The 271,126-nt window shown below is 44.9% G+C and overlaps 2 protein-coding genes across 2 annotated transcripts; both read right to left on the minus strand.

The window, feature by feature from the left end:
* Positions 1–95,593: 95,593 nt before the first annotated feature.
* Positions 95,594–178,999, minus strand: CDK5RAP2 (CDK5 regulatory subunit associated protein 2). Its single transcript, XM_054393329.1, has 39 exons — positions 178,932–178,999; positions 178,680–178,741; positions 176,929–176,996; positions 171,902–172,012; positions 170,233–170,309; positions 169,958–170,081; positions 168,865–169,016; positions 166,718–166,880; positions 165,277–165,330; positions 164,735–164,854; positions 164,040–164,132; positions 161,995–162,213; positions 155,880–156,050; positions 154,942–155,115; positions 148,162–148,259; positions 144,480–144,610; positions 142,776–142,891; positions 141,152–141,280; positions 135,251–135,346; positions 134,517–134,564; positions 133,604–133,791; positions 131,016–131,466; positions 127,579–127,846; positions 126,082–126,198; positions 122,865–123,465; positions 120,700–120,932; positions 117,544–117,592; positions 116,651–116,835; positions 115,404–115,529; positions 110,400–110,516; positions 108,420–108,609; positions 108,095–108,216; positions 106,486–106,734; positions 104,555–104,638; positions 104,176–104,435; positions 101,736–101,882; positions 99,612–99,750; positions 96,216–96,262; positions 95,594–95,653 (listed from the first exon to the last, which is right to left on the minus strand). Exons 1-39 carry the CDS (start codon positions 178,982–178,984, stop codon positions 95,594–95,596), a joined length of 5,892 nt encoding a protein of 1,963 aa, XP_054249304.1. The 5' UTR covers positions 178,985–178,999.
* A 9,315-nt stretch (positions 179,000–188,314) lies between these two features.
* On the minus strand, positions 188,315–243,304 carry MEGF9 (multiple EGF like domains 9). The gene is made up of 7 exons (XM_054393231.1): positions 243,107–243,304; positions 242,763–242,889; positions 212,093–212,294; positions 198,708–198,847; positions 195,092–195,235; positions 193,401–193,673; positions 188,315–188,766 (listed from the first exon to the last, which is right to left on the minus strand). The coding sequence occupies exons 1-7, from the start codon at positions 243,302–243,304 to the stop codon at positions 188,315–188,317; spliced, it is 1,536 nt and encodes a 511-aa protein (XP_054249206.1).
* Positions 243,305–271,126: the final 27,822 nt, after the last annotated feature.

Consider the following 271,126-nt stretch of genomic DNA (forward strand, 5'->3'; position numbering starts at 1 on the left):
TGCCCCAAGAGGTGATGCAGTCTCCACCTCTGGAGTCATTCCAAACCCACCTGGGTGCCATCCTGTGCAACCTGCTCTGGCATGGGGTTTGTCTAGATGGTCCCCAGGGGTCCCTCTGTGATTCTGTTACTCTGTGCAATTGGGGTATTTATTCTTAACAAAAACAGGGCTGGCTGGTGTAAAAAAGACAGGCTGGGCAGTGCAGACTCCACTACTGATGAGTGATCAAGGACATGCCACCAGGAGCTGTTCAAATTGCTTTTTGTGGTCTCTAAACCAGAGCTATCCACCAGCCACATAGCTCAAGGCGGTTCTAAGCAGTTCAGACTGTTTCCAGTGATCCACTTTGTTGTAAAAGGAGAAGAAGGATCACAGTAATCTGCCTAAATTAGGAATCAGGGCTCCTCCACGTTCCTCACTCTCTTGACCTCAGACCTCTGCAGAATTTTAGGCATATCCCTCCCTCAGGAGGACACAGCACATAAAATGGCTCTTTCATTTCCCCTGTCCCCAGGCACAAGCAGGACCAGACATGGAGTTAGGGACATGTCTTTGAGCAGTATCACTGCCACAGCACCACTAAAAAGCAAATCATTCCCACCCTGCACTGCAAATATTTGCATCCTCCCTGTTTGACATGGGGACAGTGCTGAGCACTGGAGAGCATCTGTGGCAGCAGTGACAAAGCATTAATGAATCTCTGGTGATAAGCACTATTTACCTGTTTGCCTGACCTCCAGCTGATAAACCAGACACACAAAATGGTACATGCTGACACGTCTTGCAGCTCTGCTCTGCTCAAAGAGAGCATTTGTCCTCCACTCAGGTGCATTTGCAGGTTTTGCCTCCCCTAGTTTAGTTCCACATCACTGTATAAACATTTTACACAGTGGTGGTGAAATGAGTTTGTGCTGTCTCACTGCCTGCCCTGGCTCTGTCTGTCTCAGGGTGATATTTTCCCATCCCTCCCAGTGTGTGCTTGCTTTTGATGGTCTTTGCAGACATGGATTAAGCTGTGAAGGAGTTGGAGAAGGCTACCTGCCTTTTTTTCTTTTTTTTTTTCTTTTTTTTTTTTTTTTTTATCAAATCCTAGATTAGCCAGAACTGGAGATGGAAGATCAGCCCAAGTGAACTTGATTAGCAGGGGCTGGGGAGATCTGGATTTCACATAGTGTTGTGCAGTCACTTGGACTATAATCCCAGCCCAGTGCTTAAAGACATAAACAGTGCTAATAACTCTGGGTCACCTGTCTGGGGAAGGCAGATAAGGAATTGAAAATTATGCACATTACCATAGGTAATCTACTACCAAATACTGTTGAGTAGAGACCTCAATTTTTATTTCATTCCCCTTATGTTCTTGCTGCGATTGCACAGCAAATAAATTGGAAATTCAGAATTAAAGGGCCTGCCAATTCAAATTGATCTGCAGCCTCTAGCACCCTATTCCCTGCAGAAGGTGCAAATGGATCCTGGTATCCACCCTAGGACAGCAAATCTTTAATCTTCTCAGCTGTATTGTCAGAAATAGGGGAGAAAAGACTATTTTCATTGGCACCAGGGAACAAAGAAAAGTTTGCAGAGGGAGCAGGTGATGTTCTGCTTTATTGTATCAGACAATTATTTGCTAGCAGTTAATATCCACTGCCTGATTTCTGTCCTCACAAACCAAACAGTAGCTTCAGCTTGAAAGTCATATTTAACCTCCAGGAGAAAATGTAACCCATTGTGGCCTTTGGAAGGAGCTGAACCCTCAACACCTGCCAAGCAACAAGGAGAGCTGGGGCATGAGTCACCAGCCAACAGCCCTTCCACATTACTCCTCAGTCTGAGATTGAGTAGGGGAGCATGACATGGTGGAGGGTAGCTTATGACCTGGGAAGAAAATCAGTCCTAGCACACTAGGGTGAGATTTGTAGACGTAACTCTGTCCTCTTTCCTATGAGAAGAGAGGAAATAATAAATAAATGCAATAAAGGGAATATGAATATGCTTAAATACCCAGGATCAGAACTGCTCAGCCTTTGCAATGCTTTCACAGGATCACTGAATTGTTTTGGTTGGAAGAGATCTTTAGTACCTTCAAGTCCAACTGTTAATCCAGCACTGCCAGGTCACCACTAAACTATGTCCTTCAGCACCACACCTACATGGCTTTTCCAGCCCTCCAGCGATGTTGACTCATTGCCCTGAACAGCTTCTTCCATGGCTAGACAACCCTTTGGGGGAAGAAATTGTTCCTCATGCCCATCCTAAACCTCCCCAGGTGCAACTTGAGGCCATTTCCTCTCATCCTATCACTTTTAATTTCTTGGGAGAAGAGTCTCAACCCTGCCTGGCAGGATGTCAGCTTTGGAACATCACCACAGGCCTTCTGGACTCAGGGGAGAGTCTCTCCCATGTAGCCACACCACAACTTGTAGGAGGTCTCCTGTGGACAGCCCAGCCCTGGCACACACAGATCTTGTTATGGGGTCATTACACGTTTTTTTTGTTATCCCTCCTGACACAGATGTCAATTGCTTTGGGCCAGGTTGGGCCACTTGCACCTCTTCAGCAAGTGTGGGTCCTGCAGGGTGAAATTGGGCTGGCACAGGTTATTCAGGGGTCTGACTTCTGAGCCCATGTTACAGTTGCCACCTACCAGGCTGGGGACTGCAGATGACAAGTGCCCTGTGAGCAAAGTGAAAATAAAGAGAAAGCAGTGCTGTTACTGGAGATTGCATTTCTCTCTGTTGCTAGCCATGTGACAGACAGGCTGCCTTTCTCTATTTGTACCTGGAAAGCTCCAATTTCTCCCCATAGTCTTAAACCCTTATTTTTAAATCTTTCTTTTGACACTTACACAGTGTGACTTGATTTGATAAATAAAACCTTCTGGTGCTGTTGTTCAGGTCTGAGATTAAACACTTGATGCTCTACATAAGGAAATGCTTTTGATGTGTGGATTTAATAGCTGTTGGCTACTAGCAGGAGTAAGTTAATTGCAGCTGGTTCAATTCACAGGTGAATTGCAGTAGGACCACATAGCCAAGTCTGGGAACAAAAAACCCAATCCCTCACAATGGATTGTCTCTGTGGAACATCATGTTTCATGCTGGTTGTGATAATTTGATGGTGTTTTATTTATAAGAACAGTACAAGCAAAGTTACTTTTCCAGTACCTCGGAAGCAACAAAAACTAATTTTTAAAATTTATTGTGGAAGGTATTTTTTGTTGCTCTGAAGCATCCAAGTCCTCCTTCTTGCTGGTTACATCTACTTGGAGAATAATACTGCAGTCTACCATACAGATTTTACTTCTCAAAGAGCTTAGTACTTGCATCTTAAAGTGTTTAAAGCACGTTGGTTGGGATGGTTGCCTCCTCCCTGCACATGTGCAAAACTGAGGCACCACCCAGCAGAGTGAGGGCATAAAGGCAGGGCTGGAGCACTTCCCATTTCAGCTTGCTGCTTGAGGTTGCTGCCTTATTTATGGTGTTAATAATTATTTGCAGGGCAGTAGCCCTTAGAGATCTGAAAATGGCCCCAGACTTCAGATGGTGTAGGAAAAAATAGACAAGGGAAACAGAGAAGTGACACACTCAGCTTTGGTTTTTGAAAGCTGCCTCTATGGCCCTGTGTTCTTATATCCTGCAACAGCAACTAAGCCAACAGACCATGTATTCCTGCTCCTGGCCTTCATTGTTAATGTTAGAATAATGAGATTTATGTCATTACGTGAATCTAATGTTATGTTTTCAACTGTTTGTGCAGTGGCTATGCACAATGGCTTGCGTTGTCCTTAGTATACTGGCCCTGCCATCCCCTCCATGCAAGATCTGCCCTGTGTTATTGGTACTGGTTGGAGAGGTAGAAATTATCCCCACCCCAGCAATGCAGAAAGCCCTGGGCATGCACAACCCCATTTAAACTCAGGCTGGGAAGGTTAAATGCTGTGCAGTCTGTATCACTGAGATACAGCAAATTCTTCTGCAGAAGTATGAGCTTGTCTGATTCTGCAAAAAAAAAAAAAAAAAAAAGAAGTAGCAGCATCAGAAACAAGACCCACAAAGGTCAAGGCAACATTGATCCACGAGAACTATCTGCTGGAGTCAGCTCTCTGCTTATGTCAGCTTTGATGAACATACTTGATGTTTTTAAATATGCAGGCATATACCTACTTCAATATCTATGTCTTCTAGGGCTTGATATGTTGCATACTGCAGTTGTAACTTTTAGGGGGTGTTGGTGCTGCAGATCTTTAAATTCCCTACGTGGTTTGGGGCTGACTTACTTCAGATATCGAATCTCACCCTAGATACAATCAGCCTGATGGCAGCTGCACTGGTGCAGTCATCTAATTTCTTAAATCAACCCTGAATGTGGGTAAACTGAGGGAGGATAAGGGGAGAGAGAGAGGTGACTTGTCCCCTGTCACATGAAGGACAACCAGGTGCTCATGCAGAGGATCCAAGGAGTCCCACTTCTTGTTGAGCTTTCAACCATTTTGCATCCCACCTTTTGTTAGGTTCTGCTTAGAAGAGTTTCACTTTCGTATCGATTTTCCTGGACTCAGTCCCCTAGTTTTAGAATTTACTGAAGTGGTAAAATAACTCCTGGCATTAAGGACAAACAAAGTCAGCTGTTGTCATGAATGCTATTGATCAATGGTCATTTAAAACTAACAGTGTTACATCACCTCCCCCCCCTTTTAACCAACTTAACCTGCCCACATGCACCTGCACGAGTTCCTCTGTTTGCCAAGACAAGGCAGGGTAATACTTAGGGAAATTTCTGCAGAATACTTAACATGGGATGATTATAACCATATAGATCTTGGAGAAAGCTCTTGCTTAAGAAAGCTCCAGACTCAGTCAATTCCTGGAGATTTTCAACACAAATAATAGCTTACAGTATGGAATTGGTTTCCTGGCCTCTTGCCTGAACCCTTCACGGTTTGTGTTCTGCTCATGGACTTCTGCATTTATAAGCACTTTCTTTTATCTAACCCTGAGAGTCCATCATGTTTTATTTACCCTTCTTTTAGCTCTGTCTATGCATTTCCAGCTACTCAAAAATCAATAAGCATGTTGCTAATTTTATCTGGAAAAATTTACTGGAGAATTGGGTTTGAAGGCTGAGTTTTAAGGGGGGGTCCTTTTGTTTAGGAGAGGAGGGTTTAGATATCCCAACTCACTCCCTTCATTATTTGTTTAATTCATTTTTCTGTCAATCAATAATTGACATCAGCATGGATTTTAAACATCTATGTATTTATTCATGCTACAGAGCCAATATTTTTTGCAGCTGCTTTGATTTGTGTCTACCTTTTAGAACCAGGTGCAAAACTAAAAGGTAGCTTTGGTTTTCTAGAGCAGTTTGTCAGTGGAGCTCTGGATTAGGTAGAAAATTACTAGGCTGGCCATAGGAAAGTTTCAGAGGGACTAATTACAGCTTCTAATCAGGGGGTAAAGCAATGTCTTGATACTAGAACACAATTTTAGAGCATGAACCACCTGGCTGTACTCTTAACACTGTTCCAGATGTTCAGAGATGTTGGGTAGGTTGCAGCCATACTCTGTGCCTTTCTTTCCCCATAAGTAGTGATAGGTCCATTTATACTGATCCCATTTGCCCAGCAAGGAGAAGGTCTCAGCATTGCTGTGCCTTAAGTCTTTGCCTTTCCTTTTATCATACTTTCCACCTTCTTGCTTGTCTGCATCTGTGACATGCTGTATTTCCAAGCTGTTCTGTATATATATTTTCCTCTTCTGTATACCTGGAGAGTAGTGAATGAACATGAGGCATAAATTTTAAAAATAAGTAAATTAAATAAATATTCCAGAGCAGTCACTCTGCCAGCAGAATCTTTCAAAAGCACAACAAATATTCAGGGAGAAACAACTCTCAGTTGATTTATTTGGCTCACATAAGAAAAGGAGAAAAAAATAAATTTGGTTGTTCTTAATTCTTTATGGAAATGTGCTGTGGATCAGATTCAGAAAGATGCTGAGATCCAAGTGTTGGCCTTTGGACACCTTCTTCAGTGCAGAACCTTTGTCCTCTGGTGAACTGAGCGGGAACTCAGTACCCTCAGCACTTGGCAGGATTGTGCCTTTTGTCAAGAGACTGTCAGCAGGGCTTGGGTGCTTATTTGGAAAGAGATACTTCATGTGCTGGCATGATAATAACTAGATCTAGGAGCATCTCCCTGGAAGCAGGTAGCTGCTTTAGAACTCATAGAGATTGTCTTAATTGTACACTAAATCAGCATGAGGTGGAAGGCAGCTTAGCCACAGGCAGCAGAGCAGACTGTGCTGGTGTCTGGTGATGCTGTGTATTATCAACCCCAACCAAATGCTTTCTAAATAAGGTTCATGTTTTGTGCCATAAACTCTGCTGGGTTGTTACCTAGAGTGATCTGTTAATGCATCTCTGAGCTAGATTTCCTTTATTTCTTTTCTTCCTTTTTTTTTTTTTTTTTTTTTTTTTTTTTGGTGGATAATAATCAACTTGGAGAGGGCTTTTAAAAGGAGAAAAGGTTATTTCACTGGCATCAAGTTTTGCATTAAATGTGCACTTGGCCAATTGCCAAAATATTTAATATCTTTGCATCTGTCCCAGCTGAATACAATTTAAGATTTATTGATTTTCTTTTTTTTTTTTTTAATTTTTTAATTTTTTTTTTTTTGGTGGCTTGAGACAAGGTTAAGACTTTAAAAAGAAAAAAAAAAAGTGTAGCTTTTGTAGCTTTTTCCTCCAATGGCATCATAATCTTTGGCTAAAACCAAACTGCCTTTCAACATGCAGCTGGTGCCAGCTGTCTGGGCTTATAGAGCATTTTGAAAATGCTTTCTCCCCTATTCATCTGTGACTGTGCACATCCTATCTGCATGGGTCAGGAGGAGAAGTTGTGTGGAGGGGGTTGTACCTTTTGGTCACTGGGAGACCTCCTTAGACAGGTTGATTACTGTGTCTGGGATTAGAGCCAGTGCTGCTTCAAACAGATCCAGGGGTTTCCAGTCCTCCTTCCTCCTCTGAGGTAAAGGATGGCACCAGGGAGGTAATTCAGGAGCACAAGGAGATCTTGGGGAGATGCTTCACTCACTGTCAGATCTTTAATGAGGGGGATGCAGATAAGAAAGATGGGGCAGTCTTTTCAGCAGGGCCTGCTGAGCAGAGGTGAGGTGCGATGGTTTTAAAATAAGAGGGAGATTGAGCCTTGATAGAAGGAAGACTTTTTTTTTTTTTTTTTTATGCTCAGTATGGTGAAACACTGGCCCAGACTGCTAAGAGAGGTGATAGAAGATCCATCTCTGGAAACACCCAAGGTCAGGTTGTCTGGGACTCTGGGCAAAATGCTCTAGTTGAAGATGTCTCTGCTCTCTGCAGGGGGAATTGGTCTGGATGACCTTGGAAGGTCCCTTCCAACCCAAACTATTCCATGATTCTATGATCTTCACAGAAGAACTAAATTTTTTGTCCATAGCTCACAACAAAACAGGTTCCTGGGTGATGACCAAGATCTCTGGGCAGGAGCCCAACAGTGCTAATAACAAAACAGACCATTTCTTGAAAGTTTCCTTCCAAGTGGTGCAGAGGAAGGGGAGGGTGGCACTTCCTAATGAGGTAAAAGATGAGACCAGAGGCAGCTGTTGCTGAGCCCTGGGGTTAACATCCAAGCTTGCATCATAAAGCTGCAAACCTAAGTGTGTTAATGGTTAGACTGCCACTTTTCTCCATCACCTCTTCAGCAAATCCTTACTAAGAGATACAGAGAGAGGGGAAAAAAAACAACCTTCCCAGGGCATTGTGGTGCTCAAGGTCTGGTTAAGGGCCAGTCCCTCTCATTTCATCCTAGCTCACTGTCTGGATTAATGATCTCCTACTTCAGCAAGTTCTGCAGCTTGAATTCAATGACAGAAATTAATAGGAGCATTCAGGGTAGTTTGATTATCTCCAGCTTTACTCATAAAACCCAGAGTATCAACTAAGGAAGGTGTTAGGTATGCCTGTGAGCAATTATTCCTGTGGCATCCACTCCCCTTCCCATCTCTGTACCACAACCTAACTCACTCCCACAGGAGCTCCTGTTATTCAGCTGAAGTGCCTCCAGGAGCCTGACAAGCACCACGGTGCTGTGCTGTGGTGTGTCATGTTCTTGTACTGTTTCATTATTGTTTTAACCTTATTATGTTAGGAGAACCTTTGTGTGGTTTAGTGCACTGGGTAAGTGGTGCAGGTCACTAATGCACCTCGAATCTGGTAATAGATAATTAATAACAATTGCAGCTTCACCATATGATCCCACTTCCCTTTATGAACACTCCAAGTCACTTTATACCCTATTGCCAGCCATCTGTTTAGAGGCTCTGCTGTAAATGATACCTTTTCATAGAGTCATAAATGTTGGAAAAGACCTCTAAGACCATCAAGTCCAACTGTCAACCCAACATCACCACAACCACAAAGTGACTTGTTTCCCACATCACCCACCAAAAAGTCATCACCCCCCCCCCACTGATCATCACTCCCACTGAGTGTATGATGTATCCCTGGGTCAGCCATGAGGATTGCACCAAGCTAACATGGTCTGTGCTGGTGTTCTTGGATTAATCTTCAGTTCATCATTGCTCAAAGCATATGGCATCCAGATGCCCAGCTTGCTGGTGTCATAAATGAAGTCAGAGGCTTGTCTGCAGTAACATCCCACTCTTGACTTCAGCTGAGCTGTGGTAGCCTGTGTACACTGCTCTGGCTCTGATGACTGTTCCTCCACCAGGCTGAAACCAGCAGCCTGCAGGAGTGGCTGTTCCCCACATATCCGGGAATTGAGTAAGGTCATCTGCAGCAGCAATTCTTGTGCAGGGATGAGGAAGATTTTTCCATCAGTATAAATAAGCAGCACTAGTTGTAGCAAACTTCTCAAGCTGTGCATTGACTGCTCAATCCCCTGGGGCAAGAAACACATGGCACAGCTTCCCTGAACAGAGTTGAGCCATGTTTGGTTTTCACCATTACTGCAGCAAGAGGATTTCTTTTAAAATAGTTATTTTCTATTTTCTTCTATTTTTCCCACACACACACAAAACATTTCCCTAGGCATAAATTAAAAATAACTGCAGTGTTTTCTGATTGCTAGGAGAGCTGGAGCTTTATAACTAAGATGGGGATTTGCCATGAGTCAGAGAACCCAAACCCTTACTGCAGGGCAAGGCATTCACTCCTGGACAGAGTCTGAAAAGAGCAATCTCTTCCTGCTGCCTGCCCAGCTCTGCCAAAGACCTTGAGACTTGCTGGGCATGCAGAGCCTCTTAACTGCCCTTGCATGCACATCCAGATATCTGCAGGTAGATAGCTCCTCCCTTGGGAATGCCTGCAAAGGGGCATGGCTGGAAGCAGCAGCTGCCATTGCTGGAAGACTTTGTGCCTAGCTTAGGGGACCAAGCTGAATGCCTCACTTCATGTATGGCCCCAGCAGCAGTGCTGTTTGTCACCTTCCCCTGGGGCTTCTGGTCTCATCAATGGTAGGTGCACATCAGCAGCCTGGTAGCAAATTCCTGGTGATCCTGCTGGGAAAGAAGGGAATGATTTCAAGGTAGGGTGAGCTGTCCTTGCAGGTTGCTATCTTTCTTCTCCATCACCATATTTGTGCCTGTCACAAGTGAGAACAAAAGGGCTTTTCTTCCACAAAAGGGGTGCTAAGCCTGGGAGAGGCTGCCCAGGGAAGTGGTGGAGTCACCATCTCTGGAGAGATGGAAAAGATGTGCAGATGTGGTGCTGAGGGATGTGGTTTAGTGGTGATGTGGCAGTGCTGGGCTAGCAGTTGGACTTGATGATCTTAGAGGTCTCTTCCAGCTAGAACAGTTCTATGATTCTATGAAAGCTCTAGAAAGCTGCATCAGTACAGGGGCTCATCCATTCTATGTACTGCATAGGTGCCATTGGGAGCATCTCCCAGATCATGCAGCTAGGCATCTGACATTAGTGAAACAGCTAAACACATGAAACATCTCTCTCTGGCTTTCAGGCTTTTAGCCCCAACTGTCTGTAGTAGGTGCAGTAAAACCAACAGTGCTGCAGCCTCCCAAATCCTTATCCGTCCAGTGCTGATGCTGGATTTCTCTTTTGGAACCGTGGAAAGAGGCACATCCTTTCTGCTTTATTGATAAATTCCCAAATGGACAGAAGGCTCATTTTAAGTGTCAGCTAGAATTTCTTTGGACCATGAGCTGAGATACTCTGAATTGCATTTGATTTGGTAGTGTCAAGACAAGCCTATTGCCAGGTAAGTTAGCCTTTAAGTAACAAACAGTCAGTGTTGCTATGAAGAATCCTTCACCTGCCCAACAGACAGGAGCAGCCCATACACTACCAGTACAGCTCATCCCTCTGCTGTCACAGGAGAGGCTGCTTCTAAGGCCTTTTCCCTCTGGTCTGTGTAATCCTGGGCTTTTCAAATAGAACATTAAGCTAATATTTTGGTGTGAAAAGGGCTTTTGGCCACTGAAATGGGGCCACCAACCAGCCTTTCCATTTTTCAGTGCCAGGTCCGTGTGTTTACTTTGTCACATGGGGTTTAGCATCTGCACTTTAGGGGGAAAAATAAGAGAGATTTGGTATTTCGTATTGATTTCAAGCAGAAGGTAAACACAGCAAGCCAGATTCTCTGCTGGTGTATACTTCATAAGTGCAGTTTCCTGGAGGTCACTCAGGCTAGAATATGGCCCTTTAACATTTGTATAAAACAAAAAGAGGAGAAAAAAAAAAAACCAAACTTTTCATTATTTAATATCCATTCTGGAGTTTGCTTTTCTGAATGTGCAAATACAAATCAATAAATGCTCTTTACAGATGTTCTCAGTTGTGTCTGAGTCAGAGGAACTGCACAGGCTCCCCGCAGTTGGAAAATTCTCCCCATCTTCAGCAGCAACCATAGGAAAGCAGGGGGAGAAAAGGGATTCTTTATTTTCCTTTCTGCTTGCAAGCACTGTCTATAAAGCACTGCCAGGAAATTCTAGGGAGATCTCCTAAGGTGATCCAACGTGGAGATAGTTCCATTTAGTTTCAATAGAAAGTCTGTAGGGTGTGTTCTAGGAAAATGCACTGAGATTTTGGAGGGTAATCTGTCACACCAAATGGCCTTTTTAAAGTTTAGCAGACAGGCGAGAGGTGAGAAGATGGATTCCTCATGTTACAAATCAGAGCAGGCTCACACATGTTTACAAATCAGCCCTTCATTAAAATCCTCTTTAACAGGTTTTCCTGCACTGCTCCTGTTGGGATTAACAGACCTGGACATGAGAGGCAGCAGGAGCAGCAGCATTAACTTACTACTTATGTGCCTCTTGTTGAGACTGGAGAGACCAACTTGCACTAGCAGTAATGAGCCAAGCACCACCATAACCTACTGGTACCCTGCCTGATCCTATCTTGGCTGACATTATAACACACTGGGATCAAAAGCTCTAATTTGAAGTATTGAGATATGATCAAAGATGCAAGGACCAGGCTGTGGGGTCACGATTGGCTCCTGCTGAGTGTTGTTTAGATGTGACACAGTTTGTGTCTTCAGAAAGTGCAAGCTTTGCATCAGGTCCCAGCTCTTTCTGAGCTGCAGTATTTTTTTCATCTGCATCTGGAGGCCTGCAGCATATTTTTTATCCAGATCTGGAGGTCTGAGACCAAGGTCCTCAGTGCTGGCACATCCTAGGTTGCAAAGCATGCTGCCCTTGACTCTTTTTTTTTCCCTTTTTTTTTTTTTCATGAATTGAGTACCTACCTCCTGAAATCCTGACTCTTTCACCTGAAGAAGGAGGTAATTTAGTCCCCAATTAATGCTTTTATTCTAGAAGAGCACTAGGGAGGGTAGCCCAATCAGCAGTGTATTCAGGAGACCTGGATTTGCTCCTCATACATCCTGCTGGATGATGTTGTGCAAGGCACATCATCTTGCCTTGCTCCAATTGTGAAATGCAGTTAATGACACTGACCTGGCAAGGGAAGTGCTGTGAAAGCAGCAGTGTGCAAGACCTGGTTGGGTTTTTTTTTTTGTGATTGTGAGCATTTAAGTCATGTCAACCTACTAGCTGTCAGCTGGCTTCTAGGGAGCACGGGAGGCTCCAGCTGCTTCCAGCATTGACTGTATGTTGGCATTCAGTGAATGAAGAGGCCACCCGTGTTAGTGTAACCCAACCCTTGTATGCCCTCACACTCACCCTCATTTATCAGCCTGTAAATTATTCCTTGTTCTGTTATCTTTGCATTTGGCTCATCAAAGCTTTGGACATGCTAAGTATCTCACCAGGGTGTGAAAATACACAAAAGCTGCTCATTGCTCCTGCTTGTGTTTACACCAGTGGCTTCTGGACATACATTTGTACAAACCCTGCTGCCCTTCGGTTTGTGCTCTGCTGAGTGGGTGTGCAGGGACTAAAGCAAGTGTCATCTTCAAAGCAGCCTTCACCACAGCAGCACCTGGCCCCATGGATCCACCCACTCAGCTCAGCCTTGGAGTGAAGTGATGCATTCCCATTGAAGCCGAGGGCAGCTGGCCACACTGTGCCCAGCAACGAATTTCTCCATTATTTACAAATAATTTAAAGCAATTCTGTAAGTGTTTGCGTGCCCGAAGGTCTGGGGATGATTTACAGCTCTCTCAGGTTGTGTAGACCCTTGATCCAGCAGTGTCATTCACAGTAATGGGATGTCTCAGCTGTCCAAACAGAGACATGTTTTAAATGTTAAAAATGTTCTGTGATCGATTTTCTCTGTTTATAGTAAATGCCTTGATTAGATTCTCTTGTAGGTGCTTCAAAGGCAGACTCCCACTCACAGCCTCCCTATATTATCAAATCTAGTTCTTTCTCTGCTCTACTTTTTCTTTTTCCCCTCACTTAAATGAATTTAGTGCTTGAGAAAGGTGACTGATTGATGGCCTCGAGGACCGAGGCTTTTTGAAGCAGCATCTAGGAACACAGCTTTGCTGCCTGACATCCAGGCAAAGGGGTGATCTCAGAAGGCAGAGGGGCATGTGAGATGTGGATCCTTTAGGGGTGTAAGGGGTACCCAAGCCTGCCACATACCCTGGGCCTCAACATTATGGTATTTAGCTTTATGTCTTCATAAAAGGCAGTCCAATGTCACCTCTGCTTTACATAAAGAGAACTGAGACCATGAGGAACCAGGTGATTAGCCAAAGCTGGGATAAATTGCAGAGCAGAAGTGGGAACAGACAAAAGATGCCCTAGTTGAGTAGTTTAATATCAGGCTTTTTCCTTCCTCAGATCTCTGCATTTCTATTAAAAAAAAAAAATGCAAGATGGGAAGTCTGTTCTGTACTGGATTGAGACCATCAATTCACTTCACATCCATCACTAACCGGCCATTAAAGGCAATAGCTTTCAGTCTCCCTATTGACCTGGTCTGTAATCAGACCAGAGACTTTGAAAGGTGAACAACTCTCTATCCTATTAACAGACCCCTGAGCCATCCAATCCCCCTGATGGCCATGTCCTTTTGATTTCTTCTTCTTTATTTTTTTCCTTTTTTTTTATTTTTTAATGGAAATAGCTCTGCTTTAATCCATGTCTCTCTATTGATCAGGAGAAGTCTACTTGATGTGCGCTGGCTGAGGCAGTATGACACTCAGAACTTGTGTCACTTTGTGACTTAGCATGAAAGGGTCAGTCTAATTTTCACTAATTAACCTTCCTCTCTTAATATTAGTTAATTTGCAACTTCCCTTCTGAATTTCACCTCTCTCCTTCCTCTTCAGTCAAGATTATCAACTTTCCTTCTTCACCTCACGAACTCTTCTTTCTCCTGAGCCTTTTCAGTGGAACGTGTGGATTTCATCTACAACATCATGGATGTTAACCCAAACACCAGGCCATTATTTTTCTTGGGAATATCAGAGATGTGCATAGTATGTGGTGGTAGAACAGAGACTCACAGACAAAGCAAAATTCACTACCACTTTATTCCCCAGATTGTGGTGGTTAATTGGTGACAAGATAAAATTTCTCCCAGAATCAAGTAATAGAGAAGAAGGGAATGGTCTTGTGAGAAGTTTGACTTAGAGTCAAGAGGGTTAGAGGAGCTATGTTAGGTGCAGAGAAGATTGTTTCACACCAGAGATCAGATCACATGGAGAGCACAGAGCACTCTCCTCTGGCTGATTTCCTTTCATGGACACCAGTGGACATACTGATCTGCCAATGCCATATAGATCTGGAACCTCCATGAGAGGAGGCCCAAGGCTTTTCACTTGCCAGCACCTTAGGACTACATCTTTTATCATCACTATATTGCCTTGCACAGCTTCTTTCCAGCCAACTCCAGCACAGAGATGTCCATCACAGCTGTCCTGCAGAAGTGCCAGTTTTCTTTGTTAAACAGGAGATATTAACCCAGTTGTGCTCCAGGGGCTTCCTGCCCCGTCAGGGGATCAAGTTGCTTCTCCTCATATCTGTGATTATACAAGTGACTCTGCTTCTCTGTTAAATGATGGATAATGCCCTTTCATACCCTTAAAAATAAATATGAGACATCACTGATCCTCATTATTTAATTTCCAAGGACTATACATCGATTGGTGAATAAAGCTGTCAAGGGTGGTAACAACTCATCTCTACTGTTGCAAACCTGCAAATTAAGTTGAAAGGGACCTTAGCTTTTAGATAGTGTTCCAGCATCAGCTGTCTTTCCAAAGCAAACCTCTCTGTACCATCAAAACCAGTGACCTCTGCACTGTTCTTGTTTTGTTTGGATCATGTTTAACCCCAATTTGTGCTGAAATGGAGCCAGGCAAGAGGTGTCATGGATATTTGCAATTCTCTAGGCACAGTGATGGACAGACCCAGATGGTAATTTTAGGCATGGAGAAGGGTTGGGAAGCACATAATAAGCTCTAGTCAGCTAGGTGCAAATCTTTGAAAAACCTAGACTAGTTCTAACGAAGTGCATAGTTAATGTAAGAATTAATTCAGGGTCATGACAAAGCAGAAGGAAGCTGCTGCATGGTGGAGTGCATTTGTGTGTGCACTGGAAGCTCGTGCTCAGTAATATCCCTTTGCAATATGTGTTTTGGATACTGCATTTTAAACCCAATAAGTGTGAGATGCAGTCATACTCTGTAGCTAAATCAAGAAATTAACTCCTGTCACACAACCGCCTCCAATTAATTTATTGTTATAGTGAATTTTGGGCTAATGACAGTTTGTGAGTTGGTCAGTCCTTATCTTAGGGAACTTTAATCAAGTAGAGATATGTGGCACAGTTTCCCATTTGATGCTTGCCCACCTTTGTGTTTTCATTCTGCCCTGGGCCAATCAATGTCTCAGAGAATCAGACTTCAGTCCACTTTTTCTTGGGACTTAATTTCCTTATTGCAGTTATCCACAGGGAAAGCAGCTATGACCATGGTTTCTTTGACAAGGATAATGCAGACCTCAGGAACCAACAGAGAACAGCATTAACTCACCGCTGTCTGGAACCATACTGCAAACTCCTATCTGTATTTCATTGCCATGTCAGACCTTTGTTAATTTGTTCTATGATGTTTCTCTCTGTGCTTCTCCCCAGCACGCATCTTATCTCCTTGTTTCATTTCCTAAACATCATCATGACTGTATTTCACTTGCACACTGCACAGTGAGGCATTACCCATGCCAGCATCACCAGCACTGTCTTCACAGGCAGGGAAAAGGACAGGCAAAATAATACTGAAGTGACACAGTGCCACTCAGCAAGGTCACAGGAGATGCAGAAGTAGGTTTGCTATGACCAGGTGAAGGTAAGATGAATCAAATGGGGTTTGACCAGAATAAAATCAGAATGGATGGGTGGGTTTCCTTGTAGGAGCTAACAGCCAGGGGTTCACCTGTACCTTTCCCCAGCAGCCAAGGGCATGCTGGATGAGCAGGAAGAATGAGTCATGTTATAATCCAACTGCACTCACAGTTATTTGCTGTGGGGTTCTTCCAAGCCCAAGCACAGCACACTTGGCTTTATCCTGCTGCTGGGTCAGGCCCAAGGAACCAGAATAATCTGAGTCAGGAAAGCACAGGAAGTATGTCCAAATGGCAAAGAGCTTCTGAGCTGTTGAACACACTCGCTCAGGGGTCTTGGTGTCTCAGGCTGTTGTACTGCCTGCAGTGCTGTGCTGAGAGCCTCTGGGGACTGAGCAATGTGTCTTCCCTCCTAGGGCAAGAAAGAGGTCTGGGTTTACAGCTGATACTGAGGCAGGAGAATAAGTTGACCAATAGTAAGTAGAGATGAAAAGGTCTCTCTAAAGGAGGACTCTGGAAAACGTGGTGAAGCCAGAGGCACTGGCTGAGTGTGTTTAAGCAGTTACCACCTCCATAGCTGGTGCTGCTGTGGCTGCACTGGAGGGCCAGTGGTTGTCTATGGGACTTTTTCCAGTGCCATGCAGGGACACAAAGACAGAGCTTGTACAGTCAGATGTAACACTTTACCTGAGAAGGTCCATAACTGTTTATAATTACTGTGATTTACCTGCTGGTGGTGAAGGTCTGTCCATCTCCTTAGGGCAGAGGTATGGCATGGCCAGCCCAGCACAGCAAGGTCACAAAAAGACACAACTTCGGAATGAGCTTCAGGTAGGATGTGTCCTGTTCTTACATACGTGGAGTTTGGCTGTAAGTTCTCTGAACCTTGGGTTTATTCACTTTGACTGGAAATCTTGTGAGAACAGGCTTTCCTTTTGAGATGTGGGGCAGCATTCCCATCCTTGGCTGCACAACGTCTTTTTAAACATGACATGCTACGGAGCTAGGACAAGATTTGAAGGGTGTGCATCCAAATGACCTCACAACTGGGAGATGTTCATGCAGAGGGGTGTGTTGCAAGCCAGTCTTTCTCTTCCAACAGGAGCTTTCTGCCTTAAATGAGTGCCCTCTGTTATGTACCTGTCCTGCTGCATGACGGTGTTATGCAATGGTCCTTGTCATTACTTACTGTCTGTGACTGAATATCTTGCTTGTGACTGGTCTGGAATTTGAGGAGTTTGCTGGTGCTGGGAAACCATGATGCTTTGTTCTAGTATTTTATTTCTCAGCTTGTCTCCATCACTCGGGCTGCCCTTTCCTGTGTATCCCCCGTTGTACCCTAAGGGTCACCGAGGCGCGGTGAAAAGCCAGGAGTTCTGAGTAATTTCAAATGTCACATCAAAGTAAGGAATCCATCCTAGCCCAGAGACATGGGCCTGAGACTGCTTATACTTCATTCTTGATTATCTCTTAGGTCAAGGTCTCTGCTAGTAGGAATAGCATTTAGAAAGCTCCTTGGGCTCTGCCTCTGCCACTGACCTTCTCTGCAGCCTGAGGCAAGTCACTTCATTCTTCAGAATTTCTGCTTCCCCTTCCACCTTCCCTTCATTTTTTCGAGCAGTGTGTGCTTGAGGCCCAGCAGTATTTCTGAGCATGTATAATTTGCCTAGAGCAACAGAGCCCTGATTTCATTTGGGGCCTGAGCTGCTGTAGCACAGAAGAATGAACTCATTCCCACCTCTGTGTCTCCCACAAAGTGCTTTGGTACCAGGATGAAGTGGCATTTAATGAGCAAGCAACACTGTCTTACAGGGAGAAGGAAGGACAAGCTGTGTCCCGTTCCCAGGTATACCTTTCAGTTCACATGCAGCAACTGAATTGTTGGAAATAAAGGAGCAAGATCCATATCTGAAGTCCCAAGGGGTTCACCCAGCAGCAGAACCTGGAACCTGTAGCCCATGGATGTGTTTCAGTGTCTTGCAATAACAGTTGGAGCAGTAATAAGCATCAAAGTATGCTGGGGGAGGAAGGATTAATAGAACCCAGTGGGAGACAAGTTGCATTATTATCTGCTGATGACATGATTAGGACTTTTCAACAGAAGTTTAGGTGTGTTCCAGGAGGGGCTCATCATCTGGCTTAGGCTCTAATTATCATTCAGTTATAAAATATTATCAGATGGAAAATATATTTTATTATTAGTAGTATTATTTTCTAAACAGAAAGAATTTCAGTTTGAGAAATCATGGAGGCCAGTAAATACAGAGGGAAGTCACACTAATTGTTGAAGTCAAGGTGGTCTGAAGCCAATGGGAGAAACACTCACAGCCCCTTTTGTCACAGCAAGACCCAGAAGTCCTGCTCACAAAGCATTAGACCACGCACCAGCTCATGCAGCCACTTCTGAAAAGGATGCTCCAGGACACACCAAGCATTATAAATTGATGCCCACGTGAACATGCATCCCCACTCCCTGCAGTAAATGTAACCCCTTGGCTTTGTTAAGAATTCTTGGCAAGATTCCTCCCTTTCCTTCCTGAAACCAAACAAGAAGTCAGGGGACTTGGAGCAGTGCAAAGAGAGCTGATATATTCAGCCTTACTTCGACAGTCATTCCCATCCTCACACACTCTGTATCCCCCAGTGCTGAGAGGAAGGACCATACCCATTTGCCTAATGCCATCAGTGGCAGTTACACATTTTAATAGACAGGGCAATGTGAGCAGGAATTGTGCAAAAGCAGACCCATATGATTAGGAGGTTAAATATTGTGACAGCTGAACCAAAACAGGACTGACAAATCACAGCCTTCTGACTTGCAACCTGTGACTGGAGTAATTCAGTGGACTGAAACAAGTTTAGCTTTTGGGGTTGGATTTCTTTCTTTTTTTTTTTTAATTTTATTTTATTTTTCTTGTCTTGGAGCAGTGCAATTTGTAAGTAAAAAAAAAAAAAAAAACCAAAAAAAACAGAGCAGTTCTCTGGAAGAGTGGCCACCTCTTTCTCTCCATGGAAGCTAATGGCTCATCTACCAATTCAGCAGGAGTCAGGAGATAGTCATCTGGCTGTAATATCTTTTGTCTTTCTCCACTGACACCTCATTGATGGGCAATTTTTCTAAACAACAGCAAAATTGCAGCGCCTGCTTCTCTGTCAATAAATTCCATTATTTCACATGGAGGTTGGTAGCATAGCTAGAAAATGCTGAAGTGATTACATTGAGGAACTACAGATCTGTGGTCTGAGCACTCTATAAATCTATGGACAAAGTTTGATAAAGCACATGGATACTTTATCTGACAAGAGCCTGTCTAGATTTATGGGGCTCAAAGCTGCTCACACTGTCATCCTTGATTCAATTAATGCAAAAGCACTTCCCATCTTCACTCTTCTTTCTTGTTGGACAAAACATGATCTTGACATTCTTCCCCCCACTTTAATGAGCAAAATATAAAGTGATGGAATCAGCAAAAGAATAATAGCATGGCTTTGGAGCTGGTAGGATAACGCAATCAAGGGCTTTCAGGTTAACGTGCTGTGATCCACGGAGGGTTTGCCTCAGTGTTGGGGTGCCATCAGTTTTCCCCTTAATCTTTTGTAGCCCTAATGATGAGCAGCAAAATCAGATGAAATTGTAGCAGGTTCTAAAAAAATGTCGTACTTTACTTTTTCATTTGTTTGAAGGTTGCTAGGATGGAGAGAGAGGAAGAGTATTTTATACTGCAGTACAACTGGGATGCAGCTTGGGGAACACCAGGGCCATGTTCCATTATTATCCTGCTTTTGTTTTCTGGAAGTGACAACATGATAGGGAAATGTATTTGGTTCAAGGCCTGTACTGGGTGTAGCTTTTGAGGAGTTATTGTTTAAACCTTGATGATTTTTATTATTATTATTTTGGGGGGATAAATGACTTCAGTGTGACAAGCATGTCACAGCATGGTTTGGTGAGGTGTAGGATTATAGCAGTCTGCCTCTCCTTCTCTCACTTCACAACAGACAGTTGCAATAAGGTACTCCTGCAACATGCTCTGATTTTGTTTTATAGAATCATAGAATGGTTTGATTTGCTTTATTGCAGTAAAAATGTCTCTTTAATGCTTCCTCAATGTCTCAGGCCCACTTCTACATTCATTAAAGTCCAGAAGTCCTGCTGGTGTGAGAATTCAGGACTGTGGTCCTGTTAGGATGCAGTTGAAGGAATGTTTGAGCTGAAGATAAGATCTAGCATGGGTGTGCACTGCAGTTTTCTGTAGAAGTAGTACCTTGCCATGGAGAATCCCATAGAGCAGTTGACTAAACCAGGACTTCTGCCCAAGAACAGGGATTTTCTCTTGATTGTGGTTCACTGAAGTTTAAGGACTGAAATGACACCTGAGAATCTCACAGGCTTCATGCTGACCCCGGGGCAGGGACAGATTCACCCTGTAGTGTCATTGCCATGCTGTGGAGATTGCCTGTTTCCCCCTGACATGGTGTAACTCCTCCGTGCCTCCTGACAGGAATACAATTTACTGCAATTTACTATAAATCCTCATAAAAGCCCTTCTCTTGTGACACACTCAGTCAGAAACCCTAAAAATGACTGACAGGCTCTTAATAAATATTTATGATCTCTAAAAAAAGATTGAAAGAATGAAAAGTTAAATTCTTCCCTCGGTGAAGTTTGATGGTGGAGACTTTTCTGCAACAGCCAGGTATACCCTTCCTCTAGTGTGAGGTGCAGGAGCTGGGGAGAAACGGTCTCATCCTGCTCATGGTAACTCCTGTCCCCAAATGCACATAGGTAGAGAGATCCCAAACCAGCCATCTCAGCCATGGTGCTGGAGCTGCATCCCAATGGACAGCCCTCTGGAAAGGCAGCTCCTGGCGTGAAATCTAGAAGAAGCATGGTGAGACTACAGGTATAGGAGACTTTTAAAGCCCTGAAAAATTGCCCAAAGTAGGTGAAGCTGCTTTTCTGACTGCCTTTGCACAGGGCTGCTGCACTTAGTAATTTCTTTTCTTTTTGCTATAGGGAAGACAATCATGAAACTCTGTTCCTTCAAGGCCAGGTCTTCCAAAAGAAATCAACCATGGACATTTGAGCCCATGAATTTAATCTTTCCCACAGGATTTAGAGTTTATCTCCATTTCATTTTGCTGCTTTGACTTCTGTTCTTGTTAGGTTTATAAATAGTTACGACATTTACAGCTTGTAGTTTGTGAGGATAAAAGCTGAATATGTTTGAACCAAGCAAAGTGTGGGTCCTTGTGAGGCAGAGTTAAGCCAGGAGAGGAAATTTGAATATGGTAAATTATGAGAACGTTCCTCAGATGAAACTGTCTCCCAATCATAAGTCATGTGACGATAAATTTCAGTTGAGTGACAACAATATTAACAAACTGAAAAAGAGATTGATGTGCATCACAGGCCCATGAATGCAAAATAAAAGGGAGAGGCTTGCTAGCCTGTGATAGGCAAAGTATAAATATGTATCACTTGGTTCTAAAGTGAGTTATGATTACATTTTCCTACTTGTACCTGAAATCTGTAGAGGTTATTCATCTTATCCCTATATCAGCCATGACAGTTATAGCCACGCGGTGCATACAGCATAGATACCTGCTCAGCAGATAAATCAGCAGGCATGAAGGGACCTGTTGTTATCAATTTGATCTTCAGAATAAATATACAAATATGTGTACAGTATTGTTGTCACCGAGAACAATTTCCCTTCTTCTTGCCGATACATTTTTAAGAGGTTGTTCCAAGAGCCACTTTCCGGCAATGCCGAAGGGAGATGGAGGGTAGCAATGATCAGGCAGGAGAACCAGATTTATAGACTCTTGTCTATTTGGGTTTTGTTTTGTTGTTTGTTTGTTTGTTTTTTTTTTAAACCCACATCTCCTTCTAGCATCGCTTGTCCTCAGAGCACAGTGCTGGCTGGATGCAGAGAGTGAAGGTAGGGAAGAGAGGCAACAGGGATGGTCACAGTCAGTGGATGCTTGTAAAAGGAAACTGCTCCTGATGAGGCTGAGAGTGGCATTGCCTCTCAACTGGTCCTAAAGAGCTAAAGGTTTTATGGTGCAGCAGAGGCTGGAGTTTAATCCTGATTTACCACGGCAGTTCAGCAAGGAGGAAAAAATCCTACAGGACTCGGCTAGGCAACTCCGATGCCACCGGGACCTGCTCAGTGTGAGCAGAGCAGAGAAGCTGGGGAGGAGAAGCCAGGGGTGGTTTCTTCTCCTTCACTTGCAAGTCAGATCATAGTGACAGGCACAAGGATATGGTAACATTGGGACAATGGCATTGAGCAGCATCTGAGCAGGGGGGACATCAGGTCATGTTTGGATCTGAGTGCAGGAATTAGAGGAGTGTTCACCCAGAGAAGTCCTCCCTCACTGGGCACCATTTTGGCCAGGCCACCCATCTCCATTGTTCCCAGTGCCAGTCCTGAGGAGGGGGTGAGAGACAGTGCTTCACAGCCTCATCCTCTGTCAGCTGGAACATCCTTGCCAAGGTACCATTGGACAGCACAAATTGTCTCCATGGTAGTGGAGACAAAAATTTCTCCCACCTTTGAGAAGATAGGAGATCTCCCACCTATACTGGAAGATAGGAGAGGAAATGGTCTCAAGCTGAGGCAGGAGAGGTTTATATTAGATACAAGGAAGAATGTCTTTACTGAAAGAATGGTCAAACATTGGAACAGGCTGCCCAGGGACCTCGTGGAGTCACTGCCCCTGGGGATTTTTAAAAAACCAAACATGTAGACATGGCACTTTGGGACATGGTTTAGTGGCCATGGTAGTGCTGGGTTGATGGTTGGACTCAATGGTCTTAGAAGTCTTTTCCAGTTGAGATAATTCTCAACTGGATCCCAGCAAATTGGGAAGGTGGTGAGAGTGACTTTAGTGCTGTATAAAGGCTTCTGCATGTGCATATCGAGCTGAGTGCTATGGCCCAGGCTGTAAAGGATCACTCAGCCAGAAATGCTGATGAGGACTAAAATGAAGATGTTGAATTCACTCTCTGCCTTCCCTGTGTGTGTTACTCCAGTTTTATGGATGAGGAAATGGGCTCTCCATGATCACCTGTTCAAACTCTTAGCAAGATGCAAAAGCAGCAGCAGCCACACAGCGAGTCCCTTGTCCTCATTTCATACATGGTTCCAGGTATCCATGAAGATGAAGACAATGTGAAATAGTTACTGTCCTTGACAGCTACATGCTGCCCTCTTAGTTTTTGTGAGTCTGGAGGGAAGGAGAGTTCTTCTCTATAGTTATAATTTCAGGTGAGGCTGGGATGTAATCTCCACGTCTGCCTTGGTAGCCCAGGGGAAAAAGGCTTCTGCCTGAACTCTTCTGGTTTTTAATGCTGCCTCTTCTGGGCATGCTTCTGTTATTTAATTAATACTGATCATCTAGCTCACATCACAACCATGCTCAAGGTCCCCAGCAGGAATAGAGTCCCAGACTTGCCCAGAGATAAAAAATATTGTTTCCAAATAAAGTATTGCTTGGGTAGGTCTTTGATAGTTACAAATCATAACCTTCAGGCTCCATCCTATCTTACAGAACTTATCATCTTGTCTTCTCTATCAGGCACTCGTGTATTATAAAGCTGAAACTTTAATGATCAGACCTCAGCCTGTTACCTCAGGTACACACCCAGGTTATAAAGTTTTCTGACCCTCTCTCCTTGAGCCTGCAAACCCAAGACTGCACCTTCCTTTCTATCAGCTGCAAATATTTCTTGAAGTATGACAAGGCTTTGATTTTTATTTCCCTGAGGAAACCTCAGGAAAGCCAGAGGTTAATAAAGATGTGTTTGGTTTGGAAATGAGACAGCACCATGGAAGTGCTGGGGAGCCAGGAGTCTGAGAGATGAGGGAAGCAGCAGCAAACTTGACTCTGAAGGTGGTTGAGGACATCACCTGCAAGGCATGGAGATGCTGCACGCTGAGTGTATTTAACGGCATGTAGGGAGAGCAGATGAATTGGGCTGGTTTTTCTAAACTATAATACTTTAATGAAAAACAGCTTCTCTCCTTCAGCTGTAAGAGCTATTCCTGTTCTTGAACTGTGAAGGAGGAGGAGTGAGCAGGAAAATGCCATATGAAATTGTTAAGCTAAATTCAGAGACGGTGTGCTCTGGCCAACCAGGAAGACGTAGCCGTATATCACAGCCTTCTCTTAATGAGGATTCATTTTTAGTCCAACTTGTCTGTAATGAAAAACCCTAACATTTAATTTCCATAAAGTCAGAATTAAGGCTGACTTAAGCATCAGTGTTCTCTACACATTAAGGTTTTGCCATGGTGTAAATCCACTCTGCTCAAATAGCAATGTAGGAGCCATCCCCCTGCCATAATAAGAGGGTAATGCTGACTCATAACTCATTATACTGCGTAATTCCAGATTGAAAATGTGCAGCTTCCATTGTTGGGAATACTGCTGCTAAAATGGTGCCATTACTTTAGTAAAAGATTGGTGAGAAGAGACAATTTGTCACAAATTGAGACTTCTGCTTTTGTAGTAAAGTGGTGGCATAAAAGATGTAGGTTGATACATTTATTTTGTATCCACCAAAATTGGGAAAATTCTATCCTCCCCTGAATTTATTCCTAAGGATTTTAGTGACTTACATTGCCATGGCAATTTAGTGTTCTTTTGTGTTCTCCAGGTCTGAAACACCTTTGAAAATTTGGACCTTAGACATTGCAGCGATCGTTTTGCAGTTAAAGCTGGAGCAATCCACTACTAAATGAGATACAAAGGACAAATCTTGTGTCCCTGTGACACTCAAGCATACTCTAAATCACCGCTTTCGCTCACCTGCAGAGTTGTTCTGCATCAGTGTAAAAACAGGACCTGAAAGGACTGTGAACGAAAAGGGCAGAAGCTGACATGCACATTGATACAAATGGGTGAAAGTCACAGAACAGCACATGATTAGATGTCTCCATTTCATCCCCTGCCACGTGGGCTTCTTCAAAAGAGGGCTGTGGGGTTTACCTCCTTAATGTCTCCAAACGGCTCAGGGGATCTTGGATGGAAAAATGCAGAGGGATCATCCTGAAGTGTCATTGCACTAGGGCTGACTGGAGAAATTAGGAACCTTAATGTTAATTAGAGCTGTGTGAATAATTCATAACAGATCATTTATTAAAAGAATGCTGCTACTTTTTTTTTTTTTCCCCCTGTTTGCAAATTGTCCGTAAGCAGATGGTGATTTTTTTCTGGATTGCATTCATTATTCAAAGCTATTTGCTAAATTATTTGGGGGAGGAAGCTCTGCTACGTGCCTCGTTCAGGAGGAGTTAGCTGGGCGTGTTTAATGGTCAGAATTCACCGTGATCATCTTAGTTTTCATTGAACATATTGATCACCTGGTGTGTTTCTGCTCCTGACTGGATGTGGAAACATTTAGAAGAGGGACTCCAGCACGAGCCCTCACGCGCTGCATTACGGCTCCTTGCGCTCCCCCATCTGTATGCCACATCATCCTGCTGCCTCTGTCTTCAGAACTTGCCTTTGCATAGAATTATTCAGAAATGTTTAAATCAGAATAATTATTCCTGAATAGCTCTCTCTCTCTGTGAGCACTTATTCTATAATAAGAGCGCTGCGTACCAGTTTAGTTTAATCTGCTTGCAAGTGAGCTAAACTAAACAGGAGTTAGGCATGCCAACTGCAAAAGAAAAGATGCCACAGAATTTAAATTCACAGCCTATCTTCTGATTTTAAACACAGACGTACAAAAAACCCTTTTCTGGGTCAAAGAGGCCCCTGAGCAGCAAAGTAGTGGAAGCTGGAGGGTTGCAGCAGGGTAGGGAGCATTCTGTAAATATCCTGTTCAATGTAGCCACTGTTAGCCAAAAGACACTCACAGGGACCTTGAGTGTGACCTCAAACAGTTGGATTTTGATTATACAAATTAATTCCTGTGTGTGTACAAACCCTTTGGTTCAAGGACTCTATCTGGTTCGGGGGTGTGCAGCTCCTAGCACAGCAGTGCCCAGTCCCCAGTGCGTGCTGGGGTTAATGAGTCAGGCAGCACCACGTAGGAAGGGCAAAACTAGGATTAGACACCAGCACCCCACAGCCACCTCCAATCCTCTGCTTCTAGCCTCTGGATAGAAGCAAACAGAAAGAAGTAGGAAGACTATGAAAACACTGGTGGATAAATATTCCTTCTGCACCACAAACTGTTGCTTACAGCCAGTATTTTTTGGGTAACGATCTGCTTTTAGCTTTTCTCTCAGATGTATATTCCATCTCTTTGACACTGTCTCAGCCTTCTCTCTGCTCATTTTTTAGGTTGGGGTTTTTTTTCCTTCCTTAAATCTCTCTCTTTACCTTTAAAATGCTCTTTCCCCAAGCAGTTTCAGACATATTGTTGTGCTCTTAGCAGGCAGCTGAACAACTTGAGGAGCAGACGGAGGCTGTTTATGGCACGCTCCACACCCTGGGTGCAGCTAAAGGATGAGCTGCAACTGACCTTCTGCCTTAAGGATTACCAAGTGTGGTGGCACTGCATCCACTCATGGTGGAGGTAGAATTAGAAGAGAAACTAGCAGCAGGACACTACTTCTTTAAAAAAAAAAAAAAATCTTTAAGAAAATAAAAAAAAACTAATACATTTTTAAAATTAAGAAACCTAACTGAAAAGGTTTTTAAAGTCAAAAGTATGGATTTCATTTTCTGAGGCTCAGCAGGGAGCCTCCCTGTGCAATCACAGATGAGAGGTTCACAAGTGCTCAAAGCAGTTGCCTGTCAGTAAGAGCCAGGCACCAGACTGCCACAGTGGAACTGGGTGGGGTGCTTCTTGCCAAAGTTTAGCTGCTTAAGTTTGGTGCCTGGCTTTACTGGTGAGCTGAGGCTCGTTTACAGCCAAAGAAGAGAGAGAGGCATTAGCAGATGGACCCCACAGCTAGAAGAGGTCAGTTGTCCTCTCCTGCAACAACAAATCTGCATTACATTCCCTAGTGAGGCCAAGAGGAAAGTTGTGATGAAAAAAGGAAAGGCTGCCTGGAAAAGCATAGAAAAAGTGCTGGGCATACACATAGATAACAAATGAATTTAGTGCATTAAGAGCAGTGCTTCCCTCCTGAGTTTCCCTTGGGCTTCAGGGAGAGAGAACAGGTAGGACAGCACAGAGTTACTCACCAATCTTTCCTGGAGACAGTTGTGCAGATACTGGAGGGGTTTACAGGGGGTAAAATAAAAGATGTTGTCAGAGATAAGATGTTGTAAATGATGTTTGAACTAAGAAACTTGAAAGCAACAAATTGCCAATATCTGGGGACACTGGCAGTTAAAGAATGTGCATTTTAATGTGTGGCAGGGCAGAGATTTTCTGTGCAAAACCAGTCACACTACTCTGACAGCTCAGTCAAGGGCTGCACTCCTCCACTGGCCTCCAGCCCTTTCCATCCTGTCCCATCACTGACATCCTCCCTCATTCCACGCCAACCTTCTTCATCTTTTAGTTGTGCATCTGTACAGTCTTGAGATAGCTTCCCTCCACACTCATTGGTTGCATTAGTCCTTTTGACAGCTTTGCAGTCTAGCAAAAGCTTAACAAAGTCTTTGTCATGTCTTGCCTCAGTTTCCCTGGAGAGAGACAGTACTCAGCTGGGCTCCTGCTTTGGGGCAGGGCACAGGATCACGGTCCTCACACAGTGAAGAATGAGGGAGCAAGGATCCTTGTCTCAGGTGTCCCCTTGGTATCCTGTTCCCTCTGTTCCTACAAGGTGCTTACCTCTTCTCTTTCTGTGCAATGGGTGACTCCAATATCCTGAAGCCCTAGAAGGTGTCTGTGCAAAGCATCAACATGATGCAAGGTTTTGTGCTAACTCTCCAGACAGGGAGGAAATATTCCACCTGCAGGCACTGCACACAGTTGAGAAAATGCCTCCCCGGAGACAACTTCAAGCTGAGCAGGGCCATGGTTCTTCCCACACTCCTATTTTCATCAAGATGTTTCTAGACTGCAAAAGGGAGTTCAAAATGAAGTTGTGCAGGTCACTTGCCACAACTGAGTCCATAAAGAACAGCAGCTAATGTTTCTTCCCTGCTTGTGTTTCCCAGGCAGGGTATGTTAATACAGCCTGTCTTTATTATCCTATCTGAAAAGATATTTCATTTTGCCCATTTTTACTACACAATCTCAATAACTTGAACTTGTTTAAAGGCTCAGTGCTCCAGGAAAATGCATTACATCTTGGCTTTTAAATCCACCAGCTCCCATTTATTGGTATTAATAATGCATTGGGAAAGCAGTTCTTTTTATTTCATTTTGGCCCTCTGAATACTTTTTTTTTTTTACCTATTTTTTTTTGGAGGGGTGTGGGGGGAGAAGCTCTAAAATGAAATATTTTAAAAAGATCATGTTTTCAAAGAGCATTTCTGTATCCTAGAGGTAACCACACTCTGCATGTCATTAAGGAGTAATTCACTGTGTTTAGAAAAGGGGAAAGGCAAAGGGGGAAAAAAAAAGAAACTAAAGTAGAAAAACTGTTTCATAATCATTTATGAGCCCAAAGAGTCTGGGGGGAGGGGGTGAAGTTTTTAATAATAAAGAAAATACCTAAATTAGTTTCCATTTAAAGTTGAGGCATCTTTAATTTATAAATGCTATTTAAGCAGAGAAATGTTGATGAGGGCTGGAGTAATTATTCGCATAAGTGGAAATGCAAAACTTTGGTGCTTCTACACAGTTCATTCTACTTCTGCTAACTCCACTGAGCTTTTTTTTAAGCTCAGCTCACCCAGGGAATTGCTGCCTGCATGTTTATGTATTTACTGTGGAAGATACTTTTCTCTTTTTTTCTTGCCAGGCTAGCACAGGCTTTTTAATCTTTCACTCGTTTCAGCATTACTATTGTGAGAGAGGATATTAATGGCCAGACACTTCTCTCAGGAACACTGGTGTAAAATCAGAGTAAATGGGCTGAAGTCAGTGGAATTTTTCCACTCCTTAAGCATAGCTGCATCCAAATACAGCCCCGAGTGCTTGAAGGATCTGGTAACCCAGGATCACCTCGTGTTTACCTTCATCTCTCTCCTACTGTGCTAATCAAAATGAGAGAGAGGAAGTTTGGCCAATAACCATTTTTCCCCCCCCCCATGCTGTATAAATGCAATCCCTGCATTATTATATTGAAGCTGGGAACCTCTAAGCAATTACTTCCCAGCACATTAGTGTCCATGTACTAAATGCTAAAGTGTTTATTCAGTGCATTGCAGGATCAGGTTATTGCTGAGTCTGTCCATCATGCCAAGAAATTATTGCTTTAAGTGCTTTAAGAGCATGGCCAGTACAATGGAGACATAACCAAGCTGAAGGACTGCAGGACTCCTGCTGGATGGAGGGAGGTCAGGCATGTCTGTCCTTAGAGGGAAAGAGGGAGAAAAAAAAAAAAAAAGAGGTTGCAAAATTGTTCAGATGCACAAAATCTCATCATCAAACATATACTGCTGTAGGAATAAAAAAAATGTAAGATGCAAACAACTTTATACTGAAATGGAGTGGAAATTGGAATAGTGAAGGAAATATGCTTTCTTTTTCAATTCCAGATGCTCATGCAGTCTTTTGCCTGGGATTAAGAGGTCACTTATTGCAGCCTTAAAGGATAAGGACTGGGCTAGATAGGAGAATCAGCAGCTGTTTATTCTGTAAATGTTTGAATATGAATCAGGTCTTCCTTTTCAGAGCTCTGCTTATTACTTTTATTTACCAGGATAATATCAGAAGTCTAATTAATTCTCCCCACCTCACTCAATTCTCAGTGTCTCAGTGCTTCAGCAAAGCTGGAACCCTTTAGAGCTTTCTATCTATTGAATGAAATATCCTTGTTTATAAGGAGGGCTATGTCTTTATCTTTTCAGCTGAGATTGCCTTAAAATGTACTGGTGCAGAACACACAAGATAATGCTGGGGGAATAATAATTTCTTCTTCTTCTTTTGCATTTGGTTATCAACTGGTGGTTTATTTCTGTAATCGTCTTTATCAGAGCCCTTGCTACACAGTAGTTAATATTCAGGAATGAATCTTCTCTCTTGCAAAAGTTGGAAATATCAGCCTCAGTGAGACAAATTGAGGTCCAGGGCTGTTAAGTGACTTCTCCAACATCACACAGGGAAGGATTTTAAGGCTAGGATTTAACAGACCTAAACGTGATATTCAAAAGCTGGTGTGTAGTCTTCAAGTACTTCAGCAGACCATTTCTGGGGTGAATTGCCACTCTCTGGAGGTATTTTTGGATACAACTCTTAGAGGAAATGGTTCTTTAATATAGGGTTAAAGTTGGGTGTGATAAATCCTAGTCTGCATAGCTGGGCTTCTGCTGCAGTGACTGAGCCAGAGGACTTGATTTGGGCTAAAGCACGCTAAGAGACCTTCACAATTGTCTTATTTTGGATGTGGTTTAGTGGTCATGGTAGTGTTGGGTTTAAGGCTGGACTCGACAGTCTTAAAGGTCTTTTCCAACCCTAATGATTTTATGCCCTGTTCAAGTCACCATATTCCAGAAAGAAGATGGGAGGGAGGGTAGCTTCCTAGGGCAAAGATGCCAACCAGCACTTCACCAAGCCTGCAGCAGGCACTTGTAACTCCTGCGCTGTGCTGGGATGGTGCCAAGGGTCTCCCTGGGGTTGTGTGCACCCCTAGCAGGAGAAGGGCGGTGTGTTTGATGCTCATGGTGACAGATTCTGTTTTCCTGGATCAGGCACTGGGTACCAGCATAACCTTGAGCTTCCCTGTGCTGAGATGACAGCCCCTCCTCTGCAGCCTTGTCTCTTTTGACTGTAAGCTCTTTATGTTGGGTGTCTCTTGTAACACTCACACATCTCATCCTAGAAAGCTGCCACAATAACAGCCCTTATCTTGATGAGGGGCTCAGTGTGCTGCTCAAGTGCATTGTAATAATAATATCATTAGAAAAGTTCCTTCCTACCATCCAGCCCAAGGACAAATGAGATCTCCCTCTGTGCTAATTCAACAAGGATTTTGTTTATTCTTGATTATTTCTGTTGGTGACTCTTGTGTTGCTGGAGGTTTTTTTCTGTTTGCTCACAGCACTCTCTCTGCTGTTAAAGCTTTTCTTTTTGCATTTGACCTAAAGGTTTCCAGATTTTAAAACATTTTGGTAATTCCTAGTGGCTCCTCTGAGCTTTTAAGCAAAGCTGCTTCCTTGTTATGTCTCTGGTACTCCCCCAAATACTTGCTCAGTAAAAGCAACTTGTAATGACATTGCAGCCCAAGGATGTGCACAAGGGGAGAGGCCACTTCTTAAGCATATCACGAGAAGTTCTGTGGTGATTAGGCATTTGTTATTGATAATTATTAATTATATGCTGGTTATTACTCTGCTCTCTTGTTTTATTAGTGTGCTATGCATTTCACAGAGGCAAAAGCCATTCTAAGAGAGAAATGGGGTGACATTAGCTCAGCAGAGTCATTAATAACTTTATGATAATGATGTATATCTATTTATCATTGAGCTCTGAAATATACAAGTCTCATGTGCTTGTTCACACTTTGCTTGGTACATGAAGAAGTGACTTTGCCACTGAGATCAGGCCACTTCTGGAGCTACGAGAGAGACTATAATTAGTTCATATTAATTAGTAGAGGCTGGCTGGGCTTGGACCTTTTGGTGTGGATTTTTGCAACGTGACTTTTACACTTAGATTTTTGAGGGTCTCTGAAGATCTGCCTGAGCATATACAACCAGTTAGGCTTCCTTGTGCAGGCTTGATGGCCCAGAAATATGAAGTAGGAAAAATGGTGTCCCTTCCCTGGTGTCTAAGGGCTGACAACTAGACAGGAGTCAACTCTGAAGGTCTTGATCCTTCTCTCACATCACTGAGCACTTCAGTGCTGTAAGCATCCTGGTAGCACAGCCTCAGCCATCAGGATTCTCTCACTTCAACACAGCTGCATCTTCTCCACCCCTCCAGAGCACTGGGAGGCCAGGGCCAATCCAGACCCACCCACACATGCCACTGGCAGATGCACTTTGGTGGACAGAGTCACTCAGGATTTACTCCAGCATCCAAACCTTTCCCCTAATGTTTCTTTAGCTTTGGTTCTGCCAAGCCACAACTGTTTTGATTTGCAACCTTGGTGCTCTTCAGTGTGCAGGAACTAGCCCCTTGCTGGCAAATGTGAGATGCTGAGAGCTTCTGAAATCCATATTCCATCCTTGAGATAACACATAACTTTTTTTTTTTTTTTTACATTTTGGGAGGAAATGAAAGTGGCAGGCTGTTAGAGGAGAGATCAAGACACATGTCCCTGTCCCTCCACTCAGGGTTCAATCATTTCCCCAAGCAGGATGACATAATCAGGATGATGGAAATGTCCCATTTCCCAGGGAGGGCACCTCAGCACTGGGACTGGATTGATTTCCCTGTGCTGGAGCAATTACACTTCTGAAGTGGCAATAAATAAACAATAATAAATGAGTAATAAAAAACCCCATTTGAATGTTTAAATGAATATCGGATTTTAATTATAAAAGTTTAATTTTCAGACTGGAAAAGCTGCTTTTGCACAATTACTTCATGCAACTTTTAATTAACTTTCAAGAACTTTCTCTTTCTTAAAAAAAATTAATAATACTTAGGGAACTATTAGCATAAAATAAGTCACGGAAAGGGGGAGAGAAATATAAAACCTACATTGTGCAGAGTTAGTTAGGGGGAAGAGGCTTGCTAATTCTGAAAACAAAGCCAAAGCTTCCAGCTTTCCTAGTTCTGGCCTATAAAGAGCTTTTTTCTGAATGAAAGCATCAGAAAGACATGGGAATCACAGGATTGGGAACAGAAAACACTGCTATGTTAATCAGCTGTTGCAAAGACCTCAAAGACTAGGAGAGATGATCTGTTTCACTCTCCAAATTTCCTTTATTTTGGGGAAATATGACACTGGTAGATAAGGCAGATCCAGGGAGACAATGAATGAAAGGGTGAAGAATGGGTTGGGAACCCACACAATTGCTCCCCAAAGAGCTCTAAACCCAGCTGCAGAGAGGAGATGGAGCCAAGGCTGCTCAGATGGGCAGCAAAATGCAGGCAAAGAGGCTCTGTGCTTGTTTGTGACCTGTCAGGAGCTGGGAGGATGTGGGGATGGATGGAGGGGAGCTGCAAAACCATGTGCAAAAGCAGGTTAAAGAAAACCTTTTGGAGGTATCACACAGCCCTCTAGAAGGAAGACTTGAGGGGCATGAGGGTCTGTGTATGTAAAATAGGCTGAGCAGAGCAAGCTTGGTGATGTGATGTTCTGGAACAGAAGTATATTACTGCAGGAACCAAAAGGGAAATTAAGTCAGGGCACATGGGGGGCAGCCTGTGGTAAAACTTGTTGCTTCAATAATGGAACAATGGTGAATGAGAGTCACTTCACAATAATATTTTGCCCAGGTCTTGTTCCAGCTGGGTTTTAAATTAAGCAGCAGATACAGCTGTCAGTGGTTCTTTTATGAGATTGCTCCAAGACAAGAAGTCCTCCATGGTCTAAATGGCCTGTTTTGAAATATCTGTTTGAGTGCTTAAAGGAGGTTCAGCCTCGGTAATCTAGTGCTCTGCCAACACGGCTTTGGCTCAGCTAAATGTACCCTGAATTAAACCAAAACCTCAAAATCCTGGGCAGTGTGCTTTAGGGCCAGTTCAGCCAGATCAGCTTCTACCATCTGCCCTCAGGGTGGGGGGAGGGGTGCAAAAACAAAACTTGAAGCATTTACTTCAACAGAGGGTGAGGAGGAAACTCATGTTCACAACTCCTTCTCCTAATGAGCTCTCTGGCCACTATAGCTGGGAAATGAATCAATGAGCAGGAATACCATACCTGAACAGAAACAGTAAAACTTTGGATCAAGAACCTGCCTGAAGACCCCAAGGGCAGAAACATCCTGCTCTCTGCATGCTGCTTTTGTGCTTAGGCTGCTCCCAGACAGCAGCTGAGATCAGAACATGGGCTGGATCCTCCAGCCTCCCCTGTAGTTTTCACCTGGCCAGCAGGCAGACAGCCTCTGGGCAGACTACTGATGGGTCTGAGCAAGACTCCTGCTGTCATACCAAGCTCAGGTAGACCAGGTCCTGTATCACCTGGTTGGTGATATCTGTTGCTTCCTGAAGCAGAAGTGGCATATCTACTGGCTGGACTAGATCATGTTAGTCACTGATTGGTATGGGTCATGCTGTTGGAACCTCATGGTCTTTGGCTAAGAGCTTTCTCTCCTGTGATGGTGTCCACTCAGTGTCTCTGTCCTCACTGCTGTAACACATCTCACATGCATCCAGCATTCAGGTGAAACGTTTGTTGTCATGTTCAGGGCCCAGATTTCCCTTCTTTGTTCCTCTCTGCTCTTGTACATTAGAGGGTCTGTCTCTGATGGCCAGTAGGAGAACAGAGCTGTAGGTGTGAGGATCTCTTGTGCTCCAGCCACACAGGGAACAGGAGATCCATGGTCTGCCTGGCACCTTGTGCTCGTAGCAGAGGAGCTGCATGTTCCTCAGAAACCTAAAGATGCAGCAAGCCCTAAGGGCTCACCACAGCCCAAATAGATTGTCTGGACTAACTTTACACCACTTATCTTAGATTTTGCTGGCAGTTTTTTGGATTGTTTCACCTCCTATATTGAGGGCCATAAGCCAATGGGAATAGTTTGGATCCTGCTCAGGTGTAAATCCCACTCAGATCTTTTCCATGCAAGCCACAGCCAAGAGAAGTGAGTGCAATGTGTTGATGTCTTACTACCAGGGAGGGGACAAAAACAAGGGAGGCAAAGAGAGGAAAGTTCAGACTTGAGCAAGTCCATGTTTACATCAGCATAAAAAATGTAATGGTCCTGGGCTCCCAAGTGCATGGGGCATGTGCTGCACCAGACTTACCTTTGCTTTTCTGGTAGACTAGGAACTAGAAGATCTGCTTTCTCTGCAGCTATGAAAACATGTCACAAAATCTGTTTCTTTTGTATTCCAAGTAATTTTACTTTGCATGGGGAAAAAAAGAAAAAAAAAAAAAAACCACCAGCACCCTAAGCTCTCGAAAAACAACTGCCACAGGAAAAAAAAATAATAATAACACCCAAACAAGCTTAGATTCTCACATCCCTGCTAGGATGTTCCAAATATAACCACAAAACACAGTTCTTAAGCCCATGTTTATTACTATACAAATCTAGTTTAAAAACAGCTCTACAGGGGTTTGTGTTTAGCTGTAGCACTAGATCAGAGTAAAGAGGACAGCTCGTTCCAGGCAGAACTGTAATGCTGCACTGACCTCCAGTGGCATCTCCAGAAATACTCCAATTGCAGGAGCTTCACAATCCTCTGGAGCCAACTTGTCTTGATTCAGAGCTTTATGGGGGCACCAAATTCTGCTGGGGATCAGGGAATTTCCTGTATACTCAGGATAACTGTGTTAAAATAATGCAGGGGGATTTGTTTGGAATAATGTTTCCAGTCCAAGTCTAGCTTCATCGAGTTTAAACTTAGATATGCAGGTATGACACAGAGCTTTCCAAAATCAATCAGCTTGAGGGGTTTTTACTTGATCAAGGTGCAATTTCCTTCACTTTTCTATTGCAAGGAGTTTTCAAAGATGGTTAATTTCAGTTTTCCCATCAGATACTTCTTCTTTTTTTTGGTCTGATCACCTAAGCAAGGAACTCTAACGATAGTCACTACATGACATTTCCTCTGAGCACTTACTAGGCAGTTTTCAAGGTCAGACAAATCTGAAACCAGGCCAGTGATCAAACAACAGAGTGGCACTTCTCAATCTGTGTGCATGATTGATTACCCCCATCAGATATTAGAGCAGCACTGCTTGACATGGTGTCCTTTGATATCCTCATCCAAGAAAAAGTAGCACATAGTGCACCCAAGACGTTCCCCAGAGCATCCTGAGACAACAATCCCAAGGTCAGCTGAAGGAAAATGTGGCATCTTTCTTTTCTGGCAATCTTTAGCCATGGTGACTCCACAGCTGTTGTGCTAGGAGCTGTACCTAGGCAGAATAAAAGGATTGTGACTGGCACAACCAGCTCACAGTCTGAGTGTTAGAAAAACAGTTCAGCAGCAGCCTTAGGAGACAACCTTTACTGAAAAAAAGTCCCTTTCCCCTGAAACAGCTGGAGGGCTCTTCCAGGTTGTTCAGGAGTTTTCTCTGAAGAGCAATTAGAGAACTATTGTTCAAAGTGTGCTCAACAAGGAGGCAATGAGGGCTTCAAAGAGAAGAGGCAGAGATTGATAAAGCCACTCCAGAAACAAGCAGGGGGGAGTCAGACAGGCAAGGGGGCCTGAAAGGAGAAGGAGACTGAGAGAAATGAACACTTAGGCTAAACTTCAAATTAAAACTGCAGCTGGACAAATTAAAGGGTTGGGTTTCCTAAACAGCCTCCCAGGTCTAGATGTCCTGTGTGTGATGAGAAGCAGGAAGCAGGCATGCAGGAGGCAGAAGGGCAGTGCTTCATTCACCATCTTACACCCTACCAGGCCAGCAAGTCTTGTTTTGACTTAAAATCATGTAACTTAGCATTTGGGCTCCCAGAACACAAGCACTCATTCCCATGTCCTGCTCAGACTGTCATTCATCTGAAGCCAGTATCACTGTGCTATGAGTTTATAGTCTGCCTGTGGTGGGATCCTGCCCCATAACTTGGGCTCTCAGTTACTGCCTTGCCATTACCCCACAGATTCTCAGGGTGTCCAAATTTCCTTGCTGTGGTGGTAGAAGCTGAGGTGTATTTCCATGGTTTGGATTTTGGAAGTGTGTTTTCAGAATCACACAATATGGTAGGGGTTGGAAGGGACCTCTGGAGATCATCTAGTTCAGCCCTCCTGACAGAGTAGGCTCACCTAGAGCAGGTTGAACAGGACAGTGCCCAGGTGGGCTTTGAAGGATACCAGAGATGGAGACTCCACCACCTCTCTGGGAAGCTTCCAGTGCTCCACAACCCTACATATAAAGAAGTTCCTCCTGATGTTTAGGTGGAACCTCCTATGTTCAAGTTTGTGCCCATTGCTCTTACTTTCCAATGTTGTAAAACAAAGCAGTCAGATACAAACCTGTGTCAGGAAAATGGAAGCAAAGACAATTTCAGTCCAAAATTTGCTGAAGTTTGGCAAAATTATGATAATCTGACAAGAGTGGTTTTGTAATGAGAGGTGTCAGGCAATTTCAACAATTACAAATGCCATTCCTCTGTATAATCTGTTGTGAATATGACTTAAGATATAAAGAGTCAGTAAGGTTGGAAAAGACCTCTAAGATCATCAGGTCCAACAGTCAACCCAACACCACCACGTCCCAAAGTGCCTTGGCTACATGGACTTTGAACACCTCCATGGATGGTGACTCCACCACCTCCCTGAGCAGCCTGTTCCAATGCCTGACCTCTCTTGCAGGAAAAACATTTTCCTGGTATCCAAACTAAACCTCCCCTGGTGCAACCTGAGGCTCTTTCCTCTCATCCTATAAGCCAAACTATTTAAATGCATAGTGATTTTGGTTTCACTACAGGCTCAAATCCACCTCTAACAGATTTTCCAAGGGACTTCCCCACCCCCACTCCCCCTACTGTGTGGTATTACACAAGGAATAAAAAATTTCACACAAGATTTCTTGATGTTAGTGATATCACAGAGCAAGAAAGTAACTCACTGCAGGTGGAGAGATGCTGTGTATGTAATATACTGCATCCTTACTGGGGTCTTTTTTAGTTCAACAGGCAGTTTTTTGTTACAGCAATAGGGTTAGTCCAGCTGTGACTTTTCCCTGTGTGGCTGGAGCAGCCTGAAACACCTTCTCTTTCACTCTGGATACAAAACCAGCTACACTAGAAAAGTCCTGTTGCTGGATGAAGTCCCATTGAATGCTGTCAAAGGGAGGTACTTGTGAATGTCTTTGGAAGCTCCCAAGTTTTAACGCCTGGGATGTATTATTTCCTTAGGAATGCATGGAAAATGTCAGCTAGTGAAGCAAAGAAATGGGATCTTTTTTTAAAAAAAGAGAGAAGACCCAAAAAAAAAGAAGAAAAAGACTGAAATTACCTTCTAATGATGATTCTTTGTGAAGCTCCAGGGATCCACAATTTCTAACTGAGGTTGGAAATACATGAACAGCATTGCTGGGGGTAAAATTTACCTCCACACAGAGCCAGGGTGTAAGGTAGAGGTAATTTTTCTGTTTTGAGCACTGGTGTGGGTTTTAGGAGACCTAAGTGTCAGCTGTGGTGGGTCCATAGTGTGGCTTTGCTTCCCTACATGGAACAGCATGGACAGCCCCTGCCATGGCAGGGCTGCAGGTCTGGGGAGGCAGCTTGGTTGAGAGGCATCATCTCAGCTTTTGCTCTCTTCTCAGAAAGCAAAACATTTCTGGTTTTATTCTGCTGCCAGCCTTTTAGCTTCCCCTTGCAGCTTGTACTTGCACACTCATTGTAATGCAGTTAGTGTAGCAGGTTTATACAATCTATCATATCTTAATTAAAAGGTCTGCAGCTTTCACTTGGACTTTGTTCATTTTGGTTTAGTGTTACCAAACTAAAGCAATTGGACATTATTGAAAAAACATGTCTTGATGGCACTGAACCAAGACTCCTGACAAAACTGCTGGCAGAAAACTTCACAAGTGTGACTGTTCATCATGCTTTGCAATAGTTATTTATTTCAAAATGTCAGAATTTTCCACAGGCCAGAAATTCCCATTCCTTTCTGTCTCTATTAAAGCACCTCAGCCTACACTCCCCTGCACTCCGGCGCTCAGGAGCCGAGTCTGTGGGAATGCACAGATCAGCAAGACATGCCAAGAGCTACTGCAAAGATAAACAAAGTTACTCCAATTATTCTTACAAAGCAGGGGAAAGAAAAATATGGATGTAATTTTATGAAATGATTTGCTGAGTGTTGAACAATGAGATGAGCCCTCCAGCCCAAGGATATAGCATCTCAATTATGCAAACCCTGGATTCATTATTCCCACTTCGATGTCACGCTGCACACCAGTGGATTGCTGTAATTCCTCCTATCATGTGGCATTACTTCTTAGTTCATCATGGAAAACAGGTTTCAGGGGGCAGAAATTTAGCCTGTCAATTAGTAGGATGTGTATGTTGTGAGAATAGGCTGGGAGATTAAGTTGGAGCAACGCTTTCTCCTTCTCAAGGCATGAGAGTTTTCTGTTTGAGTAGTTCTTTACCTGCTCTCATACTTTAAAATCCAAACTAGGTTTGTTTCTGATGGTGAAAACTGGCACCCAATAGAATTGTTTTGGTTGGAAAAGACCTTTAAGATCATGGAGTCCAACCAAGGGCATGTAGCACTAGGTCAAGGGACAGTGGTTTTCAACCAGAGAAGGGTAGATTTAGATTGGACACCAGGAAGAAGTTCTTTACCATGAGGGTGGTGGAACACTGGAAAAGATTGCTCAGTGAGGTGGTGGAGGCCCCATCCCTGGAGATATTCAAGGTCAGGCTTGATGGGGCTCTGAGCAACCTGATTTAGTTGAGGAAGCCCCTGCATACTGCGGGGGGGGGGGTTGGATTAGATGACCTTTAAAGTTCCCTTCCAACCCAGTGCACTCTGTGAGTTTAAGACTGGGTGACAGATTATAGAATCATTCTGTGTTATCCAGCAGTTCAATGTCTTCAAATCCAGGGATGGATCTTTTTTTTTACCCAAGATCTCATGTTCAGGTTTCCATGCTGGTGCAGAGCCAGCTGGGTGGTGGTGTTCTGGTCAGACAGGACTATTGAGACATAAAGCCCTTTGCAGTCTTAAGAGCAGTTCTGGGAACTGCAGAACTGTTCCCAGCTGCACTGACCTATAGGCAAACAGCAAAGGCTATCTGTGGGAGACAAATTTTGCTTTCATTCACATCAGCAATCTAATTCAAAGGATTAGATCACCCCATCAGAGAGCTAGAACAACATCCTGCCACATATGCCCAATCAAGAGCAATCAACACAGCCCTGAGGTTTGTGACTGCTTGTAACAAACTGCCCATAAACAAGCTGCAGACCCAGGCAGGAACTTCAGATAACAAATGAATTTGAGCAAATCTCAGCAACAGCTTCTGGACAACTTGTGAACAGAGGGGAAACTAAATTAATCAGATAAATGATTTGCTCAGCTCTGGTAGAAAATGTCAAACACTTCAAAACTAACCTTTTGGCAGGATTGCTCTTCCCGGATCTATTTAAGATCTCTGCCTTTTGCATTTGTCAACAGAGCTCAGCAGCAGCAAATGTATTTCAGTGGGGGCAATGTGCCATTCCTGACACGTAGGACTACCCACAGCAAGCATGCAAGCTCCACCACACAGCCAAATGTTCCTTCCTGGACTAAGGGGAAACATTTCTGAGCAGCTTGTAGCTAAGCCTGAGTAGAATATTTCTACTGGAACTGATTTTTCTCCAAAAAAGCTTTGACTGCTGTTTTGCTAAGGGATGTTTCAATGAGATTTATCTGTTCTATGGAAATATTCATTTTGTACTTAGAAATTAGGCAGAAAATTAATTTTTCCTGCTGGAAGTTAGAGGGTTTTTATTTGGAAAGGTTGGTGCAGTGCCAAGAAGAGCAACAGCCCAGCTGGCTCCTGTTACATCTCCCTTCAGCAGCAGGGCTCTCCAGCTTCCACACTGGCACTGGGGAGGCCCTGTAGGACTGGCTGTTCACCCAGAAACTTTTTCTTCAAGTGATTATTACTTTTCCCCAGAGCCAAACTACATTTGCTGTAAACCAGTGCTGCAGCACTTTTTCACCTGAACTGGTTGTGAATTTCAGTCAAAGAAAAAAAAAGAAAAAACAACAGAAAACTTCTCTGTTGACATAGACACTGTAAAAAAAGCAAACAAACAAACAAACAGAACACAAAACAGCAAACCAAACCAAAAAAGTTTTGCCAAAGGAGAGGCAGCATTTGTTAGTCCAGCATAGTTGCAGCACATCTTGCTTCATTTCAAACCTTCAGATCTCCAGGAGCAATATTCCTCTCTTGCAGAGGATCAGCACAAAATCCCTGCAGCAGCCAAATCCCATTCTTTCTGGGGTGAGCAGAGGACATGTGCTGTATTTTAAGCACGTGCTTAAGTTGCACTGAAGTGAGAGCTTTGCTGGATCAGAGCATCGATCCTCTCCTGCCTGGTCCATCTCCTCTTACTGCCCTGGGTGGACTCACCGTGAGCACAGGTGAGGAGACCTTGTTAGGCACTGCACACTGCCAGGTCTGCACAGTATTGATCAGCTGTGGGCACATTTGGAGTGGAGCTGTCTCTTTACTAGGTTGAAGTACAGGGTGTTCAATGTTTATTGTGTTCTTAACAAAGTCTGTTATCAGCAAGTTTGAAGTTTGTTGCTATCTCCTAGCGTCTTAGACTAATCACAGTAATGAAGGCATTGAACGAAGCCCTTCTCAGGTGGCATTTACCATTGTTTGCTGCAGATAACATAAAGCTTTCTGATTACAGTCAGCTTTTATCACTTCAGAGCAAATCTACTCCACTGAAATGTGCTAATAAAACCCACGGAAGCAACAAACTGGAAAGAAGTGTTACAGCAATAAAGGAACATGAGGGGAAATGTACAGCTTTTGCTGCTGTTATCATTTTCAATTTATTAAGATCTAACCATTTTTGTAATATGGAGCTATTGCTGGGGGTTAATTTAATCTTCTCTAATACCAGGCTCAGGTCAGTTCTCAGTGTCAATTTAGCTGTAATGCATATTTCTGCATTAGAATCAGAGAAACACCCTCTGTGGCCCTATGACCATATGCTTTCAGCAATCCAAGTGTAAATGTCCAGCACTTTGCACGTCCACTTTAGGAGATTAGCTCCAGCCTTTAAACACAGGAGTCCCAATAACAACGTTTGGTGTTGTGCCTCCAAGGACAGAGTGGGCTGCTGGCTGCAATAGAGAAGCAACCCACCCACCTCTGCTCCTCTCAGCCAACCATCCCATATTTATCTACTGCCTTTAACTCTAAAGGGTCCCAGAAGCAGATGAGAAAACTGCAGGGCTAAACTATGAGCTCTTCATTCAATCTTTACTACAGACAGTAGAGGTTTTGCCTGTATAAGGGTAAAGTAAAATCCAGTAAAATTTTATGCTGCCTCTGGGGAGGCTAAAGACAGCAGCCAGGGCAGCAAACTACATGAAAGAGGGGAAAACTGGGGCCAGCACAGGAGACCAGTCAATGTCCTCCGTATATGCACATAGGAGACAGGATCTATAGAGTCCTCATCTCTATAATCAGACAAATAATATCAAACCTTGCATCTGCTTTGTATGAGACACACTGAACTGTCTAAGACTTCAGTCCATATAATTGCCTTCATTATCTCTTGCAAATCAAGGATGTAAAACCTCTTCCATATTCTTCCTCCCCAATGGATACCTGATTCAGTTCAGTCCTGCTGCCCTCTGATCTCTTCTGTTGTCTTTTCTGAAAGATTCAGCTCCTGCTTTTTCTCTTTTGATGTGCTTCTGTGCAGTTAATGCATTCATCTCACAATAGGAGCTGGAGTGGGAAAGTAAATTCCTAGAATGCACTTCCTTTCTTTGGAGTCCTGTGGGCTTCTAGATTTCACTGGACATTGTTCAGCCTTTGTGATTAGAGGCTGCATGTACTCAGACCCATTAACATCTACGTGCCCATCATGGGGCACATTTCACAATCTACCTCCTGATTCATTACAGCTTCCTGGCTGTTTTCTCACCCTTCTCTTAGAGGGGACGGTTTTTAAAAAGGAGAAGAAATGGGGATTGCAGAGCAGGCAACAGATCTCACACAGGCATGGGACCATCCAAGAGACCAAGTCTTTTGAGACATATAGGAGGTTACTTAGGATGGATGAACAAGGAGTGCCACCAAGCCCAGAGAACTGACCTCTGTGTCTGCAGATGTTCAAAAGCCAGAGTGGTCACACTGTCCCAATCCTTAACAGATCCCCACCCTGCCTGTGTCCAAACAGCTCATAAGCTCTGCTATGCTCAGCTCCCTCTCCTCTAATGGAGCAGATGAAATCAAGTCTTCAAAGGCTCTAGCCATTTAGCAAGGTCACATAGGACAGAAGGGGCAGAGATTGATTTTTAAGTCTAAAGAACTCAAGCTCTTCTCCTCCTCTCTCTGGGCTCTAATGAGAGCCCCAAATGTGGAGCAAGGGATGCCAGTTACAAAATGGGAAGGCAACTTATCTGCAGTATGTTGTCAAAACCTTTGCACAGAGATCACAGTTGGTTCCGGCACCTCAGAGGGAGCCCACGCAAGAGCTAGCAGGCAATTAGTGAGTGGGGAAATGAGGTGCCAGCAGAGAGACTCCAAGCTCCATAGAGGGCTTGAGGTGAATGAAAAGGGTGGATACAGAATTGTAAGGCAGCAGGAAGAGATGAAAGCTCTGATCCCCACTCCCTTACCACCTCAGCTCCTGGCATAAGCATCCACATCCCTGCACTGCTTCATCCCAGGAACTGCTGCAAGATGCTTTTTGTGTGGCTGGTGTGATAACGAGTGATGTACTGTGCAGGGCTGAACTGAGCTACAGTGGATTGTATTATGCTGAAGTAGAGTGAGAAAAACACCAATCATCTGTGAATCTCAATGACTGAGGCTGGGAGAGAGTGTGGGATGGCAGAACCCTTGAGAGCTCTGCCTGTGAGGTTGTGTCTTGTTTAGAGCATGCTAAAAGGCATTGCTTGCTGCTGAATCAAGATTTCCTTTTCAGCTCACTCCAGTAGCTTTGCTGTGCTTGCCTCACGCCACCAGGCAGCCAGCAAGGGTTGTTCCTGATGGAACAACTTCATCCTCCCTGTGGAAAGTGCCTCAATACTGTGATGAGACTGTGTGGAATGGGAAGGACTGACCAGGACAGGACTGAAAACAATCAGGTAGTCCCACAAGAGGAACTCCAGGTACACAATCACTGAATGGTCAGGCTTGGAAGGGACCTCTGGAGATCATCTGCTAATGTAGGTTCACCTAGATCAGGTTACACAGGATCATAATGTCTGAGAGGGTTTGGAATCTCTGCAGAGAAGGAGAGTCCACAACCTCTCTGTGCAGCCTGCTCCAGGGCTCCAGCACCTCAAAGTAAAGAAGTTTTTCTTTAAGTTCAAGTGAGACCTGCTGTGTTCTGGTTTGTACCTGTTGTCCCTTGTCCTCTCACTGGACAGCTCCAGCCCCATCCTCATGACTTCACCCTTTAAATACTGATCAGCATTGAGCAGATCCCCTCTCACTCTGCTTTTCTCCAGAGAAAACAGCACCACGTCTCTCAGCCTTTCCTCCTTGGAGAGATGTCCCAATCTCCTCCTCTTCTTTGTGGCCCTCTGTTGGACTCTCCAGCACTTCCATTTCCCCCTTGAAATAGTTAGTCCAGAACTGGACACAATAATCCAGGTGTGGCCCCAGTGGGGCAGAGTGAAGAGGTACAGACCAAGTGCAGGCAAAAAGCCAAAGATGGACTCAATGGACTCCTCCTCAGCTCTGTGTTACAAAACACAAAGCCCAGGGAGGCTGGTGGGGATGGGGTGCAGAGAGCAGAGCAGGTTGGGCAGATGTGTCCCTTCACCTCTGCATTCTCTCAGTTCCTCAGCAAGAAGCAGTTCAGGAGCTGCATTGTGAGCAGCTAATGAGGTGAATGCAAATGGGTGCAGGAAGTTATACAACATATATATGCCCTTCACACAATGACAGGCACCTTCTGCTACAGTTTATTTTCCTAGCAATCATCAGTAGCACTAATAATAATTAAATCTCAGAGGCTGTAATGAATAATACATCGCAGCATTCTGTTAGCAAAACAAAAACACTCTAAAAGATTTCCTCCTAAGCTAACAGCAGTGCTCATTTCTTGCAATGATTTGGGTTTTTTTTTCCCTCTCTTTCTTTCTGATGGTTTAAGCACCTTTAAAGTTTCAAGTATTGAAACATTTGATAGTACTGAGTCACTGTTGCACAAAAAAAAAAAAAAAAAAAAAAAAAAAAAAAGAAAAAAAAGAAACCCCTGGAAACAATTTAAGGAAAAGCAGGTGCTGATGGTTTTCATTTGTGTGTACCCAGCAGAGATGAGAAGCAGTCACAGCTCAAGCTGGAGCGGTGGGCAGGAGTTGGGGGCAGGGAGGGGGCTGGGAGGATATTGAGCACAGCAGGGTTTGAATCCTTCAGTCTGACCTTGGACACATTGATTAGGGAAGTAATTCATCTCTTCCTGAAGTTAGGTTTCCAGCTGAGGCTGCTCAGTGAGCTTCTCTAAGCCAAGGAGAGGACAGCACTGCACACAGCAGTGCTCTCCTGAAGAGCTTTGGTAGCCAAGGTTGGAGTTCAGTCTCTTTTCCCCAGTGACAAGTGATGGAATGAGAGGAAATGGACTCAAGTTGTGTGAGTGAAGGCTTAGGATGGATATTGGAACAAACTTCTTCCCTAAAAGGGTTGTCAAAGACTGGAACAGGTCCCCAGGGGGTAGTTGATTTCCCATCCCTGGAGGTGTTAAAAGGATGCAGAGATGCAGTATCGAGGGACATGGTTTAGCACCAGATTCGGTAGTTAGATAATGGTTGGTTTTGAGGATCTTAAAGATCTTTTCCATCCAAAATGATGATTCAGGCCAGCGTTACCTCTGCAGGTATCCAGAGGCATCAGTCAGGCCCAAAGAACTGCTGCTCAGCACAAGCCCTGCTGCAGCTGCAGTCCTGCAATCAAATAGAAGTCCTTTTGCCAAGAGAGCATCCCCTGCTCCTGGAACTGCAAATGACAGCATGTTCCTTCTTCCTGCTGTGTTTGCAGAGCTGGAGGAGAAAAATGACCCTGTCAAATGCCCCTACTTACACCAGCATGTAACAAGTTGGTCACTTTCAGAGAGGCCTCCAAAGGATGATCACTGACAAAGCAGGCCTGTAACACAGTCATTACTCAAGGAGCAGAGTGTCTGAAGGCTGAGAATATGTTAGAGCTAGCCATAAAAGGGTATCTGTCCCCCAGCTGCTCCAGGCACTCAGGCACTGCAAATTCCTATGTCAGTGCATGTGATAGCACTGCACTCACTCACATTTCAGTATCTCATCTCTGGTGTGTCATGGAAGTAGGCAGTATGGGATGTAAGACACCTGGTGAAAAGTCCTGGCACATTTTTCTCTTCAAGTACTGAAGGGGTTAATGCAACACCTACCTCAGGGTGTCCTGCTGCTTTAGAAGATGTGATTATTCTTGTTCCAAACAGCTCTTGGACTCAAATCCTACAAGGGCAACAACTCTGGTTCCATGCTGTGCACAGGACCAGTTACCAAAAAGCTGACCAGCCCAGGACTGCTTGGTTTACTACCAAATCAGTAAACCAACTGCAGAAGGCAGCAATGCCATTCAGATCAAGAAGGATGGATGTAGCACTGGCAGCAAAGCAATTGCAAAGTTAGATGACCTCACATAGTACATTCAACCAAAGAACAGCAGAGAGTAGGCAAATCCAAGGCAGATCTCAAGAAAACGATCAGAGATCTTTGTCCAGACTCCAGTGAGACCAAGCTTGTAACCTCCACCATGATGGTGTAGAAACACCAATTCAAAGATGGAGCTGGTACAAGAGAGGCAACCCTTGACAGCACTAATACATCTTCACTGCTTCTGCAACCACTTACAGACTCTGCATCCAAGTCCTTTGATGGAGTTACTGTGCCAGGAGGTTTCACAGAGTCAACCAAAAGAAAACAGGAATGTGAACCTCATCTGATGAGCAGAGAAGGGATGATTTTCCTCTCTGATACTAGATGAGAAAAGGGAACAGCCTACCAAAAGGAGCAACTGGTTTAATCAGTATAATCAGATATCACAGGGATAAGCAGAAGATAAATAACCTGATACCACAGCTACGAGCACGGCATGAATAACACAATAGCCCAGCAATGAGCTCAACATAAATAACCCAATACCCCAGCAGAGAGCTCAGCATAAATAATCCAATACCATGGTGATTAGCTTAGCATGAACACTGTGATGCCACAGCAATTAGCCTGGCATAAATAACCCAAAATCCTGGCAATCAGCATGGCATGAATAATCTTATCCCATACCAACAACCACAGCATAACTGAGCCAGAAAGAAGTCAGGTAGAAGGGCACTGAGATGTGTTTATTAAAACAGCCCAAAGCTGCTACAGCAGGAGAGCTTTGGAGGGCTCCCAGTTCTTCCCCAGCAAAGTTAACCCCTGCAGCTACCCACAAAGTCAGCTTTGTGGGCTGTGCACACAGGATTTATGGAAGGGATGGAAACCAGTGGAGGAAATGAGGAGGCTTTAGGGTATTTTTAAGCATGTGCAAGGAACCCAGGCCTGCAGACTTTATTCTCAAAGGCACTCACTAGTTTTCTAATTCTACTCCCAGCCAAGTCAGTACAACTGAAAAACTCCTGTGGGAGCAACTGCACCAGAGCTCAGCATCCTCCAGATATTCCCAGCAGCACCAGCACAGCTCCCTGGAGTGCTGAGCACACAGCAGCCTGTGTGTGGGATGGATGCAGAGGGGCAGGATGGGTGTGCTGGGGCTGAAGCTCCTTTTGGGGGTCCCACTGCCACAAATCCTGATCCCTGGTCCTGCCCATGCTCCCATATCCTCCTCTGGTTAGGGATTTGGCAGTGTTAGCACTGGAGTCCACTTAATGTGTGAATGCTGAATTTATATGTGAGTCACAAATACATCTCTTTATGTGCTCTTAAAAACCAGAAGCATAATTACTAAGGTCAATATATAATGTTTATTTCCTTTACAATAGACATTCTCATTTCTCTTTAGGGAAAAGGAAGTGTCTGCATTAAAATAATGACAAATATTAAAGTCACCAAAATAATGGAACCAGATCACTCTGCTAATCCTAAATTTAAATGCACTAACGATCCCTGTAACATTAAAGGTCTGATAAGCCAAATTAGGTTTCTTGTAAGCATAATTAATCTTCTTTTTTCAATGAAGATATTACAAGGGAGTTAATTTGAATCCCAAAGGCATTTCTAAAATTGAATTATATAGATAAAGCAAATATTTGACCTTTTACTGATAATTGCTGGAAAAAATCAACATGCAAATGAAGCTTGTGAAAACCTCTCCTGAAAATGGTATTATTTGAGTAATGAAATCCTCTGTAACTAAAACCCAGTAATTTAATGCCCGAAAAGACAGGTAGCCTCCACCTTCACCCCTAATTTGGGAGTTGCAATAGCAGGGCCTGTGTTTATTAACAAATAATTGAATGAATCACAGAGAGATGGTTGTGTCAAATGCATGGATTATCTGGCTTCATTCATAGGTCATTGATTTAAATGGCTGCTGGATTTTCTTTACCTTCTCTTCTGAAATGATCTTTTAGTGCCATTAAATGATGGTAATATTTATTGATATAAATTGCCCTCTGACTGGAAGGTGTTTTTTCATGGCACTGAACCAGGATTTTTTTTTTTTTTTTTTTTAAGGAAAACTTCCATTCAATTCCATAGAAGCAGCATTCACTCCTCTGTCCCAGGCTGAACCTCCTAAAATCCCACACAGATGGAGACTCATTGCAGAATGATCTTAGGGAGGATTCAGGCTCTTCCAAGGCACCAGAGGGTCTCTGATGGGAACGTGGTACCCACAGGCTAGTGAGTTTTGCAGAGCAAGACAAGCTGGGGAGGTTCTGAAGGATTAAACCACGAGTCATCAAACAAGTAACAAAATCACCCAGAGGAAGCTTTTTTTGCTGTGGAGGTTGCTCATGAGCAGGACAACATTTCCATATGTTTGCCCAGCACCTTGCACAGGGGGCTGGCTGCCAGGGGCTGGTCTCTGGATTGCTCTTGCTTATGATGACACATGCCTGCAGGGATTCTGCAGCTGTAGTGGATAAATCTGGGGCAATTTCTTTGAAATCTCTGATATTAGTCTAAATTCTGACCCACCTTTATCAGTTGTAGAGTTTAGCTGCTAATTGCCAAAGAGAGCATTTTCATGCAAGGACTAAGGTCTCGTCACCAGCTAAACACTTCAACTTGACTGTCATCACAGGCATGATGGCTTCATCCTTTGTCTGAGAAAAGTGACCTTCCCTCCTTGGGGCTTGGTGAACAAGCTGCTGTGAGCAAGGCTGGACCAAGAGATGCAGTAAGTGGGCTTTGGTTTGTAGGAGCAGGGAAAAAGCACTGAACTTCTCACAGCTGGGTCACTATTGCTGGCTAGGTTTTTATTAGCTGGAATAATAGATCCTTGCCTCTACAGCCTCAGCTGATAAAACAGGTTGAAATCAAACCTGAATGTCACCCACAAACACAGCAAGCTTCCTATTAGCCAATCTTTTGGCACATGAGCAGGCCAGGAAATATAGGAACATTTTTCTTATTCTTGATGTTGCTCCATTCAGCCCAAATTTGAGGCTAGACAGAACTAAAGCTCATATTGTACCCATTCTGCCCCTGTTTCCCTGCTAAATGAAGGACTTCAGTCTCCAGATGTGTCAATCAAGAGCTTCTCACAAGCAGAAAATTCACTTTGAAAATGCATAAAGCTAAAGCAATGCTCTGCTGACCCTAGCTGCACAGCAGCTCGAGACAATGCATATTGTTATGAGCGTGGAAGTGTTGCCAGTCGACAGAGATGTTTTGTGATGAGCCTCCTCCAGAGTGGTGCCAGCCCATTGGGGCTGAATGTGCAGTGAGTAAATGAGCTGCTGCTCCTCAGGCCAGCAAAAGGAATTTTACAGCTTCAACAGTGAGCAGTATCACATCAAGGAACGAGTGGTTGTGCAGCCGTGACTCCTAGGCTTTATTTCCAGCTGTGCCACTGAGTCATCAGCCAACTCTGAGTCACTAAAATACTGTTTCTCTAGCATGATCTTGTAATTTGGCCCCTCCTTGAGTTTTTTTGTTGTTGGGTTGAGCACGAGTACCTGCTGAAACACTCCAATAGCTCTCAACACAGACGCTGCTCTGCCGACACAGCACTTAGGGGGAATTCCTTTCCAGGAGAGCACCTAGACTAAATAGGCTGCTGTTGTGAAAGCTTGCTTCCAGATACATCCTCCATAAGCTTGTGTCACTCCAAGAGCCCTTATCCCTGCTCAGAATCTCCAGGAATTACTGTAATGCCAACAGTAACACTCCCAAAAAGCTGAGTGTGCTATGACTGTCATCCTCAGACTTCTTCAACTGCTCAGGGTTAGGACTGAGTTATCAAGAAATCCAAAGGAGCAAGTGAAGCTTGCTTGTAGATAGACCTAAGCTCATTTTAAAAGAGCTAGCTCAGGTGTCTGCAGCAGCCTAAGAGCACAGTCTGCCTCTTGGTTCAAGGTATAAAAGCCACCTATAACACAGTCAGTACCAAGCAGGCTTGCCAACAGCAAGCCAGGAGGTGGTGCAGCGACTTAGGTCTGCTGGTTGGCCACGCCATCAAGCACTATAGATCCTGGGAGCTAACAAGGCTCCCCAGTCCTTTGGGCTCTTCTGAAATATCTACCCAGGGACATCTAATCACCTGCTTTTGTTCAGATTTGGTTGTGACTTAAATAGCACTGACGGAAGATGCTCTCCACCTACCAATTTTAATCTGTTCAAGGTCATCAGAAGCCTGCAGTGAAGCATCATTTCTTTATCAAGAGACTTTTCTGAGGCAACATTAGCCAGTCTATTCTATCTCAAGCCCCTAGCCTTTAGATATAATTGCTTTATTAAATGTCACAAATGCTCATTTGACTTAGATGGTCTCCCTCTCTCTCTCTCCTAAAAAGAGAGAATATTAATTTAGACACAGAAAATGGGCCATTTGCAGTTGAATTCAAAGCAAATACCCTGACTCTGGCTCTAAACAGAGCCTCTTCTATTGGAGTGTTTGCAGAAAGGGACATTTAAATGGCCTGAAACAAAGTCATTTTCTTTGTCATTATTATACTGGAGTTTTCTATCTCTCTGATTAGATTAGAATTGAATCTGGTTGGAAGAAATTGAATTTGTACATTTCCCTAATCATACAATCTTCAAACACTGAACTTTCTAGTAGCAATTAGTCTGTCCTGATCGGATGGGAACCTTCAGAGATGTCCCTGTTGATGGGAACAAGGAATGAAAAGCTGTTGATGAAAGTGATAATCGATTGATAAACTGCCACCTGCATAAACACTCCCAGGTTCTTTTCAGGTGATTTCATGCATGGCATCTTCAGAGCTCCTCTGAAGCTGGCAACTACTAAAATCTTGCTGTTCCACTCTATATTTGTAGAAAGCTCACCTCCTTCGTTCTTGTGGTCATGATCAGGGTGGACTTCTTGTGTCATGGTCTCCCTGGTTTTCACTTGGTTGAATTCTGGTATTTTCTCCAGGCCAGGCTGGGCAGCATTTGTTTAGCATGCTGGGTCTTGTAAATACCTTCTGCTGGCAGCTGAACATCCTTTTACCTTGGAGCTGTTGAATTTGGAAAAGAGGAGGCTGAGGGGAGACCTCATTGTTCTCTACAACTACCTGAAAGGATGCTGCAGAAAGGCTGGTGCTTGTCTCTTCTCACAGGTAATTAGTGATGGAACAAGAAGGAATGGCCTCAAGCTAGGACTGGGTAGGTTTAGACTGGACATTAGGAAAAAAATTTTCCCATCAAGAGTGGTGAGGCATTGGAATGTGCTGCTCAGGGAGGTGGTGGAGTCACCGACCCTGGATGTGTTTAAGGGTCGTTTGGATGTGGTATTTGGGGATGTGGTTTGGGGTGAACTTGTAGAGTAGAATTATTGGTTGGACTTGGTGATCCTGAGGGTCTTTTCCAACCTGAATGTTTCTGTGATTTCTGTGATTCTGTACCTCTTCACCCAGGATTCTCTGGGATGCTCACATATAAGCACTGCAATACACATTCATTGTTAACACTTTGTTATCTGGACCTAGGACTCTGTTTCTATCTGTCTCTGTTTCCAGACTAAAACCCCCAACGTTTTGTACCTCTGTGTGTGCCAATTGACTGTCTTTCTGCAATATGAACCTTCTCTAACTTCACACTTGAACAATCCACATGAAAATTGGAACTAGATGATCCCTGTGGTCCCTTCCAACCCTGACTGATTCTATGAAAATCAGAATCACAGAATGGTGGGAGTTGGAAGGGACCCTTGAGGATCATCTAGTCCAACCCCACCTCTGAAGATCATCTAGTCCAACCCCCTCCTAAAGCAGGATCACCTAAAGCAGACCACCCAGGAACTCATCCCAGGTAGGTTTTGAACGCCTCCAGAGACAGAGATGGCAAAGGACAACCCAGTGGCATGCCCCAGCAAGAAGCAGTGGTTATTTATGTGTGCACCTGCGAGCATGTCAGCAGCACACACAGAAAAAAACTATCTTGAAAGATCAGAGACACTTCCCAGTCTGTAGCCCCTGTCAGCTGTGAGACCCTGCTCTGGTGGACAGCACCAGGAGAAGGCACCTGGGAGGGTGGATGAAGGAGCAGGGTGGAAAAAAAGTGCTGATTTGTAACAGTGAGGGAGTTATCAATAGAAAGTTAATGGCAAGTATTCAAGGCAAAGGAGATGGTTTCTGACAGGCAACCAGAGTTAAATGATTGCTGAAGTGACATTAAATTAAGCTGGTTTTGACAGAGATGTGTTTACCTCTGTGGGAGCAGAGAATCACCTCACTGAGGCTGGGGGTTTTCCTCAAATGAAGTGTGGAGACATGAAGACAGTTTTAGTGACTGCTCAAAGGGAATGTGTTTTTCTGTGGGGAAGGGTTGTTTCAAGGAAACATCTATCAAAAGGGAAAACAAGATTTCAGCAGGCAGAAGCACTGTTAGATCAGAACCTGAAGGATGAAGTGCAGGATCATTGTTAGAGGAAGAGTGAAAATGAAACAGGAGAAATCCAACTTTAAAACATTTGGCTTCATTACTCCTCAGTTCTCAAACAACCAGAAGTGCCTCAGGTCATCTTCACACATGGTTCCCCCCTTCCCCCTCCATGTTTTGAACATTATTCCACAGGGACACTCTGCTCCAGCTCAGGTTTGTGCTGCCTTGTAAAGCACCATACTGTGGGGAAAGGCTCTCCTTTGCCCAGAGGTGAGTGGTAGCCCTGCCTTGCCTTTGCAGTGTGTAGGACAGCAGTAGTATTTAAAAAAATAATAAATTAACTGTCCCAGATAAAATGAGCAGCAGGGCTCCATCTCTAATCAAGAGAGAGAGGGAAAGGTATTTCAAGGGGATGACTCACCATGAGATATGTCTAAGATAAGAGTGCTCAACAGACTGGTCCTCATCTCCACAGACTATAGAAGAGTGTAGACGAGTGGCATAGTGGTAAATGGCAATAATCAGATAAAATGAATCCATTCAATCCCTTCCAGATGGCTTGGGGGGATGCACAGAAGTCCACAAAATTGGAGTTTGAACAAGAAATCAGTGAAAGTCCTGAACAGCCTTTAGCTTTACAGATCAAGCATGAACAGGGATATTCCTAGCAAAGCAATGTGATGTGGTCTTTGCAGTGACTCGGTGGTCAGAATGCATCTCTGACCCTCCAGGAAGCCTGAGCACAAACTAGGACAGCTCAGGTGTCACAGGACACCAGTGAAGGAGGCAGCACCAGAGCACCTAGTAGCAAAGTTCCTAGCTTCCATTTGTACATCCAGGCTCACCACTGCCTCAAGGGCTCATCCCATGGACTCTATACAAAGGATGGAAGTTTGCAGCCTGTGCTCTGCCTGATGCAGCAATCCCATTTTTTTTTCAGGCTTTTCTGCTCAACTTTCTGTATAGTGGTTTTTAACTCTCCTCCTTGTGATGGTTTGAAACTGTCTTTTTAATTTTTCCTTGCAAAGTTCAGAACAGAGAAAGTGAAAGAATGTAAATAAGTCACTATTGGGTGTAAGAAAGCAAAATAACGATTGTTCTAAACACTTCCATTGGATAGATAGAAATGTTTAAGAACTATTACCCAAAACAAAGTAGGCACTCTGCACATTCTGCGTTCGGCAGTGGGGGCAGTTGCTGGGCTGTCTGGCTGCTGTTTCTTCTTCTCTTCTGGCTGAAGATAACACACTGACCTTGGCAGCTAAGTTAACAACTTTCTGCTTAACTAACTCTGCTTCTCTGTCCAGGGGGGTCTGGGGGGGAAGCTCCTGGGAGAGGGAGGCCCCTTTGGGAGGGTCCCCTTGGGGGGAAGCAAAGGGAGATCGGTTGTGCTTTTTCTGTTGATTGTATATATTTATGAATGTTGTGAATTTTTGTATATTTGTACATATTCATTGCATTTCATTGTAGATTTTAGACTCTGCTTGTAAATACAGCTTTTCATTTGCTTCCAGACTGGGCTAGCCTGGTTATTGTCGGTGGGGGGGTAATTTCAGCTCACACCGACACACTTTTTATTTTTGGCGCTCCAACTCGGGGCTCGATTGCTTGTTTGATTTATTTCTGCTCAGATTAGGAAGCAAAATGAAGCTGTTTTGGATTTTGAGTAATTTTATTTCCTCTGTTATCAGTGTGATTGTCTACAGATGGGCTGTTTCCTGCATGATAGACAAGATTGTGAGATATGTGGCATATAAGTCGTTTCTTTGGGTTAAGAACAAGTTACTGAATGTTGGTGAATTCTGTTATGGTCTTATTGGGCTAAGAAGCTATGGTAACTCAACTATGGATGTGCTAGCAGACACATTTGAGTTTGTTACTCCTCTTACAACTACAGAGGGTCTTTGGAACCAGTGGTACCTTAGATATCTTGTACTTGCCTTAATTTTGTTGCTTCTTGGAATAATCATATGGCTACTGATAGCACTGTGTCAAGAAAGACATAAGGCTACTTGCTCTTCCAACTCTGCTGTGAATGTGAAAACCAAGCCAGTAAATTTGGTGGCCACTGTAACCAGAAAGCGTAAAGGAGATGCAGATGCTGCAGGAGATGGTGCAGATGGAGATGAGGGTCCTTCTACTCAGGGTCCCTCTCTTAAGAAAGATCCTTCTGATGAGGAAGAGAGGGTTAGCCTTAAAACTCTGGTAGACCTCTTGAGACCCCACATGGATGATGGAAATGTAGGTCAGGATGTAGACCCTAGTAGATTAGCAACTGCTGGTAGTGCCTCTGAACTCAAAGAAATTCAACGGAGGATTAAAATAGGATTATGGGGACAGCGACCTCAGGATGATGATGATGATGAGGATGAGGATGACATACAGTCAGCTAATGCACCCAGACAGGAAATTAGACATGTGAGGAAGGATTACATCAGAGGAGATAATGAGCCAGTCCTGTCTTGGCTAGCCAGGTGTTTTGATATGGGAGCCCCAGCATTGGTGGTAGGTGACAAGTCGGCCTCTCAGTTGGGGATGCTCTCAAAGGATACAGGCATAGACAGGCATCTAGGCAAGTGCATTGGTAAAGTTTCTCTGTGGGCACGCCTCCTACTGGCAGTCTCGCTGAGGTACCCCAGCAGAGATGATTTACCATGGAACCCTAAGCCTTGGACCACAATAGCTGAGGGAATCAAGCGTCTGAGAGAGTTTGCTGTGAGAGAAGTAATGTATGGAGATCATAAGACTCTGAATCCTGATGAAATTCCTGTTGGAACAGGCCTTGCCAAAAAGCTCATTAAGCTTGCTCCTCCTAATTATGCTACTATTCTGGCAAGCAGGATTGTGGCAAGAAATTATGGTGGAGCACCTCCTACTGTTGGCCATTTCACTGACCAAATGAGGCAGTTGGAGGATAGTCTTGCACGTACTTCTTTGGTTTCAGCCATTGAAACTTTGTCTGGAGAAATAAAGAATTGCATGAAAGAGCTGAAGGAGGAACTTAAAACCTCCATATCCAACTTGATGAAGGGGGATGATTCTGATTCCTCTTCCTCCAGATGGATACAAGTTTCAGCTGTTAGGAACAGACGTGCTCCAAGGAGGCCATTCCAGAATAGGTCAAACCAAAACAGACAGCAGAGGCAATCACGTGGCAGTATCTGGATAACTCTGCGTGATCAGTTTGGTGAGAACATGAACAGATGGGATGGTCAACCAACTTCTGATCTTTTCAAGAGGTTACGGGAGCTGCAGAGGGGCAGATCCCGAGGTAGCAATACCAGGAGGGTAGCTGTCGCTTCCTCAGTTTCCCAGAACAACTCTGATAGCTCCAACAGTGATCCTAATTCTGGTGCTGGACATTGTGCCGCTGTACATGTGGAGGTAATCCCCACCATTAGGGGTGCCCTGCCTTCCGCCAGGGGGAGGTAAGGGATAATGGAGATAACAGAATCTATTGGGATGTGTACATCCAGTGGCCTGGCACTTCAAAATTTCAGAAGTACAGGGCCTTGGTTGACACAGGAGCTCAGTGCACCATAATACCATCAAATTATCAAGGGGGAGAATCTATAACTATTCAGGGAGTCACTGGTGGATCTCAAGAGTTGTTTAAGATAGAGGTTGACATAAGTTTAACTGGGAAGCAGTGGAAGAAACATACTATTGTAACAGGTCCTAATGCACCTTGTATTTTGGGAATTGACTTTCTGAGAGAAGGGCGTTTTAAAGACCCTAAGGGTTACAAATGGGCTTTTGGAATAGCAACTGTAGAAATTGATGGAGGAAAATTGAAGTTGTCCATTAGACCTGAGCTTTCAGATGAATCTGCAGTTGTGGGACAACATGAGATAGAGGATGTAAAGCTGCCGGTTGCTTCTCAAACTGTGCATCACAGACAATACAGAACCAACCGTGACTCATTGGTGCCCATTCAAAACTTGATTCGTCAGTTGGAGAGTCAGAAGGTCATCAGCAAAACTCATTCACCTTTCAACAGTCCAATCCGGCCTGTGAGAAAGCAGAATGGAGAGTGGCGTCTGACAGTTGATTTCCGTGCCTTGAATGAAGTAACTCCACCCATGAGTGCAGCTGTACCAGACATGATGGAACTCCAATATGAGCTGGAATCCAAGCAGGCCAAATGGTATGCTACCATAGACATTGCTAATGCTTTCTTCTCTATTCCCATAGCAGAGGAATGCAGGCCTCAGTTTGCTTTCACCTGGAGAGGCATTCAGTACACATTCAATCGTTTGCCCCAGGGGTGGATTCACAGTTCAACCATCTGCCATGCAGTGATCCATGATGCTCTGGAGAAAGGTGGAGCTCCAGAACACATTCAGTTCATCAGAGGCAAAATACACTCCAACAGAGAAAGAGATTTTAGCTGCTTATGAAGGAGTGAAAGCTGCTTCTGAAGTGATCGGAACTGAGTCACAACTTCTTCTAGCTCCTAGATTGCCAGTTCTGAATTGGATGTTCAAAGGCAAAGGTTCTTCACCACATCATGCAACAGATGCTACCTGGTCTAAGTGGATGGCTCTGATAACACAGAGAGCTCGAATGGGAAATCTCGAAAGGCCTGGTTTGGTGGAGGTGATCACAAACTGGCCAGAAGGCACAAGCTGTGCTAAACCTCCAGAGGAGAGAGTAACTCGTGCTGAGGAAGCTCCTCCTTACAGTGATCTGTCTGATGATGAAAAGAGATATGCTTTGTTCACAGACGGTTCCTGTCGTCTGGTTGGGAACAAGCGGAGATGGAAATCTGCAGTGTGGAGTCCAACGCGCAGAGTTGCAGAAGCGAGAGATGGAGAAGGAGAATCCAGTCAATTTGCAGAGGTAAAAGCTGTCCAGCTAGCTCTTAACGTAGCTGAACGTGAGAGATGGCCAAAGCTTTATCTCTACACCGACTCGTGGATGGTAGCCAATGCCTTGTGGGGTTGGCTGAAAGACTGGAAAAAGAATGGCTGGCAGAGGAAAGGAAAGCCAATCTGGGCTGCAGATCTGTGGCAAGACATTGCTGCTCGCATTGAGAGAATCCCAGTGAAAGTGAGACACATCGATGCTCACATTCCTAAGAGCAAAGCTACTGAGGAACAACAACACAACCATCAGGCAGATCTAGCTGCAAGAGTTTCCAGGTGGACACAAACTCTGATCCTGATCCTGATCTTGACTGGAAACACCGAGGTGAGCTGTTCTTAGCTCGGTGGGCCCATGACTCGTCAGGACATCAAGGCAGAGATGCAACCTACCGATGGGCTCGTGACAGATCCATTGACATTTCCATGGATGCTATCACACAAGTCATCCATGACTGTGACATTTGTGCTGCTATTAAGCAGGCAAAGCGGATCAAGCCCTTGTGGTACGGTGACCGATGGTCCAAGTACAAGTATGGTGAAGCCTGGCAGATTGACTACATCACTCTACCTCGTTCTCCATCTGGTAAGCAGTATGTGCTGACTATGGTAGAGGCAAGCACTGGATGGCTGGAAACTTATCCAGTTCCTCATGCAACTGCACGTAACACCATTCTTGGCCTGGAGAGACAAATCCTGTGGAGACACGGAACTCCAGAGAGGATTGAGTCAGACAACGGAACTCATTTCAAGAACAATCTTGTAAAAAACTGGGCCAAAGAGCACGGCATCGAGTGGATATTCCACATTCCCTACTATGCACCAGCTGCAGGGAAGATCGAACGCTACAACGGTTTGCTGAAAACCACTCTCAAAGCCATGGGGGGTGGATCTTTGAAAAACTGGGAGAAACATTTAGCACAAGCAACCTGGTTGGTGAATAGTAGAGGTTCAGTGAATCGAGCTGGACCTGCCCAATCAGATTTGTTGCGAAAGGAGGAAGGTGATAGAGTTCCTGTTATCAGAGAAAAGAATCTGTTAGGCAAAACTGTTTGGGTATTTTCTCCTTCAGGAGAGGCCAAACCTGTCCGAGGGGTGGTTTCTGCTGAAGGTCCTGGTCACACCTATTGGGTGATGCAAGAAAATGGTGAAATTCAGTGTATTCCACAAAGAAATCTAACTTTGGCTGAGAGAGGTTAAATTCAGAGTGTTGCGCAGATACAGCATCGCGCCCAAGAGGAGAGTTCATGAGATCTACGGTGCACGAACCCTGAGAGCCCTGAGTCACCTGAGAGTCCCTGTTCCTTTCTTCGCTCCATCTGCGAGGAAACAAGCTGTTTGCTGTTTTTCCTGTGATTTGACTCTTTTGAATCATCTACATCTGAGATAGCCGGAATGGACTATGGTCTTTATTCAGATGTTGTTGTAGATATTATTTTAGATTAGATAAATGATAGTAGCAGCCAATGGAATTGTTTAGAAGGGGTGGACTGTGATGGTTTGAAACTGTCTTTTTAATTTTTCCTTGCAAAGTTCAGAACAGAGAAAGTGAAAGAATGTAAATAAGTCACTATTGGGTGTAAGAAAGCAAAATAACGATTGTTCTAAACACTTCCATTGGATAGATAGAAATGTTTAAGAACTATTACCCAAAACAAAGTAGGCATTCGGCACATTCTGCGTTCGGCAGTGGGGGCAGTTGCTGGGCTGTCTGGCTGCTGTTTCTTCTTCTCTTCTGGCTGAAGATAACACACTGACCTTGGCAGCTAAGTTAACAACTTTCTGCTTAACTAACTCTGCTTCTCTGTCCAGGGGGGTCTGGGGGGGAAGCTCCTGGGAGAGGGAGGCCCCTTTGGGAGGGTCCCCTTGGGGGGAAGCAAAGGGAGATCGATTGTGCTTTTTCTGTTGATTGTATATATTTATGAATGTTGTGAATTTTTGTATATTTGTACATATTCATTGCATTTCATTGTAGATTTTAGACTCTGCTTGTAAATACAGCTTTTCATTTGCTTCCAGACTGGGCTAGCCTGGTTATTGTCGGTGGGGGGGGTAATTTCAGCTCACACCGACACACTCCTCCACCTGGTCCCTCTTGGAGGGACTGCAACAGTGCCCTTTGGAGGGAAGTTGAGGACTGCTTGTCCTACACCATACCTCAGTGACACGTATCAAATGATCTTTGTGAACAGCGATTGCCCCTCATGAAAGAATTACAGTGATACTCATTTCTAGCATCAAACAATGGCTCTGCAGAGGCTCTAGCTCAGAAGCTAATGTACAGTTCCTCAAGGAAGTTATTTTTTAGCAGCTGTTGGCAGTAATTATTTTTCCTTTAATTATATGTGGGGTCTGCTAACAAAGGCTGCTCCGGAAAGATGCAGTTTCATGAATAATAAACTGTCCCTTTAAGAAAAAAAAAAGAAAAAACCCAAACACTGTGTTTTAGATACCAGGATCTCCTCTGATCCACTGTTGTCTGTTATGCAAAGTCTGGTATTCACCAACACACTCAGCATCCCCCTGAATAATGATAATTCATCTGTGTTCCCTTCACTAAACGATCATATTTTATGGAAGAAGTTAATTAAATGGTGATTTGCACTTCCGCTGAGCATTAAACATTTAATGCAGATGCTCCAGTCATTGCCTGAGCTCTAAAGTGGGAAATGGCTTCAAAACTTCATATTTCCTTAAGAGGTTTAATGATGCTAGATCAGGCAATTTGCATACATACATATACAGGGTGTATTTTATGCCAGCATTTATTGCAAACAAGCCCAGCTTTCTTCTTGCCATGTTCTCAAGAATACGAGGCGGGACCTACAGATTGCAACTGAAGGGTTCTCTCTGGATGATTTGCCCCTGCCACCATCAAATTAATGGGCTCATTAATGAAAGGTTTTCTAGGAAGGCATTAGAAAGGAACAGTTGTCTACAGCAGGTCGCCTCTCCTATAATTTAGAAGAAATTAATTGGTAATAAATTAAGAATTCTAAAAATTAATTCTGGTACGGCAGGAGTGGGGCTTACAGACGTTGCCTTCAGCTGAAGTGTCACAGTAAATCCTTGGCAAAGTAACTAATGGTTGGGATAGGGGAGGGAGGAGAAATTAATATTAATGTGTGTTGGAGGAGATGCCACAGAGGTGAAATGTAAGGCAGCACTTGGGTGGTGTGCAGCTTGGGGGGAGTGCTTTTGCTTTTTCAAACATGACTCTTCACAAGAGGCAGTAAGATAACCCATGAGATGCTGCTGGGTGTCTTCACAGAATCCCAACAAGGTGAGGGTTGGAAGGGACCTCTGGAGATCATTCAGGCCAACTCCCCTGCCAGAGTAGAATCACCTAGAGCAGTTTGCCCAGGATCTTCCATCCTTCTTGCTCTGGGTGTCCCTGATGAATTACATCCCCCTTGTCTAAATGGTCCTGGCTGTGCAGCAGGGCACAGTGGGGGTCAGGATTTTGCTTCATAAGCAAGTGTGTGACTGCCAAACCCTACCTGGGTTTGGGTTTGCAGGAGTTCAGAGATCAGGTTTGTGCAGAGGGGGCACAGAAATGGGCTCTCACTTGTACAGAACCTAGCACTGTTTTCCTTATTACTCCTCAAAAGAATAAAAAGAAACATTAAAAAAGGAATTGCTTCAGTCTGCGAATGCAATGTGTAAAAGAGGAATCACTTTATGATTTTTTTTTTAAAGTTGCATGCTTTCAAGTGAGGAAGAGATGAGGAGAGAATGGAGATGTTTCAACACATCTTCAAAACCAAAGAAGCTTCATTCCCTTCACCCCCAGTAACCATTTAAAAAAGGAAAAGATAAACTTCAGTAAGTTGTTCCATCCATAACATTGCATCTTCTAAGTGACAAATTGCTTGGGTCTTTCCCTCCTTCCAGATTTCCACAATCTCAGTTGGAAACACAAGAAGCTCTGATTTGTCCTTCTATCCCCAGGATTTTCTGATCTAAACTTCTTTTAGCTGTAACACAACCATCTCTTTCTAAAAAAAAAAATTAAAAAGAAAAAAAAAAAGGAGGCTTAAAGCAGTTCTTGTTGCATATAACAAATGCACTTAGAGTAGCAGTTATGCTTTAATGTACATTAATTTTAGATTTGCTGGCCCTTTTCCAGCTAAGCCTTCTGCCTAGAATTTTTTTTCTTTAGCCTATGAAAAATTATTCACAGATAAGCCATGCATTAAGTGAGTAAATGAATATAGGTTTGAATTCAATTTAGTTTAGCCAACTACTGTTATAAAGAGTCTACTGCAGCGTGAATTATTATCCAGATTTATGCTTAGCATCTGACAAAACATTAAGCTACTTTTTCAAGTATCCACTAATTCTAAATAAAGGCAGAACAGTGTTGTTCCCAAAGCCAGCTTCACACTCCACCACATTTTTAACTTGATGTTGTTCCTGACATTGATATCTTCCATTTCCAGGTGCTTCAGCAAAGGCAGGATTTATGCAGAGCTTGATCCGTGCTGCCTAGTCTGTTTGGACAAAGGGATGGCACTGCTCAGTACCAAATGCATACTGAAAAGGGTTCAAGGCCAGGATGGACAGGGCCTTCAGCAACTTGTTCTTCTGGAAGGTGTCCCAGCCCATGGCATTGGGGTTGGAACTTAATGCTCTTTAAGGGTCCTTCCAACCCAAACCAGCTTATGATTCCATGAAATCGACTCCAAAGTGTGTCCTCTTCTGCTCCTCCCATGTCCTACACACATTCCAGGGCAAAGGGCTTGATCCTGGGCATACAAATATTTCTTGGAATAAAAAGCTCTGCAGCACCTTTGACTGGGGGAGTAGAGCAGCTCCTGCCAGGCAATAGCCCACAGCAATCATAGAAACCAGGAGAGATGTTCCCCTGAACGACACAGGGAGAAGCAAAGGATCTGCTGAGCATTTCCAGACATCTAAGGAAGGAAGGAGAGGGAGATACAACAGTACCTCCCCTTCAGGGGTGTTATCCAGTGCAAGAAGCATTGTGTCTTACCAGAATCTTTCTCCTCAGCAGAAAGCAAAAAGAAAAGGAGGGGAGAACAGTCCCTTCTCAGCAAGGGAGGATGCTTTTACCTCGCAGCCTCACTCTGGTATCAGCCTAAATCCAGGAGAGCTTAGGTGAGATTTGCCTTCAGCATATACTGTTTTTACCCCAACACACGGTATGTCTGCACTGTTTGCACACTCTCAATGAATGTGAGCTTAGGCTTGCCAAAACAGGGATGGGATGTGTTGGATGCAGGGTTAGGGGCTGGAGACAGACCTGCTGCCCATCACAGGCTTTGAGAGGAGTGACAAGACTCTAATGCTTCAGTACCACATGAAGAGCAGACAGAGAACAGAAGGTTTACAAAGAAGATGAAGAAATGATGGCTAAGGTCCATATCCTCTTCCAGAGGTCAAGTTCTATGAGCAAAGTTGGCTTACTGTCACAGCAGCTCAGGCAGTAGAAGACAGTCCCCATGTTTAGCAGCTTCAGCTCCTGCTTGAGACCTATAGGGAGGGAAATGGTTCCTGGATTTACAGCCAAGCTGCACTCAGGCTCTATGCACAGGACCATCTCTTCATCTGGACCATCTCTTCATCTCCAGAAGGGAGCCAGGCAGCAGTGTAACACAACCCACACACCATTCACACCATTAAATTGCTCTTATAGTAGGCCTGAACCTCTGATTAAAGATGCACCAGGCTGAGCTCAGCTTCACACTGGAAAGAAGCCACCAGCACATCACACCAGCACTGCAAGATTTACAAGGAGCAGATGAAGTCAAGCCCTACAATAGTTCATTATAATTAACAAAGCTGGAATTGCGCTGGGCTTTGAGCTGTATATCAATGCTAAATATCTCATTACCAGCCTGAAATATTTATGTCTCCTGGTCTTTATCACAAATGCAGGCTGGTCCAGAAGATGAATTCCAAGGAGAAGATGAACTGGCTGGCAACCCCAGAGGATAACATTCCTTGCTGCACATGACCCCAGTGGCATCCATGAACACACAGCCTGGGGCTGCAGACTGATGGTTCACATAGGCTACACTCTCCACTTTTCCCCCTTGTTGTCTCCCCAGGGCCAGGTCAATCCCTGGACTGTCATAGGTGATGTAATTTTGTGCTCTTACTTCATCAAGGGCTGACAGATGCTGCTGGGTCCAGCTTGAGCAGCTGTGGCAATTGCTGGTGCACACATGGCCACGAGTCTGAAGACTTTCTCTGTACTCAGAACGGGAGACAGGACTGAGTGACTTTTACCCTGCTCAGAGGGCACCCCAGAGAGGTGGGGGTCTGCATCACCCAGGAGCTTTGGCAAGGTTCCCTGAGGTCTTCTTTTACCTCTCCACTGGGAAAGAGGCACTTCTGCAAGCACAGCCTTCCTCTGGTCACATCAGCAACCCACAGGAAGAATTTTTTTACTTCAAGAGTGGTCAGGCAATGGAACAGCCTACCCAGGGAGATGATGGAGTCACCATCCCTGGAGGTGCTCAAAAAAATGTGTGGACATGGCACTTTGGGATGTGATTTAATGGTCATGGTGGTGTTAGGTCAGCAGTTGGGTTCAATGATCTTAGAGATCTTTTCCAATACAAAGAGTTCTGTGATCCTATGAGCCTGTCACCAGCCAGGGCAAGGCTCCAGAGCCACTGCAGCCCTAAAGGAGAAGGGAAAGTTAATCTTTGTTACTCTCCTTCATCTTTGCTCTGGAGAACAAGGTCAAGTCCTGGGCAAAGGCTGCAGCTCAGTTTTGTTGGCTCAGCATTGCTTCACTGAGGACTTGAATAATGTGGAGGTGTGAACACTGTGCTGGGACATGGAGGAGCTGCTTCCCCACCTGCCACAGGCTTTCTGTGCACCTGGACAAGTCTCACAGGCTTGACTCCCTTCCCCTTCTGCAGATGGAGGTGAATGAGAATCCTTGTTTCTTGCCTTTGCCTGTCCCATAAGTGTGAGGCTGGGCAGATACTGCCTTGTGCTCTGCACACTCAGTGACAGGAGCAGGAGAGCCCTGATCTCCACTGGGACCTCTGGGCTCCACTCTAGTATGAATAAACAATTTTCCCCTCTACTGCCCATTACTCCAAATTTGTACATGATTCCTAGACACACTACAAAGCTCAGGCATGAAGGCTGAGCCAGCCCAGAGACCCAGCAGAAGTGCAGCATGCTGGTAAGGGGCTTAATACAAGGAAGGAGCAGAGTAGCCCCTGGTCCTCCTTTCCCCATACACCAAACAGGCAGAGCTGGGCTAGAGTCACACTGTCCCTGGTCACAGAACCACACAATAGTGGAGCTGGACCTCAGGAGTTCATCCAGTCCAGTCCCTCTGCTAATGTAGGTTCAACTGGATCAGGCTGCCCAGGACAGTGTTCAGATGGGTTTGGAATGACTCCAGAGAAGGAGACTCCACAACCTCTCTGGGCAACCTGCTCCAGGGCTCTGGCACCCTCACATCATAGCAGTTTTTCCTTATGTTTTAAAGTGAAAAATTCCTCTCCAGCACACTCCCCAGTTCCCTGTCCTTGCAGAGTACTACTGTGCTGGCTGGGAGAGAGGGTGCACTCTGAGAGTCAGCCAAGGAGGGATGAAAGAGGATTGCCAGCAGTTTTTAGCCACATTAGCAGCAGTATTGGTGTGACAGATCCCAGCCCTGCTGGAGGAGGGCAAGGTGGATGGATTGCTCTGCTCACAGCAGCTTTTGCAAACGAGGTGCTAAACTCTTTGTTTAGTTTCCAAAAGCTGTCACAGCCATTGCCACACACTCCCAAAAAAATGGGGCAATCTTTAAAATTCCAATTAGTGGGTGAACAGTTTGTGACAGAGGGAAGGTGGGAACACAGAAGCATATTTTGTACACTTAGGGCATTTATTTGGGAGATTAGCACCTCCTAGTAAATAGGTATTAACTAAAATCAGTCTGAATTATGTTTCTAATTACAATTTCATTTGCAGTGGTGCTGTATTTATTACAATAAACTTCTTGTGTGCTTATTGTATTACATACTGGAGCTGAATGTGTATGCTAAATGCCAGGGCTCCTGGGCATTACAGTGAGTCCAGCTGCAGAACCTTTCGTAGGAGTCAAGTGGTTTGAAACCTGGAACCTTTCTCTTGCATTAAATGCAAGAAATATTCACAGAACCACAGAATTACTTCACTTGGAAAAGGCCCTCAAGATCATGAAGTCCAACCATCAACCTGGCACTACCATTAAACCATGTCCCAAACTGCAATGTCTATGTGGTTTCTTAATATCTCCAGGGATGGTGACTCCACCACCTCCCTGGGTATCCTGTTCCAATACTCTTTCATTAAGGAAATTTTTCCTAATACCCAACTTAAACCTTCTCAGGAACAACTTGAGGTCATTTCCTAACACTCTGTCACTTGAGACTAGGGAGAAGAGACCAATCCCCACCTCCTTTCAGAGGTAGAGATCAGTAAATCTCTCTTCAGCCTCTTCTTCCTCAGACTAAATAATCCCAGTTCCTCATAAGATACATTCTCCAGAGCCTTCACCAGTTTCATTGCCCACCTCTGGACACATTCTAGCACCTCAATGTCCTTCTTGGAGTGAGGGACCCAAAACTGAGCACAGTATTTGAGGTGTGCCCTCAGGTAGGCTGCATCAATCCACCTTTCTGGGCTTGGTTGCTGATTTTTATGATGCTGGCAACCTGCAAAGTGACCTAAGGAATGGGTGTGGTTAGAGCTGTGGCTCCAAGAAGCCCATTCCAAATTTCATGCTATCATATATTGAGTCTTTACATAAACTCCAGGTAGCCAGGGCAGCTATAAATTGTAGTTAGGTGATTGTACACTTAATGTTTCTCATAAATGTAGAAAGTTTGTCTCCAGAAAGCTGTAATGAAGGAAAGCAGATTAAAGCCAGAAAGTGTCTTGTTAGCATGTGATGGCAATGTTAATCAGGAGTCTTTAAGGAGGATGTAATTAATTCCACACACACTGCTGTGTGAGGTTCTTGGGGCCAATCAGGAAGCAAAGGGCAAATCATTTGGAAGGGGAAGGTGGGGCAAGGTCATTCTGCAGTGGGAGAGGGGTTGTGTGGAGTGCTCCCTTCTATTTCTTGGGTATTGTGGTTGGCCTGGAGGGAGGACCTAGCTGCAACCTGGCCTGAGTTCATGGAAACAGGTAAGTCATGTCATTACTTTGTGCTTCCTCATCAGAGAGTTGGAGGTATTTGTGTGTACTCAGCAAAGCTGGGCAGCAGATGCTGGTAGAGCAAGTCAATACTTTGAAGGCTCTTACTGAGCCAGGTTCTGATGAATGCTTGGTCCTCTCCCTTCTTTTCTCCTGAGTCCTTCTTCCAACTGCTTCTTCGTATTTTGTTGTGCTTGTGTGCTCTGCCCTGTATTGACTGGAATCTCTCTGGGTCAGGTAACCTCTGATCTTGTTTGTGAAATGCAAAAAGTTTAGAAATGTTTTATACTGCATACAATTGTCTGTGGCTATTCTTATGGAGTGTCCTCTAAACTTTGGTCCCTATGAATGCCAAGCTCTCTGTGCTACAGGCACTGTGGTGTCTCTGATGGTGGTGGCCAAGAACCATGTGTACCTCTGCAGGGATACCCATAACCTGCTCTGGAAAGCAGCTTTGCTACACACACAGGAAGTGGAAGGAGGATTTTGTTCCTCCTTGGGAGTGGTTAAAGGAGCTGTGGGTCTGGTGTGATCTTGGAGGAAAGCTGTAAATGCATGCTAGAGCTTACAGAATCGCTAAGGTGGGAAAACACCATTACAACTCCAACCATAACCCAGCTACCATGACCACTAAACTATATCCTGAAGCACCACATCTACAGGCTTCTTCACCACCTCCAGGGATGGTGACTCCACCACCTCCCTGGGCAGCCTGTTCCAGTGCTCTCTCAGTAATTTTTCCCAGTGTCCAATCTAAACCTTCTCTGGCACAACTTAAACCCATTTTCTCTCATCCTCTAGCTAGTTACCCAGGAGGGAAAACCAACTTGTCTTGGTCTGAGGCAGCCTCTTTCAGAGTCTGAGTTAAAGAGCTGCTGGTTTTCTCCATATGAGTTTCATTTGTTTCTGTTTCTATTCCAATCAAAGCAGAGCTGCAACTTTTATGCTAAAAACACAGCCACTGTGCTTTTAAACTTCCCTCTGCATGGAGCCTCTGCATCCTTCCAGTGCACAGGGTGTTCCATCTGAGTGCAGATAAGTTGGACTTTATTCCTTTGGACTTCTGCACTTCTGTTAGTTATCACTTCTGGTTTAGATCCAAATCTCATCCTTGTTATTATTGCACTCTTCACACTCTGCCTGAGGCCTCAGCAGTAGAACAAAAACTCCCAGTCCCTGGAGATCTCTATCAACTATGAATCTTCCAACATCTGGGACTCTCCTAGCCTAACAGATTCACAAGTACAGGGAGCCTTTATTTCACTGGCTAATATTACAGAGCAGAATAAACCATGCAAAGCAGTGAGACTGTAAACCCAAGCCATTAAACCTGCTGATTGTCAATTTGTGCCTCGTACCTGCGGCTTGGAGAAGGTTCTTGCCCGCGGGGAACCAGCAGTTGCAGTTGTTTGTGTGTTTATTGGCATGCACCCAACGTGTGCTTAATGGCTCTTCTGCTCGTTTTTTTCTTAGCTGTGGTTTTAATCTCTGTTTTTATAAGGCATTGTGGCCTCAGCAGTCTCTTCCTTGCAAGATCTGCTGACCTTTTTTTGCAAGAGGTCCCTTCTGTGAAGGGCTTTGAACTTTTGTCCTTCTCTCCAGCGTTGCTTTTGGCTGAGGAACTGTGAAGAAGGATGTAAGGGTGAAGAAAGTGTTTATGACAAGGAGTCCTAGCTCAGGGCTGGTCAAGGCCAAGCCTATTTAAAAGGGCTGCTAGTTCCAAGCATGATCTGGGCAACAGGAGGTAAGATTCCAGCTGCTCCAGTCAGCTGAGAGGTTACTGTTCTCCCCATGGGAGAAGACAAATTGGGGGTTGCTTTTAAACTGGATCTTCTAGCATCTGAAATCATCTGTATCATGATGCTGGAGGTAGGGTCCCACAAAGGAAGATATGCCCTTTAAGGATGATTTGGGAGGACTTCAGATCCAATTTCCTGAGGTGATTACCTGAAACCCCTGTTCAGCTGTTACCTATGACTAGAGGTGCCTAAGCCCCTTGGTTTGGAGCCCAGGTGCTTGCAAAGATCTATTCTGGTAGAGAAATACTTCTGTGCTTACTCTGTCTCTACACCCAGTTGTGTCCAAAAACTAAGCCTTTAAGCCTCTGAGGAAGCTAGCATTTTTATTGCATGCATAACAAGACTGGGAAAAATTGATATTCCACAAAATGCTGACTGTAGTTAGAGGAAGAAGTTCACAATGTGGCCTTCCTGGGACAATTAGTGTCCTGGTGCAAGGAAGAAGTCCAGGATTCAGTGTGTACAGAGAGAGGACCTGGTGGCACACAAACTACACCTAAGCACTCAGGCCTAAGAGTTTCCCAGTAAGTGTCTGATTTCTGACAGCTCTGATAGTGGAATACTTTAATTTTTAGCCTGTGGGCTGCCTCTCGACTCTGCTCTTCAGTTAGGAACCAGTGGTCCTGCCCAGCCAAACCTGGGAGGTCTCAAACCTCTCCTGTAGCAAACCTTTTATGGTAATTGCAATAGCAACTCTCTTCTTAACTAGAAAAACAGTTTCTGCTCACGTTTTAAACTGAGTCAGTAAGAAATGCAAACGACTCCTTCAGTGCCTGCCTTTCTCTTATGGGGCTGGAGGAGTGTTACCTTTCCTTAGCTGGTAGGATAGATGTATTCCAAAACTCTTCAGGGAATTAATATTCATGTTATTAAGTTTAACATATTGCTCTCAGTTCCACATCTTTTTGGTTTAACAAGCAGCTGCAGACTCAAAATGATGAGCTTGGTTGAAAATGCTGCACCTCTCTTTGGGGTCTGGGGACTGAGTTTTACCAATTAAAGTGGAAATATGTTTGAACTGCACAGTGGAAAATCAACATCCAAATTAGTAGTATGTAAGACTAAAAATACTACAGCAGGAGGAGCTCACCAGAGACCAGCATAACCCCAGCCTCAATGAGGCTGTCTGGGGGAGCTGGTTTTGCTCCCTTGGCATAACATTTGTCCTAGGGGAAGCTTGTGGCTCTGATGGGGCCAGAGCATCATTCCTGCAGCCAGTGTAACTCTGGAGGAGGAAATCTTCTGTGGGGTCAGTGCAATGGGACCATAATTTGTCTCTGCAAAGGGTCAGGTAGTTGCAGGGGGCCATAAATAGCAAACATCCAGGATCTCTTCATGATATCTGCAGCTGATGCTGATTTGGGGAGTTTAGGAGATACTGTTTTCAAGGAAGACTGTCTTAGGGTGAGATGCCCCACAAATGTGAGTCCCATGGCTTTGGGAGGCCCAAAAGTCCAACTCCTCACTTTGTTATGGGTTAGCTGAAGATTTCTGCCAGTGGCATTCCCAGAAATACCTACTTCTGGGCTTTCTTTCTTGCCTTCCAATGTAATAGTGTCTTTATGCCTCCTATCTGCTACTGAAATACAATGTGTGACATGCTGGGAATAGTCTTTAAACCAATGAAGTGGTGATTAGATAAAGCTCTCCTGTACTTATGTGGAAATATACCTAAGTTCAGGTACTCCTTTACTTCCAGCTCAACTCCTCCTCCCTCCACAGGAGTGATTGCCTCCTTGGAAGGCTGTTCTGCCCAGCAGGACAGAAGTATATACCTCCAGCACCTTCCTTCTCTGAGGTTGTTTTCTAGTGTGTTTACATTTTTCAGCCCTCTGTCCCTGTATGGAGTTCTTGTCATGAATGCAGGACAAAGTTAGTATCAGCAGGGAAAGCAGCAGTTACCTCAGGTTATGAGAAGGGACAGCAGTAGTATCACAGAACCACAGACTGGGCTGGGGTGGAAGGGCCCTTTAAAGATCTTTTGGTGTCAACCACCCTGCTGTGGGCACAAGGACATCTTCTGCTAGACCAGGTTGCTTAATAATCAATAATAGATGATTTGGACTAAACTTAAAGCTTTTTAGTGAGCATCTTATCAGGAACCTGCTTCTGGAACGCATTTATTGGAGGGGTTTCCATTAATCTCAAGCAGAGGTTGCTTTTTCTTTAATCTCTGGAAAGGCCACATGGCATTTCACAATTTATTTTCTCTTCCCATCTGTGAGTACAGAATTGTTACTCCTTGAGAGTTCAGGTGTCAGTGCTGCTGGGAGCTCTTCTGTCCTGCTTTTGCTAACCTTGAATGATTTCCCCTTCCAAAGATGGTTTAGTCCATCCCTTCCATCTCACCACCCATACATATGCAATTGCATAAATAAAGAAGTATTAAGCCTCCACACCATTAAATTCGGGCAAGTGATGCATTTCAAATGCAAACTACAGAAGCAAGTGAAAGTCTTGCTAATTTTTACACTAATTTACACCAGAGGGAATAAGAAGTCTCTTAAATCAGATGCTAATTTTGTTTACTTAACTTCCTAGTCAGCACAATGACCTTTCATCCACGAGGAGGAACAAATTAGTGTGGAAGTTCTTTGTGGGAGACAGGAGAGCTTGCCTCAACCTGATCCTGAATAATACCCAATTAAATGTCCTTCTCAACAACTCTGCCTTCCCTCCTAGAAAGAAGTTTCAGATGAAAGACTGAAGTGATATGCCTTTTATTTGCCACTTTACAAAATCTCTCCACGTAATGCAAACAGCCCTAACCCTGGTGTGGCTGACACAGGATTTGCAACGCTCTTGGTTATTGGTAAGAGGATAAGAAGCTTATTAGCATTTATCAGGAGAGGATAAAAGATTCCCTTATTCCCCTTGCTAGGAAAGGGAATGGATTTCCATCTTTATCAGAAACCAGGGAAAGACGGGTGGGAGGGAGACATTTGGGTAACAAAGCTGCAAACACCCCCAAAAAAATTTTTCTGGTAGGTGGAAGAATGAGAGTTCTGCATATTTACTAATGGGATAAGGGCCATGGAGCACAGCCTTTGAGATAAGGAACTATGCTGAAGTGGAAATGCTTTTTGGTTTTGATAGAGAGATCTAGAGGCCTCCTGATGATTAAGAGGCAGGTAACCAACTACCTGGGGATCTGTGAAGGGGATGGGGGACTTGATGTGACAACAGCTCTGGAGTGTGTGTGGCCACAGTGCAGAGTGACTGGCCACCTACAGCTCTTTGTGCTTGGGCAGATGCTCCCCACAAGTTCTGGTTGGAGAACCAGCCAGTGAATCAGTGCTGTAGAAAAGCAACTGAGATAGCAGACACCCGCTGTGGCTTTGGTCACAGCATGTGTGGTGTGCTGCTGCCCAGGGGCTCATAGAATCATGGAATTGTTTAGGTTGGACAAGACCTTTAAGACTGTTTACAAAGGCCTGTAGTGATAGGATGAGGGGCAGTGGCTTCAAACTAGAGAAGAATAGATTCAGACTGGATGTTAGGAACAAGTCCTTTACCATAAGGGTAGTGGAACACTGAAACAGGTTGCCTGGGGAAGTGGTTAGAGCCCCATCCCTGGAGATGTTCAAAGTAAGGCTCAACAGGGCTCTGGGCAGCCTGATCTAGTTGAGGATGCCCCTGCTGACTGCAGAGGGGGTTGGACTGGATGACCTTTGGAGGCCCCGTCCAACCCAGACCTTTCTATGCTCAAGCCCAACTATTTAAGTCTCCACGTCTGGGGCTGAACCATGTGCCTCAGCACCACATCTCTGCATCTTTTAAACACCTCAGAGGATGGGGATGGTGCCTTTGACCTGAGGGCATACAAGGCTTGAAAAAAATATTTGATAGAAATATCTTCACCATCATCCTATGTGCCACTTTCTGCTCTATCCACTCCAGTCCTCTTCTCCGAGGAAAACTGAGTTGTTTGTGCTCAGCCTGGGCAATGGTGCAGGTCTGAATTTCTGCTTTTCCTCCTACCTCATCACCATGTATTCAAAGGGATGCCTGCCCCTCCTTCCCTCCAGAGGCAATGTTTCATTTCCGTAGCCACGCTCTCATTGTCAGGTTGATGTAAATTTAATATCCTTGGGCTATAATGATAGAAAACCAAACAATTTCCAGGCATTTGTCACACAGTAAATGAAAGAGACAATGTGGTGGCAGCAGAATGTTGGATTCACTGAGCTGTAAAGGCAGCTGCCTGCAACACCACTTTCAAGTGCTTGTTGGGAAGGAAACTGAGCAAAGCAGCTGGTAGGAGGAGGAGGACAAGAAAAGTGCCATGGCATGTCCCAACACTACTGGGTGCACCTGGTGCTGAGATGCTGCAGGTGCTGGGTGGGCATCACAGGAGGTTAAAAGTCAAAGACATCTAAACGTTGAATCTGTGCCACACACCTTGTTTGAAATGACTCCTCCTAGGGCTGGAACTGGCAGTGTATTTTGGACATAAATGGCTTTCTGCCACAGCTGGAGTGGTGGAGGGGTGACCTCTGAGCCCACATCTGTGTTGTATCAGTGGCATGCAGTGTCTTGGACATCTCTGTCACTGGCTCTCCTGCTCCAGATGCTGTCTCCAGGGAACTTTTGGGCTTTCTTCCCCAAATGCAGATTGGAGCACACTGCCTGGGCTGGGAACGATCTTCTCTACTCAGCTTCTTGTGTCAAGGAACAGCTGGAACAAAACTCCATCAAACCTCCTTCAGGATGTCAAACTGCTCTTTCCTGCTATCTTGCATGTGGTAGTGAAATAGGAATGGTTGGTACTTGGCTAGGAGAAATAGTTGAGATTTGTTTTTTCTCACAGATACTGGGGGTATTAGCTATGCAGTCCTAAGCACACTTAATGAGAGCAGAGATCTGATTCCTCTTATCTCTTCTGTAAATCCCCAGCAAGGAGTCATAGCCACTTTTACATCTACCTCTCTCAAATGAAGCACCTTCTGTGGGTCTCCTTGCCTCCCAGGACATGAGGGGATCAAAAGCAGCAGCCTGGGCTTGTGAAAACCCCAAGCATAGATGTGATGGTCAGGCCAGCTCCTCTTTTTCCTTCAGGGACTTTATGCATAAGCATGTTCATCATTACAGCAGCACAATCCCTGTGTTCCTCAAGTGCAGAAATGAGAAAAGGCTTGTGAGGAAGTGGATATGACTTTTCTAACCTCCTAATGCCACTGAGGGAAAGGAAGAGAAGCTGTCCAGCCTGCAAACCTCGTTTCAAACATACAGTGCTATGCAGATGACACTGTGCTGCCTACTCCCAAAATAGTTTTAGTGCTTTGTGTCAAGCTTCCCCTCCTTACCAACCTGTGCCAATGTGCCTGCCTCCAGCTAAAGCATCCTGGGAAACTGCAGGGAGAAAAAAGATCCTTTCCTTACTCTCCCTTTTAAGCAGCTGCTTAATCTAGAAACCAGTATTTGTTTTTTGTTTGGTTTGTTTGGAATTTTTTTTTTGTTTGTTGGAGCAAGGACTTCCAAGGTAGTAATGTCTCTCTGTGAAAAGAATAAAAGAAAAATAGACTGTCATGACTCTCTTTATTTCAATTTTCACAGGTTTGTTAGGTTTTTGGCAACTTTACAGGCTGTCACTTATTTTTTTTGTCAGAGGTAGCCACTAATTCTCTTTGTTTTCTGGAGCCCCTGGGGTACAGTGCTCAGAGCTGAACCCTCCACAACTGGACACAATTTGTAGTCTTAGCCTGGAGAAGAGGAGGCTCAGGGGTGACCTTATTGCTCTCTACAACTATCTGCAAGGAGGTTGTAGCCAGGTGGGGGTTGGTCTCTTCTCCCAGGCAACCAGAACAAGAGGCCAGAATCTCAAGCTGCACCAGGGGAAGTTTAGGCTGGAGGTGAGGAGAAAGTTCTTCACAGAGAGAGTGATCTGCCATTGCAATGTGCTGCCCAGGGAGGTGGTGGAGTCACCGTCCCTGGAGGGGTTCAAAAAAGGATTGGATGTGGCACTTGAAGCCATGGTTTAGTTAGTCACGACGTGCTGGGTGATAGGTTGGACTTGAGGATCTCTCAGGTCTTTTCCAAACTTGTTGATTGGATGATTTTCCAACAAATAGGTTTAGGCTGACTTGTGACTCAGGAAAAAGAAACTCAAGGCACAAGTGCAGAATGGGGGCCAGTTTCAGCTGTTGGGTAGCCCTTTCAGTTCCTGCTGAAGAAAACTGGACTCAAATAACCCATGGTGAGAAGTGGGCTTGTCCTTATGCTTGTGGCAAAGAAGTGTGAGCAAAGCATGAGACCTTGCACTGAGCATGCTTTGCTATGTGTCATGCTGCAGGGCTCATTTTTGGTCCCAGATGGTCAAGTCCCACTGTCAGGTCACACCTCTCCTCCTCTCTGGAAGCTGCCCCTCCCATTAGGAGCTGGGGACCCTGAGTTAAGGAAGAGAAGGAGATAATTTTCAACTGGTGCTAGCTAATCCTCTTGTATTTCTATCTCCTTCCTCCAGTGTCTGGATGAAGAACCTGGGAGCTGTCTGTCCATGCACTGCACAGGTCACTAGGTTCCTCTCTGGAGAAATGTCCATTTAATCCTCTCTGTTGCAACAAGGCCAAGAAGCCAGCACAGCCCAGGACTGCTGCTGCCATGTGGTGTGTGACAGTCCTCAGCCCAAAGGGTTGGGGCTGGAGGGTTAAATCCATATTCATGGCTCTCCCTCCCACTGTGCTGCAGATCCAGGACTTGGGCTGCCTCCCTTGCAGATGGGAAGGCCAGCAGGATGCTCCTTGGATCCAGATCCACAGTTCAGGTCTTTTCAGATAAGGATTTAGGTTTGGGCTTTGCTCCAGTTGGGTACAGACAACAGACTCGTGCCTTTCTTATCCTCCCCTTGAGGAACCCTCCAGCTCAGAGGATAAGCTCCAAGCCTAACCAGTTATCAAAGGGATCCAGATGCCAGCTCGCTGAGTGTGCTTGCTGGCAGGGACCAGCATTGGGCTTTGGCCTCTCCAAAGGATTGCAGAGTGGAGGGGAAGTTGTGAAACTGCTCCAGGGGGGGCTGGCAGCACACCAGGCTGCCAGTGCAGTTAGCTATTGGTGGTGGAAGCTCATGCACTAATTCTATCGAGGTGCACAAGCTGTTCTCTCCATGGAGGTTGCACTGTGCTTTGGGCAGGGTTGTTTATTTTATAGAGCTGTGAAATGTGTCCATTGGCTCTAGGTAGGAGCAGAGAAGGAGGTTGGAGATGTGTGTGCTCTGATCCCAGTTCCCTGTTGTTGCATGCTGAAGTTTTATGGCAAAACTCCCTCAGATCTCTACATTTTTGGTCTCCATGCTAGGGCCAGAGGATTTGTGAAGGGATCTGTGCTGGTCTATCAGGAGCTCAGTGAAGGCTGAAACAAGGTGGCTGCTGCCCAGCCAAGAGTGGGAGAGGGGAAGCACTTTGTGTTACCTTCAACCAGAAATCAGAGCAGTGCTTGTTTTCTTCTCCCCACTCACAAATCCTTGTGAGGGCCATAACTCAGCTCAGCCTCTCTGCTTGCAGCTTCTTCACCACCCACCAGGAACACAGCCAGCTGTGGCTTCAAACCCTGCTCATGCAGGAAACCAAGAACTGCCCACCCAAAACTAAATCTGTGACACCCCCCCACCCCTGCAGGAGCTGCTGCCCTGACCACACACCCATGGTCAGAGGCTGCTGGTGAGGCTCTTTCTGCCCACAGACAGCAGGGCAGGTCTTGTCTCCCCTTTCCAGATGACTCTTCCTCTCTGGAGCTTAGTCCCAGCAAAGGAATGATTTGCTCCTACAGCCTGCTAATGAATTTCTGAAATAAGGAATTAATTACCGTCTGTCTAGATTAGAGCTGTCCTATCCTTTGAGATCCATCTTTTTGATTCTAATTAATTTTAAAAATTACTTTTTTAGAGCCTTCAGTAGTGATTCTAATTTATTTTACTCTAATATTATTTCTCTGATAAGCAATTTAATTTTTTTTAGCTGGGAATCTGCCTAATCTCCAATTTGTCACACAAACTCTGCTCCCTAAGATACTGTTTACAGCTTTTTGGAGATGATAGATCCTGATGCACAAATCTTCCTTTTTTTTTTTTCCCCTACTTATACACCTGAATGTGTGTGTTCAAAGGAGATTACTTGAAACCCTTCACTGTGCTCTGTTTAGGAAAGATCCTTAATATTAATATTTTAGAACTAAACCCAAATATTAGTTAGAAAGCTGCTCTAATTGCACTTTTTCATGGAGAAAAATGCATGTCTAATTTGCCTTTTTTTTTTTTTTTAAGAGAACATTTGCTTTATGGCTATTTGCTAGGCTTTGACAGTTATTTAACTGGCTGCTTTTATTAACTCATGTTCTCAGCATCAAATGCAGTGGCAGCTGGGGAAAATTCAAATATCAGTTTTATGTTCTTATCAAAGCTGCCATCCCACAGGCTGCACTTGACTGTGTAGTAAACTTCAGCCTAGACTCCTGAGTTTGTCTTGCCTGAGGTTTGGACTTCAGATGGTTCTTTTTGTTTGTCCTTGGGGCTGTAACACCTCAGCTGGGGCTGCAACTCCAACCATTCTTCCCCTGTGTCTTCTTCATGCCAGGACAGGGAGTGCCCAGCTGGTTGGTGCTTCTCATCCTCTGCTGGGTGGTGGTGCCAGCATAGGGGTGCAGCAAAGGCAAGGATGGGTGTAGCTGTGAGCCTTGGAGATCAGGGAAGGACAGCTGGTATCAGAGGCTGGATAGTGTGTGGCACACAGCCCTCTCCTCAGCAGAGGAAAAGACCCTCTGGAGTAAAGGGTTGAGGAGACACTGCAGCCTCCCTCTCTCACTCTGGGCATTCTTTAATTATTTTATTTATTTATTTTCTCCTTCTGTCAAATATGCTTAAAATTTGATTTTAAAACAAACAAACAAAAGGTTTAAAAATATGTTAGTAAGGGAGAGAGACATAACCCAAAGTCTTACAATGCCTAATGAGATTCTTGCCAGCAAATCCCTTAGAGAGTCCTGGAAGTCTTTCAGGTGACCTCAGGGGAGTTTGGATTTTCCAAGCATGTCTCACTTGTGGAGAAGACCACTGCTGCCAAGGACCCTGCTTGGCTGCTTCTCTTCAGTCCCTCCATGCCCCACTTGGGAGAATGCTACAGACCATTTTTTTGGCCCTGGCACAAACTGAGGAGCATTAGTGCATGATGTGGAGGCTGTTGCTTGCTTGTGCATCTATTTGGTGTCCCACAAGAACTTGTCTTCCTCTATCTGTATGCAAGCAAGGGAAGAAACTCCTTTGTCATTTTGGACAATTTTATATCATAGTTTGTTTGGGTTCTTAAGCTCCTTCTATTTGTATTTTTTAATTCCCACCTGTGTGTGGTATGGATCTTAGATTTTTAAGAATCCCAGATGCTTAGCAGATGGTTAGCTTGAAAAAATAATCAGAGAGGCAGCAAAATTCTGTGTTCACGAGCTCCTATTTATTTCAATCTGGTGTTTTGCCTCACAACAAGACTAATAAGCAATTACTTTAGCATCTCAAATGCTTATGCAGTGTAAATGCATCTGTCAACCAGATTCAACATCATCAATAAAGCTGCCAAAGCTGTTCATAATTCAATGATATATGCTTTGAGCATCTTTTTTGAATATAATTTAAAGATTGCAGTCCTATGATTCTGACATTAATTTCTATGTGTTTAAAATACCTCCAGCTGGAAAGATCCATCTCTGCATCACATAACCACCTCTGCCTGGGTGGACCATGAGAAACTGTGCCATTTGGCTTGTGTGCAGGTCTTACTTATTGGCTGGTCTCTAAGAGGGCTTCCACAAGGGCTGCTGGGACTGCTGGAGTCTTTCTGGGATTCACAGCATTCCTTTCCTCCTTTCCCTTCTGATGAACTTCATACTTGTGCCATAAGCCTTAATGTGCTACACGCAAAGGGAACTTGAGAGGGAAGGTCTGCTCTGCAGGGGAGGACTACTCTAACACTATTTATATTTTTGTTTGTTTTAAATACCTTTTACAGCCAGATGTTGTTAGGGAAGAGGTTGCCATGATTCAGTCTCCACATGTATGGACACATCTGAATTGCTTTTCTGGATTTCCACCCAGTTTGAGAGAGGTTTTCATTAATTTGTTCATTAATATGAACAAATCCGGGTGCACTTCTGCAGTGGGTACCTTGCTTTAGGTTTGAAATTACTTAATGCTTGTGCTGGATTCTAGTCTTGATAGTTCCCTATGATGTTCTCCCACCACCTTATTCCCTCATCTGTCCTTCCCCCTCCCACTACAACTTCCTTCTTTCTCTCTGCAACTGCTGTGTGCTCACAAACCTCATATATTGTTACATCCCCTCAGTCCTTGTGGGAAGAGTAGTCATGCTGCAGAAAGGTGTCATATTTGTGCCTCAGCTGAAGCAAGATCAGCTCTGAAAGCTCAGCCATTTGTTAGAGCCTAATCTGTCCATGTTGGAAAGCTGTTTGTGAATGTCCCAGCTGTGGGAATAACTTTAATCAGATCTTGTCATTTGCCCTAAGACACAAAGCCATGGGAGCTGGTCCTTTGTCAGTGCCAGTGCTGGTGGGGTGGTGCTTTCCACCTAGGGCATCACACTGAGGAAATGAGGAACATTTTGTATGGCAAATGTCAGCTGGTCCCCACAGGTCTGGTGTGGGGGGGACCAAGACCTGCCTGAGGTCCCAGCTTTAACAGCAGGTGAACTTGTAATGATCCCTTGGCCATGTCCAGACACCTTGGTGATGTAGAGCTCTGCAATGCCAGGCCCTGTGCAGAGCCATGCTCAGATGAGCATCATCCTGCTCTGCATTAAGGCTTGCACCAAGTGAGCTAACAGGTGGAGGAGGGCAGGGGGCAGAGGGGGTCTGTTGCTGCTGGCAGGTGCTCAGGCAGGCTGGCTGCGAGCACAAGTGGGAGCTGTGCACAGCCAAATCAACAGTGATTGTCCTGTTTTGCCACCTGCCTGCCCATCATGTTCTGGTGGTGCTCATCCAGTTGGAGGTGCAGCACTCAGAGGGTGGTAGGCTCCTGTTCCTGGATGAAGTGAGGGGTGGGTGTTGATTTACCTGTGCCAAAAGACCCCCAGGGCACCCCGTGCTCCGTCTGCTGTGTGAAGGATTTCACACCCTGCTCCTGCCATGTCTGGAGGAGCTGGAGAGCTGCACTTTAACTCCCTCATCCCGACGGTGCTGTGTGCCTACTGCTGGGCACAGTGCCCAGCAGCTCTCGGGAGCTGGTGCCAGCAAGGCCAGCAATTACCAGGGAGCAGTGTTTATCACACTCCTGTCTCCTGGTGCTGAGCTTCCAGCCCCCATTGCCAGACCTGCCTGGGACCCAGCATCTCACCATGTCTGGATGGACTCTGCACCTCTTTCTAACCTCTAAGGGACAGAGCCAACCTTTTTGTCACCACATAATGGGATTATTGTCACTTCCTTGTCTACCAGCTTTCCTTCAGATGTCTGTGCACGGTGGCTTTCTGTCAGGGTGCTCTCCACTCTTATTTTCTGAGAGTGGTGTACATGTTTTCCAGCTTGAAGTAGAGCAGCTAATCAATTGCAAGAAAGTGATGCTCACTGGAGTTTGGCTCTGTCTTATCTCTGCTAGCAAATTCACACAGACCCTCTCAGCCATAGGCTTTTATTGCAACTCCAAGGAGGGATTGACTGTTCCTCTCATTGGGATCGTTTCGTATGAGCTGAAGTCTTCTGTTCGATTTGCATCCTGAATACAATAATTTACTCTGCCTCTGTTTTCTAGCTACCCACTGGTGTGAGTTTCTTTCTTTTGGTTTGTGCTGTGCCTTATACCAGAGTTAATGGGATACAGATTTCTGAGCAAGGAGAGATACCAACAATTATTTTTATTTTTTTTTCCAAGTCTGTGTGTGACTAAGAATCTATCAATGCAGGAGGCAATCCTGCACAGTTTAATTTCTCTGCTCTCTCAGCTGTGGCAATTCCTAAAAGAACACAAAATAAAGGAAAGAAAAGAAAACAATAGTCAGAGCAGCATGCTAGGAAAAAGGAGGAGTTTAGAAATTGGTTCTTTGGTAGAGATCTGTCCTGACTTCAGGCAAGGCAGAGCAGGGAGGGTGTGAAGGTCTGAAGGGGGAAAGCCTGCTGTAGGACAGCTGCATCACTCCTACACAGATGATGCTCTCTGTGGTCCTCACTGTGTTCCACATGTGCTACAGGATGTGACAGGTGTCTGTGTCTGTCCTCCTGACCCGAAACCTTAGTCAAGTGCTGAGGCTGTTTGACCTTAATTCCTGACCTGTGTATTCAAAAGCTCTCTGGGGAGGACTGTCTATTTCCTCAGCCCTCTGCTGTGCCAGAAGCCTGCTGGCAAGGGAGGAGAGAAGGGCAGAGCAGGCTTTAAGATCTCCACCACTGCAGAGCTGGCTGTGGGGTTTGCTCAGGAGTAGCAGGAGCTGTGTTATCCTTGTTGCCAGCTCTGTAGAGTTTCCCCTTTTCCAGAGATTTGGAGTGACCATGTGTTAATCTTTTCCCATGTCAACACAGAAATATTCTGGCTGAGGTTTATGCTAAAGTGAATATGTTTTGTCATAACATTAATTCTTTCATTGCCCTACAAGAAGAGGCAAAGTTGCTTTGATTGGCCTTAGGATGAGGTTTGGGCTTTTCGTTCCTCGATTCCTCTGAAGATAAGCGCTTGGCTGATGGATGCTGGGAAGAGGTCAGCTGGATTGTGCATGCCTCAGCACTGGGCTGGATTTTGGAGGTGTGTCTTGATCTGTTTCCCTGATGTCTTGTAGATAGTTCCTATCAGTGCTGGAGATGAGAACTCCTGTTTCTACATACATGTGTTTTAAATCAATCCTTGGGTGTCTTTACTAAAAACAGACTCAAAATCCAAGCTTGCCAGGAGCATCCTCTGCCTTCCTCTGTGAACCCAGAGGAGTTGAAGAGTCACCAAAACACCAGCTACCAACTTGGCATCATTTTTACCCCTTTCAGAACTCAGAATTTTTTTAAGACTGTGTAATAAGTGAAAAAGTGAAGGTGGCTTTCTCCTCCCAGCAAGCTCTGCTCAGCTGAGCTCTCTGCTGTTAAACCCAGCCTGGTTTTATGGCCAAGAGGCACAAGGGAAAAAGATGACAGGAGAATTTAAAACACTTAATGAAGTATTGCATGAAGAGTGATGTGGCAGAGAAAGGCCAGGTAATAGAGTGGTGTAAGTGTTTTACTGGAGCTTGTAAGTGATGTGATCACCACACAGGCTCATGCTAACAAAGCCTTTAATCTATCCCATACTGTGATGGGGTCTTAAGCCCAGCTCTGTTGCCATCACTCTTGTGACTGTTCCCTGGGGAGCTGGTGAAGTTCCTCGGGGCAGAAGCCAAGCCCAGAGAGCCTTCCACAGCTACATGCTGGCACTGTGCAAGTCAATGGGCATGGTGGGCTGAGCATGTGCCCCCCACCCCATAATAGGTGCAACTATAAAGCCTTGGTTTTCCCCAGGCTAGACTCTGCTCTTCTTGTCTTCCTTCTTGCATTGAGACCAAGTTCACAGTTTCTGCAGCAGTATCAGGTAGGCTTGGAGGCTGCAGTCCCTGGCAGAGGAGCTGGGGCAAGGGTGATGGCCATGAGATGCTTAGGGTGCCCACTCTGCAGCAGAGGTGTGATGGTTTCATTTGCTTCCAGACTGAGCTAGCCTGGTTATTGTTGGTGGGGGAGGGGGATTTTAGCTCTCACACAGTAACAAGAGGGGCCCAGGCCTTTGAAGGCAGAGGGTGTATTTAGGGTAGAGAAGCTCCACAGTTCACCTCTCCATGAAGAGTGTGGAGGTGGCTGGTGGGACTCTACTCTTGGTCTCACTGAGATTGCTGCTGGTAGGTGTCCCAGGGGACACAGCAGATAGGGCACCTCTGACAAACTCTAACAGGAGCTGCAAAATCACTCTGGAAAAGTGGAGCTCCGAGGGGAAAGCCAGCACGGTGTGAGAGACCTTGAGGGCCCACGGAGAGCAGATCGTTACAAAGCTGCTCTGCCTGCATCAAATTTTCATGATGTTTCTCAGTTTCCCTGTGTCAAGTCTGGGTGTAAATTCTGCACTGTTTGTGGAGGTTACCAGGCCAACTCACTTCATATTGATCTTTCTCTCTGCATTAGCATCAGATGTAACTAAAACCAATCAGGGAGCGGGTGCAGGCGAGCTGGCGTTCAAGCGGACAGAAATACAAATCTCCTTCCTGGTCCACCGGCTGAATTCCATCAGACAAATTGGTTTTGGGGTGGAAGTTAGCCCTGTTTCTGCTTAAAGTCACATTTTCCCAGCAGAAGAGGTAGAAATGTCAGGTTTCAGGACCATATATGCATCTCAGCCTTTACACCACCAGAAAACAATCAGGCTCCAATCAAAGCTTGTCCTCTGCTATCTCGACAGGTGCTGACGATGATGGATGGAGACAGGTTTAGAAGATCAAACACCAGACAATCTCTAATGCATTTCAAACCACCTTAGGCTTCTAAGTGCCCATATGACATCTGGTGGACTCAGTAACACCAACCTCACTCTGAAACCCCTCTGCTGTCCCCATCAGCTCTTGTTTACCACTGTTATACATTAATGACTTTCTCCAAGACATTTTAACTTCTTGTCCCACACATGCAGCACATTTTGCTGTGTTAGGGACAAGTCATTGAGTGGAATTAGAACAGCATGGTTTGTTCTTTTTTTTTTTTTTTTTCGTTTTTTCCCCACCTTACCCACTAGTGGTTGCTATTTTTTTATCTTTTCTTGCCTGGAGGATTTTTAGAACAAAGTAACTTTTAAAATCACAGTATTTCTTTAATGCAGTGTCTGGAGATAAGTTTATTGTGTTTTTATGGGATCTAAGTAAACACATTTCTTAAATATATTCCCATCTAGATTAAAAAAAAAAAAAAAAAAAAACACAAACCTGCTGTGGTTTTAGGCAAGCAGAATACTGATGGAGCCAGTCATATTGGTGGAGGCTGTCAGAGCTCCAGTGTGTCCCACAGGAAAGACTGGTTGGTGGGATGGGACAGTCTTTGTCCATTGTTGTCATGCCTTGAGGGCAGGAGAACGTGGGGAGTTCTGCAGGACCTGCAAATTAACACTGAGCTGGAGGGGGATGCTGTTGTGTCTGCTGGCCAGACAGGACCTTGGGATCACAATGTGGATTCCACAGTAAGTGATACTGGAGGGAAATCAGGAGCAAAGAGGATCAAATTGTCTCAGGGGAAGTGGAGGGCTTGTCTCTCCCCTTCACAGCAAACTCGACATGCAAAGGAGTTCTTTAGTTTCCTGTTGCCTGACTGCTGGAGAACGTGTCATTTGCTCTGATGACTCCAGGCAAAGCAGGTTGGGTTTACACATCGTTGACACCCTTTTCCAGGGCTGCCAACACCACTTGCTGCCTTGAGGGCCAACACAGTTCAGTGCTGAGCACTGGGATCCCTGCCTGTGCCCTGGCTGTGTCTCAGCAGAGCTGTGGGCACAGCAGTGGGATGCTCACCCCAGGTCAAACTGGTCCAGGTAGGAGGAGCGGGGCAGAGGCTGGAAGTGGCAGCCCTAAGAAGGGTGCAGAGCATCACAGGGTGATTGCTCTGCATCTCTGCATCATGCCAGCCCTGAACAGTGCAGGTATCTTAACAAAGCCTGAATGAACAGCTGCTCCTGTGAGCTTCTCCCTGTTGAACCAGGTGGAGGAAAGCTGTGGGGATGGGGCAGCTCCTGCACTTGCCAGGATCTGTAACAAACCTCCTCATCTCTTCCAGCCCCTAGAAAGTTTCTTTCCGTATATACACCATCTTTATATAGCATAAAGATTTTGCTCCTGTCAAGTGAGATAAGCTGTAGAGGTGTGATAAAAGGCTCAGCATCACCTAGTTAGTCCTATACACCCATCCCAGAAACCATGGCTGAAGCTCTTGTATCCCTACCTTCCCCTTCGCTTGGGTATTTTTGTTGTGTTTATTTGTTAGGGATTTTCTTTGTTTTGTTTTTGTTTTTTACATCTTTATATCTGCCTTGGTGGGTACCTGATCATCTGCCAGGATTAATGTGTGGGTAGGCACATCCCCAGCACCAGAGCACAGGGGCAGAGAGAGAGGAGAATGTGGAGCTGCAGCCTGAGGTTGGCTCAGGGTGGGGGTGTTGATAAGGATACCCAGCTCTGTGCCTTTCCACAAATCCTTCCTGCCCCTGCATGGAGCCCATGGCTCTGGGATGTGCTGTACTTCATGCTGAGCAGGAGGGGAGACTGAGGAGTGAGATGTGGCCTGTAGGCAGTTAAAATGTTCCACTTTTCTGAGCATTAATATCATGATTGTGCTGTCTGAATAACGTCCAGGCTCTGGCTGCCCTATTGCCTATTCCTAAGCATGATTTACCACTGTCATAAATGAGCCCCTAAGCCAAAGAATCAAAAATAATTGCCCTTATATCTTGGTCCCCTTTTAATCCTGTTCCTTTGTCATGTGTCTTCTTTCTCTCCCTCTTATTTAGTCTCTGACAACGTTTTTCTTTTTTTCTCCCTTTATTCCTTCTCAGGAGGCCTCTTTCTGATTCTTTTCCACTCCTTGTTCCCTTCTTGGGATTAACAGACCTGTTTTTTCTTTCTTTCCTTTTTTTTTTCTCTGTCTGTCTCAAGATGCCATGCCCGTGAGTGGTGCCATGGCCACAGAGCAGAAGGTTTCACCCTCCTCCCTGACCAGGGTGACCTACTGCTGATCATCTTGGGGCAAGGGGGGAGAAGCCCCTGCCCACCATGGTCCTATGCAGGGAGGTGATGGAAGTGCTGAGCAGATGTTGGTGAGGACATCAGTGTCACAGCTGGATCTTAAACGGACTTTAAAATGAGCTACACATCTTCTGCCTCTAAAACACTAGTAGGTGACCTCCAAGCAGTGAGGTGGGAGGCTGAGGTAGTGTTGATGGCCTCTGAATGTTCTTCATGTCATGGGGGGGGTGGTGGTGGTTCTGCTTTATGCATTTCATCTGAAGGCTTTTGATACAACCCCTAGCAGCATGTAGCTCTGGTCCTTCGAGCTTGCAGCATCACCATTGCACAGCAAACCACGGGCTTGTGGTGGACACCAAGCAGTGGGCATCCAGCCCTTGGGCAGGAGATGGTGAAGGGGTGTGTGTTGAGGGAATTATGGATTAATAAGGGCAGATCTGGAGGCCCCATCCCTGGAGACTTCCTATGATGTGGCAAAAAGGCTCAAAGCCTTGATGAATGTGGCCTTTGGGGTCTGGCCCCACAACACGCTCTGAAAACCTTTGCAGCACAAACCATGTGAACAGCAGTGGCTGGTGCAGGCTGTGTCTACCTCTAGCAGCAGATGGATGTGCTTGTGTCTGTGTGTGTATGCAGGAGGGATGGAGAGAGTGAGCACCTCCCAGGACAGGACCTGTACCATCTGAGCTCCACCACTGAGGGTGTGTTGGATGCTGCTCAGTCAACCCCTGTGGGCTCACCACCAACACAACCTGTGTGTCACACTGAGCACAGCCCCCCTGAGCCATTTATTCAACAGAGGACTGCAAGTGGGAAAAACTTGATTGTTCTTCCTCTTTGGTTGCTTTGAGCAATCCCAGCTAGAAGAGCTTGAAAGAATGGAGGAGGTTTGGGGTTGTTGGTGGGTTTGGGGTTAGTTTTGGGGTTTTTTGTTGGGATTTTTGTGTGTGTGTTTTTTTTTTTCTTTCCTTTAAACAAATGGGTACTTTTTATTTTTTCCTCCTTTTTTGTTTGTTTTTTTTTTTTTTCCCCTTCCTTGTTTGAGCTGCTAATGTTCATTTTGCGTGCAGGCACGCGATGCCAGTCCTGCTTCAGAATGCACACAGTGGAGTGCAAAAATAAAGATTGCATCTCATGCATAATGCATGGCCCAGCAACCTGCTCCAGCAAATTACCCAAGTAGATTCCTCTGATGGGGCTGGGGGGGGAGAAAGATGGAGGGATGGGCAGGGGGGGAGGATATTGTAACAACTATCTAAAGAAATGACAAGATAAAGAGATGAAAAATAGGCATGCAGAGATTTTTCTCAAGAGGGGTCAATTCAAAAATTAAAGATGAAGATAACGTAGGTTTGGAGTATGGAGCAGCAGGTCTGCACATAGACAGGATGGAGCAGGGACAGCCATGGGTGCTGAAAGCCCTGGATAGATGGGGAGAGCCCAGGGGTGTCCAAGGATTTGATTTGGTGGTGTTGGGAGCTTATTAGAGGAGAAGCTTCCTGGGTGGGTGGGTAGGTAGGTAGGTAAAAGGGGTTACCTCCTGGTTTATTTATTGCTTTCGAGCTGTCGGGTTGCAGAGCTGTGTTGCAACACTGAGCTGCTGTTGGAAGGCTGTATCTGTGCTGCTTCTCTGGAGACAGGAGTGAGCTGTGCAAAATGTATTTTTATTTATTTTGTTTGTGTGTGAGGATGGTGAGAAGGGGGACAGAAAAGTGGGAACAGGCTATGAGGGTGACTTAATCTTTGTTTTCTGATGTCCCCAGCCCAGGAGCAGCCTTGGCTTCCTCTTTCGTTGCCAGTTGCTGGGGAATCCTGCAATCATAGACGGGTTTGGGTTGGAAGGGGCCTTAAAGATCATCTAGTTCCAATCCCCATGGACAGCCTCCACTAATCCAATTTGCTCGAAGTCCTGTCCAGCATGGTCTTGAACTCTTTCAGGGACAGGACATCCACAACTACCCTGGGCAACCTGTGCCAGTGCCTCACCGCTCTCACAGTGAAGAATTTCTTCTAATACCTAATCTAAATCTGCTCTCTGAAACTATCACTCCTCATCCTATCACTACACTCCCTGATGAAGAGTCCCTCCCCAGCTTTCCTGTAGGTTCTTTTCATGTACTGAAAGGCCACAAGGTCTCCCCAGAGCCTTCTATTCTCTAGGCTGAACAACCCCAACTTTCTCAGCCTGCATTCACAGCAGAGGTGCTCCAGCCTTCTGATCATCTTCATGCTCCACTCCAACAGGTCCATGTCTTATGCTGGGGGTCCCAGAAGCTGGAGGATGCAGCCTCTCTTCCCTGCAAGGGGTGGTTTCTGCAAGCAGATACTACAGCCTTTCCCTCTGCAAAAGAATAAAGTGACAAAGGCATAAAGTGACCCAGGTCCTTCCCCATCTGTGCATGCTTCACCCTTTGCTAAATCTGAATGAGTCTGCAGGTCAGCAGGAGAGGCAGCAGCCCACAGCTCCTCTCCCAGAGCAATGCCCTCCAGAGCAGTGCCCCATGGTAAGTGCATAGTGTGAAACCTGGATGCTGAGCTGTGGGTTTGATGTCAAGTGTTGTGGTGGGGGCAGAAAATGGTGTTTTAGGAGGAGATGGGATGTGGTTTGCTTTTGCTTCACCCTGGGTGGTGAGGGGTTTGATCCATCAACCCAGCAGAGCTGAGCAGTTCAGTGCTGGGCACCCTGCAGTACTTTCTCCTCTGGGAGCCAAAGGGTAGCACCCAAGCTTCAGCAGGCACGTAAATGTGCAGGTGATTGCACCTCAGTGGTAATGCCAGTGCCTGCTGGATCATTGTGATTCAATGTAGAGCACATTTTAAGACTGGGATTAGGTTGGTGGTTTGTTTTTGTTTTTTTTTTTTCATTTGAGTAATAAAAAGTCAGTAAGCCCTGGATCCAAATCTCATCTTTTTGATGTCATTCACACTAATGAGCCCAGGCCTTATCCTTCAAGGTGTGTTCAGGTTTATTTTGGTTTTCTGCAAGCAGCAGACGTGCCAGACTGGTGGGAGCACAGTCCCAGAGCAGCAGCTTTGTGCTGGAGGATCCATGGCTGCAGGTACGTGCTGGGCTCTGCACAGCTCAGCCCAGCCTCAGCTCCCAGCACTCTGGCCCCACTTGTGTGCCAGCACAACCTGCTTTTGCCATCTAGTGGCATTCCCCAAAACAGGCTCAAAAATGGACCTGGGGAGCCAAGCTAGAGATCAGAGCATCACAGGATTGCCTGGGCTCCAAGACCCTTAAGACTCTCCAGTCATTAGCCTAACACTGACAAGTCCTCCACTTATCCATATCCCTAAGCACTATCTCTTGAATACCTCCAGGGATGGGGACTCCATCACTGCCCTGGGCAGCCTGTTCCAATGCCTGAGAACCCTTTCAGTGAAGAAATTCTTCCTAGTCTCCAACCTAAACTTCCCTTGGTGCAACTTGAGTCCATTTCCTCTTGTTCTATCACTTGTCACTGAGTTGGACAGACTGACTCCCACCTCTCTACGACCTCCTTGTGGGTAGATGGATGAAATCAGGAAGGAAGTCTGGAGAGAAACATATGAGGAGTAACATCTGTTCTGGTGAAGCAGGTCTTTTCCAAGTTGTTTCAAAGGTGAGAACAGAAATGTGCCAGGCTTGGCAGAACGTGCTGCTGATACCTGAAATTGCTGCTGGAGTTTATCAGCCTGTGGGGCCCAGCTAGAGTCTGACACTGCAGGTAACAGCCATGCGGGGCTGGCCACAGCCACCAGCAGCGGCTGGGGGACACAGAGGAGCAGGATGGGCTCATTCACACTGGGATGGTTGGACCTCACAGGGGATCCTGCTCACAGCAGAGCCACACAGCTGCCTCCAGGTTGGTGCTTTAACCCACAGCTCGCAGCTGCCCAGGGTGAAAAAGCTTTGCCACCCTGGCTTCATGCAGCTTGCGTCCATGGGTGACTGGGGGTCAGGCTCTGGCTGGCTGTCAGTCAGGATTTTGATGTCAGGAGAATTCTTTTTATGTTTATCTCTCCATATTGTCATTTCTGTTAGTTTGGAAGTGATGACAGAGTTCTTTTTTCCATCAAGTTCAGGAGTGTTTAAAATAAACCCTAAATGTAAAGAGGGAGCTTTCCCTTCTGCTCAGCTTCCCCAGACTGTGTGCTGTGTTCTGGGCTCCCAGATTGAAGAAGCCTACGGAACTGCTTGGGGGAGTACAGCAAAGGCTACAGAGATGGTAAGGGGACTAGAATGTCTCATGAAGAAAGGCTGAGGGACTTGGGGCTTTTGAGCCTTGAGAAGACTGAGGGGGGATCTTGTCAATGATTATAAATACTTAAAGGATGGGTGCCAGGAGGATGGGGCCAGGCTTTTCTCAGTGGTGCCCAGCAACGGGACATGAGGTAATGAACACAGAAGTTCCATCTAAACACGAGGAGGAGCTTCTTTACATTGAGGATGGTGGAGATACTGGAACAAGCTGCCCAGAGAGGTGGTGGAGTCTCCTTCTCTGGAGTCATTCGAAACCTGCCTGGATGCCATCCTGTGCAACATGCTCTAGGTGAGCCTGCTCTGGCAGGGGGGCTGGACTGGATGATTCCCACACCTTCCAACCCCTATCATTCTCTGTTTCTATGACACAGCTGAGGACAAGCAGTCTGCCCCATTCTCACAATAGCTCTTCCCCTCCCAGGAATCCCATGAACCCCCATCCTCTCCATCCTGGCAAACAGCATCCCACAAAGCCTCACCAGTCCCCCCCCCCCCCCACTAAATGGAACTGGCAGCTTGTGTGGAGATTGAAATGTCAGCCAAAGCTGCTGTGCTTTTGTTTCTAAACACCTGAATGCATTAGCATTGGTTTATTTTTAATACAACTAACTCCCTGTGGTGGTTTTTTTATTATTATTATTTTAATATTGTTCCTATTTGCCCACTTTACCAGAGGCAGCTTTATTTGGAAGCTTGTTCTTATGCTGTGCCTACAGTCCCTAGCTGTGCTGCCCTGACAGGGTGGCAGGGGCTGGCCAGCAAGCACCCAGGGTCTTGTGTGCGTGAATGCCCTGCTCTGCCCCAGCTGGCACTGACTATTTCCTTTATTCAGTGCTCCTGTGTGGCTGCACATGTGGCAGGGGGCCTAATGAGAAGGAAAAAGACTTTTCCTATTTATTTTTTCCTTAACCTCATCAAGCCTTCAGCATCCTGAAGGAGAGAGACCACAGCCTGCTGACTGCCTGCCAAAGGAGTGGAGATTTAAGGCCCCAGGTAAGGCTAACAGTCCCATGGGTCTCCCCTGACCTACACAAATGCCTGTTCCCAATCTACTCTTTGTTGTGTTTCAAATCACCTTGCACATAGAACCATTTAGGTTGGAAAAGACCTCCTAAGATCAAGCTCAAGCATTCTCTAACTCCACCAAGGCTGGTGCTAAACCATATTGCTCAGCACCCCATCTTTGCATTTTTTTTTTTTAAGCACCTCCATGGATGGGAATTGAACCATCTCCCTGTTCAAGTGTTTTAGAACCCTTTCAGTGAAGAAATTTCTTCTTGTGTCCAGTCTAAACCTCCCCTGGTGCAACTTGAGGCCATTTTTTCTTGTCCTGTCGCTTGTTACTAGGGAGAAAAGACCAACCTCACTACAACCTCCTCTCAGGTAGTTTGAATACACAATCAAAGCCTCCCTTTTTCATCCCTTCTCCTGCCACACAGGTCATCCAGACCTTCAGGAGAGGTGGAAATACTGAGAAATGCTACAGCTGTTTATTTCCAGGAGCTCACTGAACAAATGAGCCCCTCCTTTAATTTCATTTGCCTACACTTGCTTACTTTTCTTTCCTGTAATTATTTGTAAAGGAAAATTTAATTTTTGCTTAATGGCAACAAAGTTTAACGCTCCATGAGCTTTGTCTTCTGCAGCCCTCCATCTGGTAAGTGGTTTTCTGGTTTATTTTAATTATTTTTAAAGAAGCCCAGCAAACTGTGTGTGTTTAAGAGGCACTTCTCATTAAGATGAAATACTTTGATCTCGTAGGATCATCTGTTTCTAAAGAGATAATGATATAGTACATAGTTTAATGTATTTTTTTTTTCTCCCTCAGTCAACCAAATATCCACCTCAAATACTATGTCCAGTTCTGGTGTCCCTATCATAAGAAGGACACAGAGCTGTTGGAGCAAGTCTAGACGAAGGCCACAAAGATGATCCAAGGGCTGGAGTATCTCTGCTCTGAGGATAGGCTGAGGGAGCTGGGGTTGTTCAGCTGGGAGAAGACTCCAGGAGTGACCTTATAGCTGCCTTCCACTACCTGAAAGGATTCTACAGGAAAGCTGAAGAAGGTCTTTTCATAAGGGTGTCTAGCACGAAGACAAGGGGGAAATGGTTTTAAACTTAATCTTAGAAAGAATTTCTGCAGTACAAGGGTGGTGAGACTCTGGAGCAGGTTAGGGAGGTAGTAGGTAGGGGAGGTTGTGGATGCCTCTTCCCTAGGGCTGTTCAAGGCCAGGTTGGATGAGGTTTTGAGAAGCTGAGTCTAGTTGAAAGGGGGCCCTGCCTATTGGGGAGAGGTTGGAGTAGATGATCCTTCCCATCGAAGCCATTCTAGGATGTGCTCTGAACTGGGTGCAGCAATTGGTGCTGACAAGAAGGAAAAAGGGGGCAGGAGAAGAGCTTTGGAGAGGGCAGAATAGAGACCATGAAGAAACATGAAATCAGGTCAGGGAAAGGAAGCTGTTTATTTAATTCTTTATTTATTTATTGCTAAGTACAGATGGGGGGGGGGGGAGGGGGGGGAGAAGGCTGGGAGAAGACCAAGAGATGGGTATACTATATATAGGTGTACAGCTGTTTCCTTCAGGTGTTATAACTCAAAAACATAGGATGATTAATTTTGAGAGTTGAAATGTATAGCAGAGTCTGATTACATCTGAGTGTCTGTAATTTAGCTACTTAGTAAAATTAACTTGACGTTTTTACTGAGCTGAGGACAAAAATGTGTGAAGAGACTGAAGAACAAGTTTGCCTGCATGCTCCTCCCTTACCTCCCCCCCAAGTTTTCAATTTGCAAAGCTTATTTTTAACTTTTTCTGCTATCTTTCCTCTAACCCAGACAAAGAGGTTTGCCTCCCTCTGCTGTCAGCTACAGCCAAGGGCCTGTCCCGCTGGAGCATTCCTGTCCCTTGATGGACTGGAGGTGCAAGGAACGTGGCAGCCATAACTTGAGATGACAGGGCAAGCCTGTTGTGAATACTGTTACTAATATTCATATGTAATATTCATAAGAATATGTGATTTGTGTCAAAAGGTGAGTTAGGAGTGAAGTTCAAGGAGCTTGTTTTAAAAGATCGCAAGAGCCATTTTCGAAAAGCTCGAACTGGTTTCTAATCAGAGAGACCAAAGACAAAAGGGGTGCTGGCACTGCCTTGGAATGGGTGGATTTCAGATAAGAGACCTTAGGAACGGTGCATGTTGTGCTGGTTTGAGGCCAGACAGATCCTCTCTTGCCCCGAAAGGCACAATAGAATGAGACTCACACAAACGGATTGGAGAGTGATGGAAAGTTTAAATGGAAAAGCAATTGGTGAAGCTACAGAGAACTACAAACTACAAAGCATAGTGGCAAAGAGTATCCCAAAGTGTACAGAACCCCTCACAGAATTCCCAAAGGCTTCCCAATCTTTCCCTTCTTCCAACCTGAGGGTAAACCCAAACCCCCCAGGGCTCTTTCTTCCCCCTCCCACTGCTAGGCAAGTCTCAGGCTGGCCAGGTCTGAGACTGCCCCCCCCCTCCATTCTCCTCCTGGCATTAGGCCTAGACAGGCCTAAGAGGCCTTGAGGATACTCCCCCGGCATTACCCAATAAGAGAGAACATCTCCCAGGGGAGCAGAGAGGGAAGAAAGAGGAAGAGAATGACTCTGCCGATTGTTTTATAGGGCGCAGGATTTATGGGTAGAAATACGCCGTTTCCTGTGTCCACCCCTATTGGGTGGGCATCTGGGACACCAGAGGTGTATCTCATGCAGCAGTGGCAGGGGGCACCCAGCCTAAACTGCCACACATGTTTAAGGGGGAGGCCTCTCAGCAGACACTGTGACAAAGATGATTTAATCCTTTGATCTTATCCTCCTCCTGAGCACCCCAGAACATTCTGGGAACTCATTGTCATATCCCTGCCTTCTATTGAACATAAGCCTGTTTATGTAAATGAGAGAGCTATAGAAGAAGAAAAAAAAAAAGCTATTGCTGTGTTTTCGTCCCTTTTCTCAGCCCAGCACGCTGCTTTGCTTGCCTTGATTCCCAATAAAATTTTAAAACACCTTTTTTGGCTAGTGTATTTATGACAAAACCCATTCATGAAAGACTTGGAGATGGAGATCTCTAAGGCAGATGCCTCTCTCTCTCTCTCCCCGTCTCTGTCGCGCTCTCTCTCTCTCTCTCTCTCTCCCCCCGTCTCTGTCTCTCTCTCTCTCTCTCCCCGTCTCTGTCTCTCTCTCTCTCTCTCTCTCTCTCTCCCCCCGTCTGTCTCTCTCTCTCCCCGTCTCTCTCTCTCTCTCTCTCTCTCTCTCTCTCCCTCCCCGTCTCTCTCTCTCTCTCTCCCCGTCTCTGTCTCTCTCTCTCTCTCTCTCCCCCCGTCTGTCTCTCTCTCTCCCCGTCTCTCTCTCTCTCTCTCTCTCTCCCCGTCTCTCTCTCTCTCTCTCTCTCTCCCGTCTCTCTCTCTCTCCCCCCGTCTGTCTCTCTCTCTCTCCCCGTCTCTCTCTCTCTCTCTCTCTCTCTCTCTCTCCCCGTCTCTCTCTCTCTCTCTCTCTCTCTCTCCCCGTCTCTCTCTCTCTCCCCCTCTCCCCCTCTCCGTGTCTCTCTCCCCCCTCTCCCTCTCTCTCCCCCCGTCTCTCCCTGTCGTCTCTCTCTCCCTCTGTCTCTCTCTCTCTCTCTCTCCCCCTCTCTCGGTCGGTCTGGCGCTCCTGCTCTCTGTTGCTGTCTTGCTCGCGCTCTCGCGGTCTCTCCCGTGCTCTCTCACTCCCTCACGCTGTCTCTCGCTCGCGCTCCCTTGCGCTCTCTCTCGCTCGCGCTTGCTCACGCTCTCTCTCGCTCACGGTCTCTCTCTCGCTCGTGCTCCGTTGCGCTCTCTCGCTCGCGCTCCGTTGCGCACTCGCTCGCGCGCTCGCGGTCTGTCTCGCGCGCGCTCTCTCACACACTCTCGCTCGCGCTCTGTGTGTCTCTCTCTCCTGTCTCTCTCTTCCCCTCACTTTCCCGTACATGCTTGCTCGCGCTCCTTCTCCTGTCAGGCCACTCTCCCGTCCTCCCTCCTTCATGCCTTTCCTGCTCGCACCTGTTCCATACACACTAATTCGTTCCTCCCCCTATGTTCCGTGCTAATTCGTGCCTTTTTCCGTACACACTCGCACCTTTTCCGTGCGCGCTAATTCGCACCTTTCCCTTACGTGTTTGTACCTTTTCCTATACTATCTCTTTTCCTGCCTGAGCCCTTTTCTGTGCACGCTTTTGTGTCTTTTCTCCTTTACTCCCTCATGCCATAATGTGCCTCGCTGCCTCATTGCAGCTTAGCCAAACGAAACCCATAGATCAGTTCAAGACACCAAAAACCCTTGTAAAAGATTTATTTATATTGAAGAAAATGGTTTCAGAGATCATAAGAAAAACAATTTCAGCACTGTTGCCCATGTCCCTCAGGTGGCCTTCTGTCCTCCCTGCAGATCACAGTGCAAGTGTTGGATGACACAAATGTTTTGCCAGCAGCAAGCTATCTGTCACCTCTTCCTTACTGAAGGCTCGTTTCCACTCCCTAACTTAGCCATGACACCACTTCCACCATACTCACCAACACTGCCAGGAAGGGCTGAACTCAGGCCTGAAATGCCCTGGCCTCAGCTTCCCTGGTCAGTGATTGCTCCAAGGGCAATGTTTTTAACAAAACAACAAAATTTTGGAGATTATTTCCCAGTTCAAGGGTCTCAACTCTTTCCCGACGTCACATCAAGCTAAGTTTCTGACCGGGCAATAAGAAAGTTCAGGGTCAGGTAGCTTCAAGTGGAATCCTCAAAATGTTTAAAAAGCTTTTCAACACCAAACCTTTCTGACATGGCTACAAAACAAGGGAAACAAACAGAAATCTCTGTTTTTTAACCTACATTCTCTTAGTTTCCTTGCTACGGTTTGGAAGGTGGATCACATTCTTGGTTCATTCAGGACCTGTTTGCCTCCACCACCAAATAGTTTAATAACATCACAAGTACAAATATAAAATTTCAAATGAGCCAACTTTAAAAATCAAATCTGAATTGTTTTTCTTCAACACCTCTAGTACCATGTGTCTGTAATAAATATTAAAACCCATCTTTTACAGTACAGAAAACGTTAAATAAGTTATTTACCAAAAGATTTCTTTTTTGTCTTTTTTCTTTTCTATTTTTTTTTGTAAAAGAGCTGAACAAACGTGGGTTTTTTACAACAATAAATAGTAAGGCATGAAGAAGCAAACAGCAATCACAGGGCCTGTCTCTGTTAGTGGAACTTTCTCCTTCAGAGCATCCTTTTTTTGCTGGCATAGGAAGGTGATTTTTGATTCTCAGCTGGAGAGACCTGGTTAGAAAAGCAATAATCATTATTAATATTTTACAGTACTTCAACTGCAGCAATTTGTCCCTACCCCTGGGCCATAAAACTGCAAAAGGATCTGCAAACAGAAGCTTCTGTGTTCAGCAGATCTTCAAATTAAAGTGATAAGGCTTCTGTAAGCAGAAAGGCTTTTTGATGTCATCACTTTGTAACTCTGCTAGCAGCTGTGTGGGGAAGCATTCCAGAAGGCATTGCTGCAGAAGGTAAGGGAGAAGAGGTTCTCAGAAACCCCTCCCTGGAGATGTTTAAAGGCCAGCCTTGAGTGACCTGGTCTGCTGCAATGTGACCCTGCCCATGGCAGAGGGGCTGGAACCAGATGGTCTCCTCCTCCCTCAACCATTCTATGCATCTATGAAAATGTTAGAGGTTGCAGAATATTTATTGCACTAAACTGCTGTCTCCCCAACTTGATTAGGTAGCAAAGCTAAAGCAAGTCAAACTAATTCTGGAAGGTCCTACTGACAACAAGGCATAGTGCTCATGAGAATGTATCATGGAATTAAATGCAAGCAAAAATTTTACTTACCTCCAGGTTTCCTCTAGCCTTCTTTAAGACATCATGAGTTAAAGCCACTGGAAAGAAAGAGGAGATTAAAAAACTATATATAGAGACTTTGCAGCACTCTATTGTACTCCAGTATCTGTATTCAAGTCTTATGAGCCAACATGAACTACTGTATGAACTCATAGCTTCAGGCTAGGAAGTGACCTGGCAATCCCACACAGCTCTCTACCAACTCTGCATTTCTCACCAAAATCCAGACCTGTTGCTCCCTCTGGAGCCCTGTGCATTAGTTCAGGCTGAGGTAAAAACCTTCAGTTGCAAGAACACACGACAAAGGGGCAATGTTGTACAGGCAGAGTCAGGGAAGAGCAGTTGTCACCCAAGTTTGAAGTAGTGCCACCATGAGAATGCCATTTCCTATCCCTGGACTATGTCCTAACTAGCACACCATCTGCTCTTCAAATCTAAGCATTAGGGAAGGGGTTTTAAAGTTCAGTGCTACCTTACCAAGAACAATACACCTGAAAACATCCATCTCTCATCCCTACCTTTACCATCACAGACACGAACAGTCCCCTGAAATACCAATGACCTGGTTCCCTTGATCTAAAGTCATCCAAAGAAGACTTTGTTAGTTTTAGGGGAGATGGTACATGAGCTGACTACAATTTGATCTATTAGATGCCTGCTTGGGCTGGAGGAGTCAAAACCATGCAGTGGAGAGGTTACTGGGGACAATGGGCTGGGAAGAAGACACATGGCAAAAGAGGTCAGCCAGCTCCTCAAGTAGTTCAAGGACACAGCAACCTCTATAGGCTTAGGGGAAATCATGTCAGTAGCTTGCTCTAAAGGGTTCCAAGTTTCCTCTATTTATCCAGCTAGTCTGTCTGTGGGGACAGCATGAGACCTGTGAAGAGCAGAGGGGATGTTTCTAAACAAAACTGATATTTAGAAATGTCAGGTTAAATATGAGATTCTCTAATCTGTGTCAGCTCCATAACTGCTGAAAAAGACCATTCACAAGTACTAATTTAATATTCCAGTCTCAAAAATAAACAATTTAGCCATAATAAAGATTTTCCATTACAATAATAGGAACCCAACAACTCCAAGGGTATAGCTGTCATGAGATAATTATACCTTTGGCAGATTACTGCAATTTGGCACTGCATTGTTACATGTTCAGAGGTTCAGATGAGGTTGGAAGCACTGAGTTATCTCACCAGAGAAAGCAGTCAGAAGACTCTCAGCCATAAGAACATTCCAGTCTCTACATTTAAGAATGCTCAGCTAAATAACAGAGGGAACCTAGCTACCCCCAGTGGAGAGGCCAGCTAACAGGATGCTTGGAGAATGAAGGCAGGCAAGGTCACCTATTGTGATGCCTTTGCTTTCTTACTAGCAAGAAGAGAAAGGAAGAAATAACAAAATCACCCTAACCGAAGTCCAGCAGCTTCTTATGATCCATCAGTTTTGTTGTATGCTTGGTCAGGGATTTGTTTACAGATGCAATTTAGAAACATTTCTGAAATTGCTCTTTAAGGCAAAGGTAACTTGACATCCATAATTCCCATAATTAATGAAACTCACAGACAATCATATCCAAGTCTTTGTGGCTCAGAGTGCTCTCTGCTCAAAGAGCTCTGCTAGTAAATTCACTTCACTTGGCAGACTAGACTTTCCTAAATCAAAAATATTCAATTCAGTACACAAAGAGAATTTAGAGGATATGACACTAACAGCAAAGCTGCTGCTAGCCAGGTGGTACTTTGCATGAAGGAGAATTCAGAAAATGCTGGCTTCGTTGGATTAGGACCTAGTTCAGCTGAGGCTGAATGCTCTGAAAAGGAAGGAGCCAAATAAAGGGAAGATGCACTGTTTTCTTTTTGAAAGTATAGGTGCGTGGAGCAGCTGTGGGGATAATGTTTTGGCCATGAGGGTATAATCTCTGTTGATTTATACTTGGCCCAGCCCTACTGAGGTTGCCTGGTAAGTGAGATGCCACTGGAACTAGGAACAGACTGAACTAAACCAGTAAATCTACCCCAGGATATTATTCAGACAGAATAACTTTTATTTTTATTTGATGACCCCAAACTGAGCTACCTAACTTTAAAACCTGAACAAAACATGTATTTGGATTCAATGTGAGTATCCTGTCCATGCTTTAATACAATAATTCTGACAGAAGTGACCAAAACTCAGCCTATAAATGCTTAAAAGAAAGAATAATCACCTGCAGGCAGCATACACATGTACCTTAGAAAAATTACAGGCTATGGAGCAAAATAATATTTATTCCTCTATATTGCATTTAAATGCCTTGAGTAACTTACAGCTATTTTCCTAACTCTGAAGTAAAACATTTTACAGTCTGGATGAATTGCTGATAACACAAGTGTCATTCCAGCATAGACTAATGAGTCATTTAGTCCTGCCTCTTCAGAGAAGATAAGAAAATTCAGTCCTCCTCCCAAAACACACATATAGCCATAGCATGAAGGTAAAGAAGTTAGCTCCATTCAAAGCTCTTCTGATGAGTGATTAAACTCTAAAGCAGAAGAGATGGATCTCTTCAAACAGACACCTGGCTTAGTACAGCTACAACACAGCCCATGTCCCACTTGTTTTCATCTTTCAAAAATCATTTTCTAGATCAGGCTCCTGAGGGTAAAATATCATTTCACAGCATGTCTAATTTTCCTTTAAAAAAAATTACTCCTAGTAAGCTTTTGTTACACTTGCTCTGAGCCTTATGTTCTCCTGTACTTTTCAGCCTGGTGTACAAGCACTGACAGATCTTTGCTGCTGCTCTGTCTTTCCCCAGAATTCATCTCTCTGTTTAGTACCACAGACAGGCACCCCAGCAAAGCTAAAAAGCCTAATTCCATGTTTATCAAGACTAAGGCAAAAATGACTGTCTTCAGAAGGACAATGTCAAACCTTTAGCTGGAAATCTACAGCAACAGCATCTTTCCCTCTGTCACAAACTGTTGTAGGATAAAAAGCTTGGGCAGTGGTAGTACCTGAACTTAAATAACTTGAGTAATTAGTGGCAATTAGTGGCAGTTGCATGGACTAACATGATCGGTGGGTTGTGCAAAACCACAAACTGCTGCCCTTTCTATGGTATTCTATGCAGCCCTTTGTAGTTGGATAACTTCTTCCCATTTGAACAAGGCTCCATCAGTTCAGTACAGTCTGAACCTCTTGATTTGATCTGGCCTAGATGATGCCTAGAGGTCCCTTCCAACCCCTAGCATTCTGAATTGCTTGTCCCTAACAACTGAGAGTGCACAAGGGAACACCAACCAGAGCAACTACAAAAGAACAGGCCCCTGTATTCATTCTGTTGTTTCCCCAATTTTAGAGGTAACCATAGAAACAAGAACCACCCGTACTAAAGCATCCACTTACACTGGTCAATGATGATTTTCTCCATGTTTTCCTTGAGCTGGTTTGTGGAGTGCAAACGTTTCACTGTGCTGTGTAACTTCTTCTCTTGCTCAGACAATTTCTTACGTAATCTAAATATTTCTACTTTCATTCCCTCATCCTAAATGGAGAGAAGAAGAAATCAAATTAAAGTACTCTATAAAAGCATGGTAGATTTTGGGAATTGCTAAATACTTTTGTACAAGAGCCCTCAAGCTTCCTTAGAGCATGAATGACTTAAAGGAGTGAAGCATCACTGAATGCCTGTCCTTCCACATACACATCCCCAATTCCATGACATCTGCCAAGAGACAGCGACAACCGTTGGCTGGCTTTTAGCACAATTCATTTTTCTGCTAGTCTGAGAAAGTCTGAAGACCAGTGCCTATTTCTGTTTTCAAAGTCCCATTCCTCTCCTTTTGTATTTTTCCCCCTCAAGCAGAAAACACAAGGCAGGCCAGTGTTACGGGATCAGCTAGTATCCTGTCTGCCAGGTTCAGAACTTCCAACTTCCTCTTCCAATGTTTTCTTAATAGCAGATGCTGCTTTATCAAAGGGCTAAAACACATCATGCAAATGCATGGAACAGAAGCATTATTTAAGGTTCAGCTTTCACCACCAACACAAACTAACTTATGGTTAGTATCTTTTAAAACAGGACTATGAGTAGCCCTGGCTGTCTGCTGCTGTCACTGATCTAGATCCTCATGCACACTCAAGCTTCTAACATTTTCCCTGTTTTGTGCCACTTGTTAAACACCAGCATCTTCTGAAATTTGCCCCTAGCATTTGGCTCTTCAGAAGAGCTGATTACTCGATTCCTTTGGGGCTGAAGAGAAGGCACTGAACGCTCAGAATCTTTTGGAATTAAGCTTCAAGAGACATTCTCTCATATACTGCATTTAAGACATCAGCAGCAATCAAATGTCCTTAAGATCTCAGGATGCTGGATAATGAATTCAAGAAAGAATTCTCTTGGACTCTAATTAAGTTCAGTCCTGGAAACTCAGATCCCACACATTGAGGTGAGACTTTGAAAAGTGACTGATCCATCTCAAGAAGGTTTAGATCATACTGATCTAAGTCAGTAAACATTAAATGCATCACATACACTGAAAGCTGTGTGGCAGGGGGAAGAGTATGTTCAAAAACTGTGATCCAGGCCAGCATATAGCTTTCTATATAAAATATACACATGGAAAAAAAAAACAAACACAAATGTAGATTCTTGTCAAGACATCCCAAACAGGGACCTGAATCATCACTGAAGTGTATTAGACAGCACAGTTCACTCCTACTGCTTTTGTGATTTCACACATTAAAGGATACTAGAAAATAACAAAAATGTTACTAAAATTATACATAAAATGTTTACTCTTCCTAAAGTTGTTTGTTTGGTTTTTCCCTAGCAATATTCTGCTTCCCTTAAGAAACACAAAAACCTCAGTGAAAACACTTTAGGTTTATTTTAAAGGCAGAGTTTGAAACAGCTTCTTTACTGAGTGGTGGTATTATGACAGTATAGATAATTCATTCCTCATTCAGTTTACTTCCATTCATTTGCAAAGCGCAATCCTTTTGAGTTAAGATGTTATAAAACTTGTCTCAGGGTTTTGTCACACTTAAAAACACATCCTATTTTACAGCTTAGGCAGCAAAACTCTAAAAGGAAAACGTGGCTCAGATTACATCAAAGATTCTGAAGGTTCTGTTGCTGCCAGTATATACATAGTAAAATTGAATTTGGTTCTATAACAGGGAGCCCAAATGTTTTCTCATTGAATGTTGAAACGTTTGCCACCTGCCTAGGCTTCCTGAATTCATGTACCAGGGTTGCAGAGTACATCTTTGATCTGAAATGCTGTGTAAATAAACACCCTGGTATACAATACAAGCAGGATAGAAAGGCAGCACACCTTCAGCCTTAGCTTTCAGTGATGACAACCAACTAAACCCCTGTGTTCAGAGACTGGGCACCCTGGTTTCATGATTTCCAAAACATTGTCCCAAATGACATGCTCCTAAGTGGTGCATCTTCCAACAGTTAAAAAAAGCCCAGAAAAACTAAAGCAACCCCCAACCTCCCCAAATGAACCACAGTAGTACCTGAGTGCCATGAGTGGTATCGTGTACAGCTTTCAGTGGAAGGGAAACTCTCCAGAGGAGTTTCAGTAACCGTGCAGCCTCCTCCAAAATCTGTTGCACCGTGTGAGTACTTGTGGAGAATCCATGCAGTGATGCCTGGTCTGGTACCTATATGAGGGGATTAGGGACATGGTGTATTTTCTGCTTAAAGCATTATGAAAATGTCATTTTAATTAATGGTTTAAATCAAGTTGCTACGATTTCCTATTGAAGATGATGCACACAGCCCTTGTGTGCCACAGAAGCTAATTTGTTAGTTTACAAAGACTGCTGAATTATGCATTATCTGAGAATTTCAGGGAGGGAAGGGATTTATCCTTATCAATAACCATGATTAATAATAGATTATATTTACTGGATTTGCTGTGCCACATGGTAATCGTTGGCAATTCTCCTCTTGCCCCATTTGCATTTCGTGTCATGTTATTTGAAAGTCAAATGATACAGACATCAGTTTAAGCAATATAGATGTTTCTTCCTTAGCAGACCTTTTAAACTGTTCTATTTAATGCTAAAATAACTATCAGGACACACATAAAATGTTTTCCTCTGCTGACAGATGAGAAAAAAAATCAAATGGAAGAAATTGCATAAATGTGAAATAAAGGAGGCAAAGAATGCAAGGGGAGCAAATGAATTACCAAAGCCATGGTGATACAGACTGGGGAAGGGTAATGAAAGAAAAGCATTCACAGTTCCTGCCCCATGCAGCACATCACTTATTTAGCATCGTTATCTAACCAGAATCCTCCTGTCACATAAAATATCCCATTTGCTAAGCAGTCTGAAGCTTCAGTGATGTAAAGCTTGATAGGAAACTGCAAATTGTGGAACTTACTGCTTTTATCTTTACACCAACAAAACAAGTTAAAAAACTTAGAGAGAGATTACTTTTCCAGTCATGATCAGTACCTTAACTAGGTCATTTGAAAATATATGATACTTCAGAGAGTCTTAAGTGTCATTCTGACATCATTTGACTGTGTGAGCACACATGTGAGAGCACAAAAAGAATTTCAGAATTGTTGAAGACTGCATCTTCAAGAGCTTTAGTAATTATAACCAGAAAAATACAGGGCACTAATTTATCCATGCAGTTAAGACCTCCTCATTTTGAAAGGGCAGTGAGTGGGTTTTTTTACAATATTTAAATTATCATACAATCACAGGAGTGAAAAGGACCTTCATTAATCACCCAGTTTACTTCTCTACTCCAGGGCAGAAAAGCATTACATGTAATTTTTCAAACATTCACATAATTTGTTTTCAAAGTGCTTCCAGTAACAGTGTCTCTGAGCTGCCTCCATGCCAGTGTTTCATTTTTTTTTTCCCCCAACACTGGCACACTGTTTTAAAAGCCTGATCCAAGTCTTCCCTATTGAGGTTTAAGTCTTTTAGCTCCTTATTAGTTGCCACAGACATGTGCAGATTGTTCCTTGCCTTTTGTTGAAGTTTGCAGGTAGATTTGTCTTATTCATCCACCCCAAAGATGCTACCATTAACTGTATCAAGATATTAATAATATTAAATAGGGAAAACACTACTTGTTCTCCTGATTCTGGAGGAAAAGGATGGACCTCATTCAATACAGGGCAAACATTTTATTACTTGAAGAATTCTTATCTTTAAAAGCACAGCAAGGCCACCATCCTTTGGTATCACTGTGTGACCCATGATGCAGAAAGGATGACACACTCTCTTAGACAACAATATTTGATCATTAATGAGATATTCAAGTTTCTAGACTAGCTGCTGCTATTGCTGAAGCTTTCAACTGATATGAGAAAATGGAAAAATATTAAAAAGCTTCCCTAATATGAACCAGCCCTCATTAGCATGTATCAATCATTAATGAACAGTTATCACCAGCTGTTATTAAAGGGCAGAATACAAGCAAGTGGGGAACTTTATCAGCTGGATATCAGATGTCATCTAGCTGTCTCATACGTCCTGGGTTCATCCCCAAGCCTTTGTTACATGAAAATCTCCTTAATTATTTTTAGCCTTAGGTTACTGATACACACCCATAGTTCAAGCCCTTTCTAAAGCATTTTAGAATTGTATCTGGGGTTTTTTGTTGTTGTTTTGGTTTGGCTCTTTTACCATTTCCAGTGTGACAATCATCAATTTCCACAGCATAAGCAAGTAGTTTCATCTCATTCCAAATCACAAGCAAAAGTGAGATTGCTTATTAAAGGACCAGAATTAACTACCTTAGCTGTAGCCTCATTAGCCCAGAGCCACAAATAGGTGCCTGGACTGTTAACTTTGAGATGTCCTGACAGAGTTACTCAGTTAATGGTGCCTGCTGCACTATTAACCCAGCTCTTTGCTTTTGTAAGCTATACATTTTGCACCTCTAGGCAAAATGCTCCATCCTTTAACAGCTTTCACTGTTTACCTTCATTCCAGGCTCCTGCAGTTTCGTACCAGTGACCTCTCTTAAAGAAACCTCCATTTCTGCTAAAACCTGTTGTCCTTCTGCAATCTGTTTCCTCAGAGCATTATAATCCTCGATCAAGCCAAGAACGTGGCGCCCGTTTTTGTCTGCCCACATGCGGTGCCCAGGCACGAGTCGAGGGGTACAAGCTGTACTGGAAGATGAAGTGCTGCTGCAGTGTGAAGTGCTGTCTACATCGTCTTTAGAGGCTGAGTGCATACCTGGGGCAGAAAAACAGGGGGGTTTATCCTTCCATTACAACTCAGTGACACTAGAGTTCTCTTAAACATCAAGTCTGGGAGCCTGCCAGCACACCCAAGTAAGACGCTTTCATATGTACCTGGTTTTGCAAGTGAAGTGCAATGTCCATGCCTCTGCAGCTCACAAAGGTTTCTGCTGGCAGCAGGGCAGTTGCAAAGATTTTCTGTATTTAAAAACAAGACAAGGAAGAGGATATCAGTAGAAGTTAACCAGCATTTAAACCCCCCCCACAACTTCCTAGCGCTGCTTCTGTTCCTTCTTTTTCCTGATGTTGCACTTGGACTCAAGAAGAAGGGGAACACAGGTCATCTTCTTGAACCATGCCATGCATCTTCCAGTATTTACCTACAATGATTTTTTTTTTTTTTAGCACCTATCCAAAGGTCTAAGTGTCTCCCAAAAATCAACTCAATCAGAAAATCTAAAACACATCCTTAATCAACAAAATTAAATTAGACATTAGGAGGAAATTCTTCCCCGTGAGGGTGGTGAAACACTAGAACAGGTTGCCCAGAAAAGTTAAGGAAATTCCAAGCCTGGAAATGTTCAAAGCCAGGTTAGATGGGGCTTTGAGCAAACTGTTCTAGTGGAATATGTCTCTGTCCATGCAGGGGAGTTAGAACTAGATATCTTTAAGGTTTAACCCAAACCATTCTACGATTCTGTGATGAAATGTAAGCTTCCCACTAACTCCACAAGAAGTGTGCCACCCTCCAGAGCTACACCACCAGATCTATATTCCCCCTTCTTCCCATCCTCAAAATTCCCTAAGAGCCTATGAGTAAACAGTAACCACAGTACATCTAAAAAGCTAACAAATTCAGCTGTTGACATGCCAAGCAGTCTTTCTGGTCCATATCAAACCAAGCTGTTAACTTTATTAACCATTTTCTTAAATAAATCATAAGCTTCTCCAGCTTCCATCCACTCTCTCTCATGTAGGTCAAAAGCAACATCCAGGATTCTATCAAGAAATTATCCAGGAACAAGTGCAATCTGGGAATACTGGTGGTACAGGTCCCCCAGCATAGCTGTTCCACACCTACTCAATCACAACAAGTAATAAGGTGGTAAAAATCCCTGTAGGATCTCACAAACTCTCACACTAATCCTCTGGCTGGTGCTGCTTGCTGTGTGTGCTGTGTGACATTTAGGCAGGCACGTTCAGGTGAAGTGTATGAACCCAGAGAGCCATCATTATTATTATACACACTACATGTAGGGCTGTAAAGACAGTAGGAGAGGTGGCTTGAGGCTGGAAGTATGAAAAGCTGATTCTATGCAGAGCACTTTATCAGCAAGGAAAAATGTTCTCTTGCCCCATGTATATCTATATTGGGACAATAATTTAGCCCTGAGTGTAAAACTCCACATTTCCCCTAATTTCCTAAAACAGGCTCACTTAACAGTGATTGAAATAAAAGTAAAACATTCCTCAAGGGCAAAAAGGGGACAACTGATTTATACAAAGGCCACTCCGTGCTCTTAATCATCATTCTTGATAACACAAACTCATCTTTAACAAATGCTATAGAGCCCTGCATTAAAAAAATAAACCCCAAATAAGCAAAATTCATGGCAAGCTACTGTAGGCATCCTTCCATCCCAGAGACTGCCTGCAAATGCCCTTCTTGAAGGAACTGTAGAATGGCTCAGGTTGGAAGGGACACTAGAGATCATCTGCTCCAACCTCCCTGCCCTGGGCAGGGATGCCTCTTAACTAGACTTAATTGCTCAAGGCTTCATCCAACGTGGCCTTGAACACCTCCAGAGAGGGGACATCCACAACCTCCCTGGACAACCTGTTCCAATGTTTCAGTAGAGGCTGTAAGGCAGTGAAGTGTGCATTCCACTGCCCCACCCACAAACAGCTCTAACAGGAAAAGGATCTGAAGGGCTTATGGGCAGCTCCTAAAGGTTGAGCTGCTGCTGTGTAAGACTCTACAAGAGGACCTTTAAAGAAGAAAAGCATAGCTCTTGGGTAAACCAAACCCACGTATGGCACAGTACCAGTCACTCCTGTGTGATGCTGAGATTCTTGTTTGAAAAGGCAGTTGATATTTACAGCTGACACTGATCCCACTTCCTGTTTCTTCTCTTTTGAAAGCTGTTCCTCCAGTTTTTCATGCAAAGACTTGTTGGTCTCTATGCTCCTTTCGAGCTGCACTCTCAAACTCTGTATTTCAGTCAAGAGTTGGTGTAAATCAAGTGGATTATTCTGATCTTTGTGGAATTCTTCTGATGCATCACATCTGGGATCTGAGAAGGTTTCAAAAGAAACACTTAGCATCTTTAACAAGTAAAATAACAGCAGCCATTATCACAATGCTGAACAAGTAAATTTCAGCCAGTTTTCTCCTCAATATTAGGAATTAACTACCAACAGCATTAAGATAATGGTTTGACCAAAAAAGCACATCTTAATTGCTTCTACCCTCCAAAGATTTAAAGAGCTGAAAATTATTTTTCACTCTGTCCATAAAAGCTAATAAGTCTCATGCCAAAAAAAAAAAAAAAAAAAGAGAGAATGAAGAGGATTTAGAAAATTTGAAGTGCATTAATGCACAGTTTGGGGAAAGCAAAAGGAATGGGTAAAATCTTGGAGTGCGGAGGAGTCAGAGTAGAATCAGGAGTTCAATTTTATAAGCAGAAGAAAACAGAAAATAGTGATCACCTGGGCAACCAGAGGAACAAACCTGAACAAAGCAATAGTTGTGTTCATCTTTTCATAGAAGGAGGTGTCAGTACACCAACAACTCCATGTATTCTTCCATGCCAAAAATCAAACTGTTCTCCAGACAGTGGGAAGAGGGTACTGCTACTCTAATTACATTACCAGTTCTGCACAGAGACTTATTTCCAATCCCTGAGCCAACTTTGGCTTAAAGCCTTATGCCAACAGGGTTCCTCTGCTGCAGCTAGGCATGGAATAGTGACAGCAGGGCACATTAAAGTAGCAGGAAAAAAAAAAAAAACAGTAAAAATCAATTTTTACAAGAACTTCCAGTGGGGAATTTCCTGACTCTGTAACAGCTATGCAGCAATGAACAGCATCTCACATTTTTACCTAACCCTACCAACAGCTCTATGGTGGCACAGCTTCCTTTTGTAGGGCAGCAAGGACTCATCTAAGTCTCATTTCTACCCTTCACCTTTAGTGACAGAAGAAAGGAAATGATGACATGTCTCATTCAGAAAGCAGTGCCAGCACTTCTCTCCAGCCACAGGGAGAAGACACTACCCCCTGAGTCAGACAGGAGAAAGCACAAGCTACCTGAGCAAGTGCTACCTAAATACACGTTGCTGCATCTTCACAGATGACAACTACACATCTAAGATCCCCACAAAGCTTCTCTAGCTTGAGCCACTGAATTTTCAGTATTTGTTTTTATCTTAGCTAAAAAGGATAAAGGAAGCTGTGTGTGCCTAGTCAGAACTTATCACACAGCTCAACCTTGCAGCTACTCTCCCAAGTCAAAGGCAGCATTTCATCACCAAGCTGTCAGCTCTGCTTTGCATAGCAGACAAGCAGAAACAGAAACCGTGACCTAACCCTACAGCCCTTTGACAAGATCCTCTTCAGAGACGGAAGGGTATAGAAGCAAGTGTGCATTTATACCTGTCCTCTTCCTTCCTGCCTCTTCCAACTTTTCATAAACCTTGATCTCAGTGCGGAGTGACTGCAGCAACTTCTCGTTCTCGGACAGCTGATGTTGCTTGACATTGATTTCTGTTTGCAACCTGTTGAGTCCCAATAAATGGTTAAAAGCTAAACTATTTTGGTTCAAAAACTAAAACCCATTCCCCCTTCCTCCATAATTCTTCCCTTGCCTTTTGAATGTCTCTATGCACCTCAGTAATCTTAATGGTAATGGCTAAACACGTCTGTCACACTGATTATTTTCTTCTCCAGACAAATGTCTAAACATGGACAGAATCGATACCTGTTTAATTCATTACGACTGCTGTAAATTTGACAAGTTAGATATCTGGTTTCATCTTCCTTTAGGCCAATTTGCTTTTGCAGCCTTTCATTTTCTCTCTTGATGCATTCATAATCCTCCTGAAGATGCTCAATGATTGCATTCTTTTTAGAAAGAGATTCTCTTAACTTTTCGTTTTCCTTTTGTTTATCTGAAAGAAAAAACACAAGGTATTGGCAACACCCACACCCACTAAAGTTATGCTTTTTAACAAAACCAGCTTTTCCAAAGACTGTCAGAAATGACAGCTGCAGTTGTTGAGGTTTAACATGACAGTATTTCCACTTTCTAATGACTTTGGTACATGAATGGAACATTTAAGCCCTGAGACTCAAAGGGTCAGTAAAAACCCATGTATGGCCTTACTGGCCACACGTCCCCAGCATCTCCTGGAACTTGGTCAGAGGGTAGTATTTACCAATTAGGGGCAGCAGGATCCCAAAGCAGGTACATCAGTTTTGCTAGTCCTCATAAAATAAAGGATTTCATTTCTCTTTAGGAAGAAAGCTTAGTGGGATTGTCCTGGTGCATGTTCCATCCATGTTGCTCTTTGTTTCACAGAAATCCCTGTGTCTTCTTTCCAGCATTATTCCTCTGCCAAATGCATCCTATCAGTTCATCTTCGTTGGGACAACCTACGTGCTCAAACCGGTTCTGTGACAGAGAATTGCTGATAGGGGCAACTGAGTATTTTGAGACAGCTGCAATCAGAGAGGTTCATGGGGACCCCAAGTTTTTGTCACTCTGGGTTTAGCACTGGAAAAGGAGGAGGCAGTTTTGGCAAAGAAACAGCAGAGGGGAATCATTTCATCTCCCTACAGTCAGCAAATCATTTCCTTATCTTCAGTGGTCCTGTTGAAAATGGCAAGCCCTACATGTTGTAGAAGTGTGTATTCACTACTGAAGGGCTAAGATAAGACTACAGAGAGAAAGCACCAGAGACCAAAACAGGCAGGAGATATCCAAGAGGCTTGTCTTTCTCTAGAGCATCCAGGAACAAATAAACTCCAGAGATACCAACACTGTTTTAAAACACAAGGGCAACAATGCTTTCTGTTCATCGTGGTTCTTTAAAGAGGAACCTCTGATATGATCAGATCATGCTGTCAACCATGGAAACAAGCAAAAGGGGGAATATATTAAAGTGTACAGTTGGAACAAACTGATAAGCAGCAAGATGCACCAAAACAGAAGAGAGTGTTGATGACTCTGGAAGAAGCATCAGTGCTTTTACAGCAATAGTCTGAAAATAGGGAGACTAACATAATAATTGTGGCTTAAGCTGCTTTTAAGAACCTAGCTGGCAAGTTGTTTGTTTTCTAGGGGGAAAAGAGAAGACAGCAGCATTTTCTCTTCAAGGTTGTGAAAGAGCAAAGTTTGGAATCTGAGATTAATTTTAAGTTCTTTCAAATGGATTCCCTCAGTTCTGTTCTCTTCTGAAGTGTTTCAAAACAGAAGATGACTTGGCTTGTCCATTCGAATATCTGTAGCAGACTTCAGAACCTAAGAGTAATTATTTTGCTTCTGTTTGCAACTCTTCCGTACTGCATGGTTCCATTTTCAGCAATAATGCTATTCTATGGCTTTATTTGTTCTTTTTAGTTGGCTTCAGAATGGAATCATGGGGAAAAGGAGCAAGGAAATGGTAAGAAAAGGCACAGGGAGAAGAGGAAAAATAATGCATAAAAAGAAACAAATGCAAAAAACCCAAGAAACTGAGTATCAAATGGAAAAGGCTACAAACACATAGAAATAAGGAGCATTACTGCTACTCCTTTATCAGTGCCAACCTCAGTTTGAATGCCTGCAGTTGAGCACAGAATTTCAGGTCTGGGAAGAACAGTTAAGTCAGTTTAATGACTGGACTGTTAATATTTTATTGTTTTCTGATCTGGAATGAGTTGCAATCTACTCCTGTAAAGCACGGTTTTACATTTTTACCTCTGGATCCTTTTGCTAGCATTGCATTCAGAACTTGATTTTGCTTCCTCAGGAAATGTATTTCAGAAGTCAGGGAATTATGCTGCTCTGAGCCATGGATAAAAATGTTTGCAGAACCTATAAATATATACATAAAAGATGATTTATGAGTCATCTCTAGGTCATTAAAGATTAAACTTTCCAGACATGAACAATTTAAAAAAATTGCAGAAAAACATGTTATAAAAGATATTTCTCCCCTATATCTTTTGAAGGTTATCCCTACAGACTAAAAGGCAATTCAGATTAATGCCAAGTAATCCAAAGCCCTACATCACAAGTACCTCTCACTGCTGGGCAACCATTACCAAAATTGCAGAATTATCCCTAGTGGGTCTTTACCTATCAGCTGATATTACCACAGGACAAAATGCAGAAGTGCTTTGTGACACTGCTTTATTTTCAAAGAGCAGCAAACTGTAGGAAGGTTTACCATCTACTTCAGTCTTGCTCTGCTCATGCTCTGTTGTATTCAATAACACCATTGCAGAGGACCACCAAACTGTACCAATTAATCCATGATGGTTGACATAGATTTGTTACCATGCCAGTCTAGAGAGTGAGGCTGGAGTCACTATCTTGGCTTCTGATTACAAACTGAGAATACACAAAGATTCATCCCTCTTAAATTAATGAACCTCAGGTTCAGTGATCAATAGTCACAGGGACAAACAGGCACCTCCAGAGAGCGACTCATCCAAGCCTGTCTTCTACACACCTGGATGAGAAGCACTGTCCTCTGAGAGGGACACCCTTCTCTCTAGTGCTTCCATGAGAAGTTCTGGCTAACCAGCACAGATTTAGGTTTCTAAAATTTAGATATCTAAGGGTGACAAATCCTGGAGGATCTGCAGGTGTTAACTCATATCCAGCCAGTCAAATTCCAGCCTGGATAATCCTCCTAACGTACTGCATTTGTGCTACTCATTGCACAGTGATGTGTAACGTTACATTACAGTCTGAGAAGTCTCACATTCCACTCTCAAGGTGGGTGCCTCTGAACTGTAAGTTAAGTAATTGTTATTGCCCTTTACGAGCAGCTTAAAGTCAGTAAAACACTTCAGGACTCACTGGAATTAACATTGTTTTTCAGTTGATTGGTTATCCCAGTATCTCCCACACTTTAAAGCTGGAGATAACTACACGAGTGTCAACTATTTGGTTAATAGAGAAACAACCAGCTGGCAAAAAATTAGCTGAATGTATGAGAAGGATGCTTTTCAGCTCTGGCAGTTCAATTCAATTTGATGTGCTGCCTCTGAGTAATCTCATTTTATTGTAATCCCAATTGAAGCTTTTACCCACTACCTAACTGGGATGTAGTGTGCCATGATATGCACCTCTTGTCACTACTGAAAGACTCAAAGGCTCTAGAAGCCTGGCACTAATGGCATTTCACTATCTATATGTTAAAGAGTTGAGGCACCTATGTGAACTCAAAAGGCTTTTTCCTTTCAGATTCTAACAAAGCAATTCAACTCGAAGTGGCAAGGCTTGACGGTCTCATCTTGATTCTAGTTTAATTTATTGCCCATCACCCAGCTTTATCCTATTTGAAAAGTTATGCTATCACAGTTCTACTGAAAGGCTTTAGAATATAACTATTAGTTATCTAACATAATAAGGGATAATGTAGAGCCAGTGGTAATAAGGCCAAAATCCTGCAATTGGACCAACTCCTGAGACTACTACTTCTGTGCAGAGCCCTGCTGACATCAATTATGCTCTCCATAGATCCAAAGGTCCATCTAAACTAGAGCAGAGCATCAGGACCTACAATTGCAATACACTTGAGTTTTCATTATGTTTTCTGCTGAAAAAGTGAGTGCTAAGGAAATGTCCCTTGAAGGTTTCAAAGGAAACACCAACTGAAAGACAGGCACTATTGGAAACTCACAGCTAAGAGAAAGGAAATATTCATCCCCAGGTAAAGCAAACTAAAGGATTAGTTAAGCTGAAAATAAGTCTGAGAAGATATATTAGTCACTTATGGGTTAAAAAAGGGCAAATAAAACCCCTTTTAAATGTTAACTGCCATTAATAATATTTGAAATCTAGCAAACTCAAAATTAAACCTTTGATTTTATTTTGAAGCCTAACATTTGAAATGATTGAAGCAATTATTTTAGTTCTACTTGCACTGCAACCTCAGCTCTGCAGTAACGATGTAGTCATTACTACTACTTCAGTCATTTATAGAATATTAGAAGCCCAGAGGCATCTAAATACTTAGAGAAACTAAATATTAAAAATAGCATGGAAAAAAAAAAAAAGCTGGCAGGTCATAGAATGGATTAGGTTGGAAGGGGCCTTAGAAATCATCTGCTCCAACATCCCTGCCATGGGCAGGGGCACCTCTCAACTACATTTGATTGCTCAAGGCCTCATCCAACCTGGCCTTGAACACCTCTATGGAGGGAACATCCACAACCTCTCTGGGCAACCTATTCCAGAGTCTCACCACCCTCATACTGAAGAACTTCTTCCTAAGATCCAGTCTAAACTTGTTCTCCCTCAGCTTAAAACCATTTCCCCTTGTCCTGTCTCTATACATCCTTATAAAAAGTCCCTTTCCAGCCTTCCTGTAGGATCCCTTCAAGTATTGGAAAGCAGCCATAAGGTCCCCTCCAGAGCCTTCTCTTCTCCAAGCTGAGATACATGCACATAATGTCTATTACACAAGAATACTTCTGCCCATTGACTTTGGTTGACCAAAACAACTCAGTATGACATGAATTTAACTCTCATTAACAATTAAGTATGTTAAAGGAAAACAAACTAAGGATATTAGGTTAAAAGTGGGGAAAAAAATTTTGAATTATGAAGTCCTAAAGTAAAAATCTGCTTCAGTTTCATCTAGGAACTTCTTTTTACACTAAAATCCCACCTATTAGGGAAAAAAAAAAAAAGAAACATTACTAGAAAAATGATTCTATGTTATCACTTCCCTGTGAGTGCTCCTGCTTGTGCTGAGCATGGCATGTCCTACACTGTTCCTTCTCTTTGCTCCTAATGCTGGTCACAGCCCATAGCTTTGTTCCCATGGGCCACCTGCACAAACACCCCATCCCACCCCATGGATGGACCAAATCTCATCCTTGTCCCTCTCTCCTCTGAAACACAGTGGAAGGTGTCCCAGCCCAGGGCAGGGAGGTTGGAATTAGATGATCTTTAAGATCCCTTCCAACCCAGACCCTTCAGTGAAACTGTAAAAAGAGATTCTGTGTATCTGATGACAGACATTAACCCAGTAACAAAAAAGGAGCTGTTTTAACAAGTACTTGTTTTTTGCTTTTGTTTCCAAACATATCCTCATGCATTGGTAGATGCACTAAGGCAAGAAGAAGATGGATGGAAGGCCTAAGACAGTTTATAAAGAAAATATACTTTCACTGCATTAATGGATGCCCTTGCCAGAATCTTTATGAAGCTGTAAGAGTTGGAAGTGTTTCAGTCTGGTTATTTCATGGGAACAGTATGCCTTTCCAGCAGCATAAATACTTCATGAATGAAATGGATGCTTTTTATACACCTTTCCATCACTGTGAATTATTTCTGAAAGCAAACTACCATTTGCAGGTAGTCTCCATTTAAACAACAACAGAAATGGATCATGGGGATGATGTAAACATAATGAATCTAATGTCAATATTAGTGGAACTGAGTAAAAGGAAAGCACGTACGTATTTATTGCCTGCTTCCAGTCTGAGTAGTATTGCATATTAATCAACTGCCCTGTGGGGGAAATGTGAGAAGGAGAACAAGAACTCACCAAGGCATAGGAAAAAGTGTCTGGTATGGTGTGCTTGAAAACAAGATCCCACAAAAGCATTCTTAGTGGAAGCCTGGTGCCTTTTCTCAAAAGGTTTAACCACAGAACAGAGCTTGGCTTTCAAAGATGCTGAACACTAGCAACAGTGAGCAGTGACTCTGAATTTACATACCTATTTTTAGTATTTTTCATCCACTGCTTTATATATTAGAGTTTGGAATGAAAGCCAACTCCATGTTGCAATTTCCATCAGTTTCTGTCAGGTATTTCTAATTAAAAACTCAGGATGTCATTTTGTGTGGAACATATTTATCACACCAATCAATTCAAATGACAAGCTGAACACCACAGCCTAGGCTCTGTCTTACAGATATTTTGTCCCTGCATGTAAACACAAGCTGGCTTTAAGGCAGGTAGAAAATTACAGAGAAGGCATCTCCAACAGCCCAGTTAGCAGAGGTGTTGTACTGACCACCCCAGGTATACACAGGGTAGGCACAGAAAGGGTACTTCCACAAAATTCCTACTTTGGATCAATGGCAACAATGTGATTTATGGCAAAGCACCTCCTCTGTATTCATACTGGGCCCAGGGCCTCACTGGAATTATGCTGATAAAATGCTTCCTTTCCTTGTCCTGGCTGGACATAGCAGAGAGTTAGAGGAGGACATCCTAAAATCCAAGGCCATTCCAACAATAATGCTATCCCAAAGGCACACACAAAAAGAAAAAAAGGCAAAAAAAGCAGCACAGGTTGTTTGCTGATACCACAACTAGAAGGGTCTTTCAATTCCCTGTATGAAATCCAACCACATCATCATCAAATGTGTCAAACTGCCTGCAAGTCCTGCTCTCTTAGCAATATATGCAACTGCAGTTTGGAGGCTGTGTGGTGTATCTGTATCTGTAACCCATAAAACATTTGTGCATAGGTGCTGGATACTCTTCAAGCAATGGGCTGAAAGAAGAGGCACATTAGATCTGTATTCTGCCACTCTACAGGCTTTGTGGAAAAGCTGTGTCTGCTGATAGAGTTCAAGATACAGCAGCACTCAGCGTAAGGCACATCACTTTGCAGCTGTAAAGAGCACACAATTATTCAAAAGAGCACACAAAGCATTGCCAGCAGCTTTTGATCCCCCAGGCATCAAGCAGGGAAGGTGGATTTAATTTGTCATGAAATAAACTCTTACCTTGATCTAGTTCCTTGTCTGTTGCTTGTCTCTCAAGGTGCTTCCTCAGTCTCTCATTAGTTTTTATGGAGTGTTCTAAACGCTGTCTCAGGATTCTAATTTCTTGCAGATGCTCCATTAATAACTCTAAATAAACCAAGAGACCACTTGTTATTTAGAGTAAACGATTGGATTCCTTTACACTCTGCACTCCTGTCAAATCTAATGTCTTAATACTAAAAACAGAAACAAGGCTGTTAAAAATAGCATCTATCAAATATGTCTCCACAACAGTGCCCAAACTGTATGTTTAGAGAAAACTCTTCTGTATTTTAACTTAAACAATGGTCCAGTTTTAAGGCTCTTGAAATTTCTTCTTCCTACAAAGCTGCAGTAGACAGCAATTTTATCTAGTTAAAACACTCCCCGTACTGGGAAATGAAGCCAAAGTTCTGCAATGCAGCTTCACATCCAGGCTCAACACACCAATAGGATACATTTTTCCTTACAACAATAGGAGGCTTACCAGAATAACTCAGATAGAAATTTGACTTTGACTTACACAATGCACACCATAATAAATAAATCTGTTCTATCAAGTTTCATTACCTTACCTTTTCCTTCCTGCTTTGCTGTTTTACATTTTTTCTTCCATTGGCTGTAAGTTTCAGCTTCACTCAGGAACTTATCAGTTCTAACTGTCACTATCTTATTTGTCAGTTTCTCCATGTCATGCACTCCTGGTTTACTCTGCAATATTTTTCTCCTGAACAGGACGTGCTATCTCTGCTATTAAATTTTCATTGCTGCCAATAAACTACTGCAAGCATCGCTTGTGCTTAGTGGAACTATCCAGGTCAAACATGACACCACTTATTAATTATGCAGCACTTACAAGTCTCAAAGAAACACAACACTGGCTTTTATAAAATTAGAAAAAAACCCTCTCTTTTTCAATGTAATCATCTCTTGACAATTGTCTATTTTCTGCTTATAAACTTGTCTATTTAAAGAGAGTCTGGAGTACAGTAAAAGATGATAGTCTAAAACAACAAAGACAAAATATCAGAGTTAATTTTGTTTCAAACAGGAGGAGTTCAAATCCTTGTCATCTCTGCGTGCCTTATTACTGAAATTGTAATGATTATGCAAGATACTGGAAAGCTGAAGCAGACAAACATTCTTCATTATTTCTTAATTAGCTCCCTTGTGTCTTATTTATCACATTTTCCTAATATCTAGAGAATCTTCAGTGGGGAAAAAATTACCTGGGGGAAACTTGTTTGGCGGAAGCGCCGGTGAGCCGCGCTGCCCTTCCAGGTCATGCCTGTGCTCAGGTGAGCCAAGAGAGGACTTCTCTGACAAATCAAACTCAGACAAGCTATGAAGAGCAGATGGTACAGGTGACTCATCCTTCACTTGCTGGTACATTGTGGCGTTCCTCTCATTATCCCTTTCGTGCCAAACAAGCATATTTTTAAAATACAAAGATTATTTTATTACTTTGCAAGCGTGAACAGAAAGCACAGCGCTGAATCTACAGGGCACAGTAAAGCAAGTGAACACATGCAACAGAACCTGACAAACCACTACACATCAGACAGCAAGGCTAAAATTCAGACCTCACTCAAGTCAGTAGGAATATAATCAATGGGATCTCCAGCCCAGTTCACATTCCAGCACCTTTGCATTAAGAGGATCCCAAGCTGACTTGAACAGGCAGCTGAGGATTGCTGTAGTACATAAGAATCCCAGGGTGGCATAAAACCAACATACGCAGCATAAGAACACCTGCTCTCTTCACCTTCAGCATAAGGGTGTTCTGAAAATGAACTTCAAGAGCACTGCACTTCAGTCATCCTCAGCAAGCCCCCAAGGTCACAGAAACAGAAAGGTAGCTGCTGACTATCCCTTCTAGCAGCTGCAGCCAGGACAATATCTGAGCATACACAACAGTGGATTATGGCACATTTTGCTTGCTCATGAAAGGAACCCTCCTGGTAGTGTGATGCTTCCTCTTAAGTTTCTCAACTGTTTGATGAGAAGTGGGGGGGAAAAAAGCCTTAGTTTGTTTTCTGTGTATATTTTATTAACAAAACGACTGTTAATGAAACAGGCAACATAAGCAAAGCCCTCCCAAAATGCACAGCAGTGCACTTACCTTTGAGCTAATTCATAAAGTATAGTAACTTCTGTACCTATTGATTCTCCTGCAAAGCAGAAATATCTAGTTAAAATCAGGTATAGATAATCATACCTTTTTTTTATACCCTCCATCTTAAATGATTTAAACATAGAATGGTATATTAATGAGAAATCAGAAGTCAACAACAGATACCCAACACACTGTATTAGTGTCAAAAAGCTATACATGAGCTAAACTATTTATAGCCCAGCAACAAAGCAATAGCTTTCTCTGGAGTTCAAAAAACCATAAATTACTAGGTGCCAGATTTTACAGCCTTGGTGGTTTAGTTTGCATACAGATATAAAATACTGTGTTATATGGCAGAAGGATTAGGGATACATGGCATTGCTTCTTCAATAAAAATTATATTAAAAACAATTCCATCACACTTGGATTTTGTCCACCCAGATCAAGCTAACCACTTATCCTTAATAAAGAGACAGACACAGGGCTTTGCCTCCAATATTCTCAGTGGCAGAGTGAGCACAAGTGTTACACAGAGCAAGAGACCTGCACTCAGACACTAATCTGAGTAAGGAAATATCAGTTTTGTGATGTCACCTTGGCTCCCCATACCTTAAAAAAATTTATGCAATTAAGCAGAAGCGGCAGCAAGAGTTGCACAGCTGAAATTTCAGGGGAATGAACTGAAGGTCAGGATGGAAATGCAGAGACAGAAGGTTGTTTATGCTTCTCCTTTACAGTCAGTTCTTCGTAGGCTGGATGTTTTTTATAACCCCACAAACATCATTTTATTTTAATGTGTGATTCAATGCAACACCATTGTGTTAGATATATTGAATTGTCTCGGTTGTCAGTGACTTTTCATAGTATATAGGATACCATCTGTTGGTTTAAAGGCATTGAATGTTTATTCACTACACAGGCTCCTCATTTGTAATGCAAGGAATCTCTGTAGCCACTGAAATCATTTAACACACTCAATCTTTTACTACCCTGCTATGACACGCTGCCCGTAATACCTTTTTCTCATATACAACTCCTTTATACAAGCAATTGAAACTGCAACATGCTGCCACTATATTTAATGAAAGGCACAACACATCACTGTGTGGCTGGGCCCTGAATGGTTCTGAGCAAAGTCATCTTCTAGAGCCAATTTCAGAAAGACACAAGGGGCAGGGTCCCTATTTCAGGTCACCTCGAGTGTTCAGCTGAAGATGTCAGTTTGGCAGCTGACATCTCTGGAAGTATTTCTAGTTCTTTGGGTCAGAAAGAGCAACACTTGGAATGACAAGAAAAGGTCTTTCTTGCTGGATTTCCCTTATGTTAGCATCCCTTTTCCATTGCCTTGATGCTAATTTTCTTCGTGCTACAGCCTGAAGGCAATATGCATGATGTACTCTTCCTTCAGGTGACAAATGTCGATTCTGATGCTCGTTTTACAAAACAAGGTTGCATTTTCTCTCTCTATTATGAAAGATAGAGTGCTTTTCTTAACCACCTAGACTATTTGGCAGCAAGATGCAGGTCTCTTAGGAAAATAATCAGAATTGTTAGGAATAATACATCTCCTGATATGGTCCCACTTGTGAGACATTTAAGGCTTTGATTTTCCAGCTTCACACTTTGCCAAACAATAGGTGGTGGAAAGGGGATAAAAAAATGACAGACAAGAGCACATTTTCAGATGTGCAAGCTCCCATTTTTCAGACAATGTGCCAGTTCTCACTGATAACTAAAAGGCTTTGCTTGCTGATACACATTACAAGGTCTTTTCCTGGGCACACTTTCCATTCAGCACTCTCTCTCTACCACCAGGACAACACTTCTCCAGCTGACTTCTTCTGGCACTCCTGCTCAGGAGGCTCTTGTTCTACTCTGACACCCTACAGAAACCCTCAGATACACACTGATTTGCAGTACCAGTCTCTTAAATGCATGGGCTACTCAAAAGTCCTAAGAGAATTACTCTCCTGTGCCTTCTAACCAAATACATTTTGCCTTTCTCCCCCCTCATTTCAATTATCTCTGTGCACCATCTGGGTGAGTTTCTCCATGAAGTCTCTGGCTCTCTTCCTTGGTGCATCCAGTGCCAGGTGATTTTATACCTCCACACAACTGAAAGTATGTTATTTCTACAGGAGCATCAATAATGTGTAAATCAGCATGGCATTACCTTCCGACTGGCCAACACACGACTCCTTGTAGTTTCTTGAAAGGCATTAACCATAGAAAATTGCCCAGGTGAACTACTCTGTAATTTCTGCCTTCACACTAGAAGCCCAGCCCAGATCTCTGCACTGCACTTGCCCTTCTTGCAAATGATTGCACTTTAGATGAAAAAACTTCAGGAACCTGTAATTTTTCCCTTTTAGTTAAACATAGATTGTGTTAAAAAACAACTGAGAATCATGCCAAGTCAGATGGGGGGTTTCCCTGAAATAGAAACTCCTGAAGCCTACTTGTAACTAAACTTTTAGTAAACTATAACCACTGTATTTTGACAGTTCAAATATGCAGGTGCCAAGATAAACAACAGCAGACAACTACAAAAATAAAATCCAGTCTTGTTGGAGTACTAAAATTTTACTTTCCAAGACATCATCCTCCCTATAAATGATTTAAAAGCAATGAAGAGGAATCACAGAATCATCAAAAGATCAAGTACACCCTGCCACCCCAGCCAGAGAAGGGTTACCTAGAGTAGGTCACACCAGAACACATCCAGGCAGATTTAGAATGTCTCCAGAGAGAGACTCCACCACCTCTCTGAGAAGCCTGTTCCAGGGCTCTGTCACCCTCACAATGAAGAATTTTTCCCTTATGCTCACATGAAACCTCCTATGCTCCAGTCTGCACTCACTGCCCCTTGTCCTGTCATTGGGCATCACTGGCATCACTGAGCAGAGTCTGACTCCATCCTCCCCACACTGCCCTTTGCATCTTTGTAAACATGAATGAGGCCAACCCTCAGGCTCCTCCAAGCTGAAGAGACCCAGCTCCCTCCTCAGCAAGGGCACATTCCACTTCCTTAATTTTCTTTGCAGCTTTGTACTGGACTCTTTCAAGCAGTTCCCCATCCTTCCTTTTCACTAAGAAGAAAAACCACCTTCTTTTGAGAACATAATAGCTCTCAGACAATAAGCACAAAATACTGCCACTTACCATACAGGAATTTCCTTTCTAGCTTCTCAAACAGCAGCACACTTTGATTCAGTTGTTCACGGAAGCCTTCAGCAACATAATAATCTACATCACTGGCTTGAAGCAGTTCCTCAAAAGCTTTAATAAGGCTCGTCAAATGTTGATGGTAAGTGACACAACCACTGCAGATCTCTTTAATTTGTTGGCATTGAAGGGAGAGTTCTCGAGCTTGTGAATGAACTAATGAATCATATCTGAGAAAATGAAATTATCTTTACAGTAATTTTCTGACCATAAATAACATTTAAATATAAATAAAAAGTGAATTAAACTTATACTCCCAAGATATAATTTTAATGTGGCTCAATTTGCTTTCAAAATGCTTTTACAGCTACAATGAGAGATTGTCTCTAACTGTTGAGTTTTGTATTTATGGGCATAGCTTGTGGGTTATTACCCTTCACTTAACTACTTCATTTATGAGGGCAGAAACCAAGGTGATGACTTCTTTGTCTACTTGGAAATAACCCAGATGGGGTGCAAAGGTGCTGAATTAAAGTTAACAGTGAACACGTGAAAAGACTTTTTAAGAATGGACCTATTTATCCTGACTGGTTTGGATCCTTTTGTTTAGTTTTTAATTCACTCTGTTAGAAGAGACAGAGCTGTCCCTTCTTCAGAAACTTTACCTATTGCCTGCCAGGAATACAATACTGGACTTTCTGGAGCTGATGGTTTCATCCACTCTGAAAATTCTGCATGTCTTTTCATGCTTATTGCTAGAGATATGACCATGACAACCACTGTAGTGTCCAAACTCTCATACTCCACAAGCCAGGAGATGAAATTCAGCTCAGATTAATTTAATTTATTCTGCACTTAAAAATATAGACATCCCCTTTCTACTGCCCCTGTCTGCATCACAGATAAGACAGAATATTCACAGAATCATACACTGGTGGAGAGAACAAGGGAGAAGATCTGAAAAGATGCAGGGAATCAAACAAAATGTGGGGCATAAACAAAATCTATGATGGTGCAGGTTGTTACACGATTTTTATTGTTATTTGTATAGGAAGAGATGGATAACTCATTTTTGGCTCTGTCACTTGTGACTCATGCAGTTGTCCTAGACACAGACCATAAAAACTTTACAGTGATCCATACTGCCTCATTCTTTAATTTACAGTTAGATCTTCCTTTGTAAAATGGATGAGGTCTGTTTTCAAGGTATGTAAATTTATATGTACTGTGTAGCACAGTTGTATTTTATGACAACAATACTAAAAGATATACAATAGTCCATAGTGGTGGTTGCTCAGGATCTCCAAACATTTCTACTTAGTATTCCAAAGACAGCCAAAAGCCTGAATGCCTTTCTTCTTGTACTTCCTGCCACTCTATAGGCCCTGAGGACAGCAAAAGTATTAAAGGTGAGAAAATATTTGGGGCAGGAGGTTGAAGGTTTGGTCTTATGGGACTCTATGTCTGTACTTTGTGTATCTGCTAGCCAAAATGCTGCACCCAGTCTTATCATGCAAGACACAAGACTGATGCTTTCCAGCTTCCCATAAATGATTTTCCAGCTTATGAGCTGAAGCTGTAAAACGTTGTTCATTAATTTCTATACATAACTACTTCCACAGCCTCCAAAGGCAGGCATTACAGCACTCTGCTGCAAAATAAATTACAACTCCAGCATAAACTTCCTATTCTACGCATAAATGCCGGTCACACAAACAGAAAGGCTAACATGAATCTGCCAGCCAACTGCCCACAAACAGTTCTTAAATGGGATGTTTCATCTTCTTACACTTGTCACCTGATAACCCTGAGTGATGCAAGACTGTAATACTGTGATTAGCCTGGCAGAGAAACATGAGGAGATCTGACTGTGCTCAAGAGAACACAGCTTGCAGCAAAGAGCTGTGGAACTGAAGCGTGGGCAGAGACTGGTGTCTGGCACAGAATCATGATGTAGGCCTATCAGGAGCAGCTCTGGTGTAAAAAAAAAAAATACTGGTTTGTCCTTTGTCTTTTAACTACACATTTCAGTTGCTTTTATGTTTATGTGAGTGAAATGTAGCCTTTATCATAACACAGTCCTGGGTGAATAAAGTCATCTTCCTATCACCCTCCTATGTCATTTGGTAAAAGAAACCTGCAACAGCAATAGTTTTACTCACTTGGATGGTGATGTTTCTCTCAGTTTGTTGTGAAGATGATGCACTTCATCAGGATGTGTATTTGCAATTTGGTCTTTTTCAAGCTCTGCCTCATTTGCTGTGAGTAGTTCCTTACGGTTTTGTGCCGTCCATGGATCAGGTGCTTTGGAAGACTCCGAATTCCCATTTTCAGCGTGGACCATATAATCCATCAGCTGATGGACACTAGAAGATGTTTTGAATTCTTGCATAGCTGTATCTTTCACTTGTCTAACACATCCTTCCACAGGCAAGGCTGTGTCACTCAAAACTATATCGTAGATACCATTTGATAACAGCTGGTCAGAGGTCTGTAAACGAAACACGAACATTTTGTACTTTTCAAGCTCAGACTTCATATCCTTAATTCTTTGTTTCAATTCTTCTACATCATCAATGACTCCACAGTCATCAAGTGCATCTGTACTTGTTACACTCAATTTGGGAGAACACAGGCACTTGGAACCTGCATATGCAGTGGCTGAGTCAATGTCCTCATGTTCCATGAAACAGAACTCTTCATTTATCTCTTTTAATGAAGGCTGGGTATTCACGTTGCTAATGGTACCATGATTTTGCATTTCTGAAAAACAGGAGGCTTGCATGTGAATATTAATATTTCTTTATCTGACATTCTGTTCTTAACAGCATCAGAATGAATTCATTTACTTCTATAATAAGAGAATAAAAACACAGAAGAATTACAAACCGTACAGTATTAATTTTGGACTTCTGACTTCTTTCTACGATTTTCTCACTAATTCAACTTGCACAAGTATTTCAAACCCCTCAGCACCCTTCAAATAAACAATACTCAAAATAGATCTGCTTTCTTTTCCCAAATGACCGAACGTTACTTTTGTTATACACACTCCCAAATCAGACACTGTGAATCCAAGACCCTTCCAGCCACAAAGCTGATAGTCCCAAACAGGATTTAAAACCAGACTCTACAGCTTTAAATTACTCTTCCTAAAACTTCTAATAGTCTTTTTCTCCTCGCTTCAAAAACCTGTATGAAACCAACTGGAGCATGAAGTCAGAGGAATGTAAAAAACCACTATCAACAAATACTGCATCCTTATGATGGGGACACCAGAACTGAAGGACACTGAGCTGCTGGAGTGAGTCCAGAGGAGGGCCACAAAGATGATCCAAGGGCTGCAACACCTCTCCTATGACAACAGGCTGAGAGAGCTTCAGCCTAGTAAAGACGAGACTCCTGGGGAGACCTTAGAGTTGCACTCCAGTATCTGAAGGGATCCTACAGAAAGGCTGGAGAAGGACTTTTCATAAGGGTTTCTAGCAATAGGACAAGAGGGAATGGTTTTAAGCTGGAAAGCAGGTTTAGACTGAATCTTTGGCAGAAGTTCTTTAGTAGGAGGGTGGTGAGACTCTGGAACAGGTTGCCCATGAAGATTGTGGATGCCTCCCCCTGGGGGTGTTCAAGGTCAGGTTGGATGAGGCCCTAAGCAGCCAAGTCTAGTTGAGATGGGTTCCTGCCCATGGCAGGGAGGTTGGAGTAGATGATCTCTAAGGTCCCTTTCCACGCAAGCCATTCTATGATTCTGGAAAAAGGAGCTTTAATAACTGCTTTTAAAATGTGTCCTAAAAAAAAATCCATTAAAATGCTCAGTGTTAAAGGTTTTAGTGGCACTCATTTGGCATTCACATCACATCCTTCAGCTGACTGCCATTCATAAGTAATGCAATCACCCCAGATACAGGCCAATAAAAGCTAGATATTCCTACATATATTCAATCTTTATAGTTGTGTGGATGTCGAGGGCTGTATGGGTAAGTATCTAGGAAAATGGTTATTTTCTAGTTACCAGTAAATTACATTTTCCCCTTCTATTAGTTCTGCAAAAGATCACTATGAATTAGAACCTCCCTTCAGGGAGTCATTCATTGATCTTGCAGAGGTCTTAATACTTTCAAATTGGTTTCCACGGAGAGTTTGAATGCCCAGGTTCCAACTCCAAATCAGCACAAAATCTCAGGGGAAACAGCTATATATGAAGACCCAAATCAAGCCCAAGCACAAAAGAATAAACATAAATACAACTTAAAGCCAGGGGGAGAAAAAATAATGAAGCTGTGATACTAGGATACCAACATATTGGAAATGAAGAGTAGATGATGTTCTCTGCAGGACACAGATTGCAGCGAGCCATTCTGTGTGTCATTGGAGAAGTGACAATCACTAGACAGAAACACTTCCAAGAAAATGCCCAGTATGAATTCAGTACACAGTGAATAAGGGAAAGCAACACTTAAGTTCATTAGCTTCCCTTCCTTCTCTACCAGTTGGTTGCTGCAGTAGCACAGATGTCAAAGGCGGCTGCTTACTGAGAAGGGAAATATCCCAGATACTAGATGAACTCTTAAACTCTGCAACCCTGACTTCATGCAAACATTTCAAATAATTAAATGGAAATAAAAAGAGAGATTAGTGAAGAAATATTCCTGATTAGAATACTGGTTACAGCTTTTAATGAAACACTGCCCTTTAATTAAAGAACTAATAAGCTCTCTGTGTATGTGTGGTCACACACACACACAAAAGGCATGATCACACAGAGCTTTGACCAGCTTTAGTGAAACTACTTAAACAAAATTCATGATGTGGGAAAGGGTTACAAAATTGGCCAGATCCTCTGTACACTGCATGTTAACCAGGGTGGTCAAGTCCTCCCAAAGAGACTTAACAGATGATGCAGAAACATACAACACACAGCATAAAGCCTATTTACACTTTCATTAAACTATTCCATTAGGTTTCAACCTAGCTGAATACCTTCGAATAATTCAGATAAGCAAAATTCTATCATTCAATTGCTTCATTCCAATGGCTCGTAACTAGATGAGATGCAGAAGCAATAAGTAACAAACATTTAATTCAGGGAAGACTTCAGAAGTGAGGACATTAGCAACAGAGATCAGACTCAGGCACACAACTCGTTATTTTTACTGGAAACAAGACTCAAATTCCTGTGGCCCTTCTAAACACATAAAAGACCAGCTTGGATTCTTAGAGCAATTAATCCATACTAGCTAAGAAAACAAGGTTTTAAACCCACAAATACTGGCAAGGGAAACAATTACCTGTGGTAATTTACAATTTTGCACACCTCAGAAGAAAGCAGAGTAATAAAATCTATCTTTTTTAAAGCACTGTACCGTGTAAATGCTCTACCTTGATACTTTGGCTGATTTTTGTCCATTGCATAGTCAGTCTTGCTCTCTGTACCTGGATAAACATCTTGCAACTCCACCTGGACCTCACTATCATCCAGTCTGAGTAATGAGTCAGCTGAAAAGTAGTGGGGGAAGAAAAAACAGAAGTCAGTAAGTGACTGCAAAAACATTCAGTTTTTCACCACAAACAAAAATCCACCCCACAAATCTAAACTCTGTTCTCGGCCAGCTTTGAACAGGAAAACCATCCAAGGAAGCACAGCTAATGAACATCTGACATCAACATTAGAAGCCACAGGGAAGAGTGCACAGATCTGTAAAAACACTTGAACACGTTGTAAGGATAACTACCTAGAATGTGAACTGCAAAGGCTTCCCAAGAACAAATGAAGATAAACATTTGCAAGTCCTCTTTGTAATGTAACAATTAATGTTTGGTGCATTTTCAAATGTTTTATGTTAAGCCTAGAGAAAAGGCTAAAAAGTTTCTCCAGTATGAGCATTGATCAAAAACTAATCTTCTACAATCTCCCACTGGATCAGGTCTCAGAATGACTAAGTGAGCAGTACAGGTGTTAACAGGGGAAAGAAATCAGTGTGGAAAGGAAATCACAGGACTGCAGTCCTAACAGGTTCTGATTTATTTCAGAATTCAGTTCAATAGTACTGCCCTTCTCAGAATTCTCCACAGATTCTGCACCTACCAAAATTAAGTACTGTAGTCCTATCTGCATAATTATTTACAGTGAAGTTTTTCCATAGAAAAACTTCACTGTCTGTCACATTAACAACCGAATCTCTGCAACCCCTGCGTTCAACAGTGGCTCACTTGCTACCTGATTTAATCTTACTCCTTGTATTTACACCTCCTCTCCATCCATCCTTTACATCTCTACCCACTGTTTAATCTAACTGCTAAGACCATTTATTCACATTTTTACTACTCCAAATGCTTATATAATACCCATTGTTCTCTGCCTTAGAATTTATCATAGTTTGCTGATCCAGATACTCTGTCAACTCCTGAGTAAAAATTAACCCAGGCACACTGGAAACAGACACAGATGACTTGACTGATCAGTGGAATATTGGAAAGACTTATTTATGCAGCATAGACCTACAGTATTTTTACACTCCTGCCTCCATCACAGACAGTTTTCGTAACACTTGGCATCCTATAAAGGAAATTTTTCATTTACCTAAACATTGCCCTGTATATGCACATGTGTGGGCAACCCCAGAAAGCTGTCATTTATTCCCCATTTTATTTAATGTATACACAAGCATTTCCTGTTCCATATAAAGCTGTTTTACAGTCTAGGCAAAGATAAAAGGGAAAACAAAAAAGGTGTTTTTCAAGATCCATAAATATTGGCCTTCCCAAGTAAGCAGCACTGTAGATATGTAAAAATAATCTGTTTCTACTCTCTGCTACAAGAAAAGAAGTCGCTCCTTCCAGCAGCATTACAAGTCATTATGTCTGCTCTTTATTCACCTCTCACTGATGTGCTTTCCTTTGCAGGCTCTTCTTGAAGGTTTTCAGTTCCAGACTCGTTCAATAACAACTCTCCATTTGTTTGTGGCTGAAATTGTTTGTTTTCCACTTCTGATGCTTTCAGAGCTTCACAAGGTGCCCTGGTACGATGCTGTAGTTTTGAAGCGGATTTCTGCATCCTGGAGTTCGAAGGTCTCTTTCCTAATGGTCTGGATGGTTTTAAGGGAACAGGAAGACGGGATTTCTTGGGCAGGTGAGCAGAATCAGTCTGGAAAAGGCAGGAAATAAAATGGGGAGTTAGGAGGTCTCGCACAACAGTCAAGCAAAGGGAAGTATAAACAAACACTCCAAGGAAAAACAAAAAGATCAGTCTGCTGCCACATTAGTTTTGAAGATCACAACATGAAAAACAAATATTCAGAGAAAGAACCAACCCAAAACTATCTCACTGGTTCGATTTTCTCTATGTAACTGCTGCTAATGCACCGCAGCCACACAGTGAACAGCTTCCAGTTCATGAAGCAAGACAGCAAATTCACCATTAGTTAACTCAATGTGGGTATGTCCTGGGAAAAGTGTTTCTCACTCAAAATGACCTAACTGTTACTTCCCACTCTATCAAAAATTTTTGACACCCCAGTAACTGTTTCCCTTAAGATCTTTGTTGTTGTTGTTAAAACTGAGGATTCCCCTTATTTTTCACAAATTCCTGAGCACGTTTTGCTTTCTTCCTTTTGTCTCCACTCAACAGGCCCTACTTTGTGCCAGCCCACTTTGACATCTTTGAGAAAAGTCAACCAAGCTTTGCATCAGCCCCAGAGGAAATTTATTCTGCCACAGAGAAACTCTTTATGAGCAAGAACAGCTTCTTCACCCATATACTCTTACAAATTGCTTCCACTGGATTCCCATTTCCTGCTGTAGCAGACATTCCATCAATGGAGTTGAGGGGAGAAGTTAAATTTCTGAAGTAACCACATTTTTACCCTCTCACCTTTTGAGAATTGCATAAAATCTGCCTTTGTTTAAACCACAGAGCATAAAACCATGCTATCTCCAAAAAGATAAGAACATGCTATATGTTGCTGAGAGTTATGGACCTGTGTGTAATAATAATAAACAACAATAATGGCATGTTCAGATAGACTTGGTTTACTTTTTTTTGCTGTTCATTTGCTGCACCAATGTCATAAGGCCTGTAATTTCTTTTCCCACCCAATGTATTCCGAGTACCTCTCCACACTCATTTCTTAGCAATTATAGTCCTTACACCACTTAAAATCATAAAAAGCAAGTTCTATTTTCCTAATGACATACTCAGTTCCTTTTTGTACACACAGGAACACAACATCATTTGGAGGCTGCAAAATAAATCCAAGCAGGATGAACTTCCTGCTAGTTTAACTGAACTGTGCTAATACTGTCGAGCAGTGTCCAAGTGGCTCAGGGCTGTTGCACCAGCAGATAGGTCACCCAGATTACCCAAAGGCCACTCCAGCTGGCTATGTGAAATGATTTATAAAAGCCATTCAGAAGCAGAAGATACACTGCATTAGTCCAAACAAGAAAGCTTTTAAAGCAAATGACTCAGGGATTGCATTGAGCTTGCAACTGATTAAACAAGAGAAGAATCTGGAAAATGAAGAATCAAAACATATACTGAAACTCAATGAAAACAAGGAGTGGAGAAAAGAGAACTTTAAGTGTTCCCTGTGAAGGGCAGAAAGGCCTTTACTTGCCTTCAGAGAGATTGTTCTTCATTCCTGAGAAGTAAGACCAGCAACTCAAAGACATCGATATTGTTCATAAGCGAGCCATCACAAGCAGATCTTCATTAATAGGTCCTCAACCTCCTGCCCTTAATCCTACCCAACTTTAATCTGCCTGATTTCCATCTGCCCTCATCTCTTCACGTGTTCAATGAGTCAGCTGCCCTGGATAGCACTCCAACACAAAAAACACCTCCTTCCTTTCTGTCTCAGACCAGGCAAGGCAGCCCAAAGATGCAGGATCAGCTCCTGCAGCAGCCAATCTACCAAACATGACTACCAATTCCCTAACAGACCAAGAACATCCACAATAGCCCAAGAATATTTCAATTATCATCCTTTTTCTTCTCTTGAATTTATTTTTAATGTAGAAAATCTACTGCCAATAGAGAAAGCTTAAGAGACAAAGTAGGTACCTGAAGATATTCTGCTGGATTTTGATTAGATGCAAATTATTTGATTAAATAAGACAGTTTTTATGAGTTGCTTAGCTTCTCATTTTTCAGAGGTATCATTACCTATTACTGGCATAAATTTTCTAGGGTGTCTGCCAGGAATCATGCATGCCAAAATCTTTTCCTTAAAATCCCAAATCGTAGCGAGATGCTTATGCCTGTACAGAACAAAGTCTTATCAACATCTCTTGCTTCACAAGTACCTTCCTTCAGATAAATGAATCCAACCAGAACAAGCCAGAATAAAAATGTTCCCACTTGCTAGCTCACAGAAATCTCTTGATCACTGAAGTCACAGAAACCATTCTTTGCAGGAGGTCCTACAACATTCTCTATTAGCAATGCACAAAATGAAAAGCAACACTCTCCTTTGCCTGCCCTGCAAGAGCCAAGATGACTTCAAGGAGTTGAACTTCACTTCTCTAGCTGCTACTGAAACAACACAGAAACTCCTTAGCAGACACTGTTTTCCCAAATCTTTGTTTGGGATCACAGACTGCCTGCATGCAAAAGGCTTGAAAACTTATCTGCCACAAGCCAATTATGTCTGTACTCACAAACCAGACTCTGTGCACGTAGGTTCCACGTAAGTATGAAGAACTGCCCCCATGGTTTTATGGAGTATGACTGATCATACTTCTCTAAATCAAGATATAATGGTAAGATGTTAGTAAAAGCATAGCAAGAAGATCCTACTTCTCTAAAAGCAAGGTGTCCCTGCTCAGCCAGGGGGGCTGAAGAAAACAACCTTTGAGGGTCTCTTCCAACCCAATGCTATCCATGAATCTACCATTAACCCTCCACCAGCATACTCTCAGACAATACAGATCTTCCATGCTGTAGACCTCAGTTGCCTTTTAGACATACTAAGCACAGTACAGAATGCTCTTCACTTCATGAACATCTATGCAGAGCTACAGGGCAGTAGAGAATCAGGCCGTTATGCTACAAACTCTCCAAAAGCTTTAATATTTACTAGTGTCTGGTCCCACTGAGGATTTAAAAATCAATTAAATAATGTTCTAAAGCACACTGAAATATGTGATGAAAAGCTCTGAACATTAAGAACAATTACCTAAAATAAGGTTAGGCTTGCATCTCTTCGCCTAATTTAAAAAAATTACACAAAAGCTAGATTTAATATTAGAAATTATTTTTTTCTTTTATACATCTATTCCCTAAGTACCAAAAACAGAATCTTAAGTAAACTTACTTCATTTGTTCTCCTTTCATGCTGTTCACCCTTTGTACACACATTTTCTTCTTGATGTTCTTTTTCTGCATTTAATCTTGCATATTTTGGCTTTTCTTCTGAGGCTCCTGTTTTGCCTTCATGTTTGAGTCTCATGACATTACCCCCTAAAGTTATTGTTTGTGTAGCTGCATCTTTCAATTCCATTTTCAACAACTCAATATCCTTATTAATCTGTGGCATTGCATCTGGATAAAGCTTCTCTTTCCCATCAAAAGTTGATTTCAGTTCTACTTGCTGCTTTAAGAATTTATTGACCTGCTTGAAATGTTTGAGTTCAGCTCTTAGTTGAATAATCATTTGCCTAAGATCTTTTTCATCCTTTTTCTCTGTATCTTCACTTGAACATTCTTCCTCAGTTGTGTTCAGATGATCTAAGAGTTCATTTACAATTTTCATTTGTTCTTGTCTGCTACACTCAGAAAAGAGGAGAGAAAAGGCATGAATTGTGATTTTTATTTAAGCAAACAAGAATACCTTCTAAGAAACTCCTTTGCAGTGCCCTGACATTTGAAATTCCCAGGAGATTGCTTTATGCACTAATGAATTACTAAGAGAATTTTGAAACCTTTTCACAGTATGAGTTAAATCATAAATTACCTCATCAGTGCTTCTCCCCCTTTTAGGGCCATATAAGCTCTCCAGCCCCTCTCCCCATTGGTGAGCAAACACCAAACCCCTGATAACTCAATCCATAGCTTATGTAAACAAGCAATGTAAGAAATACAAATGGATTTCCATAAGAGTTGATTCTGATTTAACTACCTTAAAAACAAAATCCTACCCAAACCATAGGAGACTCCAGAAGTTGAGTTTTTCTGAAAATCTTAATGTATTTCTAATGTAACAAGGAAGACAGGAAAGGAGAAAGCAGCCAAAAGCCTGCAAAAACAGCTCACCACAGACCACCAAACTGCCCCACAGATAACCAGTGGCCCATGAAAGCAATGTTTCAAGAGAAAGTGAAGCCAAATAAGAGATACTTCACACAGAAGCCAGCCCTCAAATTCTACAAATGATTTCACATGTCAGAGCCATTTGTGCCACTAAACATGTAAACCAGCATTTGAAACAACTGCATCTGCATAGCTAGCATTTGAAATGGGAGAAGCTTAACTAGGCTTTTTATGGTTTCCTCTGGCATCTAATGTCATTAGAGAGAATTCAGTTATGCAAAGTACAGGCTCATCACCAGTCAATCTGGTCATTTATACTTGAACACAGAAAAGATTACACACTAGAGTGGTAAAGATGATGGTGCTGGAAACATTCATTAGCAGACTTTTAAGTAAAGTTAACAACTAAAACAATGTTATATATTCATCCTCTAAGAGAGTAGTATCTCCTCATTTACCACTAACTAGTGCTTTGACAACTAGGACCATTTGTGCCTGTTGGAGGCTTTTAAATAGTAATATAAAAATATAGAATTGCTTGAGTCAAGTGAAGTGCAGGGTGTGCTGCATACAGAAAACAGGATTTGACTTGTGCAACTCCACACCATATTCTGCTACCAGCATTGCTGAGCACAATGCATGTGGAAGTTCATTCCCATTGCTCTCCAGAAACCACTATGGCTAGTGAAGGGACAGCACTGACAGGCACTGAAAAAAGTGACATCATCCTGTACATAGTCATTAGCATGCAGTGACCTAGGAAATGAGAATGATCTCCACCAAAGCCCCAGCTCAGTTTTCAACCAGAGGTAAGTAGTGAAAGCATGAAACTGGGGGAAACAAAACTCGTCAAGGTGTGGTTTTTCTCTACATCCTTTTCTTGGTATCTGTCCAGTTCCTCTAGAAATGAGCCTTTCAGCTGGGAACTGATCAAAACACAGTGGAACACACATAACACTGGTTACAGGAGGGCTTATACAGCTTTCATTGCACAAATACTTTCTCTTTCATGAAAAATAATTTAAGTGCTTCCACTCATCTCAGCAGAGTCCCACAAGTGGCTACACTGCAATAACCAATTAGTTTGCAGAACATAGGCTTAGACTGCCTAAACAGATGGCAGAGACCCAACCTCTACCCAAGCAGTTAAGATGCAGTGGCAAAGGCCACAAAGCAGAGTAATGACCATTCAGTTCAACCCTGCAAAACAGTCATTGCAAATCCATTTCCTCCACCCCCAGCTCCTTACACACATCATTTTTACAGCTGTCAGTGCTGTCCCTTCTACCACACCCCCTTTCACTGGCCTGTGCTCTCAGGTATTTTAGAATAACCACTACCTATGATCATGTGAGCCCTTCAACACTGCCACAACCCACCCTGCAAGCAGTCAGTCCCTACAGTAGAGCTCTATATGTGTAACTTGGGAGAGGTTTTTTTTTTCTTGTAATGGGTTTTTCATAAGGATTTCTACTGATAGTATGTTTCCTAATTACTTAATTGCATGATAGACTAAAATGGCTCTGAAGGCACCTTGCCAATCTCTCAGGTAAATTAGACAGTGCCATTATCTAAATTCACTTTAACACAATTACTTTATCCTCTTCTCAAATAGAAATACTGTCAAAAGCAGTGCATATCCCTCATACTCACGTAGATTCCAGTACAGATGTTCTATTTTCTCTTAAAAGAGATGTGAGCAAGCTCTCTTCTGTTTCATGTTCACTGACTCCTGTTCTGCCAAAGTGTTTGCCAGTTGCATCACGTTCAAATTGAGGCTTATTTGGACTCCTATAATGTCTATCTTTGCAGAAACTCTCTGAACGGCCTGATGGAGTTATCTGTTAAAAAATTGCAGACATTTTCTTATTACACAAGTATGCAATGTTCTATTAAATTCAGGGCTGTAATCGTTCTGTAATCGGGTTTTGTAATTCCTGATGCTCTCTATCTACATCAAGAAGCATCCACAGACATTTCATTTACTATTTATTAATAGAAAAATTAATTAGCATCTATTTTGTCTGATTAATTACTAGTGATCAGCTGTTTTAGTAAGTAGCAAGTGGATTACCCTGAGGGTTAGCATCTATGAAGAGATATGAAACTTCAGGAATGTTGCTTGCAGACTGTAGGTAACCTTTTATTAGTTCACCTTTGAACCATTCTGTCCTGGGATCCCCAAATGCAAGCTCTGGTGACCAGGGCAGAATGCAACTCAGAAGTGTTTACAAACTGTCAGCTTTTTGTGTGCAACACTGTAGAGATGTCTTAGGAAGTTTCTACTAGGGACTTCTCCAGTAATTCAACCTCCATTGAAATCAGTGAAAGTCTTCTCTGTCAGTTACATGAGAACTCAAACTGGACTGGTTGAGGCCCCATCCCTGGACATATTCAACGTGAGCTCAAAAGGACTCCAGGCAACCTGATCTAGTTGAGGATGTTCCTACTTACTGCAGAGAGAATTGGACTAGATGGTCTTTGGAGGTCACTTCCAACCCAGGCCATTCTAATTTCCAACAGCATGATGTCAGAGTCAAGAGAACCTTTACAATCCATCACTTACCTGTTTATCCACCTCACACGGAAAATCCAGTGATACTTGAAGGCATACCTAGCAAACAAACACAGAAATGAGAAATTCCAAAGCACAGAACATCATTGCTCCCCAACATTACCAACCACAACACCCTGCTTTGTGTCAGATTTTAACACATTACAATTTTTAAAGCAGAGGTTCAAATTTAACTGCACTCTACAATCCTCTAAGGTCCTTTGCAACCAGAATTATTTTGATTCAATGATGCTTTACATTACATTGGCTTTGACTGATTAAGAGGACAGAAGATGCCTGCATGTATCAAAGTACAGTCAATAAGGTAGCAAGACATCAAGTATTTCAAAGAGGAAGAGGCATCTACAGTATTTTTTCCTCAGTCACAGCAGGAAGTGAATCTTACACAATTTCTACTACAGGCCCGACTACAGCAGAGGCTGAAGATCAGTATGTTTGTACGTAAAAAGCCAAACAATTTCAAGGGACTCCTTGTCATCCCCATTAAGGAAGACTGAGAAATGAGAGGAAACAAGGACCAGAACAAAGGCAATTTGACTGCAAACCCTAGCAGGGGAAAAATACAGGAAAAAGCTTTTAGAAACGCTTTAGGATAAGTTAGCTGAAAGCAAAAGCAGATAGTATGATCTGTTTGCAAAAGACTTTGTGTTGTAAGAAACAAGAATTTCTAAAGGTGTGCAGAGAAGAGAGTATATTGCAACAATGTACCCAGAGCAGAGTCCTACCTGACTGACCCTCTCAGCAAACGGACTGCTCTGCATTTTCCTGTCATTGTCACCATCTTCAGTCTGCATCACAGGCTCCTCTGTTACTTCAAGACACTACACAAAAAGTATGGAATGATGTGAAAATGTAGCACACACCAAAAAAAAAAAAACCAAACCACAAATACTGTGATATGAAACATGCATAAATAAGTCAGTGACATGTCTTAAAAGAAAAATAAAAAAGGCCTGTAATACAAAGTAACAAACACTGAATTAGATTTCTTCAACCAGATCAAAGAAAATTAATATAAACCCCAGGAATGACTCATACTCAATAGACTGAAACTTTTCTCTTCTATATCCCTACATTCTTATTTAACCTTTTCTCTTCAGAATTTAAAAGAAATATAAAAAAAAATCACCTAAGCCCTTCTGGCACAGGATTTCTCTACCTTCAGTCATGTTCTCATTGTGCCTACTAAGTTTCACTTTCCCATTTCCAGAATTTCTTTTCATTGCCACACAAATCAGGTTCTTCTCCAGCACCCAAAAAACAGATGCTTTTAGAACAAAGTACATAGAGCTTGCTATACACTATCAAGATTTCACTGCAGCACTGAAGGTTACAACTTGCTGGGTCTTGCCTGAATTTGCCAATTTGTGGAAAACGCTGCCAAAAACATCTTTTTCTCCCTATTTTCCCCAGAATCCAAGCCATCTCCCATCACTAACAGTGCCTGAACAAAGAGGAGAAGGCTCAGCAGCAGCACAACCCAAGTTCCTGACATCAGCATTACTGACAGTGAGCCCAGAATCCCTTTTGTTTGCTGGACGTTCCATCCCAGCAGCAGATCTGTAAGCAAGGGAGAAGATGCACAAGGTGCTTCTCTCAACAGTAGTGAAGGCTACAACTCAGCAAGCTTCACTCAAACACTGCTCACAGGGTATATCTGCACTCTCTTTGCAACTCACCTTCTTTACTCAGTTTGCTCTGGAGAGGACAAAAATTTAGCCTTGCCTCTGTTGGTTTCATTCTCATCTCTTTTCTCCAGAGGCTGTTTTGCCTGCAGAATAGAAGGCTCCCAAGAAACCTTATAGTGGCCCTTTAGTATCTGAAAGGAGCCTACAAGAAAGCTGGGAAGGAACTTTTTACAAGGGCTTGTAGTGATAGGACAAGGGGCAATGGCTTTAAGCTTGAGGAAGGCAGATTTAGACTGGAGATTAGGAAGAAATTCTTTACAGTGAGGGCCATGAGACACTAGAACAGGTTGCCCAAGGCAGTTGTGGATGCCCCTCCATGGAGGTTATTCAAGGTAGCCTGGTCTAGTGGAAGGTGTCCCTGGCCATGGTGAGCAGGTTGGAACTAGATGATCTATAAGGTCCCTTCCAACCCAAATCACTCCACTAATCCATGAATCATTAAAAAAAGAACAAAAGAAAGTTAGTTACAAAGAATTACTATATTCAGTAGCCACATTCTGGAACAACCTGTCAGAACACAACCTGAGTACAAGGACAGTCTTCCATCCCACTTTGGGATTCACCATGAGTGACCTGGAGTTATCACATTCCATCACTCCCCTGTGATAAGATCAGATTGGACATTTACATCATCTTGTTTTACAGCAGCATTTCCCACTCTGATAGAAAAAGATAGTTATTTAAGATCTTCACTATCAAAATCTCTTGAAATAGTAGAAATGTGCAAAAGCAACAGTAAATATCACAGAATGGTAGGGGTAGGAAGGGACCTCTGAAGATCATCCAGTCCAACCTCCTGCTAAAGCAGAGCCATCCAGGTTGCCCAGGATTATGCCAGGCAGGATTTGAAAGGCTCCAGAGAAGGAGGCTCCACAAACTCTGTGGACAGCCTGGTCAAGTCCTCCATCACCCTCAAAGACATTTTCCTTATGTTTAGGTGGAACCTTCTGGGTTCTAATTTGTGTCTTTTCCCCTTGTCCCATCACTGAGCACCACTGAGGAGAGTCCAGCCCCATTCTCTTGACACCCACCCTTTAGATATTGCTAAGATCCTTTCTGTCTTCTCCTCTCCAGGCTAAATGATGTATCAACAATGCTGTGCCTAAATCACAGGTAGGACAACATTAACACAGAGGATGCAAATCTGCATTGGACAAAACCTTTGCTATTCTAGCACTTGTGGCAATAATAGAGCACTGCTGTGTCTAACAGTCATATTCTGGTGGGACCTGGGCTAAAAAATTACCTTAAGACAGGAAAAGCAGAATCTTGAGCATAGTTACACTAAATGGGGATTACAGGTACAGAGACTCAGATGACAGACTGGAAGGAAAGAAACTGTCTAGGGGTCATGGACGTGATATTTATAGCTCCAATGGATATACAGCACAGTGCTGAAACTTATGGCATGAGAAGAGAAATCTGCTTCCCCAGTATCACATGCTGTAAAGTCTGAACTCACAGCAGACAAACAGGATTCTGCTTCCTGAGAACACTGGAAATTAAATGCTTATGTGGGGCTTGATTTTTTTTAATTGAGTATGCATAGAATGTGTGCAAATATATACATCTATATATATATGTTAAAAAAAAATGAGAACAGGCTTTTTAGCTTCCCATCTCTAGCAGTGTAAGCAACTCTAATAATTTTCAGTATGAATTTTAAAAGGCAGAAATCAAATGGTGCAGCACGTTAACATATTAGAATCACAGAATGGTTTGGGTTGGATGAGATCTTAAAGATCATCTAGTTGCACCTCCCTGCCATTGCCAGGTACATCTTCCAGGTTGCTCAAGGCCTCATGTTTGCCTTTTACTATTAGAAATCTATATTGAAAGCAAACTTCCAACTCATGTTTGAATCACTGATATTTTCACTCAAAGTGGTCTTCAAAACAAAATAAAGACAATCTGAAAACTGGAGGAAGACACAGATGGGATTGTGGTACACATGAAGGGCATGCACTGGAAGAGACCTTTTAACTATAATCATGGGATGTCAAAAGTCCAGTAGTATTAGCTATTATTAAAGCAGCTGTTAATCCTCCACAGGCAGGATTCAGGACAAGTTCTTCATTTATATATTAAAAATAAACTTACTTGCATACAACTTATTCACTCACTGCAACAACCTCTCATGACTCATTTTTCAGTATATGCTTTTGCCAGGCTTGTTTTCAAGGTGCTGATTCTTAGAATAAAACTGTTTCAGAAGATGAACAGGTTACAGCACACTGTTACAACAACCCACTGCAGTTTCAAATCTGCTCCTATGGTCTTGTGTCTGACAGGCTGAAAAGAAAACTTTCTGTGCTCCAAGGAATACAATGTACCATCCAACAAAATATTAAAACAAAATAAGTGTCTTAAGGCCAGGGGAAAAAAAGGCTACCAAGAATAAGCTGCCTGTTTAATGTGTTTCCTTGGAGACTGAAAACCTTGCAAAAGTTTTTCCTAAATGAACCACTGCTATGCTTGGTTTGCAAAGATCCCTGGAGCCCTGAAGGCTGAAATCACTGAGGCTGCTTCTCTCAGAGAAAGCAGATGTTCAGAGGACAGTACAAAAACAACCTTTTTCTCTCCTCCTTCTCCTTTTTTTCTGAACGTGAAGCCAAGAGCGCTCAGGGCTGTCAGACCTTTGGGAGATGCCCTGCTGGGGCACCAACATGCAGATTCATCCCATTTGTGCTCCAGCTTCGTGAAGGAAAAGAAAAAGAAAGCTGGGTTCATTTTAAGAACCTGAGAAGGATGCATCTTCCTGTATCTGTCCAAATTCCTCTTATAGCACATATGTTCATGTCATCTCAGCACTACCTGCCAACGAATTCTAGCCCAAAATACACACACAAAATAGAACTTGGAAGGGTTTTTTTGACAACAGTTATTAATATGCAAAGCATAGTTGTCACAATCCATAGCCCAAAACGCAAGTTTCCCTTTATTGTCAAGGCTGATCAAAAGGTACCTTTTAAAACCAAAACCTTTTAATTACAGTCCTTTCTCACTTGTAGTGAAAGCTCCCAGTGCTATGAGCTCCACAGTACCAGCATCATTCTGGCACAGGTGAAAACACCATTTTCACTTGTGTACCAAAATTTGGAGGCTCATTTAGATTTTATAAGCTTCACTTTTTATCATTCTACATCTATTTGCACACAGACAGCTTAGGTACGTAGCCCTCTATGTATTTTTTTGTGCCAAGACAAACTCAGGGTACAGGGTATCTTGTCCTCACAATCTTAGCTCAGGACACAATTCCTTAGGGATGAAGCACGGCATCGGTGAGGGGGCAGCGCCCTCTGCAGGAAAACGAGACAAACAGCTAGAAAGAATTCATCTCTAGGAAGTGCAGGCACTCTGCAAGAGATTGCCCACAAGCTTTTCATGCAGACCGACTGCAGCAACACATAAACTCATTATTTTAATAGAAGCCACAGCACCCCTAAAGGCTGACCTATAATTTCAAATGTGTTTCAATTAACGGTTGCACAAGCAGGTCTTAAAACTGAGAAAGCAAGAATATTTCATGACTTGTGGTGATTGCTCCCAGTGCAACTGCAGCAAAGGTTCAAAACCATGAGCTTTTTTCTGGAGTCCTGCAAAGTAAACTGTCCTGCAGAAAAAAACAAAAAAAAAAAAAATCACCAAGACTACAGACCCAGTTCTTGAATCAAGCAATTCCTACCCAAAAAGGGGTCTATAAGAATGTTGGGAACGGACTTTTCACAAGAGCCTGTAGTGATAGGACTAGAGGGATGGGAACTCGAGCAGGGCAGATTTAGACTGGATATTAAGAAGAAATTTTTTATGAGGGTGGTGAGACACTGGAACAGGTTGCCCTGAGAGGTTGTGGATGCCTCCTCCCTGGAGTTAAGGCCAGGTTGGATGAGGCCTTGAGCAATCTGGTGTAGTGGAAGGTGTCCCTGCCCATGCAGGGGACTGGGCTGGAACTACATTTAAGGTCCCATCTAACCCAAACTATTCTATGACTCTATGAACTGATTCAAACTGTTCCTAATTTTCTGCTCTTTTGACTTTCATTTGTAAATTCCAGACACCACATACCAGCACTATCATTACTGCTTTTGGTATTATTCAATTCCTATAGACCACAACAGTGTAATTGAAAGGAAAACCTACAACACAATAAAAAGTATCACCAGCCCTATTTCAAGCAATACCTTACAACAAGCTAGGTGGTTCACACAGCCTCCTGAACATCCTTTATGATACGCACATAAGACACAGCAACCCAGCACCCAAAATGTTTCTCAGTGGTAGTATTTTGCCAAGACCTCTTCTTCCCAACAGCTAAAAACAGTCTTAGCTTTGGACCAAAAACAAGCAAAAAAGCACCCAGTGATTAGTTCCTTGCCCCTCTCAGCCACCTACCACAATGCTGCCTACTTGTTCATGTACTTCTATATTCTATATGAAGGAACAGTCATGCATTTAGGTGACCTCAAGGGCTATTCACTTGGCTTTGGCTACAGTGGGGGCCCTGGTTGTAGATGCAGAGGAGATCTGAACCAAGCCCTTACAGAATTAAACACAGCATGAGAATGACTCTTGAACAGCAAACAAGCAGAGTTTCAGTAATAACTAAAATGTTACATAAGATGCTGCTTTCTTTGCAAAATTAACTATTTCCTCCCTTTTCAACTGCCAAAGCAAATAGATCACAGACCCAATTAGTATTTTAATGGGCATATTACTTCCTTAAAAATCAACTTGACACATCACTGAACACTTGCATTGAGCTGATTCTGTTGTGCTAACATCTTAAAGCTGTTTACATCATTAATTTAAAAAGTTATTATAAGGAATTAGCAACCTACGCCCCGAGGGTTTTATACTCATTCTGCACTGATGTAAATGACTCCACAAGGTACATTAGATGCAAGAGTCATATTCACTACTGTAACACAGAGAACCTACCTCACTGTGGTTTAGTATTTTTAGTCCTTCCTTCCCTTGAGGATTTGTTGTGCTAAGTCCAAGCTGTTTTTTCTTCAGTTCTTGATTAATTGACTGCAGATCCTTAACCATCAAGAGAAGGTCAGTAACCTAAATAACCAAAGGAAGAACAAGCAAAGCTGGTAACATCCATACTGGAATGAAAACAAAGGATGGCATACAAATCTCCAGTTAAATCTAAACTGTAGGGTTGGAAGCCCTGGGTCCCTATATCTGCTTATAAGGCAATCTTCCTGTGCATGAAAACAGGATCATAGCTTTCTGGGTTAGTGCTCAGGAAATCTTAACTTTTAAGACTCTGGTTTCCAGCCCTGTTATTGAGGAATCAAATTTCACAACTCAGCAGCAAGAAACCTGAGGGAACCTCAAACCAACAGGTTGATCTGAGAAGAAACATTTTAGTGCAAGGGAAACCAGCATTACAGGGAAAGAGCAGCCTCAAGAAACAACCTGTTCTTTTGTCTCAAACACCATTTATAAGCCACTATCATTCTGAGTAGATGTACAGATATAAAATCTGAATAGACAATCATGTTTAAAACTTGTGGACAGACATTAGTGTTACAGACTCAGGTAAGTGTATTTAGAAGGCAATGCTTGAAGAAGAACATAAAATCTGTTTATGAGACCAATTAATACATTTGGAAAAAAACCGTATCAGCTTTCAGGCACACAAACTCTTTTTTAAGCAAGAAATGGTCTATAAACACCTTTTGCTAACAAGTGTCCCTGAAGCTCCTGAAGGGAACATGCTCAGAGATAAAAGTGGTACAACCCCAGAACGGGACTGGGACACAATCTGGGGCTTTTTTATTGACACCTGTTCAGTGTAAAGCAAACTTATTTCCTTCATATTATCCACCTCCAGATTTTGAACACCTGCCTACAATTCAGCTGGCCATGAGGAAAAAAACTTCACTCAACTTTCATTCCCAAATGATCATGCTCAAAATAACTCTGTATCCTGAACTGGTGCAGGGATCAGAGGTCACTGCACAGACCGAGGAGCCGTAAGAACAAGTTTCTGAACTCCAGTGCTCATTTACTGTATGGCAATGGTCTGCATATTTCACCTCTCTGAATTTCAGCTCTCCTGATGTCAAATGGAGACAATATCAACTTACATCAGAGGCATTTTTTAACGTGCCATAATTGCCAAAAGATGTGCAAATCCTGAGATGGAGTGTGCTGGACAGATTTAGAAATTAGAGACACCATCTTCGTGGTTAATAAAGGTGCATGAAATGCACATTGTAAAATACTTAAAGCAAAAAGTTTTATCTGAAGTTGGAACACTTCAGGATGACTAAAACATGGCATTGAGTCTGAAACCTGAATCCAGGTGTCTAACTATCATAAAACCTTTGCAGCAAGCCAGCTCTTTCAGCTGATTCTGAAGCTCATGCAGTGTAACAAAGACTAAATCACTCATAAAAGGTGGATCAAAAACCACAGAGATGAGAATTTCAAATCCTTTCAGAACTACTCAACTGCACCTAAATAAATCTTTTTCTGAGAGATACATGAACTATAAATGAAACAGAATTAATCCACAAGAAACAGTAAATAATAAAAAGATTAATACCTTTTTCTTTAGTTCTTCAAGAGACAGATGATCTATCTGTAGATTTAAATGATCTTGCTCTCCTAAACAGATACTCATATAAGAGGTCTGATCTCCACAGAAGGAGAGCGTTTCATCTGTCAAAATACCCAAGAGCAGGAATTATTTCAGAAACTGTTTGCAGTAGGACACAGCATAAAATGCAAAGGCAAGACTTCTGGAATAAGAACCTACTAGTAAGTCGGTGGGAAGCCAGTTAAAATGTTTCATGCCCCAAAATAAGCTTTCTGTTTAATTGAGCAAATTTTGTCCTCGTTTCTTTGTGCTTCTGACACGTAGACATGCTGTATTTTCCATGGCTGTATTTTCTGTGGTTCTCAGCATGAGTTGGGAATGTAATTCTGAATTGTAATTTGCATATTTAGCATTACAACTAGAAATAATTTTTAAGAAGGGTAAGTAAGGCATGACTAGTTATTCTGTTTTAACTATACTTTCATGAACATGAATTCAAGGTCTCAAGGCGGAGACAAAGTTATTGAAGTGATTTTGCTTTGGGGTCAAAAGATTGCATTAATTGAATTGAAAATAGCTACTTATTCATTTCCTCTAACTGCAGGAATGATGTGTTATGTTTCAATAAACACCTGTTCAGTTACATTTATAGAATTAACTGTCATCTATATTGTATCTCATTAGATAGGGAGAAAGCACATCAAAATTAGGACAAAGAAGAGACATGCAAATCCTCCTCCCAGCTCTGACACTGATCCCATGGCTGCTGCAAGGACCCAAAGCTTCACAAACAATTACTTTCAGAACCTTTATTCCTAGCAGCCTCACCCTCAACACAAGTGCTCCTGAGAACCCCAGAACATCCACAGGACTCTTTGGTCTACCCTGGCTGTTCATTATCTCCGTGCTTCTGAGGCTGAAAACTCTGAAATGGCAGAAGCTTACCTTCTGTCACTTATCATAGCTGTCAAGGGAGTGATGCTAAAACTGATAGTCTAAGTTGAAAGGGATAAGTGAACAGGCTTTACTGTTATTTATACATCCCCCATGGAATAAACCAGAATCATCTGTACACATACTACTGTAAACTATATTTAACAATGTCCACTTATATCATTATTTTTTATTCCTAGGTATATACTAAGAACTAAAAACACCTCCAAAGAAGTACAATAAAACAAGCTAGAAGGTAAGTTATGTTTAAAAGCTCTACCATTTCTGAACTGTAAAACAATAAAACCTCTGGCTATTTCTTCTCTGGAAATTCTTTAGGAGAAGTGTGGCCATTTCCTGAGACACAGGCTCTTTACCAAAGTATCGTGAAGTAATTACGTGGCCAGAAAACGATACCACAGCCACAGATTTACTCAAAGCCAGGAATCTCTTGACTTCTGCAGAAAACAGTAAATTCTATGGGTACAAAATTGTAGGCAACTTGAAATGATCACTGCAGTAGAATTGCCATAGAATTACTAACATTTACTGCATGGAAAGAGAAAAGCTATCCCTCTATATATGCCTTGATTGCTCCAAGACATTCTGTTACAAATCTCCCCAATAATTTCCAGTATAAAAAGATGAAAAGAAGGCTTTTCACAGCTTTTTTTTCCTACTCTCAAGCGTTTCTTCTCTATCACAGCAAACTGTCTGTTATAAACTCAGTTTTCCTTTGTGCAAAAAGCTCAAGAAAAGAGCTGGGGCTGCACAGACCTTGGCGGTTTCTAATGTCCTTAATCTGATCCTCCAAGACCTTCTGTAGGTTCCGATTTGCTAAAACGTCTTCTTCCAGTTGTTTCCGCAGCAGGAAAATGTTGTTTAGTTCTGTCTGCAAGCTATTTATACTAAAAAAAAAAAAAGAAAGAAATAATTCAAGATCTAATTCAAAACATTTTGTTGTGCACCTCAGCATCTTTCATACAGCCAGGCTTCCACAAAGAGCCCGTTTCACATTAGCCATCGCTGGTTTTCATCACACAGTTCTGAGGCATAAAAACAAACAAAATTGAATGTTTACACATAGGGCCTTCTCTTGCTGTTTTAAGCTGGCTTATAAACAGCGCAGCTCAAACATGACAGATATATTCCACCAGCCAACTTCTGTGTAATTCTTTGTAAGGAAAAAAAAAAAAAAAACCCATCAAAATTACTAACTTCTGAAAAGTATGCCAGCAAAATACCACTATCACATACAGCTGATGGCTCTGTGCGTTCCATTATATGGTGACCATGGAAACTTTGCTCTCTTGCTACAGAACTGTATCATCTAATGCTCCATTGAAGGGGAAAAAAAAAAAAAAAAGTCATGTTTCATTGAAAACATGACCCAGACAACCAATTTATTTCTTTACTTATCCGACAGTCTGCGAAAAAAGACCTTTTAAGGTCTAAATTGTCTCCATTATCAAAATGGGTGCAAATGCCACAAGTTACAAATGCTAACTTGTCAAGGTGAATCAATTCATTAAGTAGCTTTCTTCCAAGGTGGCCACTGAAGCACTTTAGCATCAGTCACCACCACTCAGCCTCCTGTCAGGCCAGGCTGGATGAGGCCTTGAGCAGCCTGGTGTAGTGGAAGGTGTCCCTGCCCATGGTGGGTGGAGTTGCAAGTAGATGATCTTTTAAGATCCCCTCCAACACAAATCATTCTACAAACTTCTTGCTGTTCCTTGCTACATCTTCCCTAGACCCTTCAACATCAACAAGAATTTTATCAGTCTGTAAAAAGACTTAAGTACGCTAGAAACTGAAATTGTAATAAAATAAATTTGATTTAATAACAAACAATAATTAATTTTATTTCCTCTCTAATAATTTTTACAAGGTGGTACTGAACTCATTGTCATTATTATTTTCACATTCACTTCACTCAGAACCTCAGTGTTTTATGATGAAGGGAGTGGAACATCTCCCTTATGAGGAAAAGCTGAGGGAGCTGAGTCTCTCTAGCTTAGAGGAGCCCTGAGGTGACCTCATTCATGTTTATAAATATGTGAAGGGCAAGTGTCAGGAGGATGGAGCCAGGTTCTGTTCAGTGATGTCCAATGATAGGACAAGGGGCAGCAGGTGCAAGCTGGAGCATAGGAGGTGCCATGTGAACATAAAGAAAATCTTTTTCACTGTGACAGTGACAGAGCCCTAGAACAGGCTGCCCAGAGAGGTGCTAGAATCTCCTTCTCAGGAGACATTCAAAATCTGCCTGGATGTGTTCCTGTCAGACCTGCCCTAGGTCCTCCTGCTCCGGCAGGGGGCTGGGACTAGATGATCTTTCCAGGTCCCTTCCAACCCCTAACATGATTCCACAAGGATAACTTAAGCTGCTGTAGAATTTCAAATCCACTGCACTGAATGACAGAGAATTCAGGAATCTTTAGGAAGGAATTAAAATCCATCTTACAGCAGAATCCACAGGAACATAAAGCACATCATACCTACACGAGCTTATTGTAGAAGCACATTAATTAAAAGGCAGCAAGTATGAAAAGTCACTCTGTTTTCTGACAAGTGTGCTCTTGTCAGTGCTTCCTGCATAGGAAACTATTGCTTTAACCAATTCTCTTTGGTTCAAGAGTATCTTTGAAGTGAGAGCTCTCTAAAACGCTCAGCAAAAAAATTAAGAATAACAACAAACCAGCACATTACTAGAAGCTAAGTAAGCAGATCTTCTCCTTTCCATAAGTTAGGTTTATAAGAAAATACACTGACTCCCCACTTGGGGAGACAAGAAATGTCTTGGTCCTGACACACAGCAGCTTACTTTGAAAAATAACCATCCAGGTTGCTTAAAATAAATAATGCCTGAAAGAAGGTATGTCAGCAACTAAATAGATGCTTGCCTAAAACCCATGCACTGCTGATGGCAGTCACACAAATGAGGATGCTGAATTCATCTGCAGGGCTTGTTTATCAGGTCCCCAGAACTTCAGGGGTTCAGGTCTTTGCTGATGAGATTTATAGCACATCTCAGCCCACAAAACTATGAGAGGAACTAAAAATAGATGACCTTCATTTTCCAGCTCTATTGTTGAATCATTGCACATCCTCTGCAAATCCCTGCATGGCATGCACTGCTCCCTGCACCCTATAGCTCCGTATCAGGAAAACGGAACTGATCAGCCCGCTGCTGATCCTACAGGAAATGAACTGCAAAACTAGTATTACTTTAATGGTTACAGTTACAATTGTCCTGATCTGAAAGATTTCTAAGAAAAACTACTAATCAGAGCTATGTTACTCTCGTCATTACTACACAGAGCATTGCCAACAGCCTCACCCACAGAAGATCTTTCAACAGCAGGTCACACCCTCCATATGAAATACTAAAATAAACTCCCCATCTTCTCTCATTTGCTGATTGTTCAACAAAGTAATCAAAGCCACTGCTTTTTTTTCCCCCACAGCTAAGAAGTAATCATAATCTGACTTCTATCACTATTTCTAATGCAAAAGATTCTAGTATCTAACGCAGCTTCTGCGCTGTGGCTAAGCACAAGATGGCATTAATTCAAATGCCAGATCTCATCCATTCCACTGCTCTTCACTTTATGGTTTCCAAACTGGAGTGATCTACAAACCAACTGCAAAATATAAACACACATTTCCCACAAAGCTGGCAGGTATAAACTGCTGCCTTCAGGAAAGAAGAGTCAGGAGCTACCTCTCAAACACCATCAAGACCTAATTAAAGTATCTGTAATTATAAGAGCAAAAGTAATTTTTTCATAACGCATTTGTTTTACCTAAAGGCTCAGAATTTCCTTTATTTTATCATAAAAGCTCCTCAACTGCCAGGCAATACGAGGACACCAAGTGGGCAAAAGATTTCCATCTAAAACATTGTGCTGACTTTAAAAGGTTAAAATGCACTTGGCTCCTGCCACACTTCTGCATTTACTTTGAAAGCATACTAAGGAAACTTCAATTATCCTGGTTTGTTCCACCTTCTCCAAAATCTCACTGGCTTATATTCTCATCAAAATTCTCACAGTGTCACTTTTAAGATAAGCATTATCTGTATTTTAGGATTAAACCATGGCAAATTGTCCAGCACCCAGAAGGTCACTCTGCTTTGATTTTTCCCCTCTGTTCCAACACAGGACATGTAATCCCTGCTTACTTTGGTACCTAAACGGAAATCTGGCTCATCTGAGATTCTAATCCAAATAAATATTTTCAGAGACATTTAAGTAATTTAGATAATATAATCTCACTTAAAAAAAAAAAAAACAAAAAACACATTTCTCTTTTTAAGGTGACTATTATGTTGCTATGACTTAGCAACAGTTGGCTGGTAAAAAAAATAATCACTACTCCAGTTAAGCTGCACCTTTTTTCATAACTTCTGATTCTTGCCCTTTGAGTTCAGATTATCCACCAAAATAGAACAAATACTTACCTATCTGATTCCTTAAAGGTCTTCACTAGCGTAGAATAAATATTTTGTTCTTTTTGTAAAGCAAGGATCAGCTTTTCATATTCAGCTTCTTTATTTTCCTGAATTAAAACAAGAACACACTAAGCTTGCAATGTCACTTTTAAGTCTGCACGTCTGTAACTGTGTAAATATAATCTGTGTCCTGAAGAAAACATGAAAGAAGTAGAAATTCATATTTGCTGAACAGGACTCACCCACCTTCAAAGCCTAATATGCATCTGGAAACTATTCACAATACTTACACCCAGCTGATTAAAGGACGCAAATACTGTTTCACTACTTGTGTCCTGTGAGTCACATTTAAACAGTAGTTCATCACTTTTATCAGTCTAAAAGGCTTCCCCCCTCCCTAGCCCAAGTATCCTCCCTTGCAAAGTCTACAACCCAAGCTTACAAAGCTTACAACTCAACAACCCAAGAACAACCCCACAGTAGCTATTTCAGAGGGGAAGGAAGAGAAGGGAAAGCAGACAAGTCCAAGCACACATTTTAGAGCATTGTCCTAACAGTCCTGTGTTCTGGATAAAATTGGCTTTCAGGTTTTTCTGCAAACACTATTCCATTTCTGAACAAAAGGGACTGTATGGAGCTGACAAATAAAGGATGAGCATGTCAGATACACGTTCCTTGAGTCAGATTTCTGCACGCTCAGCTGGGTCACTACAAGCTGCTCCTTTACTTGTGCAAAGAAAAGAAAATTGTTTCCCTGCAGTCTTACTCACACAAAGTATATTACTGTTATTAGAATAAAGCCAGACTCTTATGCTACATTCTCAGTAAGGATCCACTAATTTCCCAAGCGTTTTTCACTGCAAAGCAACCACCCAGCCACTTTTTCAGTGGGAGGCAAAAAAAAATGCAGCTATTAAAGGGAGTATTTGCTTGCACTTATTACATAAAAATACCTAAGATATCAGCCATCTTCAAAGACAAAATAACTGGGGTATCTACAGCCAACATAGATGTATTCATGTCAGAGATGCATTCTGCTTCTGTTGAGAATAGCAGGCCTGGTTGCTTCTCTCAATTTTCTTTTTTTGACTGAAAACTGAAGGGTAGAACCAAAAAAGCGCCACAGCTAGCAGGGAATTGTCAGCTAAGGGAACTCTCAAGAGATACCAGATAATTAGCGAACAGATCATTAACAAGGACAAAATCGACACCCAGGAGTTTTAAGCAGCTGTTATTACTCCAGTTGCAATTCCTAGGGAAGGAATGGCAACCAGAATTCAGCTACAGTAGAACCTCGTTAATTCACACTAACGATGCAAAGAGTGTTAATTCAAAAAAGGCAGTATTCTGCAAAGTAAACAGCACAAAAGCAAGGACAACTGTTGTTTACTTTTAATTATTTACACTCCTACTTCACAGTATGCTAGCAAATATGTTAAATAATATTTTGCAAGTCTAATCAAGTTTTGATCCAATTACTCCCGTGAAGGTAACCTGCGTGTCAGACCTTACTGCAGGAGGAGTAGTTTCTCAACCTCATGCTACAGGTTCTTTGCAGAAGTGACCTTAGCTCTGTACACATGCATCATGTTCAGCTGCCATCACTCCTAATGGCAGCTGGGCTCTAACAAATGGTATTCCAGGATCCAGTGCAGATTATAAACTCTGCAAAGGAAGAGCAAAGCACTGAGATTCATACCAAGTTTATCATCTAGATGAGAAGAGGAGCAGGCAGCAATGGTTTTTGCTAAGAAACAAAGGGAAACAGATGGAGGTGGGTGATCCAGAGCCCATTAATTACAAACCCACCCAAAAAAAAAAATATTTAAAAGTACATCTTACAGCCTGAATCTAGGAGTCTTATCAATGTGTTGGAATCTCAGCTTTTCAAGAGCACTCAACTAAACATAAAATACACAGCTTGCAGTTGAACTTGGAAAAAGTTTGGGCACAACGACACTGATCAATGACGTAGAAGGCAACAGGAAGAAATAAATCTTTGGACTTAATTTAGTCAGTTAACAGTTTGTTAAAAGTTCTAGTGAACTCCTCCATATGTCTGATATAAGCCTTGCAATTATTACTGAAGACACTATAGAACCGTATCCTAATTAAAAGATTCTGAAGCACTAGCAGAGCACTGTCACTGAACCATTTATGGTACACAAATTAGGTAACAGTTGTCACCAATTGTTTAGAGACTATAAGTGCTCTATTACCAAAGCAGTGTTATATACAGCACCATGCCCTGGTTTCCTGTTTCATTTAGAATTCACATGTTAATTTAGTTCTACATTTGCACCAAAATCTCAGTAAGCTCATAAAATCCTCCAACTCTTCTTTTTCCTGCGTAACAGGAGACATGAGCTGTTTCTTAATTCCAAATGTCTCAGATTAGACCCAAATTATTAAACTCTAAATTCAGCTAGCTAGGCAGAGGTTAGCAAAATCAAAAGGAATGTTCTTGACTTTTTTTTTAGAATCTTTCATGAATAACAAGGATGAGAAGATGCAGCATGAACTCTTTTTTTCTTGTACATTATTACTGTCATTTCTAAATAAAGCGGAGGAGTGAATTATTCCAATCAACTCCCCAACGGTACACAAAACATAAGGCAGCACTGTAACTTAAATAGACCATAATGCTGTGGGAGTTAATGAAACATTAAACCTCTTGACACATGGTGTGAGGGAAAATGTGTTAGAGGAGATAGCTGCAAGACATCCAGGACCATATTGCAGTGAAAGATTTACATTCCCTTGAAAGGAAGCAATCTAATACATTAAAGTCTATATTTAAGTCTGAAATACTACTGCTAAGCAGCAGTGGTGGAAACCATAACTTATTTTCATTAGGGGCTTCTCAAATTGTACGGAATGAAAGTAACAGGTTTATATCTCCACAATAAATAACTTATTGGCAAAGTCACATGAATATCCAGTTGCCTCATTGAATGCTCTCTTGCTTACAAAACCCATCAGGATCATTTCAAAATCTGAAGGTTACACGATGAACAACTAAGAGAAGACCATAACCCACACCTCATCACTTATCCATCCATCCATCAGGACCAGAATCTGATCATTTCTTCTAACACTGCAGTAAACTTTGTGTGCTCTAAATGGCCCAAGTGCTAATAAGATTAAAATTGTTACAGGCCACTGAGTCCTACTTAAAGATGAAAATTACTGCAGAAGATTTTGTTGGTGTCCTTTAGAAGATGGCATCTCAACCAGAGAAAAATGTCACAGAGCTGTTGGCTTCAAGAAACTTATGGTCCTTCTTGGACCAAGTGAGACAAGTATCACTTCATCAGGCTAACTCCCTTAGGATGACATTTCTGCTAATATGGAAAGAGTGAGACCCACCAACCACATCCATTCCCATCACTAGCCCATGCTCAGTGTCACAGGTAAAAAGCATCATGTTTGAAGTGTGTGAAGACATGAATATTGACAGAACCACCCTGCTGTTTTCAGCTATAAGCTAATCTCATCAAATCAGAAATTGAACTATTGCCCTGTTTATCATAGCACTGTTTTGGTTGGAAAAGACCCCTAAGCTCATCAAGTCCAGACATCAATTCAACACCACCATGGCCATTAAAACATGTGCCCAAGTCTATACATTTCTTGAAAGAGGGTAGATAGGCTTCCCAGCACAGTAGTGTAATGATATAGTGATTCCTGTTCCCATGCCACATCACCTTAATACAATTGAAGCCACAGAAGATTTTCAGTTTGCAAAGAATTCCCTGGTGGCTAAGAAGCAAGGAAGGCTCAGCATAAAGTGTTACATGAACCTTACCTTGGAACATGTGAAAGTGAACAACTTCTGTGTTCACAACATCAAGAGACTGAGAGCAACAATTACAATGCACTGATCACTATTTTATAGATGGGGCACTTGTATTAACAAAAAAATAAAAAACCCTCAAGTACATTGCTCTCCATAATTAAGACCACTCAGCAACAAGGTGCAGCATGCATCAATTTCAGCAGCTCAGACACTTCTGCAGCACTGCAACAAGTGCACCAATTCCAGTTCTTATGACACCCACCAACTGCAATGCTCCCCCTCCAATAACTTCTATGCATTGACTGTTAGCTCTCCAGCTGCAGCAAATTCCATCACAACTCGATGCACACAGTGTTCCTCAGGTCCCTGACTGCAGAGTCTTAACTCCCTAAATACAGGAGTAATTATAACCCAAGTCAAATAATGTGCTGATCATGGAGGAAGGAAAAAGTGACTTGGGTCTGCAGAAACACTGCATTTGCCCAGCAGTGCATCAGCTAACTCCATTTCCTACTCCACCCTCAAGTGGTATACAAGCAGAGCAGCTACATAACAGCAAATCCAACAACCTTGATATTTTTTTTTTTACAGTTAGAGAAATAAATTTAGACTTAAACCTCCCATCCCTGTGGCCCCTCACTGCAGTGTATGCTGTGTGCAACAGGACAGAACCCAGAAGCACAGCTCAAGGACTGAGCAAGAGCCACTTTTCTCAACTGTTTTGCTTTTCTCTTTGAACCACAAAGGTCTAAAAAAAAAAAAAAAAAAAAAGAACTATTTACCTAAAAAAAAAAATGTTCCAACAAAGAGCTTTGTGAGAAACAAAGAGGTTGTGAGAAGAGCATGAAGCACAAAACCAACTAAAGTTTCCAAAATTATATGGAGTCCATTGCACTTCTAAATTCTTTGGCTCTAAAATATATTTCAGTCTGAGCCTCCACAGATACCAGAGTCAGCAGTAGCATGACTAACCTAATTATCAGTGCCCTCACACACACTCTCTCTCTAGCACATGATGGTGGCTCAAGAATCCAAACTCTAATTAGAAACTGTCATTTATCTTCTCTGGCCTGGCCAAGGCACCCAGCAGAGCTTTGGATGCTCGTTGCTTTAAAATGTGTCATTACATTAAAATAAACTAAAAAGGTATGATGAAAGAAAGTTCTGCATCTCTCAATTCAGTTTCCTCAACTGTAAAGATCAGTGAGGCTAGAGGAGCTTGGTTTCTGTTCTCTCTGGTGGGGAGGATCCAGCTGTGCATTTGTTGAGAGTTGGTGCAGCACTGTAAAGTTATCAAAGAATCCAAGGCAGGCAATGAGAGCAGAACTCTGGATAATCCCTGTCAAAAAACTTGTGATTAATATGCCAAAGCAGGTTCATCTTACACAGAGGTTGAGCTGGGAGGACAATGGGTTGTGATTAGGTTCACAATCACTAAGTGAGCCAGCAACAGAGAACAGATTGTGACTGGATGGTGGGGACTGGGTCATTACCATGCATGGCTTCGCCTGCCACTGCTCTCCTAGTTATACACCTGAACTGGAAGTGGGGTGTAGAGAGGAAAGCCAGTGTTTGATTTTCATTAATTCTGTATGATTTTCCATCACTCTTAGGTCCCTTTGTGACAGAAGTTACGTGCACGCACTGCGGTTTGTTTTACAGAGGTAGAATTTCCACTCGCCCTTTCACAGCCTATTTTCTCTTCATCTATATTCATACATACTTTGATAAACCTTGCACTGGCACCCTGGCAAACAGTGATGCAGCTCCTTTAGTCTGAGCTTGTCAAATAACCCAAGACTCAACGTGTGCCTGCATCTACCTTGTTTAATAACAGTGCCCACAGCATATCAAGCATCTCATCACTACTGTGTTCAGAATGTGACACAGGTCTCATGTTTCCTTTGCTGTTGGCTCATTTCACTTTACACTTCCTTGAGAAAAATCTCCTTAATGACTGATATAGCATTAAAGAAAAGAAGCAGCTTTCTCTACAATTAGTATGTACTAGACTAATTCTTTTTACTCTGCCTGATGCTCATACCGTGCTACACCACAGAAAAAAAATAAGACAAGAAATGTACCTTCAAAATATGTTTGTTCAATAATCTGCATGCAACGAGAAAAATGCACCAGAGTCAAAAAGAGATTTAAAAACTTCTTAACAGGAGTTGATTTTTTTTTTTATATTTTGCTACTACAGAACTAGGGAGTGAAAGAACTAACTAAAAGACCTTAAATGATCTTAAAAGTCTTTTTCCAACCAAAATGATTTTATGATTATAATAATTACATTTTAAGGTTTTGAATTCTGACCCAATTTCAGATATCAAGAAGCCTTTTCCATTTAGGGCATCAAATAAAATAGTGGGCATATGTGGTCCACCTTTTTTTAATATATATGTATATGTATTTCTCCACTACTGCTTTTCTTCTTAGCCTAGGCATATCTTTCTTTTCTTTTTTGCTTTAAAAGTAGGTTTCTTCCTGCCCTCCACATCTTCACTCCTACCTGTATTTTTTAATCCTCACATTCCATTCATCTCCTGCACTCACTAGCTCTATGCAATCACTGCCCTTATTTATCAGAAGTATACAAACCATCCTCTGTACCTCCCTTCAGAAATGCAGCTATCCTCCCACTCAGGGAAACGTGTCTGCCCTAATGACTACAAAACTCTACCTCTTTATGGCAGGCACAACATTTTACAGGCTGAGAGCAGAGTTCAGTTACGCCACAAACTCAAGTACAATGCTATGGACTCTTACAATGCCTGATCAATACCACCACCATCATATGACACAATTAATAAAACCACTGTTACCTTTTTCACACAGAACATTTTGATATGCTACTGATACAAAACAGCCCCTTGCTATGTGGGTCAATACCACATATATGAGTAGACACCTTTGAAGTCAGTCAACAGTGTCTTCAATTTGAAATCAAGGTATTTATCAGTAAATGACCAGAGTTCAGAAAAACTCACCTCTAACTCTCTGACTATCTTAATGATTGACTGTTGTGACTGTGCAGCACATTTTTCCTTTACTAAACCCTCATTTTTCTGTTCAAGTTCTTCATTGGTTCTTAGAAGGTTCTTGTACTTATTCATGAGCTCCTGCAATTCAGCATCCTTTTCTTTAACTGATCCTTCAAGTTTCTAACAAAGGAAAACGATGAGAGAGTTTTACAAATTAGAGTTTACTCTAATTTCACATTGCAAAACAGACAAACAATATTCAGGAGAAAATCCAAAAGTGAGCTGGGATACCTTCTTTACACACTTCACAAAAGAAGAGCTCAATTTAGTATAACAGAAGCGAAAAAAAAAAGATTGCATAGCTGGGGAAGGTTTTTGCCCAATCTTCTAAGGATTCACAAAATAGGTCAGTGCATGCACCTTGGTTTCCAGGTACAGAGCAACTCAGCTATTACTGTTTGCATTGCTGGTTGAAACCATCAGGGTTATAGCTCCAGTTACAAACAAAGTGAGCAGGGGCCTGTTAACATTCAGGCAGATCCTTTCTCATATTTGTCATTTTGAATGGGCTCCAGAAAAAGAAGGTTAAATATTTCAGTATCTCTAGCTATTCCTCAGCTTCCAGTTTCTGCACAATAAACTGAAAACCACAGGCACTTCAGGACTTCTAAAGTACCTTTCCACAACAGTGGAAATTCTACATAAGTATTAGTGAAGCTTTCTTCCTCCTCTATCCATACACTTCATAAAACTCTATCATGAAATCTTGTCGAACACCACACTGTAATTAGGTCTGCTCTGCAAATACAGTCTTACAAAAAGTAAAGGATTATCATCAAAACCAACAGCAATTCCAAAGACAGATGGGATTGTTGGAACAACTCCTCACACAAAAGATCAAATTGTAACTTTGCAATTCTTCATTTCAGCTGAAGTCTGCCTACCTGAAGCAGTAGATCCTTTTGACTGACAGTGTCTGTTAGCTGCTTGATCACTAGTTCTTGGCTCTGCAACTTCTGATTGCTTTCACTCAAGAGGATATTGTAATGATGTTCAGCTGCTTTTTCTTTCTCAGCCATCTCACCATGTAATTTTTCTAGCTGATTTCTAAGATCCTACAAAAGAAATAAGAAGAAACTGAATACTTAGCATATCAGCTTAAAAAAAAAAAAAACACTTAAGCCTAACATCCCACATTATTAGCTTAATTTTCCGTTGCTTTAAATTACTCATAGCACCAAACAGTCTGGAAAATGCCCTTAACCCAGAGTCTATCTCTTGGGACCAACAAATATAATTAAAGCAAACTTTTAGATGAGGTCAGTATTGTCTTCCAAAAATCCAACTTGTTATTGTTTAAATGCTTTTCACACAGAATGACTGGACTCCCAGGCTGTGGGGAATATCATACACGTAGATGTTTTTGCTGTCAGACTGAACACTCATTTCGAGTCAATTTACTCCCTTGCTAGAAATAGGAGGAAATTGGTTACGGGTGATTCAGTTTGTCATTTGCTCTTTTTCTCATCACACCATAGAAATTCCTGCCCTAACATCACATTACTAGTTACTTTTGCATCAAACAAAAGGTCAGAAATGTTAAAACACTTTCTTTTGACAAGAGCACAAACTTCCAATGACCAATCAGGTCAGTCTCACAATCAGAAGTTGTGAACAGAACTTGATCTTGATTCTGGCTGTTAATTAACTTCCTGCAGCTTCAAGATTAGTTGCATCACCTCCACATCTTAGCTCACCATGAGAGAAACACTTGGTTCCTGTGTTTTAGAAGCAAAATGGAGAAATCTCTTTCAATTGCCATATTTAGTAGCAAATCCAAAGGATTCAAATTTTTAGGATCCACATAGATCAACGTAAAACGCAGCTTCTCCTAGTCCACAGGTCACAGACTTGACACTACAATTCCAGCTTTCTCCTCTGTATTCCCACAGACCCTGTTCCACCTCACTTGAAAATACACCATCTGTCAACACAGCTACTTTTGGGGTTTCAAAACAAACCAGCTGATAAACCCTTGGGTTCCAAGCAATAGCATCAAAAAATGCCTACTCCTTCCATTTGCTATGAACTGGGATAATCACCACATGATGGAAAAATATGAAATTACTAGCATGCAATTAGCACTCAGTTTCTAGTTACAGAGCAGAAAACAGGCAAGAGCACAGGGCAGCAGAAAAAATCCGTAACACATCCTCTCTATCCTTCCAACCTCTCTCCCACCACCACTGCTTGCGTGACTTCAAACTGTTTTGCTGATTTGATGAAAGTTTCACCACTGACAGCTGAAGCAGCCTCATTACAGCAGCTTTTATCCTGCAAGACGTAGAGCATTTCCTGCCTGGATTGCACTGAAAACGTGAAGTAGAAACTTGCAACAAAGGAGCTGTTACCTAAAATTAAACAATTAAAACCTACCATAGACTTTATACTATCTAAACTTCTCTTCAAAGAACCAGGTAACCCAGGCTACACCTTAAAATAAATGTTTCCCATTTATTCCCTAAAAGGGCCCATTTGTGAAATACCATAAGCCCTTTAAATAGTTTGCACATATGGTAGCCACCTATAAACTTTACATTTACCTCCACCGAGATTTAAAATTCAATAGTTGTTTCTTATGCTAAGTACAAAGGAATAATACTGGTGACACTTTAATTGCAATCTCTTTACAAACTACTTTATGTCCTTTTCTTGACTTAATTACTTTGTTTCATGCAGGTTCACATCAAATCCTTAACATCAGTTTACTACTTCAGTGTATTACTTCTGTTTATTTTGCACATTAAATACAAATCATCGTTTACAATGCCTTGTGGTTTACGTGATTCATTTTAGTTTCATTACCAGGATTCAGCTAAGAAATCCCTAATAGCTCCCAAAAAACCTCAAACATTACTCAAAGAATGATTAAGCTCAGACCTTCAGTTCTGCAAACGAATACAATGAATTTCTTTCAGGATGAAACAACTGCTTGCCTAAATAAGAAAACTGCAGAATCAGCTCCAAGGTAGCTTTTTTTTTTTCCCTACAGACACAAACCCTCAAATATTTCTAATTGGAAATATTTTCTCTTTCTCAAATACCTCTATTTCTTACTAACTACAAATATCAACTGCAGTCTTCCAGAAGTAGTGCAAGGTCTGATAACTGCATAGTCTTTTGTCTTCAAGGGAATCTCACTGAGCCTCTTCCTAAGTAACACATGAACTGGAAGCAAAGGGTCAATGTTATGATTTTTCATGGCACTGCAAAGTTTGCTCCTTGGCTTTCTATTTTTAGGCTGGTTTTATAGCATTGCATCACTGAGAGGCTTTAAGGGGATACATCATCCATTATACAACTAAACATCAAAGGAACACTTTTTGACCTATGCTATGACTTTGAGTGACTAACTTCTCTTCCTGAAAACCACAAACAGCTTTTAAGAAGAAAAGATGATAGACATGCAGGTTCAGAAAAGATGCTGCTGCAATAACAGTACTATACTCCCTATTATCTAATCTCAGTTACCCTGATGTACACTTGCCAGGTATAGAAACAGTGCTTCTGTCTCTAAAGCAGCAAAAATATTATGAAGAGGTTTATGGAAAGAGGGGGCCTGACAAGGCATGCAGCTGTGGAATTCACAGATACTTTGCCTCTACTATTTCTGCCCCCAGAGCTCCTTAAACCCTTCCCAAAACAAGTCAGAATTGAGCCTGAATATTATCTTTGCTAGAATTCTGTAACACACAAAACTATCCATCAGTACAGCAGGTTGCTTGAACTCACTGACCACTCAAATTGTCTGTGAGAAAATAAAAATCTATTGGTTTCTGTACACCGAGTTGCAACGATAATACAGTACCTACAGTTCTCTGAGCATAAACTTTGCAATTCCCTCTGCCAAGCTTTTTCCCAAGAGGCTTTTTTATGATTAATGACAGTTGAACTAAGAAAAATAAATGTGAAACACTATAATGTAGCAGACTGGAGCAGATGCCTCCCCCTCCTTGTCAGATGGAAAACAGGTTGGTGAATAATTAAGTTGTGAAGCTCCAAAACCTCCCCCTCAGGCTAAACTACAGGTAGGAAGACCAAATAATAAATTCTGCCTAATGAGTTATTCTGCATTTCCCCAACCAACTGATCAAATATGAATACCTAGTAAATACACTCTAATTGACTACATTTAGGCCTGGAGAGAGAATGGATACTTCAGGTGTTTAATCATGTAAATTTGAACAAACTCTTCGACCTAGAAGCACTGAATCCCTCTTACAGACTCAGTAGCATGGTGGACACAAGTAACATTAAGGATGAGTTGATGTTTATTCCTCATCAATATTATGTAAGAGTGTATGTCCAAGCTTTCTGGTCTCAAATTGCTTAAAGTGATGCTGAACTGCTACTTAACAGCAGTTTCTGGAAAGCACAGAAGTGAAAGTTTTGATTTTAAAGTTGACCCAGTAAAAAGTCAGGGCATCCATCCAGCAAAAGGCAGAGACATTGCTCAAGAACTCCTATGCCCATTGCTCCAGAAGGCTCCCAATGTTTAGCAGAGTCTGTGATTTGAACGATTGGCTCACATGTAGCAGTCTTAACTAATTTAACCTTCTACTATCTCAGGACAGGAATGCCCAAATCATCTCCAGACAAACTGGGTTTACAGCAGGGCAGAAGCACTTCTTTTAAGTTTTGGGTTTCTTTTTTCCCCACTAAATGCATGTAAAAATTGGGACTATTTCAGTTAGAGAACATGAAGAGTCTCTGCAAATTTCCCTGTCAGTGAAGAGCTAAGGCAGCAGTTCATTACAGATGTTGAGGGAATTTTCTACAGTTTACACACATTCTTGCTAGTTTTATTCTAACAAGAATTGAAAAACTGCTAAATAAGTATCTTGGAGCAGAAATAGAATAGATTTTTTTTAAGGCTACCTCATAAAAAGTTCACATCAGATCACTGAAGTGAATTTCTATTTGTCAAAGAGCAAAATATCCCAGCATATTTTTTTTACACCCACACCTCTGCTACTTAATGGGCAACATTTCACAGGCAATGTTGCTATATACAAACGTACCAGCAACTCTGAAATTGAAGCAGCTGTTCTGCAAGGAGTAGGAAATAGGTTAGGGATATAATTTTTCTAAGACTGCTCATCTTTTGGCAGGAATGTTTCTCCCCATGGAGCTAGTCATTTACATGAAAAACTTGGACATAATGGAGTCAAATAGACTTCTACAGTACAAGGAACTTTGAATCCCCCTGGCAGCTCCCTACTCAATCCTATTTTTCTTGTCTTTCCCATACAGAGTTATATTTCAGCTCCCCTAAAAGATGAAAAAAAGTACTGAATAGAGAAGACAGTTATATATAAAATGCTTTAAATCAATAAAATATGTTCTTTGTGGCTGTTTTACTGACAGGAGCAGTCTGTTCTTTCTCTCTTTAACCTCAACACCATGAAAATTTTTTCAAAGCATACCAAAAATAGAGACTTTGTGACGGCAGCCTAACCACAGTTGACAAACAACCAAAAATGCAAGTGAAATCAGGGGCAGGAGAAGCAGGGAGAGGCAAGCACTTATTTGTTTGTAGGTAAAGAGATCCCTCTGCTGGTTTTAAGTCATATTGCAGGGACAGCAATTCCCACCTACAGCTGCTCTACCAAGGTCCTTAGTTAATAACTGAACCAAAGCATGCACTGAATAAAGACCAGCTCATTTAATCTTTTATGTAACTTAATACAGCAGGACACTAATCCCTAGCTGATGAGGGCCAGACTTTGCATCAGGCAGGACTCTATTCGTTATGCAAACGCTGCCCTGATGGAAGCAGCAGTGAGAAGACTTTAGAAAAATCCATGTGGCAAGACAGAGGGGACAAGTGTGTTTTCTGTCTAACATTGAGCACAATGGGCATCTTTTTTCACAAAAAGAAAAGAAGAAACCTCATCAGTCACGTCCCTGCTCAGTGCAGGGAGGTTGGACGAGATGACCTCTGGAGGTCCTTTCCAACCAAAATCATTCTATGATTTACTTTGTTGCCTGAGCTGTGTGTGCTGAAAGCAGGAGTGCTTATCTAAACACTTACAATATAGTAAAAAGCCTCAACAGAATCATAGAATGGTCTGGGTTGGAAGGGACCTTAACGATCACCTAGTTACCAACCCCTCGCCATGGGCTCAGGGACACCTCCCACTAGACCAGGTTGCTCAAGGCCTCATCCAACCTGGCCTTAAACAACTCCAGGGAGGGGGCATCCACAACCTCCCTGGGCAACCTGTTCCACAGAGTCACCACCCTCACCATGAAGAATTTCTTCCTACTATCCAGTCTAAATCTGCCCTCTTCCAGCTTCAATCCATTCTCCTCTCACCCTATCACAACAGGTTTCTGCTTTAAGGTTGGTCATAGCTGAAAAGTTCTGACAAAGATCAGAATGCTCCTGAAATGCATATGAAGCCAGAAAATTTAATGAACACATGCAGCACATCATTTTTATGTTAAATTGTGATCAACTAATGCTGTGCTTTGGGAATTCTACGAGCAGAAATTAAACATCCAGCCTTTACAGTACCCTTGCTATGATAACAAAAAGCAAGCTGAAGTTTGGCTTATGGCTACAGAAATTGGCTAGTTCCAGCTGGTCTGCACTGGAACTTGGAAGTTTAATTTCAGCAGTGTAATTTAAAATATTGTATAGACATGTAGAAGACAAATAGAGCAGAAATAAAACATACATTGTTGTGCAGGTTCAGATATCCTCATTAGAGAAAATGAACACAATAGTAACCATTTACCACTCACAAAAGCTCCTGATTTTTCCTAGGATCTAACTAAGACTACAAAGATATTTTTAAATGTTTTTGTTTGCAGGCTGTGTGCCAGAATTTTCCTCAGTCTCCTTGGACACATTCTTTTGAACACTGTCTTTAGGCAAATGCATTTACCTCCCCAAGAATTATTCAGATTGAACTAAGTGGTAGAAAAGGAAATGCTGCAGCTGCTAAAATATTTTTAAACTTTATGAAATAGAGGAATAAAAGTGATAATAACGTTAATGGTTTTGTCACTTCTGCTCTTCTGAAGTTGTGCTTCATCCAGCTCCTTCTCCATTTTCTCTCTTTCTAAATTCAAATCATTTAGCTCTTGATCAGTCCTTTTAATCCTCCTTTGTAGTTTACGATTCTCAGCATCCTTTGTCAGGTTTTCTGAGCGCAGCTCTGCTAAGAGGGTCTCTTTTTCCATCAAGAGAGCTTGATAATCCTCTGCACCCTGAAACACAAAGGGGCATTTAAGTTCTATAAGGCTATTTTGTAGAGATGAAGTCTTTAGTCCTGTTGCATCCAAACCCACTCCCCCACATCTCTTCCCAGTACTTCATCAACTGCATTGCATAAATTCTGTGAGATGACACAACAGGGGAAATGTTACACTGGAAATGTTCTCAACTACTAAAACCACAGCTTTTAAGTGACATCCAGTGCAGGATAACTAAGAATTAGACAAAGGTTGACCCACAAAGGAGTCCAGAGCACACACAGAATCATCTTACTATTATTGGTTCCCAAAGCTCTTATTCCATCAAGTTTTCTACTTTTGGGTGAGTTTGAATCCAGACTAGGTCAGGTAGTTCCCAAGTCATATTTTCTTATATGAAACAGCAAGTCTGAGTTGTGTTCTTCCCCTTCAAATATGGCTATAACTGGCCTCCAAGTTCACAGCACAGATGACAGGAGCAGTGAGCTATGCAGCATGATCTACTCACAGAGAACTGCCTTCAACTCAAGTTTGTAGCTAAGTAGCAGAGTAATGAGGAGAAGGGCTTGCTCTGTCACCCACCATGCAAGATGGATTCTGTGGACAGGAGGAATTAGTTGCACGCTTCTTAAACCTAGAACTTTTCAAAAATCATCAAGCTCTCATGAAAAAGAAATGGTTAAAAATTAAGAGTCATAATTCAAAGCAGGACTTCCATAGTATGAAAAAGCAAACATAAGCTATAGATTCACACATGTCAAAATGAACAAGAAATAGCATGCTCTCAGGAGAGCATTCTTAATTTGGGCTTAAAAGAAATAAATGGCTTTTGAAGAAATGGAGAAACCAAGCATTACTATTCCACTAGACTCTGAAATCAAAAGGCAGTACTGTCAGTCAAAAAGCTTTAGGACTGTGTACTTCAGAGGCTAGCAAACCAACCTCTTCCATTCCTGCTGAGCTATGAGACCAAGTAGACAAGCAAACACCAGAATGGAAGATTCATCACTGCCTCTAATCAGTATTCCTCAGTTTTGCCAGATTTAAGCTTTAGGTAAGTTTGAAAACATTACGTGAGACAGTTTCTTCACTGTGAGGGTGACAAGACACTGGAATAGGTTACACAGGGAAGCTGTGGATACCCTATCCCTCAAAGTGCTCATGGTCAGTTTGGAAGGGGCCTTGAGCAACCTGCTCTAGTGGGAAGGTGTCTCTGGCCATAGAGGATTGGAAAAAGATTATCTTCAAAGTCCCTTCCAACCCAAACCAATCCATGACTCTATGTCGTCTATTGTAATACCACTTATTTTGTCTCATTTTACATGTTAGGACTTTCATAATGTATAAATTCTCATCGGGTAGTCCTTTCTCCTCCAGACACATGACAGCATTACTACAGCACATTTTCACAACTCTCTGTTCCATAAACAGTGGTTTTACTTTTATTATACAAAGATGCCCAAGCAAGTCTTCCATATCCAGTTCAACAGTGTGTGAAAGAAGAAGAAAATCAAAACCTCCTCAGGTGAAAGAAAGCTCAAGATCTTCTCAGCCCCACGATTTGGGTCTTGACCTGTTTTTGGTTTTACACATTTCTCCCTTAATTCTCAGATGGCACAGAAGGAAAACGCTCAAGAAACTAGATCTAACATTTTAACTCTGTCATTTAAGTAATTTGATTTGGGTGTTGTGGGTTTTTTTAATAAGAAAAAATAAACATCTTAACATTGTAAACTGACTTCTAGTCCTGTACTTTCAGAGACACAAAGCACTACCCACTGTGGGGAATTAGGGAGAAGAGAGGAACAGCAATGGGGGAAGCCACATTGTTTGCTTCTTACCTTAAATTTTTGGACGTGTGCTTTGTGAGTTGCCTCTCTTGCCTTAGCCAATGAAGCATTTAGATCTTCAATTTCAGAACCAAGCTCCTCATTCTTTAGGCAAAGTAAAATGAATACCATGTAGAGTTATTTCCAAGGGCTGGTGACTCAATAACAGCTATCCCATCTCCTTATCCATTCATCCAACTACACAAAACAAATACTTTGAAGAACAAACACACCACATGCATCATAATAAATACTGTATAAAGAAATTCTTGGCCTTAGACACCACTCACTAGACTGCCTATCATTCAAGTTAAATATTCTCCCTTCTTCCACATCTGAATTTCAGCTGATGTTGACCTCTCCTGTTTTAGCTGTCTTTATATTCAACACCACAAAATACTTCTCATATATTTATAAGTGGTGCTCAGAGCTGATAAAAATCAGTGTGCAACTGAAAACATTTTTCTCTCAAAGTTCTTAAGGGAGAAAGTATCAGTTAAGTGTCTTTTTCCTCTCTCCTCCAGTCCAAGGCCCAAAAATTTATATAAACAGAACTACCTCCAGGTACGACAGCAGTGATTAAGGACCCACATTAGGAAACTTCCTAATGGTTACAGTGAGATCAGACACCTCCTGCCACACACACAACACACACATTTCCCTCCCAATGATATTTCAACAAAACAGCAAGATCATAACCATCATACCTCTTTTTCCTTTGCTTTTAATGCAACAGTTAGCCCTTGAATGGTTTTATCCCTTTTCAAACCATTCTTCTTTTCAACAGCAAGCTCATTTTCTCTCTCTTGCAGCTCTTCTTTAAGTAACTAAATTAGATTATGTGAAAGTTGCATTAACTTCCCACTAAGAGATACTGGAGCTGCACATTAATAAGTACATTCTCTTAGAGTTCTTATATCTTATTACTCAGATTACTTACATAAAATACAGTCCCAAAATGCAAGTCATCATCTTAAAGATGTGCCCAGAATACAGTATAAGAAGCCTAATCTCATGGGCTGGCCATGAGTATCAGCCTCAATACTTGATGAGGGTGTCTGTCAGCTACACTGAAATTGCTTCAAACACAAGGTGAGCCTCCCTGGCATCTGACATAAAAGATAATTTACCAGGGGACTCACTTTGCTTCCTTTTGAGTCAAAGCCTCTCTAGCCATGAATGTGTAACAGAAGAAATCCCAACATGCATTGTAAGTGGTCAAGGAAACAGAAACTAAACTAGAACTTACTTGAATTTTTTTCTCAAGGGAATTTCTCTCATTTTTAAACTCCATTCTAATAGCCTGTAAGAACAAAACAGTTGTTAGACAAGGAAATTCGTTCTCACCCCAAAGAGAGCTCAGTGAGTATTATAATGATGCAAAATGATCTTAAAAACCTGGGTAGGACAGGAAACAAACAACTTCATACACATCTTTTGGCAGGAACATAGTGAATCAGTTGCCTCCTAGAAGTCTACAAATCTACCTGGGCACAGTTTGAGCCCATACAAATTATGAAGAAAACACAAAACAACCCCCCACACAACATGCTCCTCCATGAGACAGGGCAACTGTATTTGCTGAGTTAAGAAAAATGCACTTTCATGTGGCATTTATCTGTGTCAGCAAGATGCTTTCATCAAGGGAGATTTTTAATTAACATTTTCCTTGGGGAGGTTACAGAATTTTGTGAGTAATCATTTACAAAACCAGAGCTCTGCAAAAGGTATTCATCAGATCTTTTTCTCCAATGCTGCATCCCAAAATGATCATAGAGTCTCTGTCCACCTGCTCTGAAATGATTAAAGATGACCCTCTTCCACCTTGACATAACACTGTGCTTTGAAACCAGAGTAGTTTTTCCTGACACATACTGATTTAATTGCAGGACGACCCAGAATTGAAAAATTTTAATTCCAGTAATAAGTGCAATCATAGAAAGCTCTCCTGTCTACTTCAAGAGACATAAAAGGTGTGGAGGTATTGATCAATATTAATTTACAACACAAAAGGAAAGAAAGTTTCTCAGCAGCATGGCAGCTTCCATGCTTGTTTTCTTAATTCTGCCAGCTGTAATTTATTGCTTGAATAACCAATGGGGAAAAAAAAGATAAACAAACAAAACAACATCCTTCAGAGCTGTTTCTACATCTCAGCCTTCAGGATATCTGTCTTCCTGTTTAAAAGCCAAGTGAAACAAAAGACTGACTCTTAGCATCCTTTGTAAGCTAAAGGCTAGACACTCAATTTCATGAGGTTGTTTATGTCTATCTCCCTTGCCACAGCTTTTTCTCCAGACCACAGAGATACTGATCCTTCCCAGAAATAATCTCAAGTCATTTTTAACTTCTACAGTAGTTGTGTCATTTCTTCAGGGATCTATTAGCACCTAGCATTTGTTTTATACACAGGGCAATTGCTTTGCAGAAGTATCTACAATAGAGGCATAAAGTCAATTGGAAACACAAAACCTCTTATTGAATGAAAGCTGAGCATGGATAGCAAGGATGAACATTGGCCATGAAACCACACATTAATGAACGGTCAGGAAATGGAAGAGGGAAGGAATAACTGTGGAGAAGAGTGTTTTAAAAAACTGCCTTAAGTCCCTCACATACTGTCATGCACAAAACCTTTTAAGTCCTACCCCATTAGATTAATAGCATGGAACTGGAGTCAGCTTCCTCACCTCTATCTCACTGTCTTTTTCATGCTTCAGAGCAATGGTAAGTTCTCTGATTTTTTCTGCTGGTAACTTCCCATCATAAGGTCCACTGTGAGACTTTTCCTCTTTAAGGTGTTGAATTACAGCTTCTTTACTTTTCAGTGACAGATTCAGTTGCTCTATAAGTCTAAAACAATAAGATTTTTAATATTAATCTTGCGTCATCTACCACCAATTCTCCAGTCACTGCAGTAAATCTTGCAGACAACTTTCCTAACTGAAGACACCAGACAACACTTGTAAAACTTAGGGAAGTACTTGCACAACCCCTTCTCCCTCCAGAGAAACCAAAAAAGGTGCCATAACTTCAATTCAAGCTACAAACACAGTTGAGCTATCTGCAGAGTTTTCCTTCTTCTTTTCCTCCAGTATCATTTCAAATGTCAACACTTAAGCTTCAATGTTTTAGCAACATGGTCCTTTACAGTAGACAAAAATCTTTATCCATCTATTCCCCTTCTTGACACATACCACACTGTATCCTTGTTTGTCATCCCAAAGTGTCCCTCAAGTACCAAGTTCCATTTACATTTGTGCCACAAGAAGCAGCTTGTTTCACGTATGCAAAACAAAAACTTATGCCAGTGGAACCTTCCTTGGTCAATACATATCTTGACACTTCCAGTATGTAAGATGCCTGCTTGCCAGCTCTTCGTACTTTGGAGCCTAGATGGTGAAAGAATCTTTTTGACACAATATGAATTCTAGCTGTGCTACTCCCAGGTAAGTTTAAAGCATTGCACATTAATATTTGATTCATTTCAGTAAGTCAAATATTTTTCTCTTCATCAGCACTATGTTTTTCTGATCCTGTGAACAATTACACTGAGCTATCGGCATGTAACGAGAGAAGATTGCACTAACACTGGATCACAAGGGGTGGGGAGAGAAGAGAGAGGGGAAAAAGAAAAACAACAAACCACATTCTTCTTCATTCTCCACATCATCTTTACTTCAGTGATCGAATCTTGACAATTTCTGTCCACACTTTAAGCACTGTTTTCACACCAGCTACAGAACTGGCAACTAAAGCACCTCTGAAAAGAATTGGCTTTAGAACTCCTTCCCAGCTCAAGTCACTCAGGAGATCAACTGTGTTCACACAGATGACTAACAGAGAAGAAGGCAGGGAAAGGAAGAAGAAAACTTTAGAGCCAGGTTATAATTGTTCTTGGGGCACATAGGGTGCACTATCAAAACTCCCTAGAACAGCTTCATAATTTAATGCCACTGTAGATTCAGATTTGCAGTTTTCTTCTACAAAAACTGGCTGAGAAACACTGCAAACCTTGCTTGGGTTCTACTGTAACAAAACCTGTGAAAGGAAAGCCTCAGGCCAACATACCTTAGTTACCAGGGCAGACCAACCATGCAGTTACTCCCAGGGTTCAGTCACAGACAGGAAAAGATACTCCAAACCATAAGCAATCCTAACAATTTTTTGATCTCCACTCTGGGCTCACATACCCAAAATAACTAAGCTTTACTGCAAGGCTTGCCAGGCATGTATTTGAGCCCATAAATCTAACAAAAAACTTAAATACCTTCCAAAGTATTGAGATTTGAGTTTATACATTTTGCCCCACCCAAAATTATTCAACTCAGATACCCTCCCAACTACCTGCCAGCACTTTGCAAAGCAGATCAAACCTATGAAGCTCAAGCACAGCTTATTTCTCTTCCCATTACGTTTATCAACCCCAACAAACATACCACTGGGCCTGAAGTAAACAACTTCATAACCACCACAAAAGCAGTAAGTGAACTTAAATGGCAGAGCCAAGTTCTACTCAGCAATAATGCAAGAAAGCAGCAAGCAGGAGATAAGCCAGCAAAGCTAAAAAGGTGTTTTAAAGTAGGAGATGCTCATGTCCTGTGCATAGTGATCATTTTACACTTTCAGACAACTTCTAAAAATGATTTGACTATCGTGGAACACAAACTGATTGCTGTGCTGCTGCTGATTTAACAGCTGAAAAGATGTCAGTAACACTCACTCATGTATCTGAGGGTAGGATCAAACTATTAAAAGCCATATCCATGTCAACAATTCACACTTCAACAATAAAGAATTCCAGCAATTAGAAACCACCACCAGCAAGAGTTCTAACCTGTCTTTCTCAGCTCCTGTAATCATATCCACATCCTTTGCAGGGGCATTCATAATTGAAGAAAGTTTCTGCTCAGCAGCTGCTCTCAGAGCTTTCTCCTTCTCTGACATTGCAATGGCTTTTTCTACATCTTCTCGGGCAACTTTAAGATTCTGTAATTAAAACACACAACCCTGACGCCCTTCAGAACAAAACGCTCAACAAATCCTTCCACAGAGAAGTTTCTTCTACCAAAATTACGTTGGTATGTTTAATTTATCAACTTTTACCAAGCAGTTCAAGCGCTTTGCAAATGCTTCTGAACTCTTGATGTCTGTATTGTCAAGATCAATCCACTTTCTGTGGCACATAAAGAAGGGGAGTTTGTTTCCAAGAAATAATACAAATAACTGATAGCAGAACTGGAAACAGAAGTGCCCTTGCTTTAGCTATTATAATTTGGCTTTATCCCACTGTCCTACCACCACTATCATAATAAATAGCTACACTTATAAAGGTTAAAGAAAGGCTTTTTTATTCAGTCAGAGATTAAATTAACATTCACAGGCTCGCTGTAGCTAATTGGAACTCTTCCCAACATCATTTATAATATTTTGCAAGCATTGATAAAGCATGAGCCACATATTTTCCTCTTAATAGCAATGAAAACAAAGATAACACCCAGAGATTCCAGTCAGCTTCCTCTAGGTGACCCAATGCATGGAGACAAAGACTCCAAAAAACCCCACACTCATCATATACTACACAGAAGTTGTTTCAGACCTTTATTTTTATATTGCAGCCTCATCACACTGGAATTCAAGAACCAAAGGTTTGTGCTGCATGTACCTAAATGTCACCAACAGGTACAAATGTCCTGAAGAACTGCTGTCCTCATATCTGACATTCCAAGAGCAGCTAAAACCACCTTCCCTTTCATTGTTGGGTTTTTTTCACCTTCTTTTTTACCCCAACCCTGGTTTTGCACTGACTGTTTTTCCAGGAAAGCAGGAACAACTTTGAAAATAGAGGTACACCACAGTACCCAATCTCAGACAACAGAACAAAGAGAGGACTGATGTCTCTAACTCTTCCTTGAGTTTCAGCCACTCACCTCTTCCAGAACATTTATTCTGCTGGTCAGGAATTCTTCCATCTCTTGCATCTTCTTTTGTGCTTCCTCTTTCACACGCTGCGTTTCAGCATCCCCACCCTGGGCCAAGCTTTCAACTGCTTTACTGAAATACCAGAATACAGACAGAAATCCCACTGCATATCAAAGTGGGAAACATTTAAAATGCAAGTGGCTGACAGATTATGCACAAGCATCTTCTCCTTTATCTGTACCTGCTTGTCACCATAAGGCTAAATCCAAGCACTGGTACTTACGAGGCTTTGATGAGCAGTTTCTCTCTCTCCTGCAGTTCACGCTTCAGACTTTCTATCTCAACTTTCAGCTCAATATTCTAGGACAAAAGAATGAAAGTCTCTGGAGATAATTCAGAGGTCACCCTACCCAAAAGTTATTGGCAATGTGTAAATTACTTTTTGCTTGGACCAGCAAATACAAAGTATAATTGGGCTAAGAATAGCAGAGAGACATCAGCTTCTAAAAGGCATATTTTGCAAGGTTCAGGACTTTCAAAGATGTCAGAAAGCATTTAGTACAGTTGTTATCCAACAATACAAGTGCCCTGCACGTGCTGCAGACAACCTTGGGAGTTTCTAGTGCTTCCATAAAGGGTTCTTTGAACTATGAGATTTGGTGTTTTTTCTTTTAAAAACCTGGTTGAGTCACCTACTGAGGTTTTCAATCATCTTAACGTTATTTTCTTATAGTCTGAGAAAACTACTGGTGGCATAAGCACATGATGCACAACAATCTCCTTGGCTGCAGGCTGACAGAGACCATTTCAAAACATCAGCAACTGTGAAACAGACATCAGTGTACAACAACATTCAGCAGACCAATCAACAACATTCAGCTGAAACCATGACCTAGTTAAACATCAGTTTATGTACTTAAGTACTGCAACAGGCATCAATAGATCTTATTACAGAAAAGAGACCTGATGCAAGCATCTGTTATAAATAACATGCTACTGGATTACAAAAATGACTTCTTTCCCCTTCTAGAACACAGACACCACTAAAAGGTATGAAAAATACTTGCTAGCATCTGCCAACCTGAAATAAGAAGGATGCAAGACAGCACTCAACTAAAATCCTTCTTCCAGCTTAAAAAGAGAACAGTTTATTCTAACAACTGACATAGGAGTCACACAGCTTTCCTGAACCTTGTACATTTAAACAGGCATTCTGTAGTTTAGAACAATAAAACTCGAAGCTATACACAACTCTGATACAACTTTATCTACAGGCTTCAAAGCTAAAGGTCCCAAACAACCTCCAAGTAGCTGCACTGACATCTGATAAAGCCAGGAAAGAACAGAGGGATCAACTGAATAGCCCAGTATTAAAAAGTACAGTAACTGCATCCCAAATGTAGGAGAAACATGCTGCTGCTGCTTCTCTTCCCCGTTCAGGATATTATGTCAGTAGCACAATCACTCACTGGTAACATAATATAGAATTACTGAATACACTGGGTTGGAAGTGACCTTTAAAGCTCATCTAGTCCAACCACCCTGCAGTCAGCAGGGACATCCCCAACTAGAGCAGGTTGGTCAGAGCTCCATCAAGCCTGACCTTGAAATTCTCCAGGGATGGGGCCTCCACCACCTCCCTAGGCAACCTGTTCCACTACCCTCATAGTAAAGAGCTTCTTCCTAATGTCCAACCTACATCTACCTTTCTCTTGTTTAATACCATTGCCCCTTGTCTATTACTCTGTCTCATAACTACAGGCAGTCATGCATCTGAAACTAAGTTTTTCCACAATTCAAAATAAGCATTTTCATTCAGCTACAAAAAGGATTAGACCAAAATAAAATAATAAAGTTTACAACAATAAAGACTCCGAAGAAAAGCAGGGAACCTCCCCACAAAAACTCTTCAAAAAGACACCTAGGTCTACTAAATAAACCTAAATGCCTACTATTTTGTATATGTCTTCAGTGGGACCATCAAACTTCTGCTGCATCCGCTCCTCCAGAAAGTATATCCGCAGCTTTAGGTTGAAGTTCTCTTTTTTCAGATCACTGATTTGCTGTGAAATAAAGAAAATGAGCAAATTATATCATGCCTTTCAAGTAAAGCAACAAGTGGAAACTGCTATGGCTGGGTTTTGCTCTCCACAGTGCAAGATTAGAATTCAACCCACTGAACAGAGTGCAACATGTAGGTGTGTGGGAGATGGACACACACACATGCTCAAACTGAAGGTGCTAGTAACAGCCTGTGACAGCTCAGTCAAAAGCCAACATCCTTCCCTCTAAGAGAGTATCACCCAGGGAGCTGCAACTACCCCAAGCTTCAGCAGGTATCAGAGAGCATATTTTTCTCCAATTATTTCATCCCAGCCACAATATCTTTTCCCCACCATTTCCATTAGTCACCTGAACTGAACCTGAGAGGAAACTCTACTGCAGCTTTTTTACTGAGCATTTTGGGGTTTGTTTTTCACCTGTGTTTTGGTCTGAAGATATAGAGGCATATTGACACATGCATGAACTTCGTGTGGTTGTGCAAGATGTTATCATTCAGCCTGTGCTGATGTTTAGCCCTGCAAAATTCCAAGAAACTATAAAACAGTATTGTTCAAAGAATCTGTAATAGATGGTGCTGGGCAGCCAAGATAGTAGCCTCACTCGTGGGCAAAGCCACAAGCACACAAGGCACACGAGCCAAATCAAACCACTAAAGCCTTTATCCCATGTATCACAGTGCAGTTCTCGGGGAAAAAATAAATTGCTTACGATTTTTAACCTGCCTACTAAAGGCAGGGACATAATTGATGGTTTCATTAAAGAAAGGAGTCTCCCTCTAAATTCTTTTTAAGAGACTAAGCATAAAACATTCATTTAAACAAGACTTGTGCCCCCTGCCAGATGCTTTCAGCAAAAGGAAATCTAATATGTTCCAGAGCTACTAATAAAATATTGATGCAGGATTTCCCAGCCTAGTACCACTTGTAAAAATTACTGGCAATACAATTCCAAAAAATATTTGGTTTGTGAAACCCAAGACTATTTTCTTTAACTGCACTCCGAACCTGCATCTGCAAACAATTCTTCCGTTTAATAACCTTTGCCTAGCAAGATGCCTCCTCATTATTCACACAAGTAAATATCATCCAAGCAACTGAAAATATACTTGACTATATAAACCTTGTGGCCCATTTGCACATCCTGAAGGAGCCTGTCTTTAGAAGCAGCAGCAATATGCATATTAAATGTTATCTATCTTTCCCTAGAATTCCAGTTGTATGAGCACAAACAGCGGTGGATATAAAGCTGAACTATGCAAGCTGTAACTGCTTTGAGGAAAGGGATGCATTCCAGAAGGATCCTGACAGGCTAGAGAAGCAGGACAGTGCAAACTGCATGAGGTTCAACAAGTGCAAGGTCCTGCATCTGGGTCAGGCCAACCCCAAGCACAAATATCAGCTGGATGCAGATTGGGTTAAGAGTAGCCCTGAAGAAATACACTTGGGGGTGTTGCCTGATGAGAAGGCTCAAGATGAGCAGGCAGTGTGCTCATGCAGCCCAGAAGGCAAATTGTGTGCTGGGAACACAATTGTGTGGCCAGCAGGTGAAGAGAGGTGATTCTGCCCCTTTACTCTGCTGAGACCTCACTTCTGTCTGATGTCCCCATCATAAGAACACCACAGAGCTGTAGGAGCAAGTCCAGAGGAGGGCCACAAAGATCACTGAAGGGCTGCAGCACCTCTGCTATGAGGATAGGCTGAGGGAGCTGGGATTGCTCAGTCTGGAGAAAAGACTCCAGGGTGACCTTAGAGCTGCCTTCCAAACCCTGAAGGGAGCCTACAGGAAGGCCAGAGGGTGTCTAGAGACAGGCCAAGAGAGAATGGTTTTAAGCAGAGAAAGAGCAGGTTTAGACTGGATCTGAGGAAGAAGTTCTTCAGAACAGGGGTGGTGAGACACTGGAATAGGCTGCCCAGGAAGGTTGTGGATGCCTCCTCCCTGGAGGTGCTTAAGGGCAGATTGGTTAAGGCCTTGGGCAACCAAGTCTAGTTGAGAGGTTTCCCTGCCAGAGCAGGATCACTTAGGGTAGTCTGCACAGGAACGAATCCAGGTGGGATGCATTCCTGTGCAGACTTTGTACTTCAAGTCACAGAGCCCCAGGGAGAATATTGCTCAAAACTGAAACCATTATTCACAGTAAACAAAAAATAGTTCTTAAATGAAGCAAGGATGCAGAACTGTGCTAGATCCTTCAAGGCTTCCTGGCAAGTTCAGTTCTATGTTCAACTAGTGAGAGCAGATCTTACAGCATTTGGTTTGTAGTTGTTTGGGTTTGTTTTTTTTTTTTTTCAAGCAGTCAGTAAATCGTTCCTAACAATTTTCCCCTTTTCTTTCAGAAGAAAATCCAAGCCTCAAGGGCACTGTGAAATTGTATCAGCTGAGCTTCTAGTTAGTCTTCACATGCTCAACAGTTTGAGTCAAAAGGAAAACACAATTTCAAAAGAACTGGGCATACCTTAATTTTACTCACACGTATTTCAGTGGCAATAGAATTAAACCAAAGAGCTTAAGGGCACTATTTTCACAAGGCACACAAAAAGAAACTATGCAATCATAAAGCAAGAAGTGAAACAAATGTCATCTTCAACATTCAGTGTTTCAGAGGCAAGTTAATTTAGGCAGACTACAATTAAAACATTATAGCTTAATAAAAAGGCAACATGTCAAATGTGAACAAGTTCACACTGCAAAGGAATTTTAATGGCAATCAGCTTAGGCATTTAAAGACTCCCTCTTAATTCCTTGATGCATCTTGACTTCTGTATTTAAAAAAAGAATGAAAGCAGAGAAACTGCAGAGCTGCTCCTTGAAAAACCAGAACAACGCAATACACTCTATACAGAATATTCCACACCACAGGCAGCATGGTAGCAAATAGCTCAGTACAGCTCCTTTCCAAGTCTGCATAGAACCATTTTTATGCAAAAAGCTGTCATTTGATGCTGTGGTTCCACAGCACACCACAGTTTCTGCCAGCAGAGGCCATTTTACAAGACAGTAAAACTCTGATTCGATGGGTCTGGGGAGGAAAAAAAGTTAAAAACAAAATCCACAAGTGTCATTATTTAGTTCCCCAACTTGCTATCATCATCTCTCCAATTCATAAACATCTCATAAACCATAACGAAGTCCTCAGAGACACCTTTCCCTTTGCCCATGCAAACACACTTCCTATCACAAGGTGGCTCCCCCTACACTGCAAGAAAAGTGGGACACACCACAAATTCTCAAGAAGACTACACTTCTTCTCCAGTCTAAACATAAAAGGACCTACACAGATCCACCCTTTAGCCCATCCTTATGGGGTCATTATGTCCACCTTGTTCTCTTTGACCTACAAAGTAAGGAGCCCACTCTTTTCATTACTTCTTTCTCATACCCTGTATAAACAGAGCCTCGAAGATCAGCAAACTCATGCAGTAAGATACATATACACAAACCATCTCCAAGCACTGTAAAGCAAATCTGAACTGGCAGGTCAAGTGGGATAAGAATAGTCTCATGTTGTCAGTCCACAAGTGCATCAAAACAAAGCTACCACTGGATGCTTTGTAAAGAGCAAAAAGGGCAAAGACTTTAAGTAAACACTCTTTCTCAAATTTAGCCTTCAGCTACCAGCAATCTTAAAAACTCAGAACCAGAAGTTACAGAGTATCTCTCCTTTACTTGAATGGATTTTTGAGTTTCATTATACTGTTGGCATCCATAAATGAGAAGTTTTAAGCTCAGTTTAACATAAGGTGTCTGCACATACCAGGAAGGCAGAGATCTGTGGGAGACCCTTTCTCGTCTACATCACACAGAACAAAAAAACAGATTTATTTTCTTCCCTTCTACAACTTATTTTTTCCCTTGTGCAAATGAATATTGCAGATACCACAGTAAAAGGTTCTAAGCACACACCAATGCCAAGGCAGTGCCTTTCTATCCCAGCCAATACACAAAGAGGAAGCGAAATAGATACAGACTGTAAAAACATCCTTCACAAAGGCTTTTCAAAACAAGCTTTGAATTCTGAGCAGAGAGCACAGCTTTCTCCTCAGAGGGTTATAAGGCCACAAGAAACTGAAAGAGTTCAGAAGCAACACTCATTTCAAACATAACAATGCCACAAAAGGTAGCATCAGCTACAGAAGCACACTAAAAGCTGCAGGCACTTGAACACATCCTCTAAAGACAGCAAGCTCCAGTTTTTATCTGCAGCAGCCATCTCAGAGATTTTTGGTTGCTTTCCTCTCTACAATTTCTTCACACAATCATAACAACTTAATTTAAATCTTTTTACTAGGGCAGTTGTCCTGCAGCACTGCTATACCCCAACCAAATCATCATTCAGCAGCTATAAACAATTGGCTTAATTCAAATAACAAATAGAAATATATTTTTAACCCCCCTAATGTTTTCCTTTATATTCTACTATGTGTCAAAACCAGTTTTACCTACAGAATTGGTATAATGATACTAGACCTGTACAACAACAGTACTCCAAGCACACTCATATAGAATTATAAAGGTATTATAGAGCAGTCAAAGAATTAAAAAGCCAAATCTCGTGCCAGTCTAAATGAAATTAAACTTGATGCTTCCCTGAAATAAATCAATTGCAGACTTAAAAACCAAGCTCTGATGTTTCTGTGATTGCATGAACTTTGGAGCAGAGTGTGCCAATTTTTGTTTCACAACTTAAGAGCAGCAGCTGGCTGGTCTCAACAACAAATTGGTCCCTCTGGTTTTGAAAGCAATACTTTAGAAAGGGAAGTTCAAAGCACAAATAGGCAGCTGGTCCTACCTCCAGCAGATCTGTGTTAACTGACACAAACTAAAGAACCTGACCCAAAGAGTCCACACTTCAGCGAGCATGTTAGAAATATTTTGGCTATAAATCTGTCACTGAGTCATACATTCAAGATCAGCTTACATTTTCATAGTCCTTCATGGTCCGAGCTCTAGTTGGTGAGACTGTCTCTTCTGCCACATCTGGTAGCACTAGACATTGAAAGAAGACAGAGCAAGATCAGACAGTGGAATCTATAGGGTTTCAATTTGGAAACAGCAGAGGTCTGCTTGAATCTAAGCATAATAAAAGTACAAGAGCTTTTGGGAAGCAAGGGAGACATTGTTTTGCTCCTTGTTTATGTATTACTGCTACTAAGCAGTGAGTATCTAGACTCCTTTCTGATCACATTAAGGTGTTTACCACTTAAGCTCCCAAATTCCAACATCACTTATTGAAACTTAGATATACACTGAAATTAAGCCATGGGAGATACACTTTCAAGGTAAGTTCTCAGAGCAACTAGAGAGGATTTCCACATTAGAATTAAGTCCTATTCAGCTATTAGAAAACAGTTCAAATCTTTCAGTATCTTACTGGTCACAACATAGGCCTCCACTTCTAGAGCCAAGGAAACCGGGACCAGTATCTATGCTCCTGAAGTGCAATTCCTCATGAATTTACATCTACTTAAAGTTTCTTTGCACACACATTCTGTAACAGCCACATTTAACAGGACTGAGTAACCTCTTCCCACTCACATCCATGAGAATAAACTTCTCATGAAAATAATGCAATCATATAAAATGATGCAGCACTTATATTGTCTTGAAGAAGAGGACTCAGGACTGACTGTCATACTAACTAAAAGTTTTCACCTCAACTACTTCTAAAATTGCAATGCAGTCTTAAAAACAACCCAAAGAATACCAGTCAGTGGTTTTCCATCCTTGACATTCTAATCAATTTCCTAGAGCACACTATTTTACAGCACATATGTTTCTTAGATTTGCTTCCTTTGATGAGCAAACAGATCTTCCTGGTAAACCACCTACTTTGCCTTTATTTGTATTACCTACTTTATCTGTACAATGAAGTCAGGCACTTTATGTGGCTGGCTATATACATGCATAAAGAGAAAGCAAAAACATACACCTCAAATTTACATAACAAAACAGGAACAGTTAACAACAAAGGCAGGTTTCAAAACAGTACTATTTAGCCAGCTCACTTTAAAATAAACATTTCCAGCAAGTCTTCAGACCTACAGATGAACAGTTAAGTGGTCATCATATGGAAAATGTACTGAATGATAGCTTTTGTTCCACTGGAACTAGACAGAAAAGCTTCTTCACGTATAAAACATAAGACACCGAGTCTAGACCAGGTCTTCAAGCAGGAAGTAACTCTGAAGAGCTGAACTGGAACATCTAATGATGCACGGCAAGCAACTTCCCTAAAACTAAGCAGCCTAGGAAAGAACAGCGTTGCCTTGTTGGATATTTTAAGTATTTCAAGTACATTATCCACAAAACCGCTCATCATCTTATGTAAGACTCAGAGCCGTAATGACCAGAGGAAGGTAGCAGACAGCAGTAACTGCGGCAGTTGGTGACATTTTAGAGTCTTAAAAAGACACAACTTACAAAAACCTGCATCACTTGAGAATTTTTCCGCCGGTTTTCCTCAAGACACGGCGGTTTTCCCTGGTTCGAGACCCGCACGAAGCTTTGAGCCCCGGGCAGAGGCGTGGGGGAGCTCCCCCGCCCACAGGGACGGCGCGGTGCAGACCTCTGTCCCCCCGGCCATGCCGGGCCGAGATGCCGGTGCCGCAGGAACCTGACCGCCGGCTCCCTCCATTGCGCGGTGGGCTCCCGCTCGCTCCCCCGTCTTACCTTCTCCGCCGGCCGGGCCGGGCCGGGGGTCCCCTCGAGAGATGTCTGGCAGCTGGGAGACGCTGACACTGAGGAAGAAGGACAGCAGTGAGGAGCAGAAAACCTGAGGGGTGCCGTCCCCCCGACACCCGCTCGGGACCGGCAGGCCCAGCCCCGACACGCACACCAGCGGGGAGGGGGGCAGCGGGCCCGGCGCCGCAGCCCAGCGCCCGCGGTGTGGCCGGCCACGGCCCAACGGCCCCGCCAGCCTACCTGGCCTCAAAGGCTACCGGCAGCGTCAGGTCTTCCCCTGGCAACGAATCCATGGCAGCACCGGTCCGCAAGTCCCGCCGGCAGCCAGAGCTCCGGCTCCTTTGTGCGCGCTTTGGCGGCTTCGTTGGAATTCAAACGCCCGCAACCGCTTCCGCCATCTTTGCGTCGACGGACGTGAAGCTGCTGAAGCCACGCAGAAGAACGTAGAGGGCGGGCACAATTAAAACTGAATGGACGCCGCCATGTTTTCTGTGGGCGGTGCCTGAAGTTGGGCGGTCAGACGCCATGTTGAATGAGGGCAGGGTGGGGCCGTCTAACGTGGAGACTGCCAACTGGGCAAAGGTGAGGAGGGCTACCGGGTACCATCTTCAGTGAGGGAAGTAAAGCGACGTCCTCCAGCTGCCATCTTTGCTTCTACAGACGACCGGCTACAAGGAGCCGCCATCTTTATTGAGGGCACAGCTGCCATCTTTGTTGAGGGCAAGCTGGATACGTCTTTCGAGCCTGTGTCTGTCGAGACGCATGGAGGACGCGGCCGAAGTGGGGGCAGCGGCCCCAGGCTGCAAGTACGGTCTCCACCTCCCCCCGGGTGTCTTCGGGCTTTACGCCAAGAAACGCGTTTGGAAGAAGCTTTTGCTGGGGTGCGCCGGGGCTCCAGGCTCCTACCAAGCCTGGCAGAGCCGCTGGAGCTAATTGTTTCCATGTTCTCCACGCCGCCAAACCAGCATCAGACTTGGAGAGAGAAATAATTACACTTGGGTTTCCTATTCTAGGCGCTGTTCTTTGTACCTAGCAGGGGTGGAAATCCGGGAAGCCAGCTGCTCTCGCAGTCGTTCTGCAGCCAAGCAGCCTGGTTTTGACACGATCGCGGTGGGAGGGTGGTGGTGAGGCAAAGAGCCAAGCATTGCAGTTCTCCCACCTTCTGGGGGAGAAAATGCTCTAACGTCCCAATTTCAGAACAGGGACCACTGGATGTGCTAAACTCAATTCAATTCTGCCTTCGTTTCCCCTCCTAAGCACCGCTGTCCCTATGGGTATGCAGAGGAGAGGCAGACCTGGGGTAACCATACAAGGAGCAGTGGAGCTCCAGACCTCACCTTGCTTCTCCTGCTCCTCATTAATTCATTATTGAAAATCAGAGTGTGGGATTGAAATCCTTTCCTGCAATATTTACAGCCTCAACCGAGGCATGGGGCTAGGCCTTACTCTCAGCATTACCTGTAACATGAGGCAGCTCTGCTCCAGCAAGACACTCACCTGGCTCTCACCCACAGCAATTAACTTTGTGCTCACGCCTTAGATTTGGTTTCCTCTTCCATACTAAGGGTGTCAGGTTTCACTTGCTCATTACCATCTAGGCTGTCTCAAGGGGATTCTTACCTGGCTACAAAGTAGGCTACAGAGAAGGGCTGGCAGTGGGCTGTGGTAATTTTGTGGCTTTGTAATTCCACATTGACGCGGTCGTCTGTTAGCTCCATTTTTCTGCACCTACCTGCACCAGCTCTACTTTCTGTTACGAGCAAATTGATGTTGTAAGCCTGTAAAATGTCCTAGGCTGGTGGTTGCAACCACTGGACGTGTATGGTCTTGGTGAGCCTCCCATCCCTATGTCTGTCTCTCAGTTTGATGTGTACAAGGCATGATGGAGCAGCTGTTAGTACCCCAAAGTGCCAGGCACTACTTAACACAGCTAAGCTCTTAATCTCATCTCCTATCCAACTGGGCATGCTTCATGCTTTACATCTGGGATCTGATGACCCCGCTCAACCACTTCAACCATGGCCCTGGAGAGACGTTTGTCACCTTATGTGTCTGGGTCCCCTTTTGCAGTGGCCTCACTGTCTGCCAAGCTGAAGTTTTCAAAATCAGGTCTGCCATATGGCACCAGGATCTGATCAGCCAGTCTGAAACGTGTCTTTCCTTGTTTGCAGAGCAGCTCTTACTGAAAGGGTGATACCAATTTGCTCTTGTTTAAGGCTGCAGCAAGGTGTGATGTATTTGATGCATTCTATTAAAGTACAAGTACAGCACAAATCACTCACTGCTTGTGTGCTATATGGGCTGGCCCAGCACCTCTGTTCATGTCCCAACAGACTCTCTCTCAAAAGGAAATCAGCAGGGCTCTCCTTGCTAAGTTTCTCACTTCATGCCATGGCTGTCTGATGGACAAAGGCAGATGGATAGATATATACATGTATGTACACTCAGACTTGCTGGGAAATTTCCTTGCATTATTGCACTGCTCAATGTTTTTCAAATCTCCAGCAGCACCAAGATGCTGCAAGGGGCAGAAAGGGCTGGGAAATGTATTGTTTAGAAGCAGTTAACTTCTGATAATCTGCTTAATGTTGTTTAACCTGATCTTAATTAGAGGTACGTTTGGGGAGATTATGCTAAATCCTTGTGCCAGGAAGAAGTATTGGGATAATGCCTTCCTACTTTACAAGGCAGCCTGAGATCCTTAACACCTCAGAAGCAAAGTACTAAAGGGAGTCTGGGAAAGGAATACTTCCAGTGAATGTGATGATATGGATGAGTTGACCACAAACTCCCAAGGAGTGGGAGGGAGGACAGCTGCTCAGTACACTGTGGCCAAAGCATCGCGGTGGCACAAGGAAGAGGAATGTCATCTTCTCAAGCCCCTGCTCTGGGGACCTGGTTCAGCATTTAGTTATGCCTCCTTCTGTTACAGTTCTGAGCAAAATTCCTCCTAAGCTAAGTCACACACAATCAGTTCTGCTAATGTACATCAGGTCTCAACACAGTCCCTAGAATTTCACCACTGTGCCTCTTGCTTATGTAGCTCTGGCTCAGTTAAACATTTGAATGAACACTGAAAGTGCTCACTTGATGCTGATTTACCTCTCTTCAAGGTCTTTGCTTAATAAGGGCCAATGAGTTAGACATAACATTCAACAGCAAAGAGTAGCCTTTAGCATTTTTATTTGCTTCTGCACCAAAAAAATCCCCAATTAAATTAAAAAAAAATCAATTCCCTAACACTGCCATGTGAAAAAGAAACACAAGTTTTCCACAGGTCCTTTTGCAGACACCACCAGAACTGTTCAAAACTATCGACGCCACAGAGTGGATTTCAGAGTACCAAATAAAATCAGTTTCCTTTGGGAGACAGATTGTGGTCATGAAGGAAAATCTGATACAAATCCTCTCCCAAGTTCTAGCTTTGCTCTGCAGGTTGCACACATCTCTGACAGATGTCTGTGTGAATAGCAGAGACAAGAACAGGGACATTGACTGTGGAGCTACCAAAGATGTTAATGAAGTAGCTGGAAGGTGGCATGGTTAATAAGCAGACACAAGAGACCACAGGGCCCATTTCTGAGCAGGATTATCTGACACAGAATGTCAACTGTATTTAGGAATATCTGATGTTAAAAAACCATGTTTGTGCTGTGCTTCTCATCTCACACACTGGGAAATAATGAAGGAATAATTTTCTTGGAACAAATGTAATTTCTGGGATGAGATCAAATTCAATCCTTTTCCGTTTCACTACAGCTCTGGCTGCTGTCAATGGAAAAACTCCTGCTGAACTTTAATAAACAGAAAAAAAAAACCCAAACACAAAAATCCAAGTGGCATAGATACAAATTATATACATTTATTTTTATTCATTTTAAATAACATTCTTCTGTATAAATTCTGACATATATTCAAATCATACACTCTTCTGGTTTGGAAATGCATTTGTAAGCACAGCCTTTGCTTAGGAGATGCCTTATTTGGCTGCCTAGTAAGACTGATTGGTTTCAATTGAGAGCAAGAACAACTTTTAAGGCCCACATTTTTCTTATTTTAATCCATCCCTCTGACACATGAAGAGCAAGAGTCCTGTGGGAGCTCATTTTAAAACTTCACTTTAAAGAGAAACATATTTTTAGGATTCAATCTTATGTCCTTTATTTAAAGGAGACTCTGCAAACTTTCTGCCACTGCTACGACGCATTCGAGATAAAGATGCCACATAGCAGTGGTTAACTGGCCCAGGATACCTGAAGGATGCTGAATACATCCCACTCCTCTTTCCTGAATGGCTTCCAGTGTGCTAAGTTTGCTCAGCCTGGTCCAAGGGAATTATCATTCCAAGGGATGACATCTCCTGACAGCTCCCCAGGGCTAGCGCTCCATGCAGTTATTTCTGGCTACAGCGGTTCATACGATTCCAGATCATCTCTTCACATTAACCCAATCCAGTTTTTGCATGTCTGTTGCACTCTGTGCTTACCAAATGCTCTCCTAAATTGTTAGCCACCCAGGCTGCCCCATGCCTTTGACACATCATTGCTTTTTGCCCTTTATCCACTTCATTCTGTCCCTTTGCCTTCAGTTACTTGACTATGGAGCTGAACTCACCCCCTCCAGACCAGCTGCATCCACAGGGTCTTCATGACCCCAAGGGTCATGACTTGACAGATGGTTTGCCTACATGCTCCCAGCCTTCACTTGCCTTGTCATGCATTCTCTATGCTCTACAGCTACCACACCACGTAATCAACTACCTTTCTCCACGATAGCCACATCACTGCAGCCAGCCAGCCAGTGGCATGCCCAGTGACAAGGTGATGCATGGTGGCCCTTCAGGAATGTTACATGCATCTGTATTGCCACATCAGCCCTAGAAGTCCCCTAGATGCCTTCCCCTTCTCTTCTGAATTGGGCCCCAATGCAGCCCCTTCAGTCCATTTCTGGTTTCCCTGCCCATACCCCAATGTGGTGCAGTGCAAACAGCATCTAGGAAGCTTCACAACAAGTTATAACACATGGCAGGTTAGTGGTGCTGGTGGCCTTTAGTAGGCTGGCACAGGTTTTTTAGTTCTGTGCCCACTGAAAATACAAAGCCACCCTCAGGTGACTGAAGGTGTAGCTAGCTCAGCTTCTTCCTAAGCTGACTGAAGGTGTAACTAGCTCAGCTTCTTCCTAAGCTGACTGAAGGTGTGACTAGCTCAACTTCTTCCTAAGCTGACTGAAGGTATGACTAGCTCAGCTTCTTCCTAAGCTGACTGAAGGTGTGACTAGCTCAGCTTCTTCCTAAGCTGACTGAAGGTATGACTAGCTCAGCTTCTTCCTAAAATGACTGAAGGTGTGACTAGCTCAGCTTCTTCCTAAGCTGACTGAAGGTGTGACTAGCTCAGCTTCTTCCTAAGCTGACTGAAGGTGTAACTAGCTCAGCTTCTTCCTAAGCTGACTGAAGGTGTAGCTAGCTCAGCTTCTTCCTAAGCTGACTGAAGGTGTAACCAGTTCAGCTTCTTCCTAAGCTGACTGAAGGTGTAACTAGCTCAGCTTCTTCCTAAGCTGACTGAAGGTGTAGCTAGCTCAGCTTCTTCCTAAGCTGACTGAAGGTGTAACCAGTTCAGCTTCTTCCTAAGCTGACTGAAGGTGTAACTAGCTCAGCTTCTTCCTAAGCTGACTGAAGGTGTAACCAGTTCAGCTTCTTCCTAAGCTGACTGAAGGTGTAACTAGCTCAGCTTCTTCCTAAGCTGACTGAAGGTATGACTAGCTCAGCTTCTTCCTAAGCTGACTGAAGGTGTAACCAGTTCAGCTTCTTCCTAAGCTGACTGAAGGTGTAACTAGCTCAGCTTCTTCCTAAGCTGACTGAAGGTATGACTAGCTCAGCTTCTTCCTAAGCTGACTGAAGGTGTGACTAGCTCAGCTTCTTCCTAAGCTGACTGAAGGTGTAACTAGCTCAGCTTCTTCCTAAGCTGACTGAAGGTGTAACCAGCTCAGCTTCTTCCTAAGCTGACTGAAGGTGTAGCTAGCTCAGCTTCTTCCTAAGCTGACTGAAGGTATGACTAGCTCAGCTTCTTCCTAAGCTGACTGAAGGTGTGACTAGCTCAGCTTCTTCCTAAGCTGACTGAAGGTGTAACTAGCTCAGCTTCTTCCTAAGCTGACTGAAGGTGTAACTAGCTCAGCTTCTTCCTAAGCTGACTGAAGGTGTGACTAGCTCAGCTTCTTCCTAAGCTGACTGAAGGTGTGACTAGCTCAGCTTCTTCCTAAGCTGACTGAAGGTATAACTAGCTCAGCTTCTTCCTCACCTTCCTTGGAGCCTAGGGGCCAGCTATCTGTACAACTGGATGGAGAGAAAGGAGGATCTGTTCTCACATCACCAAAGTCAAGCACGAAGCTGTTTGTTCATTCTTCGCTAGGCATTGATCTCCTTTTACAAGCACTGTTCCTCTATGCCAAAGGCCTGGTTGGCTGGAGATCACTGGAATTTTCCTGCTGAGTCATTCTGCCATCTGACAAGCACTGTCCCAAGTGCCACATTCTTGCTGTGCTCCAGTCCCTGTGCCCAAACCTGGGCAACCAAGTACCCCCTGCCCAACCAAGTTTCCCATCTGCAGGGGCCATCTAGATCCCTTCATCCAGATGTATGACCCACAGACAACAGTAGGGCTGTTCTGCCCTCCCTTGCAGACTGACTGTAAGGCATCCTGACCTCCTCCTGTCTCAAAGACAAAGTGCTGAGAGTCATCTGAAGGTCAGAAGCAGCCCAGATGCAAACACCTCATGTGCTGCAGTAGGCATGGTCTAGAAGGGCTCAGCCTCTGCACTCACACCATGGTTTTGCAGATGGTCATTATTTCTACAGCAAGAGAAAAATCAATGCCCATTCCTGTTACAAAGTAGCCTATAATCACACCAGAATTTGAGGAAGAGGTGTTCTGTAGTAAAGATGAAAAGGTCTACTAAAATATTTTGGAAACACAGAAGTGAACAATCCGTCCTTCACTTTGCATTAATCCCAGGAGCCAACATTTCCTAAATTACCTTTCCCCACCCCATGAAGTGACCAAGTGCAAGTGTATCACTAAATCAGCACTGCTAAATGATGACAACTATTAGGAAAATTTCTATTTTATCACCACTTTGCTCTTTAGAAGTTTGATGAGTAACTCAAGGATTAGCAATATCCAGATTTTTCTTCTCCAGTCCTCCCCCGGTTTTAGAACTAAAAGTAACATTGCTTTGGATGACATCAGCCAAATGTATTCCCTCAGCTATGGGACCTCACACAGGCCCATAGTAGGTAACAGGAGCCTTCCCACTGGCCTATGTGCAATGTCACATTCTGGCCTCACAGTCTCCCTTGGTCATCCTCAGCTATTTTCCTTCTTACTTGCTGTGCCTTATCTTTAAATCAGACAGCACATTTTTGAGGCAGAAATGGCATCTTTGAGCCTATGTTTAAAGCACCTATTCCTCCCCCCACAAAGTCTCACACAGTAAGAAAAGCCTCCATGCAGCACCAGAAAGCAAATAAATAATCACCACATCCTTCCTACGATTTCTCATCTTGAGAAATACTTACTTTAACCTGCCTGGCTCTGAGGATGCATCAGTCAGCTCCTGCTGACCTTTAGCAGGTGCTTCATTTATCCTCAGCACCAGCTCCTTGCAAAGCAGCAACACACACAGCAATGTAGCTTTAGTTCTGAGGCTGGTCATGAGCTAAGTGAAGTATTTGTTTCACACCCTGCTTGAATGCAATGGTATTCATTCCCACGGGTGAGACCTGATGGCTCTCCAGCACAGGGAGGACATGGCGCCTGCCTCAAGGCACCCACACAGGCTGCAGGGACCAGGTGAGGAGCCCCTTGCTCTGATCTCCCTTGCTGTGCTGCCTGTTCATTGTTCCCTTTCTGCTAACAGTCTGACAGCCTCCCACAAAAATCAGGGAAATCTGCAAAACCTACAGGGACTCACTGTAGGCTTTTTTGACAGCCAGTTCCCCACCACCACCTTGTGCTACAGACATTTCCTGAAAGCATCCATGAGCTGTTAGCTTTCAAGCCTAGAAGCACAGACTGGCTCCAGCGAGCTCTTTGAAAACCATTTCCACACAAATGCAGGAAGTTTTTGCTTTTGCCCTTCAGGAGGCTGTGCCCAGCCCTCTGGCAAGTCTCTCCCATCACTGTGTGTCAGCACAGGAGAGATGGCAGTGAGATCCACTCACCTGATGAGCAGCAGCTTCAGAAAAGCTTGGCCATCAAGACCAGGCTCTCAATGCATTCATGACAGTGTATTGGCTCTTTGTATAAAGATTTAAAAGCAAGTAGCAGAATGGTACATCTGAGTTTTGGACACATACCAGGCCCTGGTCATGGCAACACTGGTATTCACTCTCTAGGGAAAGGAACAGGGAAATTTGACAGATGGAAGTAGGGAGCACTCACATTTTCTCAAAAAAAAAAAAAAAGAAAAAAAAGAAAGTTATTCAGTGATAGAAGAAGAAAAGCTTTAAGCAGTCAGTGTTTGCCAGAGTCCCAGCTCCAACAATATTGCCATCTCATTTACACTATTTTCAAACAGTCCTCGTCATGGTTTGCTTTTCAAACAACGCCACTAGCCGCTGTACAGTTAAAATCTAGGGGATAAAATATGACCTGGGGAGGAGGGGAGGCTGGGGAGGGGGTCATGGGTTTGTTCTTGGGGTTTTTTTTTTGGTTGGTTGTCTTTTTTTTTTTTCTCTTTTTTTTGTTTCTTTTTTTTTTAACAAATAATTACAAATACAATTCCAAGAAGATATATTACATTTTATATACAGAACACACCATGTCTATCAGGGTAGGGTATTAAGCCTAGCTTTTATTTTTTACACGGCAACCCTGAGATGTCTTTGTCGTCTTCCCTTGCACAGAAACTATACAAGTTCATTAACTCCTTCTAGAAAACAAAAATAATGGATTGCTATGTTTCAATAGCATCATCACCCTGTATAAATACTCAGAAAGGGAAAAGCTTTGTCTCTTCCTTAACTTCATTATTTTCATGATTTTTTTTTTCATCTTCTCCCTGTTTCCCTACTGACTGGAAACTGATACTGGTGACTTCTGTCAAGTGTGCAACCCACTCCTCTACCTGCTTTTTGGTACTACAGTGAACAATTATTTCCCTTTTTCTGTTTGTTTGTTCTCCTTTCCAAACAAATTTGTATCAGGAACTAATATGAAGCCTTTACAAGGTCTGTTTCCTGAAAAACCCACTGTTGATTCAGAGCTACTTGTCAAACTAAAGGCTGCAGACATAAATGTTAGGTTGGATGGAAATCGAATAGTTTGTGATGAATCATGGGGTACTGCCTTCTCCACCCCACCACCTCTTCATAAAACAACCCCACCATTTTCAGATCAGCATAGCCAAGTCCTTCAACAACAGTGACTTCTATGGAGAGCCCGACACTGAACACATATTACCTGAAACTTGGGTGTACTACACTTTTATCTGTTCACCTGCAAGCTACAGCATGCCCAGCACAAGAGCAAATTCCTCTGCGTGGAGGATCCTTGGCACGGATCCTGATACCCCTTCCGTAAGCCCTGTAACTTCTTCAAGTCAACTCTGGACTAGCTGGAGCACTTCTTCTAAGCTTTGTAGTTATGCATGGGAGTCGTCAGCGTCAGCTGTCCGTTGGGTGCAACCTCATTGCCATCGTCTTCCAGCAGCCCCGAAACGTCAGCGTTGGGTATGCTGTCGTGGTAGCTGCTGAAACTGATGTTGTCCTCTTTGAGTTCAATGGTCCAGAAAGGAGCATTAAGTTTCCTGTTTTGATACTCACGGTACATGTAGACAGCCCCCACAAAGCCCATCAGGAGGACCACGACGATGATGATAACTGTCAAAATGATGATGTTAAACTGAGTCCACGACACGTCTGCAAAAGCAGAGGTGCTGTTGTCAGAGGAACTTACAGGAAGGAGAGTCTGGATGGTTGTTGGTGGCAGCGTGCTGTTTGTCACTGCTGTTGAAAAGGATGTTGCCTTGCTGGCATTTGGAGCAGAAGTTGTGAACTCCCTTGTTGCTGGGGCAAGAGTGGCTTCTGCAAAAGAAATTAAAAATGATCAATGCAAACATGCCAAGGGGCAGTCAAACACCAACAGAAGAGATCTGACGTTTCTGTCACAGCAATGAACTGTCAACAACAACACTGGTCAAGCTGGTATTGTTTCAAAAGAGTTAACAAAAATCATAGAATCAGAGGTTGGTTTGGGTTGCAAGGGACTTGTAAAGGTCATCTAGTGTCCCCCCCACTGCAGTCAGCAGGGATATCCCCAACTAGAACAGACAGCTCCAAGTCCCAGAAAGTCAGACCTTGAAAGTCTCCAGGGATGGGGCCTCCACCACCTCCTCAGACAACCTGTTTCAGTGTTCCACTGTTGGAAAATGCTTGGCCAGGGTTGGGTTGGGTTTTTAACTAATTTTGTGTGCTAAGTGCTCACTGACTCCAGCATTCCTCAAAAAATCTGAGGAGGGAGGGAGAGAGAGGGAGAGAGAGAGAGAGAAGAAGGGAGGAAGGGAGGAAGGGGGGATCCAGTAGCCAAGATTCAGTGTTAGATACATGAGCTCAGGATGAAAGCAAGCAACCCAGGCCAGCTCATACTCAGCCCATGAAAACAGGGCTCTACCAAGCTCAGCAGAGTTTGGACTTCACATCTAATGAGGACAGAGTTTAACTTGTCAGTGTGGGCTGCACAGTCAGACTGGGAGGACACAGTGACTCCAGGAACTTAAACCTTTCACAGCTGGCACACAAGATGTAGGATTATGTTCACATTAGCATTGTGGTTTCTGCCTTACCTGTACCAGAAGACCAAAAATGAATAAATGACCCATGAGTGTCCTGCCTTCACACTGGCTAGCAAAGAGTTCCAATGTTTACACTGCTTTATGTAAAAAAGGCAAAATAACCCCAGTTCTGCTTTTGACTGGAGAAGTCACACACACATCTCGTGGAACCTGCAGTCTGCATTAGCAGAAGGTAACCAAACCACAACAAAACAAAACAACAAAAGACAGTGGATGCCCTTTTGAAGCTTTCAAACACAGCAGAAGCCAGTTTGGATCCTGGTTTGGTTTCAGCTGCTGGCATATGTCCATACAGGAAGGATGAGAACATGGGAACTACCAGACTGTGCCACAAGCTCTGTCTTCCTCTGCTGCCTTTTCCCAGGCAAAATAGCCAAGAACCTGCCTTGCTTCCAGCAGATTCCCTTCTCAGATCCAGGAGTCAGACACAGGTTAACAGCAGAGATCTCGTAAGTGGGATGCATTTCATTACACTTTCTTCAAACCAGTTGAGCTGTAGCTCTCAGAATGCACCGTAAGAGCCTACACGTTAAGCTTCCAAATGTACCTAATAAAGCATTTTCTGCACTGGAGTAACCTGATCTATTTTAGATTCTCAAGTCCAGCAACCCTCCAGAAACTGAAGCCTCAATCAACCACAATGTTCTCTACACCTATTGCTCCACAGGACTCTCAGCTTCCTCTTTCCCACTCTCTTCCATTTCTCTTTTTGCTATCAGAAATGCCATTTCATTTTAAACCCACTTACAGCTGCAATTACAGCTGAGCTGTGCTGTATTGATCCAGCTCTCCTGAAGAGAACATCTACTAATTATGACTGAGGAGGAGAGTCACTTCCGAAGGACTAATTTTGCACTAAGTTGCATCTCCAATGGCAACAGGAGCTGGAAATATTCAGCACAGGCCCTCAGGGGAACTCCCACGAGTTAACTTTGGGCTGTCAGGTTCACGGTTCAGGCAGTGGAGAAAGAAGCTTATTGGGAGGGGGCATCACACCCCTAATTTAGGCTCGTGCTCAGAGTTCCTCCCTGCAGCAGCTCCTCTGTCCTTTGCAGCTCCTGCCTTAGGTTGATAAGGATAATCAGGATGCTGAGTGCCAGAAGTCATTTCTCTGTGGGGTAACAGGGAGGATTTCACAGTAGGAAGCAATGTGACAAGGAGCAAGAGGTTCCTGGATACAGCTTTGGGAGAAGGGCATGAGGAATTCAGTCACCCTTTCCGAATTCATTCCTTCATCAATACTCAATTCTTGGCAAACCCTGCCAATAGCTATAATTAGAAGGAACCAGAATGGAGACAATGGCTGATTCACCAGCAAGGAAGCTGGACTTTTCTGGGCTTTATTTGTGAGTCAGCATCAGCTAAGTGCTGGCAAGGGGGACATGGGTGAAAACATTTCCTGGAGCTGAGGGTAACGTCATGGTGAAACAGTGCCATGCTCCAAGTGGCCTTTGGGCTGATACAGCGCTGCCTGTTTCCGCTCACCACGGCCATGCCAACCCTCCAGATGTCCTAAAGCAGCTCCTTGAGAGCAGCAGCTGCTCAGTCAATGGGCTGCTTTGGCAGCTTTGACACGAGCGTCATATCCAGCTGCTTGATTGAAATGCAGGCTCTGAAAAGCTTCTGCTACCTCCTTGAATGAAGGAGCAGCAGCAGGAGCCGGGGCCGTGCCAGCAGCCCACGCGCCAGCTCTCGGGGAAGGCTGCGATGCTCGGCTGGGTGGCACAGGGCCACGCTGCATCACCACGTCCTTGCTGCTATGCCTCACCATCATAGCAGGAACACCATCCAGCAGGGCTTGAGAACACTGACTCTGGTTATCCCACACATCTTTTGAATACTTTCTCCATCAGCATTGTACGCATCAAAATCTCGGTCAGGTTAAGATCCTGAACAGCTCCTGTGGCTAATTCAAGGTTGGGTTAAGCTTTCCCCAGGCTGTTCAAAACATGAGTTCAAGATTTTGAGTTGCTGGAGCATATCTAGAGAAGGACAACAAAGCTGGTGAAGGGTCTAGAGAACAGGTCTTATGAGGAACAGCTGAGGGCCCTTGGGTTGTTTAGCCTGGAGAAAAGGAGGCTAAGGGGAGACCTTCTTGCTGTCTACAGCTCCCTGAAAAGAGGTGGTGGCTGGTCTCTTCTCCCAAATAACTAGCAATAGGATGAGAGAAAATAGTCTCAAGTTGCACCAGGGGAGGTTTAGGTTGGATATTAGGAAAAATTTCTTTACTGAGAGTGGTCAGGCATTGGAAGAGGCTGCCAAGGGAGGCTGTTGAATCCCCCTCTCTAGCATTGTTCTAAGCCCATGTAGACATGACACTTCAGGACATGGATGAGTGGATATGGTGGGGGGGGGGGCTGTTGGATTGGTGTACTTCAAGATCTTTTCCAGCTTAAGCAATTCTATGATTCTGTGCTGCCTTATTTCAGCTGCAACCACTTACACAGAGTTTGATTTCATTCTGAAAGCTGCTCAGAACTAGGCCACTCAAATGCAAGAGTGGTTTAGGGAAATCTTAACCTGAAACTACTTAATGCACAGTACCTCAGCAGGTCAATTCTTAGGCATCTTGTGTGTAAGAAACTGGAAGTAAACTGGATGCTTTTTTAATTTCTAAATAACAAGGGGGGAAAACAGGTGCCAAGGAAACAGGAATGCTAGAAGAGCGTGTCCCAGTGCCTTAGAAAGGGGACAGGCTTTCCCCACGTCAAGAACTGGCTGTAACAATGCCTTAAAAATACAACTGCATGGTGAAAACTGCAAGTGTACAAGCAAAGCCATACAGATTGATTTTGCTGGAGCAAGGTCATGTGGCTCTCTGCACAAAGACAGAGCTGTGCAGGGGGGAGATAATGGATGACCTGATGCAAAAGTGCCATTCCCAGCCCTGTACTGGTACAGTTACAGCTAATGAGCATTCAACTTTTTTGTATTGATTATCTCCCTGTGCAGAGAAGGACTCTGTGATTACACCTCAGAGCAGCATGGGAGTGAAAACCACATTAGTTCCTAATGGAAGACCTGAATTAAATCTCTGTTGGTGACAAGGACAAATTTGGGCCCAGACACTTTCCTGAGCTTCCTTCTTTTATCTAACACATGGCACCAGTACTGTTTCCATGCATGGAGCTGGAGATCCACCTTGTGGGCCAAGCTCCTGATAACCACTGAAAAAGCAACTTAAGAACCACTTTCTCTCATTTTAGTATGAGACCACCTTCTGTGCAGTAGCCTAAGTACCACAACTAGTTTGCATCCAAGATATGATTTCCAGTGTCTAGGAAGTGGACTGAAGACTAATGAGAGCTCTCCAGAGCAGGTGCCAGTAAATTCTGGTGTTGACTCATTATCGAAGTTTGGATCTCACCTCTCTGAACCTTAGCTTCCACATTTAGAAGACAAAAAAAAAGACTATCTAAGCTTGGTCCAAGTAGTTATTGCTTGTAGAGTATCAGGAGTGACAAAATATCATAGGAAGACCCTTTCTAGGGAACTAGACAGTGCTATGGAATGGAATCATCAATGCAAATAATTCACTGGGCACTGAGAAATCAAACGCATGCAGCAAGGAAAACCTGCAAACCTGTATTTAAATGCACTGCAAATAGTTTTTGTTTTCCAGCTTGTTCACTGCCACAGTCTGGGGATCGGGGTGGCTACAGAGCTAACTCTAAACCACAGTTTCAAGGCCAGTAGGCACCAAGGTGTTACAAAGGTCTGGTTTTCTTCCCTGTACCCCAACACGCACATGAATCTAAACCAATTTGAACCGTTAACAGTACTCCCTCCCCAGCCGTCAGGCAGCGTGTTCCCACCTGAGCTGCACAAACAAGCTTCCACAGGGATTTGAGGAGCATGTTTTACCTTCCTTGGTACAGTTGGTCCCCTCCGGGTCTCGGATGTAGCCATCCTCACACTGCTCACAGTGGAAGCCAGCCGTGTGGTACAGGCAGCCCAGGCACTCTCCGCTCTCCGGCTTGCAGACTCTGGGTGACCGCGCGGGGTCCACGTTCCCGTTGCACTTACACCTCACACAGATGCTGTCAGAGTTGTAGTAGCCATTGTCACACTGGTTGCAGTTCAGGCCAGTGTACCCAGGTTTGCATTTGTCACACCTTGGGGCAGTTTCACCAGGCTCTGAAGAACACAGAAAGCAAACCAGGTATAGAATGACAGGAGCATTTTGTTTGGAAAAGACCTTTAAGATCATTGAGTTCAACCATCCTCTGACTTGACCAAGTCTGCTCTTAAGCCACATCCCTCCCATCTCTGTGTCTTTTAAACACCTCCAAGGACGGGGATTCAGCCACCTCCCTGGGGAGCCTATTCCAGCGTTGAGAACCCCTTCAGGGAAGAAGTTTCTTCTATTGTGCAACCTAAACCTCCCCTGGCTCAACTTGAGGCCATTTCCTAGTGTCCCAGCACTTGTTACCAGGACAAAGAGAGTAACCCCGAGCTCACTGCAACCCAACCTCCTTTCAGGGAGTTGTAGAGAGCAATGAGGTCTCCCTCTCCCCTCAGCCTCCTCTTCTCCAGGCTAAACAATCCCAGTTCCTTCAGCCTCTCCTCACCAGACTTGCTTCACTGTCCTTCTCTGGACCACTCCAGCACCTCATTGTCCTTTTTGTAAGTCAGGGCCCCAAAACTGACCCAGTACTGTGTCCTCCCCAGTGCTGAGTACAGAGGGACAATCACTTCCCTGGTCCTGTTGGACACACTATTGCTGATGCAGGTCAGGATGCCATTGGCCTTGTGCCATAGCCCTTTGCAGAGGAACACCTGATGTGAGATTTAGGTTGTGGGACCTGACCACTAATCACTATGACAAAAATCAGCAGCCACTAAGCATTAGCCAATCTCAGATTTTAAGTTGAAAATACAACTTCTGAGCTGCAGCAATTCCTCTGTTCCTAGGGGAAAAATATTTTAGGGTTTTTTTGATGCCTCATACCTACCAGCATCACAGAGCATGCTCTGCACATTGCTAAGCAAACTGATTGTTATTGCTGAACATTTCCAGCTCAAACAGCCAATATCAGAAAACAGCTGCAACTGTGTCAGGGATGCTAGCAACCTGCAGGAACTTTTTGACCTATACAAAGCCAGAGGTGGCTTGATTGCAAAACTGATTAAGGACATATAAAAGTTCTCTTAATGTTTATTACATCTACAATTTCTTCTCTCAGTTCCAAGACAGTAGAACATGAAGATTGGGGAATCTATGCCTGAAGTCCCATGGAGATGGTCAGAAGAGGTATGGATGGCTATGTGGCACTGCTGGCCATCTCCTCTACCTCTCCTGGCTGCCACAAGCTCAAGCAGTTTCTCTCTGCAAAACTTTGCAGGTTCCGTAGCAAAACATTTCTGATGCCTCCACTGCACAGCTGCCTTCACAAGAAGCAACACAAGCACCAGGGATGCATCACAGCAGGTGCTGCTTCCAGCAGGGTGTTCTGGTTGCCACAAAGAGGAGATTCATGGGCTATAAAACACCAATGTAATTGAAAAGAGCAACATTCATGATCCGAGGAGTCAGAGCAAAATGAAAGCCTTACGGATTCGGCAGGTGCCGGTCGATGCCACAGTGGAGCATGGGCAGCGCTGGCAGGAGTGCACAGGATGCTCACTCTTGTAGAAGCTCTCCTTGCAGAGCTCACAGTGGTCTCCCTCGGTGTTTTCCTGGCAGTCCAGGCAGGTGCCTGGGGAAGGAACAGGAGCAGGTTTGGCAGCAGGAATTGGAGCAGAACATTTGGAGCAAGAATCCACATGGAGTGCTCTCAATTATCAGAGCTCACAGGTGGTTTCGGATGCCCTCCGGCCACAACGTGATCCTGGCCTCTTCTGACCTGATGCTCGTGCCCAGCTCCACACACACAATGGGAACAAGGAGGCAGCCCCAGCAGAGAGGCCCACAGCTCACACTTCAAAAGGTCAATGCAGGTAAACACGAGCTATCAATATTAAATGGTCCTGAAGAAAAGGGATTTCAGTTTGCATCTCTGCCACTGAGAGGGAGTCTTGATGCTTCTAATCCCTGACTCCCATGAGGCGTCCCTTCAATTTCTGCCTTTTTACTTTTTTGTGTGCAGCTTCTTCCTACAGTGCAGAGGTGGTGGTCAGGGGTAAGGAAGTGTCACCACTCTGCTCTGGGGGCAGATGGCTCCATGCCACCAGTGTGGCTCCAGCTTCTCCATCCCCATCCCAGGCACAAGGCAGCAGCAATCACTGACCTTCCCAGGGCAACAGAGCAGAACTGGGTGTTCATGTGAGCCACCTCCCCTTCCTGGGGAAGCCCCTGAATCAGAAAATGAATGTGCTGTGTCTTAGCACAGGCTGTGTCCTAATGGCCCTCTAAATTACATTTTCATACCATTGTGACCAGAGAAAGAAAAATCTCCCTAGTTATAAAACGTGGCCTCTATCAAAAGCCCATCCATCAAGAGGAACATCCTGTAACTCAGCAGGCTCCTCCTTGAGGTGGCAGTGACCCAAGGGAAGCTTTTATGCTTAAATCCCATGTACAAGACACTGGAAAGGCAAAAGCCACCTTCTCACAAACCAGGGCAGCACACAGCAGTTTATTCACTGCATATATAAGCAGAGGCAGGAGATTCATGGAGCTGATCTAGCACTGCTGTGGGGGTATGGAAAAGGCTCATCTCAACATTAACTGCAGAAAAAATCCTGAATTAGGTTAACTCTGGCTGTTAGAAAAACCACAGCAGATTTTTCTGATTCACACTGGAACAGTTTGGCTCCCTTGCAAGCCCAAGAAGCTGCACAGCCCCTACTGTTCCCTTTTCACAGCAATGATACTGCAGCTGAGCTCCCCTGAGCAAGCCCACCCTGGTGCCAAGGGCAGGAAGCAAAGCCCAGCAGCTGCTGCTCTTGGCCAGCAGCTGATTCACCCCAACGGTGGGGCTGGCAGCACCCCGATGACTAAGGACGCTTGCTCGGCGTCTGCTCCCACACACTGTTTGCTCTTCACCCAACAGCTTGTCAGACACGAGCCAGTGGTTTTTGTGGGAGAGATGTCAGGGTTAGAGGGGAAAATTATCTGCTGGGCTCGGTTTCTCCTGTTGCAAACCTCAATCAGCTGCTTCAGCAGGATGCTGGGGCCAGACTGCCTCATGGAAGGTCAATCTGCCCCATCAGCAGCAAGGGTGCCTTGAACTGCGCTCTGCAGGCATTAATGGTGCCATAAATCTGGAATCACACCTGCATTTTCTGTCCAGTCTTGGTCATTTCAGGACCAATGTCTTTCCCATCACCAGAAATTACTCCCATTTATCTACACCAAGCCTGCAAAATGGCTGCATTTCCAATGAGTCAGCAAGTTGCTCAGCCATGCAAAGCACGCATGGGCTTGCAATCAGGTATCGCTGGGGAAAGCTTTAATAATTAATAGCACTTCCCATCTTGATAATGCCCTCAGGAAGGATCAGACCTCACAGTACCCCAACTGGCAAGAAGCAACCAAACTCGTTGTACAGACACAATATGGAGCACAAGGGTCGTGTCAAAGGAAGTGCTGGTGCCTGGGGAGCTCTTGCTGCCCAATTTCCAGCCCAATAATTTTAAATATTCCCCTGGGCAGAGCCAGGCTGTGCTGAACCGGTTGCAGAGACAGCAGAGGGAGCCCGAAGTACAGCATTTATGTGAAAGAAACCTTCAAGGTTTGACAAAGACTACACACAGTTGATGGAAAGCTGGGGAGGTCACACAAAGTGCAGTCTCTGGAGCAGGCTGAGTGTACCACATTATTTTATTAGATGTGAGATCTAATTTTTAATCTGTGCTGGGTTTGTTGGGTTCCCCCATCCTTGCTAGCAAATAAAGCAGATGGAGGAAAATGTGAAAAAGGGGATTTCTGTCCAACCAACAATAGGTCATTAACCAAAAGAGGAGTTTTCTTTGCAGTGTTGTGGTCAGCGCCAGACAGCCCCAGCAGAAGGGCTGCCTGAACAGCCCCATCCCTGAGGCAAGGTCTGTGCTAGGGTTTGGGTTGGGGTTTTTTTCCTTAAAAGCAAGAGGAGGGGGAACACTGAAGGGAAAAAAAGGAAGAGCAGATTATCTTACTCCTTCACAAAGCCCACACACCCAGCTCCAAATCAGTAACACAGCTGATGTGTGCACAGCTTTAGGTTCAATCCTACATCCTTCAGTATTGGTAGGACAGAAGCCCACAGAGTTCAGGCCAGGAATAAATTCATCCTCAAGCAGCACAGAGCTGGTGCTTACAACCACCCCTGACAGCGAGCAGGATCAGGGCATTGACTGAGCACTGCGGCTGCCCATTCCTCTGCTGCAAACACAAAGGCCACAAGGGAACAGACACTGGTGCAGAAATTGCCCAGAAACACCATATTTGATGAGCTCTGCCTCTCTGCTAGCTACACAAAACCCCTACAATGTTTCTTTAATTACTGCTCCTTTCTAGGCTCCTGGATAAATATCACAGAACTGCATTTCAGCCTGGAAGCTTTGATGAGAATTTGGATTTTGAAGCGCTGAGTTTTGTTGCTGAAGTGAGGAATGTGCAGGCAGCCACATAACATTGCTCCTCAGGGATCTCTCCTTTCAGTGGAGATGGGAAAGCAATTAGGTTTCCCCCCTGCCCTCCCATGAGCTCTTCAAGCACAGGTGCCTCGACATTTGCACTCCATCAGCATCCAAGTGAGTGAGAGACAGTCAGAGAAATGGTCAAGGAAAATGAACAAGACAAATTTATAAGGAGTGGGCAATATTAATGAGGTGCTGCCAGTTTTTTCCATCACTAATCACATTATCTGTGGCAGTAACAGCCACCTTACGTCAGTGCCAGTACAGTATATGTTTCCAGGTAAACAGCAGTTAAAAGCTCCTTAAAAGCTCATGTTGTGTATTTGTATAAGTGCAGAGAACAATAGAGCACTGATTTCTGATAGAGACTGCAGAAGAAAGGCTCTGCACTGCAGCCTGGGGTAAATAACCCAGCCCTTAAAAAGAGGACAAGCTCCAACCTTGCCCCACGTTTTCATTTTGGTTTTAAGGTGAAGATTCTGGGTGTTCAGGACATAAAGATGCAGATGAAGAGGATGAGTGTGTAAGTCTGCTGAATGAAAATGGCAAAAACCAGAAACAGAGGAGATAGACAAGATCTGTAGGCAGCATGGTCACAAGAGGAGTTACCTGTTAAGGGGTTGCAGGTTTTGGAGTGGTTGTTGCACTGGCATGGTTCACAGCTGGTCTCGTTAAACCTGTAGTAGCCATCACTGCACTGGTCACACTTCAGGCCTGTGAAACCAACTTTACACTGGCATTGCCCAGAGCTGCACAGAGAAAAAGCAAACAGTGAGAGCTGGATGTGCTGGGAGGTATCCAAAGTACAAACCTGTGGTCAGGGTTTTGGAAGCCTTTCCTAGGGTGGGGAACTCTGCACAGAAATGCCTGCTGGAAACAGGACATGAAATCCATGGGCAGCAATTTCCAAGAAGCAACGGGAAGCTTAGGAAAGGCTGAGTCTCTGCAAAACCAGTTGCCCTGACAGCAATTTCCAGCTGGGCACCAGAAACCATCTCTCATTCTGGAGAGCCTTGGCCCAATGCCATCCCAATGGATCAGTCAGAGCAGATGTTCCAACAGCCTCTCTCCAGTCCCAGCCTCATCAGGCACCTGCACCAGTCCCAGGTCCTGCAGGACACTGGGACACCTATGATCACTGTGCCTGAACAATGACAGACACCTGGGCAATCACCTCCCCTCCACACTGGTGCTGAGCAGCACCTCCTAGTTTCGGGTGAGTGGACAATTCCTGCTCACCACCTGCCCTCCCAGCTCCCCCGAGAGCCAGCGCAGCAGCTCCGGTGTCCCACTTTGGTTTCAGCCCAGGCAGGCATCAGCCACCTGCACTCCTGCTTCTCCTCCATGATCCTGTTTATCCCTTCCACACAATATCTTCATAGCCACCTGGACAAAGCTCCTCTCTCCAGTCGAACTCTCCTACCCAGTGGGAGCCAGGGAAACACAAGAGGGAGTTTTCCCTTCCCCATCAGTTTCCACTACAGCTAACCCCAGGCAGGAGCATGTTTACTTGGGCACTGAGTCTGGCAGCACAGAGGGTGGAGCTCTGCACACTTAAAACAGAGGGCATTGGTGTTAGTTGGCACAAGCAAATACCAGGAGGCTATAAAAAGCAAAGGTTACCCTCATTCCTTTGGCTTTCCACACCAGTCCCTCCACACAGAGGCTTCAAACCCACTGCTTTCATAAGCAGCTTTATATATGAGCAGCATTTAGGCTCAGCTCTCAGAGGAATCACAGGAATGGAGAAAATGCTCTTTCCCATCAGCCTCCCAGCACAGCAACTGCCAGCTACAGCTCATCCCACCTGCACACATGGAAGCACTAACACCCGAGCTGAGAACAAGAGAGCACAGAAGTGCCCCTCTGCATCTCTGGTAGCCCTGGGGCCACAGGCAGGAAACCTCAATCCCCACAAGGTGTGCTGCACAGGGAAGCCAGGGTTTGGGTAATCAACATCATAAAATCCTAGAATATCCTGTTAAAAGGGACCTCAAGGATCATCTGGTCCAACCTTTCTTGGGAAAAACATGGTTGGCTTTAGACTCCAGGAGATGGTCTCCTCCAGGAGATGGATTTATCTGCAGCTGAGGATGAGGCAGGTAGCACCCATGGAGCTCCCCCCTGCACGCTGCTGGATGCACCCTCCTCCTGTCTCTCCCCTTAAGCAACCTCCACCCCATCCATACATCTTTTCCAGTCAGTGTTTGAGGGTCTGGTGTGCCTACACAATGTGAATATCATGTTCCCCTCACTCCTCCCGGGGAAGGGCAAGCAGTGCATGACTTGCTTCTAAAAGCCCCAAGAAAAGTCTGCTGCTTACAACTCACAGAGGCTCCATGCACTGGTGATGTGCTGGTTTGATTTGAAGTGCAGGAGACTGCAATGTTTTGGGGAAGGCAGCACTCCTGGTAGAAATTAACATCATTTAGCATCTCTGCTGCTCATTTGCTTGCCAAAGGAAGAGGAAACACTCAAAGGCACACCAAAACACAGAACTCAGCCCAAGTGGCTACACAATTAAATAGTTCCAGAATATGAAGCACCAGGCATGTAAAATGGACTGATTACAAGAAGAAAAAAGGAAGATGATGTTTCCTTTCTCTCCAGACCATTATCTGGAAAGGCAGCAGGCAGATGCAGAATTCAAAGGGATGCTGTTAAGCAGCTCAGTTATGTTTGACTTTTAAAGAGCTTTTCACAAGACCTAACATTAAGCCAAATGTTGTCACAGTGTTTAAAACAAGAGCAAACAAAAGGCAGTTTGGTTTTATTTGCTTCTGACTGCTACCAGACAGATAGTCCTGTAAGGGGGCAGGGCCATGCAGGGAAAAACAACTGATTTGGGGGAGAATCTAATATTTAGCCTCAAAATGCATCTTCTGGGGATGTGCCCTATGAGAAGGACTTTGCAGAAGCAAGCACTAGAGCTGTATAACCTTCACCCTACCAATCCCCTTCCTGGAGTCCAGGGTGCTCTATTTTATTCTCTCCTACCCCTTCATCAAGCCTTTATCTTCCTCCTTCTTCCTCCTGGCTTGCATCTTCTATCCAGCCTTCCACTCCATTCCTTTATAGGAGGTTTATTTCCCCAACAACTCTGCTAGAGCTCAATGCAACATTTTGGGAGAGTATCCCTTGATTTTACACATTAGCTTAAAAATAACAAGAAAGCTTTTTTTTTAAAGGGGAAAAAAACATAAGACAGTTTTGGAAAGTTTGGGTTTAATGCCTCTCAAGCAGACCTTTTCTCAACATGTTACACATGGCACAGAGCCAAGTTCTGCATGTGCAAGAATTAAATCACTCAGCAAATATAAAGCTTTGCCTGTGGTCATTGCTTCCATAGAAAAAAAGCCCCCTTACAACACTCCTTTTCATAGCTTCAGTCCAGTAAAGGCTGTCAGACACTTTTTAAAGCAAAGGTCAATGATATAAATGCATTGAAACCACAAAAAGAAAAAAAAAAGTCCTGTTAACAGACTGATTGTGCCCATAAAAATCCAGAAACTTGAGAGAAAAGACCCACAGTTTAATACTTGCACAGTGAGAACTCAACTGGATTTTGAGTATCAGCCAGGAATTTCTTTTTCTGGGGGATGTGGGGGGAAGAAGGGGGAAGGGAACAGGGAAACATTTTGATGCAGCAACATCAATTACTCAACTCCATTTCAGATGATTAACTCCACTGAAGCCAGACAGTTTTTAGCTCTCACAAAAGAATCAATAGGAGGATGTGTTGGGACAAAAACAGACTTCTAGTAACAAAAAGTCTCCTGCCAGCCTTGGTTTCTGCTAGACTTTTATGAAAATACTTACTTTAAAGACTGTGTAGGTAGTTTGTATCACCATCACATCATCCATCAACTTTATGTACATTTCCTGATAATTAAAAACATCAGCAGCAAGAGATCCTGGCAGAAGGAGCAGGCAGCCATTAGCCAACCAGTGGGGATAGGGACAGACCACATGTGAGGCTCAGATCTGACACCAAGTGATCCAACCCTCCAGGGGTGAGGGCTGCATGCCAAGTCTAAGACCCCCCCAGGGCAGGAGCATGTGCATCTAATCACCTTCAGCCCTTGGGCTTCATGTTATGCCTTAGGAGCTGCTGTCTGACTACCACAGGGCGATAGCCTGGGGCTGGATGACACTTGCTGGCAGGATGCAGCCACTCAGGGCAGCAGCACACCAGCAGACACTGAGGAGGGGGCTGTGAATAAAAGCAAAATACTTCAGCAAAGGGGGATGGCCTAAGCCCCAAAATATGTCTGCAAAAGCCAGTCTGATTTCACTCCCACCCCCCACAATCCCCTTCCATTGCACCTTTAGGAACCTCCCCAGGGTGTTGGAAATGCCATTATTCATCAAGTGATTTGTGCCACTAGTGGCAACAAACCATTCCCCGTGGTGGGATTTTACACAGGACTGCAGCTTGACAGCTATAGACCTAAGGGGATACAACAGAGATCCCCTGCTCTGTGTACTGCTTTGGCTGCTGTTGAAGAGGGCTGCAGATAGTTTTGAGCCTGCTTGGAAAGTGTCCTAGGAGCATAGAGAAGAGGAAACACCTCCTAAATCCTGTCTCCATGACTGGCCTGAATGAGACTGGTTTGGGTTGGAAGGGATCTTAAAGATCATCTAGTTCCAACCTCCTTGCCATGGGCAGGGACACCTTCTTCTAGACTAGGATGCCCAAAGCCTTGCCCAGCCTGGTGCTGAACTCTTCCAGGGATGGGGCATCCACAAGTCTGAAGCAGCAGAGCATCCTGCAGATAGTTTTTCTGCCAGGTCTGATGGCTGAGGAAGGACACACTGATGGGGCAGGCTCTGTCTGGCAGTTTGGGCAGTGCCCCAGCCCTGCATGGCCCAGCACAGGGCACCACAAGAACTCGAGGCCTCATCACAAGGGAAAAATAAAACCAAAGCATTAAAATATCTCTGATCTGAGACAGATCACAACGTGCCATTGCATCTGCAGCGGGTCTCACTCCTCCTCCACAGACACATCCTTAAGTTAGCAGGGACCTGACAGACACAAGATGGATGGGAAGACAGAGGACCATTGCCTTGAGGGCTGTGGGGAGGCATGCTGTGCTGGTTTAATGGTGTAACAGAAAACCCTTAGCAAGCTCCAGTCGTTTACTTTCTCCTTTTCTTTTCTTCTTTTTTTTTTTTTTTCCCAAGCAGGAGGGAAGGGAGAAATCCATTTTGAATGTTTTCCCAGCTGTCAGGAAAACCTGGATGCCCAGCTGCCACTGACAGCCTGACCATGGGGCTGCCTGACCATGTCAGAGTCAGGCAAAATGGTCCTGCACCAAGCTTCTGTGCCTTTAGCTTTAAAACATATGGGACTAGTAAGATTTTGAGGCTGTCAGAGGAAGAGAGAGCTCCCGTGGGTCTTGAACCAGGGTATGCATGTGGATGAGCCATATGAAACCCCTCATGGCTTAGAAGGAAAGCTTTGCCACATACATTTACCATCTTCATCTTGAAGCACAGAACATACACAGACACCCCTTGCACCACAGCATCTCCCAGGACCCTCCCCAGAATCGTAGAATCACAGAACGTTGGGAGTTGGAATAGACCTCTAGAGATCATCCAGTCCAAACTCCCTGCCAAAGCAGGCCACACAGGAACACATCCAGACAGGTTTTGAATGTCTCCACAGAAGGAGACTCCACAACCCATCTGGGCAGCCTGCTTCAGTGCTCCATCACCCTCACAGTAAAGAAGTTTCTCTTTGTGTTGAGACTGAACTTCCTGTTTTCTAGCTTGTACCTACTGTTCCTTGTCCTGTCACTGGGCACCACTGACAAGAGACTGGCACCTTCACCTTGACAGTCACCCTTCAGATATTTATAGATGGTGATAAGATCCTCTCTCAGCTTTCTCCAGACTGGGGAGGGGCTGTGCTGCCCTGAGAAAAAGGAAAGCAAGGGTTCCAGCCAGCCCTTCCCTGACCCAGCAGCATCTCCAGCTTTGCCTGCCTGCTGTCCCCTCCCAGCCACTGCCCTGTAATGCCCTGATTACAGCCGTGCCCATCACTCATCCCAGCAGGGCCCGGAGGTGTGCCTGCAACAGCCACAATTAACAGCACTGACAAGACCAAGGATGAATGGGGAGAAAGCCTTGCTGAACCACGAGCATCTGTAAAACAATCCTCATGAAAAGCCTTTGTCACACTTTGACGGAGTAAGACAAAAGGATGCTGCAGAAGATGAGGAGGATTCAGAAGCGATGTTGCTAAAAACGGTGCATTTTCTCCAGCAAGCCCAGCTCCTCGTGTGCTGATTCCTGTGATGTCTGACAGCAGGCAGGGGATAAATCTCTCTTCACGTTTTCTGGGCAACGGAGAAAAGTTAACATTTGAAAGCCAAAGGGCCCCAAAACACTTTGGTGGAAAACCAAAGCTGTTAACACTCACCCCGAGCAAACCAAGAACCCTCGTAACCCACGTGCTGATTTTCCTGCAGGTCAATTAATTTGATCCTCAGCAGGCTGGGAAGCGGAGAGCAGGAAAGAGCCCCAAGCAGCACATGGTTGGGTTTCACCTCCTGGCTGCCTGGGCTCAAACCAAAGCCACCAGCAGCCCCAAGGCCTCGGTGGCAGGGTTAGTGTGAGCGTGGCCCCGCTCAGAGCCGCCTTTGTGGAGGGCAGAAGAAGCAGAGCTTTATGGCACTGAACATTGGGCCATTGTGCGCCACATTCCTCGCTTTGTGCCGGGGGACGGCATCTGTTTGTATGGCCGCCCTCGGCGGAGAGGGGACACCTCCGGGCTCTGAAAGCCCATTCTGTACGTGTCAAAGGGCCACCTTGTCTGACCAGCGCCGCCTCCACGGCCCTGGCTCCCCCGCCGAGGATGCCCCACGCTGTTGGGAAAGTCAGGGAACTCCAGCCCCCGGCTGTGCTGTCTCCTCTGCCTGCCCTCCCCACACCATCCACCAGGACCTTGGTGGTTGGGGAAGGAGGAAGGGATGGGAAGACCACCGTGGCCCTGGAGAGTGAGGTTGGATGGGGTCCTCTGCAGTTTGGCAGCAAAAGGCTAACCACAAAATCTCAACCCCAAACAGCGGATCCCACTTCCCTGCAGATCACAGCAATATGGGGATGGGACAGGCAACCTCATTGCAGAAGAGGACACCTCAGTGGGGAAGGCAGAGACATGGGGCTGGGTCCCCACTAGATGCACTAGTTTTGTCCAACATAGTCCTTCCATCCCCCAAATCTCTACTGATGCCTCCCTTCAGGCAGCAGAAAAAGCCATGGGGCACGAGCAGTGCCTGAAGTCAGGCTGGGCACCACCTCCCCCTAACCAGAATACAGCCACAAAAACTTAAAAAATTGAGCCACTATTTTTTGAGGGCAGTCAATGTTTACCAGAGCAGCAAGACTGCAACAGACAGCATAGGAAGGGCAAAGCCTGGTAGAAAAATCAACAAAATAACAGGATTTCTGAGAAGCCACAATTACTGTAGGGGAGATGATAACAATCTACCTTCTCCTGCTGCTGTGCCCAGTCACTTATCTCCCATCCCTGTCTGCAACCCAATATAAATGGGCACAGGTACAGTATTTACCTGCTTGGGGGGGATCAGAGGAAGAGAGCTGATGGGATGTGAAGGATCTGAGAGTCCATAATAGGAGAGAGATTTAGACAATCAAAGCACACAGAGAAATATGTTCTAGGAGGGTATTCTTCTGCTTTTATGACATCCACATGTAACAATTTCCGCTACAAAAAAAAATTTGTTCTCTGCAGTGATGCTGACAAAGCATTACTGGGAGATAATGAGCCACTGCCTGTGCTCAGCCAATCTATAGAAGGGAGAACAGTCTTCTTAAAATCTGGGGGTAAAAAAGGAGAGAAGAGGGTATTTGGGTTTTGTTCTTTTAAAAAAATTAATCCCTGAGGAGTTGGGCTTCCAAGGTCTTACCTCCTAAAGGGAGCAGAGCCCAATGTGGTTTACATCAGGTGGCTACAATACAGTGGAATGGAAATACAGCTCCCAGGCAAAGAGGAGACATTTCAGAAGCATGGTGACACTCTACAGACAGAAAATGAAGATTTTTTTCTATGCAACATGAGAACTCCATCACCTCCTCCCAGATAACGTCCTGTAGTCAGGATGGGCAGAAGCCCTGGAAACATGAGGTCTCTCTCATCTCAAACCATGGCCATGAGCACCTTTCCTGCATAGGCTGGTAAAAGCTCCACAAAACCCTCAAATTTCAATGGATCTGCACTTTCTGACTTAAAAGAATACCCCCAAATTCTGCCCCACGTCGCTTCATACCACAAGATGTTTAAGGTGTGTCTAGCTGTGACCCATCTGTGTGCTTGCAAGGCCATCAAGACCAATGCTCCTTATTGCTTCCCCCACTCCATGATCTCTGCATCTTTTCACACCCCACCACCTCCACAAATGCAGTGTTCAGCTCTCCCTGCCCAGCTCCCCAGACTCACTTAAACCCTCCAGCCTTTATTCAAGGACCTTAACAAAGAATATTGTCCAGTGCTGCTGACCTTACTCTCACCAGCAATGCTCTTGCAAATCCATATGAGTTTGGGTCACAAGATCAGCCCCTCCAAAGAGAAGACCTACAAAGGATGCATACAGGGATGGTGATTGCCCAGCTGACAGCATTCCCCTTTCAGCCTCCCACCATCCCTGCTCCAGGGCACAGCCACATCTATAAATGCTCTCAGGGACACTCTGCCTTAATTCAAACACAAAGCATGAGACCCCCTTGAGGGGGGGAAACATCTCTGAATTAACACTTTGACATTTATGAGCAGGTTTTATCTTGGTTTGTTCCCCTTTTTTAAAATGGCAATGAGTGACAGGAGCTGTCTCTAACATAACTTCCAGCGAGCCTGCGGCACAGACCCTGCATGAACCAGGACCCCACGCTGCAGAGCTGTCCCCAGCCAGCAGTAAGGGCAGGCTGCTTGGCTAATGAGAGAGCAGAGTGGCTGCACACTTGGGCAGTGGGTTCCAGCACCAGACATGAACCAAAGCTAACATCACCTCCAAACTGCACACCGAAGCTTCTGCTTCCCATCATCCTGAGGCATGGGCAGAGGGAGCAACTTCAGCTGATTCACAGACCCCAACTCAACACGTGTCTGCTTTCATTAGGGACACTGACAGCATATTCTGGGTGTTTAAGAGCTTTTTAAGGGACCTGGAAAAACCTAACCCAGATTAGACAGGGAGCCCAGGGCTTCCTAAACTTTCCAGGCATTCTTAAACACCCCACAACTACCACAGCTCTCCTCCCATTCACTAGAGCAGGTAATGATGCAACAGAAGTTGAAGGGTGCATCAACTTATCTTCCCCAGAACTGGAGCAAGCTGTTTTAAAACACAAAGCCTCCCAGGGAAAAATAGAATTGAGGACTGAACCCTTCTGCCAGGCAGCAGTGTTTGACAGCACCTGCTCTGCTCTCAGCCCTCCTCCTCCATTCACATCCCAAATTGAAGGGTGCAAAAGCACCCACACAAGGAAAGCTGCTTGTGAGCTAAGTGTTCAAGGTCAGGTTGGATGTGGCTTGGAGCAGCCTGGTCTAGTGGAATGCGTCCTTGCTCATGATAGAGAGGTTGGAACTAGATGGTCTTTAAAGCTGCTTGCAGTCCAAACCAGCTTGGTTCCAAACATGCTGTCCCTGCAGCTGCAGGGCCACACTTTAGAGAAGAGCCACAATATCCTACATGCTGGGCTAGGACCATCTGGAATGAATGCCTGGCAAGAGGTAAATCAGAGTAACACCACCTCTCCCTCCCTGCCCTGGGGACAGCAAAGCCCCACACTAGCACACAGCAAACAAGCCATCAGAGTCCCACACCTCTGGGCCCCACTGGGCTACCCCTGGCCAAATTTTACTTGTGTTTGCAGCCCAGTGTGAGGCTGGCTAGTGCTGCTAGCAAGGCAGAAATAAATAAGTAAAAAGAAATGCAGAGTCATTTGAAATCTGCTCACCACTGTGTACCACCCACTGCCTCTTTCAGGCTGGGTTCTGCCTGCATGCAGCCCTGCTCTGTTAAATAACCCAGCCAGAGGACTGGTCTGCATAGGGACACCATTTCCACCTGCATTTAATTGTGTGGGTGTAGGGTTGCTGCTTTGCAGCAGGAAAGTTCCCCTCAATCCAAAACCCTTTCCTCTCACCCTGGGCTTTGCAGGCAGATCCTGCCATGTCCTGGACAGCCCCTGAGGGCTGCTGTGCTGCTGCCATGAGTCAGCTGAGGACATGAGTGGCATGTTAGGCAAAGCTACACTGCAGGACACGGAGGGCAGGAGTGTGCCAGGTGCTGCAGAAACACTGCAAGGAGCCCCAGTACTCCCATCACTGCTCCAGCTGGTGGGGCTGGAGACCACTGTCCCCCCCTCAGACAACCTTTGCTGCCTCTGGCTTGGCTCCTTGCCCAACTATAGGGAATGGGAGATGTGAGTTCGGGACTCTGGTTAAATTAAAAAAAAAAGGAAAATAAATGCCACGGGGTGCAAAGCCTAGGAGATGGGGACTAGCCAGCCTGGGCATGGAGACCTTCTCCAGCAGCATCACCTTTACCTTTGCCTGTTCCACCAGAGAAGGGCATTCCTGCTCCCTCATAGGAGGACAAAGAGATGGGAGAACACAGCTTGCAACTCAAGGTGCCCAAAAGATGGTGAGAGATGCAGCTCCTGGCTGGGACCATGTCACTACAGGCTGGTGTCACCAGCAGCCACCCTGCCAGGCGCCATCCCCAAGGCTCTGCAGGAGCACAGCCCTTCCGGCTCAGCCCATGCACCCACATGAGTCACTGCCATTCTCCACTGCTCTTTGACCTTGACCATGGTCCCTGAAACTTTAGATTCTTTCTCCACCCTTCCTCTATGGACTATGAACACTTCCAGGCCACAGCTATCTTTAGCAAGCATCTACACAGCATGCAAGCCAGAGAGATGTGGTTTTATCTGAGGTTTCTAGGCGTTACCGCACAGGGACAACACGCTCCCCTTCTGAGATGTGTCAGCCCTCTCCACACAGCCCAGGACTGCATCCAGCCCCACAGGGAGCTCCAGCTCCAACAGCACACAGCTTTTCATCTAACAAAAAACCAAACCAAGCCAGAGCATGGAAATCTGCAGCCCTCCCAGAGCAGGGGGGGGTGGAATCTGTGCGGATCTCCCCAGATAATCAAAATTAAACCACCACCAAAGGAGACCTTTGATTAGTGGCCACGGAGTCCATTCACAGCGACAGCGTGTCAGGTCAATGTTCACTCCCAAAATCAACTGTCTGCCTGGGGAAAGGGATTTTTATTTCCCCCCCCCCATTTTTATTTGATGGTCTGCATTTGAGGTCTAGTTAATAAACAGCACACTTGGGTGTGCCATCTGGCCAGGCAGAGAGCACGGCTAGAAATAATACTAATCACCAGCATAGGGTGGTGCTTTTAAAGGCCGTGTTACAAAAGCCTGGGTGAGCTGATTGCAAGCTATCAGGCACATTTTGTGTGCCCTGAGAGCTGAGCCTTCAGGCAGTCTGCCTCTCAAATCAGTCACTATCAAAAAGGCTGAGAGTCCAAAATTTTGCTGCTGTTTTACTTGGAGTCTGATCCGAACAGCAGCAGCTGCTGCCTTCAGCCAGCACACAGGAATCAACTCTGTGAGCTAGACTTGGGCTGGTGCTTTAAAAAACCCCAGCAAACCCCAGCAATGAATAATCCAGCTGACAGTATTTTCAGTGTCAACAGAACAGAAGCTGGTTACTGGTGTTACCCAAGGCTTGCATGCCTCATGCCAAGCAGGGATTGCCCAAAGGGGCGTGCACAGCTCACCCAGGGACGTGGCGGCAGGTAGGCATCAAACCCACAGCTCCAGACCCAGCACTGCCAGAACAAGAGCCAAACATTTCATTCCTGGCTTCAGACACACATCTCCTTGCTATGCAGAAGAGACTGTCCCGCCCATTGGGACAGATCCCAACCCAGGGACAGACCCCGTGCTCCTGCCCAATCCATTTTCTATCCCAATTCACCTTTCTGTACACATCTCCATGAAGAAGGCTGCCCATCTCACAGCCATGCTGGTGCCCCCAGCCCTACGACACAGACAACTGACCTAATTTTCCTCTTTTAAACACCCAGAGGTCATCTCTGTCTGCAGCAAAGCCCTCTGAGTGGGGAAGAGAAACACAGAGCCATCTCTGTTAACACCACTCCTCCTCCCCAAGTCTTCCTCCAGATTTTGCCCTGTGCTGTCTCTTCTAAATGCCCAAGGATCTGCATCTGCCACATCCCTCGAGGCTGTAAAGTTGTGCTGAAAAGAAGCTAGAGAGGTCCTCTGCCATTTCTGGATCCTTACACATTGGGGTCGGGGTGTGATGGCTCTCTACTTGCAGGAACTCCACCTCATCCTCCTTCACAACTCACAGCATCTCACCTGAAGTTCCTAAGGGCATTTCCTGGCTCACTTCACACAGCAAGACATGGGGAGATGCCACCCACATCTGTGCTTGGTGAATCAGAGTCAAGGTAAGAACACTCCCTCCCAGCCAACCCAGTTGCTCCAGTAGCACCTCCCTCCTCTCCCAGCTCTCAAAGATAAGATTTGCCCCATCTGCCTTTCTGCCCTGTTTGCCCTTCCAGTAGAGCTGACCAACTTCAGCCTGTCCAGTCTGTGGCAAACCCTGATGCTTCAGGACACATCTTTCCATACCTAAAACAACCACTAAAAAAAAACAAGTGAAAAACTCCACTCTCCACCCCCAAGAATCACCTTTAGTAAGAAGGGCACTCTAGCCAACTGCAGCATTACTTTTAAGTCCTGATTTGTCAGAGCTTATGCAAGCAGAAATATGCAGCATTGAAACAAAAAGGACATCAACAGAGGGGCTGGGTGTTTGGAGAAAAGAATAAATGTATAAACCAATTACAAACAACATGTCCCTGCAGAACATTTCAATTCTGACTCAGCCCCAGCTCTGGCAGCAGAGTGCAGGTGTTCAACGCACGCTGAGCCTGGACCAAACCCTAAAAGACAACAAAGCTGCTGCCAGCACAAGCATAAGTCCTTTGCATCCACACACAGGTATTGCATCCCATGCAGGGCCCTGGAGAAGGATCAGGGGCTCTAGGAACACCTCTGCTGTTGACTTTCTGGTGGCAGCCCAAGAAGGAAGCCCAGGAAGGATGGAAGTCACTGCAAGATGGTTGGTTTGTTGGGGGTCCTCCTCCTAGGAGAGATCTTGCAATGTGCTGCCCTGAACCAAGGGTCAGGCTGCTGGTTGGACTCTTTGCAGGAACACAGAGACACCCTCAACTCAGCAACAAATCTCTAATGACTGACAGATCACTGGTTGGAAAGAAGAATAATTGCGTGCGGGCTTTTCAAAGGCAAGATGTGAGTGCGGGCAAGATGAACTGAAGAGGAACACATTCATTATCCAAGAGCTGAAAGGACCAGCTAGGGTGACTTGCTTAACACAGCAGAGGAGAGGAGGCAGCAAGGTTAAACAGCAGGCAAGCCAAGCGCAGAGCACAAAGCTCCACTTGCCTCTGGTGTAACAAATATCCTCTTGGAAAACAAACTTCTCCAAAGCTCCTCCACTCCCCTCCTGAGCTGAAGCATGAAGGCAGCCTCATAGATAGGGACTGATGGACACAGAAGGCATCAGAGGAGAGGTTCTGCTTCCACACAACTCTGAAATGCAAGTTCAGTCCCTTGTGGGCTGCTGGGGCTTTTGCCACAGCTATGGATATTTGTATAATCCAGATCTTGAAACAGAGGAAAACCACAGCTCATGAATTTGTATAGGGGCAGCTTCCTTCCTGCCTTCGCTTTCCTTCTGGATTTTTTCCTTACATTTCTTTTCAACACCAGCACCAGCTGACAAGATCCGTTCCTGCCTGATCAGCATCCCAGATGCCAAAGCATCCCCCGACGCCGACGCTGTGCAGGCAGTCCCCGGGAAGGGCTCAGTGGGACAGCAGTTTACTTACTCATCGCACTGGGCAGTGGTGGAGCCGGCAGGGCTGCAGCCACAGGGGTGGCACCGCTGGCTCTCTGCCTCCAGGTAGAAGCCCTGGGCACAGCTCTGGCACCGCAGCCCTGTGTAGCCTTCCAGGCAGGGGCACTGCCCTGTTGTGCTGTTGCATTCAGTGGTGCTGACGCTCCCCGCGGCGCTGCAGTTGCACAGGTCTCCTGCAAAGGGAAAGAGAAGCTGAAACTGGTGTGCTCTGGAGTACAGCACAGAGCAGGACCCTGACCTGGTAGCTTGGCTACCCTCCCTTTGCTTAGCCCAGGGTGGGAACTTCATGGAACTGTTTTCATTGGAATAAACCTTTAAGATCGTTGAGTCCAACTGCTAACCCAGCACTGCCAAGTCCACCACTAATCCATGGCCCTCAGCACCACATCTACACCACCACTGTAAGGATGTGATTTGCTTTAAAATGTTGAGATGATTAAAAAATGTCAACAGCACCTTGGGGTTTGAACCCCCACAGCCCATGTTTCAAATCTCTCTCCATAAAAGAGCTACATCATTGAATTAAAGAATGGTTTGGGCTGGAAGGGACCTTTAAAGGTCATCCAGTCCAAACCCCCTGCAGTCAGCAGGGACATCTGCAACTACAGCAGGTTGCTCAGAGACCCATCACAACCTGACCTGGAATGGTTCCAGGGATGGGGTATCTCCCACCTCTCTGTGCAACCTGGGTGAAGGTCCCATCACCCTCAGTATAAAAAAATTCTTCCTTCTCTCTAGTCTCAGTCTTCCTCCTTTAGTTTAAAATCATTACCCTTTGTCCTGTCACAATTGTTCCTGATAAACATCTTTCTCATAACCCCTCTTTAAGCACTGAAAGGCCACCAGAAGTTCTCCCTGGGGTGTCCTCTGCTCCAGGCTGAAAAACCCCAACTCTCTCAGCCTGTCCTCACACGAGAGGGGTTCCAGCCTTCCCAACATTGTTGTGGCCTCCTGTGGCCCTGCTCCAACAGGTCTATGTCTCTCCTGTGCTGAGGACTCCAGAGCTGGCCCCAGCACTGCAGGTTAGGTCTCAGCAGAGGGGCAGAACCCCCTCCCTCCACCTGCTGCCCATGCCCAGGAGACTGTTGGCCATACCTACTGAAGGACATCTATATGCAGCTGTACATCACACTGTCTGTATCCACTCATGGCTGGCTGTGGCTCCAGGAGCTGGCAAGCACTGGGTGCTGCAATGGTAGGAGAAAATTGGCAACAGGCAGCAAAATCACCAATTCTAAGACCTTCCATTGCACACCAGTGGAATACCTTTTGACTTACCAATGGGCTGGTCTCTACAACACAGGACATACACAATGCATGATGACCTGGCACCAGCATCTCCCACTGCACCTTCAGCTGAGAGCAGGGGGAGTGGAGGAGCTGCAGGGGTTTGGCTCCCCTCTGCAGCATGGAATTATAGAACTGTTGAGGTTGGAAGAGCTTGCAATACCACCCCTACTGCGAAGCTACCACTAACCATATCCCTCAGCACCACATCCACAGGTCTTTTAAATACCTCCAGGGATGGTGACTCCACCACCTTCCTGGGCAGCCTTGTTCCAATACCTGATAAACCTTTCTGTGAAGAAATTTTTCCTGATAGCCAGCCCAAGCTCCCCTGAAAATCTGCCCTTGGCAGTACTGAAGCCATGAAAACAGCTTTAAAAAATAGGGTGGTGGAGCTGAGGACAACACCAAGACCTCCTGGCTGCTGGCCTTCACCACCCAAACCACAGCAGGCCACCTTTGGTGCTGTGGTGAGAAGACCACTCTGAGGACCTTCACGTCAGCGTAGGGGACGCTCTGCATTTGCAGGCATTATGGAAAGCATGCACAGAGCAGCCACTTTTTGATGAGAGAAGCAAATCTGATCAGGTGATGAATTCCCAGTTCCCCCACACATTATTCCTCCCAGTACCATCTCTCCAGTGACTTTGGTGCTTATTTCTCGTAAGCACCAAACACACCACCTCTCCCCAGCAATTTATTCCTGCCAACAGCTTTATCTCCACTCCTTCACTGCAAAATATTTTGTGCCTAAATAATTTAAGGTCTTTTTTCTGCCAAGGGTGAATTATAAACAAGGATTATTTGTAGAAACAGTGTGGAAAGCATCAGGGGCTTTACACAACTGCTGGGATTTGTTCTTCTCTGGGCAAAGGCAGTGCTCAGGGAATTCCCTGGAGAGGGGAGAAGCCAGGTCTCCATCCCAAGGAAACTTGAAGTTCAGATCATGTCAGGAAGAGCCAATATGAGCATTTCAGATTATTGAACTTCGTCCAGTTCTGGAGCCCCTATTACAAGAGGGGTATGGATGGGCTGGAGCATGTCCAGATAAGGGCCACGAGGATGAGCAGAGGGCTGGAGCTGCTCTGCTGTGAGGAGAGACTGAGAGAGCTGGGGCTACTCGGTCTGGAGAAGAGAAGGCTCTGAGATGACCTTATTGTGGTCTTCCAGTATCTGAAGGGGGTTACAAGAAAGCTGGGGAGGGACTTTTTAGGCTATCAGGTAGTGATAGGACCGGGGGGAATGGAACAAAGCTGGAAGTGGGGAGATTCAGACTGCATGTGAGGAAGAAGTTCTTCACCATGAGAGTGAAGAATGGGTTGCTCAGGGAGGTGGTTGAGGCCCCATCCCTGGAGGTGTTTGCAGCCAGGCTGGATGAGGCTCTGGCCAGCCTGATGTAGTGTGAGGTGTCCCTGCCCATGGCAGGGGGGTTGGAACTGGATGATCCTTGTGGTCCCTTCCAACCCTGACTGATTCTATGATTCTATGATATTGCACACTTGTGCCCCACACTGATGGAAAGGGCCTCAGCAGGTGCCTGGCTCAAGCCACACTAAAAACCAACCAAGACCTCAGAGTATCTTTCAAAACACAAACCATAAGGTCTCCTGCATCACAGCAGTATTGTAAAGGTTCCCCAATGTCCATCCTTCAGCCCTCACTCTGGGCACATTTGCTGGTGGGCTACAGATTACGAAGCAGTTTGCCAAGCACATTAAATGAACATAAAAACAGATTATAGGTTGACTTGTCAAGGAAAGCTACAAGCCAAGTGAGAGGAAGGATGCCCTCTCCCCCAAAAAGGACCATGCAGAAGCTGCAGGACCTCTCTAACCAACAGCCAGCCAGCCAGCAGCACTGAGCTGCTAACTTGCCCCCAGTGCTTGCACTTTTTATCTGCTTTCTTCAAACACACAGAAATAGGAGTTTTTTAGTTCTGCTACTCTGTCAATGCCTACACAGTGTCCCCACAGAAGTAATTTTGTACCCACACACCTATGAAATTGCATCTAAATTTTCTTCACTCTAAACTAGCAAATAGGACAAACACCTCAAGCCCTGCAATTATCTACTCCAGCAGCCACTTCATGTAATGAACCGAATTCCCATCTCAATTATCCAGCAGAATCTTATTGATTTGGGCACTTGGGCTTCTCCCAGCCAGTGGGAGTTGCAAGAAGTTGTTGAGCAAAAAGCACTTTGGAGTTTGTCAAACATGCATCAAAACCAATTTACCTTTCAAAGCTCGTTATGTGCAGTGCAATTAGACCTGCTAGACTTGATTATGCAAACAAGCATTGTGTCACTTCTAATGGTGATGTGAGGGGCTGAGAGGGCAGGTCCAGCATGGTGACCATGAGCTGCTCTACACAGAGACTACCTTCATGCTGCAGGGAACATCACAGTCAGAGCCATCATCAGCTGTGTGCCAAGTCCATCCCAGTGCTCCAGCAGCACCATCTGGAAATTGATGGGTGCCACAAATCACTCAGTATGCTGCCATCCTGCTGGTGTGTATGGGATGGGAGAGTTCCCATGGGGAACTGCTGATGGGGATGGGATGGGAGAGTTCCTCCATGCCAGTGATGACCACCCATGAGCACTGTCCTGCTCCTGCCCTCTCCATCCAGCAGACTGGCACTGATGAACCCAACCAGAAGACAGCAGAGCCCAAAAGGACACATGGACACAACTGCTATCTGAGCACACTACCATAAAAATTAACAGCCTCACACAATGATTTGGGTTGGAAGGGACCTAAAAGATCATCTAGTTCCAACCCCCCTGCCATGGGCAGTGACACCTTCCACTAGACCAGGTTGCTCAAATCTGGTGGCCTCATCCATCACAAGAGCCTGAAAGGCCCTTAGTGAGGCAGGGCTGTGCTGTAGTAGCTTTATCAACTTGGTTTCATGGCCATGCTTTCTCCAGGGGAGAAAGAAGGGCTGTCCCCAAGTACATTACACTGACAGGAGCAAGAAGTGGTGTTGACATCTCATTACCTTCCCAAAAAATCAACCATGGCACAAAAATCAAATAAACAGAAGCCAGAGAAGAGGAGCTGCACACGTTGGCAAGAGCCTTGTGTTTCTTTTGCCCTTTATCAAAGAACTTCAACCATCCATCAACAGAGTCCAGCCATTGCCAAGCCATGGTGCAACTCCCTGGGAACATCATCACTACCTACAGGAGCCCAACACGTGCTGGGCAGCAACAGGAGTCCAAGGCAGGGTCTGGTCATGTTCTGCTGCCTTATCTGAGGGATGCAAACATGAACAGCCGTGCTGGACAAAGCAGCTGACTTTGGGTTGATCTTGGCAATGGCAGCAGCTACCAGACAGGGTTTTCCTTCCAACAGCAGGGCTGTTTGTGCACTCAGATACTTCTGGAACGCCGCAGGCTTTCCAAAACCACACACAGAGCAATTTCCCAGTGCCTCTTTATTTTTTCCTGCAGGTCTTTGCCCATCAAAATTGCACCAGGTCAGGTCATAACCTGGAGGCAGCTCAGCCTCAGCAGCCAAACTCAACAGCAAGACAGACACCACCAGCTCTGCATAGGCTGGGCCCCAGGAGAGTGAGAAATGCTGCAACAATCCAAAATAACACCAGCAAAAAAGCAGTTTTTTTGTTCAGAGGCTGGTGAAGTGCTGGCTTCAGCTGCCTCAGGAGGGATGGGGGAGGCTGGTTCTGCTGCTGTTGGGTGCAGAGCTGAGCCTGTCTACTGCTGGAGCTGCAAAATCACCCCCAAGCATGGGATAAGGCACAACAGGGCAGATGCAGATAACATCTCCCAAAACAGTCATTGTCTTGCAGGCCCTGCCTCCACCAAAGCACCCCAGAGATTGTTGGGGAGGGATGGTGTTCTACTTCAGGGAAGCAGCACCAGACATGGTCCCCCCCCTCCCCATCCCCAAGCCACCTTTACTTGGCTCACGCTTCCGCCTGGCTGACGCAGCCCAAAAATGCCCTAAAGCCCCTTTGGTTGGGCAGCTGAGGAGAACCAGACAGCAGCATTAAAATCCATTGCCTAGCACAGCATCGAGGTTTGACATGATGATGTACCAGACTATGAAAACCCCAGGCTTAATTTCAAAGACACTTTGTTGTCCCGATGGCAGCCGGGTTCAAGAAGGCGAGCACGGTCCCCAGCCAGAGGGGGAAAGCGATAACGAACATCCACCTTAGGCTCTGCAAGCACAGCAAAGATGATGAGCACCACAGAAAAAGATCAGGAAATTTATCCTGGCTCCTGGCCAGAGCCTGGCTTTTCAGAGCCTTTATTCAGTTTTCTCAAGCAAATGTTTTGCTTTTGAAGGTAACCTTCAAAAACACCTTCCGGAGAGCTTATGAAAACATCCCGGAATGAACGCGGATGAACGAACCCCGGAGCTGGGCTGCTCGGGAGGTATCGTGTTGAGGTTGGACAACACCATCAGCACAGGAGCCAAGGGCAAAGGCCTCTCTGGGGTGGGGCACTGGTCCAGGCTCCAAGTCCCAGCTCTCCTCAACTTGCTCTCCTCAACTCTCCAGTCTTTCTCTCCCCTATTCACACGGTGTTCACATGCCAGTACCTCTAATCCTCTGCCTTTGTTCATAGAATCATAGGATTGGAAGGGACCTGAGCTAGTGGAAGGTGTCCCTGCCTGTGGCAGAAGGGTTGGAACTAGATGATACTTGAGGTCCTCTTCAACCCTGACAATTCTGTGATTCTGTGTGACCTTAAACATCATCTAGTTCCACCCCCCTCTGCCATGGGCAGGGACACCTTCCACTAGATGAGGCTGCACAAAGCTCCATTCTGGAAATACTGATGTTTCCCTTCCTTCTCCAGGAGGCACCATGCAACAGCTCAAAGCACTGGGCTCTCAGTGATACAAACCACCACCACCTTTGCTCATGAAGGCTTTAATTAATAAACAGCCTGATGACCTTTCGAGATCCCAGAATAGAAACACTATAAAAGCACAGATCACTGCCACGTGTTGCTCCTTCCAGCAAAAACAAACACAAAACAACCCAACAAACACCACTCCCTTCATGAGCAGCATTTTAACCTTTACTTTTTATTGCTTAGAGGCAGGTGGATAAAAGAAAAGGTTTCCAGCTTGTTTCAGCAAGGGACACGCTGCTGTAGAGGCCACAGATGGAATATCCTATTTCAGTTAGCTGTGACCCTGATTCATTATTGTGCAAAAGTTGTAGGTCACTAATAAACTGGAGAAGAGTTGTTTTGGTATTTTTCATGGTACTGGACTCAGGCCACAGCATGAACTCGTGTTCTGGTGAGCAACACCAGAACAACTGAGAACGTGCCAGGTTTGCAGGACCCAGGGGATGAAGTGCTCTGAGACCCCTCAGCATGACCACCAGCTCCCTGAGCTCAGGACCAGCCCCTCCAGCCCACACCCCCCAAGCATTGATCTCATTCTCCAAATCCCACCCCAGTGCAAAGCCCAAACTTGTGAACCCCAGCGAGGTCCCAGGCTGAGCCAAGCTGGCAAGTGTGACACCACATCCCCATGTCTCCCATCCCCTCCTAGCACTTAGGTTGGGCTCATTCTGGTGAAAAAAAATATAATTTCTCAAATGGTATTTCCACATCCTCTCAGACCTGCAGCATTTTAAGCCTCTGCATGTCTTGTAAGCGTGATTCCTTCTCCCACCCCAGCCACTTAATGAATGAATAATTTAAAAAAGGGTGAAATATTTACAAACCATAAAAGAAAACCACTATGAAATACACAAAGATGTCTGTATGAAACCATATTTGCTGGGGACATCCTGAAATGGTGCAAATCCTGAAGCAAGTCACCTGCTCACTGGAGCCTAGTATGGAAAAATCCAAGGGGCACAATTTTTGTAGAAGAACATACAGCTGAAAGAGCAAGATCTGAAATCCTAGGGATGCTATTTGGGTCCTGCCTCAAAAACACCTCCAGGGAGACAGCCATTTTCTGTTCTCCAGACTAGATGAAGGAAATTTTAAAAATAAATATATAGCTTGAAGGTACTGGTAGGTTTTTGGGTGCTAGCACTGTCCCAGCAGCACCAGAAGCCAGTGGTGGAGACATCATACTGGGGCTGCCCCGGTATGGTTTCTGCACCACGGTGCTGCAGGGCTGAAAGCAACAGCCTCATGTGAGCCATGCAAACACCCAGCTCAGCTAGAACATCACCTCCCAAATACTCCAATCTGGTATCCTACTGGATTTAAAACAGCCACAACAATGCCTGGCTCGGGGCCTCTCTTGCCGTTTGTTGGTAGAGCCAGAGCCAGACGTCCTCACCTCCTCCCTCCATCTGCTCCCTAATTCCTCCCCCGCGTGCAGGTGGCTTCAGGTGAGCAGCCCAGAAGCCCAGCCAGTCTGAGCCTGGAGGCACTCAGAAGCCCAGCCAGTCTGAGCCTGGAGGCACTCACTTCCTGACTGCCAAATGTTTGCAGTTACACTGGGTTTATACCAACATAACCTCACTTCACACCAGCCTGACCTCCCAGATATCAAACCAGCACTGACTCAATCTCCCATTCACTTGCACAGAGAGGATGAAGATGGTGTATCCACTGCACACAACAGCATCCCATCCCACTCCATCCCTGGAAAGGCTCTGACTTGGTATTAACATAGTAGTTTTCCCTCCTCCCTCCCCATATCTTATTCCCAAATTCAAGCCCTACCTTCTCTCCCTCCTCCTTCATTTCCCCTTCTCAATCCCTCTCCAGGCACCATTCCTGACAACACAGGAATAAAGGGATCAGGCAGCAAGTTTAAAAACCTATCCAAGACCATTTCCTTTCCCCTTGCAATTTAGTTGTGGAACTCATTGTCAAGGGATGTTCTGGGAGCCAGAAATACCTATGGCTTCAAAGGAGGACTGGATAAGCTCATAGAGGACAGGTCTGCTGGTAGCTGTTAAACACAAGGATCTGGAGGAAGAATCCTGATGAGAAAACCCCTGAAACACTTGCTGCAAACAGTCAGGATTATACCCTGTCCTCTTGGCAACTTCTTGTGGCCAGTCTTGGATGGGTAAAGCTTTGCTCTGACCCAACCTGGCCATTTTGATTTTCTCCTCATTTCCACTGCTCAGGAATGGTTGCAGCTCCATTCTCCCCCCAAACACACAAACCCCCCTTGAAGAGTTAGACACAGCTGCTTCCAGTGGGACTCTTTTCTTACTGCAGCCTGAAGCACAGCTGTGCTGCACTGCTGCTTTCCCCTCACCTCTCTACAGGCTCTTTCCCAGAACCCTGAGAAGATTGTTTCATGCCCTTGGAGCAAGCCACCAGTGTGCCAAACCTCCCCCAGGAACTGGACAACGGTCAGGACAGTCCTGTCCCAGCACAGGACACAGGAAACGAGCATCTGTGAGCCTCCTCACCAGCTGCCATCTGGTAAAAGATAAGGTCCTGTTTCACCCACCCCTTGTAAAACTATTCACTGAGCTCCAGCCCATTCTTGCCACATTTCTGATGCCACCATCTCAGTGTGGTCAAGTCTCACCCTGCTCTGGCTTTTGCATTCAGTTCCTTCACTTCTCACTGGGGTGGCTGCGTGCAACCAAGTTGATGTTGTGAATGTAGGAGCTGCTACCCCAGTGCAAGGACAGTTTTTGCCTCCAACCATTTGCAGGCAGAGAGCCTTTGCCCTAAGGCTTGCAGCAGATCTGAAAGGACACAGGCTGGCTGAGTTCTCCTGCAGGGAGCTGAAGAACATCTGCCATGAGCTAGGAGCTCCTGCATAAACAGCATCAGGGATGAGCTGATGCACTGTGACTTCTGAAGGGGAGGTGTGCTGCCAAATGCTAGGATTCACTCACATCCAGACCACACTCAGCACAAACTAATAGTCACCTCTTGCATTACAAAGGTGCATTAAAGTGCTCATACCTGTAATTTACTCCCATTTGAGGTTACAATGCAAAGCCAGTGCAGTAGAATGAGGATCTCTGCCTACCCAAGAAAAAAATTACACACGTATAGAAATGTCTTCTGTAACTGTGCATCCATTTTTATTAGTGAGTGCATCAGATTCAGGGCACTTACAGCCTCCACCAAGCTCAGGGTGCTGCAGAGTTGGGTGTGCTGCTGCTGAAAAGCATCGTTGATGTTAATGGTGTTAAGAGCTTTACAGGAGTCGCTTGTCTTGTCGCATAAAAGGATTGTATGGGTCAACAGGGGAGGAAAGACAAGGATTTCTCAATGCTTATCCATCACTTGTAATATCGTTAAAAGATTAAACATATTTGTTAAGGAAAATTAGATTAAATCTCTCTTATCACTTGGAAAGGAGTACAAAGCCAAGGTCCCAGCTCTGAGGATTTCTAGCAGCTACACAAGTACTTCTCACTGGCATGAAGCAGGCAGACTTGGTGTTTCAGCCAAACTCTGGCCCAGCCCACACCATGCCTTTCCTTCTGCCTTTCCTTCACATTTTCAAAGGGATGCAGCATCACTCCCCAGTGTAGTTCCCAGCCCTCCTGCCCCACCAGCCCTCAGCAAACCCACTGCTCCTCTCCTTCAGCTAAGCACAGCCAGGACTCTCTCAGCCTGAAACAAATACAAAGGCTGCTTACTCCTGGGATTAGTTATTTTTATTCCTTCCCTGCACCTGCAATTGAACGTTTGGATTCTGAGGAGTTCCTGAAAGCTCCTCTGTGCACTGCAAGCACCGAGCAATTCTGGTGCTTTCCCTTCCTTTCTGATGCTAAACAAGTTAGCGACTGAGCAGCAGCTTTGAACGGCTCATTCCCCAGTAAAAGTGCATCAAAGAAGTCAGACTCGGAGGTGTAAAGCTGTCTTGGGAGACGAAAGGATCAAACCCTGTAAACATAAGTGAAAACAAACAAAAAAAAAAGAGTAAAATATGAATTCTCATTAACCTCACATTCCTTCTGCACTGGGAGATCCCCAGCTGGTGGCTCCACCAGGGCTGACAGCAGAGTGATACCCAGGTTGCTCCCACCGATGAGATGCTGTCAGGAGAAGCTGGAGTGGTCCAGCAGTTATTAAGAGCCAGGTTACAACACAGAAGGCTGTGCTGGGGGGGCTTACCCAGCTGCAGAATTATTCCTATAGAACAATAAATTTCCCTACTCAGCCAAACCCTCTGGGTCCCTTCCTAAGCAGGCTGTGCATAAAGAAGAATGTGGCCCTAAAATGTTTATGATACAGGAAGCTACAATAACTTCAAACAGACCAAATAAATGCTTGAGGATTAACATCTCAACAGTTAAAAAGACTGGATGCAGGCCTTTTAATTAATTTGAAAATAGTTTTGTTGGCATTTTACTTTAGTTGGTTAGATCTTCCCTGCTAATATTTCCACAAATGTCTCCAACCACATAAATATTCCTTGTTTCTGTTTGAAAATCACCCTGTTTTTTACCACCCAGAGTGTGACACAGCCAGCCCAGCTCGGGGCTCTGAGATAAACAGGCTGAAATGGAACTCTGGCAATGCCTCCCAACACAGCACACAGCAGAGCCCTGCAGCTCAAGCCCTCCTCACAGATGTACTTTTTGGGGCACCTCTCAGGAAATGTAATTGTTTTGTCAGCAAAATGCTTTTGTTTGAAGATCAGGACACCTCACACGGGACCAGGCTGGGAATCTGTTAGCAGATTTCAATTTTAGGATCTATCAACCATGTCCTGGCAGGGGAAGGGATTAAAAACAGCTGCATGAATAATATGAACTCTAATCATCTGTTGAAGCTTCCATGTGCTCAGCTCCCTGCAAAAAGTAATTAAAAGCACAAACTTTGCTGGGTGCTTTGGGGAATTGTGGCTAATGAAGGAACACATTCACTTCTACAGGAGCTTTAAAGGTGCTGCAAGGAGAAACCCTGAGTGAGAATCCTCCTCCCAACCATCTCCAGTTAGGCGATGAAGTTGTGCTGCCTCAGTGACCAGCAAGAAAAGAGAGGTTAAGAGATGTGTTGGAGGATGAGCTTGGCTGAGCTCTTCATTTATCACTGCCCCATCCTTCCCAGCAAGGCTCCCAGCATGCAGCCAGAGCTGGCATCTGCCTGGGTGAGGGAAGGGGTCAGGATTTAGCTCAGGCTAGCTCCAGGCTCCTACACAGACAAAAACCCAAGCCACTTGGGTCTCTGCTGCTGCCTTCCAATTTCAGAAACCCAACTGCAACACTCCCCAGGCTGGACCCTGCAGGGAAGGACTTGGGTGAATTACTAGGATGCATTAATAGGATGCAGTGGGGAAGCTCTTCCTTTGCTACTCAATGGACTGGGAAGCCACAGGTCTGCAGGGGCATCCAGGTGAGCATCTCCCAAGCCACCAAACCCACCCCTTTGGAGATGACAGCAGTGACAATCTCTTGCTTTTAGGAGACTTACTCCCAATTCTACAGCCAAGAGAAATGGGGGGAGCAAGGCCCTCATGGTCACTCACCCTGCTTTGCAGAGGAGCCCAGGGATACTTCACCCTGTCCACATCTCCCTTGCTCCTGAATTTTTGGCCTAGATGTTGTTAAGAGCAAAAGAAGTGGGAAACTCCAAGGTATGTCTGCATTTCAAGCAAAGCAGCAATGCACAAGGTAAGACTGTGACATTAAAGAGAAGGTTAATAGGGGTTTTCTAAGCCTGTAATTTCCCATATTAAATAATTATTTGTCTCAAGACTGGTATAAATTGGTTAAAGTCTCAGGCAGTGCTCATGCTGAGATAAAACAGGCAGATGACACCAGCCCAGGCTCAGACCTATGCAGAAGGTTCATCCTGGTCCAGGGATGTATCTGACTCCTTTCTCAGTTTTCAAAAGCCAGACATTTTCAGATGCTTCTCTGCAGGGAATGTCCAAACCTTTCAAGAGCTGCCTTGGTACAGCCCCAAGATGTGCTAATGTGCAATGACATCCCTGGGGGAAATGTTACATCACCACAAGTTAGGCAACAACCAGGATTTGTGCATCCTCCTCACTCAGCACCAAGCTGCAGACTCCTCTGAGTGACATCTCAGGGAGGGCACAGTAAAGCTTTTTGTTTAAGGAACAGTTGGGTTTGCTGCTCAAACTTGTTGCAATGGAGATCAGCAACACTTTCTGCTCCTGATGCGCTTGACAGCAGCAGCTACTCACCCAGCTGTGGTCAGAGGCATCTCCTGTCAGAACACTGCAGATCTTCCTTCACAGCTGCCTGGCTGAGAGCAGATGCTCCAGCAGGACAGCCCTGTCTGCACTGCTGCCCTCCTCCTCGAGAATCATGGAACATCAGCATGGTGGGAGGTTGGAATTGACCTCTGGAGATCATCTAGTCCACCCCACCCCCCTTCTAAAGCAGGTTCACCTAGATCAGGTTGCATGGGAACACATCCAGGCAGGTTTGGAATCTCTCCAGAGAAGGAGACTTCACAGCCTCTCTGGACAGCCTGCTCCAGGGCTCCAGCACTCTCAAAGTAAAAAGTTTTCCTTTAAGTTCAGATGAAACCTCCTGTGTTCCAATTTGTACCCATTGCCCCTTGTCCCATCACCAGGCACCACTGAAAAGAGCCCAGCCCCATCCTCACGACCTTGCCCTTTAGATAGTTACAGCCATTTACAAGATCCCCTCTCTGGCTGCTCTTCTTCAGGCTGAAGAGTCCCAGGTCTCTCAGCCTCTCCTCACATGAGAGATGCTCCAACCCCCTCATCATTTTTGTGGACCTTTGCTGGACTCTCTGCAGTAGTTCTTGTCCCTCTTAAACTGTAGGGCCCCAAACTGGACACAATGCTCCAGGTGCAGCTTCACCAGGGAAGATTAGAGGGGGAGGAGAACCTCCCTCAAACCTGCTAGCCACACTATTCTTCATGCACCACAGAATACCATTGGCCTTCTTGGCCACGAGGGCACATTGCTGGCTCATGGTGACTTCTTGTCCACCAGCATTCCCAGGTCTTTCCATGCAGAGCTGCTTTCCTGTAGGTCAACCCCTCACCTGTACTGGTGCAGCAGCTTACTCCTGCCAGGTGCAGGACCCTATGCTTGCCCTTGAGAACTTCATGAGAAGCTGTTGCAATGTGTCTCCTGAACAATTCACACACCAACAGCATCAGCACTTCCCCAGCACCTTTTGCAGGCTCCCAAGGTCAGGCACTAATAGCTAGGTGTGGTGCTTAAGACTCCCCCCTCAACTCTGTCCCATTTCCTAGGGATTAGTTAACCCAGCCCATGGGTGCTGGTTGGGGACCTGCAGGAACAGGCTCACACACCACTAACAAGGGGTAACAACAAGGTGCTATGCTGGAGCAACTGGGTGGCCTCCCCAGCATTGCAACTGGTGCTGCTGGAAGGCAGTGGTGTGGGATAGAGCAGCTCAACAAGGCAAAGCTAACAGCACAGCAACAAAAAAAAAAAAAAACCCAACAACCTAAGAGCAGGATGTAAAAAAGAAAAGGCAGCAGGGTGGTGGAAACAAGGAAAGGGAAACCAGTTCTGCAACACCTATCTTCCACCAGTACAAAGACAACCCTGCACAAAACCATCTGGTCACTGCTTGGCCAACACACCAAAAGCTCAGCTCAGTGTTTGGCAGACCATGTCAGCCCTCGTGCCCAGCTACACCAACTGCTGAACAGCAGGGACTGTCTGACCCTGCTGAACACCCTGTGACACTGTCAGGTCTGCTTGGGAGAGCTTCATCCTCCAGCCACCCTCTGGCACTCATTTGTAGTGGCTGCTTCAGATCCTTGATGCTGTGTACCATCCAGTTCAAAGGACTCAGATGTCCTCAGCCAAGGCTCCCATGGGTTCTGCCTTATCAAAGCACCTTAACAAGCTCCCATCCATCAGCTGCCCCCAGCCTCATCCCACAGCACCTATCAGCTCTCCTGCCAGGACACAGGGACCTCCAGCAGAGAACAGAGTAATGGGCAGTGGTAACTTCTTCAGTCAGCACAGCTTGCACTAGGTGATTCCACTACAGGATTTTCCTATCCACAATCAATGAAGGTAAATCTTCATGCAGGTGGCCACACAGGACCCAGAACACGTGAGTTTTGATTATCTGAGCAACAATAAAGAAAACATGAAGGCTGTCTTCTCTGTCTTTGCTCCAGGAGGTCACATCAAGGCTTGCCCACCAGCCCTGGAAGGAGATGAGGGCAGTGCAGTGGGATGAGCCTAGTCTGTGAGTTCACACCATGGGTTGCTGGCTCACCCCTGACTCCTCCAAGATAAGGACCAACCCCTTCATGGACCAGCTCACTACAGCCTCTCCCAGCTCACCACAGCACAGCTGCCACTCACCACACTAAGGCTGTCACCACTCACAGAAACCTCACCACTGACTGTGAAACACAGCTGCCCTTCCCTGGCTGGACATGGGATGCTCTGACAGAGTCACAGAAGATGCAGCGTTTGTTTATTTTGATTATTCATGTTCTTTGAAGAGGGCCTCTCCACACAACAGCAGCAGTACACATAGATGAGCCACACTCCCAGCAAGCCTCTGCTGGATGCTTCTGCCTTTCCTTGCACACTCACTGTGTCATCATGAGCTCCCCACTCCTCGGAGGCCAGCACACAACTCCTGTCTGACTTTACCACTTCATGTTACCAGCCCTGACCATCACCTGGTGAACATCAAGATGCATTAAGGCAGCATGCCACTGGCAGATGAGCTGTGTGCTGGCAAGTTCAACAATACCAGGAACTTCTCTTTGACTGAATTAACAAATAAAAACTTCCTTGCAAGGAATCCCAATAAGATGCAGATTACAGCCACTAGAAGCTTTAAATACATAGCAATTGAGGAAGGAATCACCAAAGACCTGCACTCTCCCCACCTCTATTACTAAAACATTTACAAATTGCAAGTCAGGAAGGGCAACTCTTCAATCCCAAAACCTCAGGTGAAGCCTGCAGAGAATTGCTGCAGTAACAAAGCCAGGGTTTGCCTCTCTCTCTTCATCCAAGAGATTTTTTTTTTGCACAAATGCAGTAGTTGTTGCTTGTTCATCCCACCCCAGGCTGATCTACTCCCAGGGAAGCTGTGCAGGCTGCAATGCAGAGACCTCGTCCAGCTTGCAAGGAACTAATCTGCCCAGCTACAGGACCTGCCTCCTGCCTGCACATTTGTCTGACAATCAAGTTACTTACAACCAAAATACATGACTGCAAGGTGTGCAGCTTCCAGAGCCCTTTCCCCTCTGGACCTTGTGGGCTGACAGTGCCTGCAGATGCAGTGTTCCTCCTCTCCTCAGTCACCCCAGTTAACTCCTCGTGCTGTTCTCAGTGTCAAATTCAGCTGCAGCAGGAACAGATGCAACCTTCTGCCTCCTCCTTCCACACCACCCTTGCCCCAGCTTAATGCTGAGCATCCACTGAACTATCACCCCAGGAGCTCCATGGGTGCAGGTAAGTGGGTTTGCCAGCCCAGGCCATTGCTGCCCCAGGTCCATGGGTGTGCTCACACAGCCTTTGAGGAGAAAAGGGAACAGCCAAGTTCAGGCTGCTGTAAAGGCAGCTTTTGCTTGGTAGAAAAAGGCAAATATCACATCTCTCTGCACACAGAGGCAGCAGGGGCATTTTTGCAATGTTTTCTGCCTTTATTTTGAGGAAGAGAAGACAGACTTGCTTTGGAGGGTTTGAGGCTATTTCATGTTTAAGCCTGGGAAAAAAATGTGAAATGAAAACTTTCATCAGTAACTCCAGCAGGTGCCCAGGACACTTCCTTTTAAGATTCAGCTTCTCCACTGGAGGACCAAAGGGACAGACCCATTAACAAAGGTTTCCTTTATCCACAACGTTAATAAACACTCATTGGAAGTGTTAATAAAAAGAAGCTTTAAAGAGCCTGAGCTGAGACCCCCATCTATCTTGGCTCATTGCATTTTCAAGCTTGGAGATCAAGTGAAACCCCAACATCACAGGACTCATTCCCAATACACTTCCCTACAGTTTTCTCCTGCTCTAAATAAACATATTTAAATGCAGGCTTTTATTCCTCACAAACAGCAAAGTATCTTTCCTCCTCTCTCATTCACTTTAAAGGCTGTGCCAAGGAAGGGAGCAGGGACTTGAAGAGCAGAAAACCTTCTGACAGGCTGAAGCCAGCAAGTCCTGGTTCTCTCGTTACTCCTGAACTCAGTTCCAAGTTTAATAAAGGTGTTTTGTCTCCTTGCTTAATAAGTGGAATTACCATAGCAGAAACTGCAGCAGGGGAGAGGGAGAGCACCAAGCATGAGTAATCACAACTGGTTTCAGGCAGGTTTTGCCATTTGGGTCCTGTTTCAAGGTTATGATGACACAGTGCTACAGGCTAGTTTGGAGTCACCAGAACTCTTGCCAGACAAGGAGCTGTAAGTTATAATGTGCTGCAATCAGGGATAGAGCATGGAAAATTCCTTCTGAGCTGGGAAGAGAGGGTTTATTCCCTTATTTTAGACTGCAGTCTTGTGCTGGCCCTGCCACATTTTGCAGGGACATGGTGATGCATTTAGCTCCAGCTCACACAGGGTGACTTTAATCCCTGCTTTGAGAGCTTGTTTCACTTTTGCTTTCATCCAGCACCAGCCAGAGCAGATTGCAGGTACTGTGACAAGACAAAATTTGCTGGCACATCCACAGAGAAGTTGAGCTCTCAAAGAGGGAACTGACACAGGCCAAGGCACGTCATGGAAAAAGACACCTGGACAGAGAAAGTCATCACTTGTCATTGGAAACAAGAAACTGCAGCAGATCTGCTGTGGACCTGCTGAGTGGGAACAGACAGGGGCAGGAGACTGTATCTAAGCCATACTCCAAAGCCTTCTCCATCAGCTGCAGCAATGACAGATATTTAGAGGTCAGAAACCCCACCATGCACCCAGAGCAGGGACAGAGCCCATCTGCAGCTGCCAGCCCCTGTTCTCCTGCTCTCCTTCACTCTAAACCCCCAAGCCCTGCAGCAGATCAGAGATTTCAGCCAGCACTGCATGTTGGCTTGAACTTCTTTCTCCTTCATCACCACCTGCTGCTGACTCTGTAGCTCCATCCAGTCACAGAATCAGAGAATGGTTTGGGCTGCTGTCATCTAGCCCAGCCCCCCTGCAGTCAGCAGTGACATCCCCAACTAGAGCAGGTTGCTCAAAGACCCAAACAACCAACCTGACCTGGAATGGCTCCAGGGATGGGGCAGGCTACCACTTCTCTGGGAAACCTGGGCCAGGGTCTCATCACCCTCAGTGTAAATAAAAGTCTTCCTTCCTTCTAATCTAAACCTCCCTCTTTTAGTTTCAAACCATCACCCCACATCCTGTCACAACAAACCCTGATAGAGTCCTTCCCCATCCTTCTCATAAACCTCCTTAAAGTATTGAAATGCCACCAGAAGGTCTCCCTGGAGCTCTCTCTTCTCCAGGCTGAACAACACCAAGTCTCCCATCCTGGCCTCCCACCAGAGGGGTTCCAGCCTTCCCAACATTGTTGTAGCCTCCTCTGGACCCACTCTAGCAGGTCCAGTCCTGGCTCCCGTGTCAGCCACAAGGTGTTGCCTGTATTTACTTCCAGCAATAGCTCACCTTCAGAAGGAAAGCATTTCCATTAAACAGCACAAGTTCTGCAGCCACAAACAGTGACTTAAGGTCACAAACCTCCACAATAAATACTGGGCCATCCAGTGAAGCACAACATGTAACAGCCCTGTTCCAGAGAAGAAATAAATCCTCTTTAAATAGGAAAACTCCTTAAAAGTGTGATGGGAAGAATCAAGGCAGCCAGGCACAAGGGTATCAGGCATCCTGCACAGTGTTCCCTGTCTCACCCACAAAGCCGAGACCAAGTCTGAGCCAAGATGCTGAACCCAAAGTGGTGGTTTGCAGGGTCAGAGCTGAGTCCCTCAGCAGCACTCACATCTTGTGACCAAGATGGCATCCCCATGGGGCAGCTACCCTCCCAAAAGGCAGCTTGTTTAGATTGGGGTTGGCAAAACTGACCCCAAGTCGGAGAGGCTCAAACCCACAGAGCTTCCTCTGCAGCCAGTGGGTCAGCTAGAAGAGGTTTGTTGACATTTCTATTCTGACCATTTCCCTGGTTTTGAGGGTTTTATAATGACTGTTTTGACATTGCAGGAGGTAGAGTGGAGCCTCCTCTCTCCTCTTCCACCAGCTCTGCTGCCAGAGAGAACCCCTGCAAAAAAAGCATTCAAGTCCCATCTGCAAAAGGGCATCCAAAATCCTACCAAATCCAGGGGAGCTGCAGGTATCTGACACAACCCTGGCGAAGCACAGAGAGGCTCTACTTCAATATAGCAAATACCTCCCACTGTTCAGTATCTAACCTGGTGTTACAAATATATTGAAGGAAGAAGTATCAGCTCTAAGGACAGGGGCCACCCAACTCATGTACATACATCACACTGGACACAGGGAGATCCCTAAGAGGGATCACAGAGGGATGGGTGGTGGAGCAAAGAGAGGAAAGCATTGATTCTCCAGCCCACAAGCTCAAGCTCACCTTCTGCACACCTACTGGAAAGCTTTTTAAGGGGGCTGTAAATTAAAAATTGGTGATAGCCATTGCTCCAGGCACCCCCTGACACCAAACTGGGGTGCTGGGGGAAAAGGTCCTTTCCTGGGCAAGGTGGGACCATTTCTGCCTTCATCCCACCCCAAACCTCACCTTCTGCAGGAAAGCCACCACTGCCCTTGTACCCAGTTGCCCTTTCAGAGGCCAGTCCCTTTCCTGTTTATTTTTCATTTTAAAATGGATGAAACATGCACAAAAGCCTCTCTTGAAAAGAAAAAACCAGGACACAAAAAGATGGGAAGCTCCAACTGCAGGGCATCAGCAGCAACCCACGTTAAAGGGCAAGCTCTCGACAACTCACTGTAAACTTCCAGGAGGAAAAAAAAAAAAAAAAAAAAAAAGCTCAGAATAAAACAGTTAAGTCCAGATAAATGTTTGTCATTCATTATCTGGAGTCAAGCTTGGATTTCTCAACACCACAGCCAAGCTGAAGCAAGCATGTTAATAATAAAACATCTTTTACAGGGAGCTCCGTGCTGGGCGTGCAGCCTGCCCTTGAAGGGAGAAAGGCTGGAGGCAGGTGGAGGCTCTGTTTGCTTTTCTCTGATAACAGGTACTTAGTTTGCTACGTCACTTCACTTTATCATGGCCTGAAACCCACCCAGCTGAGCAGCCCAGCTCCACCTCCCCATCTGCTCCCTGTGCCAGCTGGCCCCATGGCAAGGGGATGCTGGGCACGAGGCAGGGATGCTACACAGCTCAGCAGCTCCCCTTGGCCCAAACCAGTCCTGCCCAGGAACTGGAAGCCCCACAAGACAGATCTTAACATGGCATGGCTGGTCACAGGGAGCTAAGTGGTGGGAGATGGGCTGGCCACGCTCATGTCCAACTCACCCAGGGAGCTTAAAACCAAGCCAAATCCCTCTAAATCCTTCCTCAAGCACTGGGACTGAGGAAAACTCAACTGGCCAAGGCAGGGAAGGGCAAAGCATGAGCTGGGGAGGCTCCATCAAAGACATCTCATGAGTAGGCACAAAGTGAGCAAACACCCAGCCCTGACAAGAGCTGACAAGTCGGCGTGCTCCACTTGAATTTGGATTGCCTTTTTCTTTTGATAGACAACCTGGAGCAGATTCTCCACCTTCCCTAGATATCCTGGGGTCCTAATTACATCCCAGCCCAGCTCCCCACACCCCTCAAGCTGTAGTTTGGGGTAGGAAGGGGTGCATGGAAATGCCACCTCCCCCCTCCACAGGCTCTGCCAGCCCTATGGGCATTGCACAAAGCACTGTGCCCTCTTTCCCCAGCCAACAGCTCCATGAAGGTGTGGAAGCCTCTGCCCCATTACTCATGTGTCTGCAATTGAGATGTGTTTTGGGGGAAGCTACTCAGTTTGTAGGAGCCAGAGCCAAAAAGCCTGCCTGTTCCCTTGGTGCTCAGTCTGGTGCAACCCAGTTTCCCCCCTGCCCCTAATAACTGGCTCACTGCACTGCTCAGCTTAGCACAGCTCTGTTTTGGGGCAGGGGAAGAACACCAGAAAACAGTCTGTAATGTTTGCTTTGTTCCCAGTCACAAAAGGCCAGAGTTAGAGCTGATGGAAATAAAATTATAGTATTATATATGTGTATTTTTATATATCTTCTTTGAAACAGGAGGAAAACTGAACTTACTGAGGTTTTCGTGGACCAAGGAGCTTTGAAAAATGTGAAGGGAGGAGGGAACAAAACGTTCAAGCTGAAACTGTTTTCAATTGAAAAGTCCATTAAAGGAAAAGGGATCTTTTGCAGAAAGATACATATTTTGCTGATCTTGACAAAAAAAGCCCTGTTCAGAGGTGGGGGGGGGGGGGGGGAAGTCTTCCTTTAAAGGTTTTCAACTGGCATTGCTTTGCATCTTTCCAGCACTGTTGTTGAAAGCATCCTCACAAACCTGTTGTTGCTGAAGCAGGGTGAGCCCAGGGAGAAGGTGTGTCTGACCACAGGCTGCATGCAGGCAGGGAGAGGAGACAGCCTTTATCTGCACCATCACAATAAGCAGGTGGTGTAAAAGGCAGGAGGAAAAAATAAATTAAAAATAAAATCAACTTGCCCCCACTCCCTGTCTCTGTTTTGCCCCTGGGGAAGGGAAATGCTGATCCTCCAGCTCACAGATGGTCCTCCTGGAACAACCTCCTGGTTTCCACCCTGTTGGTCATATCTAGTGATGGGGAAGGATTTTGGAGGAGGGATGAAGGACATCAGACTTCCTCCTCAATGGCACAGCCAGGAGCACTGCACATGCCATGGACACCACAGGATGTGGTCACATCTAGTGATGGGGAAGGATTTTGGAGGAGGGATGAAGGACATCAGACTTCCTCCTCAATGGCACAGCCAGGAGCACTGCACATGCCATGGACACCACAGGATGTGGTGAGCATTTCCCAGGAGGAAGCATCACCTTGGCCCACCAGACCCTCCCCAGCCACAACCACATCTCACACCACAGTGGAGGAAGCTGCAGGTCAGGCACACACCTCACTGGCAATTAAAGTCATTTTCCCAATGTCAAGGAATCCCAGCCACCCTGTAACAGGCCACAAAAAAATATTAATTACACCCTCTCCAGTTTTGAGAGGTTTCTTCCCCATCCAGGTGTTGCTGGACCTGCGTCACAGCCACGCTGGGGGTTCCACAATTGCACACCAGGAATGACCAAGTGTCACCCAAATGATTGTTTTTCCACCTTGTCTCTCCCTGAAACTTCAAACAACTGCACACAGAGAGATGAATTTAGATTAATGCCACCAATGAAACGCTCAAATTAATAGCAATAAAGTGTAAATGCTCCACATGACAGCAGCTGAGCCATGCTCAGGAAAACGAGCTGTGAAAGCTTAAAACCAGCACAAGATGAGACCACTGGGAGTGTGGGGGGGAAGAAGGCAACAAAACAAACAGTCCATTTCTATAGCCTTTTTATAAGGAACCAAAGTGAACCCAGGAACACAGCAGAGAATAATCATTTAGCACAGATCAAACAGTAGAACTAGCACATTAAAAATACATGCAGCATTAATCAGCTAGGCAGAGTTATGTGCCATCATTTCCATAAATAATACAGGATCAAAGCAGCCCAAGCAGCACTATCAGTTAATATAGTCAGCCAGTCAGTCAAAATAGAGTAAAGCTGCCTGAAAACTGTGGCAGGGTAATTTGCCAGGAATAAAGCAGATTCATCTGAGAAGTGGCATGACCAGTTCAACGGGTGAGGGTTCCTGGCAGCTCTGCATTGTGCAGAGCTGGTGCCACCAAGTAAAACACACAAAGAAAGAAAAGAGTTAATGCAGCTTCAAAAACATTATTCTTATTTTTTGCTTTTTAAAAGGCTGGGGAGCATCAATTTGTATCTCATCTAGATATACTGAAAAGCCAAGGTGCAGAGAGGCCAGAGGACCCAACCTCCCAGCAGCATCCCCAGTAACCCCATGTTGGGTCTGGCTGGTGATGCAGATTAAACCAGAGCCCCTTCCTCAGAGCCAGGGCGGTGCTGGAGGAGTTCCCCTTCACCCAGGAGAAACATCCCCACTGCAGAAACCACCCTGCCTGCTCAGGGTGAAGGCTCACCATCTAGGGTCTTTAAATATCCATCCATCCATGCATAGAAAATGCCTGTGTCATTAAGCCCTTTGCTGGGAGGCTGCAGAGCCATTTAGCTGGCTGATTTTTAAAGCAGGCATGTGGAGCAGCACAGCTATAAATAGTGGAGATGCTTGCCTCGTCATGTTTCTGGTGGCTTATTTATAAGGACAAGGGGCAACTGAATTAAAAATGGTACAAAGAGCAACTTGGGCTTCTCTCTGCTTTCAAGGCTGAGCTGCCTGAGGGGAAAAAAAAAACCTTCAAGGTTTTGCTTTTTTCCCTTTTTTTTTTTTTTTTTTCCAGGAGAAAAGCAAATGCCCCTCTCTCCTGCTCAGACTCTGAATTGGTTACATTTACAAGGCAAATTTTAATTCATACAGCAGGTGTTCAGAGACCAAAAAAAAAAAAATAACTAAAAAAAAAAAATCCTCCTTTAAGCAGCACTTTAAGACCGAACGAAGGTTTCGCATTAGTTCAGGCGGCTCCAGGGAAGCTCCTCATTTACTGAAACAAACCTCTGTGTGTATGAAGCAAGAGCACAGACCCCCAAAAATCTCTTCCAGTGGGGGTAGAATAAGAGCCCTGAAGGGTGCTGAGCAGAGCTACTGCCAAATCCAAGGGCTGGCAGCCTGGCCAGCATTACAATCCTGCTGCATTTCGATTGACAAAGGGCGGTAGGCATTTTGCATGGGAAGATCTGGATGAGCATCAGCCAGAGGAGGAATTCATCCTCCCAACAAAAGACCTGCTTTGGGCAGCTCAAACCATCCCAGCAGCGTGTTTGGATGGTCTATTCTTTGCAGGCAGCTAGGCACAATCCCCCAAACCCACGTGAGCCCAGCTTCCCCCGCTCCACTCGGTGCCTTCATTAAATAGCTGGTGAAAACAAGGGGCAAGGGCCAGGCTGCCCCAGAGCCACTCATCTGTGGGACCCCTGGGTGGGAGCTAGGAGAAGCTGCACCACTTTTCCAGCATCCCTGGCTGTGACGAAGGGCGAGGAGCCATGAGGGCACAAGTACCCCCAACAGAAGAGATGACATCTTCCACCACTCCTCTGGGAAAGGTGACTGCCAAGGAGTCAGGACTGGCACTGTCAGGAAGTTTCCTATTGAATTGTGGGGGAAATAGTTCTGTCCAAACAAATGAGGTTCAATTATCCCAAGTCTACAATGTCTTGTTCAAAATGCTTCCAGACTGACAAGCTTTAATCCAATAAAAGACCCTTCCAGATAAGCCCCAGTGGGATTTTGGGAGCATTTCCCCCTGGCAGGGACCCAGCAGCCCCTAGCTCCACACTGAGGACAGCTTCAGCCTCAAGCACAACAAGGACATCAATTTTATGGGGCAGTCTCAAGGTGCAGGACCCTGGAGCTTACTGGAAGCAGAAGCAAAGCAAGAACCACCACCTCACTTCAGTCTGACCCAACCCAAACATCAAATTAAAAACAGCAAATAATTTCCTGTGAACCAGAAATCCTGGTCTGCAGCCAGTTTAATGAGACTGAATTGCAACTGGTTCTGTTCTCCCGAGGTGCTGGAGTCACACGACCCCCCCCAGGGCAGGGCAGATGGCAAGATTGCAACCTAGCCTATAGCTCATAAAACATATTAATATCCCCCACCAATTATAAAGTGCCAGACTCTGCCCCCCAGCTTCTGCTCCCACCAAGTGATGCCTCACTGCACAGGGCAGCCCTTGAGCTCCAACACACAGCATGAGCCAAGGCAACAAAGCCTGTGGCTCTCCAGGACCTCTGAAGCAAGTCCAAGTCCTTGCTGCAACATCATTGAAGAGCTCAGTGAAGTCTCAGGTGCAGTCTAGGTGCTGGACAGACATCCAGCTCCTTCACATTATTTTTGTTTTATTTGAAGTGCCTGTCAGAAGTAAAACAGAAGGAGCCTTCCCTTCCAGCCAGGCAGCTGCAGGAGAAATCCTTGCCTTCAGCAGCCAGCACAGGCTGAGTTTATTTCTAATGACAGCAGATGTATCATACCACTAAGATCTCAGCTGCTTCTTGGAAGCACCAGCAAGCACCTCTGATCCACAGCAGCACTTCCTGACAGGCAGCTGGCCTTAGCTCTGCAAACACTAGCAGCAGCACAATGACTTTGCCCTGCGTATTTATAGGCCATGGGCTCTTCTCAAAAAACCTCTGAAATCTTTCCCCTGACTTCAGCAGACTCGTGTCCCAGGCCTCTGTTCCTCAGGCACAGCTTGTTCTGTGCTCCCACAGCTGCAGGGTGTCAGAAGTCCTGGATGTCCCTGTCCTCATGCTGCCCATCACACCATCCATCTGGGTAGACCCCAAGATGCTGCAGCCAGCTCCAAGGCTGCACCAGAGAGCAGCATGAGGACCACAGTCCCCTCCAGGATGGGATTATTAAGCCTCAGAGGTTACACCTCAGTGTAGCCCATGAGAGGAGCTCTGCTGCCAGCCCAGCACCATCACTCCTTTACTGCAGGGGTACTTTCCCCTCTGGCACAGGCTGGTCCATGTCAGGCAGTGAGCACAATCAAGCCAAGGTGCCTCTCTGGGAGCTTTGCACCCCAAGCAAAACCCCATCTTTGGTGCAAGAGTCCCCCCTCTGGCACCCTGACTGCTGGCTGCTGCCTCAGCTGTGCCAGCCCCTAGGGACCACAACCATCCCTACAGAGCCTGGAGGACACTGGCGTCAGCAAAAAGGGCCAGGATGCCTCCTGTCCACCACACAGCTTCAGGCAAACCAGTGGTGGACAAAAAGCTGGACACAGGCAGGCAAAGTGCACTTGCAGTCCAGACCAAACTGTCTCCTGGGCATGCCCAGAGCATGGGCAGCAGGTGGAGGGAGGGAGTTCTGCCCCTCTGCTGTGCTCTGCTGAGACCCCACCTGCAGTGCTGGGGGCCAGCTCTGGAGTCCTCATTACAGGAGAGATGCAGACCTGTTGGAGTGGAGGCAGAGGAGGCAACAGCAATGATCTGAGGGCTGTATCCCCCTGGTGTGAGGCCAGGCTGAGAGAGTTGGGGTTGTTCAGCCTGCAGAAGGCTTCAGAGAGACCTTCCGGTGGCCTTTCAGTGCCTAAAGGGGCCAAGGAAAAAGCTGGGGACAGACATTTTAGCAGGGCCTGTTGTGACAGGACAAGTGGTGATGGTTTGAAACTAAAAGAGGGAGATTTAGACTGGAGAGAAGGAGAATTTTTTTACAGTGAGGGTGGTGAGACACTCTTCCAGATTGCCCAGAGGGGTGGTAGATGCCCCTGGAAACATTCCAGGCCAGAAAGAGCTCTAAGCAACCTGCTCTAGTTGCAGATGTCCCTGCTGATTTGGGGGGGGTGGACTTGATGACCTTTAAAGGTTCCTTCCAAACCAAACTATTCTATGATGGTTCTGTTCAGTCCTGCAGTAACTTTGTCTCATCACAGGTTGGCTTTTGGGTATTACCAAGAGCAGACAGATAACTTCAGCTCCACACAGCAGCACTCTTGGCTAACATATGGTATTTCCAAGTAGCAGCTCAGTGATGTGATATCTGCATCTCAGCTATCACTTAAAAGAAAAAAAAAAAAAAGGCAAAATCCTAGCACTGTTCCCTGCAGAGGGAAACTAACAAATGAGACCTTGGATGCTCTTTAGATCCTCCCAGAAATATCCTGATTTTCTTCAGCATCACTAAGTCCAAGACTCTCAGAATCTTGAGTCAGGACAGTTGGATTCATCTGGTTCAAGAATGACTCAGACAGGAGTGTGGAGGCAGGGAGGAAGGCAAGGATGTGACATTTTCTGCTGTGGGCAACATCCCTTTATTTTAAGCTCAAAGATACAAACACCACAATTCATGACTTGATTGAAAAAAAGGCTCTCTCAGTGCTGGCTGCTCCCATGCAGCTCCCAAGGAACAAGACCATCTTCCTTATTCTCAGCCTTCATGTCTGGAACTTCATTTCCATTTCTTAAAAAAAAAAAAAATTAAATCCTGCTGACAGCTTGAAAGCAAGATATCCCAATAACCCCACTGAGCACAATCCCAAGCCCTCCAACAAGAAAGCTTAAGCTGCCTTCCCAAGTGATGAGCAGGAAGACAGCCCCCCTCACCCTCCCCCACTTGCCAGCCATGGGGTCAAAGGCAGAACAGGGGCATTTTGGCAGGTGTCTGGTACAAGCCCAGCACCAAAGGCTAGGACCTGTGCTTACACCTAAAGAGCAGGAGACTTTTAAGGCTGTAAAAGTCCATTGCAAGCATTTAGTCTCACCTACTGCTCAGCCCCAGCCTCAGAAACCCATCCAGCCACACGGGCATTAAACATTGATGTGCATCCCTGAGAGAGTCCTGGGTCATGCTAAACACAGGGGAAAAGCTGATCACAGGCAAACCTGGGTGAGAAGACCTCTACTGAAGAAGAAGAGCCACTCAAATTTCCAGCACTGGCAAAATGTCCCAAAACTGCCTTCAGGAACTTTGCTGTTTCTGTCCCAATGGGCATTTGAGAGCTCCCTGCCCTTTGAGGGCAGCCCTGGTGTGCCAGGGTCAAGGGTCTGACTCTTGACAGCTCCATGGTTTGGACTGAAGTCTTTCCCCTCCAATACTGCCAGTGCTGCAAGGACCTCCCACAACACCTGCCTCCAAGGAGCCTCTTGCATGCCTGGGGTGCACAGATCTTTCTCCTTGCACAAAAGCAAAACTCTCTACCTCTCCAGCTGGATGATGAAGAAATGAAGACAGTGCTCAGGACCAGGTCCACTCCTCCCCCACCACCTCCCCCACACTCAGCCAATTAGCCAGGCCACCCCTGGGGATTTGCCAGGCTCCACTTTACAAGCTAAACCCATCAGCTAATCCCACCCAAAGCCACAGCCACCACCCGTTGAGGGGCTCTGGCTGCACCTTCTCCATCTGGGCTGCAAGCATCCAGCAAGAGATGGCCCCATGCCAAGGGCTAGACCCCAGCAAACATCATGGCATGCCCTGACTCAGCTTTCACCCACTTCTGCAGCAGCACAAGACACCTTCCTGTGGTTAACTGACTTGAGCCACCAGGCCACCTGCATTTCCTGCCCTCTGGTTGCAGTAGAAACTGCTGGTTGTCCCCTCACACAATGTGCAAAGGAGAAGAATCAGACTCCTGGTCATGCCTGGGACCTGGCAACCCAGGAAGCCAGATGGACCACCACAGAAACCATGGGGAGGAGAGAAGGCAACAGCTTTCCAGATCTGAAACCCTTAGTGCAGTCTGAAGATGCCTGTATGTAGGGTTTGGATGCAGCTCTTCCACTGATCCAGTCACAGCATGGGGACAGCAAGGAGGTTTGGGCTTTTCTTCCCACCCATCTGCTATGCATGGAGCTGGAAAAGAGAACACAATGTCCTTCAAAGAGACCTACATTGTTCAACACCATCCTACAGAAAGGGGTGGAATGGGAGAGTGTTGTTCTTTAGGCTGGGAAAGTCCAACCAGGACAACACTGGCCACAGCTGCTGCATCTCTGCTCCAACACAGAGCATCCATGCGAAGAGCAGCTGTCCCCAGGCCAGCTTGCCAGCAAAGCTTTTGCTTTAAAATGAGACTATTCCATATAAAAGGAGGTGGCAGGGCCTCCACGGCGGCTGTTAGAGGCTTTGGTGATAAGGCAGGGGATACTTCTAAGCTTGTCTCCACAAACAGGAGGATTAGCAATTTACTTCTCTTAAAAACAAAATCCGGGATTTTAACATGATCACAGGCTTGGAAAGAAAAATAAACATCATGAAACTGGGAAAGGGAAGAGAACGAGAGAGGAACGAGCAGGCAGCTCGGTGGCAGCTGAAGTGCTGCTTAAATCTGAATGAGAAAAATGCATTCAAGTCACAATTTTAATCTTGGTAGCACTGAACAAACCCTGGATGTGAGGAATCTCACACCAACAATCCCATCAGTAGTAGCACCACCAGCACTAAAGGAAGCCTTTTGAATAACGTGCATGAGAAAAGGTTAATGTGTTTCATGCAATAAAGCAAATCATGCTTACTTACTGAACTGCAAAAAGCAGCATTGACAACATGCTTGAATTAAAGCAGAAGTGCCTCAGCTAAGCCCATGGTGCTCACTGGATTTACTGTCCCTTCAGTGCTTGGGGAGCAAAACTGTGCAAGACACCAGTGACGCTCAGCAGCCAAGGGCAGCACAGAAAAGCCCCCCACAAAGCCCCAGAGAAAGCAGCTCCCACACAGACTGTGGCCATCCCTCCCACCAGTACCACCTCCACAAGCTCCCACATCATGCAGGAGGATGCTGCCAAACCCTGCTGCTGCCTCTCCATCCCAGGTGCCCTGAAACCCACCCAACCTGTGGGTGCACTGGCAGTGCCCCACCAGCCAGCATTAACCTCGACCTGCCCCACTACTGAGTAACAAATTAGCCTGTTTGAGAAGACATCACCTGCCATGTACTCCTACCCCGGCCATCCCTGATCTGTAAAGGCACCAGAGAGCAATTTTGAGATCAAGCTGCTCTAGCCATTAATAACTGGCACTGTAAAACTTCAAAGGGTGATGGCTGGCCTCCACAATAAAAACACAGCACACCCAAGGATGGTGAGGAAGAGTTCTCATCACCACCGACCCCATTTCCCAACTGAGTTTTGAAAAGCAGTGGTGAGGGCAGCCCCTTGGGGGGATCCATGGAGGTGCTGGGATTAGACCCCAAACCTCCCAACTTGCATCTCTGACAACTCCTGTGGCAGCAGGCACAAAAGGGCATCATGTGAGCTCATACATGGACATCTGAGAGCATCCCAAAGCCATTGTTAATTAAGCCAGTTACCTCATGCTTTACAATACCCTTGTGTGACACTTGTCCCTTGGCCAGCATGAGAGGAATGCTCTTGCTGAAACCACAGAAGCGTAAGATGGGAGAGGTGATGCCTTCTGACACGCTCAGAAACAAACACCACCCAAGGTCAGATGGGGAAAGAGGTGCTTGAGGCAACTCAGGGCAGATATGTGGACCCCCCTGTTTGGCACCCAAAGGGTGGCACCCCACTGCACACACCAGGTGAGTCAGTGAGCCGATGAGATCTGATCATGGCAAGATAGAGAACATCGCTTTTGCTTTAAGAAAACCCAACTCCTCCTATCTTATCAGCAGTTCTGAATCTTAAACCATTCTGTCTCCTCCAGAGAAAGAAAAGACAGAAACCTCAATGGAAAGAAAGGAATGAAAGTCTGAAAGCAAGAGACTCCAGATCTTCGGCTGATTGTATTTCCAGCCAAATAAAACAGGTTGATTAATCCACTTGTTCAGACTGCTAAGGCTACCAGAACAACAGGATGTATCCCTTTTGCACCAGAGAAAGCTCAAAACACTTAAACAAAACATCTTCCAGGCAAGGAGGGAAAAAAAAATCAATTAAAAAAAAAAAGAAAGAATCACTGCTATAGCATTTGTCTAAACATAAAGCTTTGCAAATGCAGAGTGAAGCCAAGTTCTCCACTAAGTGGCAAAAGCTCCATCCATGGACTCCAGCAGAGTTTTGTCTGTTTGATTTAAAAGTGACCTGAAGTCTCTGCTTCAAGAGCATCAGTGTTTTCATCTCCCAGCACCATCACTCAGCGCTGCACCCAGCACAAACTTAACCTGAAAGCTCAGCCCTCCAGACCGCCAGTTACCCCTCCCCTCTTCATCAATAATCCCATTTATTCCCACTGCCACAGGGCTTTCCTCAGCTTCCCTACAAGCCCCCCAGAATGTGACAGGGGCAGGATCAGGCCTCAAGCAGGCAGCCCAGAATAGAAAATCCTGCATCTCCCGTCTCCCCTCACACATCCATCAGGTCCCACACAAGTGTGGGCTCTTCCTGGCATAAATTAAGATGCAAATGCTGCTTCAGACACAGGTAAAACCGTGGGCTCCAGCAACACCAATTTATCGTTATGCCTGTTGTATTGCCAGCACGTGGAGATGGACATTGGGGCAACCTTGATGCCAACAGAGCAACTTTGCTTCCAAGGTACCACCCAGTGATGCTCCAGGCTAGTGACCACCCAGCTGGGTGACACTGATATGTCTTCCCCTCCTCGGTGGGGAGCACACTGGGGATGGCTGTCTTGAAGGATGCTTTGGGGAGCCAGGGCCAGCACCCACCCTGCGGCTCCCCAAAACCACCAGTAATACGACCATGGCACAGGTTTGGAGCACCTGCTCCGCCAGCACCCTGCTCCGGGTGAGCAGAGCCTCGGCACCCCCGCACTGCCCACCCAGCCCTGCGTGGGCAGGGGGCTTGTGACCCCCGCCAAGCCTCAGCTCGGCTCCATGCACACGGGACCGGAGGACGTGCGATACTCCCGGTGGTCCCACCCCGCAGGGCTCTCTCCTCCTGCCCCGCACGGGGGTCGCTGTCGCCGGAGGGGGCCCGGAGAGCTGCCGCCGCGTCCCCCACCGCCCCCAGCGAAGCCATCCTCGGCCGTGCCTTTGTCCGCCCGGAGAAGGGAGGGAGGGAAAGGGCAGCCCTATCCCACTACCCCCAGAGCCGTTGGCCCCGACGCCGCCACCCACCAGCACCCGCCACAAACACGCGTGGGCCGCTCACCTGTGGGACCGCTGCTCGCGGCCACCTCCTCCTCTTCTTCCTCCTCCACCGCTGCCTCCTCCTCCTCCTCTGGTGGCGGCGGCGGTGGCGGCGGAGCGCTGCCCCGGGTGGGCACGACGGTGCCGCGCGGCCGAGCCGGCAGCGTGGGGCCGGGGCTGCCCTCAGCTGGGCCGCCGCTACCGCTGCCGGGCTCGGGAGGCGGCGCGGCGCTGGAGGGCAGCCCGGCGGCGGCGGCCAGGAGAGCGGCGAGGCAGAGCAGGGCGAGCCCGGGCGCGGTCCTCGGCCGGCGCCTCATACTGCGGCGCGACGCTCCGCCATTCATTCATTCACTCGCACATCCAGGCGACCCTTCACCCACCGAGAGCGGCCGGGGAGCGGCGCCGGGCGGCGGCGGCTCCCGCCCGCCTCAGCCGGCCATGCCGCGCCGCTGCCGCTCCCAGCGCCCCGCAGGCGGCTCCCGCCGCGCCGCGCCCCGGCCCGGCTGACAGCGCCTGCCCCGCCCCACGCCAGCCGCCCGCCAATCAGCGTCGTACCCGCCCCACCCGACGCCGACATTGTGACGCTAAGTGGGCGGCACAGCCAATCGGTGAGCAGAGGGGGCGGGATCAGAGGCAGGGCCGAGCAGGAGGGGGCGGGCCCGCGGCAGCGGGGGCTTGGCGGGGCTGTATTGGGGGGGGTAACGGCTCCGGCCCCTCGAAGCCCCCCGGAGTCCACCAGCAAGGGGAGGCTGCCTCCTTTATGTCTCTCTAGATGTGCTGTATTTTTGATGCACATTATTAATTTTAAAAATGTTTTATAATTTGTAATATTTTTATTATTTTCATGGGTTTTATTATTTTTCTTTTTAAAACGAAATCCCTCCCCTCCTCCTCAATTTTACAAAACAATGAGAAGGGAACGGGGATGCGCAGCGGGACACAAAGCAGGTTGTCAGTCGGGTCCATCCCTGCCGGAGCATGCTCCCCCCATCCACTGGTGCAGGGCTCCGGAGGGGTCCAGCGGGTTGGGGGGTGTCACCGCGCCCTCAGCACGACACAACCCCCGTCCTCCGCAGTCACCTCTGTCCACCTCCCCCTTCCCACCTCTCTCATCTCCACAGCCGGTCCCCACGCCCGCATTAATCCCGTTCCCCTTTGTTGCTGCTCATCTCCAGGGCCGTTTCCCACGGCCCAGCTGTAAGGACAATGAAACCTGGGGCAGCGCTCAGGCTGCCCCCCATCCATGGTCCTGATGAGGTGGACACCAGGAGTGACCTTGGCCAAATCCCCCGCCTGGTTCCAGAGGAGGGATGGGCAGAGCAGCGAGGAGGAAACACAGTGACACACATATTAATTATTTATGGTCCCCAACTGGGTGATCGCTGGTTCACACACGTAGAAGCAAGACGCGGGCGTGTTCCACCAGCCCAGTGCGGTGGGGACAGCGCTGCTAGATCAACACAAAGGCACGTGGCGGCTCGCCGGGGTGTGCCCGAAGCAGCTGGGTGGGCCGTATGGAGCCGTATGGGCAGCAGCTGTCCCTACGCATCCCGCTGTGGGAAGGTGCACAGCACTGGGAGCATGGGGGCTCTCGGCTGCCTGTCCCTGCCCGTAGGTCAGTGGCAGTGATAGAGAGTGTTTGCATCATCTCTTGTTCCTGCTGGAACCAGTGGATGCTGACAAGTGTCTCTTTGAGATTAGACAGCCCCACCTTTACCCACCACACAATCTAGTCTACGAGTCCTTCTCTAGTGCAGTATTTTGGGGTTGTCTACAAGGGAAATGCAGCCCAGCACAGCTGCTGTGGGTCGATTACTCTGCACTAACTCACTACCCTTCCCCTGTATCCAGCCCCTTCTCAGAAATAAATGGGACTTTATTCCTGCATAATAATGTCATTATTATTCCCTAGCAGCTCTGCTGCACCGTTTTCCTCATGGAGACAAAACCTTCTGCTTTTTGTAATCATCATCAACCTGTCACTCCCCACAGGGATTGAAGAATCTCTTGGATCAGGGGGAAATTCAGCTGACAGAGAGGGAACGGTTTGGTACTCAGGTCTTTCCTCCAGCAATCCACATGAAGTTATTGTCTGTGGAACGGGAAGAAAGAAGCTGAGCAGAGGAATGATTGTAAAAGAAGGAGGTGTCTGGACAAAGAAATTCCACAGTTTTAAATAAAAGCTGCACAGCCTCAGAAGCCAAATAATGGACCCTGTGCCCATCTCCTGGCTCAGGGCTGTTCTTCCCGAGAACCCACACAGAACAGGCTGCCAGAGCTGCTCATCTGGTTTCCAAAACACTATATTCTGCTTTTCTGCTTGGGAGGAGCAGTTAAGCCTGCCACAACCTTTCATCTCTTTATCCTCAGTTGTCCCCATGCTCTCACCCTGACACAGGAGGGAGAAAGGAGCATGCTGGCTGGGCATCCTTGGGGCACCCCTATCACAGCAGGACCCATGAAAGACAGGATCCCTGCAGATGGGATCAGGTTCAAAGCCAGAGATTCCTGCTGTCCAGCTATTTGTTTCAGTGCTGACATATTATGAGAAACAAACAGCAACCCGACTGTCTCTGACGCTTTGGTGGGACACACAACCCAGAGCCTTGGTGGTAATGCTATGTCCTTGTGGCAGCATGGGCAGAAACCACGAGGGGTGAATTCCCACGTGGCAGAAATCACCAGCAGGTATCACAGTTGCCAGTATGCCTTTCAAGGGCCGGGCAAAGCCTGCACGAGAGGCTGTGGAAGGTGCTAGGTGAAGGGAGTGAAGGATTTTTTTTTTTTTTCTGAGGATGGTGAGACGCTGGCCCAGGTTGTCCAGAGAGATGGTAGAAGCCCCATCCCTGATAACATTCCAGGCCGGGGATGGGGGGGTGGCTCTGAGCAATCTGCTCCACTTGCAGATGGCACTGCTCATGGCAGGAGCGTTGGACTGGATGACCTTTAAAGGTTCCTTCAACTCCAAACATTCTGTGAATGTTTGACTCTCTGATGCGGTGGCGTGTCCCAGACCCTGCTCGGGGACCGCTTCAGCAGGACTCACCGCTCCCCCTGTTGATGTCAAATATAGTTGCAAGTGCTCCAGAGCCCTGGGCACTGGACCCAAACCATCCACAGCCAGACCCCCAAAAACCGAATGCCCGAAAAGCCGCTGGTTGTTCGCAAGGGCATCCAACTGGAATGCCAAGGGCACGCAGCAGAGTTGCGCGGCACCATGCCATTGAAATTTTCATGCTTCCTCTCTTTTTTATGGTTTCATTTTGCAGTGAGAAGGTGAGAACTGCACGTCTGAGCAGGACGGATCCTCAGGGAGCGAGTAGGACAGACACAGACCCCAGGTTGCGAGCAAGCAGCTGTTTTTTCTTAAGTTTTAAGGATATCAACATCCTCCCCAGAATTGTTCTTATTCCATCAAATCAGCAAGATTTCCTTCCCCAGTGGAAAGTTTCCATCAGATATTTAGCAACCAGTTCTTCTCTGACCTATTTGCAAGCCCCAAGCCACTCTCTCCACCACCCACTGCTTGAAAGCTTTGATAATTCAATGAGATGTTAATTCTGACACACACGACACAGGAACTTTTCCTTTCTTTCTTTCTTTTTTTAATTATCATTAATTGCAATGCAGGAGTAATGAATCCTCACCGCAGATTTCATTTTCAAAGTGCCCAGCAGCATTTTGCTGCACAACCCCCACTGAGTCAATGTGTATTAAGTGGCTTTTGACAGTCCCCTATGCTCTGGGGCTCTACAGAGCCCAGAACTGATGGGGCTGCACAAATTGCCGTGGAGACCAAGGAGCAAAGCTAAATCACAGCCTGGCCAGTGTGTAGGTGGTAGCATGTGGCTGCTTCAAAAAGCACACTGCAAAAGGTCACTGTCACTTTTAGGGCAAAATGCTGCTCTAAGTGCAAGGGATTATTCTTGAGACCCCCAGGTGCTTTATCAGAGCAGTCAGTGTGGGAGTCTGAGCTGCATTCTCTGCTGGAAACTTTTCCACCTTCATTTAATGAATGAGCCCAGCCCAGAGGGTCTTTGCAGAACTTGCAAAGGAGGATGTGCTCCCCTCTCTTTGCAGAGCTCTGTCAGGCATTGCCCTGGTTTAAGGGAGATCCATGTGCCTCCTGGCTGTGCCTCTTCAGTGAATATTTGCATTATTCCACATGCACAGTTGTTTAAATCATCAGAGTAGTTGGGAGGCAAAATCCCCAGACCTGTGCACGAGACACAGGAACTGACTTAAAACACAAGCAGAAGTTGTGGCTTTCTTTTCACTACTGGAGGCAAGTAAACAGCATGTGTGTTGGGAAGCAAAGAACTTTTCAAACCCTTGTTTTCATGACCAGGCCAACATTAGCAACTAGGAGATGGCAGTTAGAAGCCAGAGCTGTGTGTCTTCATCTCTTTCTCCATGTATTTTAAAAATAACCCTCCCTTCTACATGGTTGTTCTGAAGCAGCAGCCTTGCCTTAGCCAAGTGCCTACATTTTCCTCTGATTTGAATATAAAAGAAAGTGAGTGAATTAAAAATGGAGCCTGGAGAGTTGTCTCTGCAGGCGTCTGTGCCTGCTGGTGGTGGGGCTTGGTGAGCAGAGACCAGGAACCCCAGTTTGCCACAAGGGAAGAGCATCTGCAGCATGACTGGGCCTCCATGAGGTGACAAATTCCCTCTTCTTTGGGGTCTAGTTGCCTCATACACTGTGCTTTTGGGGAACTTGCCTTTGTATATGTCTCCATAAAGACTTTGCTTTACAAGTGCATTTGGCTGTCTGCTCCTGGCATGAGCCCAGGACAGTCCTATGACCACAGAGCTGAGCATCCCTCCCTCTGGCTCTCTGCAACCCTCCCCAGGAGGAGCCTCATCCCCAGCTCCTGGGCACAGCTGGGGAGGGACATCCTTTAGCCCTGGAATGAGCCACCCTGCAGCCTCTGCAGGCCTCACACATCTTTTTTATTGCATAAAGTGACTTCAGTGATGAAAGAGCAAGCGTCCAGTGTCTTTCTTGCAACTTCCCAGAGAGCAGCAAAAGTCACGTCCCCAGCCAACAGGGCTGCAAAATGCCACTTGCCACAGCAGCCACAGCTCCTACTGTGAGCATAAACAAACCCAGCCTTAGCTCAGGTCTGTCGTCATCTCAAACAAATGCAATCTGCAGCCAAACCTCCCTCTCTTGTAGGGGTGAACATTGGCACCAGGGAGCACGGCACAGTGGTGGTATGTGCACCACTAATGGGTCCCAATTCCGTACATACATAAAGAGCAGCTTAACTTTAAGCACATCAAGGTCATACAAATGTAAAGCTAAGCTCCTTTTCCCATCAAAAATGTCCTACAAATGCAAAAGACTGCATAAATTGCCAGTGCATATGTTTATAGCTGCTCTCTGAGAGGTTGGGTCAAAAGAGCTGACCAGGGAGGGACAGGCTCTGCACTGCTGACCCTGATCACTCAGAAGCTTGTGCCAGGGGAGGTTTAGACTGGGTATTAGGAAACAATTCTTCCCCAAAATGCTTGTAAAACCCTGGACCAGGCTGCCCAGGGAAGTGGTGGAACCCTCATCCCTGAAGGGATTTAAAAGATGCATAGTTGTGGTGCCAAGGGGCATGGTTTAGCAGTGGACTTGGCAGTGCTGGGTGAACAGTTGGACCCAATGATGTTAAAGGTCTCTTCCAACCGTAACAATTCTGTGATTCCATGGTTGTATTCCACAGGCAATTTTGGCACTTGCAAATCTGTTTCTGTCTCCAAATCCTATTGTCCATCCCGGATTTCCTGGAGAAGGTTTTCAGAAGCATTGACCGAGAAGAATTGCATTGAAGCTGAGTAGACAAGGAGGGTGCCTCAGGTGCAGCTGGAGCACAGCGTTGTAGGCAGCCTCAGGATGCAGCCCAGGAACTGGCACTTTGCACACATGGAAGACTGAAATGAAATCAGTCTGAGTGGGAACATGAAAAGTAAATGGAGCAATTTGTTGTAATGAAATGCTTTGGAAAAAAATTATCCTCTGAAGGTCAAAACGAATGGTTCAGATATTTTTTCTCCATCAATAATTTCCTATGTGATCCCACAAAGTGGCCTGATTTCAGCAAAACCATGCTCTCCAGTAACAAGCACTTCCACTGAAACTCTTTCTAGCCTTCCCGCTGCCAAAAGAGCTTTGCCTGCAGCTGAGCTCCCCATGGAGCTGCAAAGAGGGGCAAGCCCCCTGGAGCTGGTCCAAGCCTCGGGATGCCAGCCCCAGTGCATCTCTCAGAGACCCTGGGAAGCTGGTTATGGCTGCAGACAGACCCATGTGCACCCACAGGCAGCTGCTTCAGGCTCCCTCCTGCAGATTTTCCTTCTCATTCCCTTTTTGCACACACCTCATGTCTGTGCACACACACAGAGTCCTTGCTGCACACACTGTCTGATTCTCTTTTCCCCCGTGTACACCTTGTTTCACACACAGAAGTTTTTTATTTGCCTCCAAAACAGTCTGAAACAAGTCTCTGGATATTTCCTCTCCAATGCCTTCCCCAGCATCCTCCCATTAGATCTCTCTCTCCATTCACTGGCTCCATGGTTGCTGTGCTTTGAGGGGCCTGACTCCATGGCAGGTGCTTTCTGTTCCCCTTTTTATTTCTGTTTCTGCAAATGTAGGGAACAAAACAGGGACAATCCTGATGCTCAGTGGGAGCTGAGGAGCATCCCTTCAAACAAGATTTAGAAAAGCAGTGTGGGAAGGGTTTCCATACTACACAGCCACAAAAGAGAGCAGCAAATCCTCTCATCATTTGGTGGCAGATCGAGGAGGCAAGTCCTTGAGCATGAGACACTGAGCTACTAGGGATTATACAATTCCTTTGAAAAAGGGCTTTTCTTCCAGATCCTTTTAGCAAATCTCTTGCTAGTCCCCACCCTAAAGCACTGGTAACATTTACAATCTCTCCTACTTTCTGCCACTGACACACGTTTTGCCTTTCACTCCAGGACTCAGCTGCATTTTTTTATATTTTTTTTTCAGTGTTGCAAGCATTTCAAGGCCTGGGATGTAGGATGGAAGGGGAAAAGGGATCAAATTAAACAGCTCTTCCTCCCTTCCCTAATGGGGGAACTGGCCATACAGAACCAGGTGCTCTCTCCAGAGCCAAGGCTCCCTCCCCAAATGCTCAAGGCTAGTTTTGGTGTTTGAGTTTTACCAGGTGTTTGTTTTAAGGGATCCCCAGGAGGCTCTGGCAAGGCTGTGGCTCATCCCAGATGACAGTGGGGACCGGTGCTGCAGTATCACATGAAGAATGGAGCTGGGGGATGCAGCTGGAGTTGGGATGAGGCTGGACTGAAGCCCAACTAAGCACAGCATTTGGGACGAGATGCCATCAGTATTAGGCCATTTCTGCTGCCAGAGCTTACATTCCCTGCATGATTTAGAAAAGTCTTGGTGTGAACACAGAACAGAAGATCCTTGATATTCACAAAGGTGCTGGTGAGACATTTAGTAGCCACTTCAGCTCTAACCTTGGATAATCCTTCAGCCAACAAAGCAAGACTTCTCATTGCAGGAGATAGAACAAGAGGAAATGGCCTGAAATTGTTCCAGGGGAGGTTTAGATTGGACATCATGAAAAAATTCTTTACAGGCATTGGAACAGGCTGCCCAAGGAGGTGGTGGGGTCACCATTCCTGGAGGTGTTCAACAAACATGTGGACATGGCACTTCAGGCCATGATTTAACGGTCATGGTGGCCTTAGGTTGACAGTTGGACTTGATGATCTTAGAGGTCTTTTCCAACCAAAACAATTCTATGATTCTGCGATTTCTGCTTCTCCAACAAGGGCTTGTGGTGAAGCTTTATCACTACAAGGAGAAGCCACAACTAGACACCACCACATCCCAAAATCCAACCATGTCCAGCTGCTCTCAGCTGCTGGGAGTGGGGGATGCAGGCGAGCGGGTGGATGGAAGGAGCCTGGGAGCAGGCAGCGGGATCGGCTGAGCTGGTGGGAACAGGGCCAGGCACGGCAGCGAGGGCGGGAGCGCAGAGGAAGAGGCCTTCCTATTGTCCAGAACAAAAGACCAGATGTGCGCCCAGGGTAGGGAAAATCCCACCCTCCAAAAGCCAGTCCTGGCGTTTCCACTCGGAAGGGCCTCCAGGCTCTCATTACCAGTACGTTCTGCACCAGCGCAGCTAAAACCCTGCTTAAACTGATTTCATTAATTCGGGACAGCTACTCGTCCACCCACTTGCAGCAGGTTCTTCTGACCACTTGTACCCAGGCCAGGCCTGCAGAAGTTTGTGCCAAGGGGGCACTTTTGCTTTGCCTCTGTTCATTTTTTTCCTCTTAAAAGCCAATAAGTAAAATAAAGCCCCATGATGGATTTTTTTTTAATTATTTCTTGCCTTGACTGCCTCCTTGCTCCTGAGTTAATGTTTTTCATCAGCCCTGCTTAGAAGCCCAAATGTAAGTGCTAAAGCATCCTTTGGGATGCCACTGCAACACTGAGTGTGTCCATACCATCATTTTACACTGAGTGTGTCCATACAATCCTCTAAACCCAGCAATTTCCACGCTGACCCCTAGACACTGCTAGTTTTTGCCTAGTTTCTCAGGAAAGACCTCAGTCTTCATTTCAAGACACCAAGAATGCAAACCCCACCATTTTCCTTTGGATTTGTTCCATTGATTGCTTTTTTCAACAATGAAGGTAATTAATTTCCAGTTTGACTTCATCTGGCTCTTGCTTCCAGTCAGCCATTTGTGTTTTCCCCCTCTGCTAGATTACAGAACCTGCTCACTCTTTCCTCCCCATGAAGGTATTTCTACACTGTCATCAAGTCACCTCTCAACTTCTTTTTTTAATAATGTAAACAGATGGAGGTCTTTAAGTTCTCTTCCCTCTAAGGTTTTTCCTCCAGTCCTTCAATCATTTTTATAGCTCTTTTCAACACTCTGCAACAACCTCTCTTAAATGCAGACACCTGAACTGGATGCAAAATTCCCAAGTCAGTCTCCCCAGTCCCACAAAAAGGTAAAACCTTCTCTCAGCTCCTACTCACCATTTCCCCTCTCACCACCCAAGACTCTCATTCAGCCTTTTGGCTAAGCCATCACATATTGCCAGGAAGCTTCAATTGAGCTGATTATTCCACTACAGCCACCCCTTGAGTCCTTATACACAGCCAAGCCAGCCCAGAGGACTCCCTTTGCTAAAGCTGGAACTCCTTCTTCCTTCCTAGGTGTTCCTCACTGAAGTGCTCCAATTCAATACACATTCAGGCCATAATAGCATCGTTTGGTCTTTGATAAATGCTGGATACTGACCTATAATCTGGGACAAGGGAGATTTTTTTTTTCCATCAGGTGTTACTGTTTCCCTGTTGTTCCTTGCCTCCCGTTCCCTGTCACCACCACTCCTGGGTTTTAGCTCTCAAGAGTGGCAGATATCCATCCATGGCTGGGCTCAAGTTTGAAGACTCTTGCAGAGCAGAGGATTGAGCCAGCTGGCCACACTTGGGTCATATCCAGGTACCATATGTGCTGACATTATCTTGACTGTGTACTGGGCAGCACAGTGACAGCATTGGGGAGCACTGGCACCCAGGGTAGCCCCAGCCTCATGGCATTTCCCTGGCCAGGTTTCAAAAGAGAGCAATACTAGGAAAAGGGAAGGATTTTCATCATGGGCACATGATGAGGCCAAGCTCTTCTGGGCAACATAGCTGCCAGTATCACACCTGGAGGTTCTGGGAGCTGAAACATCTGAAACTCTTCTCCTCACCCTTCTATTCCTCTCCCGGTTCAGCACTGCAGAGTATACACACACTTTTCCATCTGGGAACCACTGTCCATCAACATCCTCTGAGCTGCTAGCAGCCTGGTCTCTTGCAAGCATTATTACGGGATGGTTTTAAAGAAATGTAAATAACATGCTGGAAAAAAATGCTTCTTTCTGGAGAGCTGCTGACAATTCCCTCCTCTTTACCCAGCAGGTGATTTTTCTGTGGCAAACAATTTTTCAAGGCAAAAAGGATGCTTTTTTCCACTGGGTAACTGCTATTTCTCTGCAAGTGAGGTGAGGCTTGGCCTCTGTCCATCCCCCTGGTGTAGCTGTGCTGTGGGTGGGCAGGGGAGGCAGGAGGAGATTGCAGCAGCCCACCACTGCATGTCAGTGTTGCTCCACGCAGCACACCCAGCTGTGCAACATCTGCCTCCCACGCTGGTGCGAACCCATCCACAACAAAAGCCTTACTGGGGGAAACGGGGTCTGAGGGTGATGTGGCAGCACTTCCTGGACAGATGGGCAGTCCTCTCTGTGTGCCATGACCGGGCAATCATGCCAGGCTCCGACTGAGGGCTCAAAGGGTGGGATCCTTGACCAGGGTGCATGCCAGCAAATGGGTACCCAGGGGACAGAGACCCTGGGCTGCAAGGACACATCTTGCCCCCCTCCTGAGCCCCATGCAGCACCCCCCTAAATCCCACCATAGGGTCTAGTTCAGCACAGCTGCAAGGGTAAAGTGTCACCTAACATTCCCACCCCCCAGGGGCCAGGTTCAGGAGTCAAAGCCAGAGTAAGGCAGGGCAGTGCTGCTGCATCTCCACTGAACAGCAGTGCTCAGACCTGTGGGTCCATTGCTGGGCTCCTCAGTTTAACAGCCTTCCTGCACAGCTCAGCCAATGCCCAGGTCAGAATCAGAGAATCATAGACTGGTTTGGGTTGGAAGGGATCTTAAAGATCGTCTTGTTCCAACTGTCCTGCCATGGGCAGGGACACCTTCCACTAGACCAGGTTGGGATCACACAGCATCTCACTGGGGCTGTGCATGGCTGCCCATGAAAACTCTCCAGCAACACAGAAGAGAGACAAAATCCCTGAATGATGAATAATTATTACCAGAGTTAACCATGGGGGCTATTCAAACCTCCACACCAGCCTCATGCAGGCCTTGCTGAACTCAATAGTTACTCAAGCTTTTGACTCCCTCCCCTCCAGGTCTTGCTGGAGAAGAAATCTGCAATTTGGAGTCTGGATTTTCCATTGCCTTAGTAACACATTTCCTTGTTGTGTCCAGCAACTCAAAGAAATATTTATTAAAGGTGTGAGGAAAAAGGTGAAAGGTGGCATGGCTGCCAGAGGAAGTATTGTCCTGGGAACCCAACATGATTCCCACCTGCAGACTCAGGTCTATGATTAAGCCCATGGGTGGCCAGGGAGGACCTGTGGTTTCATGAAAAGGGAAACAAAAGATGACCATTCTGCTCTGATTTAGTGGAATAACAGCACTGATGGTGCCTCACCACAGGGTAGAAGGGGGGCTGGATTTATATAGTGGAAATTCATCTGTCCAGAAATGAACAAAGCTCTTGTTGACTCTGGAGACAGAGGGGGGTGTTGAATTCAAAGGCTGCAGATTTGTTGGCTGTATGCCTGAGCCTTACAAACAGCCAGGAGGGCTTGTCCAGGTGTTTCAGCAGGCATGAAGTGAGCCAGCTCAATTCAGGAGATGTCCTCACCTTCTGTTCAGCAAATCCAGTGTTAGGCTCTGAAGGAGAAGCCATCCTCTAGGTCAGCAGTGCTTCTCTGTGCTTTGGTTTCTGATCTCTGAAAAAAAGAGGAGGCAGGCAAATTTCCAGCCTTACGAGAAGATCCTGAGGATTTATTTGTCAAATTTCTCAGTGGCAGCATTTCCCCAATACCTGTCTCTATGAGATCTCCAGAGCCTGCAGGTGAGATCATCCTCACTGCATCCCTGGAGTGAGCTCCCAGGAGCAGCCTGGACAACGCGAGACAGCAGCCACCACACCATGGACATTGTCAAAGGGACATGGACATGGATTCAGGGGAATGACCAGAAGCTGGCAGGTATTTATCTTTGGGCTTTTTCATGTGTAATTTCATTTTAGCACTAGAGCTTGCCATATGACTTCAATTGCTTCAGAGAAAGCCAGCAGTTGGCATAGACATTGCTCTAGAGAGAAAGTGTTGTGCTGCCCCATCACAGCCTCAGCCACACAGGCTGTCCTAGAAGAGGGTTAATCAGCCATTTTTAACTTTGAAACCCAATTGCTACAGCAGTATCCACAAAACACTGCTGTGCCCCAGGGACATGACAGGCCAAATCCTGGCTCACTTCGGGACTGACCACAGCAGGGAGCAATCAAGCTGGAGCCGTGAAGGCAGCAATAAGTCATGACCCTCTTCTGATGAGCCCAAGAGGCTCTGTGACCTGCTGGGGGGGCATGGGGGCAGATTACTCACAGCACAAGTATGAACAAGCAGTGAGGGATGGCTGTGTAGGGCTTCATTGCTGAGCTGGAGTCGAATATAGATATGTGGAGAGCCCATGGAGATGTTGGGAGAGCCCTTCAGCCCGTGCAGTGTCCTGTGCATCACCCAGCACTGGCAGCCAACCCTGGAGCCTCAGAAACAACTGCATGATGGACAAGACTGCAGACAGTTAAGCCCTGCACAGTCCTGCAAGTCTTCCTCACTCTTGATGAGCTTGACCTGCATGAATCCTGCAAGTACCAGCTTTGCAGTTATGAATGAACTTGCAGACTGCCTTATGGGTGCTAGAGAGCAAACAGAAGGCCCCAACCTGACAGCTGCTCGAGTACTGGAGTGGTTTTGAGGATCAGACCCATGTTTTGGCTGCAGTTTGGCTCACTGTGCTCTCTAAGTTGAGTCTGAGCTTTCCTCTTCCCAGCTTTGTACTACATGGATGTTTCTGTGCAGCCAAGAGATTTGCTTGGTGGCTCTAACATCAACTCGGGAAATAATCCTTCAGCCAGGAAGTTATATAAAGCTCATTCCCTACAACACATGATTTCACTGCTGGCACCATGGAGCCTGTGCAAGGAATATCCATGGTGATGGTGCCCACGGCATCTCACCCACAAAGAGCAGAAGTGCAGCTCTGATTTAAAGAGGTGCAGGTGCTTGGAAAAAACATTTAAACAGAGTCATTATTCTGTTGGGCAAGGCAAGCATTTCAAAATCAAAACATCAAAAGCTCATGACCATTCCACAGAAGCCTCAGTTCAGAGACTGAAGGAGAAACACATTGCTCCTATCAAGCCACAACATCCTCTTTCCAAACTTTTGGAACGATTTATCTTGGCGTTTTCCATTTTGAAACTTTTTTTTATATATATGTCTAATTTTAGAGCATAAAATAAATCAACATGAAAACAAAAATGTTTTCAATTATTAAAATCTGTTTGACAAAGCACAAAACATTTTTTTTCCAGCCTAACCCTCATAGAGTATTTTGGAACTTTCCAAAGTCTCTCCTGGCTAGAAGAAAAGTCCTTGTCAGATCTCAGATACTCAACCAGTCTGTCCAGAGCAGACACAGAGGTGTGTGAACACAGCCAACACAGCACTGCGCTGCGATCCTCTGGCCCTGCTACCAAGACTTCACCCTGAGAAGACTGAGATATGATGAAACTCATCCTTGTTATGAGAATCAGCACAGGCCATGTGAGTGGTGTTATTCTTCAGAGCTCATAAAGCACTGAGGTCTTGGATGGGTGACAGCACAAAGCTCATCATCAGCTGTTTTCCTGAAAAGGAGGTCCTGGCTCGGGAGCGACTTCTATTGTCATGAAGCATCTTCAGGACTTTGTGCTCGAAGCCAAACCTCCTAAAGTGTGGGTTCTTCCTGATGTTTCCCCAAATTTCCTCTGTGACTTCAGAAAGTTGTTTAATCTGGATGCCCAAGCACATGATGGGCTGGGTTGGAGGGTAGAGAAGGAGCTGCTATTTCCCAAGAGCAAATGGGTGCTGCAGACTGCGAGGGGGGTTGGATCAGCTCCCCTTTTCCAGACAAAACTCCCATCAAGAGCAGTCCTGCAATGCCAAGAACCTTGGCTTCACAGCCAGGTGACAAAACTGGAAGGATTTATGCAATAGAAAGTACATGGATGATACCCCCAAGATTTGCTAACTATTATTATTTACTTTGTGCATTCACATAATTAGGGTTTGCAATTAGGGAAATATAAGAAAGGATCCCAGCCCAGCAAGGCACACAAAGTACACACAGGTATATGGTTTCAGACCAGCTTAGCTGCCAGGCCAGCAGAGCATGTGCACAGCTGAGCCACCAAGGAAGGCAAGCAGTGAGGCAGCTCATATGTCTGGTGACCCACTTTGGCCAGGAGAGCTATGAAAACAAGACAGTATCTAATCATCTGCTGCTGCTGGTTTTCTGCCATGCTGAGCAGTGCACAGCACCTTCTCCTGCCCCAGCCTCTCTGTGTCTTTTGCCTGTGTCTAAGGCAAGAACTGCAGGGGACTTACTGAACACCCTGAGTATAAGACTTGTTATGAGTTATTTGATTGCTGTGTTCAAGTGGTTGAGGGACTCAAGCCATGGAGTTGCTGATGGTTGAGCCATCCCAAAGGGAAGAAGGAAAGTGAGGCTTTCTGTTTTATTCTGTCCTTCTGCTTAATGCAAGGACAAGGCTCTGCCATTCCTCTGGATCTGAGGCTGCCCTGTGGCTCAGAAGCTCAGATGTTCACTGCCCAAAGATCAGCAGTGTCCTCATAAAACACATGGAGAAATCCTTCCCTTTTTGCAGTAACAGGCTCCTTGCAGCCCCTTGCAGTGCACACGCTCATTAATTCACCCAGAGCCACATCTAGCCACATGTTTCTGAACAAATCCAACCTCCCCTGTTAGCAGTCAACACTCCCAGCTCTCCCTTATACATTTTCCTCTGCTACAGGGAGGCTCACATGTTGTTTCCCAGCTCTTTTGGACCACTCTCCCCATGGTTACCTTCTCCTCCTCTGCCTTTCCTAGCTGCTCCCCCCCTGCTGCTCGCATCCCCATCCCCTGCGAAGAGCCTGGCAGGAGTCAGGCACAGGCAAAACAACTCCACGATTCTTTCCTCAGCCTCAGAAGCAGAAACTTCTGTTGCTAAATCTCTTGAAAAAAAGTAACTGTATCTTTACAAACGCCGTAGGAGGAAAAGCCCCATTGCAAGATCTAAGCAAAGGCAGGACAAACAGCACAGCAGCAGCAGAGGAGCAGAGGGGTCCTGTGCCTAAAGGGCAAGTGAAGGGGCAAAGGCAGGGGAGCACAAAGGGAAATGCTTCATTAACTCCTCTTGAGGTTATCTGCTCGATTTAAAAGCTAATGCCTCCTCCAGAATGCTACAATGCATCAGCCTGTAGCCCAGTTCATTACGAAGCTGTTCTGTGGAACCAGGGACACTTCTACTGGGGGCCTCTCTTAGGGCTGCCTTTGACCAGAGCCACCTGCCACCGCTGAGCCAAGCTAATGATCTGCCCCTCTGTTGCTCCTTTCATGTTTCCTGGAACCATCTGGCTTCATGATCCTGTCCTCTGTTACCTAAGAATAGATCTGGAACTAAGTGGCTGCAGTTTAGGGGGTGATATTTTTCTCCCTGTGCTTCCCCAAGTCCCTGAGGGTTTTCAACTAGACTGAGCTGCTCAGCTGAGCATGGCAGTAAGTCTCAGCATAGCAGCCTTGGAAGGAGTGTGGTTTATGGGAACTGAGGTTCTCCAGGGAATAAAAACCCCTAGATGGAATCTCCTGGAGATGCCCCTGGCCCCCTGCTTTGATGTAAAAGTGGCTTCATAGCATCTCTCCCACTTAGCTGTACCCAGTGGGCATCCAATGTCCTGGGACAGGCTTGAGATGGCATCAGGCACCTTATTCCTGTAGGGTCCTGTCTCAGAGCTTGTTTCTTCCTTCTCTGTCAGACAGCTGTTTACATTTTTGTTTGTGTGAATAATCTCAAATATGAAGGCTTTGCTGTGCTTTTCATCCCATTAGATAATATTAATTACTGTAGGGAGCCAAGTAGCTTGGAAAAGGGGAGGGGAGGGGGGAATACTCTGGAAAAGTTGCAGGCCTTGCAAGTATTTAAAGGGCCATCTGCATCTCCTCCAAAACTGTAAAGACAAACAAGAGCAGCAGTAGCACAAATTTATTCAGTAGACATCATGGCAACATTGTGCTCCTGTCTCAGCCAAGAACTAGCACCAAAAATGTAAGGCTTGCTATTCTTCAAGCCCTCTCTCTGTTGGGAATGTAGCAGAGAAGATTTTTGGATGCGTGGCAGGGCTGGGTCTCTGTAAGGAACCACTTGGATTTTTGGGTCAAATGCCAGCTCTGCTCTCTGCCTCCTCCCTCCACATTCATCTTATCTTGTGGTTTTTCCCTTGGAGCTGCTACACATCTTCTCCTCATAGGTTTTCCAACAGTATTATGCGTTGGCTGGCCATCAGTAAGTTGCCTGACTCTTGCCAACCACACCTGGTTGCATCTGATGACTGTGGTGCCACCATGCTTTCTTCATCCAAAAGGTTGCCAAGGCCTTGGTCCAGGCTGCCTAAGGCAGTGGTGAAGTCCCCATCCCTGGAGCAGTTTCAAAGCCATGGAGTTGTGGTGCTGAGGGACATGGTTTAGTGGTAACCTGGTAGTGCTTGGTCAGTGGTTGGACTCGATGATCTTAAAGGTCTTTTCCAACCAAAACCATTCTGTGATTTTGTGTGACTCAAGCAGAGAACCAGTACCTGCTGGTGGGCAGGGATGCAAAGTGAAATGCAGGTATCTGGTCCTTACCCACTGGCCCACATGCATGGATTCCTCTCTGCACACCCTTCACTGGGGATTTAGGTACTAGTCCCCAGAGAAACATCTCCTCACTTCACATCTGGACACGGTTATTTGTTAAATATAATAAGGAAAGACTGCAATCCATTTTAACATGTGCAGTGAGACAGGCTGGTTAAGAACAATAATAAATAACAACAGGTTTATTAACAATTCATCTATTTTGACCAAGCATCTTCTCCAGACAGTCATTCCTGCCTCTCTGATGTTAGGCAGGGCTACTTATTCCTGGCTCTGGCTTTTTGTTTGGACACCAGCCAGCAAAGCTTCCAGGTGGATTATGTTGATTTACAACCCATCTACACTTCCTGCTATATTTACACTGGGTTTGGGGGTTTGTGTGTGTGAATTACTTGCCAGGGAAGTCATCAGCTTTGAAATACAGGAAGGAAAGAGCAGCAATTGAAGGAAATGGGAAGTGAAATTCAGTCACAAATCTTGTATATTAATTCCTGTTCCATCCCTCTGCTTCCCCAGCACTTGCATTAGGAAGCCCTGCCTGTTCCTGGCTTTTCAGATATTATATTGCTGTAAATGTCAGACATTTGAAGAACAATGCTACCTATTAGCATGTAAAAGAGTGTTATTGTCTGCAAGTTACTAGGTTCAAAGGCAGCACTGTGCCTGGCAAATGACTGTCTGCAGCTCCCGGCAAACATGTCTCCAAGAGATGATGGCACATAGGATGGAGACAGAGCTTCTCACCCAACCCAAAAGTGCTCAGCAAAAGGAGAAAATTAGGTAGGAAAACTGTACAGATATCTTCAGTACACTTTTGCTGCCCTTTTTTACATGACTATTAACTTTCCCTTTGAAAGTAAACTCGGTCCCTAGGTATTTTCTTCTACTCCTACACTAAAATGATACTAAAATGAGAAAGCCCTCCAAAACATAACCTAAATCATCTCTTGGAAAGAGCATGCTCTGCTTGGTCCCCAGGAAGGAGTCAATTTGAACCATCTGAGCATCTGGCCATTATTTTGAGTGGAATGGTGTTCTCACACCCCAGATGTGCTCTGTCTGACAGGTGGTAGATCTTTTCCAGCTGCTCCTCCAGCAGTGATGTGTATCCATTTTCCATACCCAGCCCCTTGCAGGAGCTGAGGCTGGGGTAAAGTGGAGCTCAGGATGGGGTAACATAGAGCTCAGGGTGTTGCTGTTAAGCTGCAGGGCACATGCAAAGGGGTTGCATCTTTGAACTTGTGTTGAAATTGCATCTTGGCACTCCCTGGGGTGCCACATGTAGTGCTCAACTCCTCCAGTCCTGCTGTCACCCATTCAGCTCAAAGCATTTATTAAAGTGTGAGTCATGCTTTGTCTTGCAGACAGGAGACCATTTCCCTGATTTCCATAAGATTTCAGCTCCATGAGGATCTCAGCTCTTGGGCCACCCGACTCTCCCTGTCCCTTCCTGCAGCCCCGTTCCTCCCCAGCTCCCATCTGCTTCTTCCCACTCAGCTCATTTGACAAAGGCAGTTGTGTTTGTGGGTGTTGTGCCCACACTTTAGACTCGAAATTTGCCTGTAAGATGCATGCACTGAAGGTAAAATCCTTGCTGTGCAAAGCACGATGGTCAGCTCCCAGCATCCCATGTTGGCAGCTGGATATCTTGGGTGGGAGCAGATGGCCCAGGAGGAATTGCAGGGTTTGCTGCCAACTCTGGCCAAGCAAATAATTGTGGGGAAGGATAGATGGCCAAGTTCAAAACTATAGGCAATGCTTCTATGCAGTGATATACCCCAAAAATCAGTGTGGCACAGATGCTCCCATGAGCTGTGCTAGCCCCTCACAGCAAAGCAGGTGAACTTGGGCAGAGCACAGTCCCAGCGTGGGTGGCAAAGATCATGCCCATAAGCATCTGGATTTGAAAAGAGCAACAACCTTGGCAGCACCAGGCTCTGATGCCAAGGAACTGAACTGGCTTGGAAACAGGGACTTGGGGGGAGCTAGCACGGAGCAGGTGGTTAGAAGCTACGTTAGCAACGCGGTTAACAAGCGCTGCGGATTAACCCAAACAACAGCTCATCAGCATTCGGTCCAAAGGCCACAGCCTGCCAAGGGGAGAGAATAGAGGAACAACAAGAAGCAGGGGAGGTGAAAAGAAAGCAGGGATGGGAGTGGGGTTTTATAACATTGTTTCCTAATTATAGCACGACACAGGGAGCAGGTGCAGCCTGCTCTGACGTTTACGATTCAGCGGAGGATGTGCTGAGAACACAGAGAGCAAGCAGTGAGCACGAGGGATACAGCAGCAGCTCCTGTGGTGGCAGCGGTGCTGTGGCGTAGGGGGAGCAGGCACCTGGCCCGGGGCTCCTGTCACCCTGTGTCAGCTATCACTGCTGCCCAGCATTGGTGTTTCTGTGGAGCCTACAAAATGCAGTGTAAGGGCTTCATCTCACCTTGACTGGGAGGTCTGCTGATGAGGTTTGCATGGAACAGGTGAGGTTTGCTTTCTCTGAGAAAGCCATATGTAGGGTGGGGGTCACTGTAGAGAGATACCTTTGCCCAACAGCTCTGTTCACTGGGAATGGGAATACCCCTTCAACCACTGCAGATCCTCGCTCCCAGCACAATGGGAGCTTGTTGCTTTTCTCATTTAATCCTCAAACATTTACAAAGGGAATTCAGTATCATTATCCCAAGGCAAGAAACCCAAACGACTTATTCCACACCCCAGCAGCGCATCTGGGACTGTTGAGCAGATCCTCAAGCCTGCCCCTCACAGTGTCCCACAGCAAACTGGGCAAGGATGGGCATGTACAGGACCAGTCCGGATCTTCGCCGGCACGCAGTGATGCTTGGAGCCCATTTCGCTGAACAGGGTGTGCATAGGAAGAAGACTTCAAACTCCTGAAAAAAGCTTTCCTTCAGCTTGTCTGTAAGCCCCCTACACTCACTCCTGCTGCACACAGAACTCCACAGGATGAGGAACACTAATGCATGTTTTGGAACCCATCCAAAATAAACGCTGGCTATAATAACCCTCTGGGGAAAGGCAAACAGAGGACCCCTTTGTTAGGGACAACTCATCACGTCACGCTTCATTTGGGCCAACAGCACTTCCAGCACGAGGCTTGGGGCACTGTCTGCTTGATGTGGGCAAGGTGGGCTGAGGCCAGAAACCAGAGAAAAAGGGGAATCTCGGGACAGGGAGCTTCGGATGATGCCTCTTGTGCCAATCTGGCTCATAAAGACTCAAAAAAAGCTTGGAAGAAGAGGGAGTGGCAGGTACGTTGGGCCCATTATGGTCTCTGCTGGAGGTAATGGTTTCGAAAGGGACAGGGAGCAGCGGTGATGTCTCCTGTCCCACTCTCCCTTTGTGCACATGCATGCAGAGGTTCTGCTTCAGGATCCACCATCTCTGGCTAATTCCTGTTTTGTTCCCTTCAAAAATAGTAACAGAGGAACAGCACCACTGGATGAAGCCCCATGGCTCTCTGCTAAGCCCAGCAGCAGCTCTGGTCATTTGTGGAAGCTTCTTTACTGATGTAAATGTGAGGAAATGAGGCAAGCCTGCAAGTCTAGGGGATATGATAACATATCTCCTTAGGTAGTATCACTGAGCACAGGCTAAGTAGGAGATAACCACCAACATGTAACAACAGGCTGGTTCTGAGTCTTTTATCAGTACCTGGTGGGCTAAGGCTGAGGTGACCCAGAGAGATCCAGGTACCTTCCTGGGTTAGCTGTATTTTGCTGCCTGAAACCCAAGAAAATATCTCAGGGGCTGAAAATTCAGAAATGGTCTTTCTAGAGCAGGTTCACAACAGTTGCAGCTTATGGACTTTTGGGGAGTGGTCTCTGAGTTTTGCCCACTCAAAGTGCCTACAAGAGGCAATGGTCCTGGAGGCCAGCTGGCCCAGGAGCAAACACCCATACCAGGCACCCCACACATGACTGTGTAACTTTCTATTGTGTGTTGGATGTGCTGGGGAAAGCCTTGTTGGCTTCATATGAAATAAAAGAAGGGGGCACAAAGCACAGAGGGAGTGACTGTGATTGGACCTGCAGCTCCAGCTCCTGTGAAGTTCATATTGTTCTTCAACTGAGTGAGGTTTTTGGCGTAATCACAGTGAAAACTCAGAAACATCTCAATCCTGTGGGGAAAAGCAGTGAAAGATTTCTTTTTCTGACAGCTCACTTATGATGTCCAGTCATCTGGCAAAGCAAGATTTGATCTGTTTTTCTACTTATTTATGAGGGCCAAGGGAATGCAAAGCTGCAGAGCAGAGCTATGCAGCCAGGATGCCATCGCTGTTGCTGCTGAGGAGGTTGTGGGGGTCCTGGTTTTTTTTTCCTCTGCAGCCTTGGGAGCCAAGAGAGGCTTCTGAGGGAGTTCAGAGCCTTCACATGCTGCTGTCTTCACTGGTGTGTGTGAAAATCGTGTTGGCTTCTCACTGGTGCTGAGATCACTAAATCCTGGTGTTCAGGGCTGAAGCTGTGGCTCAGTGCAATGCTTCCCTTGGTTTAGAGGGAAAAGAAAAAGGGGGGGGGGGGGGAGGAGGTGGGAGGAGTGTTGTTTGCTGCTGGTTTCTAGTAGATGTGGCTGCAGGTGACTCTGGCAGGTGGAGCTGGCAGGTACCAGCCTAGCTGTGAGGAGCTGTAGGAAATGCCCACAGCTCAGGGATGTGGATGGTGCACATAGGGATCAGGGCTCAGACCCCAAAACTGCAGCTTCCCAGCAGCTGCGAGCAGCAGAGCAATGTTCAGTGTGCAGCACTCCTCCGAGGAACGAAGAGGTTTGGTTCCTCTGTGCTTGGAAAATGTTCTGCTAGCCTGGAAAGGAAGTGGTAGAGATGTGCCAATAATTAATTACTAATTAGTGGGTAGGTTGTTCACAGATTCCCGCCAGAGGCTAGGCAGTGCCTGTAGAGACCATGGAGAGTGCTGCAGTCTGTGTGGGGTCTGTGTGGTGGGTGCTGCAAAGTCACTGCACCCAAAGCAGCAGAAGGTGCAGCAACAGAAATACCTGGGAGAAAGGTTAAAAAAAAAAAAAAAGAAAAAAAGAAAAAAAGAGAAGTGTTCTGGGAGCTGGAAGGGAGAACAGATGGTGCTGGGAATGAAGGGAGGACAGTGTCCTTTTGGAGGATGAGAGCAGTTGGAAATGGGATCAAAGCCTCTGTCATTGGCATCCTGAATCCTCTGGTGAGAATTCAGTTTCCCAAGGGGAGAATTGAACAGAACCCCAATGCCTGCTGCAAGAGCAGGAGCAGTGGGGCTCTTCAGGGAGAACTGGCACTCTGTGTGATGCCTAGAGGTGAACTGCCACCAGCTGAGCTGAGCAGGTGGCAACTGCTGGTGGTGTTCAGCACCTGCTTCTGAGTACTCACAGAGTTCCTCTGGCAGCCCTGCTTCAGCCATCACCTCCCTGCAGCATGAGTGTCTGCAGGATTGCCCGGGGTAAACATGGGGGTATTGAAACTGGTGTGGGGGTGCCCTGACTGGGGTGAAGCTGGGTTGCCATACATTGGTGCCAGTATGGGCCCTCCTCCAAAAAACAAGGTGATAATGAATTGCTCAGGCTAACAGGTCCCAGATGGGGAAAGGGGAAGAGGTGAAGGTTAGTGGTCAGAGCATCCTCCTGCCTTGGCTGAGGGCTGTGCTATGGGGTAGTAGGGACCTGGCTTTCTCTGTTTCATACTCAGAATGGGTCAGTGGTATCTGATGCCACAAAGGGTAGTGATGGCTTCTCTGTCACCATCACCAGTGGTGTCACCTGTACTTCTGCTCTACTAACATGAAAAGTTTCCCTCGTTTGCTTTGTTTATAAAAACCTTTGCTGTTGAATGAGCTGACAAACCTCAAGTTAAATCAATACCACACTGAAGGGGAAGATTCAAACTGGAGGCATTCCCAAACTTCCTTTCCCCCTGCCCCACACCTGCCCCACCGGCCCCTGAGCTATGCTGGCACTCACAGCTGTGAGACTGCTCCATGGTGGAGGCTGAGCAAAGCTTTTCCATCAGTTATTTTAAACCCCCATGGCTCCTGGCTTGGCTATTGGTGGAGAAGGATGGAGAGGATGGCAGCAGCTGACATGGCTTCTGCTTGACAGAAATCACCTTCCATATGGGCTTTTGACTCTGGTTCAACTACAGCAGTCCTGAAAACATATACCAGTGAAACATGCCCAGCTCCTCCTCTTTCAGACTGCTTGGTTGCCCCTTGAATATAGAGGTTGCTTGGGTCTTGAGGAATGTCCTCAGTGTCTGAAACAGCAATAATAAGTGTTTCATCAATGCAGAAAGGGTTAATGCTCTTGGGCTGAGGTAAAGCTGAGCCTAAGGCTGCTCACCTCAACCTAAAGCAAGAGATCTTCCTGTTGGGAGCAGAGCAACGAAGTTCTTTCAGTGTCAGCCATGAAGCTTTTTCAGTGTGAACGTGGGAAAGTGATAAGGGGAGGCCCTCTTCCCATCCAGCCCAGCTAATGATCTGCAGTAATGAGAACTTGGCCTCCAGCCGCTCCCGGGGCTGAGAGCGAGGGCAGGAATTAAAGCGGCCGGGCGCCGGGCAGCGCCTGCGGCTGGGTGGTCCTGTCCCAGTGGGGACTGTGTGCTGGCGGCACTGAACCTCCTCCCTGCTCCAGCACAAACCTGGATGAGAAGGGAGTGGGGATTTTAGAATGCAATAGAGGGTCCCAGTGGGTGAGCATGAGCTGGAGAGTGGTACATGGCAGGGTCTGGCAGCAGTGCCACAAGCAGCTGGTGAGTTGCTCATGCCACCACTCCCTGGATGGTCCCCAGCAGCCATACCTGCCTCATGGGCTTGGTTTTGTTCCATTTGGCATTGTAGAATTTCACTTTGCTGCTTTTCCAGTGAGGCTCTTTAGCGGTGGTGGGTGTAAATCTCAGGAAGGTCCCTGGAACCAAGATAAAGCTGTCCCTACAACAACTTCCTCCCCATAGTGCAGCATCAGCTCAGCATTGGCGGGGAGGTGGCTCCTGAAATTGGCCATGTCCCTGGCAGGGCATGCAAGGAACCAATTAAACTTGGGGGTTTTAATTTGTGCCCAGTTCTGGCTGACATCTCAGTGGATAATAACCAAGGGTGTAAAGAGGCCCTTCCCCTTACCTCCTGCCTGTGTGGGTAAAAGAGCACTGAGGCTGTGTGATGCCTGGGGCACATCAAAGCCCCTTTTATGTGCTCAGTGAGGTCTGGAGAATGAAGCTCCAGAATAACATGTGTGTGATTGAATGTGATGCCTTGTTTGGTTGATTCATGGCTGAAGCTCAGAAAAGAGCCACCTGTGTCCCCCTGCTGGGATCTCAGAGCTGTGTACACATGAGAGGAGCTGCTGGGTGGATCTCTCTGTACCTCTTCATAGGTAGCTGCCTGTGTTATGGCACACCACATGCAGCTCTTCAGACCCCCTGCACGATCGGAGAAGACAGTGCCCAAATCTAGGGAGCAAGAAATGCCCCAAGGGGGTCAGACTGGAGTCCCCAGCAGTAAGAGCAGGAGGAGCAGCTTAGGGAGATCGTTTAAAGGAAATCTCATGTGAACTGATCTTCTCCCTTGGAAAACTGCTGGTGGGTTTCCTAACCTGCAAAGCGTGTGTGACGTGCACCAGCAGATGAGGCACAGGCAGGTTTGCTCTGTGTGCTGTTAACCTGCACACTGGAGATGGCAGCAGAGCACTCCTGGCTCCCATGCCTCTCAGGTGTTTAAATGTCCTGCTTCTCCCTTTGTCTCTGAGGCTGTTGATGGCTTTTTACAGTGTTTGGTGTGCCAGTGATGTGCTGGTTAAAATCTGGATAGCCTCTTATGTCTTATCCATTCATCAAATTGTGTTTCCATTGGTTTTCCTGGAATTATTGTCCTTCTGAAATTCCAGGTCTGACAGCAGACCTCAGAGCTGGAGGCAGCTATTAAATCATCTGTTCTTACCTCTCCTATGACACAGGCCATGCAGCTCTGTCCTTTGGGCTTTGTACTGAGCTAGTGTTTGATTAAAGCAGGTCCCTCTTTGCCCAGAGGCTCTGACCTTTTGGGGAATGGAAAGCTACCTGGTGCCTGCTCTTGTAAGATTTCTTTGCTTAAGTGTCTCACACTACATTGTGACTGTAGCTGAAATGTGCAGCCTTTGTTGATTTTAATCCTGTGTTTGTTGGTTGGGTTGGTGAGAGCTCACCACAGGTGCTCGAGTGAAAATCTTCTGGCCTCTAATGGTACCTGTGAAGGGTGATATGGAAGGATTCAGGTGTGGCATGTCCTCAGGGGTGTACAAGACCTCCCTGAAGTCTGTCCAGCTCAGTGGTGTGACTTCAAGTCTAAAAATGTCTGGCAAGGTGCTGGGAAAAAAATGCCCTGGAAGCCTCTGTAAATCTGAGATGACATGTGTGATACAGTGCACTGGCTGGAGTGGTACATCACTCAGGAGGCCCAAGACTCGGTGGAGGCAGTGTCTTTGCACTGTCTGTGAAGATATATTTGACTCACTTCTAGGTACTGCTGTGAATTCAACTATCTGCCTAAAGAAAATTGCTATCTGCTCAAGAAACACCTGGAGATGGCACTTCAGGACATGATTTAATGGCCACGGTGGTCTTAGGTTGATGGTTGGACTCGATGATCTTAGAAGTCTTTTTCATCCAAAACAATTCTATGATTCTAAAAGAGAGCTCTGGAGGAGTCTAACCATCCCTGACAGTATCAATCTCATACTTTGGTGCACTTACACTGCTGAGTGAAAAGAACAATATTTCTATTTACAAACAAACTGAATTTAGAGCAAAAGCCAGTCCAGGAAGAGATGAAACTTCTTTGTAACTTCAACTGATAAAAGTGGAAACAAGTGATCTTTTTTGAGGTACAGCTTTTGTTTTGGGTTTGAAAGGATCTAGTGTTTCATAAGATTTGCTTCTGGAGGGACAAGAATAACTTTTGGTGCAGTTCTTGGGTAAATTAGGGTTTGTTTTGATTTGTGTTATTTTTAAAAACCCAAACTTTTAAATAGTTTTTGGCTTGAGTTTTTATTGGAAATCCAAGCCTCTGACATACAGATTTTTTAATTGTTTCTATGAATACCAGCACCAAGTGGAAGAATGTTGTTCTAAGCTGCACAACATGTACAGAGCAGCACAGCCAGCTTCAGCCAGCCATCCATCCACCCATCCATCCATCCATCCATCCATCCATCCATCCATCCATCCATCCATCCATGCATCGCTTCAAAGCGCTCCAAGAAGGCAACCAAGGAAAATGAGCTGATGTCCATAGGGCTGAGTGGAGATATGTGTTTCCAGAGTGAGGAAGAATATTGAAAACTGCTGCAATGCTTTTGAGCTGCACCACAAGAGGGCAAGCCTAGGCCACAGATCCTCTGCTCATGCCTGGGAGAAGCTGGTAGGAGCACCAGGAAAGGATGACATGGTGGAGAATGTGGCCACCACCTCCCTGGTGCAAGGCAGGACTTGCCAGAGGGAGGGTAGCTGTGGCACTGGGGTTTGTGGGTGTCCACAGGACTGCAGGCAGCAGTGCTAATTGCAGGTGGTTTTCTCAGTAGGGAGCAATTTGTTGGCTTTTGTTAAATGCCTGCTGGATGCAGCTCAGTCTTGTGGACCAAGGCAGAGGTGGCTGGTGTCAGTCCAGGAGCTGCTGTTAGTGCTACAGGACTCTGCCCTATTAATCAATGTCTGCCAACATCCAAAGCACAAAAGTGGCTGGAATTAAAGGTGTTAAATACATTTCCTAGCAGAATTTGCTCAGGTGCTCTTACTGCAAGTCTTAGAGGAGGCTTTGGGTTTCTGTGCAGTGGAGGTGTTTTACCCCAGCTCCTGCAGCCTTGAGGCTCCAGTCTATATGCAGGAGGCAGTGATATGGGTCCCCAGGCCAGCCTACAGCCCACCTTGTCCAGATAACACTGCAGCATGGACAATTAAATTAGATATTTGCAAAAAGCCCTCCCTGAGGAGGGTGACCAAATGCTGAAGCGAAGTCTGGCAACATGATGGAGCATCCCAGGCTGTTTGCTGTGCAGAGACAGATGCCAGACCTTGTGGCATCTGCTGCTTCACATCACCCTTCTCCCTTCTCCTTGGAGGGCAAGGGGATGCAATATGGATGCAGGGGAATATTGAGGTGAAGTTGAGAGCAAAGGAATAATTTCCAGCTCACCAGTGGCAACGTGAGTGGAAATGACCCTGTGGAACCAGACAATGGTTTTAAACTCTTCTGACATCACTCTGGAAATGGGTGGAGTAGGCTGAAAATGCCTTTAAAAATGGTTTTAAATGGTCACATTTTCAGAAGAGGGGGTTGGGGGAGGGCAGAAAGTGTGTCCACTTGTGGTTGGATGAGCAATTTCTGTCCAACAGCCAAGCTCTTGCTGGGAATGGGATTCCCTACCGGGAGGTGATTGCTGCCCGGCAGCCTCTGGTCACACCGGGCTGAGCCATGCCAGGGCTGCTGCATTCAGGACCAGACTCAGAACAAGGGCTGGTTTAAACAGTAGCAGGAGCTCAGTTAAAACAGAGACATTCTCAGCTTAAAAGTACGTAATGGCAGGAAAAACAACCCATGATGAGTTAAAGAACTGACTCAGGCCAGCAAAGGCCAGTCCTGAAATAGATCTCGAATGGGGCTTGTTGAAAATGCTTCCATCAGAACAGTTTCCTGATGGAGAATTTGGCATTTCTACTCAAAGAAATCTTTCAAGAAAAGCATCTGCTTCTGTGGAAAAATTCATCTTTTTTGGTTGGAAAAATGGAGCATGTGAAAACTGAAATCTTTCAGTCCAGCAATGTGTTGTGCCAGTTTCAGGCAGGCTCCACCTCTGTGTTGAGCTTCACTTCTCGTTCCTGTGGTCCCCTGCTTGCCCTTGTGGGAGGGAAACTCACCCTAATTATTAAATCTGCCCCTCTCCATCTCCCCCTGTTCTTGGTAACTCTCATACCCACTGCTAAAGCCTCCCCTTCAGTGGGGAGGACTGTAAGGTCAGCTTTTGGAGCAATATGTGTAGCAGCTCCTCTGAGACACCAAATGTTCTCCACTGCCTCTATGCCCTGTCCCTTCTGGCATGGGCTTCTGGGAAACCCATCTCCATCCCATGCTGATGTTTCTTGCATCTTGGGAGGTTACTGACTGGACAGCCAGGAAAGACAACTGATTCTACTGGGCTTATTTGTGACTTCATTGAATTATTTTGCAGTTAACATTTTCTTTTCCAGGTGTTTCTGTATCCCCTTCCTGCCTCCTTCCTCCTTTCTGTTCTTATCCCTGAGCACTCAATTCCTGATGCACACTTCACATAGCAGATGAAGAAGCTGCCTATCCAGGTCAATGCAAAAGAGACAGAGTTAGCCCTGGAAGCTGTGTTGGTTGAGTCAGGATGTGTTGCCCTGTAAAGCAAGCACTGCTGGACTTTATCGAGCAGTGAGAACTTGCTCTTCAAAAAAAAATTCTCAAGAATGTGGGAAAATGTGGGAGGGAGCAACATTATTATGTAAGAGACTGGGATCAGACCTGAAATCAGGTGTTAAGGAGGGCTCAGAGGAGGTCTCTGCA

The sequence above is a fragment of the Indicator indicator genome, chromosome 28, assembly GCF_027791375.1.
Source record: "Indicator indicator isolate 239-I01 chromosome 28, UM_Iind_1.1, whole genome shotgun sequence".
NCBI lineage: Eukaryota > Metazoa > Chordata > Aves > Piciformes > Indicatoridae > Indicator > Indicator indicator.

Bases quoted from the DNA above. Each gene is read 5' to 3' on its own strand.
- MEGF9 (XM_054393231.1), bottom strand. From the start codon at position 243,304: ATGAGGCGCCGGCCGAGGACCGCGCCCGGGCTCGCCCTGCTCTGCCTC. The intron at 212,295-242,762 runs GTATCGCACGTC...TTCCCTTTGCAG, and splicing joins GCGGGGTGGGACCACCGGGA to GAGACCTGTGCAACTGCAGC. The intron at 193,674-195,091 runs GTAAGGCTTTCA...TGTGTTCTTCAG, and splicing joins GACCGGCACCTGCCGAATCC to AGCCTGGTGAAACTGCCCCA.
- CDK5RAP2 (XM_054393329.1), bottom strand. From the start codon at position 178,984: ATGGATTCGTTGCCAGGGGAAGACCTGACGCTGCCGGTAGCCTTTGAG. The intron at 148,260-154,941 runs GTGAGTTTTTCT...GTTTTAATTCAG, and splicing joins AGATAGTCAGAGAGTTAGAG to GAAAATAAAGAAGCTGAATA. The intron at 116,836-117,543 runs GTAAGTGCACTG...TTGGCACGAAAG, and splicing joins CTTTATGAATTAGCTCAAAG to GGATAATGAGAGGAACGCCA.